Source organism: Pseudorasbora parva, chromosome 10 (assembly GCF_024679245.1).
Source record: "Pseudorasbora parva isolate DD20220531a chromosome 10, ASM2467924v1, whole genome shotgun sequence".
NCBI lineage: Eukaryota > Metazoa > Chordata > Actinopteri > Cypriniformes > Gobionidae > Pseudorasbora > Pseudorasbora parva.
In genome coordinates this window covers 31,668,825-31,923,962 of record NC_090181.1, presented here as the reverse complement: position 1 = coordinate 31,923,962, position 255,138 = coordinate 31,668,825, and the positions used below count along the sequence as shown (strand labels likewise).

The 255,138-nt window shown below is 38.5% G+C and overlaps 9 protein-coding genes across 18 annotated transcripts; 5 read left to right on the top strand and 4 right to left on the bottom strand.

Annotated features, from left to right (window-relative positions):
- Positions 1-61,398: 61,398 nt before the first annotated feature.
- Positions 61,399-74,389, top strand: gpn1 (GPN-loop GTPase 1). The gene is made up of 14 exons (XM_067454661.1): positions 61,399-61,599; positions 61,817-61,910; positions 63,017-63,056; positions 63,942-64,008; positions 64,113-64,150; positions 64,246-64,324; positions 64,422-64,516; positions 65,007-65,052; positions 65,324-65,470; positions 68,755-68,837; positions 69,897-69,936; positions 70,146-70,236; positions 73,180-73,281; positions 73,388-74,389. Exons 1-14 carry the CDS (start codon positions 61,414-61,416, stop codon positions 73,477-73,479), a joined length of 1,200 nt encoding a protein of 399 aa, XP_067310762.1. The 5' UTR covers positions 61,399-61,413; the 3' UTR covers positions 73,480-74,389.
- A 9,503-nt stretch (positions 74,390-83,892) lies between these two features.
- stmn4l (stathmin-like 4, like) lies at positions 83,893-89,408 on the top strand. Of its 2 annotated transcripts, XM_067455885.1 has the most exons (7): positions 83,900-84,188; positions 85,679-85,737; positions 85,875-85,970; positions 86,142-86,347; positions 86,905-87,096; positions 88,134-88,151; positions 88,853-89,408. In XM_067455885.1, exons 2-7 carry the CDS (start codon positions 85,725-85,727, stop codon positions 88,859-88,861), a joined length of 534 nt encoding a protein of 177 aa, XP_067311986.1. In that variant the 5' UTR covers positions 83,900-84,188; positions 85,679-85,724; the 3' UTR covers positions 88,862-89,408. The 2 variants fall into 2 exon arrangements, with proteins under 2 accessions (XP_067311985.1, XP_067311986.1); XM_067455884.1 differs by lacking the exon at positions 88,853-89,408 and having other exon boundaries at positions 83,893-84,188; positions 88,134-88,816.
- A 261-nt stretch (positions 89,409-89,669) lies between these two features.
- il17a/f1 (interleukin 17a/f1) lies at positions 89,670-91,237 on the bottom strand. Its single transcript, XM_067454659.1, has 2 exons — positions 90,914-91,237; positions 89,670-90,176 (listed from the first exon to the last, which is right to left on the bottom strand). Exons 1-2 carry the CDS (start codon positions 91,135-91,137, stop codon positions 89,927-89,929), a joined length of 474 nt encoding a protein of 157 aa, XP_067310760.1. The 5' UTR covers positions 91,138-91,237; the 3' UTR covers positions 89,670-89,926.
- A 7,459-nt stretch (positions 91,238-98,696) lies between these two features.
- Positions 98,697-100,425, top strand: il17a/f2 (interleukin 17a/f2). The gene is made up of 3 exons (XM_067454658.1): positions 98,697-98,801; positions 99,050-99,213; positions 99,985-100,425. Exons 1-3 carry the CDS (start codon positions 98,712-98,714, stop codon positions 100,205-100,207), a joined length of 477 nt encoding a protein of 158 aa, XP_067310759.1. The 5' UTR covers positions 98,697-98,711; the 3' UTR covers positions 100,208-100,425.
- A 7,169-nt stretch (positions 100,426-107,594) lies between these two features.
- On the top strand, positions 107,595-114,681 carry lrrc57 (leucine rich repeat containing 57). Its single transcript, XM_067455882.1, has 6 exons — positions 107,595-107,846; positions 108,378-108,521; positions 108,624-108,759; positions 111,846-112,114; positions 112,202-112,387; positions 113,523-114,681. The coding sequence occupies exons 2-6, from the start codon at positions 108,438-108,440 to the stop codon at positions 113,562-113,564; spliced, it is 717 nt and encodes a 238-aa protein (XP_067311983.1). The 5' UTR covers positions 107,595-107,846; positions 108,378-108,437; the 3' UTR covers positions 113,565-114,681.
- Positions 114,682-116,415: 1,734 nt separating this feature from the next.
- brms1la (BRMS1 like transcriptional repressor a) lies at positions 116,416-122,990 on the bottom strand. Of its 2 annotated transcripts, XM_067455880.1 has the most exons (10): positions 122,517-122,990; positions 122,119-122,209; positions 121,912-122,039; positions 121,724-121,803; positions 119,948-120,044; positions 119,772-119,861; positions 119,614-119,678; positions 119,492-119,531; positions 117,466-117,592; positions 116,416-117,362 (listed from the first exon to the last, which is right to left on the bottom strand). In XM_067455880.1, the coding sequence occupies exons 1-10, from the start codon at positions 122,650-122,652 to the stop codon at positions 117,245-117,247; spliced, it is 972 nt and encodes a 323-aa protein (XP_067311981.1). In that variant the 5' UTR covers positions 122,653-122,990; the 3' UTR covers positions 116,416-117,244. The 2 variants fall into 2 exon arrangements, with proteins under 2 accessions (XP_067311981.1, XP_067311982.1); XM_067455881.1 differs by lacking the exon at positions 119,492-119,531.
- A 1,351-nt stretch (positions 122,991-124,341) lies between these two features.
- On the top strand, positions 124,342-241,932 carry ralgapa1 (Ral GTPase activating protein catalytic subunit alpha 1). 8 transcript variants are annotated; one of them, XM_067455872.1, is made up of 42 exons: positions 124,342-124,668; positions 148,808-148,918; positions 154,239-154,288; positions 154,862-154,919; positions 158,082-158,125; positions 158,352-158,529; positions 159,188-159,294; positions 159,631-159,769; positions 159,902-160,110; positions 163,253-163,498; positions 163,886-164,056; positions 165,064-165,189; positions 165,351-165,499; positions 165,600-165,723; positions 171,272-171,509; positions 173,611-173,775; positions 175,728-175,868; positions 177,183-178,421; positions 181,058-181,182; positions 182,251-182,464; positions 182,567-182,743; positions 184,375-184,527; positions 184,625-184,818; positions 184,935-185,033; positions 186,087-186,242; positions 186,325-186,453; positions 190,242-190,367; positions 193,566-193,624; positions 195,817-195,925; positions 196,601-196,711; positions 196,803-196,871; positions 197,559-197,690; positions 198,964-199,147; positions 202,622-203,591; positions 206,691-206,762; positions 206,946-207,069; positions 207,205-207,360; positions 213,250-213,408; positions 216,205-216,332; positions 231,306-231,430; positions 239,744-239,858; positions 240,424-241,932. In XM_067455872.1, exons 1-42 carry the CDS (start codon positions 124,563-124,565, stop codon positions 240,509-240,511), a joined length of 7,575 nt encoding a protein of 2,524 aa, XP_067311973.1. In that variant the 5' UTR covers positions 124,342-124,562; the 3' UTR covers positions 240,512-241,932. The 8 variants fall into 8 exon arrangements, with proteins under 8 accessions (XP_067311973.1, XP_067311972.1, XP_067311974.1 ...); XM_067455871.1 differs by having other exon boundaries at positions 159,188-159,303; XM_067455873.1 differs by having other exon boundaries at positions 159,188-159,303; positions 165,064-165,213; positions 177,183-177,359.
- On the bottom strand, positions 137,294-140,097 carry LOC137090705 (E3 SUMO-protein ligase ZBED1-like). Its single transcript, XM_067454657.1, has 2 exons — positions 138,985-140,097; positions 137,294-138,497 (listed from the first exon to the last, which is right to left on the bottom strand). Exons 1-2 carry the CDS (start codon positions 139,981-139,983, stop codon positions 137,637-137,639), a joined length of 1,860 nt encoding a protein of 619 aa, XP_067310758.1. The 5' UTR covers positions 139,984-140,097; the 3' UTR covers positions 137,294-137,636.
- Positions 241,933-242,080: 148 nt separating the features above from the next.
- LOC137091444 (insulinoma-associated protein 2) lies at positions 242,081-244,919 on the bottom strand. The gene has a single exon (XM_067455879.1). It carries the CDS (start codon positions 244,750-244,752, stop codon positions 243,208-243,210), a length of 1,545 nt encoding a protein of 514 aa, XP_067311980.1. The 5' UTR covers positions 244,753-244,919; the 3' UTR covers positions 242,081-243,207.
- Positions 244,920-255,138: the final 10,219 nt, after the last annotated feature.

Sequence of the window (255,138 nt, the reverse complement as noted above, 5' to 3'; positions counted from 1 at the left end):
TCCAGAGCCACCGTGCACAGGCGTGTGCAGGAAATGGGCTACAGGTGCCACATTCCCCAGGTCAAGCCACTTTGGGCTACAGAGAAGCAGCACTGGACTGTTGCTCAGTGGTCCAAAGTACTTTCTTCGGATGAAAGCAAATTTTGCATGTCATTCGGAAATCAAGGTGCCAGAGTCTGGAGGAAGACTGGGGAGAAGGAAATGCCAAAATGCCTGAAGTCCAGTGTCAAGTACCCACAGTCAGTGATGGTCTGGGGTGCCATGTCAGCTGCTGGTGTTGGTCCACTGTGTTTTATCAAGAGCAGGGTCAATGCAGCTAGCTATCAGAAGATTTTGGAGCACTTCATGCTTCCATCTGCTGAAAAGCTTTATGGAGATGAAGATTTGGTTTTTCAGCACGACCTGGCACCTGCTCACAGTGCCAAAACCGCTGGTAAATGGTTTACTGACCATGGTATTACTGTGCTCAAGTGGCTGCCAACTCTCCTGACCTGAACCCCATAGAGAATCTGTGGGATATTGTGAAGAGAAAGTTGAGAGACGCAAGACCCAAAACTCTGGATGAGCTTAAGGCCGCTATCGAAGCATCCTGGGCCTCCATAACACCTCAGCAGTGCCACAGGCTGATCGCCTCCATGCCACGCCGCATTGAAGCAGTCATTTCTGCAAAAGGATTCCCGACCAAGTATTGAGTTCATAACTAAACATAATTATTTGAAGGTTGACTTTTTTTGCATTAAAAACACTTGTCACAATATGCTAATTTTTTGAGAAGGACCTGTAGATGACAAACAAACAAATAAATACAGACAATAAATAAATACGGCACATAGACAAACAAACAATTGATTTACTAATCCAAATATGATTTGATATTTGCTGTTTGACATTCATTTTTGTTAGTTCAAGCATCTTGTGTGCGGTGAGTTTGATAGTCTCTCCCCAGTGTGGACGATGTGCGTCACTCCTGGCTGCTGTAAGCATTGCCTCTACAGTGGGGAATGCTAAAGCTCTGCCCACTTTATTCCCCAGCCACGCCTGACAAACAAGATGCTGAGCAGCAGCCGCCCCCCGCCACACACACAGAGCACACGCCGCTAACACACGAAAACATCAGCACACGTGTGTCAGAAAGTGCACAGTCTCTTTGTCTTTCTCTCTCTCTCTTAATATTTAAACCATTTTGCAACCGAAATAAGTGGTTTGTGTGGTTTTGCTAGGGATACAAAAGCAATTAGATATAAAAACCGTTAGCAAGAGAAAATAAGATCATTTTCAAAGTATGCTACAGAGGGGAGAGGGACAAGCTAAACATTGGCAGATGTTTTATCAAGCATTTGTACAAAAATGTACATTACAATTGCTGGGGTAATTTCAAATAAGCATGCACCCAATGACCCCAAGCACAATCACTGTTTAGAGGAACCTCTGGGTTATTCAGAGAGTCCTTGAAAACTGGTGACTTTTCACAAAGTGTGTGAGTATTTGATATTAAAAATTCATGTCAGAGAATGTTTGTGAAGTCGCACACTCTAAAAAATGCTGGGTTAAAAACAACCCAAGTTGGGTTGAAACTGCACCGACCCAACAATTGGGTTGTTTTAACCCAATGGTTGAGTTGTTCTTACCCAGCAATTGGGTTGTCTTAAGCAACATTTAACCCAACCACTGGGTTAAAACAACTCAACCATTGGGTTAAAACAACCCAATTGTTGGGTCGGTGCAGTTTCAACCCAACTTGGGTTGTTTTTAACCCAGCATTTTTTAGAGTGCAAAGAGGCCTAGCTCACTAATTAGCCTAAACACAGGCTATTTTCAGAGAGGCTAGCAATAGCTAGCTAGATTTGAAAAAATAAGATCCTACCAAAGCCACTAGAAGGCAAGCCTGCAACCTTTAGCCCAAAAAGCGTAGCAGTCAATGCTAATGCTGCGGCGGAAGGAGGACTTTTTTTTAAATTTATTTTTATGGATTAAAATTGAGATGTGTCTTCACTACACTGAATTAACCACTTTTGTGAGAAAACTAATCTTCAACATGTTCTACACTAAACAAGACTTTTGTTGGGAACGATATGTAGATTTTAATATGATAAAAATCTTATTTTATAAGAGAAGGCAGAGATGGGAATGTCAGAACAGGTATGACTCATTTACGGCATCTCCATAGTATTTAATTTCGAGTGGTGTTGTATATTGTCTAAAGAAAGTAAAAAGCTCTGTTCCCACTGAAATTACTTGGAACAAATTGTCCCAGGACTTTTTTTCCATCATGGTCTAAAGCAAAATAAAGTTGCAAAGCAAATTATGGTAAGTACATTGAAATGAAGTGTATATTTTGTTTTAAAGGAACAGTTCAGGCAAAAGGGAATACTGTGTCATCATTTACTCCTTTCAAACCAGCATGAATGTCTTTCATCCGTGAGACACAAAATCAGATTGATTGTTTAGGTAGATGTCCTAGTCTTTCTTCGCAAAGGTGATTCGCAAAGCTGAGTCATAATTCCCTGAAAATCTTCCCTGACTTGTGTTTCATGGAGGAAAGAAAATCATGCAGGTTTTTGAAAAACATGAAGGTGAGTAAACGATTTAAGCTATCTTATTTAGTCTTGTTGCACTGCTAGATTTCCTTGCTCGCATAAAAAAAAAAAAAAAAAAAAAAAAAAACTTTTTTTTCTTACTGCCATATTTGTGCGGTGCAGAAATACATGCCGAAGTAAATCCAGTCAGTAAATTCTCTTTCAGGCTGACAAATCATTTGTGTTTATTTATTCCAAGTGTTCTCAGCTGGAAGACAGCTGTTTTTTCTCACTTCAAATAGGACAGAAAAAGTATACTTTATGCTCTGCACTCCATTAACATTACTATTGTGTGTGTGTGTGTGTGTGTGTGTGTGTGTGTGTGTGTGTGCGTGCGTGCGTGCGTGTGCATTGAAGAAGCATATTATTTCTAAAAGGCATCTCGCGCATCTGTTTGTCATATGGGGAATCAAAGCCATCTGGAATGTGGCCCGCTGTCTTAGGTAGAGCAAGCGCAACCTCCCTGCTTTCACAATGCCATCAGTCGTCCCATTAAAGATGAAGAGCAAGGAAGGTCAAGGAAACAATTATTCGGAAGGCATCATCTCTTGTTTATCCTGATAGAGCTTGCTGTTAAGAGCTAAAGGGATGCAGTTTTAGCTTAGAAATGAACCAGCTCATATATAGCAGGGTCAAACCCCAGGTCACAGTGCTTGAGCGAGAACACGCAGTACAAGACTTTTCAGTACTTGGTGAAATATAAAGCAGCTAACTGAGTTCTGGAACAGAGCAACATTATGGAAGAGCAGTTTGTCAAGTCACCTTTATTTATATAGTGTTTTATACAATACAGATTGTTACAAAGCAGCTTTACAGTGAAAACAGGAAAAGATCATCAATTATTAAATTAGTTGATTTTATCTATAAAGCAGTTCTGCTAAAAATGATGTCATCGTCCAGCTCTGTTCAGTCTTCTCATATGGCAGTGTCAGTAGTACAGTCATTTCAATAATATTATTGAATATTAAAGTTTGCAAGATTACATGCAAACTTGGCCGCAAAAAGACAAGGTGAGCATGTCATTTTATTTTTACGTGCTTGTAGGCCTACTTTATGTATCTATACCTTGATTAATTTAGAATTAGAGTTTTTAGATGTGCCATATTACTAAATGAATATGAATTTGCACAACATACTCAAAAGTTAAAGGATTAGTTCACGCAAAAAGGAAAATTCTGTTATCAATTACTCACCCTCATGTCGTTCCACACCCGTAAGACCTCTGTTCATCTTCGGGACAAAAAATTGAAGATATTTTTGTTGAAAGCTGATGGCTCAGAAAGGCCTCCATTGTCATTTCCTCTCTCAAGACTCATAAAAGGCAATAAAGACACCGTTACAAAGCCCATCTCACTACAGTGGCTCTACAATCAAAACAAAACAGTTTTAAAAAATAGTTTAAAAACATTTTCATTAAATCATATCTTCACACATATATATATATATATATATATATATATATATATATATATATATATATATATATATTGGAATATTTGACAAATGTTGACATTAAAAGTTTACAGTTTGTACCTAAATCTTTGTTGTTTTTCATAGTGTGATTTTTGAGGAATTGTATTTAATCCAATTAGGGCAGGGACGGATTGGCAATCTGTGCATTCTGGAAAAGTCCCGAACGGCCGTCTAATGACTAGGGATGTTAAAATGTATGCGCTAATAACGCGTTAATGCAAATTAATTTTAAAGGCACTACTTTTATTAACGCAGCGTGCATTTTCTGTTTGATCCATGGCCCGTAATTGGAGAAATTTAAATCAGCTATAGATGTAACGGATGCCAGCCGAACTTAGCCCCGCCCACAACATTTTTAGGTCGGGCGGTTAAGTCCGGCCTTGATCCATAGAGGAGTAATTATCTCCGAACAGAAACAGTTCGGACCAATGAAATCTTTAGGGCGGGTTTTAGATGATGATGGACAGATGATAAACAGTAACGTAATCATGTTGTCATCAAAGGGGCTTGGATTATATATTTTTTAATCTTAAACAGAGAGCTTGTTTATATATGCATTCACCTTCATAATTTCTCTGAAAAATGATGATCATGTTGGGTAACTGAGTATTCTGTGTACTTTTTACTGTGACTGAGTTGGAGAACAGACACTACAATTAAATACTGAACGTGTTTGTTCAATATAATGAGTGAGTCACCGCGCGAGTGTCACAGCATAAACGCTGCAGGAGTCAGATTACATTCATCGTCATGAATGAGCCGAATGAGCTCTCGTGATAAAAAGCTGAGGTAAACGTGTCCGCGCTCGAGGCAACACATGTTCTGTCTGGCGCATTTTCAATTCATGCCTTTCAATGCTTTACTTTCATAGAAATTAATTTGAGAAGTTAAAAGACTTACATTGCTCACCATAGCTCCGTTTAAATGAGTGCCTGTAGCTGTGAGCTGAGCTCTGAGTGAGATCTCCATCCCCCATGTGCGGGTTCAAAACATGCGGAAATGGCTCCCTCTGCTGGCTGTAGTCTTTAGCCTCTGGCCAAAAATTCCTCCGATGACGCAAATATCGTCAATTTGCGACATTGGAGGAATTTTTCCAGAAATAAACTGCATAAATTTACATTTACATTTTACATTTAATCATTTAGCAGACGCTTTTATCCAAAGCGACTTACAAAAAAGGGGAGAGCAATAGAAGCAACGAAACAAACAAGGCCAACAACCTGTAAGAGCTGTAAGAAGTCTCAATTAATTAGCACAGTACAATTTTTTTTTTAAATAAAAAAATATCTTGTCTCAGGGGGATATGATGGGGGAAAGCACAATCATTTGAACATACTCCAGGGTTTCTACTGATACAAAGCCATATGCTAATCGCTGAATTAACCCTTTAATGAATCAGCGGTTCGGATCGCCGGTCACGTTATTCCAGCAGTTTGACACGCGATCCGAATCATGAATTGATAAGCAGATTCAAATGCTTCGAGGCTTTATAAAGCTTTGTTTTGAAATCGTCCCATCACTAAATAAGTTGTTATTTATTTATTTTTTGCACAAAAAAACCTATTCTTGTTGCTTTTTTTAAATTATTGTAGAACCACTGTAGTGAGATGGACTTTGTTACGACGTCTTTAACATTTTATGGTTTTGACCAAAATATTAAGCAGCAACATTGAGAACCATTAGAAATGTTTCTTGAGCAGCAAATCAGCATATATGATTTCTGAAGGATCATGTGACACTGAAGTCTGGAGAAATGCTGGAAATTCAGCTTCACCATCACACCAAATGACATTTTAGATAGCAGATGTAATGTCATTTCACACAATATTACCGTTTTTTTACTGTATCAAATAAATGCAGCCTTGACAAGACTTCTTTCAAAAACGAATAAAATCTTGCTGACCCTACACTTTTGAACGGTAGTGTACATAACTGAAGACTAAACTCCATAAAGGACCCACCAAAGAATTCATGATTAAAACCATTAATCAAAAACCTGTGAATTATGGTCGCATGATCTTACCTCTAAGAGAACCACTAAAACCATAATTTTGTTCAGCTTGTGGGTGGGAGTCTCCAGTTTTACCCTTTATTTATAAAAACATTTATCAAGGTAAGAAAAAAAGTGACATTCTTTAGTCTCAAGTTTCACTGGTTACTAATGGACAAGAGACTGACATGACCACTACAAGTTTTATAGAGGACCACTAACCTTTTCACATTCGAAAGAGGGGCAACGTGACATGGCAAATTTTACGACAGCAATCGTGGCAGGTCGTGGTTTATTAGAAACATGTTTAGACCAGTCAGCTGGCAGTAAATTCACATCCCATCAACTGCTGAGCATTTCAAGATTGCACTCCATGACATCAGCCACTTTTCCCAAGGTTATGCACTTTTACCGCACAAACACGCGCAGAAGCCGATAATTTATGGCGGCGTTTGGTCAGACAGTGACTTCTCTGGCTTTGCTAAAGGAAGTGACCTTACAAATCTCACCGTGCAAGATGACCACGAGGCCTGAGACTCGCGTTAAATCATTCCAAAAAAAGCCCAGTTCTGATCGGTCGACTGAGGATATGACTATTGCCGTCAATCTGTGGTTCAGACAATCCCATCTCAATCAGCCACACCAACCTCTCAGCTGTTTTGACTCTATGTTGGTTTGCCTCTACCCATGTTTTTGTCATTTTCAGCTCTCTTCCTCCCCACAATATCCTTGGCTACATTCCCCGAACGGTTCAGATCATGACACTGACATACACACCAGCGCTTGTGTTTAAAAAACAGCGGAAATATGCAAGTACTCATACACATTGGCAAACAAAACTCAGCCACAGGGAAAACCCATACATTCTTCAAAACAGTTTAAACTAAATGCCACAGTGTATACATTAACATTTTCACACAAAAGTGAGACAAAACAACTAAGAAACATCACGATAGGTTTCTAAAACTTTATTTCATATTCAGGATTCTGAATAGGATTTTAAAGACAAAAGCCATAATACAATATTATACTGCAAAAAAGAAAAAGAAACGGAAAAAAAAATCAAAATAGATTCAAACTCTATTTTCTGTTGAACACAAAAGAAGATATTTTGAAGAATGCTGGTATTCAGACTGTAGCTATTGACCTCCATATTATATATTTTTCCCTATATGGAAGTGAATGGCTACCATCAACTGTTAAACATAAAAAAATCTTTAGAATATCTTCTTTTGTGTTCAGCAGAAGAAAGAAACTCATAGAGGTTTGTATCAACTTGAGAGAGTGATGGCGAAATGTTCATTTTTGGGTGAATTATCCATCTAAAAGGATCAATAATCAGAAGGAACAACCGACAACATTTAAATTCTCAAATGAAATTAAGGATGCTCACCGTTCCTAGTCCAAATCTAGTTTGTACAGGAGCATAATCCAAAAGAATATAAAAATATCCCACCAGTATTAAAAAAAAACGTATTCCAAAAAATAAATAAAATAAATAAATAAAGCCTGCACATAACTGCTATTGTAACACTGTAGTCCAGATGATAATAAAGATTCCAAAAAAAAGGTATTTATTATATATGCAACACACGATAATACCGGACAATTCAATAGAACACAAAGAAGAATTTAAGGGATAGTTCATCCAAAAAAGAAATGTTGATGTTTATCTGCTTACCCCCAGGGCATCCAAAATGTAGGTGTGTTTGTTTCTTTAGTAGAACACAAATTAAGATTTTTAAGATCCCGGCACGATTATAGATACAGTGGGTATGAAAAGTATTTAGTCCCCCTTAAATTTTTCACTCTGTTATATTGCAGCTATTTGCTAAAATCATTTATGTAAAAAAAAAAAAAATCATTGAAGGGTTAGTTTACCCAAAAATGAAAATTATTTAATTAATTACTCACCCTCATGTCGTTGGACACCCGTAACACCTTTGTTCATCTTCGGAACACAAATGAAGATATTTTTGTTGAAAGCTGATGGCTGAGAAAGGCTTCAGAAAGGCCTCCATTGGCATTCAGTACATTCCCACTGACCCACTCACAAGACCCATAAAGGCACTAAATACATCGATACAAAGTCCATCTCACTACAGTGGCTGTACAATAATTTTACCAAGCGACGAGAATAGTTTTTTTTGTGCAAAAAAAAAAATCGAAATAACGCTATCCACTAAGTTATTGACGTGAACTCGACACAAGCGCGAGAATATGACGCAGATCCACCGTTCAATACATGACCCAGAAGAGGAGTAGCGTCGCTATTGAGTTCCAGGTCATTTTTTTGCGCACAAAAAAATAGTTTGCGCACAAATCGAAATAATGACTTTATCTGCCGAGATATTGTCTTCCGTGTAGGTCTCTGACGTGAACTCACCTGGAACTCACGCGATAGCGGCGCTCCTCCTCTTCTGGGTCATGTATTGAACGGTGGAGCTGTGCCATATTCTCGCGCATGCGTCGAGCTCACGTCAATAACTTAGTGGATAAAGTCGTTATTTAGATTTTTTTGCGCACAAATGTAACGGATTCACAGAGGCAGGATTCAATAGCAAGTAACTCAGTTTATTTGACAGATGTGTCACAGAAAGACAAAACTCAGAACATTGATGAAGTCCGGGTAAGACGGAGCAGTGAGAGAGGTTCTGTTGGCGACACGGGCAGGCTGTGAGCAGCTGTGACTCGGGAGATCGGTACAGGCAATCCGGGAAGGGATCCAGCGTTTCACGGAAGGGGGAAACGACAACCGAAACGGAGACACAAGGGGAACATCCAACAACGCTCTGACAAAGACAAGAGAGAAACAGAGAGACTAAATAGGGTGAAGGTGATGAGTAGCAGCTGGTGCAGACAACCAGCCACAGGTGCGTGATGAGCCAATCCCAGGCTCCGCCCTCACCTACATTCAACACGCACCCAAGAGTGAGACAGGGAATCCATGAACCGTGACAACAAAAACTATTCTCGTCGCATTGTAAAATTATTGCAGAGCCACTGTAGTGAGATGGACTTTGTAACGAAGTCTTTAATGCCTTTATGGGTCTTGTGAGTGGGTCAGTGGGAATGTACTGAATGCCAATGGAGGCCTTTCTGAAGCCTTTCTCAGCCATCAGCTTTCAACAAAAATATCTTCATTTGTGTTTCGAAGATGAACGAAGGTAGCTTAGAAATCTAGAAGCACCCTAGCGGCAGCAAATCTAATCTGCCCACGAGTGTCGTCTAGCAACTCTCAATACACTTCTGAGTTGTAGACGCCAAACTCTGGTCGGGCCAATCACATTGTGTATAGAGTTGGTGGGCGGGGTTTAACATAATGACGACGGCCGAGTTGCGCTCGTGCTTCTAGTAAACAAAGAAACTGGTGAACGGCGGTCTTTGGAAGACTTGGAGTTAAGCTTTTCTCTGAGAAAAGAACAAAGAACGGCACTGAAGTCATTCTTAAAAAGGGAAGATGTGTTCGAGTTTTCCCTACCAGATACGGAATGTTTAATCTATCAACCGTCTATGCTATCAACGAGCTCCGTTTCACCTTCGTTGCTGTAGTTGGTTGTAGCGCTATCCTATCGCATGCAGAGGGAGTTTGAAAGACAACCGTTTATCCCGCCCCTCAGATTGAGCCCTGTCAGTGGTGAGTTTCCTGACCAAACATCTTGATGTGGGTCTGGCTTGTCAGACTAGAACGAAATTGTTGACATTTGTGCAGATTTATAAAATAAAAAAAACCTTGAAATATCACATGGTCCAAAGTATTCAGACCCTTTGCTCAGTATTTCAATATCATCCAACTGCGGCCACAAATCGCGCATTATTGCGTTGGTGGGGGTTACCATTTTCGCAGACTGGAATGCCCCCTTCTTCTTCTTCGCCTCTTCTGTTAAACTGCTAGCTGTCAACATCCGGATGAATATGTTCAACATTCGCTAGTTTGTTTTTCTCAAACAGAAGCTTCAAAATAAGATCTAGCATCTTGCAACATGACATCATGACTTTGCTTAAACATACGCCCCACTTTCTTAAGCCGAGTGGCGTGTTATCTGTACACATTTTGAGCTATCCGTGTGTATGTCTACGCTGTGTGATTCCGCATGACTCTCTATGTCTAAACAATCCATCATCCCCGCATGTGATTCCGCATGCATGTCTACGCCGAAACAAACCATTATGTATGTGTGTGTGTGTCCACAATGTAAATGGATTTATAAACGTACTAAATTGTGTTTTTTTGAAAATGTAAAAACACAGAATGTTTCTTGTGATGGGTAGGTTTAGGGATCAGGGTTGGGTGTAGGCAATAATTATTGTGATTGACATGGCCAAATTAAATGTTAAGAATCGTTGCAGAGCATTTCCGCTGAACAAGTTTGGGGGGAAAAAATCACGCATATGGAAGGGGAAATGACATCCTACTCATGTGCCTTGAGAAACTCATCGCGATTGGTCGATGAGACGCTACCAGGAACGCCCAATAGGCGTTCTTGTTTCATGACTGGAACACCGAAGCCACAGCTGGACCCTTCTCCAGTATTTAGTAGAAGCACAATTTTGATCTAATACAGTCATGAGTCTTTTTAGGAAAGATGCAACACGTTTTTCACACTGGGGTTTGGGGATCCTCTGCCATTCCTCCTTGCAGATCCTCTCCAGTTCTGTCAGGTTAGATGGTAAACATTGGTGGACAGCCATTTTCAGGTCTTTCCAGAGATGCTAAATTGGGTTTAAGTCAGGGCTCTGGCTGGGTCATTCAAGAACAGTCACAAAGTTGTTGTGAAGCCACTTCTTCATTATTTTAGTTGTGTGCTTAGGGTCATTATCTTGTTGGAAGGTGAACCTTCGGTCCAGTCTGAGGTCTTGAGCACTCTGGAGAAGGTTTTCGTCCAGGATATCCCTGTACTTGACTGCATTCATCTTTCCCTCGATTGCAACAGTCGTCCTGTCCCTGCATCTGAAAAACTCCCCCCACAGCATGATGCTGCCACCACCATGCTTCACTGTTCGGACTGTATAGGCCAGGTAATATTTTTCTCCACACATACCGCTTAGAATTAAGGCCAAAAAGTTATATCTTGGTTTAATCAGACCAGAGAATCTTATTTCTCACCATCTTGGAGTCCTTCAGGTGTTTTTTTTTTAGCAAACTTTCAGGTGTCTTGCACTGAGGAGAGGCTTCTGTCGGGTCACTCTGCCCCAACTGGTGGAGGGCTGCAGTGATGGTTGACTTTCTACAAATTTTTCCCATCTCCTGACTGCATCTTTGGAGCTTAGCCACAGTGATCTTTGGGTTCTTCTTTACCTCTCTCATCAAGGCTCTTCTCCCCCGATAGCTCAGTTTGGCTGGAAGGCCAGCTCTAGGAAGGGTTCTGGTCGTCCCAAACGTCTTCCCTTTAAGGATTATGGAGGCATTGGGCTCTTAGGAACGTTAAGTGCAGCAGAATTTTTTTTATAGCCTTGGCCAGATGTGTGCCTTGCCACAATTCTGTCTCTTTGCTGTCCAGGCATTCCTTTGTCCTCATGATTCTCATTTGCCTTTACATGCACTGTGAGCTTATATAGACAGGTGTGTGGCTTTCTTAATCAAGTCCAATTAGTATAATCAAACACAGCTGGACTCAAATGAAGGTGTAGAACCATCTCAAGGATGATCGGAAGAAATGGACAGCACCTGAGTTAAATATGAGTGGCACAGCAAAGGGTCTGAATACTTAGGACCATGTGATATTTCAGTATTTATTTTTTAATAAATCAGCAAAAATGTTTTCAACAATTCTGTGTTTTTCTGTCAATATGGGGTGCTGTGTGTACATTAATGAGAAAAAATAACAAATGATTTTAGCACATGGCTGCAATATAACAGAGTGAAAAATGTTAGGGGGTCTGAATAGTTTCTGTACTCACTGCATATATAGATTCCTCATTAGTGCCTTTTACTGTCAGTGATTAGTGCCTGCGCGGACTGGTCGAATGAGGAATCTATGTAAACATATCTATGATTGCACCATTATTTAGATCTCATTCGATGGAATGTAATGGCATTGGGAATACTAGATACGATTCGTCTGCTATGAGGTAAAAAAATAACAAATATTGTTCGGTTTCTCGCAGAAACCGATTGTTTCGTGTCTTAAGACATCAATGTGTTGCCATGAGCCACAGGGTTTAATATGGATTTGTATGTCTATGAGTTTTTTACTCTCATAATGGCTCTCATAGAAAAACAACCCATTGACATGCATTAAACGAGCAACAGTTGGAGTTAAAAATCTTCATTTGTGTTCTACTGAAGAAACAAACACACCTAAATCTTGCATGCCCTGGGGATAAGGTCATTTTTGGGTGAACTATACAAAGTTGAACTATTTGGGTTAAATATACAAAGATAACAAACTCAATTATGAACATATGCGTGATTGAATGAGTGTAATAGAAACTAATGACAACTACATTTTCTTGCCGTTTTGGCCTTCCGTTAACACTGAGATGGCGTATTTGTCCTGTGAAAACAGAGCTTTCCTAAGTGGCATTGTAGTGTGGACTGGAACAGAGGTATTTGAAAACGCATGTGTATTCATGTGACGCATATTAAACCCTTAGATAAGTATGTTTATATCACTATTGTGCCTGTTATGTGCTATTCACTTTCACACTGTTGCTAAAATGTGTTACTTTGTACACTCTTGATACAATATACTCGCATTTGCTGTCTTTGCAGCAAAATCTGAGAGCAGTTGCGTTTTAGACCAAGCATAATGGTGAGTGAGTGCAACCTGAACGCGTCAGTGAATGGGGAGATATTCTGCTAGATCAAATGATCCTGCTTGAAGAATATCATGAGGAGAACTGCATAATGTCTGTTCAGTTTGTATCATCTCAGTGAGCTTTTATGAGGTTTTACATATACGCTGTAAGGTGATTTTTAACATTTTCCGAGGTTTCAGTGAGGATGAGAAAGAAACTTTTGGTAAAAGCTAGTGAGTCCTTACGTGACAGTTTAGAATAAGTCTACACATGAGGGGCAGTTGAGGCTTAATGAGAGAGTCGGACTTGTAACCCAAAGGTCATGGCCTAGCTCACAGGAAACGACTGAGGTGGCAATACATCTAACCCCCAACTGCTCTCCAGGCGCTCTCCGTGTGTGTGTGTGTCCGTGGATTGCAGTGTGTTTGTGTGGATGGGTTAAATGTAGAGGATATATTCAGAGTATATGTTAACATACTTGTTAAGGCCTTCATGTCACTTTACATAAAAGCTCATATAGGCCTACATCCACACTCAAAAAAGCAAGACAGATTCTCGTTCAAACCTCAGACGGGCTATACAATAATTCCATCTTTAGCTTCATGCTATAAAACATAATATACTGAGTGCAGTGCATACAGGAAATTACAGATGATTTGTTTAAAATGGCCTTTTACATGGTAGAGTGAGCAGAGTCAATTCACAAGTGACTTCCACCCATAGTTTAAAACCTCCGTAAAGGAAATACACCTCCATTACTGGAAATATAAGACTGGAAAGAATAGTACATCCCATGTTCTTTGTTAGAGTCACTTTTACTGTTGCTAATGGACACGAGGGCTCAGTCTTACAACCTCAATAAACCCAGCTTAACTGCTGTCCTCTTTAAGCTCTTTTAGTCCATGTTTATAGCTACTTTAGTGCCTCTCCAGACAGAGCAGCTGCAAACTAACAACATCAGCTGGCTTTTTTAGATCCCGGATGTAGAGTTTCCCGCTTAGCACAAACTTTTTCCCACTCCTAAAAAGTAGCGTTCCCTATCGTAACCAAACAAGAATGATGAGCATCTTTATAAGTTGATGTATATGCTTATATAGTTTGGCATGAAATGTTGTCCTAAACTATGTGATATTTATGTGAAGTTAGTATGTTACTAAGCTAATGGCTTGATACCTAAGCATATACAAGTATTTTAGATTTTTAAAAAAAATCAAAAATCTTCAGTACAAAATAAAATGTTAGTATTTATAATCAAAAATTCTTTATAGATTTCACTGATCTTGCTGCATTTATAATGGGATTACCTATTCTTATTGAAGTTGATTATGCAGAATTATTTTTTTTGGCTAAACATTTTATACAGAGGTTTAATACATAGTGTAGCTTAGCTTATATCATGCATTTCGGATTTAGGGCCCTATTTTAACGATCTGAGCTCATGGTCTGAAGCTCGTGGCACAGGTGCTCTTAGAGTGTGTCCGAATCCACTTTTGCAAGTTTAATGACAAAAAAAAACATTGGCGAGCCAGGCGCATGGTCCAAAAAGGTTGTACCTATAATCTCTTAATGATTCATGGGTGTGTTTTGGGCGTAACGTGCAATAAACCAATCAGAGTATTATCTCCCATTCCCTTCAAAAGCCAGTTGCGCTCGACACACGGCGGAGGAATCCTTTTATTTTTAATATTTAAAAAATGTTGTGTGCTGCTGCGCATCCCTGTGTGTGTAATAAGCAAAGTGAACATACTGAATGTGCATTGTGCACCCGCTATATGCGCCTATTACTAATGTGCCCTTTGAATAACACAAAATATACTGCGCTATTGACTTTAGACCCTGATTTTTGTGGGTCAATGGCACACTTGTTTTCAGTTGATTCAAAAAGCGCCAACAATGCGCCTGAACACACCCTGTTTTCAGGCCAGCACACACATGGGCGAACAGACTGCCGCAAGTGCATTTGCTATTTAAACAATGTAGCGCCGGAAACTGATAACAAATGTATCGCAGTTTCCACAAAAAATTACATGTCACATGATGATAATAAGAAATGTTTCTTGAGCAGAAAATCAGCATATTAGAATTATTTCTGCAGGATGATGTGACACTGAAGACTGGGGTAATGTCTGCTTATGTACACAAGTTCAATTCAGGAAATCTGACAGTTTGTTGAGCACAACATGTAAACAGACTTGTTTCTATACAGTGACGATCTAAGTTTGGCAGCTTCACTAAATATTAGCAAAAGGAGCTTCGTAGTGTTTTGACTGTCATAGCACAGTTTGCCGTTTGTAAACCAATGCAGGCGGAAACACTCACAACACTTCACACTCTGATGTAAGCTTTACGCAGATGTGTATAAAACATGAAAGACGCTGTCTCATAAAGAGGCAGATCATCCTCCAGATGTCCGGTACACTTCTTATTATGGAAGCTGAAAGAACTGTTCATAAGTACGTACACAAAGGATTATTTGGCAAACAAATTAGCAGTAAATAGCTTTAGTAGACAGATTTGAAATCTTTGGCCATAAACTTAATCTGCTCATAAATATAATAAATTCGTAGTTTTTTTAAGATCAAGTTTCTTTCTTTTCTAAGGAAATGCTGTGAAACAATGGGTTGGCTGTTGATCATGCCTCTTGTGGTCTGTTTGGTTGAAGGACTATCCAATTGCATACAGAGTCATTTGAATAATGCTTGTTGATCCCGCCTCTTGTGCAGTAGAAAATGCAAAGCAGACTCCCCAGACCAATGTTCAATCTTTAAGGGGGAGTGAAACACTCAGTTTCAGTCAATCTCATGTCAATCTTGAGTACCTATAGAGTAGTATTGCATCCTTCATATCTCCGAAAAGTTTTTTTTTTTAAAAGAAATATAGGCTGTACCAAGTCTTTCCGGAAAAAAACGAGCGGCTGGAGGCGTATCGTGTGGGCGGAGCTAAGAATGATGAGTGCGCACAAAGCTGTGACGTCCTCAAGTATAGAGAAGAAAACGCTAACCTAAATCAGATTCAACTAATACAGATATGATCCAGAATCAGATCCGGAGGCTGAAATAAATTGAACAGGAGAAGCAACAACATAAGGATGTCCGTCTCTGTGGTATGTACTGTATTTAGTGGCCTGTCAACATTTGTGTGTGTTTACTCGCAGTTTATGAGGACATGATTTGGGACATGATACAATGTACTATTGTATGCGACTAAACCTTAGCAGTAGCAAGCAAAACGGTTTTGCACATCAGACTAGTGTAACGTTATACATAGAACAACAATGGAGTAACCGTTTCAAATTCGCATTTGAATGACGAAGCACGCTTTGTGAGAATGCTAGGTTTATGTTTGGGTGGTTTTACTGACACCTATCCACAACTTTCCTGCAAAGTCTTAGTGGGCGTCGCCATGACACTCGATACTTCCGGTTGACGGTATCTCAGTTCCGGTTTAGCACAAATAACAGTTATGCTGCGTTCACGCTAGACGAGAGTAACGCGAATAAATATCGCTATTTGCGCGAACTTGGACGCGTGAACATTTTGACTTTATGCTTCATTCACTACACAACAGACGCGAATTTGCGTCACGGGAAGGGCTTCTGCCATGCAGCGGCAGTCGTCAGAAGGACGAGCCGAGTTAAGGCTGCTCTCGCTGGGGTTGATGAGCGCTGAGTGCCTGGGTCTTACACCTCCGAAACCTTGCTTCCATAAACCATGCAAAATAAACGGACCCGTTTGACATGTTGTCTAGCACCCTTCGCACTCCATTCAATGCCCAACGAGCTTCAAATAAACTCAAGAATTGTGATGTAGAAGTAATATTTATATTTTAATATTTGTAAGTTAATTGTTGAAATCATTTCAGACATTGTCAGTAGACTTTTTTTTAATCAACATGAAAACAGATGCATGAACTTCAATTAATTTTAGTGCATTGTAATAAAAATTAACATTTCATTGCTGTAAATTTAATTATTGAGTGTATATAATATATTAGTTTAACCTATTTAAAATACTGCAGTACAACTATACAATTTTTTGCAAGGGGTATGTTTATTGTTTTCAATAATTTACAGATTTAATGTGTAGCAAGACCGCTCTAACAACCTAACATTAAATAGAGACATGCACTCCCGCGGGACCCAGCACAACCGAGTGCGGCGCGGGATATTTGATGGGTGAATGCGGATGCGGGAGGCAAGATATTATTGTGTGCGTGTCGCGGGAAAATAAATTATTTTGTGGGACTCCCGCAAAGTGGAACAAAATAAATAACTAGAAACTTTATTTATAATAAAATAAAATCGATTTACAGGCGCATGGACGGAAGGTAACTCTTGCGTGGTTCATAGGAACAGCCAAGCCTACCACACAGTGGCAAAATGTGTGCACCGCATAACTCAGGTGAATCGCTTAGTGCTACAGATATTAGTAAGTTCTTGTAAGATAGTCAGATCCATGCGACCATCTGGGACATGTGATAAGTTTGCCTGAAGCCTTGTTGTAAAAGTCTACTCCTGAATCCTCATAATACAACCAAGCGTTTAGCTGATAACAGTACAGACTAATGTAAACTGGAAGTTCGTTACCGGCGTGTTCTACGTTGCCATAGCGATCATGGGAAAGGTCAGAGTTTGGGAAAGTTGTGGATAGTGGTCAGCTAAACAAATGTATTTAAACACACACCATAGATCACATGCTCCATTGATAAATTAACTATACACGATCGTGTCGTTTACTGATGTTTACTCACGCGACGATAGCCAACAACATAGACATTTAAAGCAGTTTTACTCACCGCCTGCTTCCAAAGCAGGACCGAAACTTTATCGCTGGGACCGCTCCATCAAAAACACACTTCTTTAGTATGATTTGGTGAAGTCCTGTGACAGCAGTGACCGTGGAGATCCGCGATGTTGTGAAGCTTCCCGACATTTCTGCGTTCAAAACGGTTCAAATGCAGCACTGCCTTCACGGAATGCTGTGCTGAAGCGTTGAAGTCGCTTGATGTCACCCATAGGAATAAAGTGGAGCGTGGCGCAGACTACAACGACATAAGTGTTCACGGACGAGTGGATCTGCAGCTGAGAGAGTGTTTATGGGCGTGCATTTGCTCTCTCACCTCTGGTTGCGCGCGCGTGCACCCTTCTGTGAGAGAAGAGCCGTACGGCCCATACAAGGACCTTCCGCTCTGTTGACGTCAAGCCGACCCATACTCGAAAAAAACTCTCCGAAACTTGTGAGAAACCGGAAGGAGTATTTTTGACATAGAAATACTCCATCGTCCAACATTAGTTTTTGAAACTTTGTCTATGTTTAGGATGGGAATCCAAGTCTTTAACAGTGTAAAAAGCTCAGTATGCATGAAACAGCTTGGTCTGTTGATAGACAGACAAGGGGTGCACAGAACCTGTAGTAGAAGTGAATGAAATAATAATACAAAACATTACACAAAAATAATGACGTGATCATATTTGATAAGGATAACAATAAATACAATTAAACAATGCTTTGGACCCATGCATTCTGCATTGTGAATTGTCTCTGCTGAGGGGTGCTGATTTCCATCCATTCAGTATGAACTTGAGGAACACAATGCCAGAGCTTTCAGATTTGCAGATATGACTTTGTTCTCATAAAAGCTTTGCTGAGTCACTTCATGATCTCATTTTTGTCAAGGCCATAAAAAATTTCCCCCCGGTTTCACAGACAAGGCTTAAGCCTATAGTCCCAAACTAAAATGCCTGTTTGAGATGTTTTAACTGAAAGCAACTTGGAAAGCACTGGTATATCTTCAAATATGTCAGTGCCATTGTTTTGGATCAATTTGCTCACCAGTAATGTTTGTTCCTAGGGTACGTTTAAAAAAAAGCTACGTAATTGTCCTTAACTAAGGCCTAATACCAACTTAAAGAGTTTGTTCATCCAAAAATGAAATTTCTGTAAATTATTACTCACCCTGATGTCGTTCCAAACCCACAAGACCTTTGTTCACCTTCAAAACACAAATTAAGATATTTTTTATGAAATCCAAGAGCTCTCTGAACCCTTCATAGACAGCAACATAATTAACACTTTCAAGGCCCACAAAGGTAGGAAAAACATCCTTAAAATCGTCCAAAAAGTGGTTCAACCTTAATGTTATGGAGCGACGAGGATACTTTTTTTGCGCGAAACAAACTAAAATAATTACTTTGTTCAACAATCTCTTTCATGTCACTCTCCTACTCGCGCGATTCACATAAGTGCCACAAAGTAGATAGTGATGGGCCGATTTCAACACAAAGCTTCGAACTGGGAAACGTTCAAATGAAAAAGGAAAAAACATCCAGTATGCAGCAGTCCTGTGGACGAAAATGCCTTGTTGATGCTAGAGGATAATGGGCCGACTGATTCAAGCTGATAGAAGAGCAACTTTGACTGAAATAACCACTCGTTCCAACCGAGGAATGCAGCAAAGCATTTGTGAAGCCACAACCTTGAGGCGGATGGGCTTCTTGGCACACTTTAGGCCCCTTAGTGCCAACTGGGCATCATTTAAATGCCACGGCCTACCTGAGCATTGATTCTGACCATGTCCATCCCTTTATGACCACCATGTACCCACCCTCTGATGGCAACTTCCAGCAGGATAATGCACCATGTCACAAAGCTCTAATCATTTCAAATTACACTGATAAAAAGAACTTGTAAGATTTACTTGATAAAATCTTTGTAACAATTTGCACTCAGTTTTTCTAAGTAAAATTTACTGCTGCGATATCAAGTACAACTTACTTGCCAATATTAAGTAAAATGTACTTAACTATAAATGTAACATTTGCAAAGACATAACGTAAATGTTACTTAATTATATTTAACTTAGCATGTTGTATTTATTAAAAGTAATCAAGTAAATTTAATTTTAAAAGGAGCATAACTATTGTGAAAATTTTATAAATCTGTATTATTTACTCTTATGAAGTAATTAAGTAGATTTTATAATGTTTGTCCATTTGACATTTTGAATTACTTAGTTGAATTAATTTATATTACTCACTATTATTATGTAAATGTTGCTATTTTAAACCAAATAAATGTAATAATTTTCTCTGCATCAAATACATGTATCACAAATCACAAATAAATACAATAAAGTTGAACAGTTTATTATGTCAAAATTTACAATTAACCATTAAATCAGTAATGTTCACATCAACTGATTAAGTAGTTAAGGTACATTCATTATAATTTACAATAACTTTAGAATTAATCATGTATGGTTCAACTAAACATCAGCAGCCAACAGTGGCATAACTAACATTAAAGGGTTAGTTCAGCCAAATATGAAATGTATCACATTTGAGTCCAAAAATAACAAAAACTACGACTTTATTCAGCATTGTCTTCTCTTCCGTGTTTGTGTTCAATCCTCAAATAAAGATTCAAACGGTGAAGAGAAGCCAATGCTGAATAAAGTCGTAGTTTTTGTTATTTTTGGACCCAAATGTATTTTGGATGCTTCAAGAGACTCTAATTAACCCACTGATGTCTCATATGGACTACTGTGATGATGTTTTTATTCCCTTTCTGGACATGGACAGTATAGTGTGCATACACTTGCATACGCTCTCGGACTAAATATAAAATATCTTAAACTGTGTGTGAAGATGAACGGAGGTCTTACGGGTGTGGAGCGACATTAGGGAGAGAAGTTAATGACAGACATTTCATTTTTGACTGAACTGAACTAACTTAACCCTTTAATGACGAGCACATGCATAGTCCAGCTGAAACAGAAAGGTCACTTTTCCTTAATGCTCATTCATCGACTGGATCCTCTCGATCAGCTCCATGGACGACCATATTAAGGATATGTTCAGCGGCAACACTGCGACTGTCCTCCTGCATACAGTTTGTAAGAAAGAAAGAACACAATTCCATTTAAGAAATAGAATTACATTTATAACATTACATTTTATTTTCATTAAAAAGGTGACCGGACCTTCATGTCGTTAGCTCACTAAAATAGAATTGCTGACATTCATGCACTTGTTGCTAACGTTATACATCAATGCTTATTTGGTATCAGAGTTCACCTGCCATCCAAACTTTCCTTCTTTAGTGCAGAGTGCAGACTAACTTATGCTTTGATATAATAATTGCTGTGAAATTTTCAGTGGATATAAAAACAACTAACTTAGTCACTAAGACACTAAACAACTAACTTAGACACAAAAAATGCTAACATTAGCTAGAGGACACACACAGGCAGCCAGCACTTAATCACGGCCAGCTAACATTAAATTATTTTGAGGTTAACCAGACAGGGTGACTTTTTCTACAAGAACGTGGCTAACTACATTTAATCCCCTCTATCTTTGACTAAACACCAGTCTCAACTTTATAGAAGTGGATAATGCTTTAGCTTTAGCTACCGTTATTGTGATTAAAACTCACTTCTAGTCAATTTTAAACCGTAACGTCTATTCAATAATCAAACCATCAAAACGAAGTACATCGTTATCACAAATCTAAAATAGAAAAGTCAGAACTTACCGAGAATAAGTCAGCCATGTAAAAGCGACATCCCAAACCGACCGTCTCTGCCACTGAACCGGGATCTTTTTGAGCAACAACAAAAACGGGCGGGCAGATTCAAACACACTTTGCTTTTCAGATTAAAATTTACTTAGTATTTTTAGGTGAATGTGCTGTGACTATAAAACATTAAATACTATTTGTAAATATATAGTAAAATGTACTCTTTCTTCTCAGTTAATTTATTACATTAATAAATTGTGTACATTTTACATAAGATATATAGTTCCAACTTAATCTTGATTTTACAATGTATAAATTACATGAATTAATGTAATAGATTTTACAATACCACAAAGTCATTTTTTTCAGTGTAGTTTCTTGAACATGACAATGAGTTCACTGTACTAAAATGGCCCCACAGTCACCAGATCTTAACCCAATAGAGCATCTTTGGGATGTGGTGGGAGCTTCGTGCCCTGGATGTGCATCCCTCAAATCTCCATCAACTGCAGATGCTATCCTATCCATATGGGCCAACATTTCTAAAGAATGCTTTCAGCACCTTGTTGAATCAATGTCTCGTAGAATTAAGGCAGTTCTGAAGGCGAAAGGGGGTCAAACACAGTATTAGTACGGTGTTCCTAAAAATCCTTTATGTGAGTGTATATAGCTACTCTAAAGAGATCATCTTTAAACAGCAAACACATAATACATGAAACATTCAGTACTACAAATCCCTTGACTGCCTTGTCTGTCCTTATCCCTTGTGGAAATATGCTCTGGGAAAATCTGGAACCAATGAAGTTCAGCCAAAAGTGTGGAACTCTTTCTTTTCTCTGTGAAACTCCACCAGTGTTAATCTCCTTTTCTGGTGAGGAAATTTAAACCATGCTGCCTCCATTCGCCCTCTTCTCCACCCTTCAAACGCTCTTACCCACGATGCCTCCTGTTTCATAACATGATCTCAGAAGGGGTTAATACTGTGTGTTTTTCCCTGAATATGAACTCTTTGACCCTTGCTCTCTCTGTCTCTCTCTCTCACTTTCTCTCTCTGCTTCTGTATCCACGTGCTTCATCTCCTCTGGATAAATAGGCAGTTCTCACCAGGGACCACTATGAGCGATGGCTTCACTCTTTACACAGTCAAACTAAAGGAAAACATTTCTTTTAATTTTCCTCCAAGGAAATCATTGCTACTATGAGCCCCTAGCCTCGATTTAACTATTCATGAAGGCATATATATATAAATTTCTTTAAACCATGAAAACGTTTTGTTGTTGTTGTTGTTGTTGTTGTTATTTAAAAAAAAGATACTGCCTTTAAACTAGATTATATAGTGGGTGAAAACCAGTATGTGATCCAAGTAGCACATCCAAATTCATATTATTCATAAGTACCGGAAAGTAACCTCCGATGAGGTTCTGAAGTGTGCATTTTGGAAGATAGATACTTTGCTATCCCATGAGGTCACAGGAGAGGATTTTTGAACGGAGATTAAATATTAAAATGATCAATAATGACAACATATAGTTCATCTGAATTTCATTTCATACCATAAAGAACAAACGTTTTTAACTTTCATGAAATGTAAGTTTTAAACCAAATGAAAACTATAAAGTATGTGATTTTAGATGCAACATAAAGCAACTAAGACAGGAAATGGAAACAAAAAACAGGAACACAGAGAACAGAACAAAGCTAAGAAAACCAAAACAGAACATAAACCTGACAATAAAGAAAACCATAGACAACACATAGACAGCGATGCCATGTTGACACATACAAGACTTTGCAACGAATGACTGAAAACACAGGGCTTATAAAAGGCAGCGTTAACAAGGTAAATGAGACACAGCAGAAAGTAATGACGCATAATGAGTCCAGGCAAAGGGTTATGGGAAATGCAGATCATGATTAGATGAAGCAGATGGAAGTGGTGCCCTCTGGTGCAGATCATGGACACTCCAGCTGGTGGATGTGACACACTGGGCCTCATTAATGAAACACAAGCAGAACGAACTTGTGTGTAAATCATTCGTAAAGCCATTCTGATGTAAAATCTTCGGATTCACAAAAATGTTCGTATTTTCAAAATGTTAGTTGGTACGAAAGAAATTTATACCTAGCTGCTCCCTACCACATGTAAAATGTGTGTAAATAGTTTTAACGTTCTGTGTTCTAATTTGGGCAAACTAATGACATTGCAGTTTGATGCACTGTGTACCATACTATTTCACAAGTTTATTTGCCTGGTCTGTTTTTGTTGTTGTTGTTGTTGTTTTTTATGGGAATACTACATCGACCAATCATTCTATGTGTACAACGACTGAACAACAATGGATAAGTTAATATTGCTGGTTAGGCTACTGCATTTTTATATATTCAGTAATATTCTTAAAAATGAGATACTATTAACACATTACTGCCATAGATATTCTGGATCAGTAAACAAAGTATCTGCGGTTGCAAAGCGTTTTTAAGGGCCAACAGCTGGCTATTTTTAGAAGCGCACTAGATATTTTTTAGCCGGCTGTAAATGCTTTGGTAGACACACAATAATTTAATATTTATTTCTAAGAATATGGCCAATTGGTCTCTTTAGCATTTATGCTATATACTGGGGCCAAACCAGAAGGAAGTCCAGAAGGATCCACATCGTTCCTGGACACATAATTTGCTTAGTTGTAACTCATAGATGGGGATTATGCTAATTATGAATGAGCGAGCATGCCACCCTATTTACAAATGTTTGGAATTCATTAATATACACAAGTTTAACTACCGAATCTCTGGTATATGATGCGTCCGTGAATCCGGAGGTCAGTTTACGTGCAAATTACTCATAATTCGCTCATATATTTAAGAAAATTTCATGTATGAGGTCCATTGTGTGTATATATAGGTGTCTGTGTGTTTGTGTGTGCGTGCGTGCGTGTGTGTGTGCGTGTGTGTCAAAATGTATTTAAGGATATTTTGGGGGCAGAAAAAAAACTTTTTTGCCTTATGGAATGGCGGGTGGTTATATGAAGTCTTTTGCAGTATGTCACACACAGACAGGGAGTTGAGAAGCGGCTGCTGTTGTCGAAATATATCTCTTGACGTCTGAGTCTAGTTTTTTTCCCCTATAACTTGGACAGAGCAGTGCCTCATACACATACTCCATACTAAACCTGAGTGCAAATCCAGTGTCTGCTGTAGAGTTATTCTCCAGATGTGACTCTTCCACCCGTTTCTGGTGACGGCCTAACATCTCAGGTATATCATTACACCACTTATACAATTGATGTGATGAGAGCTGGATACAAAAAGAACAAAAGCATCTTAGGAAATAGTCAGCTCAGTTTAAACTTTACTTTGGTAGATTTTTAAAGCACATTGAGAAAGATTGTCTTTCTCTTTCTGCACTCCCTAAACACATATTATGAATTGATATACATCAAACACTGCATCAGAGCTTTCTCTAGTGTGTGGGCATCCATGAAGGGATAATTCACCTCTCATGATGTTTCAAACCTGTAGGATTTTATTTCTTCTGCAGAACACAAATGAAGATATCTTGAAGAATGTTGGTAACTAAACAGTTTCAAGTTCCGTTTGACTTCCATGGTATTATTTTCCCCATGCCGTGGAAGTCAATGGAAACTTAAAACTGTTTGGTAATTGTTTTTGGGTGGACTATCCCTTTAAACAAAGACACTCATAAAACTCCTGCTTTCATATGTAGCCACTTGTGGCCAAAGCTGCTTTTGATTATGGCTGCAGTGGGCAATGTGCTAAACCTTCCATTCATCATGATTCTGACAATAGCAATGAATCTGACACTATGCACAGGCCACAATTTGTTGCATGCATTCAGACACACACACAGTACGTGGAAATGATAAGCAATACCATTTTCTGGACAATTGTGGTTTGTCCAGTGCTTTGATAATTTACAGTTCATTTTGAGCAGAAATGGATTTGTTAAAGGGGTGGTTGCATGTTTTTTTTCTAGGCTTGGTTATGTTTATGGGGCGCAGTATAACATGTCTTAATACTTCTTCTTTTTTAAACGACATATTTTTCTTATATTTTACCTTTAATCCACACCACTGTCTCCACTGTCCTTTGAGCGGCTTGTTTGCTTCCTGAAGCCCATCCCTCCGAAAAATGCGATGGCCAAATGTAGTTTCATGCATTTTTATTGGCTGGAGTGCCAAGCACAGGTTGTCCCGAAACGCCTTACCCCTTACCTTACAGGCAGAAGTCACGTCTGCGGTGACTAGCAAGGGTTTATGATGTCACCAACCCGGAAAGAAGCTCGTTGTAGTCCAAACCGGCCGTTTTTGTAGGCAATAAACTGCCATATATTTAAAAGACAATATCTCCATTTGCATTGAACTTTCAGCGCTGTAAGTTGGCAGATACTGTTTATGCTCAATCAGCAACATTACACACTAACTAAAGTTAAAAAATTGAAATCGCATGCAACCACCCCTTTAAAAATTACTACAGCCAACTATTCGTTTATCAAATGCTTGAAATGCCTTTTCCACATATGGGTGCTGAGAGACAAGGCATCACTCTCAACTATCCCAGCGGGCATCTGTGCCTTCCATGCTTCTTGAGATGATGTGGAGCTGGAAGGAAAATAAACAGACCCTGTCCTTTATTCGAACTTCGTCAATGGGCAGCATAGGATTTCCACCGCTCATAAACAATGAGGCAGCCAGGGAGGTCTGCTGACATCATCACTCGAGAAAGGAAGTCTAGGGAAAATCGATGATGTGCAGTTAAGCGGAGCAACTACAATGGTGTGATTAAATAGAAATAAAACACCGTGTAAGAGTGTTGCTACACTGATTATTGCTATTGTGGTTACTTACGTTTTCAGTATTCAGTTCATTTTAACTACATCCCTCTGGAGTGACCCAAAATTAAGTAGCCTACTTTGCTTAAGGGTACAACAGTGGCAGCCAATGAATTACCGCTTTTGGAGTTTGAACCTATAACCTTTGGGTCACCAATCCACATTTTTAACCACTAAGCTATTCGTCTAATATAGCTACTACTTGGTGTAAGTTTTAGAATTATTTTCTAAAAGTCATATTTTTTTCACCCTCGTTTTCAAACATTCATTCTGTAATAAAGCACAAAATTAGCTGTTTTGAATAATATTACATGAACTTAAATGGATAGTTCACCCAAAAATCTAAATTAGCCTATGATTTACTCACCCTCAAGTCATCCTAGGTGTATATGATATTCTTCTTTCAGATAAATAAAAGTTGAGTTATATTTAAAAAATATTGACATTTATAATGGCAGGGATTGTTGTTCTGTTTTTGAAGTGTATAGAAATCTGTCCGTCCAATGATGTGCTCCACACAGCTCCGGGAGTTTAATAAATGCCTTTAGAAGTGAATTGATACGTTTGTGTAAAGATATGCATATTTAAATCTTTATAAAGTAATGTTTCGGCCATTCGCGTTCCGTATTCAGTTTATGGAAAAAGTGTTGAAATTGCCCCTGCAGTTCAAAGGCTTATGCTACAAGGTACGCTCGTCAGACGTCGCATACGCATCTTGAACTCCGAGAAGGCACTTTCAACACTTTTCCATGGAAGGCAATTGGCCGGAACTTTAATTAAAAAAGTTTTAACTATGGATATTTTTCTTACACAAACTGATTTGCTTTTATTAACTTTATTAACCTCCCAGAGCCGTGTTATTTGACAGGCAGGTTATTTTATAGACTTAAAAAACAAAAACTTTTTAAATATAACTCTGATTGTATTCCTCTGAAAAAAAACCAATTTAGATTTTTGGGTGAACTATCCCTTTAAGCAAAAATACCAAAAATATGATATATTTGTAATATGCAAAAAATGACAAATATGGCATTAATTTCTGATATAATTTTAAAATGGATATTTTGCATAAATATTTTTTCAATTAGTTTTATTATATTTCAAAATAATTTTCTTATTTTATATATATATATATATATATATATATATATATATATATATATATATATATATATATATATATATATATACAGTCTTGTTCAAAATAATAGCAGTACAATGTGACTAACCAGAATAATCAAGGTTTTTAGTATATTTTTTATTGCTACGTGGCAAACAAGTTACCAGTAGGTTCAGTAGATTGTCAGAAAACAAACAAGACCCAGCATTCATGATATGCACGCTCTTAAGGCTGTGCAATCGGGCAATTAGTTGAAAGGGGTGTGTTCAAAAAAATAGCAGTGTCTACCTATTTTTGAACTCTATATATTGCACTAACTAAAAATGTATTTTGGAATTGAAAAGTTTGTTATAAACATGTTGTGTTCTATTTTGAAATATTAGAAACTTAAAATTCTCTGTTTCTCAACTACAGAATGGCTTCAGAATACTTGCAATATATTAATCTGTTCATATGGATTATGTTTTGTATTATGCTTTTTAGTCCATTCTGGGACTTTAAAACTTTGAATTTTTAATATTCTGCTTGTCTACAACATTTCATTTTGTGTCCATCTGAAAACAGAAAGTCATATGATGCAATGAATGACAATCTCTAAATTGTCAATGAAAAGAGTCATACGAGATCAATTTGGGGTCATGCGTCAAGAACAATTACTTCCAGAACAACAGGAAGTCCTATGTAATAAATCACAACAAAACACCAGATGGAAGTTAATTGCCTTTTATTTTGTTATCAGAGCCTGTTTCACAAAGTGGAAGTAACTCCCAAGATCTCTGGTTTGCACGAGGACATCCGTTGACGTGTTCCACAACCTCTGTGACTTAAGTATTTTTATCCAAGGACACACTGGATCCTCACTTGGTGTGACTGGTGAATGTGTTTGAGCACTGCTGACCTGAGCATCTTTCCCACCAGAGGTGTGGTCCTTTCTGCAGAAGAGGATGTCTTACATTTCAGCAACTATTGTTCTCGTATTCCTCCTGGCAGCCATCCCTCTCTCACTTCCATATACACACATATCACTTCCCGCAACCTGTTGACTTGATATGGGAATCTGAATTACTGGTTCTCAGTTCACAGAGAGTTCTGTGTCTATTCTTCTTTCTTTTTCTCTAATTAAGGGGAAACGATTGTATTATATAATGCTTTAAAATAGTTACAATAAAAAGTAAAACAATATATATATTTTAAAAAATCCTTCTCCTGATTTTAAGATTTATAATACTCTTGTAACTATATACAGTAAGTCTGCAGTACGCGCAGCGATAGAGTTCAGTAAACAAAGTTTTTTTTGTGAAGACTCCAATGAAAAATCCAATGAAACACAGGAGAAAACGCAAACCGCATAGAACTGAAACGACATGGAACATACAGAGAATAACCAATGGAAAACAGAACAGGTGTGTAAATTAATAACCAAAGAAGCTATCTACGAAAATAGAACACATGTAATACGGGAACATAAAATGGACAGAAAACCAAACAGTGAAACTAAACAGAACCGAACATAAACCTGACAATTTTAAAGGTTTTTACACATTCAGTTTTCCTTGCGCTTTTGACATATAAGAGGTCATCATACTATAAGAATATCCAGTAAGTTTTAGAACTGAAAACTTCCTTGTTAGTCCAAAAACATAATGTACAGAAGATGATCAATGCCTCTTCATCATTGGAACTTTGGCCCTGCCCACTAGAGTTTTAGTGAGATGACGAGGAGAGAAGGGCAACAAGATCACTGGATTACAAATAACATTACCTTCCAAAGGATCCTAATGCTATGAATTTGCATATTTATTTTTAACAATGTGAATTTCTCAGTTTAGCTTTATTTATTTGTATTTCACTGTGGATTCTTTGGTAAATCAGATGCAATTTTGGCGCAGGCTTTGCAAATAGACTTTTACGATATGGACTTGACAGTAACATGTAAGTAAGTGTTACTGCATGACAACATTTAAGTAACTGTTAAATCCAATGCCTGATCTGTAACCAGTGATTTCTGATATGTAATGATTCATGTACAGTCAGATGTTCTTTGTCTATGTGTCAGCAACACAATCACATGGTAATGCGTATCAATAGTACGAGTGCGTATCAATAAAATCTCGTGGAATGTATATGCCAAAATGAGTTTTGGCATGCATATGCTACGCAGTTTTTCATGTACAAACATATGGTTGATACATACTTTATGGCGTGCATATGACACGCTCTTGGGTAGGATTAGGGTGGTGGGGTGGGTGGTTCATACGTATAATATGGCATAAAGTGTGTTTCAATTGCACGCGAAAAACCGCGTACCATATGCACATTCCACGAGATTGCACACTCGTACTATTTATACGCATTTTCATGAGATCGGGCTCTAAATCAAACCAGTGGCTAAATGGACAGATTCACATTCTTTCTTTTAGTAGGATGACAATAATCTGTTATTTAAACTGTGATTAAATTATTTAAAGAAAGCAACCAAAGAATTCTCCCTTTAACAATCGCTGAAGTCAATCAAACAGCATGAGTCTATCAGTGACTGAGTTCTGGATTCTTACCAAAACTCCCGTAATAATTAACAAATCTTTACTCATATTGTGTTTTCACTGTTAGTTATGATGAAAGCATTCATGGCTGTGTAGAAATCCAGTTGCAATGATGAGACTGCTTAGCCTGACAAGCCAGACCCACATCAAGATATTTGATCTGGAAACTCACCATTGACAGGGCTCAATCTGAGGGGCGAGATAAACGGTTGTCTTTCAAACTCCCTCTGCACGCGATAGGATAGCGCTACAACCAACCAGAGCAACGAAGATGAAACAGAGCTTGTTGACAGATTAAACATTCGCCGTATCCGGTCGGCAAAACTCCGAACACATCTTCCCTTTTTAAGAATGACTTCAGTGCCGTTTTGTTTTCTTTTCTCAGAGAAAAGCTTAACTCCAAGTCTTCCAGAATCGCGGTCAAAGCTGATCCAAAAGACCGCCGCCGTTCGCCAGTTTCTGTGTTTACTAGAAGCACGCAAACACAACTCGGCCGTCGTCATTATGGCTCCGCCCATCGACTCTATAAAGCTCAGAAAAAAACTCCAATTGTTTGGCGATTACAGCTCAGAAGGGTATTGAGAGTTGCTAGACGACACTCGCGGGTAGATTAGATTTGCTGCCGCTAGGGTGCGTCTAGATTTCTAGGCTAGAGATCGCTGCATTCATGAGCTCAACATGTCTGTGATTGGCTACAATACTCATCTCACAAACTTATGGCACGATCTAAATACAAAGCCATAGATCTAAATATAATGCCATAGATCTAAATATAATGCTATAATCAACACTGTTCACAATTTCTTTTCAAACCATGAGAGCTGTAATGGTAAAAATGTAGTAAAAGTCTTTAAGAGCATTAAACGTAATAATTAGCTATGTCATATGTAAAGATGTCAGCCAACCGCAGCAGTGGGCGTTTACACTGAAGTCTCACAGTACACACACCCCTTTAAACAGAGCGTTTAGAGCAGAGGGCTAAAATCAGGATAGGAAAAATGCCTTTTATTTCTAAATTAGGAAAAAATTGTATGTAAAACTAATACTAACATTATAAGTGCACCACATGAAACAGTATAAAACAATAACCATGCAGTTCATGACCCCTTTAATATAATAAAACCTGGGGAACTATAATAAACAGTGAAATACATTTCAGACATCTGTCCATAGTGCACTGTAAGTAACATACTAACATTTTAGTGTCATTTTTTTTTTTTCTTCGAATTTGGACTAAATTGACATTAACAGGATAGTTCACCCAAAAGCCCATTTTTTTCTTACACAAATCCATTGATTCCCTTCAGAAAGCCTCTATCAACCCCCCTTGGAGCCGTATGGATTACTTTTATAATGGATGGATGGACTTTTTTGGTCTTCAAATTCTGGACTGCCATTATAAAGATGGGACATATTGGAATATAACTCTGATTGTATTTGTCTGAAAGACCAATGTTATAGCTTGAGAGTGATACAATCACAGAGAAAGAAACCCACAAAGAATTTCACTACAGAATTTCCAACTGTTTAATTTTTACTTTTTTGATGACCTATGCCTTTAAGAGCCATTAGAAAGTCTTAAATAACTAAACACAAAGTCTTTTCGCCATATCTGATGGTAGATTAAAAAATATATATATGATTGAATAAGAAGCACCTTTAAGGGAGCTCCATGGTTGTGAAATGTGTTCTGGACTAACATAATTATATTTGATGCATCAGGGTCTGAGAAAAGCTTTGGAAATACATCTATGTGCAGGTTAGGCTATAGTCATATTTTCCCGCCCATCCAAGCTCAGAGAACGAGATCCGAGAAACCCCTGAGACAGAAAACGAGGGAAATCTCAGTCAAAACATTTCTATTTAACAGTAGACATACTCTGTTTGGGAAAGACAAAAAAAAAACAAAAAAAAAAAACGTCTAGAGCAAAATGAGGTGAGTGCCTTGTTTTTCTTTTGCTAAACTGTGGAGAAAGTCCCTCTCTAGCAGCTGTGAGGAAATTCCCTGGTACTAACAAAAGGTCCTCGTGTATGAAGTTTGCATCATTACTCCACAGCTCTGCCTCACCATCTGTTTGGATAGCTTGAGTGCTTCCTCTCTGTCATTGTGCGAAATGTAAAGGGGTTGTGAAGGTGCAGTAATAGAGGAAGAGAGAGAGGCCGTGTTGAAGTGCATGTAGCTTCTCTATAACACACCTTTCCTGTCTGAGTATCACATGGACGATAGTTTCATTAAAAACCCCTTGTAAATATCCTGTTTGATCAAAGGCTAACTGCTTGAAGTGAAGGAATTATGGTTCCGTATCCTGTGCAGGAATTAAAAAAATTGTGGTGAAATTGATAAGCGCTACAGTGAGATTACAAGAGCAGCAATAAATGTGTCATCATTACAGTCTTTTTTTCTTGTAGCTGTTTCCGATAAAAATGCTTACTGCTAAACAAAAGCTCTGAGTCAGCCAGAAAGAGATCTGGCACATGCAGACTGGTTGAGGTTCTTTCATACAAGGGGATGTTGTAAGCACACAAGCCTAGCTGCATATGTATACTCACTCATCATGTTTAGCTATGACACATATGACAACCAATGCCCTTTAGAGTCAATATGTTTCTTTTTTCAAGTGCCCCAATTATGCTATTTTAAAGTTACACTGTGTAACTTTTTTAGTTGTGTGACACAGATGGAACTCTCTACATTGAGAAATAGCTTGAGCAACATGAAGAAACACAGTTGGAATGGTGCCACGCTAACACTAAGCTAACCGAGAGAGCAGCGGGGTCAGAGTCTGTAGTGATTGGTCAAAACGCCAATTCTAGAAAGCTAAAATGTGGACATGAGTCTCTTCACTTCTCAGGGTTCAAGCAGCGTGGCAGACCGAGGAACTTCTGTTCTGTTTGTAGTAGTAGGGGGTTTTACGATTTATTTATTTTCTTCCGCGTTCATTATCCTTTATATGAGACTGGGTGCGCATGATAATTAGGGCCAGTGTATTTAAATGTGTAGACAGGAAACCTTCGAACGTAGATTGTCATACCCGCCCCTCTTCCGGTTATCGGCGTCACTAGAGTGGAGGTAGGTGACGGAGGTGATGTACGGCTCTGCGTGGTTGTAAAGTTGTTAAAGTATGTTTCCTTGTCTCTGAAGTGATCGCTGTAGTCGTCTCAGTGACGTGCCCTGGGAGTTGCGTTAAGCGCTCATTGAAAGCTTTAAGGTACGTCGGCGATCACCGTTGTGGTGCGGGTTTTTTTTATTGTTAGTTGGGTTTAATGGGGGTTATTGTGTGTTTTTAACAGGACATTCGCGAGTGTATCCTGACATCAGGGGTATGTATGAACTAGTGAATGCTCGTATTACAGAAGTAAATTTGATTGACTTGGAGTAAATCTTTGCTTGATGGTTATGTTTTGTTTTGCAGTCTCATGTGTACCACGTGATGGTAAACCCAGGTCGTGCTGCTGTTTTTCGTGATTAGGTGTTTGGGTGTTTGTTGTGAATTGTTTTCATAATTTTAGTAATCTCTGTATTTCGTTTTTCTTTCTTTATTAGTGTGGTTTGTTATATTTGTATTGTAGTTTGGCCATTGCGACCAGGACCATAAGTTGTGTTGTATTCAACAGCGGATGTGCCATCTCCCTCATTGATAGCTTTGTGGTCCTATAGTGCTGCTGAGGTTGGAGGGATTTTATCCATGTACCAGCTGATTTGGTCTATTATCAGAATTTTGATTTGTTTTGTATATTTGCACTGTACTAATTTTTCTTTCTTTTCTTTTTCAAGTCAAGGGAGTGCGCCGAGGGGGAAGGCTAGTCACCTGGGTGAAACACATTTGCTGTGAGTTTGATGCACCAGGGTTGGCACCTCTTGTTTTTTGTTTGCTGTGCACACATAAGGGGTGGAACACTTATTTACCGCTAGGTTGCCGCCCCTGAGGTAAGCTCTAGGCTTGTTTTCTTTTTCTTTTTTTTCTTTTCATTTATTTCTTTTTGTTAATGTATTTATTTGGTGCAAACAGTGCATTGGTTTTTGTGTTCATTTATTTGATCTGATGCAGTATCTAAATCAGGCATGATTGGAGGAGTCTTTTTCTATCCATGAGCATTGATATGTTTAGTATTGTTACAATAAATGTGCTAGTGATTTATACCATGATTAAACGATGCAAGTGAAACATTTTAACTTTCTGTCTTTTAAATAAAACTCTTCATTGGTTTATTGGATGACCCGACTCTGTCTTTTCACTGCACCACCGACCTGTGTTCCTTTCTTATTTCCTTGGGTGTAATTCCCAAGGTGGCGTAGTCAGTGATATCTGGATTATACTATATAATACTGTATTACGGCCGGTTACAAACTGGCGCAGTCGGCAGGGTGGTTGCATTGTAAAAGCAGAGACGAGTATTCTGTAATTTTCTATTGTTCAACATTTTGTTTAGTTTTTTTTGTGTGTATTTTTTTTGAAAAACAGCAGCTGACTCTGGTTCTGAGGTGATGTTCAAGCCCTGGACTAATTGAGGTCCCTTCTGAACGAACGACTCCCCGGTTGTTGTTTTTTTCTCTCCTTCTGTGTTCTTTTTTTTTTTTCTCTCCTTCACAGTCATGGAGGATGAGCTGACACAACTTAGAGACATGGTGCTACAACTGAGAGCCGAAAATGAACGTTTGCGCCAGGAACCGTTGGCAACTGGTTCTATACCGGCCCTCTGTGACAATTCTGCAGCCAGGCCATCTACAAGTACGGATGCGGAAGGTATTAGCACTGCTACCGAGAGACTTGTTCTTATCCCACGGGATAGAAAGTGTCCTATGTTCCGAGGTAACTCCGGTATGAACATTGACGAGTGGGTTGAGGAGGCACGCGCATGTATGCGAGCCCGTCATCTGTCTCCTGTCGACCAAGCGTTCTTTTTGGTTGATCACTTGGAAGGTGAGGCCAGGGATGAAATTAAATATCGTTCAGATGCAGAGCGGAGAGATCCAGAAACTGTGATTAAAATCTTGCAAGAATTGTATGGCTGTTGTCAATCGTATGTTACTTTGCAAGAGGCTTTCTTTTCCAGGAAACAGCAAGAGGGGGAGAGTCTTCTAGAGTTTTCTTTGGCTCTGATGCGTCTTCTGCACCTGGTAAAACGTGTTGCACCAGCGGGCATGTTGAACTTTGAGGTACTGTTACGTGACCAGTTTATTGAGCATGTGTCTGATTGTTCCCTCCGCCGCATGCTAAAGCAAATGGCACGTAGTCAACCTACAGTCACTCTGTTGGATGTCAGAGGGGAGGCCATTAGGTGGGAACGGGAGGGCATGCCTGGGGGGACTCGAGGTCGTAGTCACTCTGTTCCATCGGCCTATGGCCTACAGTATGGGGTTCAAGGGGGTACCTCCACTATGTTGGGTAATGGTTCATTAGGTGCAGAACTGGGGGATCTTAAAGCTATTTTGAAACAACAACAAGATCAGCTTAACCAGTTAACCCAAAGTGTCACCCTACTCCAGAACAACCAAAGGCAGGCTAGATCGTCCCGTGATGGCCCCGTAATTTGTAGGAGATGTCAGCGTCCGGGACACTTTGCAAGGGAGTGTGATGGTGCAAGGGTTCCTTTTCGCCCCCGGTCTAATTCTGTAGCTTTATCTTCCCCATCTAGGGCTGGACCATCAGCTTCCCAACATGGGTCGGAAAACTAATGCCCACCGAACCGTTGAGCCACAGCTCGGGTGGGGCCCTTACAGGCTCTTGTGTTGCAAGTAGTGTGAGTACAGCCACAAAATTAATGTCCTCCTGTCCCCATATAGACATTCTTATGGGTGGAATTAAGGTGTCCTGCTTACTGGACACCGGCTCTATGGTGTCTACAGTTACCGAGAGTTTCTTTTTGCAACACTTTAAGACGGGGAGTTTACAGACTTGCCGGTGGCTTCAGCTTAAGGCAGCTAACGGATTGGCCATCCCTTATTTGGGATATTTAGAATTGGACGTTTTCTTGTGTGGAAGAGTCATACCGGCCTGTGGCATACTCGTAGTAAAAGACCTTCCTGGTGGGACCAGTGTCCCGGGGGTCCTTGGTATGAATGTAATTAGCAAATGCTATGAACTTTTGTTTTTTCAACATGGGCCTGCATTATTTGAGCTACCAATTGTGTCTCAGGCACCTGGTCAAGTGTTCCAAGCCTTGCAACAGTGTCACCAAGCAGGTGTCGAAACCCCGCCTGAAGTGAAGAAGGTTGTTAAATTAAGTCAGGGGAGGGTTCAGCGTATCCCAGGGGGTGTGACCAAGTTTGTCAGGGCGACATGTTCAGATCACTTGGCTGGTCGTACTGCATTATTTGAGCCTCTTGACTCGGGTTTACCTGGTGGATTGTTAGCCTCTCCCTCGTTAGTTCAGGTGTTAAGGGGTACAGTTTACGTCCCAGTTGTGAATGTAGGCACTACTGACGTTTTACTTTACGCTCGCACTCAGCTAGGTTATTTGCGTAGGGTGGATGTGGTCAGCTTGCCTAAGGGTGTAGCTGAATCAAGGGCTATTGAAGTCACTGGTCTATCTCTGAGCTCAATTCAAAGCCAAATAGATGCCCTTGACTTATCAAATATTAGTGAGGAAGAGGCCCAACGGGTTAGGACATTGCTGGTTGAATATCAGGCGGTGTTTTCAGCTCATGAGGGGGATTTGGGCTGTACCAGCCTTATATCCCATGAAATCCCCCTGTTAGATGATGTTCCGGTCCGACAGCGCTATAGGCGGTTGCCACCATCGGAATACGAGGTCGTCAAGGCCCATATCAATCAGTTACTCGAGGCGCAGGTCATTAGGGAGAGCTGCAGTCCCTATGCGTCCCCCATTGTTTTGGTGCGGAAAAAGGATGGTAGCCTTCGCCTCTGCGTGGACTACCGCCAATTAAACCACAAGACTCGTAAAGACGCTTTTCCGTTACCACGTATTGAAGAATCGTTGGACGCCCTTTCTGGGGCCCATTGGTTTTCCACTCTCGACTTAGTCAGCGGTTACAATCAAGTTCCGGTTGCCGAGAAGGATAAAGCCAAGACAGCCTTTTGTACTCCTTTTGGATTATTCGAGTTTAACCGTATGCCTTTCGGGCTCTGCAATGCCCCAAGTACATTTCAGCGCCTCATGCAACGTTTGTTTGGGGAACAGCATTGTCAATCTCTGCTACTTTACCTGGATGATGTGGTGGTCTTCTCTTCTTCCATTTCACAGCACCTGGAACGATTAGAGGGAGTGCTAAGCCGACTGGGACAGGAAGGACTCAAAGTCAAGCTAGAGAAATGCAGTTTCTTCAAGCAGGAGGTTGGCTATTTAGGACATGTGATCTCCAGTGCTGGTGTCTCCACGGACCCGGGAAAAATCGAGGCGGTGGCCCAGTGGCGACGTCCAAGTCAGGTGGCAGAACTGCGCTCATTCCTTGGCTTCACCAGCTATTACCGTCGTTTCGTGGAGGGCTTCGCGAAGATGGCCGCACCCCTACATAAGTTAGTAGCAGAGTTGGCTGGTACAAAGGCTCGGAAAAAGACCGGACGGGATTTCGCTGCGGCCTGGACAGAGGCATGTGAGCAGAGCTTTGAAGGACTGAAAGCTAAACTTACCTCCACTCCAGTATTGGCTTATGCCAATTTTGCACTACCTTTTATCCTGGAAGTGGATGCTAGCCATAGTGGCTTGGGAGCAGTTTTGTCCCAAGAACAGGACGGTAAGGTCCGGCCTATAGCTTACGCCAGTCGTGGTCTCCGGCCCCCTGAACGTAATATGCTTAATTACAGTTCAATGAAATTAGAGTTTTTGGCCTTGAAATGGGCAGTTACGGAAAAATTCCGCGAGTATCTCTTGGGACAAAAATGCATAATCTACACTGACAATAATCCCTTGAGTCATCTTGTCTCTGCTAAATTAGGGGCAACAGAGCAGCGATGGGTGGCCCAACTGTCATGCTTTGATTATGAAATTCGATATCGGTCTGGTAGAGTAAATAGAAACGCTGATGCTTTATCTCGACAGTATCTACCAGAGAATTCCACTACCTCTGTTCCAGAATCCCTGCAGCAGACCAGAGTTGCACTACCATCTCAGGTAACCCAAACAGCCATCTTTGCTTTACCCCATCATTCTGCATCTGATATATGTTCTCTGCAGTGGTCAGACCCAGACATCCAAGCTATTTGGACATTTCGGAAGCAGAAGGCGTACCCTAGGTTGGTAGAGCGTCACACACTATCTACTCAGGCATTGGCGTTATTACGACACTGGGATCGTCTGGTAGAGATAGAGGGGGTATTACACCGTCGCACTCTTCGACCTAATGGGGGTGAGGAGGTATTTCAAGTAGTTCTACCAGCAGTGTTGAAGCAAGAGGTGCTCACCCAGTTACATCATGACCATGGGCATCAGGGGGTAGAACGGACTATGGATTTGGTCCGTCGACGCTGTTTTTGGCCAGGAATGGCTGCGGAGGTGAAGCGCTGGTGTCAAGAGTGCGAGAGGTGTCAAGTGGCGAAGCATACGAATCCTGCAACCCCTAGTTTCATGGGACACCTCTTGGCTTCGCGGCCTAATGAGATTTTGGCCATGGACTTCACTGTCTTGGAGCCTTCACATAATGGCCTGGAAAATGTGCTTGTAGTGACAGACATTTTTAGTAAGTTTACAGTGGCTATACCTACCCGGGACCAGAGGGCCTCTACTGTGGCCCAGGTTCTAGTGACTGAGTGGTTTTGCAAGTTCGGGGTGCCGAGTCGTCTTCACTCCGATCAAGGTCGTAGTTTTGAGAGCAACTTGATTCAACAACTTTGCGGCCTGTATGGAATTGCACGATCACGTACTACACCTTACCATCCTGCTGGCAACGGCCAATGTGAACGTTTTAATAGGACAATGCACAACCTGCTGCGTACCCTGCCTGCCTCAAGGAAGAGGGACTGGGCCTCCTGCCTCCCACAGTTAGTTTTTTGTTACAACACTACCCCACATCAGTCGACAGGCGAGTCTCCACACTTTCTGATGTTTGGTCAGGATCCCCAGCTCCCAGTAGACTTTTTGTTGGGCAGAGTGCGTGAGCCAGAGGCTGGTACAGTACACGACTGGGTTCGCGAACACGAGGCCCGGCTGCAGGTCGCATTTGAGGGGGCCAGAGAGAGACTAGCAAGCGCTGCCGCACGTCGTAAGGACTATCACGATAAGAGGGTGAAGGAAGCGCCACTGTTTGAGGGCCAGCGAGTTTACCTGCGTAATGTTGGCGTAAGGGGCCGTAACAAAATCCAAGATCATTGGAGCTCTGCTGTTTGAAGCAGAAGGCGTACCCTAGGTTGGTAGAGCGTCACACACTATCTACTCAGGCATTGGCGTTATTACGACACTGGGATCGTCTGGTAGAGATAGAGGGGGTATTACACCGTCGCACTCTTCGACCTAATGGGGGTGAGGAGGTATTTCAAGTAGTTCTACCAGCAGTGTTGAAGCAAGAGGTGCTCACCCAGTTACATCATGACCATGGGCATCAGGGGGTAGAACGGACTATGGATTTGGTCCGTCGACGCTGTTTTTGGCCAGGAATGGCTGCGGAGGTGAAGCGCTGGTGTCAAGAGTGCGAGAGGTGTCAAGTGGCGAAGCATACGAATCCTGCAACCCCTAGTTTCATGGGACACCTCTTGGCTTCGCGGCCTAATGAGATTTTGGCCATGGACTTCACTGTCTTGGAGCCTTCACATAATGGCCTGGAAAATGTGCTTGTAGTGACAGACATTTTTAGTAAGTTTACAGTGGCTATACCTACCCGGGACCAGAGGGCCTCTACTGTGGCCCAGGTTCTAGTGACTGAGTGGTTTTGCAAGTTCGGGGTGCCGAGTCGTCTTCACTCCGATCAAGGTCGTAGTTTTGAGAGCAACTTGATTCAACAACTTTGCGGCCTGTATGGAATTGCACGATCACGTACTACACCTTACCATCCTGCTGGCAACGGCCAATGTGAACGTTTTAATAGGACAATGCACAACCTGCTGCGTACCCTGCCTGCCTCAAGGAAGAGGGACTGGGCCTCCTGCCTCCCACAGTTAGTTTTTTGTTACAACACTACCCCACATCAGTCGACAGGCGAGTCTCCACACTTTCTGATGTTTGGTCAGGATCCCCAGCTCCCAGTAGACTTTTTGTTGGGCAGAGTGCGTGAGCCAGAGGCTGGTACAGTACACGACTGGGTTCGCGAACACGAGGCCCGGCTGCAGGTCGCATTTGAGGGGGCCAGAGAGAGACTAGCAAGCGCTGCCGCACGTCGTAAGGACTATCACGATAAGAGGGTGAAGGAAGCGCCACTGTTTGAGGGCCAGCGAGTTTACCTGCGTAATGTTGGCGTAAGGGGCCGTAACAAAATCCAAGATCATTGGAGCTCTGCTGTTTACCAGGTATTAAAGGTGCCCAAAGAGAAGGGAGTGGTGTACTCCATTGCACCAGTGAATGATCTGGGGAAGGTACGACATGTACATCGGACAATGCTGAAAGCCCAATTACAGGCAGAGCCCCAAGACATCCCTCCGGCTTGCCCATCAGTGACAGTTGTACCACCCCAGGAGGATGTTGATGATGATTTATGGCTATTAGTACCTAACACTTTGGCTTGTCCCAGCACAGAGGCAGGCCCCACGAGAGATCCCTGTGATCGTTTAACAGTACCAGAGGTTTCAAGGTGTCCGCTGGTTACGTCAGACACCCAGGGGGCAGGGCCATTGATTCCTACTGGTTTTGCTGATCGTTTAGGTCCGACTTTGACTGAGGAGACTCGACCATCCTTACGACGGACAGCCCGCTCCACGGCCGGGCAACATTCTAACTTGTACCATCTTCCACAGACTGTGCAGGGGGCCGCTGGCGGGACTGTTTGCTCTTCCAGGGCTGCGCCTCAGGCCTCTCCGGCTCCGTTTAGGCCCTGGTTCTAGCCTGGTGGTAGTAATGAATAATTAACTTTGCCTCTGTGGTTACATTCAAGTTTACTTATCGTCGGGGCGCCGATAAAAGAAAGGGGGGGTGGAATGTAGTAGTAGGGGGTTTTACGATTTATTTATTTTCTTCCGCGTTCATTATCCTTTATATGAGACTGGGTGCGCATGATAATTAGGGCCAGTGTATTTAAATGTGTAGACAGGAAACCTTCGAACGTAGATTGTCATACCCGCCCCTCTTCCGGTTATCGGCGTCACTAGAGTGGAGGTAGGTGACGGAGGTGATGTACGGCTCTGCGTGGTTGTAAAGTTGTTAAAGTATGTTTCCTTGTCTCTGAAGTGATCGCTGTAGTCGTCTCAGTGACGTGCCCTGGGAGTTGCGTTAAGCGCTCATTGAAAGCTTTAAGGTACGTCGGCGATCACCGTTGTGGTGCGGGTTTTTTTTATTGTTAGTTGGGTTTAATGGGGGTTATTGTGTGTTTTTAACAGGACATTCGCGAGTGTATCCTGACATCAGGGGTATGTATGAACTAGTGAATGCTCGTATTACAGAAGTAAATTTGATTGACTTGGAGTAAATCTTTGCTTGATGGTTATGTTTTGTTTTGCAGTCTCATGTGTACCACGTGATGGTAAACCCAGGTCGTGCTGCTGTTTTTCGTGATTAGGTGTTTGGGTGTTTGTTGTGAATTGTTTTCATAATTTTAGTAATCTCTGTATTTCGTTTTTCTTTCTTTATTAGTGTGGTTTGTTATATTTGTATTGTAGTTTGGCCATTGCGACCAGGACCATAAGTTGTGTTGTATTCAACAGCGGATGTGCCATCTCCCTCATTGATAGCTTTGTGGTCCTATAGTGCTGCTGAGGTTGGAGGGATTTTATCCATGTACCAGCTGATTTGGTCTATTATCAGAATTTTGATTTGTTTTGTATATTTGCACTGTACTAATTTTTCTTTCTTTTCTTTTTCAAGTCAAGGGAGTGCGCCGAGGGGGAAGGCTAGTCACCTGGGTGAAACACATTTGCTGTGAGTTTGATGCACCAGGGTTGGCACCTCTTGTTTTTGTTTGCTGTGCACACATAAGGGGTGGAACACTTATTTACCGCTAGGTTGCCGCCCCTGAGGTAAGCTCTAGGCTTGTTTTCTTTTTCTTTTTTTTCTTTTCATTTATTTCTTTTTGTTAATGTATTTATTTGGTGCAAACAGTGCATTGGTTTTTGTGTTCATTTATTTGATCTGATGCAGTATCTAAATCAGGCATGATTGGAGGAGTCTTTTTCTATCCATGAGCATTGATATGTTTAGTATTGTTACAATAAATGTGCTAGTGATTTATACCATGATTAAACGATGCAAGTGAAACATTTTAACTTTCTGTCTTTTAAATAAAACTCTTCATTGGTTTATTGGATGACCCGACTCTGTCTTTTCACTGCACCACCGACCTGTGTTCCTTTCTTATTTCCTTGGGTGTAATTCCCAAGGTGGCGTAGTCAGTGATATCTGGATTATACTATATAATACTGTATTACGGCCGGTTACATGTTCTTTTGCTTTGACTTGCCCGTACCCTCGTCCGCCGCCGCTGCTCTCTCGGTTAGCTTAGTGTTAGCGTGGCACCATTCCAACTGTGTTTCTTCATGTTGCTCAAGCTATTTCTCAATGTAGAGAGTTCCCTCTGTGTCACACATAGATTACGGTGACTATTACATTCTTGTCCTTTTCTCAGACAAACTGCAAATAATGGGAGTATGTATGACCATCTTAAAATGTAGAAATTCATCTCTGCAGTCATCTCATCTATCAAATTCCAACAACAGGAAGTCGGATTTACAGTGTATAGCAGATTTTTTGTTTGAAGAGGTACTTCAGCACTGGGAAGATGAATGTGTATTTAAACTGGGTCATTAATGTAGTAGAAATGTGAAATTATTTTAGAATTTTGTGCCTTCAAGACTGAGAAAAGACAGAAAATGTATTTTTGTCTCATGGGGATGAAAGACTACAATTCCCAGAATGCTTCGCTGCCCTGTGAGGCCATTCCCGAAGCCACCTAATGGATTACTGTGACTGAGTTAGAGAAGCCACTACAAATAAATACTGAGCGTGTGAGTTCAAAATAATGAGTGAGTCACCGCGCGAGTATCACAGCACTGAGCACTAACTGCACGAGTTAAGCCGGGTGCACACTGTGCGATTTTGGCAACGATTTGGCCGTCTGAGACAAATTTAGGAAATCCTAAAAGATTCCTCAGATCCTAGGCTAAAATCTGACGTCTTTGGTCGTTAGTTTGACATGTTCACCGGCCGCCGATTAATGAGCTCTGCGATCAAATTTTACCTCAGACGAAATTCTGGCAGTGTCAGAAGATTTGGCACAGAATCCTGCAGTGTGACTTCTCCTACGGCAACAGTCAAATATCTCGGTTTTTCAAGACAAACTATGACCAAAACGAGAGCTAGAAATTTATTTGTAGCCAGCATTTCAGTCCCGCGTGTAATGCAGCTCACTGTCACCCAACGCGTCATTCATTGATGATATAAAGCTCCGGGTGATATTTCTTGCGCGCGTCCGTTTTTAACGCGCCTAAACTATCGTGCAGTCTGACATTAATGACAACTGAGATCTTACAGTGTGACACGGGGATCATGTTCGTACAGTCTGACAAGGGACATTCGCAAAGGATTTTGAAAAATCGCACAGTGTGCAGGACCCATTAGATAAATGAGCTGAATGAGCTGAATGATGAGCTGAGGTAATCGCGACTACACTCGCGGCATACATTCACAACGCGAGTTCAGTCTGGCACGTTTCAGTTCATGCCTTTGCAAGCTTAACTTTCATAGAAATGAATTTGAGAAGTTAAAAGACGTACATCGCTCACCATAGCTCCATTTAAATGAGTGCCTGTAGCTGCGAGCTGAGCTCTGAGTGTGATCTCCATCCCCCATGCGCGGGTTCAAAACATGCCGAAATGGCTCCCTCTGCTGGCTGTTACTCTTTAGCCTTTGGACAAACATTCCTCCCTATGATGCAAATATCGTCAATTTGCATCATAGGAGGAATTTTTCCAGAAATAAAATGCATAAATCTCTTGTCAAATCCTTATTAGGGGGGAAAGCACATTTATTTGAATATACTCCAGGGTTTCTACTGATACAAAGCCATATGCTAATCGCTGAAGTAACCCTTTAATTGTTACGTAGGTATGTCACAGAAAGTGAGACTGGAATTGCTGACCAATAATTTCCACTTTAAAAAAATTCAGGTCCCCAATTTAAATTTGTCCAGTGACTGATCACATCTAATTTTTTTAGTTGGCCAAATTGAATTTCTGTGAATGAAACTGTATCAATTCACAGAAATTAAATTTGGCCAACTGAAAAATTTCAATTGGAGAGGCCTGAATTCTTCTACAGAGTCAGAATCAATTCTTTCTAATAGGAGACAATAGCTGCATCCAATTTTGCAAAATATCCATTCTAAATATTTTTCGAAATTAGAATTAGTGTGTCCCAAATTGTAGTACGTTAAAATGAGTATTCCAAAGATACCCGCTGTCATGACAAATCAGGTCTTCCCAAACTGTCAGTTAATAATTATCCTAAGTATATCTGAATTATATTAATTTAAAATATACATAGCTTACTATATAATGCGAATGAAACACATTATAATAAATCCAATTAAACGTAATTTCTTAGACAATTAAAATTGCGGTCAGTAACTTTTTGGGGTTAAAAATAATCCAAAGTAAATTTTCAAGCAAGTACACAACCAGCCAGTGTTCAAAACTATCTGCTTACCGACCGTAGCTCGTTTTACAAAGGTAAGCTTGTAATGATGTTTTTAATTCCCGGGAGTCACTAGACTGGCAGTTTGATTGTTTAGATGGTCTTGCATCCACTAGAAAACACTGAGGGGCGGAGTTTATGACCTATACTGGGACCAACCACCAGGGGGCGATAGAGGTGCTGAGGCTTCAGTTTCTGAGAGGAGTGCCACCATAGAAATGCATAATAAAGGCTAGATGTCTTAAGGCGGAGTCACCATCGTCATCACCGGCGGCCATCTTGTCACAGGCAAGCTTTCTGTCGGGCTCTGTGGAACCTGATGTAAGGTGAGTGATCTGTACGAACATAAATACTTTTATCTCGCTGAAATCTTGACGGATTTACAAATGGTTTGGTTTCTTACAAATGTTATTAACATGGTTACAAATCCGGGTGCTTTAACACATTGAAATTGCAGCTTTTCGTTTAGATAAACGACTTAAACATCTTGTGTATCACGGCTATAACGTTAACTTACGTGCACGTTATCAAGGCTGAGACCACAATCGAGCTGTCCAATTATATAGGTTTATTGACACCAATAATGATTTTATGACAACCAATCTTTTGTCTAGTTAAAATAAACGTAGTTTGCATGTTCTATTTTTTTTAAATACGAATTATTTTATTATAATTGTGATATTATTATAAAAGTGTGTGTGTGTGTGTGTGTGTGTGTGTGTGTGTGTGTGTGTGTGTGTGTGTGTGTGTGTGTGTGTGTGTGTGTGTGTGTGTGTGTGTGTGTATATATATATATTAGCAATAGCTAGCTCTGGAAAAAAACATTCAGAGCTGTGTGAGTGTGTGTGTGTGTGTGTGTGTGTGTGTGTGTGTGTGTGTGTGTGTGTGTGTGTGTGTGTGTGTGTGTGTATGGCAACATGAGAAATTAATTATATATATATATATATGTTGCCATTCAGTACACAGTTTTAGTAGCCTATATATTGATTTAACATTAATACCTTTTTAATTGCACCTGTCTGTTCTGTTCAATGTTACTTTCATTTTGAAGTCCATGGTTATAATTATTTATAAATATGTAGTGTCATAACTACATCTCTGAAGTTTATAACAAACGAAACAGTTTGGAAATCGGTTGAAAATTTAGCAAGTTATGGCTATTTAAAAGTCCATGCACCATTAAAACACACTGTTATGAGTGAGCGAGCTGCCTGTAACAAGATGGCTGCAAGTTGCGGACTGCGACCTCCATTGGGCAACAGTGCGCACAAGACATCTAGCCTTTACAATGGATATCTATGAGTGCCACAGGCTTGATCCACACCGGCGCGGTGACTGACAGCTGCACGTTCACTTCAAAACATTGGACTCATCCGTGCTGTACCATGCCGAGGCACAATTCACGTAAAGTTGATAATTCCGTGAATAATTGCAATTGAAGATTTCGAACAAAAGTGGTAAAGATAAAGAGAAAAAAATTACGGTGGGGGCCCAATTTGTCACTACACCGGATGGTCTACTTTTTCCAGGTAGAATCTGAAGTCTGAAATCCATGCATACTCTGACGGCTAATATTGGCCACAACCCAGTGCACATAGATTTGATAAGAACCACAGGCACACAACATTTTGTCATAATTATCAGTAATTATCAGTAACTAACCTGACGAAAAGATATTTATTCAGTGTTGTCCACATTATATTTAATCTGCAACAGCATTGAGAACTTTTGTAATGATACGTTTGGCCATTTACTTTTAAATAAAAAAAACACTCCGTTTCAGTCAATCTCACGTCAATCTTGAGTACCTATAGAGTAGTATTGCATCCTTCATATCTCCAAAAAGTCTTTAGTTTTATTATATTTATAAAAGAAAGATAGGCTGTACTGAGTCTTTCCGGAAAAAAACGAGCGCCTGGAGGCGTATCGTGTGGGCGGAGCTAAAGAATGACGAGCACACAGCTACAGTACGAGAGCTTCTGAAAGCTGTCATCCTCAAGCGTGGAAAAGAAAACGTTACTCTAATAACCCCCCCCCCCCCCTCTTCCGCCGGCACCACTGAACTATGAACCCCCCCACCCCCCACTACTTATATGATGACATGCACTAGTAACTTGTTCAGCATTCTCTGCTCACTACCTCATTCGGCATGGAACTGACGTCATTCCACTACCTCATCAGTCAGTTAAATAACTGCTCTTGGTCACTTGTCACTTGTCACTTTAATCAGACTTAACAAGACATTTTAATAAGTTGCACTAAAAACTTCACTGCACTGTTGTTCACTTCATTGATTTGCACTATATCTGTTATTTGCCTTGCACTGCTTTATTTAACTCTATTTTTTTTTTTATTATATGTCTTTTTTTATCATTCCTTTATTGTATAGTTGTACCTACATTCTAGTTATTTTTTAGGCTTTAATGTGAATGTTATCTGTATGCACCAGGGTCTGAGAGTAACGCAATTTCGATTTTCTGTATGTATGTACTGTACATGTGGAAATTGATCATAAAGCAGACTTGAACTTGAACTTGAAGAGCCTCCGCATGAAATACCCTCGACTGGCAGATCAGCGTGCAACTACAATTCTCTCCGGTACGGTAGGAAATTTACGGAGCCCTGCACATGACATGCAAGAAAAAAAACGGTAAATAGTGCACACAATTTACTATTTTGTTCCCTCCATTTAGAAATCGTGCACGTTTTACTCATTCGTTCCCTTGATTTATAAATCGTGGGCACGATTTAGCAAATCGAGGGAACTAATTAGTAAAACTTGGGCACTATTTATAAATCAAGGCAACGCACGATTTAGCCTACTGGCTTTTTACTGCATGTCATGTGCGGGTGACATGCAGTAAACTACTTTTTCTTGACAAAAAGACATACTTTTATAAGTATAAGCAGGCGAAATGGGACGCAGCAAATAACTTTGTTGTGCACTTTGACCTTTGAAACTTTTACATTCATAAACAACTAAATTACACACCACATGAATAATAATAACAGATAAAGTATAATGAGGCACTTTAATCTAAACATGAATGTGAATGTGATTTCAGAGCTTCTGTGAAGTGAAAGCAGACAGTATGCCAAACGCAATTTCATGCCAATTAACTTTTTCTAACGTTTTTGGTGATTTGGTGGCTAATTCAAATTAATTACGCTTTTTGGTACAATCTGCTAACACCCCAGTGATGGGAATGTTTAGGGGTGGGGACCTTCATGCCTTCTTTTTTCCTAATAATCTTGTGTTTTTGTGCAATTCACATATTCATATTAAATTGCCACATCATGACAAATGGGTTTAAATGGAAGCAACACTTTAAAGCAAAAACTCAAAAACTAGCTTTTTGAGCTAAAGCAAAGCTCAAAAATTATTGAGCTTTGCTTTAGTAATATCATTCTCTGAATTAATGCTGCCTTCACATGCTGTCGGAATTATTGTAAATACGAGTTTCCTAGGTAAAAATTGCACATGAATGCCCTTCTATTTCAACATTTGAATGCGATGAGCTCGTAATCACGATTTCAGAAGTGGGAATTATCAAATTTCCGATAGCACGTGAAGGCGGCGTAAGACAAAGACTTGGAATGCTCCAAGATCCATTAGTGTACCGACAAAATTGTAACAGCTGCTCTGAAATGTGAAAACAACATTTTAGAAAAACAAATGGAGCAGGTTCCTCATGAATCTGACACCTACTGTTCCATGGACGAGTGCCTCCCGCCATCAAGAGGAAATTACGTGTTTACATGTAAGGATATGCAACCGTAGGGGGAGTCCAGTATCGAATGGCACCTCTTAAGGAAGCAATTAGACATATTTTATCCTGTGATTTCTCAAAACGCTTAAGGTCAAACAAAATGAGTGCACACTATACACAAAACAAGGGTTGCTATGAAGACAAATGCATTATATACAGTGCAAGGGCCTAACTATATGCAATGATCGCATATTTCTTTTCAGTGTAGTTCTATTACAGTTACATTTGGCTGTTTGCCGACAATGACTTCAGCGCTTCCATCATATCTGGGAAAGTTTGGAAACCCCTGCCTCAGACATAAGTATGAACTTGTTTCAATACAGCATATTTGAGGTTATAATGATGGGTGTTTTTTGAACCTTCTTTTGGTATCGCCCCTCTGACATCATTATTGAACAATACCCAGTGGGGGAACAATTCACAAATCACAACACAGATTTGAATATATTGATTTTCCTGAATGTACTCATATGGTAAACTAATAATAAGAAACCACATAAAAACCACCTAGAAAACACCTAACACATTTAGTAAGGTGTTGTCTAGGTGGCTTTTAGGTGTTTTCTTACTGTCTAGACTCAAACGAATCCACCCTGTTGTTTATGATATTCTGGGTTTCTTGATATGACTCTTCCTTCAGTATAATTGATTAGGCGTTTTCTCACCATATCTAATGTAGTTCTCTCACTGTAGTTCTCACAACAAAAACATGCGATTTGTGCTCCTAATATTCTTCAAGTCATGGGACAACAAACTGTACTGTCAATGCCAATTTATCTTGTTTTAAAGGTCCACTGAAATCAAAATGGAAGTTTTTTAAGCTTTTAGTATGAATGTGTTAGCCTTAAAGTTATGAATTTGTATATATTTTTTATTTTTTTATTTTACCTTTATTTAACCAAGTTGAGAACGGGTTCTCATTTGCAACCGCGACCTGGCAAAGATAAGGCGCAGAGTACAAGGCAACATGAAATTACACATAACATACCAACAAATACACTAAGACATTCAAATTTCAAATAAAAAGTTCTAGACATTGTGTAAAAAGAAAAATGTGCAAATAGATAAGCTGAATAAGCTGGTGTGTTCAAAAACAATGACAAAATTTGCATTTAGGAGATATAAACATTTAAAACTTACAGTCTCTCACTTCCTTTAAAACTAATTACAGATATTGATGACATCATCAGACTTCCCCCTTCTCATCAAATCTTCTGTCCAATCAAAATGCTCTCTAGAATCTAAAGCCCGCCCCCTACACTGCTGAAGCTGCGGCTGAAATCGGTCAGTTGTTCACACATTTACTCATTTCTACATGGTGAAAGGCACATAGCACACATATATGCGATAGGAACCGATTCAGTGTAAATATGCTTTCAGTTGAGGCGAATGAAGTCTGTTTTCACGTTATGTTTCACACACCGCGGCAGCGCGAACACACACCAACGGCTCTCAAGTCTGTAGTCTAACTTTAGACCAGAGCCGTTGGTGTGTGTTCGCAAAACAACAAAACATATCAGACGGTGATATGTCAAAACATTGTCAAAACGATCCTCGTTCACACTGATCTTCAAAGATGACTAAAAATGCTGTAATATGCATGCCAGGCCAGTAGTTGGCGATGTCACTTGGTGAAGAAACACCCCACAAATCACATGTTCACATAATGTGCATACACTTGTTTTCACAAGTTCGTGTTTTTGTTGTTTACATTAAACCTTTGCTCTTTGAAACCTGTTTTGAAAAGTTTTTGCATTTTCAGGCCCCTAAAATGCTGTTGTTGTGTAAATGTATGGCCAAAATGCATAAAAAGTTTTCTGTTTTTAGTTTTACACAGTATTTAACACCTTAAATACACAGGCAAACGTGTTAATTAACGACGACACAGCTGAACGTGATGGCAAATTATATTCGAAACCAGGGCTGTGTCCGAAATCGGCCCCTATGACCTTAAATAGGGCACTATTTGAAGGAACAGCCATTTGTAGTGGTGTCGGAAACTAGCCTGACAAGCCAGACCCACATCATGATGTTTGGTCTGGAAACTCACCATAGACAGGGCTCAATCCGAGGGGCGGGATAAACGGTTGTCTTTCAAACTCCCTCTGCACGCGATAGGATAGCGCTACACCAACCAGAGCAACGAAGATGAAACAGAGCTTGTTGATAGATTAAACATTCACCGTATCCAGTCGGCTAAACTCCGAACACATCTTCCCTTTTTAAGAATGACTTCAGTGCCGTTCTTTGTTCTTTTCTCAGAGAAAAGCTCGCGGTCAAAGCAGATTCGAAAGACCGCCGCCGTTCGCCAGTTTCTGTGTTTACTAGAAGCACGCAAACGCAACTCGGCCGTTGTCATTATGGCCCCGCCCGCCGACTCTATACACGATGTGATTGGCCCGTCCAGAGTGGGGGGAATACAGCTCAGAAGGGTATTGAGAGTTCCTAGATGACACTTGCGGGCAGATTAAATTTGCTGCCGCTTGGGTGCGTCTAGATTTCTAGGTTAGTCCGAAACCATATTGGACATTAATTTGCGCACTCCTTCAATCAGACATGCACTGCAATAACAATTTTCTCAAATGACGTATCAATGGCTAGAGAATACCCATAATGCACTGTGAGTCACACGGTGTAGTAAAGTTCGATATAAGGAGGAAGGAAGAGGACAAGGGGTCGGCTGGACGGTTGATGCTTGCTCTTTATTTTCTTAATAAACTTGTCAACACACACAGTCAAGTGTGAAATCTCATAACACGATCTCTCGATCACTTCCGGGTCGGCACTTCCGGGTTCCGGTTTCTCAGTCTCTGAACATGGGGGTTCGCATCAACCGTCCGGGTTCTCTCTCTCCTCGATCTCCGGTTCCACTGCTGTTTTATCCCCTCTCCGCGCTCATTACTAGAACAAGAGACAGGTGTTATTAATCTGCTTCCAACCCACTCAGACCCCTCTCCCGCTGCAGACCTCGCTGAACCACGCCCCCCTTGCCACATACCCCCACCGCCCGACTCAGGCCGGGGAGCCGTCCGGCCTGCAGCCCCCCCCCCCCCCCATTTCTGGAGAGGAAGTCGGCCACAGCCATCTGAGCACCCGGCCTGTGGACCACCTGGAACTTAAAAGGCTGAAGAGCTAGATACCAACGGGTGATCCGCGCGTTGGTATCCTTCATGCGGTGGAGCCACTGGAGAGGAGCGTGGTCCGAACAGAGGGTGAACTCCCGCCCCAGAAGGTAATAGCGGAGGGTGAGAACGGCCCACCTGATGGCAAGGCACTCTTTTTCGATGGTGCTGTACTTAGCCTCTCTCTTCGAGAGCTTACGGCTAATGTACAGCACCGGCCGCTCTCCCCCCTCCACCTCCTGGGCCAGGACTGCGCCCAGCCCCCTGTCCGACGCGTCAGTCTGCAACAGAAAAGGGAGAGAAAAGTCAGGGGAGTGTAAAAGCGGCCCGCCACATAGAGCAGCCTTAACTCGGGTGAAGGCCTGCTGGCACGGCTCCGTCCATTGGACCGTATCTGGTAGCCCCTTTTTAGTAAGGTCAGTCAGGGGGCTGGTGAGGTCCGAATAATTTGGTATAAACCGTCTATAATATCCCGCCAGCCCCAAGAACTGCCTTACCTCCTTTTTGGTCTTGGGCCTCGGGCAGGTCGCAATGGCGGCGGTCTTGTCAATTTGGGGACGCACCTGCCCATGACCCAAGTGGAAGCCCAGATACCTTACCTCCACCCGCCCAATTGCACACTTCTTCGGGTTGGCCGTGAGCCCCGCTCCCCTCAACGACCTCAAGACCGCCCGGACATGCTGCATATGCCGCTGCCAATCGTGACTGTAAATCACGATGTCGTCCAGGTAGGCAGCAGCATATGCGGCATGGGGACGCAAAATCCTGTCCATGAGGCGCTGAAAGGTAGCGGGTGCCCCGAACAAACCGAAGGGAAGCGTGACGAATTGGTGCAATCCGAACGGCGTGGTGAAGGCTGTTTTTTCTTTGGACAATGGAGACAAGGGGATCTGCCAATAGCCCTTCGTTAAGTCCAATGTCGAATAAAATCGAGCCGTGCCCAGCCGATCAAGCAACTCGTCAACCCGCGGCATTGGATACGCGTCGAATTTCGACACTGCGTTCACCTTGCGGTAGTCCACACAGAACCTGACCGAGCCGTCGGTTTTAGGGACCAAAACGATCGGGCTCGCCCAGTCACTGTTGGACTCCTCTATTACTCCCATATCGAGCATTGCCCCTAATTCTTCCTGAACTACTTTTTTTTTGTGTTCAGGTAAACGATACGGCCGGCTGCGAACTACCACGCCCGGCTCGGTCTCGATATGGTGCTGAATTAAGTCGGTACGTCCCGGTAGGGGCGAGAACACGTCGGCGAATTCCGCCTGTAGTTTTGAGAGATCAGTGAGTTGGGACGGTGAGAGGTGATCTCCCCCAGGGGCCAGTGCGACCGATTGTGCTTTGATGCTCGCCTCTGGCCCGAGATCATCCTCTCCCCCGATCACTGTCGCCAACAACACTGATTCGACCTCATTCCATTTCTTCAGGAGATTGAGGTGATATATTTGCCGTGCTCCGTTCCTATCGGACCGTATCACTTCATAATCGAGGTCTCCAACCTGTCGAGCGACCTCAAACGGCCCCTGCCATTTCGACATTAATTTAGAGCTCGATGTCGGGAGTAATACAAGCACTTTCTCTCCCGGTGTGAATTTGCGTAGTCTCGTACCCCTGTTATACGACCGGCTTTGGCGGTCCTGGGCTTGTAACAAATTCTCCCTAGATAGCCGCCCCAACGTGTGGAGTTTTGTTCGCAAGTCCAGCACATATTGAATTTCGTTTTTGGCCAAAGAAGGCCCCTCCTCCCAAGTTTCTCGTAGGACGTCCAGCACCCCCCGGGGCTGTCGTCCGTAGAGAAGCTCGAAGGGGGAAAACCCCGTGGAGGCTTGCGGGACCTCTCGCACAGCGAATAAGAGGGGTTCTAACCACCGATCCCAATTTTTGGCGTCTTCCTGTACGAATTTACGGATCATGGATTTAAGAGTGCGATTAAATCGTTCGACCAAGCCGTCTGTTTGTGGGTGATAGACGCTTGTCCGAATCGATTTGATGCCCAATAACCCGTATAATTCGCTTAACGTGCGTGACATAAACGCCGTGCCTTGATCAGTGAGGATTTCCTTCGGAATCCCCACTCGGGAGATTAGCCGAAACAGTGCGTCCGCAACACTCTTCGCCGAGATGTTGCGGAGAGCCACTGCTTCCGGATATCGGGTTGCGTAGTCCACGATAACTAGCGCAAAACGATGTCCGCGTGCGGATCGCTCTAATGGCCCGATGAGGTCCATCGCAATTCTCTCGAAGGGGACCTGCATTAATGGAAGGGGGCGCAATGGCGCTTTTGGGGAGGCCAGGGGATTCACCAACTGACATTCAGGACAAGACGCGCACCACCTGCGCACATTGTCGTGAATGCCTGGCCAAAAAAATCGGGTCATTAAACGATTTAGCGTGGCCGCCTGTCCCAGGTGGCCCGCCATAGGGTTAGAGTGAGCCGCCTGGAAAAGCATTTCCCGGCGGCTCTTTGGTACTAACAACTGGGTTGTATCCACTTTTGTCTGAGCGTCTTGGGTCACTCGATACAACCTATCCTTAATTATGGCAAAATAAGGATACGTGACGGGCAAGGCGGGTTGAAGGGACTGACCGTCGATCGTGCGGACCTGGTGGAAAGCATGTTTGAGGGTCTCGTCTTGAGACTGCTCCAGAGGGAAGTCATCGCGGTCCGAGAGAATCAGTCTCTCGACCCCGCTCGGTTCCTCTGAAGCAGTTCCCGAGGGTCCCGTATCAGTCTCACCAACCTGCACTCGCACCGCCCCGTTCCTAGCCTTGTTCCCCCAAGCGGCATCCGCGCATATCGACCCCAATAACGCCGGAAAGGCGGGCCAATTTGTCCCCAGAATTAGCGGATGCCGGAGGTGGGGACTAACCGCCACCTCAACACTATGATTTTCTCCCCTAAACTGTATCGTGACTGGGACAACCGGATATTCCACCACATCCCCGTGCACACACCGCACCTTAACCATGCGGCTTGTATCCAATGCCCCAGGCTGCATCAGGCTTTGATGGATCGAGGTTTGGTTACAGCCTGAATCCACCAAGGCCTGATATGTACCCCCCTTGATACTCACAGGAACTTGGTACTCTCCTGCTTGATCAGGGGTGGTCCGCTGAACGTCCGGGACCCGGATCATTGTCCCGATGTCCATCATTGGACATCGGTCCACAAAATGGCGGGGCCCTCGAACTCCCGTACTGCCCTGGGCCCATTCCACCCCGACCTCTGGGGGGAATGCGAGGGGGCCCTGGAGGGCGGGACCTAGGGAGAGGGACAGGGTGAGAAGGAGAGACAGAGGGGGGAGAGAGAGAGGGAGAGGTTAGTCGGGGTTCGCCGACCCCTGGGCACGCCACCAGATGGTCCTCCGCCAGGTTGATGGCCGTCGTCAGCGACGTGGGCCGGTGGCACTGGACCCACTCGGCGGTCTTCTTGGGTAGCCGAGCGATGAACTGCTCCAGTACCACCAGATCGACGATGTGGTCCACGTCGCTTCCACCGGCCAATAGCCATTTGCGGCAGGCGTCCCGGAGCTGGTGGGCCATCGCGAAGGGCCGGCCGGTCTCCCCCCACTCCAGCGAGCGGAAACGCTGACGGTGCTGTTCGGGGGTCCGACCGACCCGCTGGATGATGGCCCTCTTCAGATCTTCGTAATCCAGGAGGTTCGCCACCGGCAGTTGTTGGGCGGCCGCCTGGGCTTCTCCGGTGAGCAGTGGAATAAGGCGCACCGGCCACTGTGCCCGGGGCCACCCGCAGGCCTCCGCCGCTTTTTGAAACAGGTCAATGAAGGCCTCGGGATCGTCTTGTGGCCCCATCTTGTGTAGGGGCACGTGGACCGGTGCGCTGGCGAGCCCGGCGGCTTCGGTGCGAACCTCCCGGTCTATCCAGCTCCGGAACCTCTCGCGGTCCTCTTGCTGGCCGCGGACGATGGCCTCGAATCGGCGCTCCTGGTCCGCCCGCAGCTCCAGCATGGACTGATGTTGTTCCTGGTGGAGGGCCGCGAGAGAGGTGATAATGTCCGCAAACGGCGTGGCGGAGGGCGTTGGAGTAGTCATGGCGGCGGCGCGGTCCTACTTCCTCCCGGGTTTTCGGCACCACTGTAGTAAAGTTCGATATAAGGAGGAAGGAAGAGGACAAGGGGTCGGCTGGACGGTTGATGCTTGCTCTTTATTTTCTTAATAAACTTGTCAACACACACAGTCAAGTGTGAAATCTCATAACACGATCTCTCGATCACTTCCGGGTCGGCACTTCCGGGTTCCGGTTTCTCAGTCTCTGAACATGGGGGTTCGCATCAACCGTCCGGGTTCTCTCTCTCCTCGATCTCCGGTTCCACTGCTGTTTTATCCCCTCTCCGCGCTCATTACTAGAACAAGAGACAGGTGTTATTAATCTGCTTCCAACCCACTCACGTACCGCTTGTCCCGCGGCTCTCTCTCCCGCTGCAGACCTCGCTGAACCACGCCCCCCTTGCCACACACGGTAAATGAATTTCCTTGTATCGCCAGAAGATGGCACCTACAGGTGAATCAATCAATAGAATCAATCATCCATCCATTTTCCAAACTGTGCTGATCCCACAGAATATCATACAGGTAAAAAAAAACCCTTTTGAATTGGTTATTAAATTGTTTAATTAAAGCTACACTATGTAACTTTTCTGTCCGCTAAAGGGTGCCTATTCCAAACAAAGGCGTAGTTTGATGACGCCAAGTTTGAGCACAGAATCTTGGGACATGTGGTTTTCACCTCACAGCCGGTGGAAAAGAATCAGGATATGGACTCTGGCAGAAATCATGTCCATGGATGTGATTATTAATGTTACTGTAGTATGAAGCAGAGCAGGACCGAGTGTTGAGGGAGCTGAGCAAGGCCGCTGGAGCCATTTTTGTACAACACACGTCTCACGAGCAGCAGGACTTTTATTATGATGGGACACAGTCATCGGCACCATTTCTGCTTTTCCGGTCATGAGTATGAGGTAGGGATGGCTCGATACCACAATTTTGGCTTCGGTACGGTACCACAATCTAATACTGAAGTACCGATATTAAATCGATACCACAAGGTCTGATATTAGCGCAGGTATATTGCACGCGAATGAGAACAATTATGCAAGTTTTGAGTTTATAAAGTGGGAAATTACCACAAATGTTTATTAGTAAATTAATCAGCAAAGCTTATCACATCAAATCAGTCATTTGAAAACTTTCTTGTGAGAAATAATTTCAGCAAAAATCTCTCAAAATGAGCAAATTGCTTCTGGTTTCAAAAGACATCGCACTACACTAAAGCAATCTGCATAATCCGATTCAACATTTCACGCTCGTCTCGGGATGGAGAACGGAAATCATTTGAACATGCAAGTGATTTTATAGCATTTCGTAATAACAGTTACAGGAGATATGAGCTCATACGACACACACACACACACCTGTCACTTAGTCACGCTCGCACATTACACATTAAGTTTCCTTAAACAGTCAAATACACAGAGTTATGTACAAATGTCCATCTTTAGTGAGTAAGTTATTCACATAAACACAGGCGGTTGTGTCTAACGGGAATATAAATAGTGCAATAGTACGCGTGCAAATATAATGAGATCTAAATGTCATTGGTTGAAACGAACGCTGGAGATTGTGATATTCGATCTTATGTTAGGCTATGTGTGTGCGTTGATCAGTGTTAAAGAACATAAATGTCTAAATGAGATGGTTTGAATGATCACTGACCTGTCGATCTCTTCAGAAGTCTTAAAGTCAGGATAGTGACAGATGCTTCTTGGCTAGGTTTGATGGTTCTTCATCAGTTTTATAAGCAAAGTCATTACAAATGTCACTTCTACTCCTCTCTTTATTAATTCGTTTTGGGCATCTTGAGTGAGATTCAACTGCTTTATCCATTTTGTTCATCTGTTGTTGTCACATTTGCCGGTTGTTTCGGGTCAGTTTGGGTAGCGCGCTGCCATCTAGCGGTGAACTTCGGAACAGCAGCATATACCGAAATGTGCCAAATCATGATATCGTACCGTTTTAAATAAAATATATACCGGTATTTTTCCAGTACCGGTATATCGCGCATCCCTAGTATGAGGTAACGCAGCTCTGTTTATTATATTAGATACATTTAAGTGTGTTTAAAATGATGTTATGACGTTACTCTGTGGGTTTGCTCAGTGGCTGCTGTGACACTTGTTCACATTGCAGTGAGAGTAAAGCGCTTCTGCCAAACAAAACCGGAAACCGAGGGTAACGCAGACATGACACAGTTGACATGCGACTCCCTAAGACGTCCCGGTTCCTTGGTTAAAATAGCAATTTTATCACAATTTACAAGTAGTTGGAAACATTTGGGATATTATAAGAACTCAACTGAACAAAATATAACACTGGCCTAGTGGTTTTTGGATATCTTACTGCAAAATACTACATTAGTGCACCTTTAAGGTTTATATGTGACAGAGATCAAAATAAATCTTTTCATCTTACTACTGGAGTTGAATATACTTATACGTTTCAAATGATTATTAAAGGGTTACTTCAGCGATTAGCATTTGGCTTTGTATCAGTAGAAACCCTGGAGTAAGTTCAAATGATTGTGCTTTCCCCCCTAATATCACCCTGAGACAAGAGATTTATGCATTTTATTCCTGGAAAAATTCCTCCTATGACGCAAATTGACGATATTTGCATCATAGGAGGAATGTTTGTCCAAAGGCTAAAGACTACAGCCAGCAGAGGGAGCCATTTCCGCATGTTTTGAACCCGCACATGGGGGATGGAGATCACACTCAGAGCTCAGCTCGCAGCTACAGGCACTCATTTAAACGGAGCTATGGTGAGCGATGTACGTCTTTTAACTTCTCCCTCTAAGAAACCCTTAGAGGCCATAATTCTAAGATCAAACGGACACTGACATAACCTCAATAGGGTTGAAGTTCACGACCTGTAACCACAATGTCAACCCTGCACGAGTGCTATGCCAGCCACAAACCAATATTGGCATCTAACACAAGATTTATTGCTTATGCTTAGGGTTACAGGGTTTTTTCAAACCACATTTCAAATAATAATTATATTTTTAACAGTTTCCTCCATGCTCAGGTCACATAACATTTTCCATATCTACATGCAGCAGACTTGAATGAAATAGACTGATAAGCAACAAAGGAATATAACATTCAGTATCGGATTCACTCAAGAGGGATCTTCTTCCCACTCCAGATTGCTCATAATGAATCTAAACCACATGCCCAATTTCATTTTCCATTACTCAGAGCATTACGGAAGAGGCCGGAGACCAGGGGGGTCTCTGAACGGAGCCATCAGTATCTGTCAGTCTGTAATCGTGCGCATCTGCAAAGCACATTTGGAGTGTAAATTATCTTTTAAACAAAGCCACTGATGCATTAACTGCAAAATAAATCATCAATTCAATTTTCGCTGTGTTTAGAGAGGATATTACAAAACTATCAATTCTGGATGGAATGTGGGTCAGGTTTGTGTGCAAGAAAAAAAAAGGAAATTGATTTCAGTGTGTTAAACAAGTTAAAGATGCACTCAAAACACATATATATATATATAAAAAAATTTTTTTTTACAATAAATCTTCAGATTTACCCTTGAGCTTTGAAGTATTAAACAGAGATAGCTTCGATATTTGAACACTATTTACAATGACACTAATAATTCTTAAATGTAAACTCAATCAGTAGTTATTGATATTTTGAACAGAATAGCGAGACACAAACCTGTGCTTCGATACACAACATAGGCTACAGTCTTTAAGTCCAAAAGTACGCACATTTGGAGAAATGTTTATTCACACGTTACCTCCTTTATTTAGATATAGAGGCATCATAAATAAATATTATATATATATACATACACACACAATGTTGGGAACGTTACTTTAAAAAAGTAATTATTTATAGTTACTCACTACTTGTTCCAAAAAGTTACTCTATAATAAAAATAACTCGTTACCAGGGAAAGTAACTATTTGCGTTACTGTAAAAATAAAAATAAAAGTTGCCTTAAGAAATTTTATTTTTGTTAACCAGTTTTCACAAGTCAGTTAAAATGAGTAGAACTGACTTGTGTTTGTACATAACTTTCGATCATTATTGCACGTCGACAGACAGCAAGATGTTTATCCTGCACTTCAAGTATTATCTTTGTAACTATATATGTTAAATATTAGTTAACTGCATTAGTTAACATTAATTTACAATGAAAATAAAGCATTCATTAATATTAGTTAATATTAAATTAATAATTTTAATATTCGGGAGTTGAATATTTTAATATTATTTAAATGGGTCTAAGCTAACATGAACTAACAATGAATAGCCGTATTTTAATAATCACTGTTTACAAAGAATAATACATAGCTCATCGCTAGTTAATGTTAGTTAAACATTAACTAACAGGACCTTATTGTAAAATGTTACTATTTTTTAGTGTAAATAATAGACTAGAATGGGTAACAGGTTTGCAAATTTAGCATCATTTAGATAGCTACTTGAAAACAAGATTTTTTATTTATTTATTTTTTTAAATAGGTTCAAGGTAACATTATATTGTTTGGGCATTGTCCTTTATCTGAACTGTCCCCCATGAACAATGCATTTTATTTTGAAAAATGATATCTGTAGATATTGTGCAAAAACATGGTTATTTATGGGGAGAGAAAACAATCCCACAGTAGATAATGGCAGGTCATGTTCTTGACATTTTAAAACTTGAATATTGAATGTTGGCCAAAAGGGACATCAGACTTCTCAACATGAATCAGAGTCGACCCAGTAACAATGCCGGTTACAAGCCGACACTCTTGAAAGGTGAGATCAGTAAACAATGATAAATCTGTCATCAGAATCACCATGGAAAGACTACTAAGGAAGCAGCTGAAATGTGAGCAAAGTTTGTTCATCGACGGTTGTTAAAGAGAATGTCAACAGTTCTAAACACTGGAATGTTTTTCTTTCAATGACTGACAGACCTACTGGTTACTAGTTAGTAATACAGGGTATTCGTTTTTCTAAAACTAACATTTGCAAGCATGAACCGAATATGAGGCAAGCTTACACAGAACCACCAGCCCTGACACTGCTCATAGACAGTGTTAACCTGACTCCCTACAGCTCTGTTCTTATTGAGGAATGTCTAGTATAAACCATCCAAAGACAGGCTAGTACTAGCTGTTTGCTCAGAAAACTCAGCAGTGACATGAAGAAGTCCAGAGCCGTATGGAAAATAACTCAAAGGCCCAATGTTTGTGGTGATGTAGACAAGATACTGTGTATATTTTTGGCATATACAAACAGTGCCACTGCCACCTAATGATTTTGATCTTACTCAGGTCTCTCAGCTAATGACAAAAGTAACAGTGAAGATGCAAACACGTTTATGGAAATAATACATGGTAGGTGAATCTTGCAAATAAATATTTGGGCTCATATTTCACCCTAGAATCAAAATATAAATAAAAATTCAAAATAAATATTTTCATGACAATTATAAGCACAACGTAGTTACTATAATTGAATGGGAAAGTAATGGAAATATTTTTTAAGAGCCTAAAATTAACATACATTAAAGTCAGTACATCAAATACCCAGAGTTATTTACTTCCAAATGTATTTTTCCAAATTACAGTAGACTGTTGACATTTAAGTTAATTGTTAAATATAAAAAAGAAACAAATTAAATAAATAATGAAAAAATGCAGATGGTCTAAATAATAGGTTATTATAAGTGCTTAATACTAATTTTATAATTAAGTAATTAAAAAAAAAGACTATTTTGTCTCCGTCACTCATCTCGGCCAAATTTACCCCCAGTCTCATTTTATAAAATCGTATGGATTCCTATGATGGATTCTGCCGCCATCTAGTGGCCATAAGTAATAATGACAGGATGTTTTTCGTCATTTCACGTCAGTAGACATTACTTTACGGCAAACGTCCAGTAATAGCAGCATGGCGACTGCAGCAACAGACAGCGGGGATGGAGCATCATATGAAAGTGATGAAAAATGTAAAGAAGATCGAGATGATAAACCGACACAGAGTCAGAGTTCATCTAACGAACATAATACAGAATCAAAACCGGTGTGTCTCATAGTTCTAGGCATGGCAGGGTCAGGAAAAACAACTTTTGTGCAGGTAAGACTGACTGACTGCATCAGTGGAATTCTAACTCAATTCTATAAATATGTAACATTTACTTGGTTGTATTAAGATCATTTCAGTGTCGTGTGTCAATTCTGATAAGGAAACCAAATCATAAATAGATTTGGTAAACATTTACTTAAATCTATTTAATATGGATGTTAATATTAATTAATGAATACTAATATCCTATGGCTTCTTGTTGTATCAGAGGCTCACAGCTTACCTGCACTCCAAGAAAACTCCTCCATATGTCATCAATCTCGATCCTGCGGTTCATGAGGTCCCTTTTCCAGCCAACATTGGTGTGTCACTGTTACCCCTATTCCAGTTAATTGTTAAATGGTGCTGGTTCTCGTACCGGAGCAGGTGCGGCGGAAACTTGTTCTCAGAACCGACCGATGACGTAACTGTACATAACCTGCCTACAAATAAAAAGCGCATGGCGGACGTTGTTTACGAGTTTAAAAGCAAAAGTTAAAATCCTAACTATTTAAATTACTCATTTTAATGATCTTACCACTTGCTTTCGACAGTTTACATCTGCTATGTGTGTGTTTATTAGCACTATTAAAAGTTTAAAAAAATCACAATATAAATGAAACCTTACTTATAGCCTATTAGTGAATCGCATTTTAAGCAAAAAATTTGATTGAAGTTTGAGTCTATATTTAACATACAAAGGCATTTGATTCCAATGCCTTTATGCCAGCACAAGCTGCGTTTGATGTCACATTAAAGGAGTAGTTCACTTTAAAATGAAAATTACCTCAAAATGTATTCACCCTCGAGCCCTCAATAAGTGCATATAACTTTCTTCTTTCTGATAAAGTGGCAGTGACGGGGGTGTTTGAAGCTTAAAAAGTGTATCCCTCCATTATAAAGGTAATCCACACGGCCTTCTGAATCAAAGCGATGGGGATTTTTGAGAAAATTATCCATATTTAAAACTTATTTAAAGTAAAATATTTAGCTTCCTCCAGACCGCCTTCCATATTCAAATGCTTGCGCTACGTTCTAGTGATACTAGCCAGTCACATTTTTTCCATGAGTTAGATCAAGCAAAATAGATGTTTAGATATTTACATTGAGCTTAAAACACAATGGATATTTATCAATTTAACTACTATTGTGTTCATCAGAAAGAAGAAAGTCATATACACCTAGTCTGGCTAGAGGTTGAGTAAATCATGGGGTCATTTTCATTTTAAATTGAACTACTTTAAGAAGCTATTCAAATTTATACAGCATTTACTTCCAGATTTGCACACAGAATTTCAGATCGAGCACTGGAACCAACACCTGTGAAGCAGTGAAATTTCACTCTGGGTTATTTTGCTGAATAAAACACTGTCTTATTAATTACATTAATGTCAAAAAAGATGAAGTCTGATTGTGTTTTTCCTTACAGATATCAGAGACACTGTCAATTACAAGGAAGTCATGAAGCAGTATCCTTTCAGTGTGAAATCATGTGTACCATAATTATCTTGCATATTTTCACCAGGCACCAGACTGGTGGTGGTTGAGGAGAGACCCCTGACATGAGTGTGAAGCGCTTTGGGTGTACAGTAGTACATTTGAAAGCGCTATATAAATGCCTCATTCATTCATTCATTCATTCATTCATTCATTCATTCAGGTATGGACTTTTATTGGGAATGGTTTACTACACCTTTAAACCTCGCAATAGCTTCTTATAACAGATTCAAACTTGTTCTCACAATCCATACATAGTCATGGAATCTTGAAATATCAGGCAATTGTATGGTTTTGATTTTCAGGCCTGGAATATTTAGGTATATTAAAAATCATGACCATTTTTATGGTGATTTTCTTTAGTATATAATGCAGTTATACATTGCTCTAAAACGTTATTTTAGCTAAACAGTGCATTAAAGCAATAGTTTTAAAATCCCAATAATGAAAATTCTGCTTGTTTTTTTTTTTTACTCTCCCTCAAGTTATTTTGTTGAACTCAAAAGAAGATAATTTGAAGAATACGAGTAACCAAACATTAACAACTGACTTACATCAGTTGTTTTTTTCTATACTATGGACAACAGTGGGGTCCTTCAACTGTTTGGTGACCCATATTATTCAAATTATCTTTTGTGTTCAAGAGAAGAAATTCATACAGTTGTGGGACAACTTGAGAGTGAGTAAACTATTTTACAGACATTACATTTTGAGGTTAACTATCGCTTTAATCAGTGCTTTCTCTGTGATTCACAAATGACTGGAAAAGTCATGATAATTCCAATGTCCAAAAGTGTCGTAGTAACCATGGTTTAATTGAATTTCATCTAAGTGGGGTGTCTTTGACTCTAATACAGATATGGTTTAGGTCCAAATGGAGGAATCGTCACATCTCTGAATCTGTTTGCAACACGATTTGATCAGGTAGTAGAGCTGCATTTGAAGGATCCAATAGATGTCACTGTTTTACACTTTCACTTCCACATACTTCTGTTTGAAATTCACCATTTCTGTGTGCCCTCTTTTAGGTCATGAAGTTTATTGAGAAAAAGCAAAGCAATCACCAGTAAGTTTGTGCTCAGTACTCTAGATGTGATGATATCTGTCTTTTTCTCAGTGCTACTATCTTGTGTATAATTAAAAACATTTCTGTGTATGTAGATATGTTTTGATTGACACTCCTGGACAAATAGAGGTGTTCACATGGTCGGCATCTGGAACTATTATAACCGAAACACTGGTACCTCACTGTCTTTCACACTTATGTGTGATGTTGCTACTGTGGATTTCTTCCATGCTGTATTTGGATATTTTGAATATAAACTTCTTTTTTCTAGGCCTCTTCTTTTCCTTGTGTGGTTGTTTATGTGATGGACACGTCTCGAAGTGTGAATCCCGTCACCTTCATGTCTAACATGTTGTACGCCTGCAGGTCAGTGGCTCAGTCTAATTTGATATATCTTGGTTATGCAATATCTATGTAAGCTTGTTTCCACCATTGAACAAAAAACATTTTTAAGTAATTGTGAGTTTATATCTCACAATTCAGATTTTTTTTCTTGCAATATTGAGTTTATATCTCGCAATTCAGAGTTCATATCTAAACTCGGAAATGTGAGATATAAACTTAATATAGCGAGAAATAAAATCAGAGTTTCAAGATATAAACTTGGAATTTGTGAATAAATAGTCAAAAACGGTGAGATCTTACTCTCAATTACGCAAGTACAGCAATTTAAAAGTTGTGGCAGAAACAAGTTTCCATAAATATCTCTAAGATTTTAAACTGTGCAAAAAATGAATGTAATGTAAAGCAGAATACTTCAGAGCTCAGTGTATGTACTTACTGGGTTGTCAGTGTTGTATTCATACTGTATTATACAGTGGAATAGATCTTACTGAAGTGTCTTGTTTTCTTCCAGCATTCTCTATAAGACCAAGCTACCATTCATAGTCGCCATGAACAAGGTAAGAAAATGTCGTCATTCTAATCTTTAGTGGTCAATCGATAGCGATTCAACCACAAATACTATTTAAACAAATATGTTTAGTATGTAAATAAACATTGATACATGTATTCATATTTGTTATTTACATTTAAATATATTTGTTAATATTGTACTATTTATATTAGTAAATACATTTAATATGAATAATATCACTGTTCAAAAAATTATTATTTGTGAATAACACAATCTTATCTATCGTCATGGTTTTTTAATTTGTTTTTCTTTATCAGACTGACATCATTGATCACAGTTTTGCGGTGGAGTGGATGCAGGACTTTGAGGTGTTCCAGGACGCTTTGAATCAGGAGACGTCTTATGTTAGTAACCTGACCCGCTCTATGAGTCTCGTCCTGGATGAGTTCTACACCAACCTGAGGGTGAGTTTAAAGCTCTGGTCCAGTTAAACCGCACTACTATAACTTCTGGATGGATGGTTGCTAGATGTTTGATGCAGTTTATAACTGGTAAATCTAACAAAACATCTCTGATAAACTGCATTCAAGCGCTCCCTTTCACTACCCGTAAACTATAATACCCATCAAAATAAGAGTCCCTCAACTATAGTAAGACAGATAATGTAGACCTTAATCGTATTTAAACTCAGAGAAATATCAAAAATGTTTACAAAAACAAACTAAACGATAAAGAAGAATATGAGGAGATATAAGAATATAGGAGGATCAAGACTGTTCATGTACCACAGGGTTAGGTTAAATTCATTTACATGTAACCATCTTAATATGGAGAGATGCGCTGAAATGTAGACCATCGTTTATGTGTTTTTAATTTAACATACACCGTTACATGGCGTGAGAACAGTTAGTTACCTATCACTAACTCTAATCGTAACAAGAGTATGACATCAAAAAAAAATCCTCTCAGGATACCTGGAATGAGTGTTACAGTACCCCAGGAACAACGTTTTACCATTTTTGTAGCAAAATCAGATTTTCCAATGTGTCTCTATGGCGCTGAAACCTAAAGATGTCCGAGTTTCGGTGCCCGTGCAACTGATGCTCATCTGCGTTCGAGGGGAGGGGCTTACCGAGAGGTCAATTACATTGTTGACACTTCCCTTTTACATAACCCTACTCTTAAACTTACCCATACCACCACACCTGTCCCTTACTTAACCTGCATCTCACCTCTATATTAGCGAAAGTGTTTTGCAATCCAATATGAACACAATAATGACGTAAGTACATAGTAGTGAAGGCCACCTAATATGAAGTGGGGCCAAAAAATGAATAGTTAGGTTTCAAAAAGTGATTGTAATTTAAACTGTAAAGGACCTGTAAAGATTCTAGAGCAAAAACCTGTAAAACTACAGCTATGTCAGTCTAAACTTGATCGTTTGTGTATCCAGTTGGAATCTGATCTAAAATTATTGACTGTTCACATTGTGTATCGCAACTGTTCAGATCCGATTTGTGTGTCCCATGCCACTCTTACGTTTTTCAGAATATCCACATTGATTTCTATGGTAATGACAAATGTTGGTAGGCATACGCCAACAACGACAACAACTGCAATATGGAGGGGTTTGCAATACAGGAAGTTATCTTATTTAAAACATGACAATGTGTAGTCACCACGGACTGAACCACTGCATATTCTACAGTAGCAGAAACGTAGGAGGCTGTTATGACTGGCTTTGTTCCGTGCTGTCGTGTCTGCCGGTTTCAAAACATGCCTCTGTTATATTTTCACTTTCTGCTCATCACTTTGCAACACCACCTTGTTTCTGCAGTGACTTTAGCATGTTTCTTAAAACAATGTCTGATGTTTACGTGGCATTAGAAAGTCACACAAAATCCTATAAGAGCAGTTTAGAGTGAAACGGATTTCCTGAAATGCTTGTGCAATTGCATAAAAAAATAAATAAATAAAAAACATCTTAATTTACATTTTACCATGGTCTGTCTGACTCTGAATACTCAATTCTGACTGGTTGGAAGGTGTGCGATAAAACGGTTTAATGGTCAGGTAGTTCCAAGTCTGTTCAATCACCGTTCTATATTAATCTGCTGTTTTCATTGAAGCGAACAAATTTACCCCCAGTGAAATATTGGGCTGTAAACATCAATAATGGCTTTAAAGGGATAGTTCACCCAAAAAGGAAAATCATTCCATGACATCCTTGGTGTATGTGACATTCTTCTTTCAGACGAATACAATGTCCTGGCAAATCCAAGCGTTATAATGGCAGTGAAGAGCAAACCAAAAAAGTGCATCCATCCATTATAAAAGTAATCCACACGGATCCGGTGGGGTTAATAAAGTTCTTCTAAAGGGAATCCATAGGTTTTTGTATATTCAAAAAAATATAATATTCAACACAAAGTAATATTCAATATAAGTATAATATATAATATTCAATATAAAGTAAAATATTTATCTTCTGGCAGATTGCCTTCCAGATTTAGCTTTTTTCACTGCAGTTTTAAGGAGAAAATATTTGGCAATGGTATTGACATATGAATTTGCACGGAGTTTGTCCTGAAGTATATTAAAAACACCACATAGACATTTTATTTTTAATAGATTTTTTTAATTGCTTTTCACCACAGGGTTTAGCCTGACGGGTCTAGTCAGAATACGAGTCTGAAACTGCCCCATTGGGCTGTGATTATGGGGTGTGTTTCAACCAAACCAGAAAAGACATCAATTGGATAGAACTACAACCAATCAGAGCAACGGAGCGACGCAATGTCAAATGTCAACAAATGTTCAACTGCACTGTGTTGCCAAGTCCGCATTTTTTTCCGCAGGATGTTTTCTACGTCCGCGGGTTGAAGCGAATATTATGTGATATTAAGCAGGCAACCTTGCCAAAATAACACACATTTTACCCCCCAAACACCTTTTTTTCTGGAGAATCCACAAGAAGCTATTGTTTAGGGCTAGTTGTTGGCGGGTTTTGTTGTAAAAATTTGGCAACCATGTCTGCACAGGCACTGGAATAAACAATCTTTGCTAGTGTTGTAAAAAAATAAAAGAATTGAATGATACACAGAGTACTTACCCAACATGATCATCATTTCTGAGAGAAATTGTGAAGGTGAATGCATACAAACAAGCTCTCCGTTTAGGATTCAAACAAATATAATCCAAGCCCCTTTGATAACATCATGATTACGTTACTGTTGATCATCTGTCCGTCATCGTCTAATGCCCGCCCTGATGATTTCATTGGTCCAAACAGTTTCTGTTCGGGGGTAATTACTCCTCTATGGATTGAGTCCAGACCAAACCGCCTGACTTAAAAATGTTGTGGGCGGGGCTAAGTTCGGCTGGCATCCAGGCTACCTGAGGGGTTTCTTTAAGGTACAAAACAGTTGTGTGTAGCAGTTATGGCCTTGCTAATTCAGCAGTAAAGATTTTTACACAATATTCTGTTAGTTTCATGGGGTTTTTTTTCTTTCTTTTTTTTCTGTAAGAATGACCAGTAGTATGAGCCATGTTAATAGTTATGCTTACCTTGGCTAGAACCATCAATAAAAAAGCAAGACATGAACACAGATTTATGGCTCTCTCTGTGTCTGAAATGTATTGTTGGGCTTTAAGGTGACAATTGCAGTCACTCTTTTGTGAATTTTTTTTTCCCCTCTCAGTTCAGTGCTTATACAGGAACATTAAGGCATTTCTTTGTGTCCTGTAGGTTGTCGGTGTGTCTGCAGTCACAGGTTCTGGGCTTGATGAACTGTTCGTACAGGTTGCAGATGCTGCTAAAGAGTATGAAACGTACGTATCCCACCACTGTATAATTGTGAAATTCAAAATTAAGAACCTCAGTGTTTTTTTGTTGTTGTTGTTTTTTGCTAGTGTTGTTATTGTAAACAAACTAAAAATAGTTTAAAATCTATTAAAAGTAGTTCATTCAAATAAAGCCTAAATAAAATGTAAGTATTAGATGAAAAAGTATATATGTATGGAAGATTAAAGTACCAAAATGACAAAATATGCTAAACAGAATTATTTAATGGTGAAATATGTAAGATTTTTGCATTAAAAGGACCACAAACCATTAAGAACAATGTTATATATTTTGTTAACTTGTCTACTTACATGATCCCAAATGTTTCCTGCAATGTTTAAATCCAGATAAATCAGCCATTTTAACCTGTTACACAACTGTCATTAGCCAAGTTTCCATCCACTTTTTTTCACTGTTTCACGAGTTCACACTTACATCAATTAAATAGAGTAAAGATTATGCGTATTTGGCGTGCTGTCCAGGGGAGGGCTCCGGGCTCCTGATTTTTGCCCGAACCCAGAGTACCACCCAGAGTAAAATACTGCGCAATTTGCTGTCTCCAGCCTGTTTCCATCCAATTGGCCTTTTACAGATTAAATGATGTGCGTAATGACATCATCCTTAAAAAATGCAATCACATGAGGTTTGTTGTATAATTAAAAAACTGCCCTCAAGTCGTTTCCATACATAATTGTGCAATATATATATCGCAAATTATATTGTATCTTTCATATATAAAATATTTGTGAAAGACAGAGTAATTAGAACTTACTTACTATTTTCAGAATAATAGGCCTATTACTAAATATTTAAACATTAATTCATATGTAATGTCATTTTTGCACTTTTTTTTTGTCAAGCAGCCAGATATTTTGATGGCATTCGTTTTATTTATTCAGATACAACTGCAATATGTTGTTACATTTCTTTTTGCCAGCATTAGAAACTCCATCAGCCTTTCTTCTTTTGTCAGACATGTAGATATACATTGAAAGATGAATGAATACTTTTCTGCAAACAGTTGATGTGTTTTACTGTCTTTACAGCGAGTATCGCCCTGAATATGAACGTCTGCACAGAGAGCTGGTGAGTAATCGCTGGTGTGGGCTGATGTACTAGTCATGAATCAACTGGCAATGTCTTGCAAAGATCCTTCCATCTCTGATTAAACTACATATTTATACTTATTTTTTTCTATTTAAAAGGCAAATAAAAATTGCACTAGTGTGTCCCCATTTGGTTCTGTGGGAAAAGGTCAAGTTTGACTGTTATTAATTCTTTCATCTCATTCTCAGGCTGAAGCTCAGAGTCAGAAGCAACAGGAGCAGTTGGAACGCCTTCGGAAAGACATGGGAGCAGTTCCCATGGAAACTGCAGCTTCTACCGGTACATTCATTCAGAACGGTCACGTCTCTGTTCATTCAAAAAAGAAAAGAAATTTGGAAACTCATTAATCAACTTTTAACTCTTTACATATAATGAAAGCTACAGTCTTTAGATGAGAACAAAACAACGACTGTGCCCTGAATAGTAGTCTTTGAAATTTGTTTAGAAAAGAATGTAAGGTAAGATGTGATTTTACACTAATGTTCAAAACTTTTGGCGTCAGTAAGAAGTCTCCTCTGCTCATCAAGAATGCATTTATTTGCTCAGAAGTACAGTAATATTGTGAAATTATTACTATTAAAAATGTATTTATTTTTTAGAAATGTGATGGCAAAGCTGAATTTTCAGCATCATTACTCCAGTCTTCAGTGTCACATGATCCTTCAGAAATCATTCGAATATGCTAATTGAGCGATCATTTATTCTTATTACCAATGTTGAAAAAAATGCAACTTACCATTTTTGTGGGGGGATGATTTCAAGATGCTTTGATGAATAGAAAGTTCAAAAGAACAACATTTGTTTAATATGGAAATATATTGTAACATTATACTTTTGATTATTTAAATGCACCCTTTACGGTGTAGAGCAGTAGAGCAGCCGTACTAAATTAAACCACAACACAACGTAATTGCCACAACACAACGGAAACAAGGTACAACACATCGAAATCACCACAGCACGACGGAATCACCACAACACAACAGAAATGCTCCCGACCCCGAGGGGGCTCTTGGAGTGCAATAAAGTTAGTTTCCCTTGCCATTGCTCTATAGATTGGCCAGTCTTACAAAGATATAAACACTACGATCAGTTTTAAGTGTGTAACCATTGTATATTGACATGAAATATCAACTCAAAATCACCTACAGGCATTATAGCTGCATATTTATACTCGAAAACGCTTTTACACGCTGCCATGGCGCTTGATGCCCAAGGAAACGTCTGCCAATTCCACCATGCAGTTGAAACATGTAATTTGTATGAATTAAAATTACTTTTAACATTCAAAAACAGACATGTTAAAATCCCACAGCTTTTTGTATTCTAAAAAACTGATTCTAATGCATAACATTAGAATTTGAACTTTTAAACAAAACAAAAAAAAGTAATTTTAATTAATACAATTTTAAGTTTCAAACACATGGTGGAATTGGCAGACATTCCCTTTGGCATCAAGCGCCGTGACCACGAGTAGAAGCGTTTTCGAGTATAAATATGCAGCTATAATGCCTGTAGGTGATTTTGAATTGATATTTCATGTCAATATACAATGGTTACACACTTAAAACTGATCGTAGTGTTTATATCTTTGTAAGACTGGTCAATCTATAGAGCAATGGCACTTTATTATGGCAATTTATTGCACTTCGAGAGCCCCCTCGTGGACAGGAGCATTTCCTCTTTGTTGTGGCTCGATTCTGTCATGCTGTGGCGATTTCGTAGTGTTGTGGCTCGTTTCCGTCGTGTTGTGGCTCGTTTCCGTCGTGTTGTGGCTCGTTTCCGTCGTGTTGTGGCTCGTTTCCGTCGTGCTGTGGCTCGTTTCCGTCGTGCTGTGGCTCGTTTCCGTCGTGTTGTGGCTCGTTTCCGTCGTGTTGTGGCTCGTTTCCGTCGTGTTGTGGCTCGTTTCCGTCGTGCTGTGGCTCGTTTCCGTCGTGCTGTGGCTCGTTTCCGTCGTGCTGTGGCTCGTTTCCGTCGTGCTGTGGCTCGTTTCCGTCGTGCTGTGGCTCGTTTCCGTCGTGCTGTGGCTCGTTTCCGCCGTGCTGTGGCTCGTTTCCGCCGTGCTGTGGCTCGTTTCCGCCGTGCTGTGGCTCGTTTCCGCCGTGCTGTGGCTCGTTTCCGTCGTGCTGTGGCTCGTTTCCGTCGTGCTGTGGCTCGTTTCCGTCGTGCTGTGGCTCGTTTCCGCCGTGCTGTGGCTCGTTTCCGTCGTGCTGTGGCTCGTTTCCGTCGTGCTGTGGCTCGTTTCCGTCGTGCTGTGGCTCGTTTCCGTCGTGCTGTGGCTCGTTTCCGTCGTGCTGTGGCTCGTTTCCGTCGTGCTGTGGCTCGTTTCCGTCGTGCTGTGGCTCGTTTCCGTCGTGTTGTGCTGTGGCTCGTTTCCGTCGTGTTGTGCTGTGGCTCGTTTCCGTCGTGTTGTGCTGTGGCTCGTTTCCGTCGTGTTGTGCTGTGGCTCGTTTCCGTCGTGTTGTGCTGTGGCTCGTTTCCGTCGTGTTGTGCTGTGGCTCGTTTCCGTCGTGTTGTGCTGTGGCTCGTTTCCGTCGTGTTGTGCTGTGGCTCGTTTCCGTCGTGTTGTGCTGTGGCTCGTTTCCGTCGTGTTGTGCTGTGGCTCGTTTCCGTCGTGCTGTGCTGTGGCTCGTTTCCGTCGTGTTGTGCTGTGGCTCGTTTCCGTCGTGTTGTGCTGTGGCTCGTTTCCGTCGTGTTGTGCTGTGGCTCGTTTCCGTCGTGTTGTGCTGTGGCTCGTTTCCGTCGTGTTGTGCTGTGGCTCGTTTCCGTCGTGTTGTGCTGTGGCTCGTTTCCGTCGTGTTGTGCTGTGGCTCGTTTCCGTCGTGTTGTGCTGTGGCTCGTTTCCGTCGTGTTGTGCTGTGGCTCGTTTCCGTCGTGTTGTGCTGTGGCTCGTTTCCGTTGTGCTGTGGCTCGTTTCCGTTGTGCTGTGGCTCGTTTCCGTTGTGCTGTGGCTCGTTTCCGTTGTGCTGTGGCTCGTTTCCGTTGTGCTGTGGCTCGTTTCCGTTGTGTTGTGGCTCGTTTCCGTTGTGCTGTGGCTCGTTTCCGTTGTGAATAAAAGTGTTAATATCGATAAACGTTATATCTTTCTGGCTCCAAATCTTTTTAACGACAATGTATCATTTGTCTGCATTCAGCTGGTCTTTGAGGATGACCTTCATTAGCTTTGTTTAATAAAATAATCTACGTGCCTTGTATACATCTGGTTATTTTATTCTTTAACAGCTCCAGATCTCGGCGGACCGAGTGACCTCATCTTTAACCGTGGCAACCCAGATGAAGCTGAGGAAGATGTAGACAGCGATACTGATGATATCGATCACACAGGTGAGATGGATGCTTCAAATGGCCTTTAAAGGCTCTTAATTGCCACCACACTCTGTAACACCCTTGTTTATGATGTCATTTTTTCCCATTGATTTTCCCATTGCAGTCACAGAAGAAAGTAAAGAGGCCGGCGCTTTCGGGACCTTTCTGAAGGAGAGAAGAGAAGTGGTTCAGGTGCGCAACAGGAAGTCAAACTGAGGGCAGGGAATGTGTGTGTGTGTATACTGTACATTCACACATTTGAATTTGACCCATGAACTTTGACGTATATGCTGTCTTAACTTTGCAAGACTCCAAAAAAGTTTGGGGTGGCTTATATGGACCGTTTTCAGTGAATCGGCTACAGTTGTAGCTGCCTGCACGTCCTGCTGCAACACCTGCAAGCCTGCGCTGAGATTTCATTATTGGGAATTAGTAATTTTGTATTAGAATGTCAAAAAAAATTGCATCTTCAAGAACTGCATTAGTTCAAACCAAACCGCAGCATATTTTGGAGTTGGATATTTTGTCTCCACTGAACATGTTATTGCACACAGAAAATATTGTGTGGTTTTTCTTTTGCAATATATTTATGTACATTCTACAGTTATTTGTCTGTTAATAAAAGCTCTGTTTTCCTAACAACCTGGAACAGAAGACAAAATCTGAAGTTTATCTTTTTAGGAATGAACTCCCCTACAGTACCTATAATGATTGTGTTTCTATTATAGTAAATAAAATATTTTTACACATACAGTATACAAAATCGGCCTTGCTGTAAACTTTCTACTTTGTCTTTTCATAATACAGTTTGAAGAAGAGTTCTTTTTGAATAGAGCCAAGCGTGAGCTGAGATGGAAGGTGGGCAGTAGTGGTTTTGCTGCCATATGGCAGAAGGATCCAGTGGGTGTAGTGAGACTGTGGGATACAAAATTCATTTCATGAATTGTTTCTTGTAGACCTTCACGTCTGAAATACCACTCGGCAAGACTTTCAGCTTTCATTCTCTTTGAATGCGAGTATTGTAGAACTAATAAAGATTTATTTCCTGTCCTTCATTTACACTATAGGTGTTTTAATTAATTTCATTAATTTTCTTTCTGAAATTGCACGCAGCTGTTGAATTAGTTAAGCACATGCTTTAAAATCTGCTTAAAACTGTTTTGATGGATAAAATCAAAATATTATGTATTTTGATCTCTATCTAAATGTGTTTAAGCAGATCTTAAAGATGTATGTATTTGAATTGCGTAAATACAATTTCCATCTGTTTGGTTTACACAGTTTTAACATAAACTGATGCATATCAAACTAAAAGAACAGGTATAGTTTCACTATTTTCATTCATTTGATTTTATGTAAATAAACATACTTTAAATGCATTTATTCAAATAGTTTAGAATTTGCACAAGTATTTGTCAAATTTATTTTTTATTTAAAACACATAGTATTAATAAACAATTACAGAAATTTCACTGGCTCTTACCGGTTTTGTTTATATATATTACTGTCAAATATGCAGCACTTAAGCTTATTAGTTTGTTTGTTTGTTTGTTTGTTAATGCCCAAATAGATGGACATTTTATGAGCAATACATATGTCTCAAATTTAGGCCTTAATATTTTTTTGAGGATGGATGGATGGATGGTGTGTGGGTGGGTGGAACTGAATGGATGGATCGATAGATCACTACATTTTTATTACATCCAAGTTTATTTGCATTACAAAAACATATCACATTTAGGTCAAAATATTTTTTGAGGAAGGATGCATGGGTGGATGGGATTGGATTTGATGGGTGGGAATGGATGGATGAATAAGTGTGGGAAGATGTATGGATGGGTTGGTGGGTGGGATTGGATGGATGGTTCAATAGATAGATAATGGATGGACTGGTGGGTTGGAAGATGGATTAAAGGATAGATCGCTGCATTTTTATTACATCCAAGTTTATGTGCAATGCAAATACATATATCTCACATTTAGGCCTAAATATTTTTTGAGGATGATGGATGGATGGATAGGTGGGTGGATGGATGGATGTACATGGACGGGTGGGTGGATGGTGGGTGGAGTGGAAATACAGATGTTTGGACAGGACACAGTATGCACATGGATCCAAATCCAAAATTGGTGTTAGCTTTGATTTACATCTTCAAAGATTTGAATTGATTTACAGTCCTGCAAACTTTAGTCTGTAAGTTTCTAGAATAGAGTAGTCGTGAACAGTTGCATGCACACTTTCCCTGTATGGGTGACTCATCACATTCTGAAGCGTGTAGGTTGTGTGGCAAACTTAAGTAACGGCAGATGCCTTTGGATTTTCACAGAGCGTGAGTCACTATGTGGTTTAATTTACGAGAGCTCCATCTTAACACCCTTCCATGCTGCCGCCACACACACACACACAAATGCTCTTTTGCTGAACATAAACGGAGAATGGATGAGTTGAATGGAAGCGGGAAGTGTCAGAACGCCTACTATAATTGCATGTCTGGGAGGAAGAACATTGCCTGGCAAGATCCAAAAGTCAATCATAACTGGTTTTTACCGGTCTACGGATGTTATACAGTGTTTTATCAATGTTAAACATCAAAGAGCTGTTTGTTCATACTAGGAGACCACTGCATTGCTAGAATGCCAGTATTTAAATTGTATTCACTTTATGGCTAACAAATGATGCTTTCCCAGCTAATTAAGAATTACATATTTGGACATTTGAGGGGCATACGATGAAACGGTATGGAAATTTAACATCACGATTATAGTGACCCAAATCATCACGGTAATCAATATTATCACGGTTTTGTTCAAATAAGATAACGTGTTCAAAAAAAAAACAGATGCACACTGAAAATATTTCAACAAGCTTTACAGGGAGTGCCGAATTATTAGGCAAATTAGTATTTTGACCACATCATCCTCGTTATGCATGTTGTCTTACTCCAAGCTGTATAGGCTGGAAAGCCTACTACCAATTAAGCATATTAGGTGATGTGCATCTCTGTAATGAGAAGGGGTGTGGTCTAATGACATCAACACCCTATATCAGGTGTGCATAATTATTAGGCAACTTCCTTTCCTTTGGCAAAATGGGTCAAAAGAAGGACTTGACAGGCTCAGTAAAGTCAAAAATAGTGAGATATATTGCAGAGGGATGCAGCAGTCTTAAAATAGCCAAGCTTCTGAAGCATGATCATCGAACAATCAAGCGTTTCATTCAAAATAGTCAACAGGGTCGCAAGAAGCGTGTGGAAAAACCAAGGCGCAAAATAACTGCCCGTGAACTGAGAAAAGTCAAGCGTGCAGCTGCCAAGATGCCACTTGCCACCAGTTTGGCCATATTTCAGAGCTGCAACATCACTGGAGTGCCCAAAAGCATAAGGTGTGCAATACTCAGAGACATGGCCAAGGTAAGAAAGGCAGAAAGTCGACCACCACTGAACAAGACACACAAGCTGAAACGTCAAGACTGGGCCAAGAAATATCTCAAGACTGATTTTTCTAAGGTTTTATGGACTGATGAAATGAGTGAGTCTTGATGGGCCAGATGGATGGGCCCGTGGCTGGATTGGTAAAGGGTGACGCCAGCAAGGTGGAGGTGGAGTACTGGTTTGGGCTGGTATCATCAAAGATGAGCTTGTGGGGCCTTTTCGGGTTGAGGATGGAGTCAAGCTCAACTCCAAGTCCTACTGCCAGTTTCTGGAAGACACCTTCTTCAAGCAGTGGTACAGGAAGAAGTCTGCATCCTTCAAGAAAAAGATGATTTTCATGCAGGACAATGCTCCATCACACGCGTACAAGTACTCCACAGCGTGGCTGGCAAGAACGGGTATAAAAGAAGAAAATCTAATGATATGGCCTCCTTGTTCACCTGATCTGAACCCCATTGAGAACCTGTGGTCCATCATCAAATGTGCGATTAACAAGGAGGGAAAACAGTACACCTCTCTGAACAGTGTCTGGGAGGCTGTGGTTGCTGCTGCACGCAATGTTGATGGTGAACAGATCGAAACACTGACAGAATCCATGGATGGCAGGCTTTTGAGTGTCCTTGCAAAGAAAGGTGGCTATATTGGTCACTGATTTGTTTTTGAATGTCAGAAATGATTTGTGAATGTTGAGATGTTATATTGGTTTCACTGGTAAAAATAAATAATTGAAATGGGTATAAATTTGTTTTTTGTTAAGTTGCCTAATAATTATGCACAGTAATAGTCACCTGCACACACAGATATCCCCTAAAATAGCTAAAACTAAAACTTCCAAAAATATTCAGCTTTGATATTAATGAGTTTTTTGTGTTCATTGAGAACATGGTTGTTGTTCAATAATAAAATGAATCCTCAAAAATACAACTTGCCTAATTCTGCACTCTCTTTATATTTGAAAATCAACAAATAAATCAAGCAGCTGTATGCACTTTTTTTAAGCTAGATTCTATTCTGTGTGATTTCCTTCCTTATATTGGCCGTCAGCAATAGCACCACAATGCATAAATAATAATTTGGCGCAAATATAATCTCTCATATCTCTCTATTTTACGCATTTAACTCTAGCATATTTTGTGTACAAGCCCAAACAGTATCCCAGTGAAATAAATCATGTCCATTATTTCAAATGATTTGCCAGTTTGTTTTATCAAATATCAAAAATCCAAAAGGTGTGCACGAGTGGTTCATTCAGAAAACAGCGTTGCGTGCTGTGCGCGCCTGCACCAGACTGGATAGGATTTACTGTGAGTTTTCAAAACCGTGGTAATCACAGATGGTTTTAATGATAATTACATTTTAAACAATATTACTAACTGTCAGTACATTTTATCGTGGTTTATCGTGAAACCGGTAATCATTTAATCCCTGCATGCTACCATACTCTTCTATCAGTATGCTGTATGTATATGGTGTACAGTGTGCAGATGTTTACTATATACCACATATGACAAATTGGGACACTTTTGCCATTGAGATGACTTGGAAAAAGTGTCCTGATCAACCTGAATTCATTCCTACTGCCTAATATTTTAGAAAATAGGATGTGAAGTAATACACACTATGCAGCAATTGTGTCCAACATTGTCGCATGACCTCATTGTGTTATGTGTATACTTACTATTAAGTATAGTACATGTTTAACATTTCTGCATTATGAATCATGTATATTTGTGAATTTTCTCTATGCACAAAATGCAAGGATGATGACGGAATTGCAAGTAATATCAGCAGTAATATTTGACATTTACAGATGCTGGTCATTTACACTCACCTAAAGGATTATTAGACACACCACACTAATACTGTGTTTGACCCCCTTTTGCCTTCAGAACTGCTTTAATTCTACGTGGCATTGATTCAACAAGGTGCTGAAAGCATTCTTTGGAAATGTTGGCCCATATTGATAGGATCGCATCTTGCAGTTGATGGAGATTTGTGGGATGCACATCCAGGGCACGAAGCTCCCGTTCCACCACATCCCAAAGATGCTCTATTGGGTTGAGATCTGGTGACTGTGGGGGCCATTTTAGTACAGTGAACTCATTGTCATGTTCAAGAAGCTTTGTGACATGGTGCATTATCCTGCTGGAAGTAGCCATCAGAGGATGGGTACATAGTGGCCATAAAGGGATGGACATGGTCAGAAACAATGCTCAGGTAGGCCGTGGCATTTAAATGATGCCCAATTGGCACTAAGGGGCCTAAAGTGTGCCAAGAAAACATCCCCCACACCATTACACCACCACCACCAGCCTGCCCAGTGGTAACAAGGCAGGATGGATCCATGCTCTCATTCTGTTTACACCAAATTCTGACTCTACCATCTGAATGTCTCAACAGAAATCGAGACTCATCAGACCAGGCAACATTTCAGATTCCCTTTATTTGTCCATTTTCATTTTTGGGTGAACTATCCCTTTAAGTTAGTAGTCTGCTATTCCAAACGTAGCTATTATCTGATCTGATTGAATTAAAGTCACCATGCATTTTTATGACATTTGATAAAATATGACTGCATTTGTTATAAACTATTAATCCGTGCACAGGAATTTTTTTGTAAAGTTGATGGCCCTGGTAATCTTCAATCAAATAATAACTTTCCTTCCCTCCTTATCCTCCCCTTCCCATCCCCTTCTCTCTTCTTTGATGATGTGTTTACTGGCACGAGGGTGGAGCAACCTGTCATGCATGAGATCGACCAATAGAAAAAAAACACAACCACCCAACAATCCAATCAATTTCCCATGGCCAAAATCAATTCCTGCCCTGCTGTTTCACTTGGATATATGTCACAACAGGAAGGAAAAGACTCCTGCAACTTCAGTTTAATGCAGAACACCGCCATTTACTTCCAACATGGTTGCAACATGACATCAAACTTGCAATGTAGTGAGATCATGTGGCAAAATAAGTCGCATGCTAACCCTAACTAGCATTACATTATTACATTTATTATAACACTTATTGTGTAATTGCATGCTGCTTCACATGCTGAAATAGTAGATGCTGTACTGCATAAACAATGCAGCATCCAATAAGCAGCACCCTCCATTCTGAACGTTGATGTTGTCTTTATTTATTTGCTGTGATGTCATCTTTTGTCTCTGTTTATTTCTAGTAAACAGCATGTTTTAGCATGAAGATCGGATTGACCGTAAGTCCAGGTCATAGAGATACTGCCGAACAGAGTTAAAAGCTATGAGTCATGCAGCACGCGACCATTAGAGTGATGTCATGTCCTGAGTTTAGAGCCTGCAGATAAAGTGTGACCTACTCTCCCGCATCACACTCTCCAGAGCGCTTCACACCTAGAATACACAATCAGATCACATCAATCTTTGGCCCGGTAGTTTAGATGCAGAATGCTTTGCAGCTACAAATTATGCCTAATGGATCATACAACACGTTTAGATGTGCATTGAATGTCAGAACTTTAAATGAAAAGTTGCATTTCAGTGCATATTTCAAGATTTTAATTTCTGTACATGCACAGAAATGTCTTTTTATTATTCAGACATAAGTCTTAATGTCTTGGCTACAAAAAAACAATTGAGCTTGAATAGGGCATTAATATTATAAGACCCTTTATGGGGTCTGTTGTTACATTGGGAACCTTCTGTTAATTGACATTTTAAGGGGATATTTTGTCGTTTTTTTCTTATTTTTTGAATTATGTACTATCTAAAATATATTGTAGTATTAGTGTATATAAAATGTACGTAGTGGGCTATACAAAAACATATTAGTTTTTAATGTTTTTAATAAAAAATTACAAAACAGAATTTATGAAACCCCAAAAAATAGAAATAAAACAAAAAAATTGCAATGTTTAACAACATTTATACTGTTGACCTTAATGTAAGCAACTGTGGCTGTTTCGAAACCAAAATACAAGATCACTGCCAGTACACAAACAAGCATTTTGTGCATGTTTGACTCAAAACAAAGCAAGACTATGAATTATTCACTGTTTTACACTGTATTATTCATGAGGGGTGTGTCAGAATGAGCTCATCACAATCTGTTCTAACTTCTAATATAAATCAACTGGCATACCGTAATGCACCTAAGGAAAGTGTGTCCATCAGTCATTCTGCCACAAGTATCACAAGCCATTAGACTGATGTGTTACTGATGTCAGAATATTTCCCACTGAACTGCAGCTGTGCCTTACTGTGCGTGTTTAATAGGGTAAACAGCTTGTAAAATTACAACATATTGTACATTATTAAAAGGAAAAGGCTTAGTGTAGCAGAAAATAATTTGAAATCATTATTATAATAATCAATAAAAATAAACAGTAGTATACACCGATCAGGCATAACATTATGGTGAAAGGCTGATTATCTCTTCATCACGGCCACTGTTAGTGAGTGAGTACAGGTGAACATTTTGTCCTCAACGTTGATGTGTTAGAAGCAGGAAAAATGGGCAAGGGTAAGGATTTGAGCGAGTTTGCCAAGGGCCAACTTGTGATGGCTAGACGACTGAGTCAGAGCATCTCCAAAACTGCAGCTCTTGTGGTCAGTCTCTATCAAAAGGGGTCCAAGGAAGAAACAGAAGTCAACCGTCAAGTGTGTGTGTGCGTCACTAACCCGGGGAACACATGGCACCAGGATGCACTATGTGAAGAAGGCAAGCCGGCAGAGGCAGTGTGATGCTTTGGGCAATGTTCTGCTGGGAAACCTTGGGTCCTGCCATCCATGTGCATGTTACTTTGACACGCACCACTCTTTCATGGAAACGAATGTGCATTCTTTCCCTTGCACCAATATTCCCTGCTGGCTGTGGTCTCTTTCAGCAGGATAATGAGACTGCCACAAAGCAAAAATGGTTCAGGAATGGAGGAGCACAACAACGAGTTTGAGGTGTTGACTTGGCCTCCAAATTCCCTAGATCTCAATCCAATCGAGCATCTGTGGGATGTGCTGAACAAACACAAACAAAGTCTGATCCATGGAGGCCCCAACTCACAACTTACAAGACTTAAAGGATCCGCTGCTAACATCTTGGTGACAGATAGCACAGCACACCCTCAGGGGTCTAGTGGGGTCCATGCCTCGACGGGTAAGGGTGTTTTTGGCAGCAAGAGGGGGACCAACAGAATATTACGTCATAACGGTATGCCTGATCGGTGGATATACACTATTGTTCAAAAGTTTGGGGTTGATAAGATTTTCTAATGTCCTTGAATACATTTTCTCTTATCTGTTCCAAGACAAAAATACAATAAAATTCAGTAATATTGTGAAGTAATATTACAATTAAATATAACTGTTGTCTATTGTACTATATTTTAAAATGTAATTTATTCCTGTAATGTCAAGGATGAATTTTCAGCATCATTACTCCAGTCTTCAGTATCACACGATCCTTCAGAAATCATTCTTTTATGACGATTTGCTGCTCAAGAAACATTTTATACTTACAAATGTTGAAAACAGTTTGGCTGCTTTTTATTTCTGAGGAAACCGTGGCAGGTTTTTTCAGGATTATTGGATAAATAGAAAGTTCAAAAGGACAGATATTTTTTTCAGATATCGTTTGTAACATAAATGTCTCTAATGCCAACTTAATGTGTCCTTGATGAATAAAAGTATGAATTCCTTTCAAAAGTAGTATAGGTTGTGAGTGCGGATGTGTATATGTACACACACACACACACACACACACACACACACACACACACACACAAACACATCCTTAAACTGTTTTAAACACATTTTCTTTAAAAGTCATGTTTAGCATAAACCTAATAAAAAATTAAAAAAATAGTATGTTTGTTCTTGTATGCTTGATAGCTTCATCATCATCATCATCATCATCATTGCCTGTCAGGGAGATGGGACTGGAAACTGCATCATCCTGACTAGAGAATCCAGCATGCAGCTCCTGATTGGCTGAAAATGACATCATAGCAGGGTTACCATGTGATGATCAGGCTTTCCTTGCAGACGCATTGTTTTCCTTCACCACATCTCCGACCTTTTTCTTTTCAGTCTCTCGTTACTGCTCTGCAAAGGATTTCAGTGCACCTTTTGTGAACAGTTCCCATTATACATCTTTTGTCCTTTTTCTGTTTCTGTCCTTCAGTTTCAGAACCTCGTTTGCTGCATTTTTGGCTCTGTTGCCATGTGAAAAACCCTGCATGCAGGCACACGACTCTCCACCTATAGCGGACAGCTGGATGACATCATCGCCGGAGTGTGAGCGCTGCCGCCCCCCTCCTCCCTGCGGCCTCCTCCAGCGATCACATCCAGTATATACTGTACCAAACCCATGTTTGTATGGGTGGGTGATCCTTTCCTGCACACGTTATATGCTTATATATCATTTGCTTGTATTATTAACTACAAAACTGCTATCTTTTGTTTTGCATTAACCCAAGTGCATTGAGTTCCTTTGTTCTTAAGGTGATATTGTTTGAAGGTGTGACAGTTAGTTTTGTTTCATTTATGCCTGACATCTGTGTCCTCAGAGGATTGCGGTGCCACTGGGAAATAAAGAAGGTACAGTGTGTTCAACATCCATATCAGGACCGCCGGGGATGTTTCCAGCTCACCCGAGAGACCTCGGAACTGCAAACAGGTTTAAATAAGCACCTTATATGCTGAAACCATCAAAGTTCATCCTGCAAATCCTATTTCCGTATCGTTAAATCCATCTAGAAAGCATTCATTTGTGACATTAGAGATGTGACTGATTAAAAGTTGCTCGTTTTTAAAATAGTGAAAACTCCTGCAATTGATTTGGCACTGGACCAGAGCAACAGATGGGCCATTGACAGACTGTTCAAGCAGACCCGCATACAGACGAGCATGTTGGCAAGGTTATTGTGTCATAGTCATCTACAAGACTCCAGCCATGAGTGAGCGAGAAGATGACACATAAATCCCAGTCCTCCTTCGTTTTTAGACATGACATTTCGAGCAGCTTCCAAAACCAGACAGAACTGGTTTAGCGCACGATGCTGCGCGTAATTCAATTCTAAACTGAAATGAACTGAATGCGTCTGGGCTTCAAGCCTTTGATATTTGCTCACACGTGTGTTTTTGCTCGCACATATTTTCGATAATATTTCATATGATTTTATAGCTTAAATTTCCCATAACAAAAAAAACTAGTATCTGTTTCCTACACTAATACTACTCAATAGTGCTTCTTCTGCGTGAAGCTGCATATTATGCCCTTTCCCTCTCTGAAACCATAACCAGTTTTCAACAAAGAGTTAACCACCCCCTATCTGCACTCCCAGCCATTCCAGCCCATCAGGAGCCTGCATCCCTCTCGACCAATCACAGCGCTGGGAGGTGATGTCATGCTTTATCTAGCAGAGGTGGTGCTGATGCTGCCAGGTTGAGCATCCAAACAGCAGCAGACTGTCAGACTGAACGCAAGGGAAAGACCCCGACAGAAGATCACAGCGCACTGTCGGTGAGTTACGGTGAATTTTGCGTATCATAACCTGTTATTTACTGTATTATGCTTTTGCAGGACAAAAGGAGACCGTTGGAATAATACGATCGGAGTTTTATTCATTACGGAAAGTTTCATTAACGCTGATCTGTTCTGTATTAAGTAGTGCAGACTTCTAGTCTGGCATTTATGAGATTATGTTGCACTGCAGATTTGCATGCTTGCAAGATATAGATTAGAGATACTTCATGCTTATTATATTTATATGTAAATGCATACAGTATATAAGCATGAACTTGTGGGGTTTTGAGTCTTAATACCACGTCAGAATCAGTTTAGAAAGCAGCTGTGTGTGAGATTTATGTTGGTCTAATGCATTGTGCAATGTGAAAAATAGGAGAGGAGTGGAAAAAGCTTGTTTAAAAAAGGGCAAAGTGTGCATTCGTCTTGAAGGACCTGCAGTGAGCGTGCTAGTCTGCGCTGTGGGTGGTGTGCAAAAGGCCACGGCCCCTTCACAGAGCGGATCAACCTCTGCTTTCAAAACATCTATTGATCAAGCAGTGGGAGGTTAAGAAAATGACTTGCATCATGAGCTGCAAACAAATGCATGATATATAGGCTATGTCTCAGTTAAATGACAATGCGGGTTGCATTGGGCTGTGTTCCAAAGCATCTATTGTTTGTTATATCAGCTCTATTATTTATTATATCAGCTGTGTTGCTGGCATTAGTAAAACAGTAGCTAATTTTCACTTTGTGTGCATGCACATGTCTGTGAAAAATAATGCACATTCTCAAAGAATCAACATTTTTGGCCTTCATGCTAGGAACGGACCTCTAAAAGGAGTTGAAATGCTGTATAGAGATTGAAAATGTCAGAAAGTTTCAAAGGTGTCAGCGGGCGCAGCGACCGTGAGCGTGGGAAATGAGGGGGCACAGCGAGGGCAGAGGCAGGACGAACGAGAGAGAGAGAGAATGATAGAGAAGGAGCGTAGGCTGAGAGACGATCATCAACCCTGAACGAACCAGAATCATTCACGCTCTCTTTTGCGAAAGATTGCCATCAAGAACATTGCTTGCTGTGTTTTGTGGATTTGCATAGATTTATATTTAGTGTGCGTACTGCTATGCGATTAGAAGTAGGCTAGCTGGGTGATAGCCTACTCTTCTTGTAAAAACATCTAGCCATAAAACGAGGCATTTACTTAAGAAGCTCAATTGTGTAAGTAATTAAGGCACCTGAGCATACATCTTGCATTTTTATATTATTATTTTAAAAAGTTTTAGCATTTAATCTGACTTCATTTGCCTTTATTCTTAAATTAATTCTTTATTTATTTAGTATAAATCGTTGGTTTGGGCTTGTTATTCATAATTTCCGTGAGAAACCTTGTGGGACTTGTACTATATGAGGACAAAGACATATCCAGAATGGATTGAGTGGTTTCTGATTACATCATAATTTCTCTCTCTCTCTCTCTCTCTCTCTCTCTCTCTCTCTCCTATAGGACCAGCTGAGTTTGAAACGCCTTAGAGGACTCAGAAGAAGGAAAGATGACTCTTGCAGGTACGTGTACGTCGTCCACCTGCTCGTTCACGTGTGAACTTGTGAATGTTTAACCGAGCAGAACGACGTGTGAGCACATGGCATCAGTGGCAGGATCTCGAAATAACTCGCTCTCTCTCTCGCTCGCTCTGTTGCAGCATACAGAGAGAAGATAAAAGAGCTCCCTCTAGTGTCTCTCTTCTGCTCCTGCATCCTGCCAGAGCCTCGGGAAAAGCCCACCAAGAAAACACAAGGTACTAAAATCTTGTATAATTACAGTCAGATATATACATTTTTTACATGTTAGAAAGTGCACTTAAGTGGAACATTATATTTCTGACTGTTCTCAATGATGTTGTTCAGTTGAATTTGATTGAAGTATTTCTAAACGAGTCGCATGAATCATTGTTGATCTTTTGTTTTAGATGTTGTGGACCTCAACCTGTGCATCATTAAAGACATGGAGGTGATTGAGCTAAACAAGCGTTCATCGGGCCAGGCCTTTGAGGTCATCCTCAGACCACCGTCTTTTGACGGACAGAGGGAATTTCATCCCACTTTCCCACCTCGCAGGGACCCTTCGCTGGAAGAGATCCAGAAGAAACTGGATGCAGCTGAGGAGAGAAGAAAGGTGAGGAATATATCATGGAATATATATATATATATATATATATATATATATATATATATATATATATATATATATATATATATATATATATATATATATATATATAGACAACTTCAGAAAAAGGTTTCAAAGCTGGATATGCTCAGTGTTTCAGTATTATTTATATATTTGTATTGATATTTTTATCAATAAATCACGGTTTAAGTTCAAGTTCAAGTTTGTTTATATCTAGTCCTTTATATTTTAGTTTTTGTTTAGTTTAAATAATTTTTTATACTTTTTTGTTCTTTTGTCATATGTATAATTTATTTATAGTTTAATGTTTATTGCTTTAATGTATTTTAATGTGTGTAGTTTCAGTTTAGTAATTTTTGTACTTCAACTTCAATTTATTCATTTCAGTTTGTTGCCAAGGCCAGTTTGCCATGTAACATTTGTATTTGATTTGTTTAAATTACCAAAACTATATTTTTAATTATTGTCATTTTAGTAAACAATGACAACACTAGATATGTTTGTAGTTGAGTCTCATAGAATCGTATGCATTATCTCCACAGTGTCAGGAAGCTGAACTTCTGAAGCACTTGGCTGAGAAGCGAGAACATGAACGAGAAGTGGCTCAGAAAGCCATAGAGGAACACAACAACTTCATGAAGATGGCCAAAGAAAAACTGGAGCAAAGAATGGAGATTAACAAAGAGAATCGGGAGGCCCACATCGCTGCCATGCTGGAACGTCTTCAGGAGAAGGTACGGTCAATCTCGACATTGTCACCCAGTTCAATTTTTAAAGGTGCACCCCTAGTGGCACAAAAGGGAATTGCAATCATTTTGTTTGAGTGGCTTAAAGGGATAGTTCACCCAAAAATTAAAATTCTGTTATCATTCACTCACCCTCAAGTTGTTCCGAACCTGTATACATTGTTTTGTTCTGCTGAACACAAAGGAATATATTTGGAAGAATGTTTGTAACCAAACAAACACTTTGACTACCATAGTGGGGGAAAAAATACTATGGTAGTCAATGGTTGCCGAGATCTGCTTGGTTACAAACATTCTTCCAAATGTGTTCAGAAGAAAGAAACTCGTACAGGTTTTAATATACAGGTTGTAAGCCTAATGCCCAGTACACATTGTACGATTTTGGGCTGTCTGAGATGAAACATGACCAATTGTGTCGATTTTCTCCTAAGCGGTGGTCCTACATCGTACAGAGAGGAAGGTTCAAAGATGGCCGCTGTCACGGTCTTACAAACAAAGATAGCCTGCGATCATTTTCTGACAGTGTCCGAATTTTAGCATTATCATTTCACCGGGTGTTTTCTGCTATGACGTATATCTACTGACTAGCCAATAAAACTGCAACATGAAACATCAACGCGACATGCTGCTAAAACTCAAAACTACTTACCTCAAGCGCCATTTGCAAAATTGCCATGCCATTTGGCCTTATTTCCCTAGCCATGACCACGTCCATATTCTCCTCTTTGGCTTACTCTTCATTTCAGCGAACATAAAAACCAAAAGTGCTCTGTTTTCGCAAGACGATTAAGTTTTATTCTTCTATACTATCTTACGCCGTAGCCTACGATTCAATAGGTGTCATCATCGTACCGTTTAGGGCATGACTACAGTATCTGAATGTTTTGGGCTTGTTCGGAAATAGACTTCATTTTTGCAATTCTGTTCGGTGCCACTAGGAAGATCTTTTCAAAGCTTAGAGACTTTATGGTTTAGACCGAGCTATTATTTAATAGTTTTTCTTCCTTTTCTCTTGTTTTTTCCAGGACAAGCATGCTGAGGAGGTGAGGAAAAACAAGGAACACATAGAACTGGACTGGCAGTAGAACCAAGAGCCTTTCTTATCCAGATGTTTTTAAAAGCAAACATCAAAATAAGGCCTAGCAGTTCCTAGTCATGCTAAGAAAGCCTGTGCTTTGGAATAGGCAATGATTTAAAAGCCTATCTTGCGATATTTGCAGCAAAATATACTATATTCTTGTGTTTGCTGCCGCGGTGTGTTGTGGATGTGGAATTGGGCATCAATTGGAAACTGCAAAAAAGTCGCTTTGCTTTGTTTTGTCGATTTGTTAGCCGCCAAACTGTGTAAAATGCACGAGCCATCTTCTATCCCTTTAGTCTTTAGTAGTAGCTTCGCATGCACTGAAAGGATAAAGATAATGAACGAAGAGGCAGATGGAAACTACAGAGTAAACAAGATGTGTATTTGTGTTGTAATGCTGTGAATTAGCTGTTTGTAACATTGTTCGTGTATTCAAAGAGGTGATGTGTACTCAGCACTGTAGTTCTGCTTTGTATTTATGTCTCAGTGTTGGTTTCTCATAGTAGAAAAAACGATGTAGTGTATTAAATGTAGCCCAAATCAACGTTTTAATGCTTGCATGCCGTGATGCGCTTTATAAAATTTGTGAAAAGCCATTTGCTGTGTGGATGTGTGGTTTTTGTCCTGATATTAATTGCTATATCTCTGAACTTTATGTTCCAGGTGCCTTGAGATCTTCCCACAACACACGCTGATCATATGGGAGAACATTCACCAAAGGACTCACTATCACGCTGAGCTTATTAGCTTGGATCAAATGAGATTATGACTCTGAAACCCGATTATATGATATATCGTTATATCATTGTAAGGTACGATGGCCATGTTGTCAGACGAACGGAACTGGCCGGCCTGGCAAAGATCGCGACGGAATCATTACTACCTTAATCTGAGAAACGCAGAGACGTGTTTGCCTCTGCGACGAGCTTGTATGCCAATAGTGCCAAAAAATGTGTGAATGTGAGTGGTAACTTGGTGTGTTTGTGAATATTTGGCTGACGTCTGGACGGTTTCATGTACTTTGCCCATGTGGATGCAGTCAGTTTGTCTTCTGTCCTGTCTTTAAGGCTCTATTTTTGGTAAACTGCTCAAGCTTTTGCCGCTGTACATATGTTCACTTGCCTCATGATCAGCTGGTGTCTGATTTGGCTATATATAATTCTGTACAGAAATTGTGATATATTTTAGAGGCAGAGGGAATTAAAGGACTGCTGGTATAGTTTTGTCCTCATGACTTCCTCATTTTTAGATTTTGAATTTTTTTAAATGCTTAAAAAAACACCATCAGAACAACCATTGTAGTATTTTTTTCTCATTTATTGCAATAAATACATAATTAATACAAATTATTTGAATGAAAAAGTCAATAAAAATAAATAAATAACCCACTTTTGCAAACACATAATAACATTAATAAATTACATTATTAGATCAAGTCGGATGAGGGTTTCAACTCTATCCAAAATTAGTCAGTATGATGATGATGAATCTGATTCTTCATAATTGTTTTAATATCACAATAAAGCAACCTACAAAACAAAATAAAAAAAACTCAAATATATAATCCAAAAAATCCAGTGGAAATAAATAAATATCCCTCATTTGAGAACACGTACACACGTGATAACATAAATAAATTATAAAGTCTTAAGTCATAAGCCTTAAGTTTTAGAATAGTAATACTGTAACCTCGGGAGAAAGCATCTACAATACTGTAACCCCATCAGATTCCTCATTTTAAACGCGTTCTACATATGAACGAACGCAGGTGCATCCCACTGCGATGGTTTTGTACTCGAGTCTAAACGAGTAGTTGGGCTTTTCTCCTCGAATTCTCCTCAAGACCATGATTTGGGTGTAAACAGGTTTGGAATGGTATTCCTGGTCCTCGGCGACGCCACTGCCATCGGCATCGATCAAGCATCCAGTCAGCGAACACTTTGCCTCTGCGATGCTAGAAGGGTACAGGTTCTCGTCATGCGTAAACCTGTGAAAACAAAATGAATCATGTGCAATTTTAGGTTAGCGGGTTGCAAGTCACATTCTAATGATGCAAACAATGAAGCTCTTGAAGAAAAAAAAGGTCCCAAAAGGGAATGAGGGTTGCAGCAATGCCAAAGAAGAGCAACTCTTTCAGTACTTAAAAGAACTGTTTTTACCTTGATATTAATAATCTAAGGCCCGGTTTCACAGACAGGGCTCAATTGAAGCCAGGATTAGGCATTAGTTCAAATTAGGACATTTAAGTAACTTTTATAAGCATGACTTTAAAAAAAAATGTTTTTAAGATATGTCAGTGCAAGTTGCTTTCAGTTAAAACAGCTCAAACATGCAATTTAGTCTGGGACTAGACTATAAAAGAACCTTTTTTTTTAATATAAAGAACATTTTGTGCAATAGAAATGTTCCATGGATGTTGACGGTTCTTCTTGGAACCTTTGTACACCCTTAAAAATAAAGGTGCCAGGAAGAACCAAAAATGGGGTTTCACAGAAGAACCATTTTTGGTTCCCCAAAGAACCGTTTTGTGAAAGGTTCTTTAAAGAACCATTTTTTCGAACCATTTTATAGTCTAGAGAAACATTTTGCACCACAAAGAACCTTTTGTGCAATGGAAAGGTTCTTCATGGAGCCACACACCCTGCCAAAGAACCATTTAAGAACCTTTATTTTTAAGAGTGTAAGAACCTCTATTTTTGAGGGGTATATAGGACAAGGTCTTACGTGTAGGTCCATGGAGAGATGGAGTCATTGTTTATTGGATGGATCGGTTTGGCCGCTTTGAACTCAGAATCCAATATCAAGCGGTATGATGACGATGGATCCGATTCTTCTGAAGGCTTGGCACTTCCTTTCCTCTGAAGATGTTTTGAAGGTGCCCCCTCAGCTCCAAATGATGTCAAAACGATCCCCATCATACAAGCCACCTGAGAAACACAGACACTCATTTTATTATGACTTCGGCAACAGAAAAGAATGTGTCAGTAATAGTTATCAGGTCATCTAACATTTCAGCTATACTCACCATAATGATGTTTAACGCATTCATTTTTGTCTCGAGATTTTGACACGTTCTTGTCAGATGTCTTCTGTCAGTCTTAAGTCTAGCTGTTCTACATTTGCAGTGGTAAGTGCAGTTTATATAGAGGCCTGTTCGTGCGTTCGCAGCAGTGTAGGAGCATTTCCTGTGATGAATTCTCCCCTTTGATGGTACTTCATGTGATCATATTTAATGTGTCAGCATAAATTACTTTGAGTGTTGTGACAGTAGCCTACAATCAAATACCACAATGCTTTTCTTTTGACAAGTGAGTTGTGAGCAATGCATTTAAACAATATGATGCACTTTTATAAACTTCACGAATTTATCCAAAAGCATACGGTACTTTTGTTCTATTACATGCGATACAATATAAGCACTTAATTTAAACGAACTGAAAATGATGGATGTATGAAGTCACTGATGCAGAACTACTGATATAACGTCTGGACCCCTTTGACGTTCCACAAAAGAAAGAAATGTCTTACATGTTTGAAATATGATACTTACGGACTTGTAGACAAATTTTTATACAGTTTTCATAGGTTACATAAGATAACAATATATGTACCTGCAAACAAATGCTTCAAGAGATTTTCTCAGAACTGACGTCACTTTTCTGAGCAATTTTCCCCAATGATTTGAAACAACTGGGGAATTTAAGTAGATGTATGGACACGTTCCAAGATTCCAAAATCTTGAAATACTTTTTGTTTCAAATAAATGTCATTTGGCTTCGTATTTTGTCGTGTAATGCAATGAAATTCCTCATTTATTAGGTGTCTAAGTACATTTGTGGCCATATGTTATTGTGTTTGGTGCACCTTAGCAACCAAGTTACTGACATAACCTACTTTCTTTGACAGGCGTCTCACATTTATTCAAACCAGAAGGCATATATTAGTATGCTGAATTAAACTCTTGCTGAATATGAATTTGACCACTATATTTCAGGCCCCGGGTTGCCTTTTGCTAATGCCAGTGACCTCAATTGACATAGTTTGCAAACAGAGACTTCCGCCCCAGTGTCTGTAATGGCTTGCATCTCACCTATGCACAGTTTCCCACCGGTGCTGGTTTATGACTGCATCAGATGCGGTGCAAATTGTGGTCTGACCCTCTCCTACTCTGAAATTTCTAAGGATTGTGGGGGAAAGAGGACCGCATTTTTAAGTGACTCAGAATTGATGCACGTATGCAATTGACAGTAACACAATAAACGTAATCCCCCAAACCATTATGGCAGCGCAACGATCAATGTTTATTATATTGTTTGCAGTTTATAAACCTTTGTTCAGTTTATAATTTTATAATTTAAAGTCATTTCAAACTGGCATGATTTTATTTCATTCGTGGAACACAAAAGAGGAGATTTTGAAGAACGTTTGGGGTCCAAACTACATTGACCCCATTGACATTTATTGTAAGATAATAAAAAAAAAACCTTCGGCCCCACTTAATATTAAGCATCATTGACTGCTATGTACTTAAATACATAAGTACAATGTACTTATTGTACTTATCGTGTATTGAAAAACACCTTTCTTGCTATTGAGGTGGGTTATTGGTAAAGTTAGGGACATGTTTGGTGAAACACTCTAAAAAATGCTGGGTTAAAAACAACCCAAGTTGGGTTGAAAATGCACCGACCCAACAATTGGGTTGTTTTAACCCAATGGTTGAGTTGTTCTTACCCAGCAATTGGGTTGTCTTAAGCAACATTTAACTCAACCACTGGGTTAAAACAACTCAACCACTGGGTTAAAACAACTCAACCATTGGGTTAAAACAACTCAATTGTTGGGTCGGTGCATTTTCAACCCAACTTGGGTTGTTTTTAACCCAGCATTTTTTTAGAGTGTACGGGTAGGTTTAAGGGTGGGTTGAGATATCAACAGTGTAATTATCTCTGAAGTTGAGGACACTTAATATAAAGTGCGATCAAATCTTTTAAATTCCACTAAAGTTCATACAGGTTTAAAACGATATGACAACATATGAATTCCCTCTGTATGTTCATCATGGGCCATTGAACCGTTGGAAACGTGACGCAGGCCTCTGACCTACTTCTTGCTTCTCCTACTTTCATACTCATGAAAAGGATTTCAGTTACTCAACGTCCAGGAACGGGGGCTTTCGTAGTGACCCATATAAGACCACAAATTTGGAGACTCTTATTAAAGAGCTGAATCAGCAGTTTCCACGCAATGTATTGGTAATTTCTTTTTCATGATTATTTCATCATCCCTACTCTGGAATTTTTAGTACTGAAGGCATGTTGTGAAGATTTCTATTAGTGTTCATATTATCAATAAGCTTTAACATTTTTGAATGTGTTGCCATTAATTATGATGAATAATACGCTGCGAAAAATATTTTTTGTCTCATTTTCCAGTACAAATATCTAAAGATACATAAAGGGATAGTTGAATTCTGTCATCATTTACTCACCCTCAAGTTGTTCCAAACCTTGTTAAGGTAAAAAATGTTTAGGTAACACTATATTTTAACGGTCCCCTTTTGACATTCTGTTGACTAACTGACATTGCCACTATGTCATCTAACTCTCATTAGAGCATTAGTTGACTGCTTAATATCTGCTAACACTTTTACTTTAATACTCCCACATACACTCTACTAACTATAAGAATGTCGACTTATCTACTTGGCAATTTTAAGACAACTGATTTCTTCACTTTTAAGTTAAGTAATCTGAACACATTTTACAGTGAACGTTTTACTTATACGTCTACTAAGTATACCAAATACTAAGTACATTACTTTTTCCATTCTGTGGAAGTCAATGGCTACCGTCAAATGTTTGGTTTACCCGTATTCTTCAAAATATCTTCTTTTTTGTTCAGCAGAAAAAAGAAAAAATCATGTTTGGAAAAACTTAAGGGTGAGTAAATGATGATCAAGATACTTATAAGATAAGTTGATAACTTGAGAAGCAAAACGTCTTCAGATATTACATTTTGTTTGCTGAAAGATTTCTCAAAATGAAGTGAGTTTGTGTTTAAAACAAGATAAAACCACACTGTAAAACCCTTAATTACATTTCGATTGTTCTTAACTTGAAATGTCTGAGTACACTAATTCATACGTTTAACATAAAAATTGCATGTAACCTCAATGGGAACATTATTATTAGTAGGCCTATAAACTTAGCTAGTGCAAAAGCTAATTCAGAAAGTACTAACTTCTAATTTGCTAACATGTTAAGAACAGCATGGTATAGCACATGCTGAGTACAGCATTATAAAAGCATGCTCTCAAACCAAGAATCCTAGCTTAGAAATCTAGACGCACCCAAGCGGCAGCAAATTTAATCTGCCCGCATGTCGTCTAGGAACTCTCAATACCCTTCTGAGCTGTATTCCACTAACTCTTGCCGGACCAATCACATCGTGTATAGAGTCGGTGGGCGGGGCCATAATGACGACGGCCGAGTTGCGCTCGTGCTTCTAGTAAACACAGAAACTGGCGAACGGCGGCGGTCTTTCGAATCAGCTCTGACCGCGACTCTGGAAGACTTGGAGTTAAGCTTTTCTCTGAGAAAAGAACAAAGAACGGCACTGAAGTCATTCTTAAAAAGGGAAGATGTGTTCGGAGTTTAGCCGACCGGATACGGTGAATGTTTAATCTATCAACAAGGTCTATTTCACCTTTGTTGCTCTGGTTGGTGTAGCGCTATCCTATCGCGTGCAGAGGGAGTTTGAAAGACAACCGTTTATCCCGCCCCTCGGATTGAGCCCTGTCAGTGGTGAGTTTCCAGACCAAACATCTTGATGTGGGTCTGGCTTGTCAGGCTACAAGAATCCACTTGCCAACATGTAACTCTCCAAAAACCCACATTAACAGAAACTCTTCTACATTTCTACATTTACTCTCCTTTGGGAAAAGCATGCTGGGAAATAGAAATCCCAGCCCAGTTTCAGTTAAACTTAAGTTCATCTAAATGAAAAGAAAACATTTAATAAAACTCAAAACAATTAAACAGTTCAGTTTACTTCAAATATATCAGTTCTGTGAACTTGAAAAAGAAAGTGCTAAATAAAAGTTCATTTGATGGAACTAATTTGTTTAATTTAAGTTTGTCCTACTCAAAACAATTCATTAGTTTGAGCGTTAGGGTTTACAGTTCACACTGGCAGATATTTTTTCCTATTTTAATCATACTCTCACATTTCAAATAATTTATTAAATGATTCATCAGAAAAAGTGTGAATTAATACACTTAAATTTGGGAGCACTTAAAGTGTCATATTGCTTTGAACAGTGATTCTAAATTGTAATTGTTAAATTGTCGTGCAATAGTTAAATCCTCATTTGTCGTCACAGTGGTCATGCTCAGGGTTTTATTCTGCCCTCTCAGTAGGTGAAAATCAAATAATTGTGGTGAAATTACACATTCATGGGCCAACTGATACTGTCACAAAAAGATCTTCATTACAGGATGCTATTATTTCCTTTCATCAAAAACACAATGGCAAAATGAGGTCAGTGATTTGCTGAGTAGCATCCGTCCGTTGTGTGAATGATATGTCATCAGTCAGTTTGAAAGTATGTAAAAAAAAAAAACCTACACAGAGAGGATTCCCGCTCTGGGTGCCACTGCCGCCACATCAAATAAGAAGGCATAACTCTGACATAACTCTGGGTTTAGACACAGGGCACACATGATAGTACTGTACATTAATAGACCAAACATACAAACTAGTTGGAAACTTTGCAAAATGTTGCTGTATAATTTTTGATTGGTTGCAATTATTCAAAAATTAATGTTTCTATACATGTTGGTTTTAAGACATACTTTTCCAAATAAACTTATATTATACATAATAAAATGACAGATAATTAAAAAAAGAAAGTATAAACCGAATTCAGAATACTGACCAAAAAAAAAGAAGAAGCTGTCTATGCAAATGTGAACGGTTATGTGGGTGGTGAAAATAGGCCGTAGTTTGCACTGTAGATGCTCTTGCTCTCACCGCACAGAGACACTGTATCAGTGAAAGCCATCTATTAAGAACACTTCTCACGTTGATGCTGGGATAATCTACCATGCATCTGTATACCAGCCTACCACAGCAACTATGTAAGAAATAAGCGTGATGTAAGATTTTGTAGTGAGTGGTTTCGGCACGACGGAATTTCCCAAAAGAATCTTGAGTCGGCAAATGGCTTGATGATGGTCCATCACCATAGATAATCAACTTTCGTTATTGATATGGATGACATGGAATTGATAAAGAGTGCACTGCTTCATTTTTTTTCTGCGCATTTGCAATTACAAATATGTCGGTTACAAAAAATGTACAGATACATTGGAACATTCATTCATCGATCTCTGCATTGTTCGAACTGAATCTTAATCAAGTGAGAGTAATGTAAAGTGAGTAAAAGTAATCTGCCCTACAAAGCAAAAAGGCAGTAACTACGCAAAGTGCAGAACTGAGAAAAATGACTTTAAAGTTATCCTGTCATCCAGCCCAAGTAGTTGTAGGTAGATTACTGGACATGTGGATGTTTTGTTACTTTATATTAGCTTATTCTTTGTACATATCAATCCTCATTTTTAATTTGATATTTTACCCCCATTTTGGAGTTACTGTATTCTTGCTTTGTATTACTTACCCAAAACGTGGCACCATACCAAGGGAAAAGGCAGTAACAACAGATTCTCCAAAAACTATTTTGCCACAACTTGAGCTCTGGGTGTGTTAGATACTCTGTATTTGAAATATTTGGAACCATTTGTTTTCCTGAACATGGATATACCAAACCCAAACTAATTTGACCATTTTAGGTCAATATTTTTCACCCTGATCAATATATGTATATTGATGTCATAATATTTCATTGTATAGGGAATAACTTCAATTAGGTCCATGACAAAATAATGCAAAATAATGCAGGCCGCGAAGAAACTGTTTTAAGCTGAACAGACAACTGTCAAGTTAAAGAATAACTCTTGCAGCGATAGCTGTGTTTATGGACAGTTATATTCTATTCTATTCTATATATTATGTGTGTTCACCATGGAAACAGTAACTTCACTGCGCAGCAACATGGTTATTTTTTGTTAGGTAAAACATAACAAGAATACAGTATTGGATGTTACTGTACTCATGATTTGTTTTGCAGTTACTGTACAAACGACTACCATTTTTCTCCAAAACGACACACATTTGAGATGTTTGTCACAAAGTATGCTTTGAATGTCATGAAAATGATAACTCATTTTTGACCAAAAATCCAGCCACTGCCTTTTTGTTTTGTAGGGCAGTAATGATGTAACATTCCTTTTCCAGCCTGCAATTATGTCCTGCTTTTCCCCGTATATATAAAAGGTTTCATTTTGTCGAGAGCACAAAGCAGCATAGACATGTCGGTAAAACTTAGATGTCGACCGACAAGGTCTTTCTAATGGAATTGGTTCCCAAGGTCCCAAAGACCGCTTTCTGTGATGTCTTGTGGGTGCAAACCAACTAGCCATGAGATACAAGCATCCGAAAGGTCTTCTAAACAACTGTTTGCTTTGTCAATACATTAGAAAACAGGAAATTCATGTTCATTATCAATCAAAATTCTGCCTTATTTGACCGAAACTGGACATTTCATATATCCATCAAGAAAAATTGGCTTCAATCTATTTGGCACATTAGGATGACTATATAAAGCCTTCATAACAATGATGATGATGAGTTGCTTATTATTAAATGATACCAATTATTATTCACTTAGACAATACAACGGTCAACGGAGTTCTGTTTAGAACCTTGACTCAATTTTATAGAACACTTTATGTAAAAAGGGTTTTATATATGTAAGAAGAAATGTCTTAGCATAACACTTTCATGTTTAATGGGTCACTTCTTTTTTTCTAGTGAAAAGTATGTTCAGATGTTTAAGTCATAAAATGAAATTAAAGTTAAAAATGGCTTTAAAAATTGAATGAATTAAATCTATATAATTATCCATAATGATTCTTTTCTGACAGAGCCCTTTAAGGTTCTAAATGGAACTTTTTCTCCTAGTGCCATGATGAATGAAAAACCTCACTGATAAAGACATTCATTGTTCATTCAAGAGCATTAAACCGGTATAAATTTCCCCCCATGACCTCTGCTGTTCAACAAAAGTTTCCCGATATTTCTAAATGCATAAAACGTGAACAGACCAGATACGCCCAAACAAAGTTTCCGACTTAAACAAAATCCAAAATCTTGATAACTCACCCCAAAAGCATGATTTTTTTTGATTAATCATTTTCTTCCCACCAGTATTCAGTGAAATTAATCAGCATCCATGCCAACACAGACCGATCTTTAGCCCTTAAGTCAGATTACTGGCAATGATGGCAAAATGTAGGTCTAAACAAAGCACCCCTCACCTATCAAATGATCTGATGAAGGAATCCAGGTCAGCGGTAGGCCCTATTATCTATGCAATCACGATCAAGCATTGCATAAATACATGAGGAGAACGAGAAACATTTTCACTGTGAAAGAGAATAAGACGAGGGCATTAAAGATGTTTCTGAGCTTCTTCAACGCCAAATACATGGTGAGACAACCGAAACGAGAATCGCTTTTAGCGTAACTCTATTAGCTAGCATAATGCTAACACTATTGGTTTGTTTACAGCAATTGCTTCACTAAAGATTCATTTTAAAACTTTTTAGATTAAGTTAAATATAATATGCTGTGACAAAAAAGAGGCCTGAACTAAGAAATGGTTTGCTATTCTTGACAAATTGTCTTCATGGATGAATTTGAATGAAATATAATAACAGATAATGATCTTTATCTTAGGTTTTACTCTTTGCACTGGCAAGCCTCGCGTTTGCCAAACAAAAGCAGAAACAAATTTGTGACACTAGTTTGACGATTTCCGATGACTTCTATGGCTCTTCTTCGGAGGACATGGTGGGAAATGGCCACATCCACAACCTCTCACTATCTGCATGGACCTGGAAGTAAGTCACAGAGTCAAATGATACTTTCACCAAATTCACCAAAAAGATTTACAGAATGAGCTCCGTTTACCCTGTTGATAAAACAGCTAAAACTACCTGAAGCTGTTTGAATGGTCTTAGCTGGTTTAAGCTGGATGTTGCTGGTTTACGGTGGATGTAGCTGGTTTAAGATGCTGAAGCTTGTCTTCCAGCCTGGCCTTGCTGAAGTTCAATTGGTTTTAGCTGGTTAGGCAACTGATCTCCCAGCCTGACCATCTAAAGAAGTTGTCAAACCCCTCGAAAACCAGCCAGCTAAACCAGCCATGACCAGGCTGAAATCCCAGCTTAGGCTAGGCTGACCAAACGTCCTATTTTCCCAGGACATGTCCTATTTTTAGGTCCTGACCTGGCCCTTATATAACAATTGTCTGCAGAGGGGGCATACTTTAAATCTATTGAAATTAATAAGGAATATTTGAGTCTATAGCTTAGGCTGGTAGTTGGGTGTTTTTTTCAGCAGGGTAAAGTTTAACGTCAACGAAAATGATTTGCAATTCATTGCACACACGTAGTTTGATAATGTAGTACCGGCAATGTATTTCCATGTTTGGGATGTTAACATTAAGCTAGCTCTCATAGCAACTATGTAATATAAAGTGAAAGCATTTTAAGGTAGAGAAGGCCATGTGACGTCAATGTGAAACATCACGTAAAGCAGGTCTTGGTTTGGTCTGTGGGTTTTGTCTCTGGGTTTTGTATCTGTGAAAAACCACTTGTTTTCTCTGTTTTTAGACCTAAGATTTCACACGACAGAATACCACAGGTCATCTTTGAAGCCCAGTGCAATTCCGAATATTGCACCTTTCCTACTGGTGTGGATGAGAGACTGAACTCTCTTCCCATATATCAGGACGTCCTGGTGCTGAAACGGGACTCAAAGGACAAGAAGTGCTTCAGGGCAACTTTTGAAAGAGTAATAGTGGGCTGCACATGTGTTTGGGCCAAAAATTCCTAAATGCCTTGCATGTTTATGCTAGAATTATTTTATTTTTTTGTTCCAATGAAACTGAGACTTGTGCATTTTTAACAGATTTTAATTTATTTTGTTGGCGAAATTGTTCCTTTTTTATATATATATTTACATTATTAATTTAACAGGCATGTACGTGACATATTTATGTAAAATTCATTGTATTAGTATTGTAGCAACTCATAAAGTAATATGTTATACTTTCCTCAAAATAAAATCTTGATCTTATAATTTTCAAAAATATGCCATATTTTCATTATTGTAATAGCTTTTAAAACATAAAAAACAGTATTCTCTTACTGGAGTGTGTTGCGGCCATCAAAATCAAAATTTGTTTGAACAAAATACAATTAAGTTCTTCAGTGGGAATCTTTTCTTTGTACTTTTGTCAGTTAAATAAAGTTGAAAGAGAATTAATAAATCACAGATTTTTGATTTCATTTCATTTCTGGATAGCAAATAATACTCAATTGCAAAACACCATTACTGTCTCTCTACTCTTAGCCCATATATCAAGATATCCTGGTAATGAAACAGGATACGGACGACTGGAAGCTCTTCAGGGTGACTTTTGAAAGAGTAGAGGGATATATGAAAATACAGGCCAAATCGTTAGGTTACTCTGAAATGTGATAGACTATGGAAACACAAATTACATTACATCTGTTTTAAGGCTGGACCAATCACAGCTCAGCCCAACGTTCTTTAAGAACTGTCTTATTTATAAAGTGAACCTATTTATTTGTTCCAATAAAGGCGAGACTTGTGCATTTATTAATGAGTACTTCATTCATTAGGGCCCGAGCACCGAGGGTGTGAGGACCCTATTGCAACTGTTTGGTCTGTTATTCTTCTTCTCCAAAATGGATTGCATTTTTGAGGGCCTAAACATGCTCAAAAACGTATGAAACTTAAGATTGAACATTGGTCTGCGGAGTCTGCTCTGTATTTTCTATATGCAATATTCTCTGTATGCAATTGGATAGTCCTTCAACCAATCAGACCACAAGAGGCGTGATCAACGGGCAACGACCCATCGTTTGTCTAGCCGTCATCGTGTTAAACCTGCCAATAGCGTGCCAGGTGGATAAGCCAGTCTGTGATTGGTTTCCGCATAAGTGTACCAGAAGCAGTTTAGATGAATGTACAGGTTTCCAGACTGAGTTGCAAGACGAAATCAAATCGCCGGCAGATCAGGCTGGGTGTATCAGTCTAGCTATGTGTCACATACAATTCGGTACACACATGTAACAGCCCAATACCTAAGCTACAAAAAAGTCCCTGCGAGCAAAATCTGAAAGCCAAACAGAAAGTCAAATATTTTGAATTTTCTCAGCAAAATGTTTGCAGTTTTTGCCATTTCCAGACAGTGTACTTTAACAAACTACTCCTAGTGATTTAATCAGATCAACATTATATTTGGTAAGTATTATCTAAAGGCCTAAAAATCTGTGGCTCTCTGACAAAATGTAGATGCTTCGCCATAAAACAGGAAGTGTTGTTGTGAGGCATACGTATAGTCTGCAAAGGGGTGGTTGCATGCGATTTCACTTTTTTAGCTTTAGTTCAGATGTAATGTTGCTGCTTTAGCATAAACAATATCTGCAAAGTTACAGCGCTCAAAGTTCAATGCAAACAGAGATATTGTCTTAGTTATGCCAATTTATTGCCTACAAAAACGGCCGGTTTGGACTACAACGAGCTTCTTCCCGGGTTGGTGACATCATAAACCCTTGCTAGTCACCGCAGACGTGACTTCTGCCCGTAATGGTAAGGGGCGTGGCGTTTCCGGACAACCAGTGCTTGGCACTCCAGCCAATAAAAATACATGAAACTACATTTGGCCATCGCATTTTTCGCAGGGATGGGCTTCAGGAAGCAAACGAGCCGTTCAAAGGACAGTGGAGACAGCGGTGTGGAATAAAGGTAAAATATACGAAAAATACGGCACTAAAAAAATAAAATAATTAAGACATGTTATATTGCGCACCATAAACACAACCAAGCCTAGAAAAAAACCACGGAACCACCCCTTTAAACTTCACATGTACAGCAAGCCACTACTGTACTCTTCTTTGATAAAAGAAATTGTGCAAATTATACACATATTGTCAGAAAAAAAGTGCCAAATTTTTAATTAAAAACTACAATTAAAAACTGAACGTGTCTGGTCAATATAATGATTAAGTCACCGTGCAAGTGTCACAGCACTAAGCACTAACTGCAGGAGTCAGATAAATGAGCTGAGCTCTCGTGATGAGAGCTGAGGTAATCGCGACTACACTCGCGGCATACATTCACAACGCGATTTCAGTCTGGCGCGTTGCAGTTCATGCCTTGACAAGCTTAACTTTCATAGAAATTAATTTGAGAAGTTAAAAGACTTACATTGCTCAGCATAGCTCCGTTTAAATGAGTGCCTGTAGCTGCGAGCTGAGCTCTGAGTGTGATCTCCATCCCCCATGTGCGGGTTCAAAACATGCGGAAATGGCTCCCTCTGCTGGCTGTAGTCTTTAGCCTTTGGCCAAACATTCCTCCTTTGATGCAAATATCGTCAATTTGCATCATAGGAGGATTTTTTCCAGAAATAAAATGCATAAATCTCTTGTCTCAGGGGGATATGATGGGGGAAAGCCCAGTCATTTGAATATACTTCAGGGTTTCTACTGATACAAAGCCATATGCTAATCGCTGAAGTAACACTTTAAGTAGAAAAGTAACTGTCTGATTACATGTTTTTATTTTTATTTTTTTTATTTTTTTGGTTAAACATATCTGATATATAGTCAATTGAAATAATTTTATATTCTGGTGTGCACCCTGCTCAAGCGCAGACAGAAAACCATTATTCAGTGCTGGCTCAAACGTCTTGGACAATAAAAGAAACAGACCGCACTTTAGTGGGGAAAAACAGTCAATATTTTTCTGAAGTAGCAAAATTGATACTTTATATATAAAGCAACTAAATATGTTCTATTATATGTCAAATATGAGTTCATGTGGTTAATTAAAGAAATATTGGCTAGCAAAAATACGCTCTGAAGGTTGTCATTGTCTTATTGTATTTTTAAAAAAAACTTTGTTACTCTCTTATAATGTTGGTAAGATGAATTTTAAATGGATCCAATCTATGTTCAGTAAAAATAACTGCAGAAATAAGCTAGTGTAGCCTATAGTATGCAAGTGACAAATATCAGCATCTGTATCGGCCAGTTGTTGTTTGTTGAAATCGGTATTGGCCAAAAAAAATCCTATCGGTGCATTCCTAATTTGAATCTAAATTTTGTAATCTAATCTGATTACAATTACTTAATTTTGGGAATCTGATTACATAATCCATTAATCAGTTCTACCCAGCAATGTTGGAGGCAAAGTGCCTTAAAAAAATACAATTCTGAGAATACTGATGCCTAGTAAGAAGGAAAAAGTTGGTCATAAGGAAAAAAAACAGCAACAGTTGCATCATTTGCATGTCAGGACGTGGATGTGGTCTCTGCCATTCTACACTGCACAGCCCTTACAAACATTCCCCATGGTAACCTTAGGGTCTGACACAAACAGTTATTGGTAAAACAACAAATCTTTCCACTGATGACATGCAAAAGACCAAAACTAAAAAAGAGGATTTTTTTTCTTTTGAGACCTATTCTATCTGATTACAAAATCATAAAAAGTACACTGTAAAAAAAAGGCAAATTTTGAACTTTTGCAGTAGAATCGACTTGGATGTTTAAGTTATTTCAACTTAAATTATGTTAAACTGACTTTAAAAAATGAGTTACATCTTGTACAACTAATAAAAACAAGTTTAACATTTCTTAACTTATATTGATGAGTTAAAACAATGTAAAAACATGTTGTCATAACTTATTGAACATATCATTTTTTACAGTGTAGCTTGTCAGACAGCAAAATTCAGTGTAAATTTGCAGCTATCTTATTAATGAATAGTGGAATGAATAAGATTCCATAAAAATCATTACAGTAGGCAACATTTTTATAATTATTTGTTATGTGTGCTATTAGATGGGTGTAATGGGTAATATTATACATTTTTAATATTCAGCTTTCACAAAAACATACAATGACATTTAATATCAAACAGATTTTGTGGGTTAAAACACATCAGATCTTACATTGTAGAGGGTAAAACATTCAATTCTACAAGGCATTCATGTAAACGGAGCTATGCTGCGCAATGTAAGCGTTTTAACTTCTCAAATTGATTTCTATGAAAGTTAAGCTTCCAAAGGCATGAACTGAAAATGCGCCAGACTGAAAACGCGTTGTGAATGTATGCCGTGAGTGTAGTCGCGTTTACCTCAGCTCTCATCACGAGAGCTCATCAGCTCATTTATGACGTTAAATGTATTCTGACTTCTGCAGCTCATGCGGCGATGCGCTCGTTATATTGAACAGACACGTTCAGTATTTAATTGTAGTGTCTGTTCTATAACTCAGTCACAGTAATCCAGTAGCGGTGGCTTTGGGAGTGACCTCACAGTGCAGCAAAGCATTCTGGTAATTGTAGTCTTTCATCCTCATGAGACAAAAATACATTTTCGGTCTTTTCTCAGTCTAGAAGGCACCAAATTAAAAAATAATTTCACATTTCTACTACATTAATGACCCAGTTTAAATACAGATTCATCTTCCCAGCGCTGAAGTACCCCTTAAATTTTAATATGCTATGGAGTCAGTATTACAGTCCAAGAAGAGGATACTCATCTACTTTATCTAGCATAGCCAGGGCCTGCCTGCTTCCCAAAGTCTTCTGAATAGTTACAATTACAAAATAAATGTGTGCAAGTTTCACATTCAAGATTACAAAAAAAAAAGAACATTGTGGGGAGATGTCTTCTTTAAACTTATTAGGAAAAGCATTACATGGATTTAGGATATTTTTCTAATTTGAAGAAAAGTTGTGTAAATTTCAGAAGTGCTTTAGCAAACAACGGACACTTTCAGATATGTGTTATTACATTTCATATCCAAAATATTAACATCACCAATAACAAGTTTTGGAATCTGCCGGAACACTGAGTTGTAACTGAGTTTTCATAAGGTGAAGCAATATAGTGGAGATGCTTTCAAATGGGAGCCAAATGGGAGCCTAAAGAAGACTCAATCCCTGAGAGCGAGCAAGAAATTGCTGATAAGTATAAATCATTACAATTTAGTATGTCTGAAATAAAGACATTTCCCTTATCAAACCATTCTTAAAAGCAGTAGTGTGGAAAGAAATTATGTTTAAAGGGTTAGTTCACCCAAAAATTTAAATTACCCTAGGTCGTGAATTTATATAAAATAATACATTTAAATCATCATAGGTGTATCTTATTTTAGATGAAAACATTTCTAGAGATTACAGTTTGTAAAGTTTTAAATATGGATATTTTTCTTACACAAATGCATGGCTTCATTTTATAAGGCCTTTATTAACCCATCAGAGCCATGTGGATTACTTTTATGATGGATAGATGCACTTTTATGGACTTCAAAACAGAAACTGACATTAAAGCTTGGAAGAGCCAGTACATTTTTTTCATGTACAAACACTTCTTCTTTTTTTCTTCTTCTTCTTCTTACAGCTGTTCCCTTCAGGGGTCGCCACAGCGAATCATCTGCCTCCATCTAGTCCTATGCTCTGTATCCTCTTCTCTCAGACCAACTACCTTCATGTCCTCCTTCACTACATCCATAAACCTCCTCTTTGGTTTTCCTCTTGACCTCCTGCCTGGCAGCTCTAACCTCAGCATCCTTTTACCGATGTATACACTCTCCCTACTCTAAACATGTCCAAACCATCTCAACCTGGCCTTTCTAACTTTGTCTCCAAAGCATTTCACATGTGCTGTCCCTCTAATATACTCATTCCTGATCCTATCCATCCTTGTCACTCCCAAAGAGAACCTCAACATCTTCAGCTCTGCTACCTCCAGCTCTTCCTCAGTGCAACTGTCTCCAAACCATACAACATCGCTGGTCTCACTACTGTCCTGTATACCTTTCCTTTCATTCTTGCTGGTACTCTTTTATCACACAACAGACCTGACACTTTTCTCCACCCATTCCAACCTGCCTGCACACGCTTCTTCACCTCTTTTCCACACTCCGCATTGCTATCGACTGTTGACCGTAAGTATTTAAAATCCTCCAACTCCCTGTAACCTCACTGTTCCACGTGGTTCTCTCTTATTCACACACATGTATTCTGTCTTGCTGCGGCTAACCTTCAGTCCTCTTCTCTCCAGAGCAAACCTCCACCTCTCTAGACTTTCCTCCACCTGCTCCCTGCTCTCACTACATATCACAATGTCATCCACAAACATCATAGTCCATGGAGATTCCTGTCTGACCTCATCTGTCAGCCTGTCCATCTTCACCACAAACAAGAAGGGGCTCAGAGCCGATCCTTGATGCAGTCCCACATTCACCGTGAAGTCCTCTGTCTCACCTACGACACACACCTTACCACTGTCCTACTGCTCTCATACATATCCTGTACCACTCTAACATACTTCTCTGTTTGTATATATATATATATATATATATATATATATATATATATATATATATATATATATATATATATATATATATATATATATATATATATATATATATATATATATATCTCCGAATGTATTCGTTGTAAAGTAGAATGTCATAGGATGTCTTGATGGTGTTTAAATCATGGGCTAATTTAAATTTTGGGGTGAACTTAAATTCTGTTTGCTAGTGATTGCTTATGAAAATAGATAATTTGATAGGAAGTTTATATTTGAAGTCACATGATAGCTAACCCACCACACTTTTCAACAAACAGATTGGGGATATAAAATCATATAGAATTGGGCCAAGCAATGTTTTATCCAGGTGATTTTAAAAATAATAATATTACTGAAGTAGCCTACTCAAATCAAGAACAAAAATTAGCTTTCTATCGAAGGTAATGTATGATGTCATTGATAGGCCACATGGACACTGTCCTGGTTAAAATTGCTTAGCCTATTTCTCTGGATTTAAACATCCGTGGGAACATTTGGGATAATGTAAGTATATATATTACTGTTCTAGTGGTTTTTGGATATTTTTCCCCAACAAATCTTACATTGTAAAAAAAAAGTTCTGAAAAAGTTCTAATAATTGTTTTTCTTTTTATTCAGTAGTCCCCCTGCACCCCTCAAATGAACTTAAATAAGGGCCACTCAATATCTGAGCACAATTTGGGATTAACATACAAAAATATATTTTTTAGATATTTCGGTTGTGAAATATGTTGAGGTCGTTTCACAGCCAAGCCACTAAGTGGCGATATAAAGAATACAAAACGGAAGACATGTTGTCTTTTACTGCCATCCAGCGGGCGGGAGGTGCAATACATGCGGCAGCTTCATACATAAACAAACGTCAACCTGGGGATGGACAAAGTTGCCTGAATAACCATTTGATCACTACCTTAGATCACCATCCATCAAGATTTTATTACTTTTTTACACATTTATTTAGCGCTTAATGAAGGTTCTTTAGCTCTAGCCAATTGGATTCTGTAAACTTTTCCTTCTGTAACTTAACGTACACATTGTCAAACTGGATTTACAGTCGAGCTAACAGGCTAAAGGCAAGTATTACTTTAAAATAATATTTAGTATTAGGTCGAATGTTTTAAAGCTGTAAACTGTGGTTTTCAGTAATGCACGGTCATATTTTGACTGCTCGTTGTTAATTAGAATTTGCGCTAATGTTCTGAAATATTATATTTGTTCAGTGTAAGTTACCATGTGTTGTTTTTTTATTAGCTCAAGAGATTACGTAAAATAAATGGTATCTGGATTTTATATTTACCATGCTTTTACAGTGGTATTAACTACTATGACAATAAGCTGAAATGTTGAAAATAAATAATAATGAATAATTAGTGAATGAATGAGTCAGTGAATAAATCTAATTGTAATATACGTTGATTTTTGGCGTTTGTATTTATAGGTTTATTTTTCATAACACGTTCTATTGTATTGTATTGAAACCATCATTTTATTGATCTAACCATGCTAATAGTTAAATGATGCTTACTATGCAAGAACCATGGTTCATTTAAGGGGCTAACTGGACTTCCTATAACGTGCAAATACTATTTTTTGCTTTATTTTAGTCTCCCAGTGGATTTCCTGATATTGAATTCAACAGCGTTTGTAACATCCATATCCTGTAAATGGGGAACAGTGCGCTCAAAGCTCATTTGGAAACATCTCAGAAGACTGGAGTCTTTCAGTTGACCGGAAAGAGTTTGACTGAGGTACTAATAGGCTTGTGGTAATCACATTCTTCTCTCAGATGCACTTAGCAGCAACAACGTCCTCATGGATTATTGACAGCTCATGTGTTTTTGTTTATATAGTTCCCAGAGGAGCTGCAGAAACTCACCGCAAATTTGCGGACAGTTGATCTGTCCAACAACAAAATCGAGGTGCTTCCAGAATTCATAGGAGGCTTTCAGCAACTCAAGAGTCTTACCATAAGCAGCAATAAACTAAGTAAGGGATGACAAATAGCTACATAAATATTTTTTTCCCCGCTTTTGTACATTAAGTATGTCTGTTGTGATCAGCTAATGAGAAATGAGTATTCACCTGCCAAACTGTTGAATATTGAATAGGCTTGATAGTATGTTACAGTGACAATTTAAACATTTTTGGGTAATTGACACCTACCATGTCTATAGACTTTTTATTAATATATTGAATACATTTATATTGCTAATTCTTAAAGGGGACCTATAATGCAAAGTTTAAAAATGCAAAGTTTGAAGACAGATGTTTGTCCACACTGTGTGTAAACAAGCAACCTATAATGGTAAAAATCCACCTGAAACTTTAAAAAAAAAATCCCCATCAGTCATTAGCAATCTCTCATAACGCGCTGTTGCATATTTTACCCTGCCTATGACTGAGAGAGAAACACAGAGACCACCATATATATATATATATATATATATATATATATATATATATATATATGTATATATGTATGTATATGTATGTATATATGTATGTATATGTATGTATATATATATATACACACACATACATATATATATATATATATATATACATACATACATACATACATACATACATACATACATACATATATATATATATATATATATATATATATATATATATATATATATATATATATATATATATATATATATATATATATATATATATATATATATATATATATATGGTCTCTGTGTTTCTCTCTGTCATAGGCAGGGTAAAATATGCAACAGCGCGTTATGAGAGATTGCTAATGACTGATGGGGATTTTTTTTTTAAAGTTTCAGGTGGATTTTTTTTTTCAGATATATATATATACTGTACAGGCCAAAAGTTTGGAAACATTACTATTTGTAATGTTTTTGAAAGAAGTTTCTTCTGCTCATCAAGCCTGCATTTATTTAATCAAAAATAGATTTTTTTTATTTTATTTTTTATATTGTGATATATTATTACAATTTAAAATATTTGGTTTTCAATTTATTATACTTTAAATTATCATTTATTTCTGTAATGCAAAACTGAATTCTCAGGATCTTTACTCCCGTCTTCAGTGTCACATGATCCTTCAGAAATCATTCTAATATTCAGATTTATTATGAGTGTTGGAAACAGTTCTGCTGCCTAATATATTTGATGAATAAAAGGTTCAAAAGAACTGCATTTATTCAAAATAAAAACATAATTTCAAATAATATAAATCTCCTTTACTATAAATTTTTATAAATTTTACAGATCCTTGCTGAATAAAATTATTGATTTTTTTTTTGTTTTAAAAAAGAAAGAAAAAAAATGACTGACCCCAAATGACTGACACAAAAACACACATTTTAAACCATAAACTTTTTTTTTGTTACTTTTTATTCATCAAAGTATTATAAAAAAGTATCAGAGGTTATGAATTTTTTTTCAGCAGAACTGTATCCATCTTTAAAAATGAATCATCATATTAGAATGATTTCTGAAGGATCATGTGACACTGAAGGCTGGAGGAATGACACTGAAAATTCAGCTTTGCATCACAGAAATAAATCATCATTTAAAGTATAATAAATTAAAAACCAAAATTTTTAAATTGTAATAATATTTATTATTACAATTTAAAATAATTGGTTTTCAATATTAATTTTTTTCTGTATTTTTGATCAAATAAATGCAGGCTTGATGAGCAGAAGAAACTTCTTTCAAAAACATTACAAATAGTAATGTGTCCAAACTTTTGGCCTGTACTGTATGAATATATACTTTGTCCTCAAAGTTGATGTGCTAGAAGCAGGATAAATGGGCAAGCATTAGGATTTGAGCGAGTTTGACAAGGGCCAAATTTTCATGGCTAGACAACTGGGTTAGAGCATCTCCAAAACTGCAGCTCTTGTGGGGTGTTCCCGGTCTGCAGTGGTCAGTATCTATCAAAAGTGGTTCAAGGAACAAACAGTGGTGAACCGGCGACAGGGTCATGGGCGGCCAAGGCTCATTGATGCATTGATGCAGCGAAGGCTGGCCTGTGTTCAAACAAACAATAAAAGCTACTGTAGCACAAATTACACAAAAAGTTAATGCTAGTTTTGATAAAAAGGTGTCAGAATACAAAGTCCATCACAGTTTGTTGCGTATGGTGCTGAATAGCCTCAGACCAGTCAGAGTGCCCATGCTGACCCCTATTCACCACCGAAAGCAACAACAGTGGACATGTGAGCATCAGAACTGGACCATGGAGCAGTGGAAAAAGGTGGCCTGGTCTGATGAATCACGTTTTCTTTTACATCACTTGGATGGCAGGGTACATGTGTGTTGCTTACATGAGGAACACATGGCACCAGGATGCACTATGGGAAGAAGGCAAGCCAGCGGAGGCAGTGTGATGCTTTGGCCAATGTTCTGCTGGGAAACCTTGGGTCCTGCCATCCATGTGGATGTTACTTTGACACGCACCACCAACCTAAGCACTGTTGCAGACCATGTACACTCTTTTATGGAAACGGTATTCCCTGCTGGCTGTGGCCTCTTTCAGCAGGATAATGAGACTGCCACAAAGCAAAAATGGTTCAGGAATAGTTTGAGGAGCACAACGAGTTTGAGGTGTTGACTTGGCCTCCAAATTCCCCAGATCTCAATCCAATCGAGCATCTGTGGGGTGTGCTGAACAAACAAGTTTAATCCATGGAGGCCCCACCTGACAACTTACAGGACTTAAAAGATCTGCTGCTAACATTTTGATGTCAGACACCACAGCACACCTTCAGGGCTCTAGTGGAATTCATGCATCGATGGGTCAGGGCTGTTTTGGCAGCAAAAGGGTGACCAACACAATATTAGGATATTAGGTCATAATTTTATGTCTGATCGGTGTATAAATACACAGTAAGTAAAGAAGTATTTAGTTTTTGCATCTTAGTCTCCTCTAGTGTGTTCACAGTAAATTAAACTCATATTATTGGAAAAAAACTGGTATTCATATTACTCATATTATTGGTTTTCTATTATATGAACCCTTAAGCACTCCATTAATGTGTGATTTTTTTAAAAACATTTAAAAAAATGTTTTATGTGTGCAGCCAGTCTACCAAATGATATCGGGAAACTCAAGAAGCTGGAGACTCTTATTTTAAATGGGAACCAGTTAAAGCATCTTCCTGCATCGGTGGGTCAACTGAAGTCCTTGCGCACCCTGAACCTGTCTGGGAATCACTTCAAGGAGTTCCCCAGTGGACTTGGCAGCCTTCGCCATCTCGATGTTCTTGATCTGTCCAAGAATCAGATCCATGTGGTTCCTGCAGAGGTGGCCGAACTGCAAGCCATTGAAATCAACCTCAATCAGAACCAGGTGAGTTTTTAGTTCATTGCCGTTCAGGAAATGTAATGTTATAGGGGTGTCAGGGTGACTTTTTGCACTGTGTTTGTTCTGTTTCAGATTTCAACCCTGACTCCAGAGGTGTCTCGTGCTCCCAGACTGAAGGTCTTACGGCTGGAGGAGAACTGTCTGGAGCTCTCCTCTATCCCCATCTCTATCCTCACTGAATCCCAAGTGTCCCTGCTGTCTGTGGAGGGCAACCTGTTTGAAGTGAAACAAATGCGTGACCTAGAAGGATATGACAAAGTAAGTCATGACAAGTAATCTCTGGTTTCATAAAGAGACATTAGCATCAATGGAACCTTTCCATTCCACTAAGAGAAATGTGAAGTACTATTCACTGAACGGTTCTTTGGGCAACCAAAAATGTTCTTGCTAAGTAATTCCCCTTTTCGAACCTTTAATTTTATAGATTTAAACCTTAATTCTTTTATAAGAAGGCATAATACACATTTACATAAAATTGTTTTCAGGTTATATTCCAGGTCCAATGTTAACTGTCAGCTTAGTTTTGTACGTCTCATCCTCTGTAAATACAACTTTTTTCCAAGATACCACATTTTTTGTTTCAATGTAAAACAAAACTAGTCTAAGTATTTATTTTTTAAACAAAGTCAAATCCCACACAATCTAAGCCATCATTTCAGCATGGTGTAATAAGAAATTCCAAGAAATCTGATTAAATACTGATTTATTTATATTATACAGCTGACACAATACAACTCGCCTCTAAGTTACCTGGAATTTAAAAAATAAAGAAAAAACGTCAGCTCTTCCTCCACATATAATTCACAATTGAAGGGTTAGTTCACCCAAAATAAAACTTATGTCATTAATGACTCTATGACCCTAATGTCGTTCAACACCCGTAAGACCTCCGTTCATCATATTTAGTCCGAGGGCGTATGCAAGTGTATGCACACTATACTGTCCATGTCCAGAAAGGGAATAAAAACATCATCAAAGTAGTCCATATGTGTCATCAGTTAGTTAATTAGAATCTCTTGAAACATCGAAAATACATTTTGGTCCAAAAATAACAAAAAATATGTCTTTATTTGTTTCTTCTGCTGAACACAAAGGAAGATATTTGGAAGAATGTTTGTATATAAGCCGATCTTAGGCCCCATTGACTACCATAGTAGGGAAAAAAATACTATGGTAGTGAATGGGGCTCAAAATCTGCTTTTAAACAAACATTCTTCCAAATATCTTCCTTTGTGTTCAGCAGATGAAAGAAATTCATGCAGGTTTGGAACAACTTGAGGGAGAGTAAACCATGACAGAATTTTCATTTTTGCATGAACTAACCCTTTAAAATGCCCTTTTTCCTTTACAGAGTTATATAATGATGACTTGCTTTTATCTTTGCTTTGCTTAGTACATGGAACGTTTCACTGCAACCAAGAAGAAATTTGCGTGATCAGAGGCTTCCTGCACCTGTCCTCTGCGCTGGGCTTGGCGTAGAGAGGTTTCAGCTCTGACCGCACATGTAAATGGAGCGACGGGAATGAAAAAAAGGTCAGGATTGCTTCACAGCGATGGCCTGCTGCTCATCACCGTTACAGTACAGAGAGCACTTGTATGAATTACTCTAAGAACCGTGCATCACCCTTTCTTTTGCAAAGATTTTATAAACTCAAATATAGTGCTGACTCTGCTTTATGAGGACATTAACACTGGAGAATGATTTATTGTATATTTGAGCGCACTTATGCCATGTCTGAACTAACATATTATACGTCCTGTACCCTTTTGCAATGCATTTATTGATCCATATTATTGCTTTAAAGTATCGCTAACAGTTAAATAGACATTTCTATCTCTTATAGGATTTTGTTCCCATCTTATATTTTTGTCATTATTTGATTAAACACATTTATTTAAACTTTATTTAATCTATTAACAGTATTTTGATTGAACTGTGATCTCGAAACTTCCGTTAGAGAATATTTGGTGTGATATTTATGAAGTAGCAATTTTTTTCTGACATCAAAGGCTGCATACGAGTCTTAATGTTGATTACAGTCAATGAAATGAATGCCAGTGGATATTTAAAGTGTTAAGACAACACAATGTTCAGTTTGAATTTGCTTTTACACATTTATACATCCTGCATGTTTGCTTTTCTTAAAAGTGCATAACCAGAAAAGCATTTTGGTAAAGGATTTTCAAGCTGTTTTTGAGACTTCAAATCAAATTCTGTTCATGTATACATGTTCATCTATTACTGAAACACTTGAATGTCAACTGTGGTCCTCTGTTTAACTGTAAGTGCTTTTAAATATATGCACACTACTGGAAATGGGTTGATTGCAAATATCTAAAGATGTCATTATGCAATTGGAATTATAACAAAAGCAGACATGGTTAGCTTTTACTTTTATGTCTTCTCAATGTACTGTCTTAAATTATTTTGATGCTATATCATTTAGCCAAAATTTACAGCTTGTATTAAAATGACAATGTCATGCAATTGTCAAGCAAATTACACCTGAATGTCCTCCTCAGGATTAATAAAGTATATCTATCTACCTGTATAGTATTTATACTCGTGATTACTGATACGCCACGGCTACCAACTTGCAGTTTTGTATATGTAGTTCATATATAACACAACTCATGACTATATTGCCAAAAGCATTGGGACACCCCTCCAAATTATTGAATTCGGGTCTTCCAATCACTTCCATGGCCAAAGGTGTATAAATTTAAGCACCTAGGCATGCAGATGCTTCTACAAACATTTGGTCGCTCAGGGAATTCAAGCGTGATACCGTGATAGTTTGACACCTGTGCAATAAGTCCATTTGTGGAATTTCCTTACTACTAAATATTCCTTTGTCAACTGTTAGTGGTATTATAACAAAGTGGAAGGAATTGGGAATAACAGCAGCTCAGCCACGAAGTGGTAGGCCACGTAAAATCACAGACTGGGGTCAGCGCATGCTGAGGAGCAGAGTGAGCAGAAGTCACTAACTTTCTGCGGAGTCAATAGCTACAGCCCTCCAAACTTCATGTGGCCTTCAGATTAACTCAAGAACAGTTCACAGAGAGCTTCATGGAATTGGTTTCCTTGGCTGAGCAGCTGCATCCAACCCTTACATTACCAAGTCTTATTAGTTTTCTGCAAAATTGAAAATTATGTGTGATTAAAAAAGTATCTGCCAAATGCGCTCAAAAAAATCTACTTAATTCAAAACGGAAGTCTTCTTAACTTATTGACAAATATTTGTTCTTGTTTTAAGCATTAATTCACGTAATTTTGTTACATTTTTCAAGAATTTTTTAAAAATTTGCATCTTTATGAATAGCTTTTTAAATTTAAGACTTTTTCACTGAGTTAAACCCGCAAAAACCCTTTGACATCTTCACCTTCACCCTTTATTTAAATATTATTGAAGATTTACATTTATTAAGTGAAGTAGTGCTTGGTCTCAATATGTTTATTTGTGATAGTGAAATGAATGAATGAAACATGTCAAATTGTGCTGATATCATTTTTGCCCACTCTCATAAATGCAAAAACGAGAGTAACAATAACTTATGACATGTTTTTACTTTGCTTTAACTCATCAAAATAAATAATTTTCCTTTTTTAAGCTATACAAGATTTAACTTATTTTTTAAAGTCAGTTTAATGTAAATTCAGTTGATATGACAAACAAGTTGATTGTACAAGGAAGTGTATGTAAGATTGTGGCAAAAACTAGAGCAGAGCTGGCAACCCAGATACTCAAACACTACTGACTTCGTGATAGGTCGATAGATGGAGGGCGGAGCTTCAGGACAAAACACATGTCAACATCAGTTGAGGATAACTATGTTTAAATGACAATATCCTGGCCAGATTACTGTTGTTACTGATATAAGTATTTGAAATTAACATGATTTCTTAATGTCTAGTGACATAGAGCCATTTTATGATTAATTTAAATACATTTCTTACATACAGTTCCTCTAAGGCAGCAACTTTTTTTTTTTTTACAGTGATGTTGTAGTCAATGTACACTTTTTCCTGTAAGCTTTTTGTATGCATTGTTTGTTTTGCATAGTAAAAAAATGCCTTGAGTGTTTTGTTCTTCCTTCATATTTAAAAGATATAAAATATTTCCCTTATATTTGTAAAGGACAATACTATGACCCTCACTGCATTATTTGTGCAATGATTATACGACTGCATTACAGAATTACTCCCCATTGTCTCTTTTTTAAGTTAACCCATGACATTTCTATTCTAGACTGAATTGTGTCATTCATCAAGGACAACAAAGCCTTATGATACTGAAATGCTGTATTTGAAAGTTTGTTCAATGTGAATTAATAAGAAACTGAAAAAAATACATTCAGCACAGAAAAATATGGATAAAACAAGAAATACAACAGGCACAGTACAAGATCAAAACCAAAGGGTGGTGATATAACCCCACATGAAAAAACAAAACAAAACACTGAACCAATGACCAGATGTATATTACAATGTATGATTTAAAGTATTCATGGCTTGATAAGACTGTAAATAGAGCAGCATCAGATCACATCTTCTTAAAATACAACGGACAGCAAACAGCTGTTTAAAGGCCAGAGACTCTGAGAAGTTGTGATAACATCTTGTTTACTCACTTCTAAAAATACTTCCTATATCTGTATTTCTTATAAGATGTTGAACAAGCAAGAGCGCTTCATTACACTGAAAAGCCACCAAGGGTGGCAAATGTCATTTGTATCTGAACACAGTGATGAGGCAGAAATGTAAAAAAGTAGGACACCATTTGGTAGCTTGACACGGCATTACAAATGACTACACATCAGAACCGGGTTCGCGCAGAATGCAAATGGAAAATAAGCCCAGTCGTCAAAATACAAAAGCACCACACCTAGTAACTTCGACCTTGTCTGGCATAATCTTACAAGTGGTGTTGCATTGACTACCGGTATACAATAAAATATCATCAGCTTTCCCCACATTTCAAATGACAGACAATACACTAACTTATCTGTTATTAAACATCAAAAAAGGTATTTAATGATGTACTGTACATAAAATGGCACTATTAAACATCTCAGACTGCCACACTGGCATCTGATCAGATCTCGGGAAGATCAGGCATGTTTTATTGTGTATTTGCCTTTCTGAAGCTGTGAGATGTAGAGTTTTGACTTGCTCCCATCGACTCGTTTAAACCAGACTTCATCATGATTGATTGTAGTTATTACAGCGCTGTTTGAAAGAAAAGACAGAGGAGAAAAATGACTCACAAAAGTGCTGCAGAATAATCAATAGGAGCTTGGCAATTCAGCGTGTCTGGGTAAGGAACCCTCACCTCGTAGGATACTCGTCTTTCTTGTCAATACATATGGCCTGTCCACGGCTGTACCAGTCCCCGTCGTAGAACAAACGTCCGTCCTCTGAGCGGGCATTATGCTGGTGTTTGTCACTCTTTGATGAGACTACAACAAATGATGCAAAGTTCTACTGTTACTGATATAACAAAATCAACGTAAAGCTCCAGTTTCTGCAGGTTTTATGAAGGTAAGGGTATTTAAGACCTTTTTATAAGACCAACTAAACAAAATGTAAGGAATAAATTGATGGGAACATAACACGTCAATGTTCTCTAAATGTAAATGTCTAAGCAGCACACAATGAGTTGTATTAGTGACACTTCAAAGTTTGAAAATACACTTTCCAACAAATCTCCATAACTTCTTGGGAAATCTTGTGCAAGTGATTTTATGATTAAAACAAGAACAAATCTCTGGCAATGGGTTCAAAAGAATCATGAATGTAATTCAAATGTCAGTCATTTTCATACCGAATGACATATTTGTTCTTGTTTTAAGAATGAATCAATTCATTTTGTTAAATTTCTCAGAAAACAAGACAATTTCTTCATTTCTGCATGCCATTAAATGTATCTTGATCTAAGGATGTTTTGAATTTGTACTGGAAAACAAAAATTCTAATTATTTGCGATGCATAAAAATTTATTAAATTTAGGGCCTCACGAAATCTGTTTTATTTTATAGTTTATTCTGTTTTAATTTTTCTAGACTGCTTTAACGGTTGGATTCAATTTTACTGACTTTCATTCATCTTTGGAACACAAATGAAGATGACTATTGAAATGGGAAAGATTTCAGTCCTCCATTGACAACTACCACTTTGACGCTTTAAAAAGTACATAAAGAGATCATAAAACTAATTTATATGAATCAAATGGTTTATTCCAAATTTTCTGAAGGAACTCTAATGCTTAATATGATGAATGAAAGTCTTACGGGTTTGGAGCGACATGAGGGTGAGTAAAGGATGACAGAATTTTCATTTTTGATGAACTATCCCTTTAAAATTTACTGACCTACATTTGATTTATTCATTTCAAAGTTTATTATACAGTGAATACAATTTTTATGAATGGATTCTGCAATTCCATCCACATTTTCTGCATTGCAGAAATCCTAAGGCCCTAATTTAATGCCATGATATTGAATTTAAGACTTTCTGATCCGATTTAAAACATTTCTAGGGCCTTAAATCATGGAAGGTCAAATTAAGACTAAGACCCGAGGAAACCCTGCTGTAGTACAAACCAAACCATAGATTCACTCTGTGTCTATTTAACTGGCATTTGTTAACGAGTTACCACTTTGGAATTTGATGAGATTATTATGCACCGAAACTCCAGGAAGTTGCCCCGAGCAAAAGGGACTAAGTACATTGTTCAAGGTCACTACAGTAAATTGGAGATTCTAGAATAATTCCTGAGTTTACCCCGATTTGGATTAAATCTGTAACATTTGTGCCAAACTTATAACCATTACAGCAGGTAATCTAGAGGTTAAAGATCTAGTGAATGAAATGCTGAAGGTTATAATCACTTAAGATGTGATACACATAATTACATTACTAATCTTTGGGGTCAGTAAGATTTTTTTTTTTTTTAAGAAATTAGTGCTTTTATTCAGCAAGGACACATTTAATTGATTAATCATCAAATAATTCTGTTTCCACAAAAAACTTACGCAGCACAACTGTTTTCAACATAAATGTTTCAACAAACTAAATGTTTTATAAAATAAAATAAAAATTAAAAAAGGATCACGTGAGACTGAAGACTGGATTAATGATGCTGAAAAACTCTTTGCATCACAGAAATAAATTACATTTTAAAATATATTAAAATAGAAAAAGTTATTTTAAATTGTACTAATACCAACCCCAAACATTTAAACAGTAGTGTATAATTAGTCAATTTATTCAAAAACTAATAATCTAAACATATATAAATGAATAATATAGTTTACTATAGCTATGAATATTAAATATAGTAAGAAATATGATATTACCATCTGTCTTTACTCTGTGAGGTCCTAATGTTGCCATGGCCTACAAGATAGTAACACGACACGTCACTTACAATATAATCAAAACGTCTTCACATAAAATAAAGAGTTTTTGACCGACTAACCTTTCTAATAGCAGTCCAGTCTTCCAGAATATCCAGGTCTTGCAGCATGTAAACTATGTATGGGCGTGTTACATGTTAAGAAACTCACAAATCATAATTCAAGCAAAATCTCGATAGACAGAATGTAGATTTATAGAGCAGACTGTAGTAAAGGATATCGGACACAACGACAGGCTTTTTCTTTTTGTCTGGACTGAAGGGATCTTTCTTCTTGTTTTTTCTTGACTGTAACTCATCGTTCCAGAGTTCTGTAGGGGAAATATGATTTCAAAAGATTGCATAGATAACACAAAAGCACAAAAATGATGTGTGACCGTATTAACAATTCCAGTACCTGAGGTAATATCTATACTGTGGCGGTCTTCCTCCAAACGTCTGATTTTCTCCTCCAGTTCACTTTGAACCGTATCAAATAATAAGAGTTTCTCACTCTAGAAGAAATAAATTGAACCAAATTTAAAATCACAATGAAATTGTGTAGTATTTCCTTATAAATAATTTATCCATGTACATTTTTTGGAAAATGTATGTTTCCCTCATAATCTTTAATTAAAAAAACTTCCCCTCCATCTTTCTTCTCTGATTCGTTCGCTGTCACGAGGGAGGGGGAACCTGTCACTCACATGAGATCGACCAATAGCAAACCGATCAATTCCCCATGGACAAAATCAAGCCCCACCCCCCTTTTTTTCTTAATCAAGAAGCTGTTTCACTTGGATGTACTTCACAATAAGACTTTTACAACTTCCATTTCATGCTGATATTAAGGGTGCACTATGTAGTATTTTTGCAGTAAAATATTAAAAAAACACTAGGCCAGTTTTATATATTTTGTTCAATTGAGTACTTACAATATCCCAAATATTTCCAACTATTTGTAAATTGTGAGAAAATTGCTATTTTAACTAAGGACCGGGCCGTTTCAGCATAGCGTTTGAGCAGTCGTCTGTCAATCGCGTCATATCTGCGTTATGATAAACAGAGCTGCTTTACCTTATAATCATGACCGGTAAAAGCGGAAGTGCGTGCGCCCGGTGACTGTCCCCCGTCCCGTCATAATACAAGTCCATAACAATTATATCAATATCAATATCAATATCAACAATTATATATAACAATTGTATATTGTATAACAATCACTCCAGCGGCCGTGCTCAGCTCCACAACACTCGGTCCTGCTCTGCTTTACACTACAGTAACGTTAATAACTTCATCCATGAACATGATTTCTGCCCGAGTCCTATTTTCCACCGGCTGTGAGGTGAAGACCACATGTCCCAAGATACTACGCTCACACTTGGCGTCATCAAACTACACCTTTGTTTAGAATAGGCGCCCCCCAGTGGACGGAAAGTTGCATAGTGCACCTTTAATTCTGAAAGGGCATTTATATTAGCCTGACAAGCCAGACCCACATCAAGATGTTTGGTCTGGAAACTCACCATAGACAGGGCTCAATCTGAGGGGCGGGATAAACGGTTGTCTTTCAAACTCCCTCTGCACGCGATAGGATAGCGGTACACCAACCGGAGCAACGACGGTGAAGGGGAGCTCGCTGACTGATTAAACATTTGCCGTATCCGGTCGGCTAAACTCCGAACACATCTTCCCTTTTTAAGAATGACTTCAGTGCCGCTCTTTGTTCTTTTCTCAGAGGAAAGCTTAACTCCAAGTCTTCCGGAGGCGCGGGCAGAGCTGATTCGAAAGACCGCCGCCGTTCGCCAGTTTCTGTGTTTACTAGAAGACTGTGTTACTAGAAGCACGCAAACGCAACTCGGCCGTCGTCATTATGGCCCCGCCCGCCGACTCTATAGCCTACCTACAAGATGTGATTGGGCCGTCCAGATTCTGAGGAATACAGCTCAGATAGGAATTGAGAGTTGCTAGACCACACTTGCGGCCAAATTAAATTTGCTGCCGCTAGGGTGCGTCTAGATTTCTAGGCTACATTTATATAGATGTGGCTTCAAATGTGGAAACAACCTAATAAAGATATTAAAACAGCCTCATGCAGTATAAACACTTCTGCATGGCTCTGTTATGACTCAGCAAAACATTTCAAACTTGCACCATTGTTTAGGTAATAGTGGATTACATCTGTAAATCTCACCTCCCAATGCTGGAGCGCTGCTTGGGTTTCACAGTCGTATTTATTCTTCACTGATTCCAAGCACAACTCTCTGTAGATACCTACGTATGAACGTATAATTTAAGCAATGAGATAACGCAGTCTTACCTAATAAAAATCACTATTTCAAAGAACAATAATCCCATGTTCGGTTTGGAAATCAGACTGACCTGCAACTTTAGTTCTAACTTGCATATTCTCCTGAAGAGTTGCAAGAGGTTCCAGGTATTCGGGGGCCTTTCCTGACATCACTTCCTGGAGTTTGGCATCAACTTGACTTAGTCTCTCTTTATATAACCTAATAAAAGCATATACCATCTTAGTGACCAATGTTCAAGCTTGCACAGATTGAATTCAAACAAGAAGATTGCACATACTGGTCTTTGAGGTCAGTGAATTGTTTTTCTAGATTGGTCATTTCATCAAGGCATTCCATCCTTCGCCTTTCACAGTCCTCATCGTCCATTTCTGTAATTAAACAGATTGTTTCTTTCTTTGTGTGTTATTCAAAAATTAGAAGTAACCAAATCAGGCTCAGTACGTAAAGTGAACTGTCAAATGGCTTGTAGGCGCTGTCAAACAGGGACCAGCAATTCCTCAATAATACAAAAATAACAATAATAATACATATATAAAATATTGTTATCATTGTCTCAGACAGACAGACAGACAGATAGATAGATAGATAGATAGATAGATAGATAGATAGATAGATAGATAGATAGATAGATAGATAGATAGATAGATAGATAGATAGATAGATAGATAGACAGACCTGAACTTTCTCCATCCTCGGAGACAGAAGAGCTCTCTGTATCCTCATCTTCTGAAGTGGTCCCTTCTTGCTCTGCGAAATCCACCTCCATCTCTTCATGGTTGCTCTCCTTCTTTTCTCTCGAGTGCACCGGCATTCTTTCTTTTATTAAGATTCTCGCGAATTCTATGAACCGCTTCTCACCTTTAAAGCAATCTTTTTTGTGAGCAGATGTGTTTGTTAGCTTGATGTTATTGCTAAAAACAAAAGACACATAAACATGTTATGTATCATGCTAACAAACGTTTAAATCCTACATGTGACTAGTAGTTGCCGTTTAATCTAGATTTGATGAAGTCAAAACGGGGAGCTTTAGATTATTAAATCGCTTTGGGTGTTTTAATATTTTTGTAAAGTACAAAAAAATCTATTTTGCTTCATTAAGCCATGCTACCCTGTGAAAAGCTGGGACAGTGGCGCGGAATGTGTGCTGTTGTAGCGCTCTGGGATTTGTAGTTTTTATGTTGACGCGAGTACCTCCTATAACGTGGTTCATAGTGGACTAAAGAACTACAGTTCCCCTCCGTCACTCGTCCTGTGGAGAGCGTGTTTACCACTGTAAAAACAGGCTGGATAAATCAATGGACGAATGGACAAAATGATTGCGTTATTTTCACTGTAGTAAGTCAACACTGTAGTAGGGTTAACCCTAACCCTCATCTGTTATTATTTGGTTTATTGTGGAATAGGTTTACAGTTCATCCAGTTTAATTTGACTTTACAATAAATAAAAATACTGAAACCAAACATTATTAAATAATCCTCTTTCTTTCTTTCTTTCTTTCTTTCTTTCTTTCTTTCTTTCTTTCTTTCTTTCTTTCTTTCTTTCTTTCTTTCTTTCTTTCTTTCTATTTATTTATTTATTTATTTATTTTCAAAGGGATATGGCACACAAATTATATGATATGGGGAGAAAACATTATTATTATTATTATTATTATTATTATTATTATTATTATTATTATTATTATTATTATTATTATTATTATTATTATTTTATCAAAACTATTTTGATATATACTAAACAATGACGATTAAGTTTTTTTTTAAATACTTGTTTGCTTGGATATACAGACAAGTAGGCCTGCAGAAGTTCAAATTAAAAACAAGAACTATATATTACTGTAGCCTACTACCTTACATTTATATATAAACACAAAAATATGGAACAGAAGTGAAGTGTGCACACTTCTGTTTATGCATCAACACAAAGAAACACATTTTGATATCATTGTTTCATAATATGTTGTATTTCATTGCAAAGTATAATTTATTTTCACAGTGATAAATACATGATAACATGATGCTACTGATAAATTATAATACTGCTCAAAAACTTTATAAACATTATAATAAATAAAAGAGAGTTTTAATATCTGTTGTTTTCTCTTTTTTTATATGTACAAACACAGTTGATATAATTTAATTTGACCAAATAGAAATTTACCCTTCATTAAGTCACAAAGGCAAGAAATATATTGAAAAATAGAAAACAAATCAATTAGAATAGTGTAAATAATAATGTAGACATATACAACCTTTCAATAGAGAAAAAAGGGACACAAACATATAAAAACAGTCCTTGATATAACAGTTTAGAAATGTCCTGCATAATGTCTTTTTTATCATCAAATATGAAGTGCAATTATCTATTTTCACATGAATTATGAATCCCTGTTTATGAACGTAAAATATTTAGCCTCGGATGACGTCTGAGCGTTGAATGACTCTGACATCGATTAGGGTGTTTTTCATGTCGCGTCCAGGGGCTCCGCCATGTTTTCAGATCTTCAGAGAGGTGTGTAGTTCACAAGACACACACACAGAGGAGGGCTGGCTGCTCTCTTTTCTTTTGTCTGACCTCCTCTGCAAAAATGCACACCCCAGCACTAATTCCTCACGGTACCTCACAACCCATAACTGCTTTCGAGACGTAAATTTGACAACCCCTTCCATGTATGAGGGAATTAACGGAAGATTATCATTAGCTCTTCAAAACATCTCGGAATGTTCTCTAAAAAACCTCATGGAGATGTCAGGAAATCGACACAGAAAGTCCTGGACCCCAAGAAAGACGTGCTGACAAGATTGAAACATCTTCGAATCGTTATTGGTGAGAAATAGCGTTGTTTATATTCATTTTAAGAACCTAATTTTGCCTTGCATGGAGCTAACATGCTATAGAGAGGAGATTGAAGGGACCATCCGCAATCAACGTCAGTAAAGTTGGTTTTATATTCGCACATTCACACATTCGCGTTCAATAACTATCTCAATAAATGTGCAATAAATTAATGTTTGCAAATGGTAAACAGCGATATGATATTGTGAAGCAATGATTGTCAACCCACACCACTTTTCAAAACTGAAAAAAATGTACAAGTATTATTTTAAAGGCATTCTTACTTGCGAATGTCCACTGAATGTACAATGTAGCGAGGAAAACCAGTTAGGGACCGTGTACAAAGTTTATTTTTTTTTCATTGTGTGCAAACAGATAGGCTAATTAAATTTTAGCTGGCTACAGATGAACCTACCAGCAAATATAACGCACATTACATTTTAGCTGGCTACAGATGAACCTACCAGCATATATAACGCACATTATAATGCTATATATTTTACTTTAGAAACAATAAAAAATGCATTATAATGATGGTGTTTAGAAAGCTGTTTAGGAAATTAAAAAGAATGAACAGTTACATTAACTGTAATTTTATATCCAGTCATGTGGAAATCCATCTGTAATCTGTGCTATAACTATCTGGGCAGCGGTGACGTGTCAGCTGAGTTTGGTGACGGTACAGTGAATTACAGTGAAGTTATTGAATATTGTTCATTATGAAAATTCATAAAAAATACGATTTATTATTCTTTTTCGAAAACAACTGCTGTGCTATAACTATCTGGGCAGTGGCGACGTGTCAGCTGAGTTTGGTGATGGTACAGTGAATTACAGTGAAGTTATTGAATATTGTTCATTATGAAAATTCATAAAAAATACGATTTATTATTCTTTTTCGAAAACAACTGCTGTGCTATAACTATCTGGGCAGTGGCGACGTGTCAGCTGAGTTTGGTGATGGTACAGTGAATTACAGTAAAGTTATTGAATATTGTTCATTATGAAAATTCATAAAAAATACGATTTATTATTATTTTTCGAAAAACAACTGCTGTGCTATAACTATCTGGGCAGTGGCGACGTGTCAGCTGAGTTTGGTGATGGTACAGTAAATTACAGTAAAGTTATTGACTGTTATTCATTATGAAAATTCATAAAAAATACGATTTATTATTCTTTTTCGAAAACAACTGCTGTGCTATAGCTATCTGGCCAGCGGTGACGTGTCAGCTGAGTTTGGTGATGGTACAGTAAATTACAGTAAAGTTATTGACTGTTATTCATTATGAAAATTCATAAAAAATATGATTTATTATTCTTTTTCAAAAACAACTGCTGTGCTATAACTATCTGGCCAGCGGTGACGTGTCAGCTGAGTTTGGTGATGGTACAGTAAATTACAGTAAAGTTATTGACTGTTATTCATTATGAAAATTCATAAAAAATACGATTTATTATTATTTTTCGAAAACAACTGCTGTGCTATAACTATCTGGGCAGTGGCGACGTGTCAGCTGAGTTTGGTGATGGTACAGTAAATTACAGTAAAGTTATTGAATATTGTTCATTATGAAAATTCATACAAAATACGATTTATTATTCTTTTTCGAAAACAACTGCTGTGCTATAACTATCTGGGCAGTGGCGACGTGTCAGCTGAGTTTGGTGATGGTACAGTAAATTACAGTAAAGTTATTGACTGTTATTCATTATGAAAATTCATAAAAAATACGATTTATTATTCTTTTTCGAAACCAACTGCTGTGCTATAGCTATCTGGCCAGCGGTGACGTGTCAGCTGAGTTTGGTGATGGTACAGTAAATTACAGTAAAGTTATTGACTGTTATTCATTATGAAAATTCATAAAAATATGATTTATTATTCTTTTTCAAAAACAACTGCTGTGCTATAACTATCTGGCCAGCGGTGACGTGTCAGCTGAGTTTGGTGATGGTACAGTAAATTACAGTAAAGTTATTGACTGTTATTCATTATGAAAATTCATAAAAAATACGATTTATTATTATTTTTCGAAAACAACTGCTGTGCTATAACTATCTGGGCAGTGGCGACGTGTCAGCTGAGTTTGGTGATGGTACAGTAAATTACAGTAAAGTTATTAAATATTGTTCATTATGAAAATTCATAAAAAATACGATTTATTATTCTTTTTCAAAAACAACTGCTGTGCTATAACTATCTGGCCAGCGGTGACGTGTCAGCTGAGTTTGGTGATGGTACAGTGAATTACAGTAAAGTTATTAAATATTGTTCATTATGAAAATTCATAAAAAATATGATTTATTATTCTTTTTCAAAAACAACTGCTGTGCTATAACTATCTGGCCTGCGGTGACGTGTCAGCTGAGTTTGGTGATGGTACAGTAAATTACAGTGAAGTTATTGAATATTGTTCATTATGAAAATTCATAAAAAAATATGATTTATTATTATTATCCCAAAACAACTGCTGTGCTATAACTATCTGGCCAGCAGCGACGTGTCAGCTGAGTTTGGTGATGGTACAGTGAATTACAGTAAAGTTATTGAATTTTGTTCATAAAAATGTATGATTTGTAAATGTGTTATAAGCTCTTGTAGCAAATATGTAGTAACGCATTTTGGGGTTTTGCACTTTTTTTAACTATTTGTACTATTTTAACAAGTAAGGTATATTTTTTTATTTTTTTAAATTAATTTTCATAAAGAATATTATTCAATAACTTCACTGTAATTTACTGTACCATCACCAAACTCAGCTGACACGTCGCCGCTGCCCAGATAGTTATAGCACAGCAGTTGTTTTGGGAAAATAATAATAAATCATATTTTTTATGAATTTTCATAATGAACAATATTCAATAACTTTACTGTAATTCACTGTACCATCACCAAACTCAGCTGACACGTCACCGCTGGCAAGATAGTTATAGCACAGCAGTTGTTTTTGAAAAAGAATAATAAATCATATTTTTTATGAATTTTCATAATGAATAACAGTCAATAACTTTACTGTAATTTACTGTACCATCACCAAACTCAGCTGACACGTCGCCGCTGGCCAGATAGTTATAGCACAGCAGTTGTTTTGGGAAAATAATAATAAATCATATTTTTTATGAATTTTCATAATGAACAATATTCAATAACTTTACTGTAATTCACTGTACCATCACCAAACTCAGCTGACACGTCACCGCTGGCAAGAAAGTTATAGCACAGCAGTTGTTTTTGAAAAAGAATAATAAATCGTATTTTTTATGAATTTTCATAATGAATAACAGTCAATAACTTTACTGTAATTTACTGTACCATCACCAAACTCAGCTGACACGTCGCCGCTGGCCAGATAGTTATAGCACAGCAGTTGTTTTGGGAAAATAATAATAAATCATATTTTTTATGAATTTTCATAATGAACAATATTCAATAACTTTACTGTAATTCACTGTACCATCACCAAACTCAGCTGACACGTCGCCGCTGTCCAGATAGTTATAGCACAGCAGTTGTTTTGGGAAAATAATAATAAATCATATTTTTTATGAATTTTCATAATGAATAACAGTCAATAACTTTACTGTAATTTACTGTACCATCACCAAACTCAGCTGACACGTCGCCGCTGGCAAGATAGTTATAGCACAGCAGTTGTTTTTGAAAAATAATAATAAATCGTATTTTTTATGAATTTTCATAATGAATAACAGTCAATAACTTTACTGTAATTTACTGTACCATCACCAAACTCAACTGACACGTCGCCGCTGCCCAGATAGTTATAGCACAGCAGTTGTTTTTGAAAAATAATAATAAATCGTATTTTTTATGAATTTTCATAATGAATAACAGTCAATAACTTCACTGTAATTCACTGTACCATCACCAAACTCAGCTGACACGTCGCCGCTGTAGTGTAATGGCTTAGCTGGTAAACATTTGCACCCTTTGCATTAAGTACAGCTCTTATATTGCACTCAATTGTCTGAAAAGGGTGATAAAGCATTGCAATTGTTCAATTTATTTCAATTAGTAGCCTACATACAATGGAAATATGTATTGATCTTTAATTTTTATATTATATTTTATTCCTTTCATATTTATTTATATTGAAACACTAAACAGTATGCAGAGTAATATTCTCTGTACCTATTACTTAGAGAAACCACATGTTATCAGTGTGTTTAGAAAATTTTTTGGATTAGAGTTAGCTCCAACCTCTGCGTGTGTGTTATTTCTCTGGTGTGTTTTGTGTGTGTGCTGAATGCTCAGTGCAGGTCCAGTAGCCTATTGGAGATTTTTGCAGACAATGACAGGAATGAAGACTTCTTTCTGCGACTATACAGATTATTTCTATTAAGTGTAATAAATGTGCTATTAAATATAATTAAATCTAGAGTTTTTTTAAAAGTTTAATTTGATTGTTATGAAAATGCACAGATACAGTGGGTACGGAAAGTATTCAGCCCCTCTTAAATGTTTGTCACGGGTACAGAGCGTGACTGCACTGAAGTGAAGGGCAGGTGGACAGGTGAATCAGGTCTTGGTGAGGGATGTGGGAATCGTTGGAGAGATCGCTGGATATAGACAATGGACAGTTCGCTGGAGACACCATGTATTCTAACTCCTCAATCTCTACCTTGTCTTCATCCCAATCCTTTCTCTTGTCCTGGTACTCATCTTCCTCTCCATCATATGCAGGCATTTTTCGGACTTTCTTTGTGTTGCTTTAAATTGTTCCTTTTTTACACAAGATCAGCCCAAAGATGCCTGTGTTAACTGTATATGGTCATATGAATGAAAGAACATCAACACCTCAAAAAATTTCTAGATGAAAATCAGAAAATCTGATTCATAAAATTATATATTTGCAAACCTTCAATCAGCTGTTTCACAGTATGAAATAATAAAATGCAGGGGATATATTTGTTTCAATTCACAATATGGACAGCTGTCTATCTTGACTTTAGCCTGTAAGGTTAGGTTTAGAACATGCTGTTATCTGTTCTGACAATCAGTGTTAAAGCACTGCTACATTTGGCAGTAAAAATCCATTGGTGTGATCTTGGTTGAGCTTGTGTGCAAAAAAAGTTTAAGCATTTTAAATTTTTGTTAACTATATGCATTTTGTGTCAAAGCAACAAGAAATGTGTTATTTGTATAGCCCACACAGACAGATGTTTTGCTAACTGGGTTAAGATTTTAGGAAATCTGTTAAATGTATTGTCATAGCAAATGTAAAAAACTGTAACTCAGGTACTGTCCATTTCTTCTGATCATCTTTGAGATGGTTCTACACTTTCATTTGAGTCCAGTTGTGTTTGATTGGACTTTATTAGGAAAGCCTGTAAATAAAAAAAACTGTAAATGATTTTAGCAAATTACTGAAATATAACAAAGAGTGAAAAATGTAAGGGGGGGTCTGAATACTTTCCGTACCCACTGTATATTACTTATGTTTCTAAGCAAGCAGATCTCGTTCCTCATTGACTATCATGTTTCATCATGACTATCACCATCATGTTTTCCCAACTATGGCAGTCTATGGGGCCCAAGACAAGCGTAGTTACAAACATTCTTCCAAATCACTTTCTTTCTTTTCAACAGAATAAAAATTAAAACCACATAACATATTTTAACAAATCCTTACGTAATGTTCTACTAAAGAGGAGAAATAAGTGACATGAAAAAAAAAAAAAAAAAAAAAAAAAAATATATATATATATATATATATATATATATATATATATATATATATATATATATATATATATATATATATATATATATATATATATATATATATATATATATATATATATATACACAGTCCCTGACAAAAGTCTTGTCGCTTGTGTACAAATTGACCTAAAGTGCCGCTGAAATATATTTCTAATCAAGATTTGTTTTACAAGAAATGGTTCGTTTTAATCCCACCAGCTTTTGTGATAATGTTTCAGTGAAAAACTAAACTTTCAAAAAGTATTCTAATATTCACAGCTTGGTAAAGCCCATTGAGATGTTTGCAAAGACATAAGTGTTGTCACCTTGTCATATGAGCTTCACCTGTGACTAATAATGGATCAATTAGGTCTCAAGTGTGTATAAAAAGAACCCCAGTACACTAGACCTTCACATCAACTGCAACTGGACCTCTGCAAACATGCCTAAGATTCACCCTGAGACTAAAGTTTTGATTATCAAGAGGCTGAAACCAGAGCCACTGCTGATGTGGCAGACACCTTCAATGTGTCTCAGCGTCAAGTACAGAGGATAAAAAAAAGATTTGAAGAGACTGGAGACGTTTTTGACAAGCCCAGGTCAGGCAGACCCCACAAGACAACTGCTCGAGAGGACCGTTTGTTGGCTCGAAAATCCAAGGCCAGCCCATTTTCCACTGCAGCAGAGCTCCACGAGACCTGGTCACCTGAAGTCCCTGTGTCAACCAGAACAGTTTGTCGGATTCTGTCTCGAAATGGCCTCCATGGTCGAATCAGTGTCCAGAAGCCAGCACTAAACAAAAGACAATTGAAAAACCGTGTGGCATTTGCCAAGGCCCACAGCCTGCTAAAAGGATGGACGCAGGAAAAGTTGCAGAAGGAGGATTTTTCAGATGAATCTTCTGTTGAATTACACCACAGTCGCCGCAAATATTGCAGGACACCTACTGGTGCCCGAATGGATCCAAGATTCACCCAGAAAACAATGAAGTTTGGTGGCGGAAAAATCATGGTCTGGGGTTACATCCAGCAGGGGCGTCGGACTGGGGGGATAAAGGGTACTGAGTAACCAGGGCCCAAGGCAGGAAAGTCCATTTTCTATACATACACATACATGGTACGGGGGCCCAGCAAGATGGTTTGTACCCAGGGCCCAAAATTTGGTGCTACGCCCCTGACATCCAGTATGGGGGTGTGCGAGAGATCTGCAGGGTGGAAGGCAACATCAATAGTCTAAAATACCAAGAAATCTTAGCTACCTCTTATATTCCCAACCATAAAGGAGGCCAAATTCTGCAGCAGGACGGTGCTCCATCGCATACTTCGTCACCGTCTCCACATCCAAGTTCCTCAAGGCGAAGAAGATCAAGATGCTCCAGGATTGGCCAGCCCAGTCACCAGACATGAACATCATTGAGCATATGTGGGGTAGGATGAAAGAGGACGCATGGAAGACGAAACCAAAGAATATTGATGAACTCTGGGAGGCATGCAAGACTGCTTTCTTAGCTATTCCTGATGACTTCATCAATAAATTGTATGAATCCTTGCCAAACCGCATGGATGCAGTCCTTCAAGCTCATGGAAGTCATACAAGATATTAAATTTGGATCTCACAGCACCACAATTTAATTTGCTGACATATTTTTGTATTTGCAGTAAATTTGTTCAATTTTTGTATAGGCGACAACTTTTGTCTTGCCAAAATTTGACCTTTCTGTCTTGATTAAATGATAAATATTTTTTCTGTGAAAATTATTTATTTCAGTGCATTAAACATCATTTGGGAGGGTTTTAGCTTTTCATATGAGCTATTTCTAACACCAATGAATTAATTAAAAGTCAGGTTAATATCAGGTATTTCTAGAAAATAGACAAGCGACAAGACTTTTGTCAGGGACTGTATATATATATATATATATATATTTCCCCACTGAACAATCTTTAATATTTATAACAACAGCAAATCTATTTATTTGTATAAATCATGCAGGTCATTCTTTAGGTTTTTTTTTTAAATATTTTTTTGAGTATTTCAAGTATAGGAATATAAACAAATTTTAACAACAACATAAATGGAGCAAAAAAAGAACAGAAAATGCCAAATTAAATGCATGAAGAGCCAGGGATAATATAAATTACATTATATAAAACATCTCAAGAGGCACTTATTAAAAATCAGGCAAAATGTCACAAAACATACAGTCACATGTAAATTGTAGGAAAAAAAAAAAAAAAAAAATATATATATATATATATATATATATATATATATATATATATATATATATATATATATATATATATATATATATATATATATATATTAAAAGAAGGGCAGGTAAATTGTAGGAAAAAAAATAATAATAAAATATATATATATATATATATATATATATATATATATATATATATATATATATATATATATATATATATATATATATATATATATATATATATATTAAAAGATGTACACAATATTATGCATTATAAGGCTTTAACATTGCTGGAGGTATTGTATCCAAGTCAAGTAATACTTATAGACAAAAAATAAAATGGCTATTTATGTAAAACAAATTATCTAGTAAAATAAATAGATTTATTAGAAAATATTTATTCAAAATATAATTTTTATAACATTATAAAAACAAAACATCCTTCTACAACCAAGCAAAAATGTATGAAAGAATAAATAAACAGTATTTCTGACCAAACAGTGTTACATGGAAAGAGATGAGGTAAACAGCTAATTTGAGTTTTTTTTTAATGATATTATGTCTATCTATTCAATACATCAAAAAACAGGAGTAACTGTTATAATAGAATGCAGTAGGAGTGAACAAGGAATAAAATATTTAATTTGCTTTCTGACTAAAACGGGATTAATGACACTAATATGATGATTGAAGTATATGGGAAATACGTAGAACCAGAAGATGGCAGTATTGCAAGATCAAGGATGCAAGCTGCCGTTACAACCCGAAGAAGATACCTAATTTGTAGATGGTCCCTAAAAAACCCAACTCTCCATAGAGGTAAGCGTGTTTATCTGCTTTTGAAAGACGTCGAGTTCTACAGAAACATGTGTTGTAGCATGTTCTCATAATAATCAATAATGATAAATAACCGAAGTTTGCCATTTTTAATAAAGATTCATGAAGTTATTGAACGCGGAAGTTTGAATGTGCGAATATAAAACCAACTTTACTGACGTCCGCAATCATATGGTGTTAGTTTACCTGCATTTCTTTGCTTTGAAACCTTTGACAGTAAATGACAAGTTTGCATTTAGAAGTGTGTTCTGATATACAACGATTTGATCTCTTGTATGGCTGAGTGTTTTTGTGTCTTTGCAGTGGGTTTTGTTTTGATGTGACACATGCATTGGTTTCACTGGAACCTCTTTAGGTGTCAGTGAATCTGAGGTTGAACAGATGTTGTTTTTTTTCAAATGTTTTGCTATTGATTTTAATTAGCTATTCTGTCTGTAAATTAATCATTAATAGTGAATTAAAAAAGTGATTAAATGATTAACATTAAGTTTAGAAGTTGAGGAGTATGACAGTTTTAGAGAATCATACTCATAAACTCAATTATTCTCTTGAACATGTGCCAAAACTTGCAGTTTGCTTCAATGAAGTAAGGCATTAAAATCTTGTGTGAACAAGAAATTAATTGTCACTTTAAGGTGACGTGGTTGCAATTGCAGTTACTATAGTAATAAGAGTAAATGATGCATAATTACAAGTAACTAGTCATAAACCAAACCCCAACTGTAACTCTATAATAAGTGCATGTAGTATATTAATTTTTCTCAGTACTCATTTGAGTAAGTACAATGTAACTGTCACCTTAAAAGAAAGTAAAACCCTAAACTTTTTTTTTTAAAAGAGAGAAATGATGATGATGAAAAATCTCACTGTCAAATTCATGCCTGTCATGCATAATGCAATAGAAGGAAAACAATGCCTCTTGGCCAGTGGAGATTAGTTCATGTTTTGGGTGGGGATCAGCAAAGATTTGGTTCTTTTGTACTGGGTGGGATGTCACAGAATACCAGAAATAAACAGGCACTTCCTTTGGGAATAGTCAAGGAAGTCAGAGAAGGAATCCGTCTCACTCAGGCCAGTTCCCTCAGATTCCCGAGTTGTTTAGCTGCACTGACTTCCTGAATGTTGGACATGTGGATGGTTTATGCAACATCACAGATTTTTGAGTGAAGGTGCAGTGTCTGTGGTTAAAGAGTCCTGTTAGAGGTGTTGGCCTGCCATGGAGTAGGCTGGTTACTTTCCAATTATGACTCTGTTTCCTGAATTGCTCTGTGTGGCGTTATCTGGCTTCCTGATGCCATTGTGTTATGCTGATGATTGTTTTGAAACTGAAAACATGATGTTGCTATGAATGGCAAGGAAACTGCCTCCATCACAGTAAAAAAGGATTGTTAAAATTGTGTCCTGAGATTGTTTCATACTAACACCTAGTTTTTTTCTCAACTTTCACAAAAGTTTTGTTTTTGTGCTGTATATTTTTACTGTACAATCCAATGGTTGTTCTAACTAACATTTTTTTGTTTACTTAAAGGGTTAGTTCACCCAAAAATGAAATTTATGTCATTAATGACTCACCCTAATGTCGTTTCACACCCGCAAGACCTCCGTTCATCATCATCATCATATGCAGTCAATGCCCACTATACTGTCCATGTCCAGAAAGCTAATAAAAACATCATCAAAGTAGTCCATATGTGACATCAGTTAGTTAATTAGAATCTCTTGAAGCATCGAAAATACATTTTGATCCAAAAATATCAAAAACTATGAATTTATTCAGAATTGTCCTCTCTTCCGTGTGTCTCCAAAAAGATTCAAACGGTTAATGAATCAGTGAATCGATCAATGCTGTGGATCGCCAATGTCACGTGATTTCAGCAGTTTGGCTGTTTGACGCAATTCGAACTGCTGAAATCACGTGACATTGGCGACCAGAATCATTGATCGATTCATACCGTTTGAATCTTTTTGGAAGAACTTGGAAGAGAAGACAATGCTGAATAAATTCATAGTTTTTGATATTTTTGGACCAAAATGTATTTTTGATGCTTCAAGAGATAAACTAACTGATGTCACATATGGACTACTTTGATGATGTTTTTATTCCCTTTCTGGACATGGACAGTAAAGTGCATTGATTGCATATTCTCTGGGACTAAAATATAAAATATCTTAAAATGTGTTCCGATGATGAACGGAGGTCTCACGGGTGTGGAACGACATTAGGGTGACATAATTAATGACATAAATTTCATTTTTGGGTGAACTAACCCTTTAATGTCTTAATTGTAAAAATCTTGTAATCTGTACTATTCCCATACTAGGCCTATACCTCGGTTACTCAGAAAACCCAAGTTAAAATTAATTTATTAGTTTGAGTCCCACTTTTGGGGATTTTAGACTTTTGACTAATTTCTTCCACTTTTGCAGTTAAATTTATCTAGTTGCAGTCTCTCGTTTACTAAAGTAATCTTGAATGTTGAATGGAAAAATGAGAGAACATCACACAATTTAAGATGGCTTCATAAATTGATGTTGCTTTTCCTAGAATGGTCTTGCCATTATGGTGATCAGTGTTCCCTTTGGTTGGGCACTTGGAACATCATTTGATGTAATCCTCTTGTTGATGCAGTGATGCAACAAGAAATCACAGTTATTTGGTTTCAAAGGAAGGGAAGTAATTCATAGGTTGTTTTTAAAAGTTTTCTAACTTCTAACTAAATAATTAACCACAACAAAATTCCATATCTTTTAAAATTGTATTGCTAATACATATGTCATAAATACTTTTGACAATATCTTGCAATTGACAATGATTGAGTCACACACACCGACTTCAACATTCAACATGCAAATCACAACAATAATGGCTGCTCAAGAGTAAATTTAAAGTAAATAAATGATCAAGTACTCTCTTTTTAGTTACTAGAAATCTTGTGGAAGTGAACTATACTGAGCATTTGTCAGTACAACCTACTATTTCTATATCACTTCACTTTGTTGTTATAAGGCAATCGGATTGTATGTTTTTTTAAGTAAGTCTAACTAAATTGATTTTACAGTGTTAAGGTCTATTTTAAAAGAAAGTCTCAAAGCGTAGCATAATTTGTATGTAGAGGTTGGTAAATAATGGTGTATTTCAAATAATTAACATTTTGCCTCATTGTACTGTTTGTGTTTGCATGGCATATTTTTTAGTCTTTTGCACTTTTCACATTCATATTTTTAGGGGAAAAGTAGCTTTTCCACACAGTTTACCACAGGAAAACTGTGGTGGTGTTACTTAACCCCTTAAGTGTCACTGGCCCACCGGTGGGCCCATTTGCCACTGCATGTTTAAAACAATATATCCTATATTTATCCTAATCTAATGTTGACAAACTATATATCATTCGAAAGCTTACGAACTCAAGATTCATTCTGTGCAAACCGATTTGAAATCGGACCTTGCGTTACCATGGAAACGGTGCTCTAAATTATTCTAGCGGGCTCCTCCCCAAGTGGCGTTGTAATGTTTCATATTTATTTAACATATTTATTTAATTTATAATAAAAACCTTTTATAATCTTGACAAAACGCATATCGTCGGAAAGGTCTTAGTCTCACGGTTCTATATCTGCAAACTGTTTTGTGATATTTACACAAAAATATATACATTTGACACAGGAAATTTCATTTAAAAAAATCAATGGAATTTCAATGACACCCGGTGGCTATTTGTGGTACAACGCCTAAACAAAATCTCATGGGAACTAGGGCTGTCGCGGTTAGGAAATTTACCTCGCGGTTATTATGGGTGGCTCAATAGCGCGGTATGCGGTTTTACCGCCGTTTATTTTATTATTTATTATTTTTTTAGAAACCTAATTTATCCTGATTTTATTGCATAAAAAGCTCTGTTGTTGAGTTATTATGTAGCATAAATTGTTGCTTTTTAACTGACAAAGAGACACGTTTTAAAACAGTTTTTTTATTGTTAAATGCAAAACAGCAACAAGAACATGCCTTTTTCCATTTAAAAAAAATAAAAGAAATCAAATAATTTTAACGTATCACATGAAAAGAAGAAAATGCATGTTCCATTTTGAAAAACGAAAGAATTAAAACAACGTGTGAAAACAAAACCATGTGAAAATACAGAGAACAAACGAAAATATTACTCAAGCGTAAACGAAAGTGATTTAGACCTGGATCATGTCTTTGTTTCGCGCTAAGAAAACTAACATATTGACTTTATGCGGTTTCAGGGAGGATCGCATGGGGGTAACGATATTCCCCGCGGCACTGAAAACTCTTTCTGACGGTGTGCTCGTTGCACAAATACACATATATTTGCGCGCGACTTTGGACAGTAGCGGGAATCTATACTGATTATCGCGCCACCAGGACAGTGGATTTGCGTTGGCGTCGATGCACTCCTCATGCAGATAGCGGCTGAGCTCGTTATCTGCTCGCGCTCTCTTTGGTATGGGCGCTGACGCGGAGGTTGTCCGTGACTTCAGTAAGTCTCCAAGAGTCTTTTTCTTTGCTGCAGGTGGCACCTCCACTTGCCCTTCGTCTCCAACCACTGACGCACTTGCAGAGGTCTCTTCGTCCTCCACCATCTCTTCGATGATAGCGGATTTTGTCTCCGTGTCATTGATATAATCGTCCCTATATCGAGGATCTAAAAAACTGGCCTTTGCCAAAAGTTTTTTTAAGGCAGCTGGTTCATACTTCCCCTGTAGAACACTACACATTTTGTGCTTTATGTCCGATGTTAAGGTCGTATCCTCGCTTGATGGTTTAAGCACATCTTCTGTCAGGAGTTTCAGGACGGGTTTGACAGAAGACACTGTAACGTAGCTTTCGCCAGACAGCAGATCCGTAAACTCAGCCGCGGGTTTAAGAGCTGCATTCACGGACTCAAGGACAGCGATGTCCTGCCAGCTTGGATTTAGATGGTGGTGTCTCCGGTCATCCAGAACTCTTCTGATAGCCGGGATTTGCTCCAAAACTCTTTCCACCATTTTCTGTTTGGTGCCCCATCTCGTAGCGCAGTCCTGAACAAAGTTGAATAGAAAGGAACGTTGAATAGCCTAGAAATTAGCCAATGGCAACGATCTACTAGCCTATAATTAGCTTACCAAAATAAATTATATGGCTACATTTTAAATTAGGCTATTTATTCGTTTCAATATATATATTTTACTAAACAAAAAATACATTTAAATTATCCTGACTGCAAAAGAATGCATGTTCTTTAAATGTGCACAGACTGATATGGACGTTAAATTGGAGCAGCAATTAGCCTAATTTATATAGGCTATATCTGACCTTTTAATGTAATTTTCGTTTTTTTATTTTGTAAAACATTTATTTTAAACGAAAAAAAAAAAAAATTAATCCAGCAACAGAAGTAGCCTATTTGACAGTAGGCTATAGATATTGTTTATTTTTTATAATTTAATTCATATAGCCTAATTACATTTGTATTTTTTGCCTGACATAATCAATAAGTTAGCATTTAGATTACATTTTATAACTTACCAGTATGAGGCCATGCTGAGGAATTTGAAGTTCCGCTTGAGCTTTCGCTAGATCTCTTCTCTTCAACCAGCTCTGAGAAAATGTACTGACCAATGTGTGACACAGGCCCATTGCTCGGGCTGTGCGGTCCTTGACGCTTGCCATTGCATTTGTAACTGCCAAATGTAAATTGTGACCAAAGCAGTTCAGCCATGGCCAGTTCAACTTTTTGACTGCTGCAACGATGTTGGCCCCGTTGTCTGTAGTGATACAGGCCAGCTTCTTCTCATCCAGGGACCACTCTTCAAATGCGTGCCGAAGAGCATCGGAAATATTGTCGGATGTGTGGTTTTCGGGCATAAACACCGTTTCGAGGCAGCGTGATTTCAGAGTCCATTCCTTGCTGAGATAATGAACCGTTAGACTCATATAAGGAGTCATATTGACACTTGACCACATATCGGTTGTGGCAGAAAAGTAGTCGACATTCATAAGCTCGCTTTTGATCGATGTCTTTACCGTGCTGTACATTTTCGGCACAGCAGTTTCTGAAAAGTATGTTTTGCCCGGCAACTCGTATTGCTTGTCAAATTGTTGAAGCATTGATTTGAATGCTGGTTTCTCCACCGTGTTGAACGGAACCATCTCCTGAACTAGATATTGCGTAACAGCGGCTGTAAGGCATCTATGCCTGTTACTTTCACGGCTGTATTTTACAGATTTTGCAAAGGCTTCAGCTACTCCTAACTGTCGGCTGGTACCGGCCTCAGCTGTTCTTTTTGAAGTTGCGCCGCGACCTGATGCTTGAGGGGGCAGCTGCGCTTCAACGGCTGGATGACAGTTGGCGAGATGACGCCTCAAATTAGATGTATTGCCGCGTGTCACAGGAACCTTTTTGCTGCAAATTTTGCATATCGGTTCATCTAAATTCGCTGGCTCGCCTTTTGCATTGGGTTGAAAGCCGAAATGTTCCCAAACTAGCGACGTGGAGTTAGGTTTTGGGACGAGAGCGTCTGCCATCGTTTCAGTAGGCCTATTCAAAATAAACGAAACACCGGATACAAACAGTTCGCGGGAAAATGACAGTAGTAGCTAACACTCTTGTATCATTATTAATTTATTTAACATCAAATGTACATGATGAATTGTAAAACAGTTTTGTAAAAAAGGCCAAAAAAAAAAAAAAAACACTGAACACTGCGGTTGCCACGGTTTCTGCGGTTGCTTTCCTTCCTCTGCGGTTGGCTTGTCAATAGCGCGGTTTTACAATATTGCGGTTACCGCGACAGCCCTAATGGGAACTTCAATTTTTGTGATATCAACTTCAAATTTGGAACAAAAATTGATTAGACATATGGCTTTGATTTGATAGTAATTTTAGAGTCCACATTATTTTGTAACATATATATTTTATATTAAATATTAAATATCTAGTACAGTATATTTGATTTACAATACATTTAAACTTCCATAACTTTTTTAAACTTAAATTTTTTGAAGTGATTTCACTTGAGCAATACTCTGCTGACTGTCTTCTTTAAAATGAGACCAAACTTATGTCTATATTCCAAAGCATTCTTGAATTGCAACCATTTAAGTTTGGATAGTGAATTTTCATGTATATTTTCAAAAAGGGGGGTGACACTTAAGGGGTTAATTTTATTTCCCCAAAACCAACAAGCTATGATACACTAAAGTAAAGTATACTCCTTTGAGCGCTGAAAGATGCAACTGCATTTTCAGCTTCAGACATCATTCTAATATTCTGATTTGGTGTTGAAGAAACCTTTCTGTGATTATCAATGTCGAAAACAGTTATGCTGCTTATAATGTTTGTGGAAACCATATACATTTAGTATACTTTGTTTGAAGAATAGGACTTTCCAAAGAATAGCATTTAAACTGTAATTTTGTAACATGTTATGTGTCTTGACGACTGCCACTCATGATCAAGTTATATTATAATGTGTGTCCTTACTGAATAAAGGTGTAATTTTATATATATCATATATAAATATCATGGTATCATCACGAAGATATTGATGTATAGTTGTTTCACCAGCTTATTGCATGCGATAAATGCATATTTTACAGTAATGAAGTGATAAGCTCAACATTCACATATTAAACATTATTCACACATCCATATATTACGGGCTGGATCAGACCCTGTGCACAACAGCTTTTGTGCATTTGTGGACCTAAGGAAGTGAATTAGCCAAATAAACGGATGGGTGTGTTTGCAGAGAAGTTGCTCTGATAGGCACACAATACTGTTTGAGGTTTGCATTCGAATGCTTTTGCGATTGTGTGAAATGAACTTCTGTTGTGATTGTGAATATAAGATGTATTTAGTTCAACGCTGAAGTCCTGCATTACTACATTAGCCTTTCTGTGCACTAGATCAATTTCCATCTTTAGCATGCTGAGCTTGAGAATTGTTGATGTGATCAACAACAGACATATTTTATATGAAGTCAATCATTAAATGGGCTCTCAACAGATTGCTGCATACGCAGTAACTTGTGAACTGCTTGAGATCATAACTGATCGATTTTAAAAAAGTTTTTTACTGTTGTCTGAGGTCAATTAATGACATTTGTGTGGTTTTTTTACATTCGAAAACATCATAACTAATAGGTAATAGGCTATTTTCTACACTGGTTTTTCTATATGCGTTTCCATAGGACATATGGAAAATACACCAAAAATAAATACATTCTTTCTGGAAATATAATCGTGATGTCCCTGACAGCCCACCACTGTTTAATTTAAAATCTTGCACCTTTTAATCATACCTCCTCTTAAAGCTACACTGTGTAACTTTTTTCGTTTATTCTTAGCTAAAATCACTTAGTTCTTTCAAAAATATATGTGCTCATTAATGTATATTTAATTCTTTCAAGTAATAATGCATTCTCGTAATTTTATAATATACCATTGAAAATACATACGTGTTGAGGGTTCGGATGGCGGTCGCCATGTTGCTCCTCCATCTTGAAAGTACATTTGCCAAAGAGGGACATACCCGTAAATTCAAGCTTCGCCTTTCGCGTTTTTACACTCGATGGCACCGTGTCGAATGTGAAGAGGAGGATTGCTTGAGGCTGCTATATGATGATGGAGGATCACTCTTAAGCCCCTTTCACACTGCACGTCGGACCCGCAATATTCCCGGAACATTGCCGGGTCGCCTTCTGTGTGAAAGCAACCACGTCCCGGGATTGATTACCGAATTCGACCCGGGTCGAGGACCTAGTAACATTGCGGAATATTTATTAGAGTTGCCAAGGAAGCGGAAAAGATAATTAAGACGGCAACGCGACAGGCAAATCAACAAGACAAAAGTAAATATTGGAGTGGCCTTTCCAAGATGGAAACGATTTTAAAAAGAACGCCGACGTTGCCTGCTTTCTTCTCGACAGGTAATATTAATTCAGCCTATTTTTGTATATTGGAAGTTTTATTGTTGCTTGGCTAATTATATCATGGTGTGCTGTGCATAACACTAGAACGACGTCTAGGATAGTTTTCCTCGCGTCAATGATGAAAAAGTATTCTTTACCTTGTAACATAAATCCGTGTTCTATGACGGATAACATGAGATTAATATTTTAATTGCATTATAATTTGTTTGCCTTACGCTAGTGGTGTTGTACAATATACAGAATAACGATAGCACTGATAAAAGTTACTTTACTAAGAGCTTGCATTCGTCTGGGAACCTGATAGCTGATGTTAACAATGAACTGGTTAAAAATAACGAAAACGTAAAACTATTATTCATTTTACATAGATTAATTTGATCATAGATCATTTGGTAAATTAAATAACTGCAAATTATAATAGTTTTCAAAAATTACCTCATCACTTGAGTTGAAGCAACACTCACCGAAGAGGTCGAACTGAAAGCCATGACTAAATCGGCCACCGTAGGAGTTGAAACGAAATCGTAATTGAGAGGAGCAGAAACTATTATTCACTGGATGGTCATATACCTTTTCACCACTAGATGGGGGAAAATATCACACAGTGTAGCTTTAACTTAATAAAACAAGCTGTGTTACTATGATGAATGATGAACTGAAAATGTAGATCTGTATTTGCGATGTTCTTTATCTGAATTAAACACAAATGCAATGTTTAGGCATTATTATTATTATATTACTATTATTTTGATTTACAGGTTTAATGCACTGTAAAAATTATTTAGAAAAAAAGTTACCTGGTTGCCTTAATTTTGATTTAATTTTTTGAGATTCGACAACCTTTATTAAAATATTATTAAAAGATTTTGTAAGCATATTGGGTAATTGTGTGTGTTTTATTTCTGATGATGCAGTGAAACATGCCAAATAGTGCTAGTTTCATGATTTATCAAATTTTTTATGTGGTTCAGATACAATAATATTTTGAGTTTCTATTTGTTAAACAAATTTCCTTCATTGTATCAACTCAAAATTAAGGCTATATATATATATATATATATATATATATATTAGTGTTGTCAAAAGTACCGACCGCGATACCAATTCGGTACTGAAATGTTAAAAATATGCCGCTTTGAGCGCTGTTGAGCGGAATCGTAAGCACCTCTGACTGGCCATTGTGCTCACATGCTCATCAAATAGGTCTATGATTGGCTACTTTGATCAGTGCTTCACAAACATGTTGTAAAAATACACCAATGACGCTTTTCACGGAGCGCTTACACAGATAAACACAGAGAGTTTGAATGTAGGTGTCTATCAGCCTACCGGTCCGCTGGTCGACGCCTGCTTGTGCTTTCAAACGCTCCTGCTCCCGCTTTCAAAACACTTTTCAAACACTTCCGTGTTGTTTCAAACCGCTGCCGTGAGTTGATCATTGTAGCCAATCACAGGCACATCCGATGAGCGCGTGAGCACAATGACCAGTCAGAGGTGTTTATGATTACAGCTCAACAGCGCTCGAAGCGTCACATTTTAACATTTCAGTACCGATTTGGTATCGCGGTCGGTACTTTTGACAACACTAATATATATATATATATATAAGTTGTATTTGCATTATAATGTGGCAATTCAATGCACTAAATTGGGTTAGTTTTCACACACATTCAGGTATGCAATTTCAGCAATAAAAATTTTAACAGTTTTTCTAAAAAGAAAACAAATTAGTTGTTCATTTTAGGATACCTGTCTTATTTTCTCTTGTATATTAAGTATTGCTCTTTAATAAAGAAAAAGTACTTATTATCCGATAACTCGATTAATCAATAGAAAAATTGGGAGAATACTTGATTACTAAAATATTCAATCGCTACAGCCCTAATGTAAGCACAAACCGCCTACACGCACGCACACACACACACACACACACACACACACACACACACACAGACACACACGTGCACGTATGCACCCAGATCAAGAAATGAATATTATTTTACTATTTGAGATTCACCAGCCTGCCGACGGGCTTACATATTGGTAGCCCGTCTGGAAAACACATAGTCCCGGGACTACTATTACATATAAAAAAGACGTTTTACTCACATAAGTGTGTTGCACCATTCCTGTCAGATCTAATGTAGAAGAGACAGCATTGTGGTTTAATCTTAATATGTCTGCAAATTCCGCCTGACCTGAGACTTGTTTACAAACGATTCTGCTGTAAAATGAAGCGAACACACGTGTACGATGTCTTCCCCACATGAGCTACAACTTTATTAAAAATAAATGACGTATCAAACATTCCTAATATTAGGATCCAAAGGAAGCTTATGCAGCGGCTGTGTTCTTCCACAATCAGGAATAGCCTAATATCTGCTTCAGAATGTTTATTGCTGCTGGCTAGCGCGTTCCGAACAGCTTTTTGAGTCGGTGGGCGGAGCTACTGAATTTGGAATGTTTATTATTCTGTAGAGGCATGTTTCGCCGCACAATGACGTCCAGATGTGCACACAATCTTTTTGTGGGCCTGGTGTCTATAAAAGCTTTTCTTTGACTAACAAGTAAGTTTTCAGCTCTGAAACTTATAGGATAATCTTATATTACCATGACCTTTTATATGTCAAAAGCTTTAGGGAAAGTTGATCACTTCTTTAAAAATGACAACACCACTACTATTGCACATACAGGGTTAGAGAACTAGCCCTGCCTCCACTCACTCGCACAAGCTTAAAAATACAGTCAGCCAACTTACTGAGGTAAACACTGCACAATGGTGCTTTTTACAACGTCAGACACATAATGGTAATTAATATGATTATCCTTTTGCTTTACTACATTATCAAACAGCTAATAATGTGTTGATGTTACACAAACCATGTTCGTCTTTAACATCTCAGTCTGCTTCAGTATCAGTCATCATCCTTAGAAACGCTTTGAACAACTTCAGTATGTCAGTGGAGGAATGCATATACTTCATCATAACATCGTAATATACATCATATACATAATTCACCCGCTATATTGCTAAATATACTCGATTTTCTCATATCAACAGAAAAATATACTATTCTCTTGAGACTCCGTCCACTGCTTTAGTGCTTACATCGGTAGTTTGTGACGTCATAAACACCAGCAATTTCAAACCGTGTTTTTGAGACTGTCTTTGGTTCACTGCAGTTTTAGAGAGACCATACTCAGCAATGGTGTTGACTTAAAGCTTTTTCTTTAAACTTTGACATGTAAGTTGTCCTGCACCATTTGTACTATGGATATGAACGGTATATCTCTTTGAAAAGAGGTACTTTTCCAAGGGATTTCAATTATGATTTTGCATGTGGATTTGGATGTGGATGATTAAAAAATTCAATAGACTTACATTCTTTTGACTTTCCCCGGAAAGTGGCCATCTAGCAGCCAGTAACCACTCAAAATACCTTAGCAAACACGTAGTATCATTCTGGCAACCACCCACCAACATTCACAATATCAAAAGCTCCAAAATCTTAGCTAGTTCTGGTTTTAAGATGCATTTTTATACATTGTGCATTCAGTGAGATTGACAGTTTGGGAGCGTCAGTGCTGTCAATCTTTCCATGGTGTTCAGTTCATCTTTAAAGAAGAGGGCCATTATCTTTGAGTGATTCTAAAACACCGTCAGGCACTTGTTCTCTCTGCTGTGTTCTATTTTAGATCACAAATATTTCCAACAGCCAGTGTAGCACCATCCGTTGGTCTGTTCTCTCTCATGTACTGTAGTTTCAGCCCAAATTCCCTTCTGTCTGTCTGTTCTCAAAGCTTTTTGATATACACCACAATCTGTAAAATTCATATTGCATTGGCTCACTGCTACACTGTAGTCATTGTCAGTTTGAATTCGGGGTGGGCATTTTGAGGAATATTGTGGTGGAGTACCCTAAAGACCACGACATACTCATAGCGAAGTTCTTTTTTGTTCTACGCTTGGGGTGAAACAAAGTTTGAAATATATGTCCAGTGATTATTCTGTTAGAGAACATCTGACTATCCACACTGCAGCGTTTATATAAATATGTACTGTGCGCTTTACTCTTGATAACAAAAAAAAACGCAACATAATTGAGAAGACAGCAAGCATTTTAATAAAGCATAAGAAAAGCATCTGATCATAGCAACTTGGATGTTTGCAAGAGCTCTGCAATTCGGCATTAAAAAAAATCATGTTTATTTATATAGCACTTTGTACAATACACTGCTTAAAATGAAGCAGATTTATCGAATGAAATTAGAAAAAATGTTTCAGTGTCTCATTTCATCAAAAGTACAACTTCAGCAGCTCTCCAGTGAGTTCTTGTTTTCACTCGCTGACGTCTGACCGCGGCCGAATCAACAGGAGAAATGAACCGGAGAAAGACTTCCACGTGAAGAAAGGCGGAGCCTCCACGCACGGCCATTACATAATCGCCACAGAACAATGGTAGTACACAGGTGTTTACCATCCATAGCAAACTTTTCTGGAAAGGCAAGCTGTTTTGAACTCTAAGCGAAGTTTGTTTTGGCCTGATTTTGTTCGAAATGGCATCACATTAGTTTGTTCTTCGATTTTGCTGTTCTCTATATACATATATGTACTTATAATAGTTATTATAATAACTCTGTAATTATTAATAGGTAGTAACGCTCAACCCTCCCCTAAACCTAACCTTAACCCCTGGAGTTACCTTAAATTAATCATTAAACCTTCTTAGGTAAGTATGTACACTGTGGCCCTATTTTAACAATCTGATCTCATGGTCTGAATCCACTTTTGCTAGTTTAACGACGGAAAAAAATGGTCAGCACGCTAGTCACATGGTCCAAAAGGGTTGTACCAATTCTCTTAATGAGTCATGGGTGTGTTTTGGGCATAATGTGCAATAAACCAATCAAAGTCTCATCTCCCATTCCCTTTAAAAGCCAGTTACATGTGCACCAGCGGATCCGCTATTTCGTGGAATTTGTGAGCGGAAAGAATAAGCAATTCTTAAAAAGTTATTTTTAAGTTTGCTGCTGCACATCCCTGTGTGTGTAATAAGCAGAGGGATTTTACGCATTTTATTAACGCACGCTTTAAATAACAGAAAAATATACTATTTTAGACCAGGTTTTTGTTGGTTAATGGCGCAGTTGTTTTCAGTTTCCTCAAAATAGCAATAACGTGCCAATAATGTGCTTGAATCCTGAAAAAAAATCATCACCGTTTCCAGTAATAATAAGAAATGTTTCTTGAGCAGCAAATCAGCATATCAGAATGATTTTTGAATCATGTGACTGAAAACTAGAGTAATAATGACACAGTCAACTATGCCATCACAGGAATAAATTACATTTGAAAATATATTTAAATAGAAAATGGTTATTCTAAATCTAATTGAATGTTAGTATTTCACAATGATGCATTTTAACTGTTGTTTTGATCAAGTAAATGGAGCCTTGGTGAGTGTATAAGACTTTTTTTAATTTAAAATCTAGTTTCCCCAAATATACTCGGTGGTCGCTACCCCAGGTCTCGGTGTTGTTGGTTCATGTGGGCTCACAGCTCTATAAACAGAATGAAGCAGGCACTTGACTGGGGTTGCTGGACGCTGCGGGAACGTGTCTGTGACTAGGTCTGGCTGCATTAGAATGATGAGTGGAGCTGGACTGTGTGGAGGAGCTTTAAAGCACAAATATTGACTTGTGTTGCTGGGCTGCAGGTTACATTATGCTTCAGCATCAGTAAAGAGACCCGCTTACATCCTGCATGCTGAAAGAGACAAGTAAAAAACTGGACGTATTGTGTGTGTGAAAGAGAGACCAAGCATAAAAGGGGACTTTACACAGAAGTAATGTTTGTCATAATCCTAAAGGTGTATACATACATGCCTGAAATTAGTTTTGTAGTATAATAAAAACAACTTATGCATGTATTTCTTCAAGAAGCTAATGTTTTAATTAAGCCATGCTAAAAGGCTGAAGATGTTGCTGGCTCTGTTACATCAATATTTGAGTCAGATAGTGAAGGAAAAGCAGTAACAAGTGTGCATTTGTATATGGTTGTACAGAGATTCTTCCCTCTTAATCTCCATATGCATCTAACAATATGCAGTCACCAAAATAATATTAAATATTGTCCAGATGATTTTTTAGTAATTTGCTTTAGCACGTTGACCGTATAAAAGCCAGCTATTTTTAAATAACATGCCATAGTGACTTTATAATATCTCACGTAATATTTTTTCTTACACAGTGTAATAGGTCAAGCATGAAATTATGTAGCTGCCTTTAAATGTATGGAATTGGGTCCGTTGCAATGGGATTATTATTAGCACAAAACGCTCTCCCGCTCATAAACGCATCAAAACGCTCATCTTTTCTCAAACAATTTACAAGTTATTGTTTTGTTTTCTTCGTAGAAAATGCGGAGCCTGCTGAACTCAAACACCTCTTCGAGCAGAATTACTCCTACATCTACTATGTGTTCTTTGAAAACTTTGTCACCATCGAGGTTAACTTGAAACAGAAAGGTAAGACCTACAACACTATATTTTCTCTCTCACCCGCTGTTTTTGTTTTGTCTGAGACTTTTTTTTCTTTTCCGTACTGTTTTTGATCGTTGAATGTTTTTCAAGGTTCGATTGCATTGTTTTTCAGCTGGCCCTACTCATTGTGTGCTCTCTGCAGACACACTGTCAGAAGTCACAGTGTTAATGAGCAAGTTTCCATGAAATGGCTTATGCCGAAAATTAGCCAGCCCTCAGTTAGCCATGTCCGGTCACACGGGCTCATTATAGTACAAAGAGAGCACAGCCAGTGTCTCGGAACACTGCACAGTGGCTCATTGAGTATTCAGAGAGTTGCTCACTGCCTTTTGACCTTAACATTTTCTCTTGTACTACTGCATATACTGCACAGTACATGGTTCAGATTGTAATCCTTGCAACAAGCAGTTGTCAAAGCAATTGTCTTAAGCAAAAATTACAATATGTAATTTTCCGCTGCTAGAGGTCACTTATTCAAAACAAAGGAGTAGCTTGATGACGCATTTACTTCACAGAACTTTTATTATGCCAAAGATGACCTCTTCCTGTCATGCGTATGTGGGGAATGCAGCACTTTTTTTTTTATCATATTAGATACATTTGAGTGTTTTGAAAGTCATGTTATAATGTAGGCCTGTCGCAACTGGTCGATACAATGAACTGCGTTGACACTGATAATTAGTCTACGTCAATATTTTTAATCGACTGGTTGGGTACGATATTAAATTTTAATAGTACTAGTACTTTAAAAATGACAGCACTCTAATAAGAGTAGTATTTATTAATTTGCGTCGATGTGTGACAGCAGGAGTGAGGACATTTGAGAGCTCTGCTTCCACCGTTCACTAAAAACAACAGAAACGCTTGCATTAGAAAATAAAGGACGGACAGGACGTGCTCGCGCTGGTGGACTCTGACCTGAAGGATGCGCTACCGCGTGCACGCCTTTCACTCAGACAGATCACTATTTCAGTTTCACGGATTATTGGGTTTGAATGATCAAAAACATGTATGAATGCATGTCAGGTATGTCTTTAGTGAACGTATACAGAGTTGAGTGAGAAATCATGTGTTACAATTAATTTGGTCCATGCAGCTCTTAAAGGTCCACTGAAATCAAAATTGAAGTTTTTTAGCTTTTAGTATGACTCTGTTAGCCTTAAAGTTATGAATAAATTGATATGTTCCTCAAAACAATGACAACATTTGCATTTAGGAGATGAGCATTCAAAACTTACAGACTCTCACTTCCGTTAAAACTAATTACAGATTTTGATGACATCATCACAGACTTCACCTTCTCATTAAATCTTCTGTCCAATAAAATGCTCTCTAGAATCTAAAGCCCGCCCCCTTCACTGCTGAAGCTGTGGCTGAAATCGGTCAGTTGCACATAGCACACTATATATGTGATAGGAAACGATTCAGTGTAAATATGCTTTCATTTGAGGCAAATTAAGTCTGTTTTCACGTTAGTTTCACTCACCGCGGCAGCGCGAACACACACCAACAGCTCTGGTCTAAATTTATACCACAGACTAGGGATGGCTCCATACCACAATTTTGGATTCGGTACGGTACCACAATCTAATACTAAATTACCGATATTAAATCGATACCACACGGTCTGATATTAGCGCGGGTATATTGCAAGAGAATGAGTACAATTATGCAAGTTTTGAGTTTCTAAAGCGGGAAATTACCACAATCAGTCATTTGAAAGCTTTCTTGTAAATTGCTTCTGGTTTCAAAAGATATCGCACCTACACTAAAGCAATCTGCATAATCCGATTTTAACATTTCAGTTCGTCTCGGGATGGATAACAAAAATTATTTGAACATGCAAATAGTTATAAATAGTTATAATAAAGAGAGGAAACTGGCTGGTCTGGTTACCAAACAGAAAGGCTCTAGTCAAACTGTATATTAAAGAAACGCTATTGGCTATTTCAAAAAAGGGGAGGAGCTTCTAACAACTGGAGCCCTTTCAGAGGAAATTATGTCAACACATTGAATAATGCGGCATGTTTCAAGGCATTTCAGTGGGCCTTTAAAGGTCCGAGCATAATATTCTGTGTGATGTATTGTTAATCAAACAACAAAAGTTAACATGATTGATGTGATTTGTTGCAAACTTCTCTGTAAAGATGTTCACACTGGCATGCATAGTTATTTTCTTCTTCTTATTATATTATTATTTTTAAATAAAGAGGGGGAGATGGTCAAAAAGCAGGGCAGGAACATGCTGGCCAAGTGAGTTTTTAGGGTTTAAAGGTGTCATGAACTGGCTTTTTATTTATTTTTCAGGTCAACTAATGATGTCCAGGCTGTTTTTACATTAAAAAACATCATAATTAATACGTGATAGGCTATTTTGGCTACCTACAACTGGTTTTGATGGTCTCTCCTGGACGCTTGCAATGTCTTCCCCATGTGAGCTAGAACTTCATTAAAAAGGAATTAAGGAGTATCACACATTCCTAATATTAGGATCTGAAGGAAGCTCATGCAGTGACTGTTTTCTTCCACAACAAGGAATAGCGCAATATTTTGCTATCTACCTTTGGCATGTTTATTGCTGCTGGCTAGCGCGAACTGAACAGCTCCACGAGTCGGTGGGCGGGGCTACTGAATTTGGCGTGCTTATTATTCTGTAGAGGCATGTTACATCACCCCTTTAAACTTTTTATTTTATTTTTATGAAACAGTGAATAATATGTTCTGTCATATTATTCAATTACTTTTACTGTTTTTTGCCATGGTATCGATTCAGTATCGGTATTGAGGTATTTTAGTCTGGTATCAATGTCATGATTTTGGTATCGTGACAACACTATTCTATTTTAAAAAGTATTTGCTGATATTCTCTTTTTTTGTTATGTTGGTTTACAAATTTGTACCTTTTAGTTTTACATTTTGTCAAGGGCTTGTTTACATTTATACTTTTTTATAGTACACTACTGAATGCCAAAGTTGTAAATTAAATGATATGTTTTTAAGTAAATTGTTGAAAATTATTGTGATAAATTAGTCAATAGATTAATTGATTAATTAATAAATTAATCGATAGATTAATCAATATAAAAATGGTTAGTGGCAGCCCTGTTATAATGCTGCTCTGTGCGTTCGCTCAGTGGCTACTATAAAACGCTTGTTGCACACTGCAGTAAGCTAGATCGATATTAGGTATGGCAAAACATGGTACTTTGTTACTGGAAAACAAGATTTATTTGATAAGACTAACTGTGTTGAGCTATATAACAATATGTTTATCCAAACAGTTGCTCACCTGTCTAATAAAACATGATATATTAAAGTGTTGTTGGTGTTTCCATGGTTTCTACAAAATAAAAAAATTGAGAAATCGGAACTGGAGGTTAACGTGGACCATGATGTCATTAATGGGTGAAGCACCATTAAAATAACTTATTTCTCTGGATTTAAACATTCTTGGAAACATTTGGGATAATGTAAGTACAAAAGTCAACAAAATACATAAATTGTTGCAGTGGTTTTTGGATATTTTATTGCAAATATCTTAAAGAAGATATCTGTTGACCTTAAAGAAGAAAAAAAACAACATAAGAGTTTGTTAATGTGCCCCCATTACAAATTGCTTGCAGAACCTGATTTCACAAAGTGCAACTTGTTCCTGGATTAACATCTTTGTTGACCCTGGAACAACATTCCAATCAATCAGATTTGATCAAGTTTACAGTTTATGTTAAGTTTAGGCTTCCAACCAGTGTTTGGCGCTTCTACGTCAGTAATTCATAGTGGTTGACCGATATATTGGCTGATATTTGACATTGTTTAATATTTGGCCAATGCGTTTTTCTATTTGACCCGATGTATTGGACGTAGTCAGAGGTCAATCTTACGCCAGAACTAAGTACGGTCGTTACCGGAAGCTAATGATTTATAGTTTAGAAAGTTATAAATATGGATATTAAAAACGCATTGCTTCAGTAGGCCTTTATTAACCCCCTAGATTACTTTTATGATGGATGAATGCACTTATTTGGTGCTTCAATATCTCAAGGTACTGTTTACTCCAGTACCGTTATGGGATCATTTTTGGGTGAACTATCCCTTTAAGTAGACCAAATGATTGGAGAAGTCTGGGATGCATAACCAGAGAAGAGTTTTTTTTTTTTTTTTTTTTTACCAGAAGTTTGAGTCATTACGTAAGGAATAATGTACACCCAGCCGGTTGTTTTCGCAGAATAAACCCCGACAGAGTGTAGGTTTATACCCGACTCTGAAGGGGTTTATTCTGCGATAACAACCGGCTGGGTGTACATTATCCCGCTTATTACACGGCTACTAGTCTCAAATAAATTAGACACAAAATATTATCTTGAGATTCAATATTTTATTAGCTCTTACGCAAAGCTAATGCGAAGAAAAAACGTTCCAAACTGCTTTAAACCTGTATCTATTGCTGAAGATTTGTTTTTACCATGCTAAATGTTGAAAATGAATGCTGAAAGGGTTAGTTCACCCAAAAATGAAATCAAGACAATGATTTACTCACCCTCAAGTCTTTCATCTTTCAGACAAATACAATCAGAGTTATATTTAAAAAGTCCAGGCTAACGTTAATCCAAGCAGTAGTTGTAGCTGTTTTTGAAGTCCATAAAAATGCAGCTGTCCGTCAAATAACGTGCTCCACACGGCTCCGATGGGTTAATAGAGGCCTTCTGATTCGAATCGATGCGTTTGTGTAAGGAAAATATCCATATTTAAAACTTTATAAAGGAAACCCGCCTTGACATCTTTCATTGTAACGCCACAAGGTGGCGCCAGCGTTAAGCATAGAAGTAGTACTGGTCAAGATAACTCGTAGTGCCGGATGAGCGGTGTGTTATCTGGGTATAACATACCGCTGGAATGTGCGATTGACCAATCAGAATCAAGTATTTCACAGAGCTGTGTAATCATTTTGGATAATGAAACGTTTGCGTGGATGAATAATTCACATTAAGATCTATAACATCCATTTAGAAAATAGAATTTCCATTTAATGCTACTTTAAATTATAAAATCTTGAAGAAAAAAAATAGTTGAGTCATTGGTCACTCTCTATCCAGCTTTACATTTCTTAATACTTGTACATCTTTCATTAAAACTGATTAAAAAGATTGCTTCGAGCTGGTCTTGATATGCCACATGTTGAGTGCTGCATGTTTCCATAGCAGATAGGTAATCCTTGTTTGTTGAGCTATTAATATCATCCCTGGGGGTTTCTGTGATCCCTCTGTGACATTCAACATGTTTTATGTTTGTTTTCTTCTTCCTGTAGGTCACAAATCGCAACGAGAGGAGCTTGATTCTATTCTTTTTATATTTGAGGTAAGAAAAGTAGATAATCACTATTTAAACACATTAGCTCAACCTCATCAGATTTGATTTCATTGTGTCAGTTCTCAAATACTCCTCTCTGGTCCAAGATGTTCATTGTTATATGTATGATCCACTAAGTATTTGCTCAGACATTGTCATCAGTAATGAGATCATTGATAGGAGAGTGTTTGGCATGCACCTGACAGATAACCGATGTGTCTCTCAAACAGAGAACAGGTGTTCTTTGCCGCACCCAAAAACGCTTCTTATGAGTCACGCTTCAGGTTTTGCTCACCTGGTATGCCCCTATGGGTTGTTTGTAATGGTGAAGGCTGGAGACACTTTAAATGCACCGTCATGACGAGACAGGCATGATGTCTTTGTGTAGGAGAGCTATTTCAACATTCCAGCCTGCTTTAATGTCGCAAGGAAGCCTAGTAATGCGTGTTTGCTCATCTGTTTTGAAATGTAAATATCATGTGCTGCACTCATATTTTAATCTCTCGTTAATATTGATTGAGATGTTTAAATCCTAATACATATAGGCATGTCTGCAGCCAAATCCCTGTGCTTATCTTGCAGAAAATCCTACAGCTGTTACCAGAGCGAATACAAGGAAGATGGCAGTTCCACAGCATAGGTGAACATTCCTACTCACTCTGATATGCTGATATAGTGCTCAAGAAACAATTCTTATTATCAATGTTATACAAGTCTAAAAGTAGTCTAAAAGATCAGCATTTAAAAAAAGAGAAAAGAAAAGTACATAACATTATAATTGGATTTGCTGTCACTTTTGATCAATTAAATGCACCCTTGCTAATGTAAATTATTTTATTATTAAAGCCACAATATGTAATTTTTCGCCGCTAGAGGTTGCTTAAACAAAGGCGTAGCTTGATGGCGCTTTGATTCCGCTGAACTTTTATAATGCTTCAGATGATTGCTCCACTTTTTACATTCATGCGTAAAAATATGGACGTAGTGTCCGTGACGTCACCCATAGGATTCCGATAAGCCGTTCTGAAGCGTAAAGTATGGGCGAGCTGGGCGTTGCCATCTTGTGAGCGAGTCATCGCGTGTCACTCCCGGATAACAGAAAATGGACAAAAAGGTGGGATGTACGTGGAGTTGAGGTGACGCAATGACTATAAACGGCGGATAAATGGCTATCCACTTGTAACCACGCCCTTAATTATGCAGAACGCTAAGGCTTTATATAACGTAAATGAATGAGTTATAAAAAAAATCGCCCCCTCACAGTTGTCATGAAGATCAAAATTAGACGTACAGGCCAAAACCATAATTTGTACCAGGCTGTAAACATGTTTTTTTCTGCTGTAAAGTTGAGAATTTTAACATGGGGCTCAATGAGATTCTGCTCCCTTCTGGAGCCTGGTTCTAGTGGCCAGTCAAGGAATTACAGTTTACATTACTTCCATATTGGCTTCAAGAGAGATCGCGGGAGGTTGCCGCTTGGGGGTAACGCAGCGCTGTTTCATCATATTAGATGCATTATATGAGTCTGTTGAAAATGATCTTATATTGTGACATGCTATACATTATAATGCTTCTGTGTGTTTACTCAGTGGCTACTATGAGACACTTGTTGCACACTGCACTAAGGTAGATAGATATCATGCATGGTAAAACATGGTGCTTGTGGTAAATCAAGAAAACTACATTTAAACAATAAGATTAACTGTGTTGAGCTATACAACAATTATTAGTTTTCTGTCTTCTGTCTTTCTGTCTTCTCACCCATCTAATAAAACGCATAATATATTAAAGCTTCTTTGGCGTTTCCATGGTTTCTCGGAAATCAAGGTTAACCCAGGTATGATGTCATTGATAGGCGACACATTGACATGGTTCGTGTCCTGGTTAAAATTTAAACATTATTGGAAACATTTGGAATAATGTAAGTACACAAGTCAACAAAAAATATAACTGTTCTAGTGGTTTTTGGATATTATAATCCAAAAATCTTACATATTGTGCCTTTAATAATATTGATTTGTTTAAAATAAAAAAAAGTCTTATTTGTGATTACCATTAGGGATGTCATGTTGAGAATTTTCACACCAGTAAATAAACTTGCGAACAACACCAGTATTACCGATAAGGCAGATTGGGAAATATTTAATATAATTTGCGAGCATCAGGGAGCCATTATCACCAAGATGCGGATATTTAAATCGCTTTTTAATGCACACTCGGTTTTCACTTGTTAATTCGTAAACAAGTGTATTCTGTGTATAGGCATATAATTTGCGGTCATCAGAAAGCAACTATCAATATGCAGGGTAGTAAAATCGGTTTTGAATGCACACTCGCTTTTCCGCACTCTGCGTAGTGAGTGACAGTACTGACCGCATATTTTATAAGGTAAGATATTTGTCAGTGATGCTCAGGGTCTGTTGCACACCAAATCCTCAGCCATCGTCCTGCCAGTCGTCTCTCCTGACTCCTGCTGCTCTGTGCTGTGACTCTACAGCTCGTGCTGTATATTGGGGAGAGCATACGCTTTCAATTTTTAATTGTAGTGTCCGTTGTCTAACTGAACTATACGTTTTTATCTCTATAAAAAAGCAAAACATCAGTGGGGGAAATGTTCAATGAACGGCCGAACACTGTAACACCGGTAACACTGTCTACTGCAGCAAGTTTTAATACCATGGAAGCGGTTGTGATGTTTTGCACCTGGTTTTAGTGGCTTAACATTTTGTATTAGCCGGTGGTCTCTCCTTTTCCTCTGCTTTGAAGTCATTTGGCAGAAGGATACACAGACCACCAAGATAAACACAGAGAATGCCAAGGACCTGGGGCCCAGAAACACCCAGATCTGACCGAGAACTCTGACATTACATTCCTTCAGTATTGATTTAATGAGATAAATAATGCTTAAGCCTTGTTTATACTTTCGCCTGGCTCCGCAACGTAAGCCTCCATTGACTGCGTGTGCTCCTCCCCAAACGGACGAGGCGTTATTACTTAACGCATTCGCCGTTGTGCTATTCTTTGAAATGACAGAGGGCGACTTGGAGTAATTGTTCTATAAACCATCAGGAAAAAGAGTTGAGAAGAAGTGGGCTAATGTACGCAGGTGATGATATTTATTTTAGTACATTTAACCAAAAACCACACTACAAAGGAATTGTGTAAAACTCAGTAAACCTCGGCTTCATATTATTACTTGTGACATGATAACAAAATATACCGGTTTGTATGCAACTAAATTATCGATCTCTTAAATATTTCCTAGTTTCAGTAAACCTTTTAGTGTTGTGATTTGTTTATTTATTTGATTAAACATGGATCTTTATTTAAAAGGGCTTATTTCTGCATTTGTAGGATAATTTTTTTAATATAAGCACCTAATTTGTATGTTCAAACTGGGTGCCGGTGTGATGAGACGTCATGCTCGGCTAGATTCGCCTAGAACTCGTTCATCTTCGGATGTGGAGCTGTGCATGCTTTTACAAAAAAACCACTGCACACCAGCAGGCGAAATGGGGTCTTGCGCACCCAACGTCATTTTTGACGTCATTGCGCTCATGCGGTACGCATCGAGTATAAACAAGGCTTTAGACTGCTTTTAAATGAGGGATAAATACCTTTTCATTTTTTCTCTTTTCCTAATAAACCTAACTTGCATACAAATAAATGAACATCATTGACAACTTATAAGCAGAAACCAGAGCAAACAAGTTTTCTAGAATTATCCAGTTAGCTCAGTAAGCCAGCTCATTTGGAAGTTATGAATTTGTTCCTCAGACTAAACAACTGTGTTGCTTCATAGGTCTTGTTCTCAAGAAACTGCTACACACTGGAAACTCCCTAAAGGTATTAAATGTCAATAAATAGTTTACAATAATCAGAATTCTCAATAATCATTGTATGAGTGGTTATTTTTCTTTCTGTTTTTAAATCTTAAAGAAGAAAGATATTTTTCTATCCCTAATTTTTTTATGACTCATAATATAGCCTCTTTTTTCCGGCTGACATTACCAAGGCTGTGAGGGCAGCTGAAAATTGTAATCGATAATGTGGTTGTATGTGTGGCGTATAGATCCGGAGGGAAGGAGTGCGTCTGTTCCTTCTGTGGATGCAGGCTCTGCAGCACAATGCTCTGAGAGAGCAGCTCTGGATCTTTGCCTGTCTGATCCCAGGATTCCCTGCACCACAGTCCGAGCTGGGCCCTCGAACCCTGGATAATCTGATCAGCCCTCCCCTTAACCTCCAGGAGAGTGAGTGTTTGTTCACTGTCTCTCAGACCTTCTGTCTCATGAAACCTAATAACCATATTCACTGAGCTTTTGTGTAAACCTTTTTATTTTTTATTTTGCCTCTTAAGGTATAATATAATATTATAATATGTATAATGTTAGTCAAGGTTTCTTTCACCAAAATAGTAATAATTTCATTTCCATGACAATTTTCCATCCCCTTTCCAACTTTTAAAATTAAAGGTATTGTATTCAATAATATTTTAATTAGGTTTAAATGTATTTTTTATTTTAATTTATTTAAAATGTTAGTATGTTTGTCTTATTTCTACTTCTATTTAGCTTTAATTTGTTTACTTTATTTTTTTTTTTACATTTTTAGTAGTTTATCTAATATTTATTTTATTTTAGCTCTATTTAAATTAACGAAAATAATTTTGAATAGTTTTAGCTTATAAATAACACTGGCTCATGGTTAAGATGTCTTAGGGTGCTTTCGCACTGGCAGTTTAGTTTTAAATGGGGCACAGTTTGCGTGAAAAATCTGTAATGTGAATGCTGTCATGTGGACCTGGGAATGCACCATGCTACCCATGCAGAGACTAACCTGTAGGAGGTGGTCTAAATGTTTTTGATGCTAATACCTCTTTAAAACCCATCTTTTTGTCTATTGCTGCAGCTCAAGTGACTCCAGAGGAGATCACCCCTCTGGTGCCGCCTCAGTCAGGCGATAAATCTCAGGAGGATCTCACTGGCTACTTCCTGGAGGCTCTACTAAAATACATGGTAAACCAGGTACTACCCTCTTCCTACTAACACTGCTGATGCTAACACGGTTGGCACAGACTCAACGCTAAAGCTGTGGAAACCAAACTTACATGCCACTGACCCCAGATCTGCATGCAGTTGATGCCAGAAACCCTTGCTGAAGCGGAGTGTTTCCCTGGTGCTGGAACGGCTGCTCTGCTTCACCCTCCCCAACATAAACAACTGCACCATGCACTGCCTGCCTCCACCAACCCCACTGTCCTCCACCAAAAAAACAACAAAAAAAAACAGGCTGTTCTGTCCCAGCTGTTGTGTATGTGCTCAGCTTGCCATTTGTGTTCTGTGCCCTCACAGGCCAAAAGTCTGGAGTGGAAGTGCAAGGAGAACCACGAGAAGGGGTTTGCCTTCCTGTTCGCCAATTTCAAAAAGTATTACCTGCCCCATATCTTCCCCAACTTCTCTAAGGAGACCAGTTTGTACAATCCTATTCTGGGTAAGAGTTAATCATAATCCTTTATATCAAAGTAAACTGTTAGTGATAAGCTGTTTTTGCTTTGACAAAACTAGTTATAATTGCTCAGGATGATAAGATGTCTAATTTGGATTGTGTCCTGTTTTATAACAGAGGTTCCACCCATGAGACCAAAGCCTTACTACATAGTTGTTAAAAGAGACCCAGAGACCAATGAAGCCCTGTACTGCACTAAAGAGAACTTCCTCAATGCCAGAGTCATATTTATTCGCTGGCTGGTCTCCTTCTGGCTTGAGCCACGGTCAAACACAGGAACAAACATCCCTGGCATAGAAGGAGAAAACGTGCCAAAGAATATCCAGGTAGTAACACAGATCTTCACATGTATAGCCCCGTTTCCACCAAAATTACCCGGAACAATTTGTACCAGGAACTTTTCTACAGGAACTTTTCTCCCCCCCAGACCTGCAGCTGTCTGCGTTTCGACCGCGATAAAGTTCCGAGAAGATTAGGCAAATTAGCCCGGTGATGTAGGACTGCGAGTACTGCTCCTGGACAAGGCTGTCACTTTTTATTCAATATTCGAATATGCATTCGAAGATGACGTGAAATATCCGTAATCGAACTATAAATAAACTATCCGGTTTTTAAATTGCCATGTAGCGCAATTTCTTTTACTGTCGGTGCGTTTCATGCGTTTACATGGAGCACTGTAGTTTAAAAGTCCAATCTGAAGGAAAATGCTCCATATAAACACCTCAATCGTAATAAAAATGCCCAAACTGAATGAAATTGTAATCGTTTTGAGATGGGTGGATAAACCTTTTCATGAATCGATCAAACTAAACATTTCACCATGACCTAACCGGATTACTTTTGAGTGTGCGTCCTTATGTGATGTACACAGCGCGCGCCTTCACCAAGCATGACAAGAGAGGAAAATACATTTTTCTGAGGGATAAACTTTTTATTTCATAAGAAGTTATGAAGATAATGTTGGCATAATGACACTGTCCCTACGCCTATGTAAGCAAACAATCATTAACTACTTCAACTGCGCCTGACATTAGAATTTATTTTTTCTGAGATGATTATTACACTTTACAACAAATGAATAGCTTTTAAAAAACCGTAAGTCCTGGTGGCCGTTGAGAGTTGCTATGGCATCCGTAAACACATTCCAGCTGCTGGAGATGACGGCGTTGTAGATAATTTAATATATTCGAATGCATTGCTTGATATTTTAATTCCGTTCAATTAGATTTTTTTCACAGCCCTAACGGACAGTAATCATGTTTGTGTGTACCGATTGAAAGATTTAGAGGATTGTTTACATGAGACGTTATCTAAACCGATCTGGTGTTTACATGTGATGACTTTCAATCGCAATCATTTTGTCAAGCAGTTTGTCTGCCGCATCAAAAATGTCAACGCTGTTTTCTCCAGCAGCTGGAATGTGTTAACTGAAGCCATAGCAACGCTTAACGGCCACCAGGACTAATACAGTATTATGCTATTTATTTGTTTAAATAATCATCTGAGAAAAAAAAAAAATCTTCTGTCAGGCGCAGTTAAAGTAAAAACTGCCTGGGGCAATATACGCTGTGTCATTACTCCAACATTATCTTCATAACTTACGAAATAAAAAGTTAACCCCTCAGAAAAATTAACTTTCCTCTCTTGTCAACATGAGCGCGGCGTGTAAGACTGATTAATTACTGAACGTAGACGAACCTCGCAAAAGACTTTTAAAAATGCCGAGTTGAAATAAAATGCTGCCTGAGCTCAACCAATCAGCGTGTTCAGCGCCCAAGTCCCGCCCTGGAAAGTTCCTGAACTTTGAAAAAGTACTACCTCGCGAGCAGGGCCGTTTGGAGGGGGAAATATTTACCCGGAACTTCATTTATACCCTGGTTCCTGCGGTCTAAACACACGAAGTTCCACCCAAAGTTCCTGGTTCCTGGGTAAAGTTCCTGTGGTGGAAACGGGGCTTATGACACAGTAATGGTTGTAAAGCACTTTTAGGGTTGGTGTGACTTGGACTTTAAAGGGATAGCTTGTGTCATTTCAAACCCATCAGTCTTTATTTTCAGTCATATTTTTAACAAAACCTGAGAGGTTTCTCTTCCTCCATTGAAAGTCCCGGTAACCAAAACTTTAAAGATCAAAAAAGGTCATAAAGGTGTTGTAAAATGAATCCATTTGAATTGAGCAGTTAACTCAAAGCCTTGTGAAGAGATATGATTGCTTTATATGATGAACTGATTTAATGTAGGCTTTTATTTATATCTAACAAATGATCGACACATACAGTGGTGGCCAAAATTGTTATTACGTGATGTTCATGAAACATGCAGATGGCTGCTCTGAGGCTACGTCTACACTAATCCGGATAAATTTAAAAACTGAGTTTTCGTTTAAAACGCTCCGCGTCCACACTATCATTTTCAATCGTTTTCCAAAAAATGTTCATCTACACTGAAACGTCTGAAAACGCTTGCATCCCCGTACTGCGCAGGAGCAAATCCAAGAGGCTTCGACTTGCATCATTTGGGCTACACGTTTATTTACTCTTTGAAATTTTGCGGCAATGTCGAGAAAAGGCACTGAGTTTTTTAACAGTATGGACAAACTTACATTAATATTTAACAAGGCTGTAAAAACAGAAAGCATACAAAACAACTGCTGTACAATGTCGTTCACCATCTTGGCTGAATTGGTCATATGACTGCATCACATGGCTAAAAATGCATCATCGTATTAAAAAGCCTCCGTTTTCACAGTCCACACTACGACGCGAAGATAGCGTTTTCAAATTTATCCGCTTTGGAGAGCGTTTTCAAAACGATATGTTTTCATTGACTTAAAACGCTGTCTCAAGGCCAAAACGGAGAGAAAAATATGCGTTTTCAAATGAAAACTTATTAGTGTGGACATGGCCTGACTATCAAATATCAGATTAAGTGAATCTCAGTGTTTTTATCTACTTTTAACTTTAATATTTGGTATGTCAAACTTGCAGCAATTCCAGCAGCACATCTCTCTGGCATAATGTCAATATATTTGAGAACGTCAACACTAATGTTATCCCATGCCTTCCGCAACTGAAGTCAAAGGCTTTCCTAAATCTTAAATAGATCTGCTCAGTTTATTTTCCAACTCATCCCAGACTTCGGACATTGAGGGGGACAGTCATTCTCAATGTCCCAGCAGATTCCTTCATCACAGGTAGTTCTAGAAGTAGTTTGAAGAATGTTTTGTGTCATTATCCTCCTGGGAAATAAATCCATGCACAATAAGATGACTCCCAGATGCCAAGTCTTCTAATAATTTGGGCCACCACTGTACTTAAATTATACACACATATAGTAAACCCAGAAAATCAAACAATCCAGCGAGGTTTGTTCTAGCTTGTGATGAATAAAAGCCTAAATTAAATTGTGTCTTTTCACAAGAATTAAATTAATTTTTACACTGTACATTTTTGCAATGTTGCTACTGTAGAGAGCAGCGGTGGGCCTGGCTGCCCGTGGGGAGGATGGCGGCCCTAGACCAGATGGTCTGGATGGGTGTGGGACTGGCGAGCCAGAGCAGTCCCACTCAAACACCAGCACCCTGACAGAAAGAGAGCCTAGCTCTTCTAGCCTCTACAGCATGGACGAAGAGCACCTCACTGACATTGAGGTGGTGCGCCGGGTCCTGTGCTCCTCTAGAACCAATGTCAACTTTATCACTGAGATCTTTCGACAGGTAACTTCCCACGTAGAAAAGGAGGGCTTTGCTAAATCTAAATAACAATGAAAGAGGAAGAAGTCATTTTGAAGAAGTGGTTATGAGATGTTGATTGTTCTTTTCGGGGACTTCTGTGTCCTAGTGATAGACAAGATGATTAGAGTTCACAAAGAGGAACCTGAAGAAGGATTGTTACAGCCCGTATTTTAAAGATCTCAAAGGCTCAAAATGCTGCATTTAATGTTTACTTGTGGTCTTGGGGACTTGCGATAACTGTCAAGTTTGCACCCATGCAGTGGAAAGATGGGCAGCTAATGGTCTCTTAAGTCACTGATTCCTTAAAATATATATATCTGTACACTGATTCTGTGTATGATTTATAAGTAAGTGAATTATATTCTGCAGGCGTTTCTGTTGCCCATGTGTGAGGCTGCAGCCATGCGTAAGGTGGTGCGGGTGTATCAAGAGTGGATCTCTCAGCAGGATAAGCCCGTGTTTATGAGAGAGCCAGAGGAAGACCGATTCGCAGGCCAGCAGGACTCTGCCCACGAGCAGAGAACTGATAAAGAGGAGGAGGTAGGTGTCTCTGAAGTTGACAACAGAGGAATGCTAAGGCACTTATTACATGCTGAGTCAGCCTGCACAACAGCTTGGTCCCTGGTTTCTTTGTACCAGATATATTTCTGGTGGTATTGGCTAATATCCATTTTTATAATTATTGGCATCAGTCTGGCTAGGTTGATGAATTGAGCTTATATCAGGGCTTATTTTTTTCAAATTTATGCATTTACTTTTTCTAAGCCAAGTATTAATTTTATTCACACACTTTTCTACTGTTAAATTTAGTATATTAAAGGGTTAGTTCACCCAAAAATGAAATTTATTATGTCAATAATGACCCTAATGTCGTTTCAAATCCGTAAGACCTCTGTTCATCAGCAGAACCCAGTTTAAGATATTCTATATTTAGTCAGAGAGCTTTTCTGTTCCTTCAATGAAAGTGTATGCACACTATACTGTCCATGTCCAGAAAGGTAATAAAAACATCATTAAAGAACTCCATATGTGACATCAGTTAGTTAATTAGAATCTCTTGAAATATCGAAAATACATTTTGGTAAAAAAAAACAAAAACTACGACTTTATTCAGCATTGTATTTTCTTCCGGGTTTGTTTTCAGTCCTCAAATAAAGATTTGAACGGTTATGAATCAGCGTATTGATTCATGATTCGGATTGCCAATGTCATGCGATTTCATCAGTTTGGCAGTTTGACACGCTATCCGAATCATGAATCAATGCGCTCATTCATAACAGTTCAAATATTTATTTGAGGACTGAAAACAAACCCGGAAGAAAAGACGATGCTGAATAAATAATTGATGCCATAATGATGAATAAATAATAATATTATATATTATATTATATTATATTTTAGTATGGAAGTTATAATATATAAACAGGCAACACAGAATACATTTATAATATTGAACATCCTAATGGTTGTCAAGCTTAACAAAACATATGTAGCAATAGCACTGTACTGTTATTGTTCACCAATCAATGGTTATCATGTTTGCACAGGATATTGGGCTCACGGTGTCTGTTCACAATCAAAACCCTAATTGGTGCAGGAGTTCTGTGAATAAATCCTCTGATTCTGAGGTTTTGGAGTACAATGTCCATGCTGGTGCCCAGGCCACACTACAGGTGGGTCCAGGTGTTGGTGTACAGGTAACTATTGGTTCAATATCTAGTGTGTTAACTCTAAGGTCGTGGGTTCAAAGTTCAAACCTTACAAAGAACAATTGTGCAAAACAGGCGTTTTTCATCTAATCTCATTTCTTGCACAATCTCTTTTCTCCTTGCAGGTTTTCATCACCAACTCCTCTAACGTCTTCCTTCTAGAGGCAGCCAATGAGCTGAAGTCACTTCTGGAAGAGCATGTGGACATGTGCAAGCGTGTGCTCAATATATACCGCAGTCTGGTTATGCATGAAACCATGAACCAGAAGACTTGGTATGTCCATGCACATTAAACTTAATTTCTCTGGTCTCAGGTTTCTACTTGGAAAATCCTCTTGACCAGCTCACGCAGAGTGTGTTTGTGTCCGTCACAGGGAACAGATCCTGCTGGTGTTGCTAAGGGTAACTGAGTGTGTGATGAAGAGGCCTCCATCCATTATGCCTCATGGGAAGAAGAGTAACACTTTATCAGGCCGTTTGGCTGGGGCCATTTTTCAGGTACCACCCACCAACATACCACTATAGTCAGCTTTTTTACGCAAATTAGTTTTTGTGGTAGGCAGCCACACTTGTGAGAAAAGTGATGTTTTTGTTGTGCTGTGCTGGATGGCCCATAGTAAATTCTTACTGGTTAAAAATCATACACCACATAGTACACAATATATACAGCAAAAATAGTCACCAGATCTCAACCCAATAGACCATCTTTGGAATGTGGTGGAACGGGAGCTTCGTGCCCTGGATGTACATCCCAAAAATCTCCATCAACTGCAGATGCTACCCTATCAATATGGGCCAACATTTCTAAAGAATGCTTTCAGCACCTTGTTGAATCAATGGCACGTAGAATTAAGGCAGTTCTGAAGGCGAAAGGGGGTCAAACACAGTATTAGTATGGAGTTCCTAATAATCCTTTAGGTAAGTATGTGTGTGTGTATGTGTGTATATATATATATATATATATATATATATATATATATATATATATATATATATATATATATATATATATATACAGGTCCTTCTAAAAAAAAATAGCATATGTGATAAAAGTTCATTATTTTCCATAATGTAATGATAAAAATTTAACTTTCATATTTAGATTCATTGCACATCAACTGAAATATTTCAGGTCTTTTATTGTTTTAATACTGTTGATTTTGGCATACAGCTCATGAAAACCCAAAATTCCTATCTCAAAACATTAGCATATTTCATCCTACCAATAAAAGAAAAGTGTTTTTAATACAAAAAAGTCAACCTTCAAATAATAATTATGTTCAGTTATGCGCTCAATACTTGGTCTGGAAACCTTTTGCAGAAATGACTGCTTCAATGGCATGGAGGCAATCAGCCTGTGGCACTGCTGAGGTGTTATGGAGGCCCAGGATGCTTCGATAGCGGCCTTAAGCTCATCCAGAGTGTTGGGTCTTGGGTCTCTCAACTTTCTCTTCACAATATCCCACAGATTCTCTATGGGGTTCAGGTCAGGAGAGTTGGCAGGCCAATTGAGCACAGTAATACCATGGTCAGTAAACCATTCACCAGTGGTTTTGGCACTGTGAGCAGGTGCCAGGTCGTGCTGAAAAACGAAATGTTCATCTCCATAAAGCTTTTCAGCAGATGGAAGCATGAAGTGCTCCAAAATCTCCTGAAAGCTAACTGCATTGACCCTGCCCTTGATAAAACACAGTGGACCAACACCAGCAGCTGACATGGCACCTAGATCATCACTGACTGTAGGTACTTGACACTGAACTGTCAAGTGCTGCTTCTCTGTAGCCCAAAAGTGGCTTGACCTGGGGAATGCGGGACCTGTGGCCCATTTCCTGCACACGCCTGTGCACGGTGGCTCTGGATGTTTCTACTCCAGACTCAGTCCACTGCTTCCGTAGGTCCCCCAAGGTCTGGAATTGGTCCTTCTCCACAATCTTCCTCAGGGTCCAGTCACCTCTTCTCGTTGTGCAGCGTTTTTTGCCACACTTTTTCCTTCCCACAGACTTCCCACTGAGGTGCCTTGATACAGCACTCTGGGAACAGCCTATTCGTTCAGAACTTTCTTTCTGTGTCTTACCCTCTCGCTTGAGGGTGTCAATGATGGCCTTCTGAACAGCAGTCAGGTCGGCAGTCTTACCCATGATTGCGGTTTTGAGTAATGAACCAGGCTGTGAGTTTTTAAAAGCCTCAGGAATCTTTTGCAGGTGTTTAGAGTTAATTAGTTGATTCAGATGATTAGGTTAATAGCTCGTTTAGATAACCTTTTCATGATATGCTAATTTTTTGAGATAGGAATTTTGGGTTTTCATGAGCTGTATGCCAAAATCATCAGTATTAAAACAATAAAAGACCTGAAATATTTCAGTTGGAGTGCAATGAATCTAAAATATATGAAAGCTTAATTTTTACCATTCCATTATGGAAAATAATTAACTTTATCACAATATGCAAATTTTTGGGAAGGACCTGTACATACATACATACATACATACATACATACATACATACATACATACATACATACATACATACATACATACATACATACAGTGAGGAAAATAAGTATTTGAACACCCTGCTATTTTGCAAGTTCTTCCACTTGGTAATCATGGAGGGGTCTAAAATTGTCATCGTAGGTGCATTTCCACTGTGAGAGACAAATAAGTATTTGAACACCTGTCTATCAGCTAGAATTCTGACCCTCAAAGACCTGTCAGTCTGCCTTTAAAATGTCCACCTCCACTCCTTTTATTATCCTAAATTAGATGCACCTGTTTGAGGTCGTTAGCTGCATAAAGGCAACTGTCCACCTCATACAATCAGTAAGAATCCAACTACTAACATGGCCAAGACCAAAGAGCTGTCCAAAGACACTAGAGACATAATTGTAGAACTCCACAAGGCTGGAAAGGGCTACGGGGAAATTGCCAAGCAGGTTGGTGAAAAAAGGTCCACTGCTGGAGCAATCATTAGAAAATGGAAGAAGCTAAACATGACTGTCAATCTCCCTCGGACTGGGGCTCCATGCAAGATCTCACCTCGTAGGGTCTCAATGACCCTAAGAAAGGTGAGAAATAAGCCCAGAACTGCACGGGAGGAGCTGGTTGATGACCTGAAAAGAGCTGGGACCACCGTTTCCAAGGTTACTGTTGGTAATACACTAAGACGTCATGGTTTGAAATCATGCATGGCACAGAAGCTTCCCCTGCTTAAACCAGCACATGTTCAGGCCTGTATTTAGTTTGCCAATGACCATTTGGATGATCCAGAGGAGTCATGGGAAAAAGTAATGTCAGATGAGGCCAAAATAGAACTTTTTGGTCATAATTCCATTAAACGTGTTTGGAGGAAGAAGAATGATGAGTACTATCCCAAGAACACCATCCCTACTGTGAAGCATGGGGGTAGCATCATGCTTTGGGGGGTGTTTTTCTGCACATGGGACAGGGCGACTGCACTGTATTAAGGAGAGGATGTATTGCAAGATTTTGGGGAACAGCCCCTTTCCGTCAGTTAGAGCATTGAAGATGGGTCGAGGCTGGGTCTTCCAACATGGCAGTGACCTGAAGCACACAGCCAGGATAACCAAGGAGTGGTTCTGTAAGAAGCATATAATAATAATAATTTATTTGTTTGATTTATATAGCGCTTTTCAAGGCACTCAAAACACTTTACATTGAAGGGGGGAATCTCCTCAAACCACCACCAATATCAAGGTTATATATTGATACCATATCAAGGTTCTGGCTTGGCCTAGCCAGTTTCCAAACCTAAACCCAATAGAGAATCTTTGGAGGGAAATCAAACTCCATGTTTCTCAGCGACAGGCCAGAAACCTGACTGATCTAAAGAAGATCTATGTGGAGGAGTGGGCCAAAATCCCTCCTGCAGTGTGTGCAAACCTGGTAAAAAAAATTACAGGAAACATTTGATCACTTTAATTGCAAACAAACGCTACTGTACCAAATATTAACATTTTCTCAGGTGTTCAAATACTTATTTGCAGCGGTATCATACAAATAAATATTTAAAAAATTCATACATTGTGATTTCTGGATTTAAAAAAAAAGATTTTGTCTCTCACAGTGGACATACACCTACGATGACAATTTCAGACCCCTCCAGGATTTCTAAGTGGGAGAACTTGCAAAATAGCAGGGTGTTCAAATACTTATTTTCCTCACTGTGTGTTTATATATATATATATATATATATATATATATATATATATATATATATATATATATATATATATATATATATTAGGGCTGGGCAAGTTAACGCGTTATTATCGCATTTATTAATTATTTTATCGCGCATTAACGCAGTTATTTATTATTATATTGAAAGGCCGTTGCTCACTGCCTCTGAATACACATCCAGACAAACCATTGGTCACAGGAGAATACAGTGCTGTCTGTAGCCTAAGCCAAGGGCTTGGCATTCTTTGTCTGGGACAAATAAAATATAAAAATAACCAGAAACGCGAGAATGATCCAGATTTTTTGGTTGTTTTTATTATATTCAATGTAAACAGCGATTGATGAGTGTATCTCTGCCTCTGGTAAGTTAACAAGTAACGTTGAGGCTCGCGCTGCCTGTCTCTTTGTCAGAGATATTATATCTCTGATATTATGTGGAGAAATCAAAACAATTGAGCAGCAATATAAACTCACAGAAGAAACATACTGGGGTAAAACTGAGTTTTTTTGTAGTTGTTTATATTTATGATTTATGATATTGTTAATAACACAAGTCGACTTTGCAATCGTGAATTGTGTAGCATGAATGGTGTAGCCTAGTTCAATAAACAAGTAGCCTAATTAATATTAAGTTACTTACATTTTAGATCCAAACAAACTTTTTTTGTTCCATTTCACCCATGATTTCACAGGCGAAAATAGTTCCAGAGGAAAGCAACACTCAGCGATTTGATACTAAATGATTCAGCGTTTTGAATGAATCATTTGAATAAACGACTCAATGACTCACTTATGAAGACGATCACTTGCTGCCCCCTATTGGCGGTTATGTTTAAAAGTATGATTGCATGTTTTATTTAGAACATCAATCTTATAACATTTAATTTTTTTGCAGTTTAAATTATTTAATTTGATTGGTAACAACCTAGTGTTTTTACTATTATAACTGAATTCATTAATCAAATGTAATAATTTAACAGGAAAGATGATGCTTACATTTAATAAGATTTTAAAAAAGGGCCTTTATAAAATTAAATAACGCCCTGGGGTGAATATCACAAATATGCAGATTTAAGTCAGCCTATGTTAAAGCTGACAGAACACTGATGAGAATATTACTACAGAATCAATAGATGTATACCACCAATTTAATTTAATCTGATTAAATTAATGTTTAAGTTGATATTTACAAGAAATATTGTAACTGTTACTTACTTTTAACTGCTGTAAAAAGCACCTTATTTGTTTAAAGTGTTTGCAAACCATTTGTTATTGCACTTTTGTTCATTTAGCAGCACTTTTGTATTCATTATTGAATTTTGCGCATACTGTGATTAATCACGATTAATCACATAAAACCTGGCAATTAATCGCGATTAAACATTTTAATCGTTGCCCAGCACTAATATATATATATATATATATATATATATATATATATATATATATATATATATATATATATATATATATATATATATATATATATATATATATATATATATATATTGCTGTATATTTGCATATACAACTGCAGTGCTTAGAATAAACAGAACAATTTACACTAATATAGTTAACTTTATAGTTGAGTGAAATAGAGTACGTAGAAATGGATTAAGTAGAAATCGTACAATTTCTCTAACTAAAATAAAAATAAATCAATGCTGAATATTAAAAATGACGAAAGCACATACAATTTTCTAAAACTTTATTTTAAATAAAAAACTAAAAAGATTATTAAAAAACTAATTCAAAACATAAATGTAATGTCATATATTAATAATACTAAAATAATCATTTCTAGTTCATCTGTTAAAGGGTCTGATCTCCTCTGTCTTCCTGTTCAGACTCTGATTGTGGCCTGGATCAAAGGGAATCTGAACGTGTACATCTCTCGGGAGCTGTGGGACGACCTGCTGTCTGTACTCTCCTCTCTCACCTGCTGGGAGGAGCTGGTCACCGAGTGGTCCCTCACCATGGAGACACTTACCAAGGTTCTAGCACGCAACCTTTACAGCCTGGACCTGAACGAGCTGCCCCTGGACAAACTCAGTGAGCAGAAGCAGAAGAAACACAAAGGCAAAGGTGAGTTTATATAAAAATACAAAACTGCATAAATGCTTTAATGCTTCCACATGGACTAAGATAGTTGTGTAGCATTTAAACTCAAGCCTTTAAAACATACCAGCTTTACTATCATGGGCCCTATTTTAACAATCAAGCTCCATGGTCTAAAGTATGGGATTACGAATCTGCCACAATTATGTACGCGCAAGATCATATTTTGAGTGCGCAAAAGGGCATTTCTCACGCGCGTGAACTTAGTTTTGTGGATAAATGTTTGTCTCGCAAACAAGAAAGTATTTTGAGCAAACAGAAAAAAACAATTTGCATTTAAAATAAACTTATGGATGTGCACCAATGTTCTCTTTCACATGTGCAAAGTCTCGGTTACTTGTGCTCCGATACCCGCTCTGACTGCTCGACAAATTGTTTGCTCAACACAACACAACTCAACGTTACAATATTACTAGGGCCGGGACTCGATTAAAAAAATTAATCTAATTAATTAGAGGCTTTGTAATTAATTAATCGAAATTAATCGCATTTTAATCGCATATAAATATTTTACCTGAGAACAATGAGAAGTAATTTTTCACATGTATTTTTAGTATACCATTGAATAATGACTGAATACATAAGCTTAATCAACAAAATATTGTTTATTTATTTCAGTCCAGCAGACCAGCGCAATGTTTGCCATTAAGTGTAGCAAAAGCATATTTGTGATATTTGAGGCTCGATGTGCTGCGGTGATACGCTAATTCCTTGTTGTATGGCAGGGGTGTCCAATCCTGCTCCTGGAGGGCCACTGTTCTGCTGAGTTTAGCTCTAACCCCAATTAAACACACCTGTACCAGCTCATTAAGGTCTTATTAGGCATACTAGAAACTTTAGCAGTGTATTGAGGCAAGCTGGAGCTAAAATCTGCAGGACGTCAGTGGCCCTCCTGGACCGACTTTGGATACCCCTGTTGTATAGCTTGCACACAACCATGCTCTTGTCGACGCTTCCATCATTTCGTTTTTTAAAACTAAATTTCCCATCCACGGGGCCAAGCAAAGCGGTCTCATCAGCTTCTTCGTTCATGTTCACTATGGTTTGTTGTTTTCATGGTTGTTGTCGTGACTCATGAGCGCTAGTTGGTGTTCCAGTATAATCGGTCCGTCAAAACTCATTCATTGAAAAACGTTCCGCGGGGCAAAAATAAGTGCGATTAATTTTTTTTTTTTTTGCGTAATTAATTAACGCGTTAAAGTCCCGTAGTTAATTAATCTTAATTAACGCGTTAAAGTCCCGGCCCTAAATATTACATGATTCCAGCCAATCAGAGATGAGACTGCTAAATTCTGATTGGCTGGTTTAACAAGTGTGTAAGCACAGAACAAAAATTGCCTCAGAATATTTAAAAATAAAAGCCATCAAATAAACGTAGAAATGCAATGTAAAAACAATAAAAGAATAATAAAAATACTTCATATCCTTGATTTTATAAAAAAAAAAAAAAAAAAACAGATGTTCTGAGCTAGTTGCGCTTACACCATGGCAGATTAATTATTTAAATTGCGGAATATAGACCCCCTCAACCTGACCAGTCAGTTTATATACATGTGTGTATTGCCACAATTGGTCATATAAGTAGCCAATTTCATTCAATTCTGATGCATGCAATGACTATGCATTATGACATGTAGGCATTTGTATCTTTATGTCCACAATAATCTTTTACATTGTAATCCTTTAATTTTTAATATTTGGCATGTTTGTGTGCTATTGCTCATCCCTGTGTGTGTAACAAGAAGAGTGTGCTGAGCTATTGATTTTAGACTAGGTTTTTGTTGGTCAATGGTGCAGTAATTTTCAGTTGCCTCAAAATAGCAACACACCAACAATACGCCTTAACACACTTCGTTTTCAGACCAGCACACCATAGGCGAACAGATGGGCATGAGTGCATTTTGCTATTTAAATAAACGTGGGTGCTAGACGTGAAAAAAAATAACTGCTTCAGGCTGAAACTAGCGAAAAATGCTTTATTCGCGTCTGGCATCGCATTGCATCGCATCGGGTGTATCTTAGGGCCCCTTATGCTTATAAATCATATATTTGTCCCCACTACCACTAGGTGGTGCCCACGAGGGCCAGAAAATCACTGTGGATCGGTCGTTCTCCAAAGGCTGGAGTCGAGACCCACCAGGCCAAGCTGTTGCCATGCGACAGCGCAGCGCTACCACTGCAGGCTCACCAGGCATCGAGAAGGCCAGAAGCATTGTCAGACAGAAGACTGTGGGTGAGTGTGTTTTAAACCCTTCCTGTCCTCTCTTCCTGTCAGTTTAAATCTGTTGTAGGTCCTTTTAAATCGTACAACCTCTGCTTATTTGTTTATCTGCATTACCCTGTTAACGTTGTTCAGAAAGATTAAGATATTTATAAGAAGAGAACAAGATTGCATTAAATAATGTCCTTTCTTAAGGTCACATTAGCAAAATGTTGGATATTTTTCGGGAAAAAGTTCTGTTGTAAATTATGTAGAGATGTATGAAGCACCACTTGATCATGTAAATTTTGCTGCTGTACCATGGGTGCAGCAGCGCAATGATATTATATATACGTCATATGACAATCTTCTTGCACTGGGAGTGTGCTGGGGACTATTTTCAGGCGCTGCGTAATATACGACAGCAAAGTTCCTGGATCATTACGCAGTAATGAGAGTATAGTCCCTAGCCATATCGGCCTAGAAAAACGCAACTTTTCATTTTCCGTCGTTCTTAGTACACAATGTAACTATACACATCACAAAATGTAAATAGGAATATTTTGGTGTTATTTTATCCCTTATTGAGCTGTTTACTTCCAGTCTTTGTGCTAAGCTAGGCTAGCGGTGGGTGCGTCATACAGAGTTATGGCACGCATGGAGATCTGGGGGATACGATGAATAAGCTCAAGTCCCAAAAAGTTGCCGTGTTCCTTTAACATTCTACGGTCCGTATTTCTCGCTGCTTTTCTACAGTTGAAGTCAAAATAGAACTCGCAAACTCCTTTTCTATAGTGCAAGGGATTGTGGGCAATATGAACCCAAAAACATATCATATTTGGGGTTGGTATGTTATTTTTAAAATGTTTTTGAAAGCAGTCTCATTCTTACCAAGCAGCAATAATCAATTGTAATATTGTAAAATATAATTATAATTTAAAATACCAGTTTTCTATCTGAATATATTTTAAGCTGCATTTTCAGAATCATCACACCAGTATTCAGTGTCACATGATCATTCCAATATGCTATGTGGCCATCAGAGAACACTTATTAATTAATATTAATAATATGATAATAATAATATATTAAAGTATTAAACAGCTGCTTAATGTTTTTGTGAACATCGTGACACTTTTTCAGGATTTATCTGAATTCAGGATCTGATGAATGGAAAGTTCAAAGGAGCAGCGTTTGTTTGAAATAGAAATCTTTTGTAACACTAAAAATGTATTTACTTTTTATCCATTGAATTCATCCTTACTGAATAAAAGCATTATTTTCCTTCTTTCAAAAAATAAAAGTCTTACTGACCCCAAACTTTTGAATAATAGTGTATACCAGAAGTTGCGTTACTTCTGGGTGCTTTCAAATACTTTTTTGACTTTCTATGATCTTGTAAATTCATATTACCTAGTATTAATACCTCATATATGACAATTAATAACACCTAATATAGCAGACTCCATAGTGTGCCTAGTAGAGTAAATAGGATAGCAGCCTTAGGTTAAAGAACAGCCATGTGACTAAACCAGAACATGATAGAACATCTTTAACACGCCTTGTTTCTCTTATAAAGTTCACAATCTAGATTTTCCAGAGACATGATGTTTATGTGTTCACCAGGCGGTGCTGATTTGAGGGTCATTTCTTTACCTCTTCTTTATAATGCTCACTGCTTTCTGCCATCACTTTATCTCTCTCTCTCTCTCTCTCTCTCTCTCTCTCTCTCTCTCTCTCTCTCTCTCTCTCTCTCTCTCTCTCTCTCTCTCTCTCTCTCTCTCTCTCTCTCTCTCTCTCTCTCTCTCTCTCTCTCTCTCTCTCTCTCTCTCTCTCTCTCTTCCTCTCTTGTCTTTCTCTTCCCTAACATCTCCTGTGTTCCTCCATCACTCCTTATCTCTCTCTGCCCCATTTCCCTTCTCTCTCTCCGTGTTGTTGTCATTCTTCTTTTTTTCTCTCTGGGTGTGTGTGTGCGTGGTCTGTAGCTCTGCGTAGTTGCTCTACGGGGGACAGTCTGCTGTCCTCAGCCTTTATCCGCAGTGCTAAAAGCGCACCTGTCCTGATCCACCCCGTACACCCTCTCCTGCCTGATTCTGTCCTCACTCCCCTAGCTGACGAGCTGTCAGGTAGAGCCCTCTACGCCCGTATCGGCACTCTCGCCTCTGACTGCGTCCTGGCCTATGGATGTGCATGGATATGTATGTGTGCTCACTTCCTGTAGTTAGCAGCACCATCCTGCCACTTTTATTATTGTATGTGTAAAGTGGTTTTCATTTAATAATCCTGAATGTTTTTCATGCGTTTAATGTGGAAGATTCCCTACTCATTCATCATTGCTTTAAAGCATCATGCACTTGTGCAGTTGTTTTCTGATAGGATGAATCTCAAGACAAATATTACGAAAGGATTTCGTAATTTCGAAAAGAACCCTGTTTTTTTCCAACCTGGAAATTTTGGGAATTACAGAAGTGTACTTTTTTATTTAAATCAATAAAATATAATTGAAAATGTTCTACACCATTTATTTTGTCAATAAAAATTTTTGGATTGTGTTTTTTGGGCTTTAAAAACTATAATTATTTATTACTTGTTTAATTATTTGTTAATTAAGTTCTTATCACAAACTAACAATAAACAGCAATTTTACAACTTTTATTAAGTTAATGCTAACTAACAAATATATATATATATATATATATATATATATATATATATATATATATATATATATATATATATATATATATATATAATATATATATATATATATATATATATATATATATATTTTTTTTTTTTTTTTAATTAATTAAATTCAATTTGACTATTTAAAAAATATATATATATTTTATTTGATTTTGGTTTGAAATATGACCCAGACATATTTCTTTGTATGCATACAGTCCTGCATGTATGTTTATCTTGATTTTTTTCCTCGTCTTTGTGAATGTACAGTATTATCTTTCTTGCATCACCTTTCATTCAGTATAAGCCCTCTTCACACCCAGAACTTTTGAGAAAAAATACCCTCTACGGGCCTTGTCTGCATTTTCCTCATCATCCCGTTTATCTGAATTCTTTAGGAGAATGTAATGCAAATGTAATCACTCATGTATGTGTTTTAAAGAGTGTTTAGCTGTCTTTTTGCTTGTGATCAGATATGCTTAGTTTAATCTTTGAGTTTCAGTTGTAAATTTCATCTGGATTTCATTGTGTTTTATGCATGCATGTATTTTTTTAATATTTTTTTTGCATGTAAAATGTGGCCACAGTGGATCAGTTAATATGATAATACTTTCTAGGTCCTTTTATCACTTTTAGGCATCTGAATTGTTAAGACTTGTTGCTTAACTTGTGTCATTAAGATAATAGTACTGACCATAATAATGTATAAACACTCTTGCATCCATGCTGATTGTTGCATATCTGCTCGTGTTCAGACCTGGAGGAACCTCCCATGGTCCAGCGTGGGCCACGGATCCGGCACTGCTCTCAGAGCGAGGAGACCCCGTCATCCGAGGTGTTTTCCGTCTCCGGTGAGCTGGAGCAGCCCCCTCTCCCCCGCAGCAGCAGTGCCTCTGACATCATGGAGCCTTTCATCGCAGAACGGGTCAAAGGTGCACTTCCTGTCTCTGACAGTCCCTCTCACTCCTCCCACTTTACCACCACTACTTCTGAGTCCCCCCACAGTTCCCTGACCCCACACCAGCTTACTGACCCACACCAAATCCCCGACAGCCAGGTGTCCCTGGAGGTGGGCGAAAGCATTTATGACCATCTCTGCCAGATGCCAGGGCAGCAGCCCCCCTTTATCCCCGACTGGTCCTGTCCGGCCGCGGCCTTGACCGGTCAAACTGAGGGCGAAGGGGAGGAGGATGTCTTCAGCGCTTTTAGGGAGTTTTGTAGCAAGGAGCATGTGAAAGTCGAAGCAGGAGCAAATAACAAGCAGGTGCAGTTTGAGGGAAGTGGGGATTGGGCGCTAGAATGGGATAAAGAGATGGAGCAAAGTGAGAAGAGTTTTTATAAATGCTTAGAGGAGTGCGACTGGGATTTGAGTGATAGTACGCAGCCAGTAGAGTGCAGCAAAGTCCCACAGCTACACAGACAGAACGCCACAGACAGGGCAAGCGAGAGCGAGCTTAGTCCGCAAGCTTCCCAGTTTGCACTGAGGCCCAAGCTGTCCCATCCTGACCCCAAAAAATGCCACAGCGGTGGGGTCCATGTCAGCTTCCGCCCATCCACAGAGTCTGTGCAGTTTCACAACCCTCTGGACCCCAAAGAGGCACACTGGAAGACCCGACTTCGCCGACTTGGCCACTTCAGCAGCCACTCGGTAGGGGCGAGCGGGGCAGCAGCAAAGGGCGTGGGGGAGGGGGTCACCTGTTGCGAAGCAGTTGAACGCGATAGAGGCTCCATCAGCGGGGCTAGACGTGGCCGACTTGGCCGTCCGACTCTTCGCCCACGGGGATCCCGCTCTAGGTCTCAAGAGTCAGGTTGCAGCCCCTCACGGCAGCAGCAGGCGCTTTTGGGCGGTGTGTATAAGTCTATGGTCCATGCTCTCTCCAAACCCAAGGCCCAGGCGGCGTCGCCCCAGCGTCAAGGCAAAGCACCCGCCACTGAGGCTCATCTGAAGGACCTGTACTCTCACGTAATGGGCTATTTTGGAAGAAAAACATCAGGTGAGGACTTGGAAGTCAACATGGAAGACATGAAAAATGTGACCAAAGCGCCTGTGCATTTTCCCTTTTTTCTATCTTTTCTTGTGACTGTTTGATTTTTGCTGAATGTGGATTGAATTGAAGCCTCTTTTTGTATTTTCTTTTAAAGTAGCTCCAAATTCCAAAAAAAAAAAAAAAGACTCCCAAAAGGCCAACAGCCCTCCCACCTGTGGGATGGCTTCCCCTCCTCCTCGAGCTTCTGGGACCTAATCTCTGCTGCCCCTCTTCCCTGGATGCTGCATGCGACCTCATGCCTACCTCCCCGCCCTCTGTCAATCTCTCACACACATACACGCACACACATACACATTCATAGAAACACCAATGATCTTTAATATAACCTAATGTTATGTCTTTTAATCTATATAATTGTTAATAATGTCATTTTAAAATGTGTAGTACGCCCTAAAAAATGATAATTCTGTCATCTTTTATATCCTCATGTTGTTTTCTGAGTGTTCTTATCAGTAATGGGAACTTACGAAGTCTTTCTTAGTCATACAATAGGGCTTGTGCAATATTCACGGATTTTGAGGATAATGTGTTTTGTATACATACACATATTCGTACATATTCTTCATATTCTGTGTGGTGGTTAATTTTCCGTAATTGTTTTAAGGACATTAGACATTGACACATTGAAGACCACTGATTTCTTCATAAATGAAGCAAATGACTCTTTATGAATGAATCATTTATGAATGAATCATTAAAACCATAATTCATTGAATATCGTAACTTCTATGTGTTGCTCTGATATATGTAATGGGCATACTCAATAATTTCAGCTTGCACATCATCAAAACAACAATTATGATGATATCGTTGACAATATATATTGCAAACCCCTACTTGTATGATCCTTTGTTTTTAATTTTTGAAGCTCAACAGTTTTCCATTGTGGAAAAGGTCACTCTAAACTTAATGCAATACATCATGTTTTGAGTTATACAGGAACAACATAAGGGTGCATATATGATGACAGAATTTTCATTTAAGAGTGATCAAACCCTTTAACAGTATACATAGTTGCAGTGTTTTTATGGCCAGTAGTGGGCAGCACTATCCCTCTGAAAGTGGGCTGTTTTCCTAACTAAAGTCTATAGTTTGTGTTACTGTGTTAAAAGCTTGCCGGCTTGTCTGTAGTGTAGTAGCAGGCATCATCTCTTAGAATGCCTCCTGTGTACAGTTCAGTTCTGCAAGCTATTAGTTAATCAGGGCCTTCATGACTTAAACACAGCTTGTAGTCTACACTAACAAGACTTCTATGATTATCCAATGCCCAAAGTCACTGCCCCACTGTGCATCGTACCAAGAGAGCTGTCGTGTCCGTATGATTTGTTTTTAACCAGTGGCTCCCTAACCCTTTGCTTTGGGATGCTGTGGGTTGCTCCTCTAACATACTCACTGCTGTCTCACTTTAACCCCAGTCAATATAAAGGCTCACTAACTCCTAGGTTTGGACTTCATGGGTTTGCTCTGTCTCTCTCTCTGTCTGTCTCTGTTCGGGGACTGCATGGACTGTGAGTAACTGCATTGCTTCACTGGATGGAATCAGTTTTGTGGTTGGCTTCCATTAAAGATTTTGTTTTCTTTTTTTGTGTTCTGGTTTAGCGTCTTATGAGTTTAATGTCAAAGGTTTTTGATTGTGTTTAAAGGGCAATAGTGTCGAGTTTCATTCGCTCAGTTTATCACTACAAACTATTTTATGTTCATGTTGATGCTTAATGGAGGTTCAAGCATGCTGTCACTGTGTTGGTGAAACAAGATTACGATTTTAGCGTGATATGAAAAACATTCACTTCCGTTCAAAAGCTTGGGGTCAGTAAGATTTGATCAACTGACAGTAAAGCCATTTGTAATGTTACAAAATATTTATATTTCATGTAAATTCTGTTCTTTTGAACTTTGTTCATCAGAGAATCCTGAAAAATGTGGTTTCCTATTCAACTGTTTAACTTTGATAAGAATAAGAAATGTTTCTTGAATACCAAATCAGCATATTAGAATGATTTCTGAATGATGTAACACTGAAGACTGTGATTATCAGTGATCCTGAAAATTCAGCTTTGTCACCAGGAATAAAACTTTTTGAATGTTATTTTTCAATTTTAATAATTCACTATATTATGGTTTTACTGTATTTTTGATCAAATAAATGCTTCAGCATTGGTGAGGATAAGAGACTTATAAATCATTACAAAAAAAATCTTACCAACCTCAAACCTTTGACCAGTAGTGTACATACATGCATGCTTTCCTCCAAAAGTGATTTATAAGATATATTTTATTTATTGAATGTGAACAGGTTGCAATTGTCAAAAAAGTAAATGAATACAAATTATATCAGAGGCTAATGTCAAGCACGAGCAAAAAACGTAACTGCACTGTTGTCCTTTAATAAAATTGTGTTTATTTACTCACTCTCCACAAACTCGTATAAACTAAATCATAATTATATATTTAAGAGACAGACACCACTACAAAGAGGGAGTCAGTCAGTATATGCCACTCTACTTGGTCATCTGTTTTTACACACACACTTTTTGTGAAGTCTCTGTAAAATTACTGATGTCATTCTGTGCCTGTTGTCTTAGCCAATAAAGATGAGCTGACGCCGAAGATGAGGCCCATGTCCAACGATGCCGGCAGCAGCAACGCTAATGTCAGTGACCTCATGGACGAGTTCATCCAGGAGAGACTGAGGGCCAGAGGCACTTCTGTATGTCTATACATACATTCAGCATGCATAGTGTCTAAAACGACATCTAGTTAAAGGGATAGCTTGAGTATGTGCTTTAAGATTGAACTGCTCAGATGGTTGGAAAATTACAAAATTAGCATATGACAGAGGGTATGATTAATTATCTTGGTTGCATTCATTTCTGTGTAATAAATCACACTAAATGATTCCATTCAAATGACAGCCCTCATAATATTTATACACTACACTAACTAAAAGTGTCACATTTCTGGATTAAATGTATAATCCAGTTTTCCATTCTGGTCCTGATAATGTGGTTTAACACAGGTTCTGTTAATTATCTGAACAAGAATTTAAATATATGTATTAAATAGGGCTGTCAAACGATTAATTTGCATATACATTATATATATATATATATATATATATATATATATATATATATGGCTGTCATTTTAATATATATATTATTATATTCTTGTTCATACGTACACACTAACACACACACACACACACACACACATAATGTAAGAGTGCGTGTGTACTGTGTATAATTATGATATATATTTGAATACACACATGCATGTATATACATACTGTATATACATGTATAATAAATTCTTATATATAAATATTTTATGTATACATAACACTTTTTTCTTAAACATATACATGCGTGTTGTGTGTATTTATATATACTTCATAATTATTCCCAGTACACACATTATGTAAAAACAAACTTATTTTGGATGTGATCAATCAAAATGAATTGCTTTACAGCACTAGTATTAAACAAATAAATATAACTTATAAATGATTTAATATAATTTATTCAAATGCATGTCAGAGGGCATGCTTAATTATTTTCTATATAATTCATGTCTTTATAATTCATCTCACTAAATGATTACATCAAATTGTCAGCCTTCATAATCATTATAAACAAATTAAAATATGCGGTTTATAATAGTGTTTGGCTCTACAAACCTAATGCAGTATTCAGTTACTAAATACTGCAATAATTTCAACTAGTGTAAATAATCCAATTTTTGATTTTATGATATGATTTTCGTATGTTCTTTTTAGGTTATGACGAGGCGTGGAAGCAGCCCTGGAAGTCTGGAGATCCCCAAAGATCTACCAGAGCTCTTGAACCGCCAGAACGCCACACGCCCTGCAGACGACCCCGGTGTGCCCTCTGAGTGGACCTCCCCAGCCAGCGCCAGTGGAAGTGACCTCATAAGCTCTGACAGCCAATCAGATTCCTTCAATGCTTTCCAATATGACAGCAAGTTTGAAAGTAAGTGGATCAGAGTAGTTTAGCTTGAGTTGAAAAAGGCAAGTCAGTATTGACTGTGCTTTGAGAGAGGCTGGATATATACATGTACATACTTCTGTGCAGATTTCAGCTTCCCCCCCGAGACGTGCGCTCTGGCCTCTGTCGATCAGGATAGTTTGGGTGGAGCTGGCCAGACCGCAGAGGAACAGGAGCTTTCCAGTCTAACAACACTCCACATCGACTCCGAGACCAGCAGCCTCAGTCAGCACGGCCTGTCTGCTGACACGGTCACCATTACTGGTACACTCCCTCTCACTCGCATACAAAATGGTGTCAGTGGCTGGTAACTGAAAGGTTGTTGGTTTGCATAACTTTAAGCAACTATCTAAAGGTGTAACAAAAATCTTAATTACCATTTTATACTATACAGCCTTATTTGATTATGAAGGCAACGACTTAACCCTCATCCTTCCCTCGGGACCCGAAACTAATTTTTAAAACAATTGTAGTGTTCATCTGTGTTACCCAAGACCCTAGGACATTTGTTGTACTTGAACCACAAATACACAAATATTGTTAAGAGTAAAAGATCCCTCCCTACTGGGTCAATTTGACCCTTTGATAGGGATGAATGGAATGCTTCAGTCAGTACATATAGAAAACCTAAAAATACTCAAAATTCAAGCTTAAAATGCTGTATTATCTACATGTGTATCTGAATGCATACTGAAGACCCAGCGGAACAACTCATTTGCTCCATAGAGCTACGAGGCCATCTAGTGGGAATGCAATATGTTTTTTTTTTTTTCCACAAGAGTTCGGCAAAGACACTATTTTGGGCTATTTTTGATATTTTGAGCTGAATTAAAGCTACACTGTGTAACTTTTTTAGTTTATTCTTAGCTAAAAACACTTAGTTCTTTCAAAAATATATGTGCTCATTAATGTATATTTACTTCTTTCAAGTAATAAAGTATTTTCGTAAGATTATAATCTGCCATTGAAAATACATACAGGTGAGGGGTTCGAATGCTGGTCGCCACGTTGCCCCTCCATCTTGAAAGTACATTAGCCAAAGAGGGACATACCCGTAAATCAAAGCTTCGCTTTTCGCGTTTTAACACGCGATGGCAGTCATGAACAAGGTCGAACTGGAAGCCATGTTAATCTTGGACTAAATCGGCCATTTAAAACGAAATCAGAATTGAGAGTAACTAATATTCACTGGATTGTCATATACCTTTACACCGCTAGATGGGGGGAAATATCACATAGTGTAGCTTTAAAAGGGGTTATGCATGAAATTTTGAGGGTTTTTTTTATTTAAGTTGAAAGAATGTGAAAAAAATGTGCAATATTTTAATCCAAATTTGGGTCAAATATTGACAAACCCAACAGATGGGTAAACAAATGTCATTAAAAATGTTTACCCAACAGCCTGGTTAAAACCAGACCAGTCTCAGTAGTAACTAAAAAATATAAATTAGCCGTAAGTTTTCTGGGTTTTCCCAGAAAAGGTTTTGTACTTATTTGACCCAAATTTGGGTTAAAACAACCCAGCATTTTTTGAACAAATAACTTACGCTGAACGACATGTCAATTGTGGTTGCATTGCAAGTAACACAAAGAATGTGAACTGATACCAAACGCAATTTCAGTGAAGACGAGCAGCGATCAGAAATGCGTTATGCTGTAACAGGCAAATGTTTTAACATCAGCAGCGGTTCCCTCAGGCAATTAACCCAGATTGCTTCCATTTTGATCGCATACCATACTTCACTTCACATCAGCCTTATTTTCAAGCACACTAGAGTATTCTTTGGTAAACCCAAAACTATCCAAACTAGCCTAACCAACAATAAATTCTGAAAGTTTCTTTGGAAAAAAGCATCTGCTACATTCCTGAACTGATGTGCTTGATATTTCTTCAGGTTCTGAGAGCGCATCTCCAATGCATTCTCTGGGAGGTTCCCGATCACAGACACCGTCCCCTGCCACGCTGACCGCTGAACATGTCCAGCATAAAGACCTGCAGCTGGATGAGAAAATGCACCACTCTGTGCTGCAGACCCCTGATGACCTCGGTAATGTACAGACATACTTGGCTAAGGATGTGCAAGCTAGTAGACTATCTGTTGCATCTTTGACTTTGTAATGACCATGCTGTATTGCACTGTTAAGAAACCAGCGAGTTTCCGACCGAGGACTGCAGTGTGATGGCTGGCGGCACTCTGACCGGGTGGCACGCTGACGTCGCCACAGTGATGTGGAGGAGAATGCTAGGCATTCTGGGAGACGTCAACTCCATCAAGGACCCCGAGATCCACGCACAGGTCTTTGACTACCTCTGCGAACTCTGGCAGAACCTGGCCAAGGTGAACACACACACGAGTTCTTTAGAGTGCTTTGAAAGGATGATTTACAGTGCAGTTACTAATCAAATTCCAGTTGAAGAAACGTCCTTGTGTCTCTGTTTTTTCTGTCTCTGTAGATCAGAGACAATCTCGGGATCTCCCTTGACAACCAGTCGTCTCCACCGCCACCAGATCTGATTCCACCTCTGCGGATTCTGACTCCCTGGCTTTTCAAAGTGAGTTTATAAATATTTCATCTTTTTAATGTTAATCAGAGATTACGTTGACTATTACACATATTTTATTACTTGCTTGTAAAAACTTTGACCACATTTCAAATCAATCAATCAATCAATCAATCTATCTATCTATCTATCTATCTATCTATCTATCTATCTATCTATCTATCTATCTATCTATCTATCTATCTATCTATCTATCTATCTATCTATCTGTCTGTCTGTCTGTCTGTCTGTCTGTCTGTCTGTCTGTCTGTCTGTCTGTCTGTCTGTCTGTCTGTCTGTCTGTCTGTCTGTCTGTCTGTCTGTCTGTCTGTCATCTATCTGTTGTTCTATATTTCATTCTATTTATCATTCTGTCTCTCTTGTCTGTCTGTCGTTCAATCTATCGTTCAGTCTGTCTGTTTGTCTATCTGTCTGTCTACCGTTCCATCTGTCTGTCTGTCTATCTGTCTGTCATTCTATCTATCTGGTTCTCTCTATTGTTCTGTATATTGTTATATCTGTATATCTATGTATATCTATCATTCGTTCTATTTCTGTTGTTCTGTATATCTATCATCCGTTCTATCTATCTGTCTATTTATCTGTCTGTTGATCTTTTGTGTGTTTGTTCTTTCGATAGTTCTGTCAATTGTTTTTGTTCTATCTATCGCTCTATCTTTCTGTCTATCATTCGTTCTGTCATTAGTTATTTTTATTTGTCTGTTGTTTATCATTTGTTGTCTATTGTTCTGTCTGTCTGTCTGTCTGTTGTTCGTTTTTTGATTGTTTGTTCTATCTATCTATCTATCTTTCTGTAATTCTATTAATCTGTTGTTCTTTGTATTGTTCCATCTATTCAACCTAATTTTCATTCTATTGTTCATTCTATTTTAGTCTGTTTATTTACTTTGCAACTTCACTCATAATGAGATTAATAAAATATAGATATGTTTATCTGTCTATCTGGTGCTTCAGTGCTGTGTCACAACGTTTCATAAAAGTAGTTCTCTGTGATCCAGGATTCTATCATAAATGTTTTTTGTTTTTTTTGCTGTCTGCCAACAGGCCACTATGTTGGGCGAACGATACAAGCAGGGGAAACTCCATGCCTATAAGCTCATCTGTAGGATCATGAAGAGGAGACAGGACGTTTCACCCAACTCTGACTTCCTCACGCACTTCTACAACATCATGCACTGCGGCCTGCTTCACCAAGATCAGGTGTGTTTGCGTGTACCTGGTGACCCTGTGGGTTGACAACTTTGTACAAAACGTTTGTGTTAACCTTCTCTTTGTCTCGCAGGACATTGTGAACACAATCATTAAGCACTGCTCACCACGTTTCTTCTCTATTGGACTTCCGGGAGCCACTATGCTCATCCTGGACTTCATCGTGGCAGCGAGCCGTGTAACTGCCTGCTCTTCCCTCAATGTAAGAAACCACCAAACTGCTTCCAGACATCACTGCCCCTACGCTTGCCAACATCTATGCAGATGTGCTATCAAATGTCACATCTGAGGTCTTGAGATGTAAAATAAGTCTCTGATGTCCCCAGAGTGTGTATGCAACGATTTAGCTCATAATACCCCATAGATAATATTATATAGCGTGTTAAAATTGCCACTTTTGGGGGGTGAGCAGAAACGTGCAGTTTTCGTGTTTGTCCCTTTAAAATTAAATCAGCTCCTGCACTGGCCAAAGAAGACGGAGTTTCAAGAGCTCTTTCTTTGGTGTCAGGAGTCAGGACGCTTTATAATGTTAAAAATTGCGAATACATGCTGCATGGAGATGGAACATCTACAGTCTTGTTCAAAATAATAGCAGTACAATGTGACTAACCAGAATAATCAAGGTTTTTCGTATTTTTTTTTTATTGCTACGTGGCAAACAAGTTACCAGTAGGTTCAGTAGATTCTCAGAAAACAAACAAGACCCAGCATTCATGATATGCACGCTCTTAAGGCTGTGCAATTGGGCAATTAGTTGAATTAGTTGAAAGGGGTGTGTTCAAAAAAATAGCAGTGTGGCATCCAATCACTGAGGTCATCAATTTTGTGAAGAAACAGGTGTGAATCAGGTGGCCCCTATTTAAGGATGAAGCCAACACTTGTTGAACATGCATTTGAAAGCTGAGGAAAATGGGTCGTTCAAGACATTGTTCAGAAGAACAGCGTACTTTGATTAAAAAGTTGATTAGAGAGGGGAAAACCTATAAAGAGGTGCAAAAAATGATAGGCTGTTCAGCTAAAATGATCTCCAATGCCTTAAAATGGAGAGCAAAACCAGAGAGACGTGGAAGAAAACGGAAGACAACCATCAAAATGGATAGAAGAATAACCAGAATGGCAAAGGCTCAGCCAATGATCACCTCCAGGATGATCAAAGACAGTCTGGAGTTACCTGTAAGTACTGTGACAGTTAGAAGACGTCTGTGTGAAGCTAATCTATTTTCAAGAATCCCCCGCAAAGTCCCTCTGTTAAAAAAAAGGCATGTGCAGAAGAGGTTACAATTTGCCAAAGAACACATCAACTGGCCTAAAGAGAAATGGAGGAACATTTTGTGGACTGATGAGAGTAAAATTGTTCTTTTTGGGTCCAAGGGCCACAGGCAGTTTGTGAGACGACCCCCAAACTCTGAATTCAAGCCACAGTACACATCATGATATGGGCATGTTTCTCCTACTATGGTGTTGGGCCTATTTATGGCATACCAGGGATCATGGATCAGTTTGCATATGTTAAAATACTTGAAGAGGTCATGTTGCCCTATGCTGAAGAGGACATGCCCTTGAAACGGTTGTTTCAACAAGACAATGACCCAAAACACACTAGTAAACGGGCAAAGTCTTGGTTCCAAACCAACAAAATTAATGTTATGGAGTGGCCAGCCCAATCTCCAGACCTTAATCCAATTGAGAACTTGTGGGGTGATATCAAAAATGCTGTTTCTGAAGCAAAACCAAGAAATGTGAATGAATTGTGGAATGTTGTTAAAGAATCATGGAGTGGAATAACAGCTGAGAGGTGCCACAAGTTGGTTGACTCCATGCCACACAGATGTCAAGCAGTTTTAAAAAACTGTGGTCATACAACTAAATATTAGTTTAGTGATTCACAGGATTGCTAAATCCCAGAAAGAAAAAAAATGTTTGTACAAAATAGTTTTGAGTTTGTACAGTCAAAGGTAGACACTGCTATTTTTTTGAACACACCCCTTTCAACTAATTGCCCAATTGCACAGCCTTAAGAGCGTGCATATCATGAATGCTGGGTCTTGTTTGTTTTCTGAGAATCTACTGAACCTACTGGTAACTTGTTTGCCACGTAGCAATAAAAAAATATACTAAAAACCTTGATTATTCTGGTTAGTCACATTGTACTGCTATTATTTTGAACAAGACTGTATATTTCAATTTAATTATGGTTATAACTTGTGTTGTCTTCTTGCTTTTATCCACTATATTAGTACACGCCTTGTACCGGACCCCATCCGAATGATGGCTAAAACTTTACCAATAAGTTTTGACGTTTATTGTACGTCACACGAAATATGAAGTGTCTGTGTTCACTCCAGAACATCACTGTAAGAGCTAAATAAAACAGTGCAAGTGAGCATTAAATTACTATCCATAAACTCTCTCTTCTTAATTTATCATCAACATATCTAGCGAAGTACACAGAAACACTAGTTACAATTAACAGAATACAAATATATACAGACCTTATTCCTTTTCAGGTGGTGCTTAATAAACTGGTACACTTTATATTCGTAAATCAATTCCGATGAACTGTAATAAAGTGTGTGCTCTTGCTTTTATTATTGCCGTATACTACAAGTACATTTCACTACAAAGGGCAAGTATTTATAAGGCACATATAAAACACAGACAATGACTATAAATGTACCAATTTATATTGTTTGTGCTAGATTAAATGAAAATACAAAAGCATCGTTAGCCAAAAGCATTATTAGTTTCATTGTTATCAACATAGTTAGAGTCTGTGTTTCCCGAAATCATCGTTCGAACGAACATCCATAAACATCATCACAAACGTGAGTGGTTGCAACGATAGCTCTCGATCTGTGCAGCATTGTCTTGTTTGCATGTGGACTTAATAAATCCTTATCTTGAGCAAAATAAAGCAAGCTGACATTCAGTACGATCATACATTTTATTTTGAATTCATACAAATGTCATTCATGTCTTTTAGTTTGTCAATGCACCTTTTTTGAAGAGCGCGTGTGTGTAAATTAAGAATTACGAGATTTTGAACGAATCTGGAAATAGAGCAAAATAACGGAGAAAAAAAGAGAATTAGTCCTCAGATGTCATGTCTATAATTTATAGTAAAAAAATCTAGCATGAATTCGATCTCAAGCTAATTCATTAAAAGCAGTTATTACTCCACCACCTGAGTGACATTAACACACCCCAGCCCGTTACAGCTTGCAGCCACATATGTCGTTGATGTTCTTTAACGGATGAGATCCTGTGGAAATCCTGAAAAACATGACTCCGCAACTGGTGCGATTTTCACAGTTCACGATGCAAGTAGGCATTTTTTTTCTTGACGAGAAATTCTCTGGTTAAAATACAATTCAATGGGATGGAATGAACTTTCTGACCCCGACATGCGCAATGCGAACTGCGAATTTTCCTGTGACGTCACCCGTGAAGGGGTCTATAGAAATCCATTCAAAAAGCAGTCGGGTGTAAAATGATGTGTGCAGACATAAACTATTTTAAGTATATGGGTGGGGGGATTACCTTAAAAAATCTTCAGCGGCTCTGATGTCAGGAGTACATGGAGACTGTTATGTTCACTCTTGCATCCAACAACAAAACACCTCAATCGCTTATTAAACATTCTTGTCGCTACATCTGCTGGAAAAAAATGGCGGACTGTGTGCAACTCGCTCAGAACGGGGTCTATTACCTTTGCTAATACGGCAGTGTCTGTCAACAGTCTTGGGCGGGGCCTGTAAAAAGTGATGCCACTTTGGCAGGAATCTGCAAACGGCTTGTTCTGAGACACTGCTTATGATTTATTGGAATAAAAAAAAAAAAAGGAGTGGTGGATTTTTATCATAGGGTGGCTGTGTACACACACTGCTGACACACTTATGTTCAAACATCATGTAAAAGTAAATTTTGCACAAAAGGTGCCCTTTAACTTTGAGCTGTTGTTAATTGCTTTTGTCTTTCTCTCTTTCCCAGGCTCCACGGGTAGAGGCTCAGATCTTGTTGGGCTCCCTGGTGTGCCTCCCAAACTTGTACAACGAACTTCCTGCACTGCACCCTACAACAGCCGAAATCATCATGACGAAATTCACGGATGTCAAGGTATTCTTTTGTGTAAATATAATTAAAAAAAATATTTAAAAAAATGCTTGCCTCAGGGCTCATGTATGCATTTCTGAGGTCAGCTATTGATCTACTCTTTGTCCTTTCTATAATTTTATAATATTTAAATAAATTATATATTTGGGATGCTAACAATTGATCTGTAATTGATAAATTGTTGATAAAATTGATAATTCGATAATAATTCGATAATAACATTATCGCTTTCGTCATTATTAAGCTTGTTCAAAATGGCCAGGAGAACGGTTCAAGCTCACCTTTTAATGTTATTTAAAAAGAAGAGAACAGAAGGCATGATATTTCTTTGATTAGTGTTTAAGGACACATTAGGACGAATAATAGCTAAAATGCATCGATTCCGTACGGCATTGGTGTCAAAGTTGTAGTTAATTATTAAAAGAGAGTGTAATTACTGAGATAATAATGCACACATGCATATATGTTTAAATCTGCAGAAACCATCCATTCAAGCCAGAGCTAACAATAACTATACTGCTAGTTGTTTAATGACTTGTCACTAAAGCCACTGGCTAATAGCTCAAAAGCACTTTTGATGGCGTTTCTGTCTGTTTCTATTAAGTTATTCAGAATAGAAAGAATGTGTGCGCTGTAGCCTACTTGTGACTGTGTGTGTTTGAGAAAGAGAGAGAGAGAGAGAGCACTTTCCATTCAGAAATTATATTCTGTATCATTGGATTGAATTGATATCCAAAGTTAGTGCTTTGAACCCCTGAAAGTGCACTTTAAAATAATAGTCATTTGGAACTCATTTATAGTTATTTTTATTTACAAAAATATATGTTGGTAACAATTAAACACTTCAGTGCACTTCACATCAGTAGTATATGAATATATGCCTATATTTTTATTCTACTCTTTAATGTTTAAATGTTAAAAATAAAATGTATTAAAGTTAGCTACAAGATGTAGCCACACTGACCACACCATCCCCCATGAATTTTTGTAAATTGACCAATTTCAACCAAGTAATCTTTTTGTAATTATATACAAAATGGCACAGCGGAAAGTATTTTAACAAAGTTACACAATTTAATACTGACTATTTGTTTAGACAACACATCTACTAATCAGTCTGGGAAATATACACAGTTCATCTTTCCTACACATAATATCTGACATTTCATGCGGCTACATTGGACCACCGACTTTCAATCAGGACTTCCCTTATGTGCTCATATCTATAGTCTGCTTTTAACCTCTGATCCACTGCCTGCCCTTATGCAGATCCAAGTGGCTGAATGTATGCCACTCCAGCGGCTGTTTAGAGTGCAGGGAAATCTGCTGTAATTGTTCCTGCTGGCACTAATGTGCTAATGGGCGATCAGCAATGCAGGCTGCATTGAGCCGAGCTCAACAGGGCTGTTGTTATTGTGTTGCCGTGTTGTTCCGGGCGACAGTAAGGAGCTAATACCATGCGGGGAGGCATCCGTCACTCGCATGCAGAAATTCACATGATGGCATCTGATAACCCAGAGCAGGCCATGAATGACAAGACTGTGGTTAACGTGATCTTTGTGTCTGCGTGTATGTGCGTGCGCACAGATGCTTCTTTTCCAGATGGTTGGATATGTCATGTTCCGAGTTGCCAGATTGCTGGTTTTATGTCAGATTTTGTGTCTGTTGTGAGCGGTTCTGATCATTATCTGTTTGTCTGTCTGCATTATCTCGCTCTGTGCATCTGTGTCTCTGGTGGGAGTGTGTGGTATTGTGTATGTTTCTGTGTGCAAATGCGCCGTGTGAAAGTCTGTGTGGCAAAGAAATGGGTGGCGTATAATCTGATTCTCCCTAGATGGAATGAAATGGATCGGTATCAGGATGTCACCAGGTCCTTGAACAGATTTTTTTCCATCCTATATTTTTATTGATGCCCATTCAGAATTGTTCATGCATTCTGACGGAATCATTTTTGACATGTATATACACTACCTTTCAAGATTATAAGTCAGTAAGATACTGAGCTGCTCAGCTGTTTTTAGCATTTATATTGATAAGAAATTTCAAAAGTTTCTTAAGCAGCAAAACAGCAAAGAATGATATCTGTAGTATCATGTGACACAAAATAAATGGAGTAATGATGCTGAAAATTCAGCTTTGCATTTTAAAATATATAACTGTTATTTTAAATTGTAATATTCACAATATTTGTTTTTTTTATTGTGTTTTGATAAATTTAATGCAGTTTTAGTGAGACTTCTTCCAAAAACATGGAAAAATCTTTTGAAATGTGGTAGTGTCTCTTATATTAAATTAATGATTTTATTATTTTAATTATCTTTACATTTTTAGGGCTTGTAGCAACTCATAATGTAATAACTGCACATAATGTAAAAACTGTGAATGATGTATTGAGTATTATATTATTATAACTATTATATTAAAATGTTCATAATGTAATTGATAAAATAATAAGCTCATAATTTAATAACAATTTTTACATTATGAGAAAATTATTACATTATAAACTCACGAAAAACATTTTTATTATTGTAATAGCTTTTTAAACATAAAAATATTAGTATTCCTATACGGTACATTTTAAAAAATCTAAATCTGTCTTAAACTACCTGCACCATGCAACATTTAAATATTAATTATGACTGCAACATTTAAATACTCATACTCATTATTATTGGGTTATTATATGTTTATTAAATATAAAGCATTGGTATTCCTTTACAGTAAATTAAAAAAAATCTGAATCCAGATAAATAAATAAAATTTGAACTTTTGCACCTTTAAACTACTACTACTAGTAGTAGTATCAGTAATCTGAATGATTTTGTAGGCAGGTTAAGACCTGGATTTAGATTTTTTAAAGTTTACTGTAACGGAGTACTCGTTTTTTTTTTTTGTCTTAAAGGCTATTACAATAATAAAAATTGTTAGTGAGTTTATAATGGCATACATTTCTCATAATGTAAATAATTACATAATGTACAATATTGTATTACATTTTTAAAATGATTACATTATGATCATTTTATTACAATAATAATGTGATACTTCTTAAATTATGTGCAGTTATTACATTATGAGTTACTACAGGGCTTTTAAGGTTTAAAATGCAATTGAAACATCAAGGAAAAGCTATATAAATAAATAATATATGTATGATGCCACACCTTTAATAGTAATTCTTTTGTTTTTGTGTTTCAGGAGCATATAATCAAGCACATCCTGACCTCTGCCAGAGATGAGCCTTCTGCACCAGCAAGGTACACACTCTGAACGTACCTTGTCCTAGTCATAGCTGTGCTTTGGTAGTTACCACATTTACTCTGACGCAGACTGCTGTGATGCTCATATAACCGACACAAGTTTGAATTTGACAATTCAATCCAATTTGCCACTCACTTTCCACATCATATCCTCTTCTAAAAAAACATGTCGTCTAGGTGCATTAAAGTGGATAGTTCATCCAAAAATGAAAATTACCCCATAATTTTCTCACCCTCAAGCTATTCTGGGTCTATATGACATTCTTCTTTCGTATTCAATTATATAAAAAAATGTCCTGTTAAATCTAAGCTGTGAATGGCAGCCCAAAATTCGAAGCCCAATAAAGCGCATCCATCCATTATAAAAGTAATCCACACGGCTCCCGGGGGTTGATAAAGGTCTACTGAAGCGAAGTGATGCGTTTGTGTAAGGAAAAATACCCATAAAGTAAAATATCTAGCTTTCGCCAGACCGGCATCCGTATTCAACTTACAAAAGAATGCATAACTAGCGCAACGATGACATCGCAAGCGCTTTGAACAGTGAGAGGCGTTAAACATTCTAATTAAGTTGAATTATGGAATGTAGATATTTTATTTTAAACATAGATTTTATTTTAACAGATGATTGTATCATTAATTCATTAATCATCCCGTTTTGTTGGGTTTAGCAGCCTTACTCAGGATTGTATTATTAAAGTCCTGCTTCGTGTTTTAATATTGGAATGTTTCCAGGTCAGTGCATACTCCTTGTTAGATTTAGTTTTGAAAAAGAAGCAAGCAAGCCCCATGCCAGACAGATTAATAACTCTGTACATTAAGGTCTGTGTTAAACCGGTGTGGGGCTACGTGTCTGGTCATATGTAGACAGATTAGGAGCAGTGTCATTTAAAGTAATCTAGTACTCAGTAGGATTAGAGTAGATCGTGATGGGGCTCAAGTCATTAGAAGCCCCTTTAACTCCCTGTGGAAAAAGTTTGGGTGTTTTTTCGGAGAAAAGCTGAGGAAAGCCTTAGATCATAGAAGGAGCAGACAGGAGGCAGGATTAAATATCTATGGCCTAGCGGTTAGGGCTCGAGCCTCAACACATTGAGGCGGGGAACTTATTCAGGCAATGCAAATTGAAGTCATATTTGATCTTTTGCAATGCGTTTCAATATATAATATAAAAAACCCTTCTCTATCTATCTATCCATCTGTCTGTCGACCGACCGACCAACCAAATGACCCACTGGCCACTTTTTTAGGTACACCTTTCTAGTACTGGATTGCACCCCCTTTTGCCTTCAAAACTGCCTTAATTCTTCATGTCATAGATTCAACTAGGTCCTTGGAAACATGCCTCAGATTTTGGTACGTATTGACATGATAGCATCACGAGGTTGCTGCAGGTTTGTATACTGTGCATCCATGCTACAAATCTCCAATTCCACCACAAAAGTGGATTGAGATCTGGTGACTCTGGAGGCAATTTAATTTTAGTGAACTCGTCATGTTCAAGAAACCAATTTGAGATGGTTTGAGCTTTGTTACATGATGGATTATCCAGCTCGAAGTAACCATAAAAAGATGGGTACACTAAAGGGATGCACATGGTCATCAACAATACTCAGGTAGGCTGTGACCTTTAAACGTTGCTCAATTGGCACTAAGGGGCCCAAAATGTGTGCCAAAAAATATCCCTGACACCATTACATCACCACCAGCCTGAACCGATGGATCCACGCTTTCATGTTGCTTATGTCAAATTCTGACTCTATCTGAATGGCGCAGCAGAAATTGAGACTCATCAGACAAGGCAAAAAAATGCCCAATCTTCTATTGCTATGTAATTATTAATTTTTTATAGCAAGGACACATTCCATTAATCAAAAGTGACAGTAAAGATATTTATAATGTTACAAAAATTAAAGTACATACATTCATATATGTAAACTTTATATATAAATAACTTATTTATTATTCAATAGTTTTTTTTATCTTCATGCATTTTAAATGCTAACATAAATATAAATATTCTGCAAGGCAGATGCAAACATTTTTCAATCTATAACGAGTATTTTCAAAGGGATTGTGCATTTTGTGCTTTGTCTCAATTCATGTGTGTATGTTTATTTTGAACGTGTTGGCAATTATTTATCCCTTTATTTTACGTGAGATTTACCCCTTATCTCTGTTTCTTTTTTCAGGTGTGTGGCACTCTGTAGTCTGGGTATTTGGCTCTGTGAAGAGCTGGTTCATGGCACTCAGCATCCGCAGATCAAAGAAGCACTTAATGTCATCTGTGTTACTCTCAAGGTAACGGATGCTTGGTTACACGACAACATATACATGTATTCTGCTGTTAAAGATTGATTATAAACGGAATAGAAGCATCTGTGTTGTAAAATAACCTTCACTGGCAATGTAAGTGAGCACAGCAGAGAAATGATGGCATTGCCCTTGGCCTGAGTCTTCTGAAGCCGTTCCTGATGCCTGGGCTCACTGCACTGGCACAAGTGTGTTCTGTTCATCCAGAAGAAGATTATTCCATACTCCCTGCACCCACCCCTACCAGCCTTCCTAAATCTGGACCGTCAACATGTTTGGCTCCTCTGCTTCTCACAGACAGAAGGCTAATCCACTGAAGAATGTACGCTTCAGAGAGTTCGAGGAATTATTACATTTCTGTCTGAAATGAAGTCTAGGGCCAACAGACACACACATACTCAAACTCTGGTCCAATCAGGAAAGCTTGTTTGTGATCGGGTCAATTTTATTGGCTTTTCTTAGAATCTGTGGTCAGTGGAGGGTTAGACATGAGGCTCTCTCTCCTTTGGGTGTGTTCCATGAAGCAGAATTAGGAAAAGACTTATCCCGTCCTAATCAGCTCAGATGAGGCGCACAACGCAATTTTGGTGTTTTGCTCCACACGTCTGAGCACATTAAAGTTACTGATGACTTCCATTTTAACTATTAATACCTTCCTTGCAGTTCTCAAATAAAACCGTTGCCCTGGTGGCCTCAGACATTTTGCACCTGCTCATAAACTACGTCGACGAACTGCAGAAATTCCCGCCTAACACTCCAAAGAAAATAGTGGAGGTAAAGTCAGTCATACTGCAAGTAAGCTGAAATTAAGCTAAGGCTGTTTTTGATTTGTTAAATAGAAAGTAACATTAATTTCCCTTTTTAGGTCCTTATTGCAACCATCACTTACCTTCTTCCTGTCACAGAGTCTTCCCCTCATGAGCTGGATAAAAGGGTATGTTTCATTAACAAGTGCACCCAAAAACAATGAAAGAACACACTCTTATAAATGTTAAATAAATGCTTTTTTGTTCAGCCATCAGTTCATAATGATTTTTTTTAACAGGAAAGTATACATATCTTTCAAAATCTGAATATTGTGGGGTTTTTGGGGGGTTTTTTAACACACAAAAAGAGTTATTTTACAGAAAGTCCTGGTTGCTCATTTCAATCCAAATTAAGTTGTTTGATTTGAACTTGTCCTGGTCCCATACCCTCTCGCTCTCTACATATTTTCCTCTTCTGTGTCTGTTTTCTTCTAAATAAAAAGGGAAAGGGGTTAACAATTTGTCCTAGATGGATGCAATATATCAAGTAATGTTCCTGTTCTTACTAATAAAATAAATGCAGTGTAAAGCAGCTTAACAACTTGCACGCTACGTTCTAAGTCTAAGCAGTTTGATAGCTTTGTGTGAAGAATAGGCAGAAATTGCCGAACTGGTTTTGTGAGACATGAGGGTGATACTGAACTGGGTGTACTTTTAAAATTGGTCACCAGGTTGCTTTTGCCATCGCAGGAATAGATAGCATTTTAAAATATATTGAAATAGAAGGCATGTATTTTAATTCCACAGTATTACTGTTTTTTTTTTAATTGTTCATATGTCTGTGTGTATGTATATGTATATATACCTTTTTCCAGCTGGTTGTGTCTCTGCTGCTGTGTTTGCTGGACTGGGTGATGGCTCTACCTCCAAAAACTCTCCTCCAGCCGGTCCAAGGTGCCTCAGACAAGGAGAAGACTGACAAATCTGTCCTAAGCTGCATCTATAAAGTACGAGACCATTGCTCGCATCATCTATTACACATAATTTATGTCTCTCAATATTCATAATTTTTATCTGTAAATTAAAGGGGTGTTGAATTGAGAAATCAACTTTCCCTTGAGCTTGTGATATATAAAAGGTCATTGTAATATAAGAATATTCTCTTAGTTTCAGAGCTGAAAACTTCCTTATTAGTCAAAGAAAACCTTTTATAGACACCAGGCTCAGCAAACGGTCCTGCGCTTCATACTTACGTCATTGCGCGACGAAACACTGCCTCTACCGCGTGTCTAATCCATAGCCTCGCCCACCGACTCATGGAGCTGATCGGCTCATGCTAGATGGTCAACAACAATAAACATGCCGAGGAAGATAGTAATATATTGCACTATTCCTGGTTGTGGAAGAACACAGTCGCTGCATAAGCTTCCTTCGGATAATAATAATAGGAATGAGTGGTTGAACTTTATTTTTAATAAAGTTCCAGTTCACGAGGGGAAGACAGTGGTGTTCGCGTCATTTCACTGCTGAATTGTTTGTAAACAAATCTCCGGTCAAAGCTGGATTTGGATCCGACAGGAATGGTGCAACACACTAATGTGAGTAAAACGTGTTTTTATATATAAGTATTGCATTGTTACAGATCGTTTTGCTTATGTGTACGTGTCTAACAGAAACATACCTTTAGTACGCTTGACTCAGACATGTATGGGCCAGAGCTCACAAAGCCCGGCAGGCCGATGAATCTCATTATATTCCGTTTTTGTTGTGTGCGCGCACGGTTCGTGCTTATATCGTCCGATCTTGCAGGCTATGTGTAATATAAAAATAATAGTTCAATCAATCGCGGTCGATGAGAAATAAATAATTGTGTTTGTTTGATAAAGACGTTTACGAGCCCTGTGGTCGAGAGACTCATTCTGGTTGCCGCTTCTACCTCAATCTCTCCTCTCCCTGAACTGACAGGGAAGCTGAAGCTCATTAAATATGCAAATCTTCTCCAATCCTAGCCGTGGGCGTTTACTTCCAAGTCTCCAGTGCGGCACGCCCATCAAAACCCAGCGTTCAGGAAAGAGCCTCAAAACTAGTGTAGAAAATAGCCTATTACTTATTAGTTATGATTTTTTTGAATGTAAAAACCACACGAACATCATTAGTTGACCTCAGACAACAGTATAAAAAAATAAAAAAGCCAGTTCATGACACATTTAAGACCCTGTGAAACAGCTGTGCATTATGTTTTATTTCTTTGTATTTCTAACCCATTTGTTCATCTTGCAGGTCCTCCATGGCTGTGTGTATGGGGCTCAGAGCTTCAGTAACCCCAATTACTTCCCCATTCACCTGTCAGACTTAAGTAGCCCAGACTATGACCCCTTTCTACTACTGGAGAACCTGAAGGAGCCAGAGCCGCTCCATTCACCTGACTCTGAACGCTCCTCCAAACTGCAACCTGTCACTGAAGGTTACCTACTTTTTATCTCATTCTTTGTTTTCGCAACTGATTTTTCAGTCAATTTCTGCTCTCACGCTTGTCTTTCTACCTTTTCTTTTGTTTACACCTTGTCCTCACCAGCTTTGACATGACAAGTTTTGACCATTAAAGGGTTCGTTTGTCCAAAAATTTTATTGATGTAATTAATTATTCACCCTAATGTCGTTCCACACCTGTAAGACATCCGCTCATCTTCAAGATATTTTACATTTAGTCTGACAGCATATCTAAGTGTATGCATACTACTGTCCATGTCCAGAAAGGGAATAAAAACATCATCAGAGTATACCATATGTGACATCAGTTAGTTAGTTAGAATCTCTTGAAGCATTGAAAAGACATTTTGGTCCAAAAATAACAAAAACTACAACTTTATTCAGCATTGTCTTCTCTTCTGCTTTTGTTTTCAAACCTCAAATAAAGATTCAAACGGTCATAAATCAGCATATTGATTCGTGATTCGGATCGCCAATGCCACGTGATTTCAGCATTTTGGCAGTTTGACACGCGATCCAAATCATGAATCACATTAGGGTGAGTCATGAATGACATAAATTAAATTTTTGGTGAACTAACACTTTTAAGTCATTCTCTCCTTACAGAAAGCAAAATCATAAGGCAGGCAGCCAATCAGAATGATTAAAGGTTTAATATGCAGCTACTAAATGCACCATTTTGGACCAATGAGATGCCATTGGCGTGGAGCTAACAAAATTCTTATCTGACTTTTCATTACATAGCTTTTTACTTGGATTAACATAGGACTGAACTGATCAAACATGTATTAACATGGGTGAATAGAGCTTGACGCCCGGTGTTATCCACCCATGTTTCTCTTATCTTTATCACCTTCTGTAAAACCTCTCTTAAAACAAGTACAGTAGTAGAACAAGTTATAAGCAGGAATAATGTCTGCAAATCGGTTTGCTCCCTTGTACTAGTTTCAGTGTGTATCAGGGCAAGGATGGGCTTGAGATTGACAGCAGGGGGGCTGGTTTCCTTTGCTGCCGGACGGTGCTGTGTCTCTCTCCATCAGACGAAAATAACTAATCATTACACCCTGAGTGAGACATGTGTCCACCACTTTCCTACCTCCATTACTCTTGAAATTACTCCTAGCACTGAATTCTTGCTGGATCGGAGGGCACTCTGCAGCTGAGGTGGTCCGAACAGAAGACTGCTTCATCAGGATAAAATCCCTCCTCCCGAGATCCCCAGTCTAAGAATGTTTTGGCTCATTAAGGCGATGGAGAGTGTCTCTGAATGTGATTGGTGTGGTGTGTTGATTGGGGGGAGTGGGCCTCTGGCACGTCGAGTGTACCGGCATTGGGCGGCTCTCTGCATGGTCTCTTTGTGAGTTCTGGCAGTGTATGATGAGGGAGTGTCTCCGTCGGGAGCTCCTTACCAGCATCGAGGCATCTGTACCTCTCACCAGGCATCCTGCATTCTTCATCACACCCTAATGTCCCTGTATTCACACGAGCTGTCTGCACCTTCACTCATCCCGGCTCTGCAGGAGTTTAACACTGATAGATCTGAAAATCACTACCTCCCTGATAAAACGAGTGCCTGAACTCTTCCTTTACTTATTTCTTACACCTTGTTATCATCACTGCAGTCTGTTCATGTCTCTCACTCACTATACAGACTGATTTGAATGAAATTCGACCAGATGTATAGGATGGATGAACAGATTAGTTGATTAGTGTATCTATACTTTTTGATTGATTTAATATTATTTTTAACGCTGCTACTGTGGCCATTAACATTCAGACAAATTACTTTGGCCACTGTAATGGTTTTTGTGCGTGTGCGCGCTCGTGCGTGTGTGTGTGCGCGCGTGTGAGTGTATGTGCATTTTTAGGAAAATGTTGATTTTAAAATATTCTTAAATATTCATGCATTTTTGTTTGGGTTATTTATTATTTTTGTGGCATCGTATTGAAAATGAATATAAAATTGCCATTTCATGCAAATGATCCTAAAAAAAACGCATCTGATTATGCCAGTTGACCCAAAATCAACATTAATGTATTAACTCTTAAAGACCTAGAACATTTTTGGGACGCCTGACATGCCTCTACTTATCTGTTTTTCTCACCCATTCTAACAGTTAGCATCAAGTCCCATATTTAATTTTAAACTGGAGAACATGAAGTTTCAATCTAGCTTATTTTAAGTCCAAAACTTTACATTTATTTAGTATGAAAATGGATTAAATTAATATAATTTTAAGAGAAATGGCAGCGAAAATTGTGTTTTTACTGTAAACTTAAACAGAACTTCATGAAGTTTGGATTTTTTTTCTTTAGAAAGTTAGACTTGGTTGTTTTAGACTTTTAGATTAAATGTCTACATGTAACAAACCGCAAGTTATAGCCATTTATTATAACATTGTTCTTGGCGATTCTGAGTGAAAACAGGTGTATTTTATTTACTGACTATGTAGATGCGTCCAAAAAAGTTTAAGGAGTAAGTAAATAGAAAGATTGTTATATAATAACAGGACACTGAAGCTCACATTTTTCTTCAGATAAATATATTATCATTTGAACCTGAACAGCAAATGCAAACAATGTAAAAAGTTGTGACAACAAACCATGCAATAAACGGGTGGGACTAATGATCAACAATCGTTTCTGTTTGGCTTAGTGTAAAAACCCACATGCGTTTTCTTGACTATTCATGCTAGATATTTTAATGACTCATCGATGCTTACAACGGAGCCTGTGAATGATCAGTCGAGAAATACTATGTACTTCTGATACTTCTGAGATTTTCCTCTTTATGGTGCACTGTACAGCATACAGATTGGATTAGCGTTTTTTAAAGTTATTAAAAGTTTTAGAGTGATAGTTATTTTATTAGCTGTGGGCTGCTGTCTCTAAGGGTTTAGTGATGTGTAGGCAAATATGGTGTCCCATACTTGGAATTTGTTCTCTGCATTTCACCTATTCAAATGCACACATACACACCCAGAGCATTGGGCAGCCTTTTTTTGTTGCGTCGCCTGGGGTGTGTTCGGGAGTTACGCGCCTTGCTCAAGGGCCATCTCAGTTGTGGGTAATGAGAGTGAAAGAGAGCGCTTGTCATACACTCTGCCCGCCTTTCAGGTTACAAGTTCAACTTTATAACCATTTGGGCACAACTGCCCCAAGCCCAAAAACTATATAAAGCTTCTGTAATACTGATTTGTCAACAACATCAAGATGATTTTGAAATTGTGTAGTTTCCAAATAGATTTAAACTGAGCTTAGAGCACTTCACTCTTCATAGTCATCTTCATTGATTTGAAAACATGATCAAATTAGCCTAAAACATATACTCAAGGAGTGGGGGATGTGTAAAAATGTATGAAGAATGGGCACTCTAATTGTCTTTGAAAATCTATGAAAATTTCTGCTCATACTTCTTACAAATACATCTTTCTCTTTTTGTCTGTAGTGAGGAGCCGCATTCAGCAAGGCCTGATTTCAATTGCGGCACGCACGGTCATATCTCACCTGGTCAACCACCTGGGTCACTATCCAATGAGTGGTGGTCCGGCCACTTTGACCAGCCAGGTGTGCGAGAACCAGGATAACCCATACAGCGAGAGCGCAGACCTGACTCCTGAACTCTTTGACGCTCCTAACTTGCAGTTCTTTGTGCTTAATGGCACCACCCTGCTGTCCTACCTACAAATCCGGGCAGAGGACGGCCTGCCGGGTGGCGGGATGTCAGCCGGCCTCACCACCACCAGTGCCTGCGTCCGGGTGATTGTAAGAGACATTTCCGGCAAACACTCCTGGGACTCGGCTGTACTGTATGGTCCGCCTAGTCAAACGTTGCACCTCTACTCGTCCTCCAATCAAGCAGGGGGTGGTAGAGAGCATGGCAGAGATGAGGACAGTCTAGAGAGAGGCAGTCAAGAAGAACCAGAGGATGAAGCTTTTCAGGAGAATGAGGAGGACCTGGATGAGCATGAAGAGATGAAAGAAGACAGGCAGGAGGAAGAACTTGAGGAAGAGGATGAGGAGGAAGAGGCAGGTCTGGAACTGATGGCCCCACAGGCCAAACGGCGGTGCAGAGAGGTGATCCCGGGCTGGGACTCCCTGCAGGATGGGGAGGATGCTCTGGACGAGATGCTGCAGTACCTGGGATACTCCAGCCCAGAGTGCCTACAATGTACTGGCGCACCGCTCAACATTCCAGCCCCGCCACCCACCTGCGTGTCTGAGAAGCAGGAGAACGACGTCATCAACGGCATCCTGAAGCAGTGTGCTGAGGAGCAGGACTTCGCGCTGCATCGTGGGAATGAGCTGAACATGAGGGCCGTAGTACAGCAAGAGCCAAGCCCGCAGAGACCCCAGTCTGCCTTCTATTACTGCAAACTGCTCCTCAATATACTGGGCATGAACTCCTGGGAGAAGAGGTAAGACCATGAGGACACACATTGCAGTTGAAAATGCCTAGAAATCCAATAGGGTATCCACAGGTACAAATCCTAATTGTAACAAATGTTGGTGTACTCTAGTGTTTACAAACCTCGAGGCACCTCAACAATACATATTTTGTCTCTCTTTTGAGATTTCTTGGAGTCTTGATTGAGATGATTCTGGTATATCTGATTAGGAAGAGTTCAAAAATATGTAGAATTGGGGTGCTTCCAGGAACAGGGTTGGGAAACACTGGTCTACCCTAACGGTTACAGGTATGGGATTATTGTAGCTATAGATTTGCTAGAAGGGATATAAATCTGTAGGATGGATCCTTCAAAAAAAATTCCACTAGCAAACGCCAGGCATCGTGGTGGGCAAGTTTCCCCACACTAGAGTTGCTACTTAAGAATTTAAAAGTTTTTGTCCCAAGACCAGTAGTTTGTAAGAATGTTCCCATGTGCAATACTTTTGAACAGATCTTAAGAAGTTCTCAACTATTTTTTAAGAACATCTTAAGAAGAAAATGGCAGGCAGTTATATGATTTTTGCAGAAAACCCAAAAATCTACTTGATGAAAAACACTGTTTTGCACTGCCTGCAGATTACCATAATTGGCGGGAGTTCAGCACTCATAGTCGCTTCTTTTTTTATGTGCCGTGTAAAGAATTGGTAATCACATTTTTTCATAAATTCATTACTTTCATCATGTCTACCTAAAACAGAGAACAGTTTTATTATTTGTCATTTCACTGCGTGAGTATTCAAGAGCAATTAAGATTTGTTGAAATTGATGGTACATTGATTTAAAAAATATATATATTTTACCAAAAATAGTCCCCTTTTTGGTTAACATTGAGTTTTTGAGCAGTTTATTACAAATCAGAGAAGTGAATTCCACCAACCAAAATTCTGCTGATTCTGTTATGTCTTTATCGTACCTTTGTTTAACTGCTTTATCAAAAAGTTTAATCCATTGGTCTGAATTTTTAGCTAGAGTTTGTTAGCACATCTGGATAGTGTTGTTGAAGGCAGATAGTACATGTAAACATCCTGTTTGCTCACACCTCTCCCTGATTGTGCAGATCCGTGTTAATCTGCTCTAAACAGTCAACGTCTTTTTGATTAGCTTATCCACCAATAGACGCTACCGTGCTGCTCACTTACATCTCAATCTCAGTGTCCATCCCCTTCCCTCATTCATAATGGTTCACCACATTGCGTTTCACTGTAAGGGTTCAATCCCATTCCATTTTGTGGTATTACAGAGAATGGTTAAATATTTCCAGATGACAAATAATTGGAAAATTGGGGTTATTTTTCACCTTGAATGTAATGGCATTAATTTCCATGATATACATTCTCTGTGTTATGAGATTAATGTAGGAAAATTGTTTTTTCACCATTTGCTCAGAGAGTTGTCGGGGGGGTCTTCAACAGCTCCGGGTGCGGTGTGTGTGTGTGCACGCATGCAGCTTTTATGGGGGGATTAATTCTTGAGGGGTCTGTTATCTGCCGAGCAGCCGCGGTACTTTTCATTCTTGCCTGATACGCCGGGTGAAAATAAAAGGCTTCTACCTTTCGAATGTGACTGGAGGGTTATTATGAGTTGGAGAGCTGGGAGAAAATGCATAGGGGCTGTTTAATGAGGAATTGTCCTGCTGCCGCTCTCCAGGCATTCATGTATCATTTATCCGTGGTCAGAGACTAAGGCATTGCAATCCGCCAGCCCATTGTGTGTGTGAGCGCGCACCTAATGTCGGCCTTTTATGCCGTTCACGCGTTCGCCTCCTGAAATGGCTCACTTTCAATGGAGAAAATGAAGACCATTACATTGCAACAAGCTAATAAAGAGACCCCTGCTCAAAGAAAAGGAGAACAAAACAAAAAGTCCTTTTAGAGAGCATCGTGTGGCTTTTCCACATGACTCACGTGGCCACTTGGAGGGAGGGAATGATAAAGAGGGGGAGAGGGAGAAAGCAACTGAACTCTGGGCTATATAAACTGCAGATGGGGGGGGGGGGCGACGTGCATTATCTTGTAAGTTTATGGATTTTTTTTTTCTTTTCACGACATCACATGTAGGTTTTTGTTTTATGGTTCATTGTGCCAGAAGACGTTTTTCCACATAGGATCTTCGATTGTTTTTGTTTTCAATTGCGTTTCTGTTGCGGGTTCAGATTTTCCAGGAGTCTGTGAGAAAAACAAGGAAGACGGTAATTAAGCAGGCAGGCATTTAATGAAAGAGATCTAACACAGTCTAGAGCAGCTCTTCTCTAAATGGGGTCTGTGGAACATAGCTAGGGCATCAAAACAATCTATCTATCAAAAATCTATAGTTTGTCTGTCTTTGTTCTATCTAAAGTTCTGTCATTCAGTTTGTTAATCTATCAGCTGCCTGTCTATCTATTCTATTTATCGTTTAATCTGTCGTTTTATCTATCAACCCATCCGTCTCTGTCTGTCTGCTGTTATAGCTTTCATTTTATCTATTCCTCACTTTCGGTCTATATGTTTCATCCATCCATCCATCCATCCATCCATCCATCCATCCATCCATCCATCCATCCATCCATCCATCCATCCATCCATCCATCCATCGGTCTGTCTGTCTGTCTATCTATCTGTCATTCTGTCTCTGTCTGTTTTCTATTTTTATCTCATCTATTTTTTTTTTATGTTTTCTATTTTTATCCATCCATCCATCCATCCATCCATCCATCCATCCATCCATCCATCCATCCATCCATCCATCCATCCATCTATCTATCTATCTATCTATCTATCTATCTATCTATCTATCTATCTATCTATCTATCTATCTATCTATCTATCTATCTATCTATCCATCATCTGTCTTCTATCGTTTTTTTCTCTCGTTCTATCTGCCAGTCGACCTCTATCTTCTATTTTTCTCTCTGTCTGTCTGACTTTCATGTCTATCTTTGTCTATTTATCTGTTTATCTAGCTGTCTACCGTCTTCCTTTTTCAATTTATAGATGTTGTTGCTAATTAATCTGAACGGATCAAAAGTGAGTAATTTGGTAGAACATTACTCTCCATTAGTTCTTATGTTAAAATGTCTCATTTCTAGGAACAGTTTCCACCTGCTGAAGAAGAACGAAAAACTACTGAGAGAGCTGAAGAATCTGGATTCAAGGCAGTGGTATGCCACTTTTTATCTAGTGTTGTTTCTCTAAATCCGTTAGGAATTTTATTGTAAGGGCAAAGGGACAAAATGATAGCGTTTACTATAGCTGTTATTTTGTATAGTCTGAGAGACCACCTCATGTAAGTGTACTCCTGTTTGGCTCCTAAATTGACTTTCTTCTGCGTTTACTTTCTGCAGTCGTGAAACACATAAGATCGCTGTGTTTTATGTGGCAGAAGGGCAGGAAGACAAGCACTCAATTCTGTCTAACACAGCTGGGAGTCAGGCGTATGAAGACTTTGTGTCAGGCCTGGGCTGGGAGGTAAAATCTTGATAATTAATATTGCTGGGAGGCAATTTATTATGTGATAGTGTTCTGTATATTTAGCTATTTCTTGCAGTGTTTTATAGGGAATTAATGTATGGGCCCCAACAAACTTTTTCCTCTATGCAACAGGTGAACTTAACTACTCATTGCGGTTTCATGGGCGGCCTGCAGCGGAACAAGAGCACGGGTTTGACCATGCCCTACTTTGCCACCTCTACAGTTGAAGTGATGTTTCATGTCTCCACACGCATGCCACCGGACTCCGACGACTCTCTGACTAAAAAGGTAAACTTGTAAAAGATGCAATTATGATTTTATTTGGGTTACATGAGCAATGTCTGTTTAGGCACTATTATGGTATTACTGGATTACCACCACATCTCAGATCTTTGAAATAAAAGGCTTAAAATAAAAAAAAATGCTAATTTTGAAGAAAAAAATCAATCTATACAGTGAAAGTCAGTGAGGTACAAAACAACATCTTAATGACTCGTTCGTAAACATACATCTAGATAGTACACTAATCTCAAAGGAACTTTGTCCTTTTTCATCCCTCAAAAACTGTTGATTCTCTGAAGAGTTACACTTTCCCCGTTTGCTCACCTGTGATGGCCTTTTAGATTGTAGTTTGTGTGGTTTCTTTTCTTTTATAGCTTTTCTGTCTTGACTCCTCTCCAGCAGTGCAGCTCTGCTCTTCCTGTGCTGTGGGTGAAGTGGGATACAGAACCTCACTGACCTGTGCATTCACACCTCATCATTAAACCTAACCCAGGCTAATCTGAGGGGTTGGACACTTATACCTGCCGAGAGTGGCACTTTTGTGTTTCTGGTTCCCCAGAGAGAGAAAAGGTCCTCTCTGGTATCAGAACAGAGAAAAAGAGAGAGTAATGACTCCTAACAACCATACTTTCTCTCGTTCTGCCTCACCCACTGGCTTTTATCTCTGTCTCTCTTTTGTTTAAAGAGGGATGTCACACCCTTTTTTTTCTCACTATTCCTCGCAGTCGATGTGACCTCACAGAGAAACATTGCTGCATTTTTCTTTTTCTACTATGCTGTTTCTTCAACTATGGCCACTTTTGTGGCCTGCAGGTTTTTATAAATTAAACACTCTTTTAAAACACACTTTTTACATTTTGACTAGTTTAGTTTTTGTCTACAGTGTTTGCACATATTAAATTATGTATTGATATATAGCATAATATGGTGGAAATTACGACATTGAAATGACAACGTTTATTTTTGTTACAAATGCAATTTTTTTCCTGCTACGGCTAATTTCATAACATTTTAAGCATCCCAAATACACTAATGCAATATTTTCCTGGATAAATTATGCAACTAAAATATTTGAAAAATGACCTTTTTACTTCACATCAAGGAGGCGTGAAACACTCAGTTTCAGTCAATCTCATGTCAAACTTGCGTACCTAAAGAGTAGTATGTCATCCTTCATATCTCTGAAAATTCTTTAGTTTTATTACATTTATAAAAGAAAGATAGGCTCTACCGTCTCTTTCCGGTAAAAAAACGAGCGGCTGGAGGAATATCCTATGGGTGGCGCTAAAGAGCCACGAGCGCGTGCAGCTATTCCGTTGAGAGCGTCTGAAAGCTCTGACATCCTTAATCGTAGAGAAAAAAAACCTTATCCTAAATAAACCATTGAGATCAATCAGATTTAGCCATACATATATGATCCAGAATCTAGAGGCTGAAATTGAACAGGAGAAGCAGCAACGATGACTACAGAAGGACGTCTCAATGGTATGTACTGTAACTTATATTTGCTTTGCGGCGTGTCCTGCTTGCGAGTTTTACAACATTTGTGTGTGTTTAAACCTCATGGTTTATGAGGACATAATTTAGTTTATGGACTATTAGCAGTAGCAAGTGGAACGGTTGTACAAGTCAGACTAGTGTGTATTTACATAGAAAAACAATGGAATAATAGCGCATTTCAATGAACGAGTCAATAGCTAACAACACAAAGACATTTGAAGCAGTTTTACACACCGCCTGCTTCCAACATACGACCGTGAACCTTAATCGCTGGAACTGCTCCATCTTTCAGCATTAGACAAGCTACAAATTCCGAGTTGAGCTGTACCTTGTTTATAAACCATCGTCGCCAAAAGGCATGGAACAAACAAAAACACTTGCAGAACTCTGCTCCAAAAAAAGAACAAAAAATAACCTCCATCCACTGTCCCATTAACGCTGTGCAGGGTCGTCTTGCCCTGACAATCAAAAACACACTTCTTTGGTGACACTTCTTTGATTTAATGATGTCCTGTGACCGCAGTGCAGCCCCCTATCAAAGTTAAAATAATAATAATAATATTTTTGAGATGTAGGTGTGTTTTTTTTTTTTAAAGGGTTAGTTCACCCAAAAATGAAATTTATGTCATTAATGACTCCCCCTAATGCCGTTCCACACCCGTAAGACACCTGTTCATCATCGGAACACAGTTTAAGATATTTTATATTTAGTCCCAGAGCATATGCAGTCAATGCCCACTTTACTGTCCATGTCCAGAAAGGGAATAAAAACATCATCAAAGTTGTCTATATGTGACATCAGTTAGTTGATTAGAAACTCTTGAAGAAAAGACAATGCTGAATAAATTCATAGTTTTTGATATTTTTGGACCAAAATCTATTTTCGATCCTTCAAGAGATTCTAATCAACTAACTGATGTCACATATGGACTACTTTGTTAATGTTTTTATTCCCTTTCTGGACATGGACAGTAAAGTGGGCATTGACTGCATATGCTCTGGGACTAAAATATAAAATATCTTAATCTGTGTTCCGATGATGAACGGAGGTCTTACGGGTGTGGAACGACATTAGGGTGAGTCATTAATGACATAAATTTCATTTTTGGGTGAACTAACCCTTTAAGTCATCCTAGGTTTATATGACACACAACATTCTTCTTTCAGACAAATACAATCAGAGTTATATTAAAACATGTCCTGGCTCATCTAAGATTTTTATTTTCAGTTTCTGTTATGAAGTCCATAAAAGTGCACCTATCCATCATGTAAGAAAAATATCCATATTTAAAACTTTACAAACTGTAATCTAACTGTCGTACGTGTGTTCCAGCGTATGACGTAGGACGCTTTGGTGAAAATATGCTAGTTCTGTTTTGTTTTGCTCTGTGTTCATCACCAAATCTTACACTACGCCTGCGTTCTACATCTTATGCTGAAACGGCAGTCTCTTGTGAACGTGCATATGACAGTTAGGGGAATTTAGAGATTACAATTTGTAACATTATAAAATATGGATATTTCTCTTACACAAACGAATCACTTCATAAGGCCTTTATTAACCCCCCGGAGCCATGTGGAGAACTTTTATGGTGGATAGATGCACTTTTTTGGACTTCAAAACAGAGGCAGCCATTCACTGCCATTATAAAGCTTGTATTCATCTAAAAGAAGAATGTCATATACACCTAGGATGGCTTGAGGGTGAACTATCCCTTTTACGATTGAAATACTGGGTGTTGGACAAATGTATAAACTAAAGAACATTTTTTACACAATCAAAACAATTAAGGCATGGTTTTAATGTGACCTTGATATAACAAAAAGAACAATGGTAAAAGCTGTTAGTTTTAATAAAAAACAACCCATGGGGCATTAAAGTGTCCGTAGTTTAAGAAACACCCACAATTGTCTGTCTGCATGGGTATTTTTTTCTGTTCGCATGGCCTGCACAAATCTAATAATGCACAGCATTATCCTTAATGAGCTTGGCTGGAAGGCTGTGATATGGGGTTGTTTGTGGAGCGGCCAGCCCCATGTTCAATGACCAATCGCTTGTCATTAAAGCTGTCCCCTCACTTCCTCACTCATACGTCTTCTGGGGCAGAGACGAGGCGATAAGGTGCTAATGCGCCCCAAAGACTTATTAATGAATGTTGATAGAAATGTGATATTGCGGCGAGTGACACAGTGAAGGAAGGGAGGGCTATAGTGGACCATAAGAGGGACGTTTCACGGGCCGTTAGGTGGGGGTGGGTGGGGGGCTCTAATTAGATTACCACGTTTAATCTAAATGGCCTCGCCTACAGCTTATTGTGTCTTCTCTGTTTTTATGAGCTGAGCAGGTATGCTGAAAGGGGTTTGTGGGATATTGTCAGGAAGATGCTGGACTGTAATTGGCTTTAAGTAGAAAGATGACAAGATGTAAGGTCCAATTTCAGAGCCCACTGTTTTAAAAAAGATCTCTTTTGTTTGATGCTTGCAAGGAGATGGCAGAAGTGACATTTAATTTTTTTTTTACATCAATGCAAACTGAAATGTTGTTTGCAGTGATCTTTCTTACATTTTTGTAAGTGAAATAGGGTAGTCAGGTGCAGCGCTTATTTTGTCCTTGAGTATCGATGGATCGATTGGATCATGAAAATTGGGCGTTTTAAGAACCGAAACCAAGTCATCATTTATACATCAATGGCTGTGAAATACTCAACACTATTTTTGCTCATTTCATTTCATATGTGAAGTCATAAGAGGGTTCGGTTCACCCTAAAATAACACACACATGAATCACCCTGCTGTTCTAATGCTGTTGGCCTTTCTTTTTTGACCACAAAAGGAGGTTTAAAAACCTAAAAAAAATCTGAATTAAAAGATTAATAAAAAGTAACATGAAACCCAATCCAAAAAGTTATCACATTTGCATCAGTCACCTGTCGTTCTGAACATCAGCAGACAAATATAGTTCTGATCTGGAGATATTTAAAGTAACTAATTTTATGCTCAAATTAGAGCAATCACCTTTTTTATAATTCAGACATTTCTTTCCTGCATTATTTTGTGTCATGGAGGTGACAGAGCTCATCATGCAATTATAAATCTAATGCAGATCTATATCTTCTTCTTATCACATTGAGGACAGGCCTTTTGAATTTCTCCTGCAACTTTGCCACGATCTGCACCACGGGGCCCGCCAAGCAAATGTGGCATTTCTCAGAATGATATTACATGATTAAACAAAGATGGCAGAGATGAAAGAAAATCTCTCAGTCCAGACCACCTTATCGTCCAATAAAACTCCAATCATTTTGTCACACGGACACACACCCTGGAACGAAATGGCAGCCCTCGGTCTGTGGCAGTGCAGCTGAAGGCTGGATGTAATTCATGGCTGTAATTTGAGCACGAGGCGTGTGGTGAAGTGATGTGTGGGGTTGCTGGGCCCGGTGGAGAGGTTTTGGACTGCCGTCCCTGCCCTGCAGGGGAGCTGAGGGGACCTCCACGCCACGCACGGCTATATTCCGCCCAAATTAGATTGGGTCCGTCCCTGTGCTGCATCGCCTATCATGACTCCTCAGAGGCAAATTGGATTTGCAAGGGCTGCTGGAGAGGCTATCCAGAGCACGATCTTCCGATAGCAACTCTAAACCATGTTAACTAGACACTAAAGCGTGTCAGCGCGGCCGCCGGTGCCACAACGCATACACATTTATTTTTCTGTAGTTTTTTTTTCTTCCTTTACAGCTGCGTTTTTATGCACTGTTTATTGCGTAACATGCACTCTAAAGGATCCGATATTTACTTTTTGCCACATAGTCCATGAAAATAAATTATTAAATATTTTATTAAATTAGTTTTGATTCATTCATTCCTTTTTGAACTGTTCAACTTGTGGGTTACAGAGCTGACAGCCTTCCTATGACCCACACTGTTTTAAATATCTTAAGCCATAGCTCCAGTTAAAGAAATGAATGATGTCCATTGCTAAATCCAAAGGACAGAGTTTGTCATTAGTTGCATAAAGGTTGCGGCCATCGCTCGGGACAGTTGACGGGTCACTGCGCCCATGGCCGTGGCAGTGATTGAGCGGGTCCCGGGAAGATGGAGTGATCGGGCTAAGATATATGAGAAGAGATGAGAGAGACTAAGTGGCCGCTCTCTCATCTGTCACAGCACAAGGTTAATAAATGCTGTTGTGAAGCGCTTCTCCGCGGCTCAGACAACGCACAGTTGAGATTCAATTCAGACCAGTTACTTTTGTATAAAGTATGCCCGTCACACAAGGCCTCTTGAACTTTTGTATTGTAAACATTGCATACAATTGTATTATTGATGTGAACTCCACATACAAAGGGAGGTTTCACCATACAAAAGTATAATCTATCCACTCTCTCCATACAGTTAAGACACCTGGGTAACGATGAAGTGCACATTGTGTGGTCCGAGCATTCGCGGGACTACCGGAGAGGCATCATTCCTACTGAGTTTGGAGACGTGCTCATCATCATCTACCCCATGAAAAATCACATGTACAGCATCCAGATCATCAAAAAACCAGAGGTGAGCTCAACACTGATGAAGGAACTGTTAGAACAAAACCATCATTTGATTCATTTTCATGATTCATTCCTGCATGTAACTTGAGATGATATAAACATTTTATATTTTTCTTTATTTGAATAGATTTGTGAAATATTCATTAGAAAACATTTTTTGAAATAAACAGGGATGGCATGAAATGCTGGAATATACTCTAGTGCAAGGGTCTTCAACCAGGAGAGGGTCTTCAATCTGCAAATTAGTGTTTGATCACAAATAATTTTGTTTAAAAATTAAAACAGCACAGTCAAATTTAATATAAGTGCCCCTGAATCGAAAGCAATAGAACCCTTGGTTGATACTGTAATAATGTAGTATTGTAATATTGTGTAATGTTTTTGAGTTTGCGCTCTGGAGAGCGGTGAGAAATGTGCAGTGCTGAGCAATGTGGCCAATCACAGACATGTTTATTGATCTCTTGAACGCAATGACCAGAATCCAGTCACCACTGAAAACGCCAGAGTTTTTGTTCAGTGATGAGTTCTGCTCACACTCGCGAATACGCTCATTAACAAAGAAAGACGCAACGTAAGTAAGAGATTCATTATGCAGTGCAGACAACTTTTATTTTAACAGAATGCTGAGAGATCGCGAACTGAGATGAGTGACAGCTTTTAGTGATTGTAAAGTGAGCGCTCTTTCATGCTTTACAGGCTATATAGCTATAATTAAATTAGTAATGAATAAAAGTATTGTTTTTCATGCTGCTATCGATGACCAAATATATGCTGCAATGTTTTGGAAGTGACGTCTCTATATAAATGCGTGATTCACTTACAAAATTGCAATTGACAGTGATAACTAGCCCGGGGAAAAAACATGGCGTCTCAAAATATATACGTGCAATGTAAATGCAGACTCGTAGATTACTAGAAACAAACTATTCATATAAATATGTTTTTAAAATGTTTGTTCAAATTAACTGTAAAAGTAATTACTTGTAAATAATTGTAAATGTCTAACTGTACATTGCTAATGTTGTAATGGTGAAGCCATTGCTTACACATTACATCTGCACCCTCACTAATTTCACATACTCAGTGATTTTTCAGAAATTAAAATCTGAAGTTTTCAGTAAATTTGAAGCTAAAGTTCAAGTAATTAACTTTTCTGTTTAAAATTAAACAGATTTTTTTATAAACTGGTAGCTGAAGTTAAGGTAAATGTTTGTTTAATTATCTATCTGATTAGTCAAATTAAAATGTATGACTCTGAAAAACCATTAAAATCATTTAAAACAACTGCAGACAACTAATAAATTGTGATCTTTATCACATTATGTTGTTTATGATGCCTAAATAATATAATTTTTAACAATGGCAAGCAATATACAGACAGTGATGCATGTGCAACAAAAATGTTCAAAGTTCTGATCTAGTGATGTCTAAACATAATATAACTTATTTGTAATCATAATATGATTAGTTTCTATTGATATTGAAGTGTAAATGCTTAATAGCTCTATTTGACAAAATCTCTATCGCCTATGGGGTCCTTGCCCTGAAAGACGTTGAAGATCCCTGCTCTAGTGTTTATAAGTTTGGGGTCAGTTTTTAAAAGTTTTTAACATTTTAACTGTGATTATTGTAATAAGTGTTTACTATGTGTCAAATCAGCATTTGGGAATGATTTCTAAAAGGCAATGCAAAACTGAAGACTGGAGTAATGATCACAAAAATAAATTACATTTTAAAATATATTAAAATAGAAATTATTTTAAATTGTATTAATATTTCACAATACACTTGTTTACTGTATGTTTGTTTAAACATGCATCAAATATTTATTTTAAAAACATTTTAAAAAATCTTCTTAAAATCCTAAACTTTTGACTGATAGTGTATAAACCTTGAACACCTAATAATGAAGTGTTAGATGGCTAAATATTTATTTTACTACATAAAAGTGACATTTGACACCTTTGAGACTTTTTGGCACTTTTGTCTGTTGGCTAAATGCATCCGATTTCCCGAAACCCTCGTCCACACTGTGAGGGGGAAAAATGATTTTCATGAATGTCAAAGAAAGAGATCGATATACAGTAACAGAGAGAGATTTGCTTCTGCATTTGTTGTTCTGTAAATGAGCTCAATGCTTTGTACAGGAGACAGTGGAAGAATATCTGTCTTTGGGCACTACCAGCCATTGCTTCCTGCTCAGTTATGTCAGGGCTAATTGAATGAATGGGATTCTCAGAATCGAATTCCGCTGTGGAGATGGATCCGAGACGAGAGGCTCAGTCTTTCATGCAGTCTGAGGAAATGTAGAAAGATGGAGAGATAAAGAAAGACGAGGCCTGGCTTTTATGAAAGTCCATTTAGACCCCATTTCAGTGCATAAGGGCTATTCACTGTGTCTTTTCTGCTTAATGTCAGGGAGTTTTCTGTAACAGGCTGAAATACGTAGAAGGTTTTGACATCTCCATGCCTCCTTTTATTTGAAGGATAAAGCTACTAGCTTATATGGTGTGTGAAGGCAGAAAATCCTATTGTGACTGTGTTTGCAAACAACTTTTATATCAAAACTATTCCCTCTGACTGAAAAAAAGGGGTTTAGATACCTGAATAAACGGAATAAAAATGTTTGGAATGTGAGAACAAATAACATACACTATTGTTGAAAAGTTTGGGGTCACTAAGATTAATTTATTTATTTTTTTGATTGAAATGTGTGTTTTGTTCCTGCCTGGAGCACGTCTCATTTTGCTCTTCACAGTCCACTAACTGTTCATATATCATGTCATCTCACTTTCCACAGGTGCCATTCTTCGGCCCCTTGTTTGATGGAGCCATAGTGGATGGAAATATCTTACCCACGGTGGTGCGAGCCACAGCCATCAATGCCAGTAGAGCTCTGAAATCCCTCATTCCTCTTTACCAAAATTTGTATCCTTTTTCCCAGACTGATGAGTGCACATTTTGTCATGTTTAAAGTGGCGGAAGCCTATTATCATTGTTGCCGCCTGCTTGGTTCGTTTCCTGCTCTGTCCTCCTGCCGTACAGACCTGGCTCACATGTGTACAGATTGACTTGCAAGCGGTCAGGTTGGTCTCTCTCTCAGAGCGCGAGCAGGTAGAGCCGCTCAATAATTATTGACATCTTATTTCTCACATGTAGAGCACCGCTCTCTACTCACCCAGTCAGCCGGGTGATGGAATCATTCTGATCACCCCTCAATGCCTGCTAACTGTGATGCACAGCCATTTGCTTTTTGAAATCCTTCTGTGGCAATTAGCTTTTATTTCTGTCTCTCTCTTTTTCTCAGTCACATAATCTGAATCTCTGCTGTGGTTATTAATCTTGTTGCTTAGGTCTTTTTGATCACTTTCCAGTTATTATTATAAATGCACAACATACAATGTCCCTTTAAAAAATGTATATTAGTACTAGTGTTTGTTTGTTTACCTTCACATAATTATTAGGGCTGTCAAAATGTAAAAACTCTAATTGGAAATTATTTTATGGAATAAAAGTAGCGTTATATAACCCATTCAAAGCTTTGGGGTTGTAAGTGTGTTTTTGAAATAATTATTTTATGCTTACCAAGGCTGCATTTACTTGAGTAATATTGTGAAACATTATTATGATTTAAAATGTGGTTATATTTTATATTTTATTTTATTCCTATTATGTCAAAGCTGAATTTTCAGCAGCCACCTTCTTAATATTTTTTTCAGGATAGAGGACCAGAATTAGTTTGAAATCTAAATATTTTATAACATTATAAATGTCTTTGCTGTCACTTCTGAAAAATTTGACCTCAAACTTTTGAATTATATTGTGACTATATTATTATTACATTTATTATTATTTTCTTACAATTTTTCTTACAATTTTTTTACAATTTAATTTACTTGATCCCACACGTTTGGATGGTTTTTTGCGAATCAGTTTTTTCCTTCATAATCTCAATCCAATATTTTTTTAACACTGCATTAAATTATGAGATCAATTACAATTATTATATTAAAATTGATTGACAGCCCTAATAATTTATGGTGCTTGCATAGTGTTGCTCGTGTTTTAAGGTTAGGGATTTAGACCTGTACACATCCTGCATATCTCAAATCATGTGACTTGCGGTTGAGGACTGGTGTGCTCTTGCTTTCCGTCGTGGCGAGTGGGAAAAATCCCATAGATTTACATGAAGGACAAACTGGAGCCATATCACAGCACAATATCACTGGCAGTCAGCTCTTTTGACCCTCCAAGTAAAAGCATATACAATAAGAAAAGAGCACTTTTAAAGAAATGTTGAAGTCCTTCGCTCTGAACAAGCCACATGGGCTGGATTTGAACTTGGGCAAGGTCAAGTTGCCACTATAATTTTACTTGTTTTTTGTTTTCAAACTATTTACAACCACAATTACATCCACTATATGCTTTATATAATGTTAAATATCTAAGCATTTCCCAGTCCAAATCCAGCCTCTCTGGCTTGTTGGTGCCGAGGACCTTTAACCTTTCTTTAAGAGCACTCTTTTCTTATCAAAGAGATGCTACTTCCAGAAAACAAAGCAAAGATGGAGAGGAGGGGAGAAAATGAGAGAGAGAAAAGGGGGGGAAAGCGATTCTCATCTGCCATGTCCTCCAAGCCAGAGAGATTGTTTGGCTCAGCTTGAGTCTTTCGCTCGCAGCAATCTCGCCCATCTGTGTGCCTGCGCGGAGCTCGATAGTGGACTGAGCTATTGATTGGCGTGAGCCGCACAGGTCGATGCTCCTGACAGCCTGAATTACAGTAATCTGTCATTATCGACGGATGTCTCTCCAAACCTTTTCTCTCTCTCTCTCTCTCTGTCTGTTTTTCTTTCAGCCTGATTCCCTTTATTTTGAAACTATCCTTCCCTCTTTTTTCTCTCTTTCTTTGAGCACACTCGCACCTTATTTTCTTTCTGTCCTGTGCGAATAATTGATGACTGTGAGGGATTGGATGGATGGCAGGCTAGTAGTGATTAGACGATCTATGTGCCAAAACGGCTTCTCTCCTTCGCGCAAAACGGCCTCCGGGACTGAGAGGACCCTGGGGATGCGAGGAAGGAAGTCACTGTATCTCCTGCTTACCTGTTGATGGTGCCGCCACATGAAGTCATTGCAGAGAGAGAGAGAGAGAGAGAGAGAGAGAGAGAGAGAGAGAGAGAGAGAGAGAGAGAGAAAGTGATGTAACCTAATTGTCCCCTTAACGTACTTGTATCTCTAAATCAATCTTACGCGTGCTGTGGTGTAGTTGTTAAAGTGCAGAGCTGGTGAAGTTGCTGGTTCAGCCCTCATAAGGAGCTAGCCATAAGCCATCAATGTAATAATTTCATGACATTGCTCTCTGGCAACATGATTTTGATTTGACATCTAGATTACATTTGATTCTGATTCGGAAGCTTTCGATTTTATTTAGCTTAATTCAGTAATTGATATTTTAATAATAACTGTTTTACATTAAAAACTCTGCTGTTAATTTAACAACACATTATAAATTACATTCAATAATTATTAATTTAGTTTGTTTTGAGAACAGGGTTTTTTGTTTTTGATTCATTTAAAAAAAAAACATTTAGACCACATTGATTATGCTTTGTTTTTGATTCACTAAAAGAAAAACTGGCTCATAAGATTAATTTCTTCATGAATTGGGCTACATTGGTCATGCTGTGTGTTTTTGATTCACTAAAAGAACCAGCTCATAGGAGTCATTTGTTTTTGGGTTCAAGCAACACTTATTGTGCTCTGTTTTTGGTTCACTAAAAGAACCAGCTCATAAGAGTCATTTGTTTTAGGATTCAAGGTAAGCTGATTGCGCTGTATGTTTTTGATTCACTAAAAGAACCAGCTTAAAAGAGTCATTTGTTCATGGATTGGACAATATTTGTCACATAATGTGTTTTTGATTCACTAAAAGAATCAGCTCATAAGAGTCATTTGTTCATGGATTGGTGTGTTTTTGATTCACTAAAAGAACCAGCTCATAAGAGTCTTTTGTTTTGGGTTTCAAGCTACACCGTTTGTGCTGTAAATATTTGACTAACTAAAAGAACCGGCTCAAAATAGCCATTAGTTTCAGGATTTTGGCTTCAATGATCTCGCTGTGTTTTTAATTCACTAAAATAACTGACTTCTAAGGATCATTTGTTAATACATTCTGGTACATTGATTGCACCATATAATTTGATTCACTAAAAGAACTGACTCATAAGTGTCAATCGTCAGGTTAATTGGACTACACTGGTTGCATTGTTAGTCAGTCAAAGTGTTTGGGTTGATTTGTGTAATTAGAAAGAAGTGGAAGTAGTTAAAGTAACTTTCAAGGCTTTCGGTGAGTCTTTTTTATGTATAATCAAGCTCATTTTCTTCCACCTGAACTGCGTCATACACTAAGCCTCAGGTCACCGCCTTTAGTTTCAAACAAAAATGGACAATTGGATTTGCCGTGGATACACATGTCAGGTGCTGTTCTTGCTGTAGAGCTCCTCATTTAGAAATGTTTAAATGGTGCACCAGCAGCTTTTGTAGCAATTAACTGACACATGGTCATCAAAATCCCCCTTTTTAGCTCAGCAGAGATGTGTTGTGAAGTAAATGATTTAAATTCAAGAAAGATAGACCAGCATTTTCCTTTTGTAAAGTGTCCACAGTCAAGCCACTTCAAAACAGCCTTTTCTTCCTAATTTTTTCCATTAAACTCTATAAACACAGACCGCTGTTCTCACTTTTTCCCTTCATCTCTTCCCTGTTCTCGTTCTGTAAGCCAACACGCCTCAACCTCTCTTGTGCCTGACTCTAAGTTCCAGTTCTTTCTCTTGGCCCCGGGCTGCGTCCATCTGCCTCCCCGCACACTGATCCCTCATTCGGCATGACTGTGAAATTAGGGCCTGGAATGGATAGAAAGGGGCCTCTTTGGTCTTAATGTCTGTTGGAGGGAAAGAAAAAAAAAATAGCAGATAGCAGGTAGCTGGCGTGGGTCAATGTTATGAATGCTGGGCAGACAAAATAACAGGGTTAAACTGCAGATAGCACAGGAGCAATCCAAAGGCCCATGTGTGAAAAAAAGAACCCGAGCTCGGGGCCTTCCAGCCAGCCTTAGTCTCTGAGGGCACCATGTTGGGCCTGAGTGATAAAATGTTCTGCTACAGTCTGGGCTGCCATATGTGGAAGTGTGTGTGTGTGCGTTTTAAATACCCCGTTTTGATTAGAGCTAGTTGACCTGTCTCTCCCCCAGGCTACCGGATCGTTACAGCTGCTCGGTTCCTTGTAACACATCCTGGAATGAAGTGAATCTAGATCTGGTCCTTCAACCCCCGATTGTGCTGCGAGAAACCCACATTATCTGATCCGTCTGGCTCGCGGCTGCGAGTTGTCGGGGGGGAGAAGGGGTGTTGTTGGCTAGGACTCGATTAAAAAAAAACACGTAAGTCTAAGAGTCACGGCCATCTTCCATCTGTCAGTGGTCGATTGGGACGCAGGGGGAGAGGAGGGGACGTGCTAAGCGGCTTCCCCATTGGCCGTGCCAGTCCAGTGGTGTGTGTGGGACCGCGCCAGCTCCGGCGTGGCAGTGGGGGCAGGCCCGCTGGCTGCTGATTGGCAGCGATAAGTGCCGGGCTGCTGGGGTCAGCATATGGCAGGGCGTGATAGCGGAGAGAGTGGAAGAGCTTTGGGTCATAGCCTCCTTCCTTCTGACTCTGGCTTTTCCAAAGGCAACCGGGCTGATGGAAGCAGCAGGCCAGCGCTTCCCCTTTTGTCCCCATGCTTGAGCGGCCTGCACACACACACACACACACACACTCAACATAGCCATAGCCAAACGCCTAACGGGCAGCGCTGCCGCACACTGCCAGCTCTCACAATGGGCCCCATTGTGTCCTAGTAACAACGTGGTTTGTTGGTGTGTGTGTGTGTGAAGGGGGATGGAAGGTTGCACTATTCACTAATTGTCCTGTCAGTGCTGAAAAGGGGTTGGAACAGATTGGGGGTTGGGGGGGATGTATTGGTGGGGTCAGTCCTTAATTGCTTTTGCCATTTTCTTTCTCTTTATTTTGTGCATTAGTAATTATTGTAACTGCATGAGCGACCCCCGTCACTGTTGATGTTAGTGTTTTTTTCCCCAGCACAATTCACCTCAGTGGCCTGCGATGCCATTAATATGTCGATCAATCACTGAGCCACTCCTCCTAACTTCTCCCCTGTTTTGACCTGTTAGCACTGACAGCTTCATCCTAAGACTTTCCAGTCAGTCAAGCACAGGCCGCGTGTGAATGAGTGAGGTGCAGGGTGTGTTAACAAAAAAAATGTTGTTGTGTGGCCCCCTCCGTCTCGGGATAGATTGGTAAACAACAAGCTCCCCGGGGGTGCGTGGCGATGGGGAATGTGGGTCTGACTCTTACAAGGTGTTTAGGATGCGCTGCAGGCTCCTGACATGGAGTTTGTGGTTAGTGTAGCAGATATCTATCTGTCTGACTGATTGACTGTCATTCTGTCTCTATCTGTTTGTCTTGTCTGTCTGTCTTCTATGGTTTTGTCTGTCTGTCAGACATTTTATCTGTGTCATCTGTCTCTGTCTGTCTGTCTTCTGTTGTTTGTCTCGTTCTGTCTGTCATCCTGTCTCTATCCATCCATGCTTCTTTCTGTCTGTCTGTCTATTTATTTATCTTTCATTCTGTTTCTGTCTGTCTGTAATCCTATCTATCTATCTATCTATCTATCTATCTATCTATCTATCCATCCATCCATCCATCCATCCATCCATCCATCCATCCATCCATCCATCCATCCATCCATCCATCCATCCATCCATCCATCCATCCATCCATCCATCCATCCATCCATCCATCCATCCATCTATCTATCTATCTATCTATCTATCTATCTATCTATCTATCTATCTATCTATCTATCTATCATTTTACAATTTCCATCCATCATTCTCTCTGTGTAATTTGAAGACTTTTTCCATCTTTGTTAAAATTAGATGATAGAAAATTATCTTTATATTTTATATAGTTTTGACCGGTGGATCTGTGAAGATGATCAACAGAACTTGTTGCTCCAATGTTGCAAGCTTGTCCGTCTGTGCATCAAAACCCGCTGAAACATGTTAGAAGCTAAACGCCTCTTGTGCAAATTCAGACTTCAACCATTTCTGCAAAGCTAAATGCAATTTAAAGAATTAATAGCCATGGCATTTGAAAGCTGTGGTGAAAAATCTCCACTCCCCGTAGAAACACAAAATCGGGTTAGTGTTTAAAAAAGACATGCATGGGAGGCAGATGGCAAGGCCACCTTTACTCATTCATACTAATCAGGACCTCCACGTACGTGTAGCTCGGCGTACGCACGCTCCTCTCTGATAGCATTAGCGCTGACTTGTGCGTCGTGAATGTTAAATAAATGTTGCATTTGCAACGGCAGCACGCACATCACTTTCCCCCTGGGGCGCTGGGACAGGACACAGGGCGATAAATCGGGCCGGACGCTCTTGGGGCTGTATTTCACGAGCCCTCCAATTTGGTTTCAGCGGAGATTAATAGGAGAGGCTGTGATGCTGGAGCCCGGGCCCAGATCAGTGTCTCGGAGCCCCAGGCAACGGTGCATTAGCTTGGGCTATCTCTCCTCTCATCTGCTTGTGCCACACGGAGACACTGGCCGTAATGACGGGGCTATGGCAGCCAGCCGCAGCACCGTGCCTCGCTAATAAAATCACTGTTAGGGCCACGATATCAGCAGGCATCAGATGGAAAAATAAACCGATTAGCCTGCACTTCAGGGCACACATAGATTTCTGTAATTATACTCTGTAAAACTCCTCAAATTTGATTATTTGTGTGATGTTTTTCTCTGTCACTTTTCTGATCTCTCTCTCTCTCTCTCTCTCTCTCTCTCTCTCTCTCTCTCTCTCTCTCTCTCTCTCTCTCTCTCTCTCTCTCTCTCCCCAACGTCAGTGCAGATATAGTTTTATTTATTGGTGAATTTAGGCTTCCTAGATCTTGGTAACTGTTGTTTTTAAGGTTCCAAATAGTTTTGAGTGACACTGATATTTGATTAATATTTTTTTCTGAATGCATGATTGGGTACATCTGGTTAGATGCTTTAATCGATGAGAGATCTTAAAGTCATCCTGAAATGGAAATTGCCATCATCTTTTCTTCCCTATTGTGCTGTTTATCTGAGTGAAACAGCTTCTAAGATGAAGTCAAAATGTAGGACAGGACTTGATTTTGTCCATCAGGAATTGATTGGATACTTAGATCATTGTCCCTTGCCATTGCTGTCCGTGATATCATGTGAGTGACAGGTTGTCCTGCCCTCACTCTAGTAAACATGTCATCAGAGAAGAGAATTATTTATAATATTCTATAACACACAAATAAAAAAAACATTTTAATTTCATGATGACTTTAATAGCAGGAGTTAGTTTGATGTGCAGACACTCCATTACAGTGGTGTGACTGAAAACTGTATATCAGCTAAGTGATTTCTCATAGGGTTTGACAGACATGTCCTGACAAAGGCACCTGCGGAGACCTTGTGGTTTGTGGTTTGAGCGAGCGGACTCTGCTGTGCGCATCCCACCGGGTTGTGTGTTAGGATACGAGAGCCGTTCAGCAGCCGGACAGTGGCTCCCTCTGTGGGGCTGCGGATCCTTCTCTGGTTTTCGTTTGAAAGGTGCCAATGAAGTCCTACTGAGGAATTCTCAGCACAGATACTAACAACCACACCATGTGAAGAACATGACTGATCATATGTGTAATTAAAATGAGCTGTGCGTGTGCTCGTGCTCGCGTGTGTGTGTGCAATTTGGGACCGTGGTCTCACCACGCACGTCAGCTACTGTACTGTGTTAATTTGCAACGCGAGAGCAGGGAATAGCTATGCTCTCGGAGAGTGGAGCTATTGGCCATCCTAGTGCTGCTGTCACACATGCGACTGTCCCAGAACTCTTGGCTGCACTGATGTTTCAGAGCACAAGTGTCCTTTTTTGATGCCCTGTTTTTGCTTGTGTTCTTACTGTATTTTATGATTTAATTCAGACTTCAGTTCAGTATAATAAATTTGTTGTAGCCAGGCTCATGCTCTAGTCAGAACTGAATCGATCAGTTCATTTGAATTAAATTTCAATTGAGGTAGCAAACAGGATGCAGAGTTGAACTCTGAATTTTAATGTATCAAAGTAGAATTAAACTAGAAGTAGAATTAAAAGTGATATAACAAAAAAAAATTACAACTTTTGACTTTTTTCTTTTTTGAAAACTTTGAGTTAAGAAAGCCTTTTGAAATTTGAGGATGAATGGACAGATTATAGAGGGGATGGATGGAGGGATTATTCATGGGATGGATGGAGGGATTATTGCTGGGATGTATATTCCCGTAAAGTGTGTTCTTAAAAATCATAAATAACTTCTTAAAGTAAGGATACCCTCCATGTGGATACCTATCTTAAATGTGAGATGTGGTGAATTTATTGGGTTGTTTCAATTATTAACCATTAGAACAAACAGTATCTAGTTAAATATAATATATATTACTTAATAAGTGCCATGAACATGGACGAGTACTCTGAACTGACACGGATCGATCTTTTACACGCATGATGCGCCCACTCAAGCTAGAACTAGCAAGGCAGCACAACACACACAGATACAGGAAGCATTAACTCTAGAGAGAGTTCAAGAAAGACCATGCGCAAATGAATGGGAAAGACCGCTACTTCTTGAGACCGGCTCTTTTAAAATAACGATTTTAATGACACAGCGCTTTAAAATCACAATGCAGAGTGATTAACTCCCGTCAAGCCAGTCACAATAAAAATAGTCTGCACACTTATGATACAGTAATCTGCACATACAGTAATCGGGCTATGTGGTGTTTTTCATTCAGCGAGTCTTCAGCAGTAGCCGCCTTTCAATAAAATAACACCTTTCATTTTCTTCTAAAGTAAAACATTTTTCGAAAAAAATTCTTAAGAAAATATTTGAGAAAGTCTAAAGATTTTCTTCAAGAATTGCACTCTGAACATTCTTACGAACTTCTTAGAATTTATCTTAAGTCTTTTCTTTCTTAAGAAGATTTTTGTGAATCCTGCCCCAGGACTGCTGGGCTGGCATAAGAACACAGAGGTCATTGACGTCTACCTCGAAGTGTTCACCAGAAAGACACCATGTCATCAGAGAGTAGTTGTCGGCGTCAAGGTGGCTGTCATGACTTTGACATTATAAAAGGCTTCTCCTCCTTTCTAGAGGTGTGCTTGTGTTCTCCTCCACTGCCACCAGCTTCAAGAGGGGGAGGGAATGAAGTCGGGGGTAGCAGGAGTGATCAATTTGTAGGCTATCAGCACCAGCATGTTCGGAGTGCTGAATTAACACACCACCAGGGACTGTTCCTGCAGCCCACCACGAGCCCTTCACTCCTAATGTGCTAACAAGCTCACTTTTGCTGTCTCTTCAGTGGCAATTTCTCTCTTTCCTTCCAGAGCCCAGGAGTTCAGCGCGGTGACAATGAAAAGCTCTGTAGGAGGGGGGGGAGAGGCCAGGAGTATTTTTCCCCCCTTCTGCCTTTCATCCACAGGGAAAATGAGTTTCTGGTAATGCACAAAAGGCTCTTTTTTATCCTCCTCTCCTCTACTAGCATGTGATGCTAGAGAGGGCGCGAAAACCTGGCACGCACTCTCTTAAAAGGACTTTCTCCTTTTTAACAAGCCGTCATAAAAAAACACCACCCATCAAAAATTCAATTACAGCGGATGCAAGGCCCGGGTTATTTGGGTGAATACATGTTGCAAAAAAAAAAAAAAAAAGAAGCACCATGTATGAGAAAGAAAAAGAAGAACTGTTTTTCCCTTTACCTCTCTTTTTGTGACACACAAAGAGCATCTGAAGTCAACAGCGGAGAGGATTTGTTGTCTTGGTGACAGGGTGGCATTAGAGGCTCATCTCAGGTTCAGGATGGTGGCCACATGTTGGGCGGCTCTGAGAGGGCTTTTAAGACGCACAGCGGTGCTGCTCGTGCTTTGCTCTCGCTGTTTGGAGTGGTTGCCCCTTGTAGCCGGACTATCGGCATAAAATATGGTCCACTTTGCAGTTTGTTCTGGCCATGAACCATCTACGTAGCAGAGTTAGCAGTTTGTTCTGGCCAGTAACCATCTACGTAGCAGTAGTCACTGACTAAAATCAAATTCCCAAAATCCAGATCCTGACTAATACCTGACAAGAACAAGACTAGACCCTTCAAGACCCTGACCTTTCAGTCCAAGAACCAGGTTTTCCATTTTAGTGACCTGAAATGGAGAAAAAGGATTAGTTCATTGCAGATTCAAACCATTTTTGTATATTTATACAGTGGTCAGTGTTCATCATTTTGATAAAATTCAATTTTGTAAATATTTAATAATGTCATATTAATTTTAGTCAAAGTCAAATTATAAAATGGTATATAATTTGCACTATTGTTCAAAAGTTTGAGGCCTATTTTTTTAATGCCTCACTAAAATTGCATTTATTTGATCAAAAACAGTAAAAACAGTATTATTGTGAGATATTTTGACCATTTAAAATAACTTTTAATATGTTTTAAAATGTAATTTATTTCTGTGATGGCAAAACTGAATTTTCAGCAACAATTAATTCAGTCTTCAGTGTCACATGATCATTCAGAGCTTGGTTGTTATGAAACTTTTATTATTATTAATGTTGAAAACTTAATTCCTTTGTGGGAAAACATGACACATTTTTTTCAGTATTTGATGAACAAAGTTCAAATAAAACCATTTATTGAAAAAAAAAATCTTTTGTAATCTTATAAATGTCTTTACTGTCATATTTTATTATTTTAAAGCATGCTTGCTGAATAAAGCAAGCATTTAATCATTTAGTCATTTTTATGCTTGCATTTTTATTTCTATGCTTTAGATTAGGATTAGAATTAGAATTAGTCTAATTCTCACTATCAACTAACTATTAACTATGACTTTTGGATAAACTCCAAATAACTGTTTATTAATATTATTTAATTTATAGTAATGTAGTAGTGGTTAAGTTTAAAAACAGACATTATGACTTGGAACACACATTTCAAAGTAGAATAATTGGCTGTAGCATTGTTTTTCGGAGAAACGAGTATGTAAACTCAGCATGTTTCCTAAATATCTGCTAACATATTTTGGTATTTTTATGCTTTAGTGCAGTCAAAAACTTACATACAGCACCTTTAATAGTGAGCATTGGACCCGAAACTAAAGTGTTACCCTAAAAAAATATACCGCAAACTTTTGAACAATAAATCAATTTTATATTTGTTATGTACACTCATCTAAAGGATTATTAGGAACACCTGTTCAATTTCTCATTAATGCAATTATCTAATCAACCAATCACATGGCAGTTGCTTCAATGCATTTAAGGGTGTGCTCTTGGTCAAGACAATCTCCTGAACTCCAAACTGAATGTCAGAATGGGAAAGAAAGGTGATTTAACCCGTTTAATCCCACCGGTCACAATTGTGACCGTAAATTTTCCTCGAATATTTTAGTGTTGTATTAAAAAGCAACTTCTATTATGAAGCAAATTTTCATTTATAATACCCATTTAAGATGTCTACATGAGTACTGGGCAGGTTTAACCTTGCTGTATAGTTTGGTCGTGTGACCACACACACTTATTTCTTGGTACTGCCATCTTAGCACAATGACAATGTGAAAGCACAGAAATGACAGGAAAATTTAATGAATTAATCAAAGTTAATTTTTGAATAGCTCATTAATTTTTTGCACACATCATCATGAAAGGGTCATCTATACATACATACAAATTATATGAATACATGGTTTATTCTGCTGTCAGGATGCATATAAAAGAAGACGGTCACAATTGTGACCGGTAGTATAACACAGAATATGTCCCCTCTATGTCATTCTGTGTTATTCATATGAACTCTCTCACAGATTGAACTGAAAACTATCCATCCATCCATCCATCCATCCATCCATCCATCCATCCATCCATCCATCCATCCATCCATCCATCCATCCATCCATCCATCCATCGTACTTCTGTCTGTACTTCTGTCTGTCTATACCTTTGTCTAGCTATACTTCTTTCTGTCTGTCTGTCTGTCTGTCTATCTATCTATACTTCTGTCTGTCTAACTAACTATACTTCTGTCTGTCTGTCTAACTATACTTCTGTCTGTCTATCTATATGTCTGTCTGTCTATACTTCTGTCTATCTATCTATCCATCTATCTAAACTTCTGTCTGTTTATACTTCTCTCTGTCTGTCTATCTATACTTCTGTCTGTCTGTCTGTCTGTCTGCCTGTCTGTCTATCTATACTTCTGTCTGTCTGTCTATCTATCTATACTTCTGTCTCTCTGTCTATCAGTCTATACTTCTGTCTGTCTGTCTGTCTGTCTGTCTGTCTGTCTGTCTATCTATATCTATGAGATATACCTTATAAACCTTATAAGATATACCTTGCAAACTTCCAAATTTCGGATTTACCAATTGGTGCTTCAATGTTCAAAGTTGCTCTTCCAAGCTCTTCAAAGTTGCAAATATTTAGGAGTAATAACTACATGTATGTGCCTAGATCTTTTCAAGGTTTGTTGGTCACCTCTTCGCCTCTCTTTGGCCGGACACGTTATTCAGTGAAGATGAACGTGTTACCTAGATTTTTGTATTTATTTCAATGGGCTGCAATTTTCATACCCCCAATTTTTTTTTTATTGTGTATCATGAACAATAGAAATAGTTTTGAAGTAAATCCTAATCATATCTCATTCTTATATGTAGGATATTTTATTGTTATTTTAAGTTTCAAACCAGTAAATAGGTCTAATAGAAGAATTTGTATGAATTCTGTCTATGCTGTTTCCCACCGGTCACTATTGTGACCGAGTATAAAACCTAATATTTCACTAACTTAACCAACATAAAATCAAAGAAGGCATACCATTTGTGTGTTAGGGAGGTCTGAGGAATAAATTGCATGTACTCACATTGCAGGAAAAAATTTGGGATTAAACGGGTTAAGCAATTTTGAGCATGTCATGGTTGTTGGTGCCAGACAGGCTGGTCTGAGTTTTTCACAATCTGCTCAGTTACTGGGATTTTCACACGCAACAATTTCTAGGGTTTACAAAAAATGGTGTGAAAATGGAAAAACATCCAGTATGTGGCAGTCCTGTGGGCAAAAATGCCTTGTTGACTCTAGAGGTCAAAGGAGAATGGGCCGACTGATTCAGCCTAATAGAAGAGCAACTTTGACTGAAATAACCACTTGTTACAACCAAAGTATGCAGCAAAGCATTTGTGAAGCCACAACACGCACAACCGGCAGCCGCTCACCAAAATTGGACAGTTGAAGACTGGAAAAATGTTGCTTGGTCTGATGAGTCTCGATTTCTGTTGATACATTCAGATGGTAGAGTCAGAATTTGGCATAAACAGAATGAGAACATGGATCCATCATGCCTTGTTATCATTGTGCAGGCTGCTGCTGGTGGTGTAATGGTGTGGAGGATGTTTTCTTGGAACACTTTAGGCCCCTTAGTGCCAATTGGGCATGACAATGAGTTCACTGTACCAAAATGGCCCCGACAGTCACCAGATCTAAACCAGATAGAGCATCTTTGGGATGTGGTGAAACAGGAGCTTCATGCCCTGGATGTGCATCCCACAAATTTCCATCAACTGCAGCTATCCTATCAATATGGGCCAACATTTCTAAAGAATGCTTTCAGCGGCTTGTTGAATCAATGCCACGTAGAATTAAAGCAGTTCTGAAGGTGAAAGGGGGTCAAACACAGTATTAGTATTGTGTTCCTAATAATCCTTTAGGTGAGTGTATATATATCAGATTTATCTTGTCTGTATCGGCTTCTGTATACCTATTTTAGCTGGCAATTTTACATTTGGTGGTTGATGTATTACCTGTTAGTGATTCATGAGGTAGTTCTGCTCTTACTTTCAATCAGATGGAAGTGAAGAACGGGGACGACACAGGAAAAGTCTGCAATCAGAAGCCTTGCATTCATTTGTATCAGCCCTGACTGAATGTTTTAGTCAGTAAGACTGTATGTGTGCTATTCTGAGCTGTCACAGCTGTCAAGACTCTGTCATGTTCTGCCTGTAGTTGTAGAACTGGATGTGTCTAATTATGTCACACCCACTGACACTTTCGCTAGCTGCTTTCTCTTCTCCTCTGTAGGAACCTCTCACCCAATCACTCCAGGGTTTACTCTCAAACAGCAGGACCCGTCGGCAGGAAACGGGTCTGCTGGAGACAGGAAAAGGCAAACGACAGATCTGCGTGAGTGTTGCGTTTCCTGGTGGAGATGCTCTGTGTGCCTCTTCACCCGCAGAAACAGCCCAAAAACAGCCGAGAATATCCTCCCCCTGCCTCTTCCCAGCAGGGGCTCCCTTTCACTCGTCTTTGTATCTCACACACTCCATTTCTAACCGGTACTCAAGTTTCTCCAGTGACGCAGCATCCTACGTTATCCAAACCGAGTTGTTCTTGGTTTACGAAGTTATGAATGCAGCAAAGACCATAATGCCAACAGACTATTTAATCAAATCGTCCCCATTAACAGAATCCCTCCGTTTTTAAACCCATACACAGCGGCGTAATCTAATCCCTTCCATTTACTCAAAACCATCATTTTTCTTAACCGAATAACACAGACAGTAAGATGTCCATTGATACCCAGTGTCACCATACGTAAAGCAATGACAGCTTTGTAATACAGTTTAGAGTATGATGGGAGAAATATTAACCCATGGCATCCTGGTTAACTGTTTGACCTCCTATTGATGTGTGTGTTTGTGTTGTTTTTGAAATCGATGCGCCAACCTTGTTTGACCTTAACTCAGATGTTTATCAGCTACGAAGAGAGAGCAAGATATCTGGAGACGATAGTTCAGCACCACTTGGAGCCCACAACGTTCGAGGACTACGCGGCTCGTGTTTTCTGCCCTGCACCTTTCCACCATCTCCCATCTGAAGCAGGTGGGCGTCATTGACTTAATGAATGGATGCTTACTTATTTGTCATTTTACACCACCCTCACCATTTACTTTCACAATTCCGTCCAGTTAGTCTCTCTGACCTTATGTTGCATGTAGCATAGCCCCATCAGTTCATGTAGAATCACACTTATTTTTACATTAACATTTTTATGCATCATTTTTGGTTTGACTGTGTGTGTGTGTGTGTGTGTGTGTGTGTGTGTGTGTGTGTGTGTGTGTGTGTGTGTGTGTGTGTGTGTGTGTGTGTGTGTGTGTGTGTGTGTGTGTGTGTGTGTGTGTGTGTGTGTGTGTGTGTGTGTGTATAAATATATACACACACACGATGAATTTGTTCAATTTGTTCTAACACAGTTTAACCCTGAATTCCTGTCATATTTTATTACTATTTTCTAAGCTATAGTGAACAAACTGTGATGGTGTGAGAAATGTTAAAGGTGTCTGATTACAAATGTTTAACGCATCATCCATTATATGATAACACTCTTATTCATGCAAATGCTTTTAAACCATTCAAGCACGACAAGACAAAAGAGAATGCGCTGGCTTTTAATGTCCTGAGACACACACACACACAACGTGCACCAGTATTGAGTATTTTTTTTTGCATTTGAAAAAACAATATCGTAGAATTATGTCAAAAATATCTGTTTTGTTTAGTATTCTCGTAAGAGCAGTCTTAAATTAGTTGAATAGCGTCCTAAATGAATTTAAAGAGTTAAAGAGCATCGGATCCATGTCATGTTCGGCAGTGGCAGATCTTAAAGATTTAGTTCACTCAAAAATTGAAATCGTAAATCATCACCCTTAAGTCATCCTAGGTGTATATGATGACATTTTCAGACGAAAACAATTAAAGCATGTCCTGGCTTATCTAAACTTTAGAATGGAAATGAATGGCAGCCCAACATTTAAAGCCCACAAAAGTGCATCTATCTATTATAAAAGTAATCCATACGGCTGCAGTGGGTTAAGAAAAGCCTTCTGAAGCGAAGCGATGCATTTGTGCACTTTTTTGGGCTGCCATTCACTGTCATTATAAAGCTTGGAAGAGCCAGGACATTTTTTAATATTGCTCTGTTTGTATTTGTCTGAAATAAGACATTCAGTCATTTTTGAGTGAACTAATCCTTTAAAGTGACAGTAGCCTAATAAACAGTTGCTGTGATTTCTGTCATTAATGTTAATCAAAATACAAAGCTAACAGAGAAAATTGTATCTTTAAATAAGGATTCATCTATATTTAATTTATAATTTATGCAGTACAGACTGTTTAATAACTTTATTCAATTTCTGTATTTTTGCTACCTGTTAGACAGGTAGGAAGGCCACAGGTAAATATGATATTTATCATAATGGGTTTATGTAAAGATTGTTTTAAAATAACTTTTAACAAAAATGTAATTCATTTTTAAAAATCCTAATAAATGTTGAAATTGATAGCTTTCAATTATGCTGTGATGTTGAATGTCTATCAATAATGTTTAAAAAATCAATTTCATAAAGAAATCAGTAGCAGTGTTAATTTCAGTGATACTGGCCTTCATTAATAAAAAAAAAAGCAATTACTACAAATATTTAAAATATACTTTTAAGTTGTTTGTTTCTACATTCATTTGGAGAGTAACTGTGAAATTATAACAATTATAAGCAATTATAACAATTTATTAAATAAAATATAATTGTATTTCATTTTTTTATTATTGATCGTCAGCACTAAAATATGTATATGTATATACTAGGGATGCCACAATTCTCAATATTATTATAATACGCTTGTGAATTGCTGTTTTCTTGGTTTTGTATTTAATTAATAATTTTTCTACAAATTCTATCATTTGCATCCATCCTAATATGCTGAACAACGCGACATACATTCACATCACACGTTAGTGGTAGAGTTATACTCACGGAACAATATAGTTTTTCACTATCACGAAAGTTCATTATTTACATGCGTTTTAAAGCCTTGCCGGTTAAACATTTCATTCGCATGCTTATGCACGGTTTTACTATGCGCTTTTCCGAGCGCGCACTAAACATCTGTCAAACGTGATTACTGGAAGTCTTACTGCGTTAATACTGTCAAATACACACAAGGTTTACATAAACACAGTCGGTTATGTCTAAAGTGAAGATAAAATTGGTATGCGTCTGTATACACACAGGTGCTCTTGACTGAAAAACGAATACAGTAGCTAAGAATCAATGTATATTTTATAGTGAAGACTGTTGTTTTATTTTTACATTTATTCATTTAATTTCACACTTAAATGCTACTGTACAGATCTGAGCTGCCAGTCTAAATCTTTATATATATTTTTATTCTATATTATACAATAAACTAGGAATGTGTACAGGGTTTATTTTATGTAAAGTTCTAAGTTTAAGTAAGGTTTTTCGATTCTTTTAAGTAAAACGAAGAGTACTGCAATAAAAAAAAAGTCATTTTTCTCCTTAACCTCTTGCTGTTCCTGTTGCTTAAGAATAGAATAGCAAAAAACCAAACCGAACCAAAAACCATGGTTAAAAACCAAGGTATGTATTGAACCATGGACTAACTGTATTGTTGCATCCCTAGTATATACACTGCCATTCAAAACTTGGGGTCAGTAAGATAAATGTTTGTTTTTGAAAGAAGTCTCTTATGCTCACCAAGGACTCGTTTATTAGATCAAGCATTACATCAAAACAGTAAAATTGTGAAATATTATTACAATGTAAACAACAACTGGGGTTATCAATGTTGAAAACTGTTGTTTTTGTGGAAACCATCATACATTTTAATAGAACAGCACTTATTTGAAATAGAAATCTTTTGTAGCTTTGTACATTTCTTTGCCATCACTTTAGATCAATTTGATGCATCATTGTTAATTTCTTTCAAAACAAAAATCTTCCTGACCTCAAACGTTTGAAGGGTGGAGCATTTTAAGAAGTTCTTGCATTCTCTGGGAATCAAACCCAAGGCCTTGTCATTGCTAGTGCCATGCTCTCTACTATTTGAATGCTGACCTTAAAATGAACATGACAGCAGAACTTGAATCAAATATAGTCCAGAAATAGCATTCCGCCATTATTTTGGGAGAAGTTTCTGGGAAATAATTGAGGATAAATTTGTTTCAAGAGAGTTCATTGACATTTTCCAGATGAGTCATTAAAGGTCCCATGGCATGGGTTGTTTTATTGTTTTATAATGTCTCCTGGGGTGTACTTATATTGTTAGTATGGTTTTTACATCAAAAAATGTCATCATTTAGAAATAAAAGGCATTTTTTTCTATACTGATATTAGCCCTCTGTTTAGAATGCTCTGTTTCAAGAGGCGTGTCTGCTGTGAGTCTTCAGTGAAAACACCCACTGTTGTGATTGGCTGACATCTTTGCATTTGAAATGAGATTACGTGCGGAGGGGGCGTGGTTTAGTCAGGCAGGAGCAGCTGCAGCGCTGCCAGTCGAGCTTAACACGAGTGCAACGTAATTTCTCTCACAAAATGCAAATTCACCACAGCTAACAACAAACACGACATCGACATGAATACAGTAAGAGCTTCTGTTGAGCATAATGAGCAGCGTCATTCAAACGGGTGATTGACCTACCCGAACATTATAAGGAGTTTTCTTTGATTGCTCTCTGTAGTTTAATCATTTAAATAATAGATTTGTTTCATGCTGCTAACAGAAATGACGTGAAGTTGATGGTTTTAGTCACTGGCTTGATTCACTGATGCATCTGAGGCAGGACTGACAGTATTAAACGATTTAGAAAGAAAGTCTGTGTGAACTTGAATGATTAGCTACACATCAGAACTCACTGATCCCAGATCAGGCATTAATGAACACTGTTACTCACTGTTTGTGGCGGTGCTGTTGAATCCGTATGGTAAAGCCTGTGCTGCTGACATCCACTGATAAACTGACTCCTTTCTCTACTAATTCTCTGGGCGGGCAGAGCAGAGGAAGGGGGCGGTAACATTTCCTGGTATGACGTCATAACAGGAAAATTCTAGATCAGCTCGTCTGAGCTCTCATTTTCTCAAAGGCAGAGAAAGACAGCCAGAACTCGTTTTACACTGATCAAAATTTCTAGTGACTTGGGGACAACATTCAGGCTTGGGGAACTCATATTAATGTTGAAAAACCTAATAAAATAAAAATGTCATGCCGTGGGACCTTTAAGCCTTTCATTTGAGGACACACGCATGCCTGTGCACAATTTATTTATTTATTTTTCTTCGCCTTTTGGTTCAGTCATTTGAAAACAATTTGCTTTGGGGCTGAAAAATAATCTTTTGTTGTGTATTTTATCCAAATGAATTTTTCAAACCCAATGCTTTTATTCTGCCATTTGTGTTGGGCTCCTGGTACCTTTCTAAACACAAATGATCATTTTTCTTTTCTTTTTCTTTTCTTTTTCATTCCCATTTTATTTTTATTTTGTTTATCTTATGTTTCCCCTTCAGATCATAATCTATCACTTGTCTATATCTAAAGGTAAGATTCCTGAAGATGCCGTACACTAAGACTGCCTGATTGTCTTATACGTTTGTTTGGCTTGTAACGACATTATGAGCTCCTTCTCTTTTGGCTTTATCTTGTTTGTTTGATTTCTTTCTAGACTGAAATATGTTCCCCTCTTTTTCCATGTCCTCTATGTTTTGTTCAGTGGGAAGTCCGCGACATTCATTGCATGGCATGCTCACACCAGATCCCTAACATTGACTGACATTTACACTTTTTAACACTCTTAGATGCCACTCCTCCAGGTTCCTCTAAGGGTGTGTTCTCTTGGTTCTTTTGGTCCAGACAAAATACGCAAATGATACATTTAGTCCTGGTTTGTTTGGCGTGTACTGTAATTTTTAACTCCGAACCACATAATACAAAACATAAAAAACGGCTTTTATGCTGGGATAAATGCGCTCGTCGTATGTCCATACATAAGATATTTTTACCGGTTGAGAACTCTTGAAGAGTTTATCAAATGTGTAAAGGAGTCAAAACAGCGGTAGGAATCTCTGTCTCACACATAAACAAAGATCTTCTGCGAGGAAACCAATCGGCAACCTCCCCCGTTTCTCTTGAAGCCAATACGGAAGTATTCAAATCTTTATTTGAGGACTGAAAACAAAACCGGGAAGAGAAGACAATGCTGAATAAAGTCCAAATTATTGGACCAAAACTATTTTATGTCACATATGGACTACTTTGATGATGTTTTTATTACCTTTCTGGACATGGACAGTATAGTGTGCATACACTTTCATTGGAGGAACAGAAAAGCTCTCGGACTAAATATAAAATATCTTAAACTGTGTTCTGCTGATGAAGATGGCCACTTTGAGTGATAGGTGGATAGCCATTTATCAGCTGTCTGTTAGTCATCGCAACACCTAAGCTCCGCCCATTTTCTGTTATCCAAGATGGCAACAGCCAGCTCGTCTCTACTTTACGAAGAGAAAAAAATCTTCTCTTTTGGCATCACGTCCTGATTTTGTTTCATTTAGATGCCTTTGTTTCGTGTTGCGTTCATATTTCAGTCAAACCGCACAAGAGTTCGTTTGGAAGTGTGCCGAGACCCACTGCTTCTTTCGCCGCCTTCACACTTGAAACGCACTAACAGAGCAATCGCACCAGAGTTCAATAGAACCAAACCTGCTGTGAACACACCCTAAGTCATATCTGTGTCTGGCATGATCTTACAGCTTCACTCGCCTCATCTTCTGTTCTTTATATCACACATCTGTCTGTCTGTTTGTGTAAATGTTGAATGGAAGCACCAGGTGCAATATAACATCTCTCACACAGATAATAGAGCACAACGGCGGCGGCCTACTTTGTATCGGAAAGAAGTATTTTTCCTGTTGCTGAAGTATTTCAGAAGATTCTTAATAAAGAGTCCTTCAATCAGCTCTAGACTCAATCACAACATTAAAATAATTCAGTGCTAGTGCCTTTAATGTGTGGAATTAACCACTCGTCCCTAAATCACTGCAGATCTTGAATTAAATCGGAGATATTTGTGCCCGTTTTACGATTTTTCCAATTTTCTTGTCAGTGAGCAATACTACCACTGTGATGTAATGCTTACCCTATTTTAATTCATGTTAGGTTTATAATTATTTAAGGAAATCAATTATTTTATTCAGAATTCATATACAAACAATACCTTTTCAAAAATTGGTTCCGGCAGTTTACCGGTAATGGAAGTTCTAACATTACCAGTAATGTGTTCTGTGTGAACGCGGAATGAAGATAACCGGTATATTCGCGTATGAAAGCGTATGCTTTTGTCAAATTGTAAAGACTTATGAAGACAACTTGCTGTTTACATTAAGATTTTTAATAGTTTTTCTATTTAAATATGCCAAATTATCATCTTTTTCAACGTCGCGCTCAAGACCCAGCCTTCTTTTCCATTTATCAGCGCGGCTGCTCTGCAGTTGGATAGTATTACGCGAGTGTCGTGTTTTTAAGAGCAAATGCGTTCTGTTTGATCATCCATTATGCCTCTCATTTAGACATCAAAAAGATGTGGTCAAATTGAACAACTAGGGGAACTAAAGCGCTTCTCCTCATGCGAGCAGATTAAGACAAAGGCCCAGCGTTTATAGATCATTTCCGGTGACTGACATCACAGAATTTACCGGTGTCAAATTCTGACCCCCCGGCAGATTATTACCCCCCTAGTATTGGTAGGTTTAGGAGTAGGTGTGGGCGAGGGGTTGGGATTAGGCAATCAGGTAACAACTTCAACAAGGGGGGTCATAATTTGGCAGGGGGTCGAAATTCAGCATAATACCGGTGTTTTTGCTGCTGTGTGAATGCTCCCTTATCGGTAAAAAGTCAGAACGCGTTGCTTGTGTGAAGTCGTTCTTGTAATTTTACGGTAATTTACTGTATTGCTGTGTGAAAGGGCCTAATTATTAGTTTTCACTGTATTTTTGATTAAATAAATGTATTAGCATTGGAGGCTTTTTAAATCTTGCCGAACTTAAGCTTTTGAACGGCAGTGTATCAACAAAAAAAAACAGCGCTCATGTGTAATCTGTTCTTAAAATATTTGTATGAATAATGTTGCATTATATGATTATGTGAATGGCATTTTTCTTCCTAAACCCTACTGTTGAGTGTGATTGATTTACAGAAGTCCTTCAATTACAGTTTTACAAATGATATTCTTGTGTTATTCAAAAACGAGTATTAAATGTGGTTTTGCAGCATCTTTTCAGTGAGATTGGTGTGTCAGTACTCGTTTTTTAGACTTTAGTTATGATCAATGGTAATTCTGACATTTGGTTTAGTGTTTAAATGGTTAGTTCACCCAAAAATGAAAATCATTTCATTAATTACTCACCCTCATGTCGTTGGACACCCGTAAGACCTTCGTTCATCTTCGGAACACACATGAAGATATTTTTGTTGAAAGCTGATGGCTGAGAAAGGCTTCAGAAAGGCCTCCCACTGACCCACTCACAAGACCCATAAAGGCACTAAACACATCGATACAAAGTCCATCTCACTACAGTGGCTCTACAATAATTTTACAATGCGACGAAAATAGTTATTGTGCGCACAAAAATCTAAATAACAACTTTATCCACCAAGTTATTGACGTGAACTCGACCGGTCGAATACATGACCAAGAAGAGGAGGAGCGCCGCTATATCGCGTGAGTTCCAGGTGAGTTCACGTCCGAGACCTACACGGAAGACAAAATCTTGGCGGATAAAGTCATTATTTAAAAAAAATTGTGAGTACAAAAACTATTCTTGTCGCTATCGTAAAATTATTGTACAGCCACTGTAGTGAGATGGACTTTGTAACGAAGTCTTTAGTGCCTTTATGGGTCTTGTCAGTGGGAATGTACTGAATGCCAATGGAGGCCTTTCTGAAGCCTTTCTCAGCCATCAGCTTTCAACAAAAATATCTTCATTTGTGTTCTGAAGATGAACGAAGGTGTTACGGGTGTCCAACGACATGAGGGTGAGTAATTAATGAAATCATTTTTGGGTGAACTAACCCTTTAAGATCTACCTTTGCATTTATTGTCTTGTATTTTATGTGCGCCTGCTACTGTTTTCCCTCCCAGCCTGCTCATATCTTTATCTTATATCTCTTCTTCTGTTTTTCTTCCTCCTGTCTTTTTATATTCCTTCTCTACTTCCTCTTACACCCCACATCAATGCCCATCAATTTGCATCTTTCCTGCCCCTCTCTCCTGTCCTTTTCCCATCCTCACCCTCACTCTCTCGTCCCCCTGTCGTCCTGTCTGTCTGTCCATTCTCGCACCCCAAGAAAGAAATGCTGTGATTTTTCTGCTCCTTCCCAAACCTCCACTAGAAAGCATTGGGCTCATCAAGGTAAAGGGAAAAGGCTTGAAACGGAAGGTCTTTCACGCTAGCTGTGAATGGTATGCTGGAACCGAAAACGGCAAAGTACCTTTTTCCTCCCCCCGTTCCTCTTTTACAATGTAGTTTGTGTTGCGATATCATAACTGCACCCCCCCTCGTTGGTCTCATCCAAGGGACGAGGCGTCAGATTTCAGCGTTGATTAGTCCCAGCATCCCTTGTGATTCGCTCTGTGAAATTCACCCACAATGCACTGGTGCGTTAACCTCTCACGCCCCTCAGGAAGGGGTTTTCACACTTATTTTGCTCTCAATTGGTTACATTTATTGTGCAATTTGCCAAAATGGCTTTAACCAAAGTGTCAGAGAGGAAATTCTGAGTGAAATTCACAATGAGACTGATTTGAGATTACAAAAAAAGTCACGTTTTTTTAGTATAGACATTTATTTCCTTCCTTTCTTCTATATTTTATTTTCTAATTCACAAACCCAAGCTAAATGTGACCCTTTAATGAGATGCCTCATTCGAGTAGATGTTTGAGAACAGTGCCGTGTTTAAAGTGTGCGTCGTGACGTTCTGATCTCTTGTCTTTTCTTCCTCCTCCTCCTCCCTTCCCTCCCCAACAGGCTCATGTCTCGAGAGTCAGCTGGCCGAAAGTCCAGCCACGCAGGTAGACGGGAGCGACTTAGCCTCGCCAATGTCACCTCGTGCTAGCAAGAGCCGGATGTCCATGAAGCTTCGCCGTTCCTCGGGTTCCGCCAACAAGACTTGACTTAAGCGAGCAAACTCACGCGACGACTTCCTGCGGGACACTCCAGAACTCCGCCCACTGCACTGTCAAAGACAAACCACGCCCTCTTGCCTGCGATAGCTGCCTGACTCCTCCCACCCAGAGCCAGAAAGATCAAAGACAACCGAAACGTTCTTTTTTGCCGATGGATGTCGCATCGCATTTTACTTCGTTGTCGTAGCTGGCGCACGCTGAAGAGTGCCAGTGATCGTTAAAAAAAATTTTTTTTTTGATTGCCATCGTATCAACCACAACTTTTTTTATATTTGTACAGAGGTTTTCGACTATTTGACGGCAACGTCAACGGCTGGAGAAGTGCTCGACCTGTTTGTGGAGCAGATTTACGTTTAAACTCTTCTTGCTGTTGCGTTTATTGCGTTTTTTATATATATATAACATTGACACTCACATTTTATGGTTTATTTGCTGGTTTTCTTTATGGATCACGGTTTATTGCGATTTGTACATTTAGTTTTCTCTTCATTAGAACGTTACTGATTTTTTTTTATATGTTATACTGAACCGCCCCTTTGTCAACTGTTTTTTTTTGTGTGTGTGTATATATCTATAAATATAAAATATATACATATTTAATGTATGTGTATAGTGTATGAACAGTATCTGATCTGTGTACATATTTGACAGTATTTAAATCAACCAAAAAAAAAAATATCAAAAGGCCACTTAGATCAAGTCTTCAGCTTGAATGTGTCTGTATGGCTGGCTAGGTTTTCGCTGGACTCTGTCCTGTCATTTTGATTCGTTGCACAGCAGCCTTAAAGACGAACCCACGCAGGTTTATCAGCTCATTCACAGCATAAACCATTGGACCGCTGCGCTCTTTTTGATCCATCTCATCTCGGATGGGATTTTTAAGGAAAGTGTGAACGAGTCGCCACATTAACAGGTCTTGCAGGGAGACGGCGACGTTGCCAAATTGAACCGAACAACCCGCTTTCAGGACTTTTTGAGCTAGTTCAAAAGCCTTTACTGTAATCTTGTTCTGTTCCTCTTCTTTTTTTCTGAACGTGTAGACGTGGAAGCATACGCTAGCTTTGGTCTGCATTTCTTCGTTCCACGCTCAAGGGATTAAAGGGTAAACTGACCCATATACGGATGCAAGTTATTACTGTCGCCATGTTTAAGACAAAGTCAAGTTTGTATATTTTCTTGAAAGCTACGTGAGACTTCACAAAAGGGTCAGATTTTTATTATTTTTCTTTTTAATTTGAAGTCATTTAGAAATTTATCACAAAAAGTATATATGTGTGTGTGGAGTTGAAATCATGCAGCACCCTTCTGGATTCTGGAGATTATAACGTGTATATTAAAGGCCTGCACACAAGCAACTGAAACCTGTGCGTAATTTCAAGAGGCAAAAAAATGGTAGACATTTTGTGTGTTACTACTGACCAAATGCTGCATGATTCCAGTACTAACTGCATGTGTTGATATAACAGCTGCACAACACGCGAGCACACGCACAGATCCACAATGTCGTCATACGGGAGTGTATCTATACATTTGTATCGGATGTCGAAGGAGACTGGATGTGCAACTACACTTAAGAATAAAAGTATTCTTACAACATAGCAAACCTGTGTTACTTTGATTTTTTGCTTATTGTCTGTTTCAATAGCAGCTTCCCCTGTGGATTTGTACAAATAAGCTACGTTTCTTAGGTTATTCGAAGACAATTCGATTTATTGATTTATCTTAATTTCCCCAATAACAGCTGAAAATGACTACATATGAAAATATAAATATGACACTTATGCTTTATTATTACATGTAGGCCTCTAATAGTCTTGATGTATGCTATGTCATTGCTTGGCAGTTAATTATGATATAAATACATTTCTTTTTTTGCAGCTATTGTTGTCAGGTAAAATATAATGAAACATACAGTACCCTAATTCATGATCTAGAAATCAAACCACCTTCTAAGACTGAACAAGCTTTCCATGGGAGCTACTTTTACAAAAAGACACAAAATATATCAATTCACTTTTCCCATATTATAATGATATATGTGAGTGAAAGAAAGTCTCAAGCCCGGTAGATTTGATGTCCTTTCCCTATATAAACACTGTTGTGAGTTAAATTAAATTGGCAACGTTAAGTACCTTTTATGGGTAACACTCTATAACCATCAAAATTAATCTTATCGGTAATGAGTTTCACATAGAGGTGAATTAAACATTTAAGCCAGCATAATATTCACATTTCAATGAGCTGATATGTAAAGAATGATATACAGAGTTCCCGCTGAGATGTACAGACTTTGAAAAGTCACAGGCATTAATAAAATCCTTAAAATAATAAAAGCATATATCCCTCGGCTCTAAAATAATCCAATTTAAAATAATCATTTATAACGATATATTGACTGTATAAGTGTGGGAACCCTATAATGTCTGTTAATAAATTGCTGTGCTAATAAAAGTTAAACAGTGTTACCCAAGATTATCAAAGAATACATAATCTAGCTCTGTTGTCAAACAAGAAAACCTGCAAAGCCCGATACTCCCACATAAAGTCACTGGATGCCGCCTATTGAGTGATATAATATTAACAAGCCGTTAGTAAATTCACGATCGTAAATGTTTCTGAAGTGAGATCAGCATCCCGGCCTGACGGCCATCTGTAAGAGCATCACCTGTCTGTTCTCTGTGGGATGAGTCTTGTTGATGTGCCTGGTCAACCCCGGAGAGCTGAAGAACGTGGAGGGACAGTGTTTGCATGAGAAGATCTGCTGTTCTCCGGGGCTCAGGTCGGGTCGGAGTAGCAAGTCTTCTCTGACCGCGTGCCAGAGTCTGTGTTTGTCCCTGATCTCCGCGGAGGGGAAGTGCGCTCCGCACAGGTGGCACGGGAAAGTGATCTGTCCGCTCTCGATGTGACTGTACGAGGATGCTTTGATCGTCTCGTGCGCGGCCAGGTGCTTCCTCAGGTAGGCTTGCCTTCGAAACTTCTTGCTGCAGTAGTGGCATTCGTACACTTCTTCCGGGCCGGGCGAGGGCAGGTAGGGGGTGGTGGATCTGTCGGGCTCGTCTGGGCAGTGCTCGAACAACCTGGAGCTGTCCGCGGAGCCGATGTGCATCTCGAAGCATTTCTCGGAGGACGGGTACCTTTGGTCCAGAGGGGGGTCTTGGGGTACTCTGTGCATCATGTTGCTGTCCGGTGCTGATCTGTGAAGCTGGGAGCTGTCCGGACTCAGCTGGTGCTGATTGTTTCCACTCATCTTGCTGGCGTTCTCCTTCCCCTCCACCGAGCTCTTCTCGTGGTTACGAGCCTCCAGCTGAGACTTCTTCGCGTCCGCGGTGCTCAGGCCGCGAGGTTTGTGCCATCTGCGGTGAGACGCGAGGTTGGCGGGACAGCTGAAAACTTTGTCGCACTCCGGGCAGCGGTATTCAACCCGCACGATTCTGGAGCACTTATGCTGGGCCAGAGAAAACGGATCCGGGTATTCTTCCTTGCAAAGCTGGCAGATGAACTCACCCAGCGGTTTTTTTCTGCCACTTTGCGGTGCCAGTTTCGACTCGGGACTTTCTTTTTTGATTTTAAGCCCGAGGACTGGTGAGGTGGTGACTTCGTCTTCGAAATTGAGTTTCCTGATGACTTTGGGCTTTTTGGGGGCTTTGCTTTTGCGCTCTGTGTCCATGAACGCGCGTTTTACGCACTGATGAAACGCGGGGTAGGTGGGCACTGAAGAGGGCACCGGTGTGCCAAACTTTATGTCGGAGTGGTTCATTAGCAGACGCTCGATTGAAGACACAGGGGTGGCCAAGGGAAAGGACTCCGCCATGGCTGGTGAGCTCAGACATCTGTCCAAAAGCTCCGTGCCGATGGGTTTGATCGGGCTGAAGGAGTCGGTGCTGTTGCGCGGAGATGACGCGCTCTGTTCCGGGTGGCTGAAGTAGCTCTGTGCGTAATCGACGCCCTCTCCAACAACCACAGAGTCCTCCAGAAGACGCGTCTGCTCATTTGGAGAGCTTATACCACTTGCCCACGATTCTCTAATAGGTTCCAGAACGTCCAGGACACTTGCGTTTGGAGTTTGGCTGGGCAGGTCCTCTCTGCGCGGCTCTTTTTCATCTTGCGCGCGCACCTTGTAGGATGCTGATGAGGCACGTTTACTCCTTTTCACTAAAAATCCCCGTGGCATCTTCTCGTCGGATTCACCCGAAGTCCAGATGAAAACTACTTGAGGAGAGGATGCGGGCTGGACACTGTCACCGTGATGCGTCCCGCTCGCGTTTTATCCTTTGGGTCGCCTTCAGGTTCTGTGTGAGGTCACTGTCAATGCCGCAGTTGTGCCCAATCAGCGCTGGCATTCGAACGAAGGGGCGGGACGAGCATTAATGAGCTGATCCAGTTACAGATTCATTTCTAATGGGCAGTAGATTATTATCTCAAAGGTCTCAAGGGATCGATGGGCTCTTTAACCTTCCCATGTTTGCAGTTTCCTGTTCGGTAATGTGAGATCAGTACATACACGCACTGAACTTAATTATTTTTATTATTATTAATGTCCATTTATACAGAATGAATAGGCTATATATATATAATTATATATATATATATATATATATATATATATATATATATATATATATATATATATATATATATATATATATATATATATATAAATAAATATATATATATATATATATATATATATATATATATATATATATATAATGCCAGCAGTTACAATTGTTAAATTAGATTTTTGATCACATTTCATGTCTAAAGCTATTATTACAAAATTAATCTTTTTTTATTATTCAGTTTATCACGTTTAGCAATTCTAAAATCTGATTTATTTATTTGCATTTAAAAGAACATTTTTTAAAAACATTTTCACTAAACATATTCCTAGGCTATCAGAAGCTAATTCAAGTAGACTCTAATAAATAATTACCAGAAAATATGAATTAATACTTTTTCTAAATCACCTTTAATTGAGGCCTACAGAAATATATCTGATTTAACAGATTAGTTTTTCACGTACACTGTAAGAAATAAAAACGGAAAATGTACTGGTAATTTTCTGCCAGTATAGGCTACATTATCCAGTAATTTTACGTAAATTTCCGTCGACCCTTAAAAAACAAACTAATGCAATGTGTAATTTAAAATACAGGTAAAACACCTTTCATATTTATACGGTACATTGTACCCTATTTTTAGGATTTTTTTACAGTGTAGTGTAGCCTACAAGAACGAACTATTAAAATTCATCAGTACAATATTATATGTCTATATTGTAATTGGTGTCTGAGACCATTGCCAGTCAGTGATGAACACATCTGTGCAGTGAACGATGGGAACATGTTCCGCTGTTTTTCCCGTGTGTGTGTGTGTGTGTGTGTGTGTGTGTGTGTGTGTGTGTGTGTGTGTGTGTGTGTGTGTGTGTGTGTGTGTGTGTGAGGTCAGACGGGCTGCTGATAACCTGCAGAAGCTGCAGGCGCTGATAAGAGACGCGTCTCTTTCTCCTGTGGAGGGGGTGGGTGGATGCTGAAGCCACAAACCTGTTAGGATCCCATTATGTTCAGTTCAGCTGGGATTCTCCTCCCAGGACACTCATCTATTCTGTACAGCAAATGAGCGTGAGAAACCACTAATGGAGACGCAGTTTGTTGAGGTGATGATCATTTACTCAGTGCTTAGTAGTAGAAAGGTTTTATTTAAGAAGATCGTGGTAGCCTACCTATAATAATCAATTATATTTGCTCAATTCAATTTGATGGAATTTTACTATTAACTGAAATGCGTAAATCTAGAAAAAAAAATGCTTACATAAATACTCGGGATTGATTTTGGGATGATAAGCCTGTTCCGTGTGGAATGATGTTCACACAGGTTGGCTCTTGATGAGTCTCTGCAGGAGGGGGACCGCGTCAGCGTCGAGGCTCTGGCAGCTTTACTCACACACACTGTTGAATAATTCATGTTTAATCATCTCTAATTAGGGCCTGTGTTGTATTTATCACTAGCACTGTTTTGGTCCATTAGCTCTAAATTATCACATGGACATCAATTAATGGACATCATTATATAATTTGAAACATTTCATCATTGAAACAACTGGGGACGTAACAGTGTTTAAATAAACATTTTCACCTTTTTAACAGGCCTATTTATTATTATTATTATTACTATTACTATTTATATAGGCTATTTTTTTCAGCAATTTTATTATTTAATAGGCCTAGTGTTGTGCGTTGGATATGAAAACTTTACATTTCAGTGTAATTACTTACTTTCTTTAAAATACTTAATAAATTGACATCTGGCTTCGCGGACAGTAACAATCACATTAACAAAAACAAAACAATTTGTACAATATGCTTTTAGAAAGTATAATACGTTTAACCATGCAGTAGCTATAAATCTGGAACTTTTGGACTTATAATTAGATTCCCTTAAATATTAAATTTGACTAAAAAAACACATTAGTAAATATTGAAGATAATTCTGTGCACATTTATCTTGCGCGTCCTGAAACTGAATTGTCTCACGCGCCCTGGATCTGTTTATTACAGTCTGTCGCCATCTCCTGGAATATTCGAGTAATTGCGCTTTCTAAAGCAAAGAATGTTGCAAATACACTGAGGGGGGAAAGTGTGTTGGATTTACGTCCACCCACATGAATCAATTAAGTTAAAACAAACATAAAATCTTATTAAAACAAACATAAAATCGTATTAAAACAAACATAAAATCGTATTAAAACAAACATAATTCGTTCATGTAATTTCCACATCATAGAAGGAATACATTTTAAGTGGCTCAATTAAGTAGTTTCAAATTGAATTTTGTATGGCTCCTTGGCATGATTTAAGCATTCAATATCATTTATATAATCATTCATTCACTTCATTTTCATATATTATATTGTTTCACAACTGAATAATAAATGCTGCGCTAGCTGGTTGACAAACTTTCAGCTATGATAGCACACGTTAGCATTTTAAAATACTAACCCACTGTAACTTAAATTCTTCTAATAATTCCAACACAATCAAGGCTCCCCTTTCTCATCTTGCTCAAAAATACATAAAATAACACTTTTACATATAAAATAATTTTGCCATATGCAAAGCATTCTGTTGTTAGGGGTGAAACAATATATAACCCAAGACCAGTAGTGAAAAATGAAGACCAAGAGACAGCAGTGCAATTAATAAAAAAAAAAAAAATAGAATAGAATAAAAAGAATAGTGTGCAGTTTCAACTGCAGAAGCCAGCTTCAAGTCTTTTAATGAGTTTACAGGCCGCGCTCCCTCTCTCACCGCCCCGCCTCTCGTACATACAATTGTCCCAACAGTTATACCTTGAATATACTATAACAGTTATACAGTTATAGTATATTTAAGGTCTATCCACATCATTACTGCAATGTGGATGGTTCTGATTGGCTCAGAGACAATGAAAAGTCATGGTAAATTTCCACACATTGTCACTTATTCTGAGGCACGTCTCTATAGACGTGTCACTTGTTGATGCTTTCACCCCGGAATTAGGCCCGTAGTGACCTTCCAGATCTGGAGCAGGCGCCAGCTTGCCCAGAACAACAAGTCACACCCATCTCTTAGGGTGTCCATTGTACACTGATCTGTAACAGAATATTGCGCACATACGAAGATACACAGTAGTCTCTCCAAGGTTGGAGCTGATTAAGCTCCAGTTCAGGCCAGAAAGTTTCCCAAAACATGCTGATAACATGTGCTTTCTCTCAGTGAGAGGAAAAGACAAATACACAGGCGATATTCATTCATTCATTCATTAGTGTTAAGTTAAAGGAAATCTAAAATGTAATAAATTAAATGAAAGCCTATTGATCAAGTAAAATCATAACTGGAAATAATCATTATATTAATATAGGAAGATAAATATTAAGGCTTTGATTATGAATTTCATTAGGATATTTACAGGTATATTGAAGCAGCAGTGGATTTGAAAATCCCTCTTTCATTGGGAACTAACAAGCCTCACCCAGTCACAGTTAATCCAACACAAATCATTAATGTAATCTCAACACAAACGGATTAAGCAAACTTTAATTTAATTCATATTTAAGTCGATTGAACACAATCAAATAAAGTTAGGACAAAATGTATAGCAATTGTGTGCCTATAGCTCATTTTAACTTAGCAATTTGAACAAGCAAAAATCTTTAAAATATATATATATATTATATATATATAATACTTTGTACTGCCCCCTTTGGCAAGTATCACAGCTTGTAAACGCTTTTTTCAGCTAGTCAAGAGTCATTCAGTTCTTGATATCTTCGCCCATTCTTCCTTACAAAAGTCTTCCAGTTGTTTGAGATTTCTGGGCTGTCTGTCACCGCTGCTCTTTTAAGGTCTATCCATAGATTTTTAATTATGTTGATGTCAGGAGATTGTGAAGGCCATGGCAAAACCTTTAGTTTATGCCTCTTGATGTAATCCACCGTGGATTTTGAGGTGTGTGTTTAGGATCATTATCCATTTGTAGAAGCCATTCTCTCTTTAACTTCAGCTTTTTCACAGATGACATCAAGTTAGCATCCAAAATTTGCTGAAATTTTATTGAATCCATTTTTCCTTCTACTTGTGAAATGTTCCCTGTGCCACTGGCTGCAATCCAACCCCAAAACATGATCGATTCACCCCCATGTTTAACAGTTGGACAGGTTCTGTTCATTAAATTCTGTGCCCTTTCTTCTCCAAACATACCTTTGCTCATTCCGGCCAAATATATATATTTTAACCTCATCGGTCCACAAAACTTGTTTCCAAAATGCATCAGGATTGTCTATATGTTCATTTGCAAACTTCAACCGCTGATTTTTGTGTTGAGGAAGTAGAAGAGGTTTTCTTCTGATGACTCTTCCATGAAGACCATATTTGAACAAGAATCTCTTTATAGTGGAATAGTGTTCCACAACTCCAGTGTCTGCCAGATCTTTCTGGAGGGATCGTGAAGCCAAACGTGGGTTTTGACTTTTCTCACAATCCTGCGCAGGGGCGTGGGACTGGGGGGATAAAGGGTACTGAGTAACCAGGGCCCGAGGCAGGGAAGTCCGTTTTCTATACATACACATACATGGTACGGGGGCCCAGCAAGATGGTTTGTACCCAGGGCCCAAAATTTGGTGCTACGCCACTGATCCTGCGAGCCGTACTCTCTGATATTTTTCTTGGTCTTCCAGATCTTGCTTTAACTTCCACTGTTCCTGATGACTGCCATTTCTTAATTACATTCCGAACCGAGGATATTGGCATCTGAATACGATTTTCTATCTTTTGCCTTCTCCTGCTTTGTGAGCGTCAACTATTTTCAGTTTCAGTTTTCTAGACAACTGCTTAGAAGAACCCATGGTGCTGATTGTTGGGGCAAGGTCAGATGAGTCTGGGCATTTAAAATCTCTGCGATTGACATCACCTGATCTATTCAGACGATGATTGAGAACAATCCATGACACAGTCAGGTCTTAGCTTGCCAAAGGGGGCAGTACAAGGTATTATCTCTGCAGGGTGCCCAAACTTTTGCAGACACCATTTTTTGTTTCTGTAATTTTGAAAGTGTAAGTGATGGAAATAAAAGCTAACTTTTTTATATATGTTATAAGAATGTCTAATCTGTCATTTGATGCTTGATTTTTTCCCCCCATCTTTTCTTTGCTTCTTTATGCACATTAATACAATTATTTACCTGGGGTAAAATTATATATAAATAATGCAGTGCAGCCCGTTTTTTTATAAACATTTTTTTAAATACTGATAAATATAATTGTTAATAAAAATATTTGATAAACAATTCAAATAAAAAAAATCAACCTAGACCTAAGCATTTAGAGAACATGGAACGTTCAACAACAACAACAAACATTACAAAACATTGCTGACCTGCTTCAAGTAATATACAATTTTATTTAAGCCTATATGATAACTGAGTCAACAGAAGTGTGTGTCGTTTTCGAGAAGCAGAAACAATTCAGTCATATGATTTCTATCCTAACGTATCAAAGGAATATGTATCCGCTAGAGGGCGCTATGTGCGCTAGTGTGTGTAAAATCCTTCATGGGTTACGCTACATCTGGGACTGAGCTGCACACATGGGTCATTCCTGGTATGCGGTAACATTTTGGCTTTATAAGTGTTGGCAAAAAAAAGTATATGATTTTCATGTTTTTAGCAGTCTACCAAAATAGTGACATGTTTAACTATTAGGAATACATATATGGGGAATACAAGCTCAGGGACTAAAGAAATAATAATTATGAGATTAATTGTTCAGACACTGGCTGTGAAGATATTCCACCCTGTTAGGGACGTATACATATAGCTATCACAAAAATGTTATAATGTAAAACAATAAAAAGCTTTTCTTGGATAGTATTTGTCCCTTATGCCATCATGGTATTTCTTGAAACATTAACAAAACAATTATTGATGAATAGAATGTCTTGATTATTAATAAAAGGTACAATTTATACCCATTTTTGCCAACAGGATGGTAAATAATAATAAAAAAGTGTTCACAAACATATACTGTAAATGCTTTTAATGCTCCTCACCTCCCAAAGTAAGACAAAAGGTGTTCAAATACTTATTTGCAGCTGTATCATACAAATAAATGGTTTTAAAAAAATCATACATTGGGATTTTTCTCACAGTGGACATGCACCTACAATATATATATATATATATATATATATATATATATATATATATATATATATATATATATATATATATATATATATATATATATATATATATATATATATATATATATAATTGTAATAACACTAAATACAATGTATTCTATTAGACTTTCCAGCTTGTTAGGTTTATAGACTAACAGGGTGGAAAATTTTAAGCTAAGCTAGCCGTAGCTCTTTGAGTGATTAACATTTAGCTAGCTAACCTTCTACAGACAAACATAACTTTTATAACTATGTCAGATGTGTTTTTAGTTTTTATTTGACTGGACAAACAATAACCGGACCACTTCATAACATAGCCTAACAGGGCGGAACTTTAAGAGTGGGACAAGAAGGATAACATTTGTAAAAATAAAAATAAAGTAGGAGTGAGAGTTGAGCCTTACTTCAGTTTGTACAGTTGAATTCCAGCAGGAAAAAATAATGTCATTTCCTGAAAATGGTCTCAATGGATGTGTGGTCTTTTTTGGAAGTCGAGCGATACATACTAACAGGGTGTAAAAAATTTTTTTTTAAAATAAAATCTATAGTTTCACATGATTTGTATGTATGATTAGAGGTAGTTTAGCCTATTCTATAATCAAACTTAAAATTATTTTAAGATATTTATCATTTGATGGTTTATAGTTCTTGTGGAAGTTGATTACTTTGTATGCGACTAATTTGATAGAAAACATTAATATAAATAGAGTACATAAATCATATTAAGAAGTCACTGTATAAAAGATATGACCCAAACAGTTAATGCAACTAAATATGGTTCTAAATATTATATATAGATGGGTGGATAGATAGAAAGAGAGAGAGAGATTCAGTTCTTTGTATCTAGAGCTGAATTGTCTCTTTAGACATAAAAGGGAAACACACCACCTACACTATATGCACATGCTTTGTCTGGGCAACTTTTGCGTGAGAGAAAAGGTAAATATGCAGGGAATGCACTGGCCCTTTAAAATCAATACAGTCCACACTCTCCTGTTCAAAGGTTAAACTACTCATAACCATTACATAACACACAGGACTACTGCACCCTTTCACGTGAGAATGGTGTGGGGTCGCATTCCATTCATATTGATTTACCTGTGTGATTCATGGACTGAGTCTCAGGATTCCCCTCTGCATGGAATGTCCGCTGCTTTAAACTGGGACACTGTGATGACTTGTTTAAAAGTCCAGTGCAGCCAGTGACACACGCTGCAGAATCCCCACTGACACCTCCGGGACTGTCTGTTGAGGGAAAGATCGGGAAACCTAAAGAGAACATATAAACAGGTTCGTGATTTACCCTTGTTTTCAGTTTTGAAAAGTCATAGCCTATATCTCCAGTGTATACAAGACATGTCAGTGACTCTAGAGGAGTCTGGAAGAAAATGGAAATTCCAGTGGCGTGTGGAGAGGGCGGGTCACACATGCCTCCCTGTATCTAAACATTCAGTGTCATTCACTGAGTCAGCACATGGTGTCTCAGAACATGCCGTTTCATGTGAGCAGTTTTCAAAAATAAAAAAAAAAGACACCATGCTGAAACATGAGTGAAATAAAGCATTTTTTTTAGCCTGACAAACTATTGGGAAAGTCATCTTAATACACCGTGTCTTGTTGGACCAGTTTCAGAGACCGGGTATCTCAAAATCAAATAACTGACATGAATTAGGCCAACTGTAGAAAGGTTTGGGGTGGTCTGTTGTAATATTGTTTACTTACTGTGTCACACGATCCTTCAGAAATCATTCTAATATGCTGATTTGCATCTCAAGAAACGTTTTCAATTATTATTAAAACCATTATCCAAAAGAACAGTATTTATTTATATAGAAATTGTTAGTAACATTGTCACTTTTGATCAATTTAAAGGGAATGTTCACCCAAAAATAAAATTGTCATCATTTAACGCACCGTCAAGTTGTTACAAACCTGTATGATTTTCATCTGCTGAACACAGAAGAATGTCTGTAACCAGACAGCTGACAGTAGCCTTTTTTTTTTTTTTTTTTTTTTTGTCATTGTGATCCATCAACGATTGGGTTACCGACATTCTTCAAAATATCTTCTTTTATGTTCAGGAGAGGAAAGAAACGCATACAGGTTTGGATGAGTACTACTCATACAACGGGTGAGTAGGCCTAAATGATGACAGAATTATTAGTTTGGGGTGAACTAACCATGTATCCATATTCTTCTTTTTCATCTATTACGTTTTCCATTCTAAAAAAAAAGCCTATTGATTACATTCAGAAAGTCTTCTACACTGCAAAAATGCTTTTCTTACTTAGTATTTTTATCTTGTTTCTAGTCAAAAATTCAAAAAATTCTTACATTAAGAAACATTTACTAGACAAGCAAAAGTAATTGCCTTGTTTTAGCAAAAAAAAAACCTCAAAATTAAGAGTTTTAAGATTTTGTTTTAACATTATTTTGCTCACCCCACTGGCAGATTATTTATCTTATTACAATAGAGTGCTCAAAATCGAGCAGCTTTATCATATTAAACCTGAAAAACAGTTTCAGTGTCTCATTTCATCAGAAGTACAACTTAATTTTCTACTATAAAGCAGCTCTCCAGTGAGTTCATGTTTTCACTCGCAGACGTCTGACCGCGACCGACTCAACAGGAGAACTAATTTTGTTCGAAATGATGTCACATTAGTATGTTCTTCGATTTCTCTTGAAGTATACCTTTAGTCCCTCAGGTAAAATTAACTGATACTGTAACTGCCAGTAGGTGTTGGAAAATTATTGTCTTAGCAAGTTAGTCGTTGAATCATTAAGTCAAATGATTCGTTCAAAACAGTTGATTCATTCAGGGCCAAATCAGAAGTGAGTGAGTCGTCAAGTGTTTTTTCGCATATTGTTTTTTAATTGTTATGTAAAGTCAATATCACATCTGCAAACATCGGAAAAACGCCACTTTTGCTCATGTGATATTGCTTTTATTAAAAATAAGAACTTTACGGAGAGTTTTTTTTGCACAATATATTGTTTTTTGGAAGCATTTTTTTATGAATTCTGGCGGCACACTTGCCCCAAGCCCCCGTTACTTTCTGCCCCTGATGTGTGTGTGCTGCGTGATGGTGGGGCCCATTTCTGTTTCCTCCAAGTCCTGTTTCAAATGAAACGTGAAACATTAAAGGCCGCTACTGCATTTGAACACTTAATTTACAGAAATAATTTAAATGAGTGTTTTTTCAGCATATCGAATCAATATACAGGTCCTTCTCAAAAATTAGCATATTGTGATAAAGTTCATTATTTTCCATAATGTAATGATAAAAATTAAACATTCATATATTTTAGATTCATTGCACACTAACGGAAATATTTCAGGTCTTTTATTGTTTTAATACTGATGATTTTGGCATACAGCTCATGAAAACCCAAAATTCCTATCTTAAAAAATTAGCATATCATGAAAAGTTTCTCTAAACGAGATATTAACCTAATCATCTGAATCAACTAATTAACTCTAAACACCTGCAAAAGATTCCTGAGGCTTTTAAAAACTCCCAGTCTGGTTCATTACTCAAAACCGCAATCATGGGTAAGACTGCCGACCTGACTGCTGTCAGGAAGGCCATCATTGACAACCTCAAGTGAGAGGGTAAGACACAGAAAGAAATTTCTGAACGAATAGGCTGTTCCCAGAGTGCTGTATCAAGGCACCTCAGTGGGAAGTCTGTTGGAAGGAAAAATTTGTGGCAAAAAACGCTGCACAACGAGAAGAGCTGACCGGACCCTGAGGAAGATTGTGGAGAAGGACCGATTCCAGACCTTGGGGGACCTGCGGAAGCAGTGGACTGAGTCTGGAGGAGAAACATCCAGAGCCA

Bases quoted from the DNA above. Each gene is read 5' to 3' on its own strand.
- gpn1 (XM_067454661.1), top strand. From the start codon at position 61,414: ATGGCGACTGCAGCAACAGACAGCGGGGATGGAGCATCATATGAAAGT. The intron at 65,471-68,754 runs GTGAGTTTAAAG...TGTGTCCTGTAG, and splicing joins AGTTCTACACCAACCTGAGG to GTTGTCGGTGTGTCTGCAGT. The intron at 68,838-69,896 runs GTACGTATCCCA...CTGTCTTTACAG, and splicing joins GCTGCTAAAGAGTATGAAAC to CGAGTATCGCCCTGAATATG.
- stmn4l (XM_067455884.1), top strand. The intron at 85,971-86,141 runs GTACTAAAATCT...CTTTTGTTTTAG, and splicing joins GCCCACCAAGAAAACACAAG to ATGTTGTGGACCTCAACCTG. The intron at 87,097-88,133 runs GTACGGTCAATC...TGTTTTTTCCAG, and splicing joins TGGAACGTCTTCAGGAGAAG to GACAAGCATGCTGAGGAGGT.
- il17a/f1 (XM_067454659.1), bottom strand. From the start codon at position 91,137: ATGAGTGTCTGTGTTTCTCAGGTGGCTTGTATGATGGGGATCGTTTTG. The intron at 90,177-90,913 runs GTAAGACCTTGT...TTGTTTTCACAG, and splicing joins ATCTCTCCATGGACCTACAC to GTTTACGCATGACGAGAACC.
- il17a/f2 (XM_067454658.1), top strand. From the start codon at position 98,712: ATGAGGAGAACGAGAAACATTTTCACTGTGAAAGAGAATAAGACGAGG. The intron at 98,802-99,049 runs GTGAGACAACCG...TCTTTATCTTAG, and splicing joins TCTTCAACGCCAAATACATG to GTTTTACTCTTTGCACTGGC. The intron at 99,214-99,984 runs GTAAGTCACAGA...CTCTGTTTTTAG, and splicing joins CTATCTGCATGGACCTGGAA to ACCTAAGATTTCACACGACA.
- lrrc57 (XM_067455882.1), top strand. From the start codon at position 108,438: ATGGGGAACAGTGCGCTCAAAGCTCATTTGGAAACATCTCAGAAGACT. The intron at 108,522-108,623 runs GTACTAATAGGC...TTGTTTATATAG, and splicing joins CCGGAAAGAGTTTGACTGAG to TTCCCAGAGGAGCTGCAGAA. The intron at 112,115-112,201 runs GTGAGTTTTTAG...GTTCTGTTTCAG, and splicing joins TCAACCTCAATCAGAACCAG to ATTTCAACCCTGACTCCAGA.
- brms1la (XM_067455880.1), bottom strand. From the start codon at position 122,652: ATGCCGGTGCACTCGAGAGAAAAGAAGGAGAGCAACCATGAAGAGATG. The intron at 119,679-119,771 runs ATATCCTTTACT...AACATGTAACAC, and splicing joins AAAGCCTGTCGTTGTGTCCG to GCCCATACATAGTTTACATG. The intron at 117,593-119,491 runs GTAATATCATAT...CATTTGTTGTAG, and splicing joins TCACAGAGTAAAGACAGATG to TCTCATCAAAGAGTGACAAA.
- ralgapa1 (XM_067455871.1), top strand. From the start codon at position 124,563: ATGTTCTCTAAAAAACCTCATGGAGATGTCAGGAAATCGACACAGAAA. The intron at 163,499-163,885 runs GTAACTTCCCAC...TATATTCTGCAG, and splicing joins TCACTGAGATCTTTCGACAG to GCGTTTCTGTTGCCCATGTG. The intron at 173,776-175,727 runs GTGAGTGTGTTT...CGTGGTCTGTAG, and splicing joins TGTCAGACAGAAGACTGTGG to CTCTGCGTAGTTGCTCTACG.
- LOC137090705 (XM_067454657.1), bottom strand. From the start codon at position 139,983: ATGGCAGACGCTCTCGTCCCAAAACCTAACTCCACGTCGCTAGTTTGG. The intron at 138,498-138,984 runs GTAAGTTATAAA...AACTTTGTTCAG, and splicing joins CTCAGCATGGCCTCATACTG to GACTGCGCTACGAGATGGGG.
- LOC137091444 (XM_067455879.1), bottom strand. From the start codon at position 244,752: ATGCCACGGGGATTTTTAGTGAAAAGGAGTAAACGTGCCTCATCAGCA.